At 31.1% G+C, this 257,775-nt stretch overlaps 24 protein-coding genes and 1 long non-coding RNA gene across 66 annotated transcripts; 15 read left to right on the top strand and 10 right to left on the bottom strand.

Annotated features, from left to right (window-relative positions):
- Positions 1-15,060: 15,060 nt before the first annotated feature.
- On the top strand, positions 15,061-26,207 carry LOC112707793 (AP2-like ethylene-responsive transcription factor At1g79700). Of its 4 annotated transcripts, none has more exons than XM_072201766.1 (8): positions 15,061-15,412; positions 15,506-16,095; positions 16,175-16,257; positions 17,547-17,635; positions 19,760-19,884; positions 20,659-20,735; positions 24,823-25,053; positions 25,663-26,207. In XM_072201766.1, exons 2-8 carry the CDS (start codon positions 15,884-15,886, stop codon positions 25,920-25,922), a joined length of 1,077 nt encoding a protein of 358 aa, XP_072057867.1. In that variant the 5' UTR covers positions 15,061-15,412; positions 15,506-15,883; the 3' UTR covers positions 25,923-26,207. The 4 variants fall into 4 exon arrangements, with proteins under 4 accessions (XP_072057867.1, XP_025615544.1, XP_072057866.1 ...); XM_025759759.3 differs by having other exon boundaries at positions 15,072-15,412; positions 24,823-25,068; XM_072201765.1 differs by having other exon boundaries at positions 15,072-15,421; positions 24,823-25,068.
- Positions 26,208-30,500: 4,293 nt separating this feature from the next.
- On the top strand, positions 30,501-32,563 carry LOC112707792 (uncharacterized). Its single transcript, XM_025759756.3, has 2 exons — positions 30,501-30,665; positions 31,147-32,563. Exon 2 carries the CDS (start codon positions 31,300-31,302, stop codon positions 32,497-32,499), a length of 1,200 nt encoding a protein of 399 aa, XP_025615541.1. The 5' UTR covers positions 30,501-30,665; positions 31,147-31,299; the 3' UTR covers positions 32,500-32,563.
- A 4,034-nt stretch (positions 32,564-36,597) lies between these two features.
- Positions 36,598-39,090, top strand: LOC112707791 (uncharacterized). 2 transcript variants are annotated; one of them, XM_025759754.3, is made up of 4 exons: positions 36,598-36,731; positions 36,820-36,926; positions 37,885-38,099; positions 38,660-39,090. In XM_025759754.3, exons 2-4 carry the CDS (start codon positions 36,837-36,839, stop codon positions 38,931-38,933), a joined length of 579 nt encoding a protein of 192 aa, XP_025615539.1. In that variant the 5' UTR covers positions 36,598-36,731; positions 36,820-36,836; the 3' UTR covers positions 38,934-39,090. The 2 variants fall into 2 exon arrangements, with proteins under 2 accessions (XP_025615539.1, XP_025615540.1); XM_025759755.2 differs by lacking the exon at positions 36,598-36,731 and having other exon boundaries at positions 36,738-36,926.
- Positions 39,091-42,180: 3,090 nt separating this feature from the next.
- LOC112707790 (protein arginine N-methyltransferase 1.5) lies at positions 42,181-49,976 on the top strand. Its single transcript, XM_025759753.3, has 23 exons — positions 42,181-42,550; positions 43,448-43,565; positions 43,902-44,011; positions 44,440-44,529; positions 44,647-44,712; positions 44,893-44,972; positions 45,078-45,153; positions 45,252-45,338; positions 45,500-45,575; positions 45,943-46,034; positions 46,121-46,156; positions 46,283-46,351; positions 46,579-46,647; positions 46,748-46,801; positions 46,924-46,998; positions 47,680-47,772; positions 47,848-47,951; positions 48,468-48,516; positions 48,601-48,687; positions 48,804-48,909; positions 49,105-49,192; positions 49,486-49,579; positions 49,698-49,976. Exons 1-23 carry the CDS (start codon positions 42,413-42,415, stop codon positions 49,779-49,781), a joined length of 1,941 nt encoding a protein of 646 aa, XP_025615538.1. The 5' UTR covers positions 42,181-42,412; the 3' UTR covers positions 49,782-49,976.
- Positions 49,977-55,546: 5,570 nt separating this feature from the next.
- LOC112707789 (guanine nucleotide-binding protein subunit gamma 2) lies at positions 55,547-57,082 on the top strand. 2 transcript variants are annotated; one of them, XM_025759751.3, is made up of 4 exons: positions 55,547-55,932; positions 56,037-56,089; positions 56,376-56,420; positions 56,698-57,082. In XM_025759751.3, the coding sequence occupies exons 1-4, from the start codon at positions 55,714-55,716 to the stop codon at positions 56,780-56,782; spliced, it is 402 nt and encodes a 133-aa protein (XP_025615536.1). In that variant the 5' UTR covers positions 55,547-55,713; the 3' UTR covers positions 56,783-57,082. The 2 variants fall into 2 exon arrangements, with proteins under 2 accessions (XP_025615536.1, XP_025615535.1); XM_025759750.3 differs by having other exon boundaries at positions 55,591-55,932; positions 56,695-57,082.
- Positions 57,083-57,666: 584 nt separating this feature from the next.
- LOC112707787 (uncharacterized protein At2g24330) lies at positions 57,667-62,115 on the bottom strand. Its single transcript, XM_072201761.1, has 6 exons — positions 61,970-62,115; positions 60,867-61,137; positions 60,190-60,334; positions 58,986-59,095; positions 58,475-58,904; positions 57,667-58,302 (listed from the first exon to the last, which is right to left on the bottom strand). Exons 2-6 carry the CDS (start codon positions 61,122-61,124, stop codon positions 57,992-57,994), a joined length of 1,254 nt encoding a protein of 417 aa, XP_072057862.1. The 5' UTR covers positions 61,125-61,137; positions 61,970-62,115; the 3' UTR covers positions 57,667-57,991.
- Positions 61,970-69,877, bottom strand: LOC140172822 (polyprenal reductase 2-like). 13 transcript variants are annotated; one of them, XM_029288626.2, is made up of 8 exons: positions 69,078-69,877; positions 68,726-68,803; positions 65,329-65,498; positions 64,818-65,155; positions 63,833-64,067; positions 63,652-63,747; positions 63,472-63,543; positions 63,120-63,363 (listed from the first exon to the last, which is right to left on the bottom strand). In XM_029288626.2, the coding sequence occupies exons 3-8, from the start codon at positions 65,494-65,496 to the stop codon at positions 63,259-63,261; spliced, it is 1,014 nt and encodes a 337-aa protein (XP_029144459.1). In that variant the 5' UTR covers positions 65,497-65,498; positions 68,726-68,803; positions 69,078-69,877; the 3' UTR covers positions 63,120-63,258. The 13 variants fall into 13 exon arrangements, with proteins under 13 accessions (XP_072057865.1, XP_029144459.1, XP_029144451.1 ...); XM_029288618.2 differs by having other exon boundaries at positions 65,329-65,527; positions 69,078-69,874; XM_029288617.2 differs by having other exon boundaries at positions 65,329-65,527; positions 68,726-68,794; positions 69,078-69,873.
- Positions 69,878-77,190: 7,313 nt separating this feature from the next.
- LOC112707786 (cryptochrome DASH, chloroplastic/mitochondrial) lies at positions 77,191-83,724 on the bottom strand. Its single transcript, XM_025759745.3, has 13 exons — positions 83,219-83,724; positions 81,242-81,381; positions 80,909-81,130; positions 80,678-80,803; positions 80,473-80,547; positions 80,115-80,231; positions 79,988-80,034; positions 79,581-79,657; positions 79,402-79,477; positions 79,057-79,126; positions 78,781-78,904; positions 77,926-77,975; positions 77,191-77,703 (listed from the first exon to the last, which is right to left on the bottom strand). Exons 1-13 carry the CDS (start codon positions 83,607-83,609, stop codon positions 77,506-77,508), a joined length of 1,713 nt encoding a protein of 570 aa, XP_025615530.1. The 5' UTR covers positions 83,610-83,724; the 3' UTR covers positions 77,191-77,505.
- A 2,489-nt stretch (positions 83,725-86,213) lies between these two features.
- LOC112705423 (glycosyltransferase BC10-like) lies at positions 86,214-93,131 on the bottom strand. Its single transcript, XM_025756254.2, has 10 exons — positions 92,742-93,131; positions 91,845-91,943; positions 89,177-89,277; positions 89,012-89,083; positions 88,794-88,884; positions 88,149-88,229; positions 87,947-88,009; positions 87,148-87,270; positions 87,008-87,046; positions 86,214-86,559 (listed from the first exon to the last, which is right to left on the bottom strand). Exons 1-10 carry the CDS (start codon positions 93,129-93,131, stop codon positions 86,428-86,430), a joined length of 1,191 nt encoding a protein of 396 aa, XP_025612039.1. The 3' UTR covers positions 86,214-86,427.
- Positions 93,132-98,224: 5,093 nt separating this feature from the next.
- On the bottom strand, positions 98,225-98,863 carry LOC112707785 (fasciclin-like arabinogalactan protein 3). The gene has a single exon (XM_025759744.2). The coding sequence runs from the start codon at positions 98,861-98,863 to the stop codon at positions 98,225-98,227; it is 639 nt and encodes a 212-aa protein (XP_025615529.1).
- A 2,002-nt stretch (positions 98,864-100,865) lies between these two features.
- Positions 100,866-106,929, bottom strand: LOC112707784 (uncharacterized). 12 transcript variants are annotated; one of them, XR_003156137.3, is made up of 12 exons: positions 106,745-106,929; positions 106,019-106,223; positions 105,661-105,866; positions 105,408-105,566; positions 105,191-105,322; positions 104,936-105,086; positions 104,777-104,815; positions 104,597-104,671; positions 104,444-104,503; positions 102,764-102,841; positions 101,868-101,958; positions 100,866-101,371 (listed from the first exon to the last, which is right to left on the bottom strand). XR_003156137.3 is itself a non-coding variant. In XM_072201758.1 (12 exons), the coding sequence occupies exons 4-12, from the start codon at positions 105,500-105,502 to the stop codon at positions 101,321-101,323; spliced, it is 759 nt and encodes a 252-aa protein (XP_072057859.1). In that variant the 5' UTR covers positions 105,503-105,580; positions 105,661-105,866; positions 105,975-106,223; positions 106,745-106,929; the 3' UTR covers positions 100,866-101,320. The 12 variants fall into 12 exon arrangements, 10 of the variants coding, with proteins under 10 accessions (XP_072057859.1, XP_025615526.1, XP_025615524.1 ...); XR_011865053.1 differs by having other exon boundaries at positions 106,755-106,922; XM_072201758.1 differs by having other exon boundaries at positions 102,764-102,828; positions 105,408-105,580; positions 105,975-106,223.
- Positions 106,930-108,726: 1,797 nt separating this feature from the next.
- Positions 108,727-109,242, top strand: LOC112705422 (uncharacterized). Its single transcript, XM_025756252.1, has one exon. The coding sequence runs from the start codon at positions 108,727-108,729 to the stop codon at positions 109,240-109,242; it is 516 nt and encodes a 171-aa protein (XP_025612037.1).
- Positions 109,243-109,270: 28 nt separating this feature from the next.
- On the top strand, positions 109,271-110,199 carry LOC114924366 (uncharacterized). The gene is made up of 2 exons (XM_029288765.1): positions 109,271-110,056; positions 110,116-110,199. The coding sequence occupies exons 1-2, from the start codon at positions 109,271-109,273 to the stop codon at positions 110,197-110,199; spliced, it is 870 nt and encodes a 289-aa protein (XP_029144598.1).
- Positions 110,200-119,055: 8,856 nt separating this feature from the next.
- Positions 119,056-126,607, top strand: LOC112707783 (uncharacterized). Of its 4 annotated transcripts, none has more exons than XM_025759736.3 (13): positions 119,056-119,646; positions 120,311-120,375; positions 120,821-120,897; positions 121,462-121,550; positions 121,647-121,783; positions 121,901-122,074; positions 123,217-123,484; positions 123,618-123,697; positions 123,850-123,877; positions 123,959-124,028; positions 124,546-124,613; positions 124,816-124,909; positions 125,713-126,607. In XM_025759736.3, exons 1-13 carry the CDS (start codon positions 119,358-119,360, stop codon positions 126,023-126,025), a joined length of 1,752 nt encoding a protein of 583 aa, XP_025615521.1. In that variant the 5' UTR covers positions 119,056-119,357; the 3' UTR covers positions 126,026-126,607. The 4 variants fall into 4 exon arrangements, with proteins under 4 accessions (XP_025615521.1, XP_025615523.1, XP_025615522.1 ...); XM_025759738.3 differs by having other exon boundaries at positions 119,081-119,646; positions 123,217-123,469; XM_025759737.3 differs by having other exon boundaries at positions 119,081-119,646; positions 121,901-122,083; positions 123,217-123,469.
- A 749-nt stretch (positions 126,608-127,356) lies between these two features.
- On the top strand, positions 127,357-132,256 carry LOC112707782 (COP9 signalosome complex subunit 5a). Of its 2 annotated transcripts, XM_025759732.3 has the most exons (7): positions 127,357-128,009; positions 128,965-129,246; positions 129,325-129,472; positions 129,643-129,725; positions 129,895-129,921; positions 131,444-131,521; positions 131,638-132,256. In XM_025759732.3, the coding sequence occupies exons 1-7, from the start codon at positions 127,593-127,595 to the stop codon at positions 131,722-131,724; spliced, it is 1,122 nt and encodes a 373-aa protein (XP_025615517.1). In that variant the 5' UTR covers positions 127,357-127,592; the 3' UTR covers positions 131,725-132,256. The 2 variants fall into 2 exon arrangements, with proteins under 2 accessions (XP_025615517.1, XP_025615518.1); XM_025759733.3 differs by lacking the exon at positions 129,895-129,921.
- A 9,569-nt stretch (positions 132,257-141,825) lies between these two features.
- On the top strand, positions 141,826-148,119 carry LOC112707781 (plasma membrane ATPase 4). Of its 2 annotated transcripts, none has more exons than XM_072201754.1 (16): positions 141,826-142,126; positions 143,481-143,600; positions 143,694-143,930; positions 144,058-144,819; positions 144,900-145,022; positions 145,101-145,205; positions 145,301-145,445; positions 145,540-145,704; positions 145,949-146,187; positions 146,292-146,324; positions 146,419-146,500; positions 146,595-146,755; positions 146,928-147,101; positions 147,206-147,388; positions 147,470-147,643; positions 147,735-148,119. In XM_072201754.1, the coding sequence occupies exons 1-16, from the start codon at positions 142,079-142,081 to the stop codon at positions 147,768-147,770; spliced, it is 2,787 nt and encodes a 928-aa protein (XP_072057855.1). In that variant the 5' UTR covers positions 141,826-142,078; the 3' UTR covers positions 147,771-148,119. The 2 variants fall into 2 exon arrangements, with proteins under 2 accessions (XP_072057855.1, XP_025615516.1); XM_025759731.3 differs by having other exon boundaries at positions 147,470-147,651.
- A 2,974-nt stretch (positions 148,120-151,093) lies between these two features.
- On the bottom strand, positions 151,094-159,329 carry LOC112707778 (uncharacterized). The gene is made up of 12 exons (XM_025759727.3): positions 159,135-159,329; positions 156,690-156,738; positions 156,559-156,607; positions 156,213-156,283; positions 155,442-155,500; positions 155,209-155,301; positions 154,225-154,282; positions 153,911-154,047; positions 153,757-153,813; positions 152,835-152,932; positions 151,898-152,103; positions 151,094-151,423 (listed from the first exon to the last, which is right to left on the bottom strand). The coding sequence occupies exons 1-12, from the start codon at positions 159,210-159,212 to the stop codon at positions 151,353-151,355; spliced, it is 1,026 nt and encodes a 341-aa protein (XP_025615512.1). The 5' UTR covers positions 159,213-159,329; the 3' UTR covers positions 151,094-151,352.
- Positions 159,330-159,400: 71 nt separating this feature from the next.
- Positions 159,401-162,219, top strand: LOC112707779 (uncharacterized). 3 transcript variants are annotated; one of them, XR_003156136.3, is made up of 5 exons: positions 159,447-159,682; positions 159,768-159,836; positions 160,479-160,693; positions 161,643-161,788; positions 161,922-162,219. XR_003156136.3 is itself a non-coding variant. In XM_025759729.3 (4 exons), exons 1-3 carry the CDS (start codon positions 159,494-159,496, stop codon positions 160,680-160,682), a joined length of 462 nt encoding a protein of 153 aa, XP_025615514.1. In that variant the 5' UTR covers positions 159,401-159,493; the 3' UTR covers positions 160,683-160,693; positions 161,922-162,219. The 3 variants fall into 3 exon arrangements, 1 of the variants encoding a protein (XP_025615514.1); XR_003156135.3 differs by having other exon boundaries at positions 161,640-161,788; XM_025759729.3 differs by lacking the exon at positions 161,643-161,788 and having other exon boundaries at positions 159,401-159,682.
- Positions 162,220-169,297: 7,078 nt separating this feature from the next.
- LOC112707777 (uncharacterized) lies at positions 169,298-174,270 on the bottom strand. 3 transcript variants are annotated; one of them, XM_025759724.3, is made up of 6 exons: positions 174,010-174,270; positions 171,474-172,673; positions 171,341-171,391; positions 171,168-171,266; positions 170,627-170,797; positions 169,298-169,724 (listed from the first exon to the last, which is right to left on the bottom strand). In XM_025759724.3, the coding sequence occupies exons 2-6, from the start codon at positions 172,647-172,649 to the stop codon at positions 169,533-169,535; spliced, it is 1,689 nt and encodes a 562-aa protein (XP_025615509.1). In that variant the 5' UTR covers positions 172,650-172,673; positions 174,010-174,270; the 3' UTR covers positions 169,298-169,532. The 3 variants fall into 3 exon arrangements, with proteins under 3 accessions (XP_025615509.1, XP_025615510.1, XP_025615511.1); XM_025759725.3 differs by having other exon boundaries at positions 173,910-174,260; XM_025759726.3 differs by having other exon boundaries at positions 173,264-174,233.
- A 37,980-nt stretch (positions 174,271-212,250) lies between these two features.
- Positions 212,251-215,230, top strand: LOC112705421 (uncharacterized). Its single transcript, XM_072201496.1, has 2 exons — positions 212,251-212,389; positions 213,444-215,230. The coding sequence occupies exon 2, from the start codon at positions 213,493-213,495 to the stop codon at positions 215,092-215,094; it is 1,602 nt and encodes a 533-aa protein (XP_072057597.1). The 5' UTR covers positions 212,251-212,389; positions 213,444-213,492; the 3' UTR covers positions 215,095-215,230.
- A 2,838-nt stretch (positions 215,231-218,068) lies between these two features.
- Positions 218,069-221,436, bottom strand: LOC112707776 (superoxide dismutase [Fe], chloroplastic). Its single transcript, XM_025759723.3, has 10 exons — positions 221,269-221,436; positions 221,075-221,149; positions 220,902-220,951; positions 220,550-220,624; positions 219,351-219,539; positions 219,100-219,274; positions 218,839-218,960; positions 218,707-218,733; positions 218,590-218,613; positions 218,069-218,499 (listed from the first exon to the last, which is right to left on the bottom strand). Exons 2-10 carry the CDS (start codon positions 221,139-221,141, stop codon positions 218,293-218,295), a joined length of 936 nt encoding a protein of 311 aa, XP_025615508.1. The 5' UTR covers positions 221,142-221,149; positions 221,269-221,436; the 3' UTR covers positions 218,069-218,292.
- Positions 221,437-226,185: 4,749 nt separating this feature from the next.
- On the top strand, positions 226,186-228,814 carry LOC112705420 (protein LIKE EARLY STARVATION, chloroplastic). The gene is made up of 4 exons (XM_025756250.3): positions 226,186-226,805; positions 226,902-226,909; positions 227,540-227,730; positions 228,060-228,814. The coding sequence occupies exons 1-4, from the start codon at positions 226,289-226,291 to the stop codon at positions 228,439-228,441; spliced, it is 1,098 nt and encodes a 365-aa protein (XP_025612035.1). The 5' UTR covers positions 226,186-226,288; the 3' UTR covers positions 228,442-228,814.
- Positions 228,815-231,902: 3,088 nt separating this feature from the next.
- Positions 231,903-235,309, top strand: LOC112707775 (large ribosomal subunit protein bL28c). Of its 4 annotated transcripts, none has more exons than XM_025759717.2 (4): positions 231,903-232,204; positions 233,200-233,346; positions 233,456-233,566; positions 234,851-235,309. In XM_025759717.2, the coding sequence occupies exons 2-4, from the start codon at positions 233,247-233,249 to the stop codon at positions 235,081-235,083; spliced, it is 444 nt and encodes a 147-aa protein (XP_025615502.1). In that variant the 5' UTR covers positions 231,903-232,204; positions 233,200-233,246; the 3' UTR covers positions 235,084-235,309. The 4 variants fall into 4 exon arrangements, with proteins under 4 accessions (XP_025615502.1, XP_025615504.1, XP_025615503.1 ...); XM_025759719.2 differs by having other exon boundaries at positions 233,116-233,346; XM_025759718.2 differs by having other exon boundaries at positions 231,906-232,204; positions 233,191-233,346.
- A 739-nt stretch (positions 235,310-236,048) lies between these two features.
- On the top strand, positions 236,049-237,297 carry LOC140174909 (uncharacterized). Of its 2 annotated transcripts, none has more exons than XR_011865052.1 (3): positions 236,049-236,177; positions 236,310-236,389; positions 236,975-237,297. It is a non-coding gene; the product is annotated as an uncharacterized lncRNA (long non-coding RNA). The 2 variants fall into 2 exon arrangements; XR_011865051.1 differs by having other exon boundaries at positions 236,298-236,389.
- Positions 237,298-238,308: 1,011 nt separating this feature from the next.
- On the bottom strand, positions 238,309-240,514 carry LOC112708469 (MATH domain and coiled-coil domain-containing protein At1g31390-like). The gene is made up of 5 exons (XM_072201753.1): positions 240,349-240,514; positions 240,127-240,253; positions 239,874-240,043; positions 238,866-239,023; positions 238,309-238,587 (listed from the first exon to the last, which is right to left on the bottom strand). The coding sequence occupies exons 1-4, from the start codon at positions 240,362-240,364 to the stop codon at positions 239,019-239,021; spliced, it is 318 nt and encodes a 105-aa protein (XP_072057854.1). The 5' UTR covers positions 240,365-240,514; the 3' UTR covers positions 238,309-238,587; positions 238,866-239,018.
- Between the last annotated feature and the right edge of the window lie 17,261 nt (positions 240,515-257,775).

Below are 257,775 nucleotides of genomic sequence, written 5' to 3'. Positions count from 1 at the left end.
AATGTTAGTTACTAATTACACAGCTTGAGCCTGTGACCTAGAAATGACTGGGAGAGACTTAAATCATTACTCCAAGGCTTCCTTCCATATCCATAAAAAAATAAAAAGCCAGCAACGAAGAAATATATATCAGAAATATACGAAAATTTCACAAATTAACCATGATAAGAAGTTAATTTTTCACCTAATAAAATAAAAAAATATCAAGTTCAACCTTGAACTACTCTAAATAGCCCACATTGTATCACACTTCCACTACCACTAACAGCAACAGAATACGTTCTTGAAGCTTGTGAAAACTCATAAATAATTAAACAGTTTCTACATTATTTCACACACAATAACACTGTTCTGGAACAACACAACAAGTCAACAACACTTCCCAAAGAGAAGCAAGGAAAAAAATAACAGAGAGAAGCATATCGAACTAAAAAAAGAATAGCATATTAACCCTAACCTGCACGGACGTCGTTCGCTTTCCTGAGCTGGAGGTAACTTTGTCGATGCCGGTCTTGTTTTCCGGCGATCAGAGGCGGCCGACGATGAGGCAGCGGTGGCGGACTGGATTGGCACGGGGAGGATCAGTGGAGCTACTGAGGTCTCGGAAAGTGAAATGAGGTTTTGGGGTTTAGGGTTCTTTCGGATCATTAAACCGAAAATTTTAAAAATATGAAACGACGTAGTTTTTCGACTAAATAAACTTACCGTTTGGTTTCGTTTGGTTTGATTTGTAAGAAAACTAACTACATTTGAAAAAAATTTGAATAATATATGATTCAGTCTCGAAAAAGTTTTCCATGTACTTTATAAATTTTAATTATCAAATTAAATTCTAAATTTTTCTTTTATAAACAAATTAATTTCTAAATTAGATTGTTCTTCTATAAATGATCTAAGAATTTTAAAAAATTTTAGACATTTTCATGTTTTTATTAAATAATACTAAAAATTTATTTGTATATAATTTTTAGTAAAAATTGATTTTAATAATTAAAGTTTGTTAAAAACATACAGATAAACACTAACGTATTTATTGATTCACTTTTTATATATTGAATATGTGCTAAAATAATAAAAATATAATTAGTTGAAAAAGTAAGTTATTTATAAATTCTTGAATTCAATTTATGAAAATAAGAAAACAAAATATAAAGACAAATTTTAAATTTTTTTTTAAAATTTTTTTAAAAAGGCAATTCACTTGAAGCAAATTGTACTTAAAAAAAATAAAAAACAATTCATTGGAGTGAATTTCATTTTTCAAAGAAGAAATTAAAAAGAGTATATTCATTTTGGTCCTCAAAGAATTTTAGATTGGACACTTTAGTTCCTAATTAAAATTAATTACTTAATTGGTCCCTAACAATTAATTCCGTCAGTCACTTAGGTCTTTTATTCCATTAATTCTAACGGAGGACAAAATAGTCACTGACAACTCTAACAAGGGAGGAAATGGTCTCTGATCTCCTCCGTTAGAAAACAACACTATTCTCTCTCACTTTTCATCGTATCTCGCATAACACTAACAGTCTAACACTGTAACTTTAAACTACACAATGCACACTCTATAAATTTAATGTTCACAAGAAAACAAATCCTCCACGAGTTGAGTTGCTGATGTGGTTTGTAATTTTAGAAAGATTGAATACTAGAGATAGATTATGTAAGTTTAAGATTGTACCAGAAGCGGAATCCTTTTGTGTCTTATGTAAGGATAGATTGGAGTTGGTACATCACTTGTTTTTTTTTTTCATGTGATCGTATATGGAAGTTGTGGGGATCGATCTTGGTAGATTGGAGTGTGATTTGGGTTTGGCCATGAACCACCAAAGAATGTTTTGAGGTGTGGATGGATAGAAAGATAAGAAAAGATATGAAAGAAGTGTGGATGGTGTTATTTTTTTTCTGTAATATGGTGCACATGGAGATGTAAAAATAACAATCTTTAATAATGAAGTGTTGGTGTTAGAGAAATTAAAGGAGAAAGTTGTAGAATGCACAAATCGATGGTGTCAAGATCGACAATATAGGAGTAATTGATGTACTTATGAGTGCAAATATCAAATCTAAGGTGAATAAGAAGACATGTGAAGTTGATCTTTGATGCATGATTTACTGATCTATGAAAAAGGCCAATAATTATGCAGAGTAAAAGTTGGAAGGAGAATGATCATGATCTGATGTTGTATAACTGATCGGGTTCATCTTGAAGTGTCTTTGGAGTAGCTAAAATCATTATATTCTTTTGCTTCACATTTGCTGTTTTATGCTAGTTTTTATGTTTTCTTTGTAATTATTGCTCTGTTTTTGTTACTATTTTTTGGAACTACTCCCACTTTGTTTGGAATTGGGTGGAGATGTAATTATCTAAAAAAAAAAGAAAAAAATTCCTCAACTTATTCTCAACTAATTCATACTCAGGAAACTAATACCTATGTCTTTCAACTAGTTGTCGTCTTCAATGAATCTCATAAATCTAGACAGCAAGTCATTTGTTAAGACTCCAGAAAAGAAGGAATGAAACTTTAGCAACTATAAACAAAATTGATGACAAACTTGGATGAAACTATGTTGAATGTGAAAAGTGTAAGAAGAAAGCATATAAAAAAAGAAACAACAAACATTTATGACACATGTAATCAAACACCACAATATCCAACAATAAGGTAATTCTATATACTTTTCATAATCTCATCTATCAAATTATTAGTTTCTAACCCAATATTTATTTTAGGTTCAGAATTCAATTAAAATTTTCAGATCAAAGTGTTACAACAACTTTTGTACTATTTGATGGCGACTAAAAAAATTATTGGGCACAACTACTTCAAACCACCAACTAAAACAAATGCAAAAATCAAACCATCAAATAAAAAATATTACTCTTTACAACTCCAACATCCAAATTTTTTATACTACAAATTATTTTAAATAAAACACCTTTTAAATTTATCTTTAATTTATATATATTTAATTTATTTCTACAAAACATAATAATTTTTAATATTTATTATATACTATCATTAATTTACCGCCCCGCGCATCGCGCGGGTCTCATTCTAGTTAGGTTAAAAAGACTTATATGAATTTGTTTGGAATAATGACTTATACGTGAAGAATATTTGTTAAAAGAATAGTAAGCCAAATCATATTTTTTTATTTTTTAAAAAAAATTATTGAAAATTAATTGTGAAAAACAATTTCGACCTCGATCAATATTCCATACACTATAATTCAGTAAAGGGCAATATTGCACTATTCTTAACCACCATACATGCAAGTTAATTCATTATTCATGTGCATTAGCATAAAGAAATTTTCAAGAAGAATTTGTCTAAGCACTTAAAATTGGTAGTCTCAAACAGGTTTATCTGTGAAATAATCCATAACTCACAGGTTAAAACAAATATATTGTGAAAAATACTAATCTTAGTAGAAGAAAAATTGTGACTTTTTGTTCTCTAATGATATTTAAAACTCTTGTTCTCGAATTATAATTGCTAGCGTTGATCACCATTTTATTGAGCCTTTGGCAATATGGGAAGTTGTCCACTACTCTACCGTAATAATACAAAGTGGAAAGAGTTTTTTCCACCATAGTTGATAGAGAACCCATTACCCATTCACATAGTAGCAGCAATACTTATAATTCTGCCAACACTTTCATAAATAAATATATACTACAACATAGATGTTTTTTATAATTCATATTCTTTAATTAATAAACATTGTATTTTATTATAATATACCATAAGCATGGGATTTTTTTAAATAAATTAAATAAATATTTTATTTACTGACATAAATATTTTTAAGTCTTTTTATGAAAATGCACTCCATTTTTTTGTTTACCGTGTAAATGAAATAATATTACACGTATTTTGTTTACACTGTAAATAAAAAATAAGACTGAAAATGTGATGGTCGTATGACGTTTACACACGTATTGTTTAATGAGTTTATTTTGTTTACACCGTAAACAAAATACGTATAATATTATTTTATTTACACTGTAAATGAAAGAAGACATAGAGGTGCCTATATACAGAAGTTTCATTCACAAAGGAGAACCTTAAACGGTTAAACTGCACCTGGACGTTTCTCCCCCTTTTATCCTTCTCTAATCAAATTTATGACTTATTTCAAGATTATGGTGCGCGCTGATCAACACAATGCGGACATCAATAGGCTAAATGCAACGTGGCATGTTGTCGGAGCAGCCGACGTTAAGGTTGGTCTTGTTCTTCTTTTGATGTTTATGTTAAACATAAAATGTGTTATCATTGTATGAGTACTTTTATAGAAGTAGTGTGCAGTAGATATTAGGAATAGGAATATATTGTTCGGAATGGTTTGAACAACCCACTGTGATATTATGCATACTTTGACATGAATTTGGTAATTAAATATTTATTTCGGTTTGTTTTCTTTTGATGTAGGTTACTAAGTTTTTTTTAATGACTTTAGTTATGAAAAAAGGGTTATAAAAAAGTATTGGTAAACGTAATTACGTCCAAATATGTAAAAGTTTGTATTTAGCCAATATAAAAATCCCTGAATTTTTAATTTTAAGTTGTTATAACTTAGATTAAGTTACTAACTTGAAGGTGTAATGATGCGTGAGCATCTTTCTTATCTTTTCCTAGTGAATTTGTATTTAATTTGTTAAGTTTAGTTAAGAAATAATTGTCTTTTAGCCACTATGAATGCTACTTTGAGTCTTGTGCAATTCTATTTATTTTAGGTAGCATTCAACTCGATTTGATGGAGTTTCTGCAGCACAAGAATTAAAGGAGATGACAGCGAGGAGCGACGCGTGCGCGTACCAGACGCGTACACGTATCGGACGCGTGCGCGTGATTTGAAGCTTTCCATGGTGACGCGTGCACGTGCCTAACGCGTACATGTGAAAAGCGAAGTTGCACAGCAACGCGTGCGCGTACTTGATGCGTACGCGTGACATGCGCCACGTGTAGAAAATACCGGGGGCAATTTCTGGGCTGTTTTTGACCCAGTTTTCAACTCAGGAAACACATATTAGAGGCTGCAGAATGGAGGACTCAGGGGAACACTTCCTGTTACTTCCCAAGTTAAGCGTGGACACTACAAAGCAAGTGGTTCCCATCCATCAATTGAAGACTTGCTGATTATTTAGTTAATTATGATTTAAAATTTTATTTTTATCTTTAAATTAGGAAAAGATATTATTTTAGTTTTTAGAAATTAGATTTTAAATTTATTAGGATTAAATATAAAAGGGAAATAAACTTCCTTTTTAGGGGATTTCATTAGTTAACTTTTCATTCCACCTCAGCCCAATTTATAATCCTAGTTTTTTCTCTGAACCATGAGCAACTAAACCTCCACTGTTAAGGTTAGGAGCTCTGTCTATTGTATGGATTGATATTATTATTTTTCTATTTTAATTCATGTTTTGATTTATATTTCAAGAATTATTTTCGTTCTTTAGTTTATGAATTTGAGTGGAACGGAAGTATGACCCATGTTCTAATTGAGTTCTTGTATAACTTGGAAAAGCTCTTTACTTGAACAACAACTTGAAAACATATTCTCCTAAACTTCTAATTATCTGGACTTAACAGGATGCGTGACATATAATCCTCTTATATTTGGGTAATTAGGATTTTTGTGGCATATAAACTGGAATTTGATCATCACCCTCTAATTGGAATTAATTGACCAAGGAATTGGCAGTTGATGAATTTTAAAGGAGACTAGAAAGGTCTAAGGAATTAGGGTCTAGTCACATGTAGTTTGTCATGAATTAAATCTTTCATGATTAAAATAAATTAATAAGAAAAATCAATCCAGAAAATAGATATCTCTAAAACCTTAACTGTTTTCTCATATTTGGTTCTCAACTTATTTACATACCTGTCTTCCAATTTTCTGAATTTATTATTTAAATGCTCTTTGAACATCCAACACTCTTTTCCACTTGTCTAACTAAGTAAATCATTTAACCGTTATTGCTTAGTCCATCAATCTTCGTGGGATTGACCCTCACTTACCTGATGTATTACTTGGTACGACCCGGTGCACTTGCCAGTTAGTTTGTGGTTATAAATTTCGCATCATGTAGTCATTGTTCCTTATTTTGGTAAATGCTTTTACGTAATCTACGTTATGAATTAGATGAAAAATAAAGATTGTTGTTATTTATTTAAGTGATTATGTTTATTTATTTTAAATAACATAGACATTTGTGAATTTAGTTACGAATTTTTTATTTATATATTTTCTATTTAAATTTAATTAGATAGATGTTTATTAATTTAGTTATTCATTCAATAAGTAACTGGTTGTATTTAAATGATTTTACAATATAGATGTATTTCTAGTTATTTGTTAACTTTAATTTTATAATTCAATTTAAGTTGTTATGTAAACATCTATTGGTAGGATTATGTAAACTGAAAGTTTTATAGCTTTATAGGTTGACACACTCCTGATTTGAATTTTTTATTGTTTATCAGATGGGTCGCCTACTTTTGCCCAGGAGAGTTAGTCATAAACTCCCATCACCGGATGCCATTCTCCCCTACCTAAGGAAGGTTGGATTTGGCGACATCGTGGCACCGAGGGACTTTGTCTTCGATAACTCCATGATCACAGCATTTATGGAGTGCTGGCGTCCAGCCACACCTTCCACATGCCGTGGGGTGAGTGGACGATCACACTACATGACATCGCCTACCACCTCGAGCTACACGCTAACAGAGAGTCTGTTGGTGGATATTTTCGTGACTTCCATACTTGGTACGATACAACACTGATCTCACATACTGTTCCGAGACAACAACTCTGCAGTGCTTACAGTAACTTTGGCACCTTATTGTATGACTCCTCCCAATCACCGTATATCTACGTAATTGCCTTTTACTTCACCATCTAGACCTTTCTGTATGAGGGTTTGAAGTGATAGCTTTGCCTAATTGTACCTTGTAGGGTAGATATCTTGACAGACGGGGTGAATTGTATCAACGGGAGGATGACACGACAGATGAGAATGCTGTCCAACTGTTGGTAGTCCTAAGACATGGTGGATGCTAAACACGTGTGTGCGCCTCCCACCTTACGGACCTCCATAACGAGGTATAACAACCATGTTTCACAGTACACCAACCATAAAAATGATAACTGATAATATAGATCACGATTAAACTTAAACTTACCAATATCCGAGATTATGTCGGAGAGCAACCCGGAAATACCAAAGGTAGCCTGCTTCGTGTTGTCGGCAACGCACATGGTACTTTAATCAATCCGACTCCACAACTCGGTAGTCCGCACTTCTGCGGATGCTACAATTCTTCACCCACTGTAGTACTGCATCTCTGCTTTTGAATCTATGGCCAATCTTGAACGCCATGTTAGGTACTAGACAAATGACACAATAAAATATAGAGATGAAAAATTAGAATTTGTATAAAATAATTTTCTTTGAGAATTACAACTTCTCTCTATCACAAGGAGATTACAATAACACTCTCTCTTGACAAAAAAGAGAATACACTTCTCTCTACATATATAGGAGAAAACTTACTCAAAGAAGCCTATGTTTTTCTCTCTGGATGACTTGATAAAAAACAAAAAAGAAAAGAACTTAATTTATAGATAAACTTATTGTATGTAAACCACTCGTAACATAGCAATGACCTTGTTCTCTCTTCTATACCAAACAATTAATAATTGTTATTAATTAGGAGCTTCTCTCTGTTCATTTGTTTACCGTAAAAGTGGTATTAGCTTTCTAACTACAAAATTAACTTTATTATTTTTACAATCTCCCACTTAAAGCTAATTTTGGTAAATTTTTAAAATTTATATTGCTCGTGTATTTGATAGGCCATATGAAGATCTACTCCATTCAAATTTTTCAGTATTGATTGGTTTTGTCATGGCATCTGCTAGGTTATCTTTATTGTGAATCTTCTGCATATCAACACTTCCTTCCTCTACTACTTCCGGAACAAAGTGATATTGTACGCCAATATGTTTTGTTCTTGATGAAAGGCATGATTCCTTACAATGTGCAAGGCACCCTAACTGTCACAATTTACAGAAATCTTCTGTTGTTTGTGTCCGAGTTCCTCCATCAACCTTTGGATCCAAATAGCTTCCTTACATGCTTATGTAGCTGTCATATATTCAGCTTCTATAGTAGATAGAGCTAGAATAGTCTGTAACTTAGATAGTCAGCTCTCAAGTTCTCCTGCAAGTGTAAACATATAACCTGTAGTAGATTTTCATTTATCAAGATCACCTGCAAAGTCCAAAGAGACATATTCATTGACAATGAATTCCAATCCTCCAAAATATAATGCAGCATTCGAGGTCCCTTTGATGTATCTTAAGATCCTCTTAACAACATTCCAATACTCTTTACCTGAATCTGCTATAAATCGACTTACCACCACAACTGTTTGAGCAATATCTGGCCTTGTACAGATCATGGCATACATAAGGCTTCCTACCGCGGATGCATACGGTACTCGAGATATTTCTATCCTCTCTGTTTCACTACTAGGGCACATACTTGAGGATAATTTAAAATTCATAGGAATTGGAGTTGAAATTGGCTTACATTCTTGCTTGGTGAAGCATTGCAATATCTTCTTCAAATAATTCTTTTGCGATAGCCAAATCTTTCTATCCTTTTTTTCTCTATAAATTTGCATCCCTAAAATATTGTTTGCTGGTCCCAAGTCTTTCATATCAAGTTTCTTAGCCAACTACGACTTCAATTCTTGAATTTGATATTTGTTGGGACCGACCACCAATATGTCATCCACACACAACCGCAGAATGATGAAATCATTATCACCAAATCTCTTGTAATAGGTACAATGATTTGAACTAAGTCTGTTGTATCAAAGGCTGATAATGAAAGAATCAAATCTCTTGTACCAACACCTTGGCACTTGCTTTAGACTATACAGAGATTTAGTTAACCTGCAAACCAAATTTTCTTTTTCTTGTTCTTCAAAACCTTCTGATTAGAGCATATATATCTCTTATTCAAGTTCTCCATAAAGAAAAACAGTCTTTACATCTAATTGCTCTAGTTGTAAATCAAATACCGCACACATAGCCAAAACTACTTTGATAGTAGTTAGTCTCACCACTAGAGAAAAAATTTCATTGAAGTTAACACCTTCTTTCTAAGCATATTCCTTGATAACCAATCTTGCACGATATCATTCCACCTGATTATTAATATCTCGTTTGATCTTGTAGACGTATTTCTTACCAATGCCTTTCCAACCTGCTAGAAGTTCAACAAGTTTCCAGGTATGGTTCCTATGTAATGCCTCAATTTCTTCTTGTATTGCTGCCATCGATATAGAAGCGTCTGGATTGCGCATAGCCTCCATTTTCTATCAGAAGACAATATGCATCATGACTTGTCAAAACATAATTTGAGTTACATGATGGTGTTTTTCTTTGTCGAGTGGATCGACAAACTTCTATGTCATTGGCATCTACTTCTTGTTCTTGTGCCTTGGTTCTGCTTCAGAGAGATCATCTTCTCTGCATTTTTCATCTATTTGAACAGATGTTATTTCTTTAACACTGATGTCATTTTTTTTTTTGTAATTCATCTTCTGTAAATATTACATCCAATTACCTTGAGGGCAGTGGGATCCCACACGCAATACCCCTTAACTCCATTAGCATAACCCAAGAATATACATTTCATATACTTTAGGTACAACTTTGTTCTTTTCTGAAAATTGTACATCACGTACACAGGACAAGCAAATATATGTCAAGAAGAATAATTAGGTGGCTTACCTTGCCACATCTCCATTGGTGTCTTCAACCCAATTGCAGTTGATGGTAACCGATTTATCACATAACAGGTAATTTTAACAGCATTTGCCTAAAAAAAATTGGCTAAACCTGTAGTTTGTAACATAGCTCGTGCTCTTTTTAGAAAAGTCCTATACATTGGCTCTGCTACACCATTTTATTGAGGCATATATGCAACTATGAATTGCCGTGAATACCTACTTGCTTGCAAAATATTAGAAAGTCACCATCGATATATTCTCTTCCATTATCTGTCCTTAAATACTTGATCTTCTTCCCAGATTCAAGTTCTAACTTTGCTTTGAACTCTTTAAACATCACAAATATGTATGAATTCTTCTTGATCGGGTACACCCATAGCCTCCTAGAGTAATCAATAATAAATGATACAAAATACTTTGCTCCTCCTAGAGACATCTCTGGCGATTCTCACACATCGGAATGAATCAACTCCAATATGTGCTTGCTTAGAGCAGTTGATCTATCAAATATCAATCTATGTTGCTTGCTTGTAACGTAGTGCTTACAAAACGGTAAGTCAACCGATTGGAGCCTGGGAATGAGATTACACTCCACAATAATCTTCAAGCCTCATTCTGACATGTGGCCTAGTTTGCGATGCCATATCATTGTCATTTCTTCTTGACTTGCTGAAGTAACTGATGCCTCTGCCTCTTGCAAAGTATCTCCTATAAGCATGTATAGATTTGCGGCAATCTTTTCTGCTTTTATTACCACAATAGCACCTTTAACAACTTTCAAGATCCCACCTTCAATATGGGTCTTGCAACCAAATTCATCTAGTTGCCTAATTGACAACAAATTCTCCTTCAAGCCCTTCACATGTCTTACCCTTTGAAGTGAACGAATAGAACCACTAAATATTTTTATTTTGACAGTATCTATTTCAACAATTTCTAAGGCATGATTATTTTTCATAAACACAGATCCTTTCAAGACAGATTCATATGTACAAAACCAATCACGATAAGGAGTCATGTGTCAGGTTGTTCCTGAATCAACAATCCAGACATCAGTGAGCTATTTGCTGCTTTTAGAACTAATTGTTACTTTGCCATACGGAATTTCTCCATCATCAGAGGTACTCACAACACATCCTTGAAAACTTGATCCTTCTGGAACCTTCTCTATACTCTTCTTATTCCGACAATCTTTCTTGAAGTGCCCTCTCTTACCACAATTGTAGCATTTGAATTGCTTTTTTCTATGTGACTTCGGTCTATGTTGGCTCCCACTGGAAGCACGTTCCATTGATCTTCCTCTCGTCATCAACAGCGCCTTTGCTTGCTTTGAGCTCTCTAATCTATCTTCCTTATTCTTGCACCTGGATTCTTCATCAAAAATTGTAGCAGCCCTATCATCAAAAGAAAGATAGTCTATCAAAATATTATTAGTTAAGTTAACGATGAACTGATCATATGAATCTGGTAGACTTTGAAGTAGAAGTTCTGCACGTTTATTTTCTGCTATGTTATAATCCAATGATGAGAGTTGAAAAAATAACGTATTTAGATTGTTGATATGATCTGTTGCCGATGTAGATTCACTTATTCGAAAAGTATAAAGTCTTCTCTTCAAGAATATCTTATTGTGAAGTGATTTGACTTCATATAATTTGGTGAGAGCATCCCAAATTTCTTTTGCTATCATTTTCTCTGCTACACTTGACAAGACTGAATCACCGCGTGCCAAGTGTAAGCTTGCAATGTCATTGTCATCTATCTTCTTTCATTTTTTATGTGTAATTTCAATAGGTCTGCCTTCAATTGCTGCCACACAATTGTCTTTTCTCATAATTACTTTTATTTTCAATTTCCATAATGAAAAATTACTCCAACTGAATTTCGAAATCTCATACTTTGCTGTCAGTTTTTTTTTTGTATGGTAACTCGCAACGAAAAAAATATTAATTAGCAACCTTTGACTCTGATACCACTCTTAGGTACTAGAAAAATGACACTTAAAAATATAGAGATGAAAAATTAGAAATTTGTATAAAATAACTTTTTTTGAAAATTACAATTTTTCTCTATCAGGAGATTACAATAACACTCTTTTGACAAAAAGAGAACATATTTCTCTCTACATATATAAGTGAAAACTTTTTCAAAGAAACCTATGTTTTTCTCTCTAAATGACTTGATGAAAAACAAAAAAGAAACTTAATTTATAGATAAACTTCTTGTATGTAAACTACTGGTAGCATAGCAACGATCTTGTTTCTCTATTCTATACCAAACAATTAATAATTACTATTAATTATGAGCTTCTCTCCATCCATTTGTTTACCATAAAAGTAGTATTAGCTTTCTAACTACAAAATTAATTTTATTATTTTTACCCTCTAAATCACCATCTAAGTTATAATTTTCTTCACCCGTATTATAAAATAGATTTTTTTCTTTTATCATGTCCATGTCTAATGTATGATAGTAATTGGATACTGACAACAAGACTGGAATTGGATGTGGGACAAGTAGAAGATCAATGCCGGAGCTTGAAAGGAATTTTTGGAGGGACTAAAAATTTTATTAAAAAATTATATAATAATATTTATATTAAAATAAAAGCTATAAATTTAATTATTTTATTTTTAAATTTATTAATTAAAATATAGGATCACATGTGGTTAAGATTAACTAAAAAAGTAAATCTGATTTTCGTAAAAAAAAGTTGTTTAGATTAATAAACCAATTTGATTTTAAATAAAAAAGCCAATTTAAAAAAAATTACTTTTTATATGGAAAAATTTGTTTTTCCCCGTAAAAACCTATTTTTATTTCAAAAAATCATTTTTAATCTAAAAATTGATTTTTTTTTCAAAAAATTGATTTTTTATTTAAATTATACAAAAACGCTTACGACTTATAAATTATTTTGTAATATTTAAAAAAAATAATTTTATTTTTGATAATATTTATCTCTCACAAGTCTCAAGAGTAATTATCTTTGATATTATTTTCATTACAATCAAATAATATAATACAATAAAATAAAATGTTAAATTTTTAATAAAATAAAAATATCAAAATTTATTAATATAAACATTGTTGATACTACAATAACATTTAACTTATAATATTGATTTAAAATAAAATATTCACTTTTTATTAATAACTGATATTATTACTAGTTATACTCATATACTGTAATTTTCATTATTCAAACTTGTTTTTCTTAGAAGTCACCAAAAAAAAACTTGTTTTTCTTAGAGATAGAACTACTTACAAAAGTTTTGGGGGCTGTGACCCCATTGTCCTAACAAAACTCCGCCACTGCAGAAGATACCGACGTGATAGCTCGACCAGGGTCTCCGGCATAAACTCCTCCTCGTCATCATCTTCTGAAGAACCGTTATCGTTGCTATCCGCAATATATTCCTCGTCTGACCGTCAACGTCCATGTCATTCACTGAACTAGCAACGTGTATTGATGGTGGTGCTAAAGGTGGATTATCTTGCACAAAATTTGACTGCTTAGATCCACCGCCAGCGACATCACCAACTTCTGCAGAAAACTCCATCATTTGTTTGGCCATGATTCTTTCATGGAAGTCAAATATCAGTTGCACATGCTCGTCGTGCAGTCAAAACAAATCAAACGGAAAGACGCCAAAACAAACTAAACTGAAAGACTCCATTTTCTATTGGTGCCAGCAACCTATATCCTAACTATCCGATCACTTTTCTCCCACTACCAGCAACGCTACTCAATATCAGACTCTTCTGCTCCGACAATGAAGTAACTCGTCGGGTACGCAACAAAACGGATTTTCACACTAAAAAATGACCCATTATCACCATTACACACATAAAATTAAATATCTACTACTACTAGACATTATGGCTAATTTGGAAAAGAAAATAAACGTCATAATTTTCTACGTATTTTGTTTACCGTATAAATAAAACAATATTACACGTATTTGGTTTATACATAAACGAAATATATACGAAATACATAAACAAAATATAGACATCTGTGCATGTTAGTTTTATTTCAGTATAAACGAAATACATACGAAATACATGTAATATTATTTTATTTATACTGTAAACGAAATAATACATAAAATACATTTTCCTAAAAACGTTTAAAAATATTTATTTTGATAAATAAAATATTTATTTAATTTAAAAAAAAAGCCTATAAGCATGTGCCCTCTTTATTAATATTTTTATCTGCATAAACTTAATATATATATATATATATATATATATATATATATATATATATATATATATAATATTTTTCTAACTTAATATGGGATGTACAAATAGCTAACATGAGGAACTACATTACTTTTTTTTTCTATAGCTTATTTTTCTGTAAGTTTCATGTTCACATGATATGTTTTAATCATTTACTTTTCAAAATTATTGTCAATATAAATTGACTCCGTCATTATTATTTTGAGAAAATTGAAATATTTAATTTTGTAACAAAAGTCAGAGAAATTTCAAAAGTACAATTACAAAATTTATATGATTAGAGAAATATGAAATAATTATAAAGTAACAAAATTATTGTAAGTTTAAAATCACAACCACTGCCATATTATACACATTAATAATATGTTTCTCTAATTGCAATACTTGATACATCAAATATACAACTAGTAAGTACGCATGGAGTACATATTTTTTATGCACTCTTTATTATTAAAATATGTTATTTTTGTATTTTGTGTGTTTTATAGTATATACATGAATAATTTTATTATTTTAATTTAATAAATTATATTAATATTTAAAATATAACAAATAGTCCGAGAATCTGATAATATGGTTGAATTTTTATAATTTATTAATTTTTTGGTAACTTAACAAAAATAAATTTATATATGTTAGTTATAATTATTTATAATTTATTATACAAATACAATATCTTTTAACAAAGAAAATCAATCATTTCATACAAAATTTTTAAATAATTTATTCACATATCATGGTGGCAACGAACTTGGACAGATTCCCAAACAAGGAAAGCCAGCGTAGAACCCAAATCCTCATTGGTAGCATGTCTGCAGAGTGCCAAGTGTTAGAAACTATACACCAAGAGTAAGCGTAAAATTTCATCACCTATAGTCAATTAACTAACTCATCTTCAAATCTTTAACCCAAGTTCAAAACAAAACCATTCACTGTTCTATTTTCCTTTTCTACTTCCTTTCCCTAGTTGTTTTCTACCTTGACTTCACTTCTTCTTAAGTTCCCACCACTCTAACAATAATCTTGACATTTTAATTTCAGAAAAAGATAAATTTATTTATTTATTTATGTTCTCCCATTTGCCTAGTTATCAACTTGTCCAACTTTTTTATTATTCCTTCTTCATTTCTTAGTCTATCTCTCTGTTTTGGTAACCAACCTTAGGTTACCAGAAAAAGCTGTTAAAGCTGTTTCGATATTAAAAATATAATAAACAATTACAATATTTACATTACATTAGTATTGTTTCTGTTTTTTATCCTAATGGGTCGCCTTTCATAGTTTCTACTGCTACAATTGAAGAATTGCTCTCTCAGATCTGTTAGATTTTGGATTTCATACTAGTAAGATCAGTTTAGTGTTCATCTTCATTTTTATTTACATTGTTTCATCTTCTTCAATTTATTATGGGTTCTTATTTAATTTTTTGGCAATAGAGAAACTAGCAAGGTCTTATCAACAGTGATGATTGTGCACAGGACAGCTGCAAGGACAGAACCTCACACTGTTAGAGCCATCTAACCATTTATACATTTTTATCATCAATTACTTTTACTTGTTATATGTGGTTTAAAGAGAGGTCCACATGCACCAGCAGTGCATTACTCTCGGTCATTTTTAAGGTGCATGACAGAAAGCCCTCATATATATAGAATCTACTAAAACAGTCATAAAAGAGAGAGAGAGGGAGTTGACACACATTCAAAGGCATTTTGTCTGTTCCGATAAAGAAGAATAGAAAACAGAAAATACACATTACATAGTGCAATATTTTCTTCTTATTGGACGAAGAGGGTGGTGGTGGTGGTGGTGAGATGAAGAGGTCTCCTAATTCCTCTTCTTCATCTTCATCATCTTCTGTTGGTGTTGGTTTTGAATTAAAGATTAATAATAATGATAAGTATCCAAGAAGCAAAAATAGCAGTAATAATGTGAAGTTATCACAGAATAAAGTATTGAAGAAAACAAATAGCTATGACAATAGCAGTGTCAACAAAAGAAGCTCCATTTACAGAGGAGTAACCAGGTTTGATTTCATTTTTATTTTCATTTGCATGTCTCTATTGACAGTTTTAATAATCAATAATATGTTTAATGATCCATAGGCATAGGTGGACAGGGAGGTTTGAAGCTCATCTGTGGGACAAGAATTCTTGGAATAATATTCAGAGTAAGAAGGGACGACAGGGTAATTAAATTTTTTCATTATACTATTTTCACTCTTATTTGTCCATCTTCATTTACTGTTTCATAGGTTTATTATTTATTTATAAATTTTATTAAACTAAACTTACTCATAGCGCTTACAAACATAATGTATTATGATGAAAATTGTTTTTGAATACAACTATAGAATTGTATTTTTTGAAATGATAAATATTTTAATAGATGTGTATAAAAAAAGTTTAATTTAATTATTCGACGTACTTAAGTTTTATAAATTACATTTGTTATATATATTTTTTTTGCATAATTTCTTCTAAACTGTACTCAATTTTGTTATATGATTTATGTTATCGGTTGATTTTTCTTTTTTTATAATTTTCTGTCCATTTCATACGGTCACAAAAATAGACAATAACAATGTTTTTGTGATCTTTACTAGCCAATTTAGAATCTTTACTATATTTGAATAACATTGAGTACCTGAAGAAAGTTTTGAAACAAAAATAAGATTTGAAACAAAAATAATTGCTTGTCAGATCATTAATAATTGGATTTTACTAAGGTATTTGTTTATATATTGACATTCTTAAAAATTAGGATAATTCGATTATTTAAAAATTGAGAATATTCTTTAAAAACAATTACAATTCCTTTTAACAGCATTTACATGCACAATATATTTTCCATTATTATTTGTTATTTTTAAAATTAATTTACTATTAAGCTATTAATAAAAATGAATTAGATTAAATAAATTAGTTAACAACTCAGCTAAGATTTAATACATATGACTTCTGCAAACATATATTAAAGTTAGAAATAAAATATAGATAGTAAATATTTTTAAATTATTATTCAAATAGAGAATCCTACCTAAAGATGAATAGAATGACCATAAACATTTAAAGAGTTGCATTAGTCATTCTCTTAAATTATAGTGTATTCAAAACATGAATGAACGAATAAAAAGCAGTGGAAAATCAAGGAGATCTGTAATGTTTTGTTTTGTTATTTATGTTAAGTGTTTTGACTTTATCCTGTGTTTTCACTTGCCATGTTTTAATCTGTTTATGACAATCTCTGCCATGACAACGTTCACATACACTTCTGTCGCTGCTTTAGTTTATTTAGGTAAGTCTCCCTAATAAATCTTGGATCTCACACAAGCTTTCGGTTTTATGAATTTTTAATTCTAATGATATACTTTTAATTATATTGAGTTTTTTTACAAATTTGGGAAAATATATGTTATATTTTTTTTAAAACAAAAAAATATTAACTTACTTATTGTGACTTTACATGTGAATTTAGGGGCATACAATACAGAAGAAGCTGCTGCTCGCTCCTATGATCTTGCTGCTCTAAAGTATTGGGGACCTAATACAATCTTAAATTTTCCGGTATACTAATACATACATGCATATATGTATAAGAGGTCGCGAGTTCGAATTTTTTTATATTTTATAAAAAAAATTATTTGTGAATAATTATGCTGCTTAGGAAATACTTAACAATTTGAATGATATCTTCATTAAAAATTATAGTAATTTTTTTTTTAAAAACTAACGAGTTATAACTCAAATGACATAGTCTTTTTTGGTATTTGATATTTTTATTTTCGATGTTTTATCTAAACGGGATTAGATTATTGGTATTTGGTATTTTTATTTTTAATATTTTTGTTTTTAAAATGTTGTAATTTTTTTTTTTACAAAATCCTAAAAAATTAAAATACAATCCAAGCATGCAATTTTTGTTACATTGAAAGCCAATTTTTCTTATATTTCTTGTTGGGAATAAGACACAATTCCCCCTTGAGAAAACACCTTTGACAGAGAAATAAAATAGACACAATCACAACACAAGAATTTAACGTGGAAACTCCAATTACCGGAGAAAAAACCACGGCCGTTGTCAAATGACAACCAGAGAATATCACTATGTGAAAATTGTTACAACACATAGACTTCTTTCTCTCACCGGCACCCCAGTACACCCACACTCTTTCAAAGCAAATATCTAACTACACCTCACAACACTCTCTAATCAAAGAGTACAGAGGAAAAGAAAAATCAGATACAAGCTTAAAGTGTTTCTGACTGGTGCAAAAACAAATGGAGAACTTAGCCTCATATTTATAGCCTAGGCCACCCACTCCATTTGCTATCCTAAGCAATGTGGGACTAATTCAACCAAATCCTAACAATCTCCACCTTGATTGAAATAGTCACACATCTTCAGCTTCCATTGTCAACACCGACAATTCTTTGCTGCCATTGTCTATACCGACAATCATAGTTCAGAGAACTATCATACTCCACCATGAAAGTATACTCACTTGGAATTAGACCACTCCAAGAATTTCACCTTGGTACAGATCGAAACCTTGCTGAAAATTCATGGTGCAACTTCCAAATTGGCTTTTCCTGGAAGTTCTTCAGCCATCGACCTAACTCCGCCACACACCTTGCATCTCAACGCCAACCAATGCCCGTGTGCAATTGTGGACCTGATTGCCACAACTCATCCTTATCCATGGCAGTGCGGTAATACCATGAGGATACTTCTTGTCTTCTAGAGAACATCATCTTCTCTCATAGAGAGAGCAACCAGAGATCTTCTCCTTCAACGCCTTGTGCAAACCTGATTGTATCAACACATCCTTGACTTGTACTTGCCACAAGCCAAAATTGATTCTTCCATCAAATTTCTCTATTTCAAGCTTCACAGCACTTGAATATCCTGACATTGTTGCAACCGTATACTGGAATATTATAACTCAACTGTAGACCGTGCACTAGGAAGGGTCCCCAGGAAAGAGAGGTGGGTCACAATGGACACACTTAAATACCAAGTCTTTCCTTAGCCAGAACCTTTTCCAAACTGCACTCTCACAGAGTCACACTGCCTTCCAGCAACAACAACAGCAACCAAAGATCAACCTCAAGCTACAGGACAAAATTCTTTTTTGATGTGGAAGATCAGACTAGGCTGCAACCACAGAGCATACTAAGAATAAATCCCACCGAACCGAAGCTCTGATACCACTTGTTGGGAATAAGACACAATTCCCCCTTGAGAAAACACCTTTGACAGAGAAATAAAATAGACACAATCACAACACAAGAATTTAACGTGGAAACTCCAATTACCGGAGAAAAAACCACGGCCGTTGTCAAATGACAACCAGAGAATATCACTATGTGAAAATTGTTACAACACATAGACTTCTTTCTCTCACCGGCACCCCAGTACACCCACACTCTTTCAAAGCAAATATCTAACTACACCTCACAACACTCTCTAATCAAAGAGTACAGAGGAAAAGAAAAATCAGATACAAGCTTAAAGTGTTTCTGACTGGTGCAAAAACAAATGGAGAACTTAGCCTCATATTTATAGCCTAGGCCACCCACTCCATTTGCTATCCTAAGCAATGTGGGACTAATTCAACCAAATCCTAACAATATTTTGGGAAGATTATATATAACTTATAATTAATTAACTTTGGATGAACAATGCAGATGGAAACATATGCCAAGGAAATTGAGGAAATGAAGGATGTTTCACAAACTGAATACTTGGCTTCTCTGCGAAGAAGGAGCAGTGGATTTTCAAGAGGTGTTTCCAAGTATCGTGGAGTGGCTAGGTTAGTTTATTTATACATCACCTTTTTTATATAAATAATCTTTTTTTATTATACTATTCATTCAAAAAATTGTGCAAGCATGAAGCTAAGATCATTTACATTCCTAATACACAATGCACGCGATACAATATTCTAAACGTATTTTAATTTTAAAGTATTTTTATTTCTATCGGTACACTTTATTTATTTATTTTTAGCAAAAATTACATTTTTTTAAAATGTTAAAATGACATTTTTTTCTCTTATAACTTTTAAAATTTTTTTTTTAATCCATTTTAAATTTTTTGTAACTCTATCCATTTTTTTAAATTATTTTTTATAAAAATATCTTTTTACAAATTTTTTTTTGTGATTAAATTTTGTTTATCAAAATACCTTTTAACAAATTATTTTTTTACTGATTAAATTGTATTTTTACTAAAATTTCTTTAAAAAATTTTAATGACTAAATTATGTTTTCATAAGATAACAAATGATCTTTTTAATGTTCAAATTATTTTTTCAAAAACACAAATGGCAATCAACCTTGCTTCTGAAGGTTGTCTATGGAAGATCCATGGTTTTTCTTCTCCAAATTTTTAAAAGATATTTTGGTATAAATACAATTTAATCAATAAAAAATAATTTGTTAAAAGATATTTCGAAAACAAAATTTAATCAAAAAATAAAATTTTTGCTAAAAATAAAGAAAAAAATATCATGTTAAAATCTCTCAAAAAAAAAAAGTGAAATTTTTTCTTCTTTTTATTGAAATATTTCTGGATTTTTGAGTAGGCATCACCACAATGGAAGGTGGGAAGCACGAATTGGAAGAGTAAACGGCAACAAGTACCTTTATCTGGGGACCTATAGTAAGTAAAAAAAATTTTCACTATTCCCTAAATATGCATGTTCCTAAACTCAACATTGTATCATAGGAAAGTGCTAAGTTAAAAAAAAGAATTACATCATAACTTACAAAATTTTAGAGTATTGTTATGTGGCTAATAATTTTTTTTGACCAAAATATATGTATTTGTTTGAAAAATAAATGAAAAAGATAATAAAGAAGAAATAGACTACATATTAATTAAATTAAGTTTGTTTAAATGTTAGTTAAAAAATAGAGGATTCCAATCATTTGTGTAAAATTTAAGCAACTAAGGATAACAGTTTAGCAGTGAAAACTGAAAATATACCATACACAAAATTTTAGGTTTAAATTTTTTATGATGGTTGTTAAAAAAATTGAATTTGAAAGAATGCAAAGCAACCTTTGTATTTGTCAAATATGCCGAATGATTCTGCAAGTGCAGTTGGCAGACTACTAAGTACCAAACTGCCCGTTTGTCTGTGACTCTGTCCCCACACCAACAATGCTCAAATACTTTATATAGTACTTTATAATGTTTAGACTTTAATTAAGTTAAGATTACCTCATTAACGCTATTTGACTATTTCAACAATTCCATTTAATGTTATCATTAAATTGTACCATGGTCCACCTGTGCTACCAGAATACATTTATACTTGATCGGATTAATAATTAAATTAATCTCTAAAAAAATGAGATGTTTTTAAATTTATTTTAAAAAGTTTTTTTAATTAAATTAATTATTCAAAGATTATAAATCAATTATATTTATTTTTTAGTGATTTTATTAACAATTTTTATCAACAATTAATAATAAAAAAACGTTAATTAACAACATACATATACTTGATATGTCTAATTGAACGTTAATTAATATATTTATCAAAATTTATTAATTTAATCTCTTTTTTTAATTATATAATCTATATTCGAAATATTTTCAATATGACTTAATGAATAAATTGATAAATTTTCATAAACATATATGATTTACGTTTAATTGAACATGTTAGGTATTATGTATGCTATCAATTAATATTTTACGTCATTAATTATTGATAAAAATTGTTAAGGAGTATCTAAATGATAAGTATGATTAATTTGTAATTTTAAACGACCAATTAATTAAAAAAATAGAAAATAATTTAAAAAATATTTTATTTTTTAAAGCAAAATAAAATAATAAATAATAAGAATTTGCATGTTGTTGTGTTAGAGGCACATTTAAGTAAATTAATGTTATAAAAGGTTTTCTTTTTCATTTGTTTAAAAAATGTTCAGTGTGGCAAATCTGAGAGTTTTTAAAGTTAGTTGATAATACCTAAAATAAAGAGAGGGAAATTTAAATGGTATAAAAAGATTTTTATTTACCTAAAACAAAATAGAAATTAGCATGCAACAGGTGGAAACGGTACAGGGACACGTGCATTCCCACTTTCACATGTTGAATGTTGATGGATTCAACGTGTTCAAAAGTTGATAAGCACTTTATCATGAATCATAATTTCCTATTGTTCTATTACAATTACAAATCAAGCATTTTAATCTTAGTAAATGCTACAGTATTTAAAAGGTGGTGTTTATTTATTACAAAAATTAAAAAATAATATTTAATTTAAAAATATAACAATAAATAATTTAAAAAAAATTAAAATTTATTATAAAAAATAAATTAAACAAAATTTAAACAATAATTCATAGACACTATAAAATTTGCCTTTAATCTTTTGCAACCTTACACCATCTTTCCCATGAAAATATTGTGGTATCTCTCGAGGGAAAAAAAGTTGTCTGATTTATTGCCAATAATATATAATTTTAAAAAAATATTGCTAAAGCTAAGGTTAATATAAGCATTAAGAAAATTATTTAGTAAATTATTTTTCAACTAACATTCGGTCAATTTTTTTTCTCTCTCCTTTTTCTTTCATATCTCTTTCAAGTTGAAAGATTTTTTTTTTTTTTAGATTGAAGTAGTAAGAGTAACTCCAATTCATCATAAATATTAAGCTACACACAATTATATATATATAAAAAAGAGAGAAGGGAGATTGAGAGAGTCCCTTTCTTTATCGATAATATATATGGACTAATATTGGTCCCATATTGAGATTTTACATGTTTAATTAATTAAAATAACAATAATTTAATATTTTTAAATAATATGTTATTATTTCATTTTAGTTGTTGTAAATGTTTTAATTTCATTAATAAATTAAAACATAATTTGTAGTTAAAAATTAATTATTTACCAAAAATTTAAAATTAGTATATTTAATCATAATTTTTAATAAGTTTATAATTAATAAAAATTTGAAAAATAACATAAAACAAATGTATACACATTTCACTCCAATAATTCTCTATTTCTATCCCTATATACTCTCTTCTTTGTCCCTTAATTTATCTGCAGCAGATAATGTTTTTATCCTTCTATATATTATTAAAAAAAGGAATGCACTAATTAATTTATGTGTTAGACTCAACCTAAACATTTAGAATGTATTATTTTAGATAAATGTGTTTATATTCTTTTTTAATTGTAATAATAATTTTTTTCACTAATTAATTAATTCATGGCTAATTGATCTTAAACCCACATAAAACTTAGATATATCAAAAGATTTTTTCTTTATTAAATAGAAATTGACTACTACTAAATAGTATTAATTTTATGATTAGTTGGTCAGGATCTATCCAACATTTGACTAGAATTTTATAGATCTTATTATATCATCTTTAATATTATATTATTGAGTTAAACTCTAAAGTGGTATTTGAAATTGATTGTGTGTATTAAAATAATTTTTAAAATTGTAATTATATCAATTATATTTTTAAGATTGGCAAAAGTATATTATATATCTAATATGATGTATTTTTATCGATTAAAAAATAGAATAAAATATATTTTTTGTTTTTAAAATTTGCTAAAAGTTTAAAAAATATTTTTAAGCTTGTTTTAATTTTGTCCAAAAAATGATATATCCATGATGGCTAGTTTTTAAAAAAATTTATAACTAATTTAGCAATAATTTTATAATAACAACCATCAACACAAGTAAATCAAGAAAGATTTTGATCTTCTAAATTTTGAATTTCACTTTAAAGGACAAAGTGTGATCTCTCACCATTTATTTTATAGGTAGGAATAAGAGAAAATATAAGAAAAAAACTATTTAAGAGTAAAAGACACACTTTATCCTATCAAGTAAAACTTTAAAATTTAGAGGATCCAAATTCAAATCAAAGATAGTTATAATATATTATTGTTGGATTAGTCCTAAATTTTTTCAAAGTTTAATTGTCAGAACGATATTTAGTACAAATAAAATTTTTTTGGGATATAATTAAAATAAAATAAAATTAGAAGTATTTTTAAAATTGTTGACAAACTAAAAAAATATACTTTATCTTAAAAATATAATCTGTATAATTAAAATTTGACAGACTATTTTAATATATATGGTCAATTTAAAGAATTATTTTAGAAAATAACTCTAATATTATTAGTATTAGTATGTGAGATTATATACTATGATCTAGAGTTCAGTCAAAAAAATAGTTTATGAAATTGTTAATGTTTAAAGATGAATTATTAAAATACAATATTTGATTTAGTTTAATAATTTAATGTTAGACACAAAAATATCTAACTTTGCATAAACTAAAATAATTAATGAACATCTTTGGAGGGCACGTGACTTCTACGCCTCCTAGTCGTAGTACTGCAAGTAATAACAAACTTTATGTGATTCTCTGTAATAAACAATTAAAAAATTAGATATTATTATGAAGATTTTATAATTATATTCATATGAAAATATTTTTCTTTTACTATTAAACAATAAATTATAAAATTTAATTTTGATATGTTATAAAAGTGTGTTTTTTTAAAGTGTGACGAAATAAACAAAGCCACACTCTTAACACAAAAATTTTTATGAAAAAATATTTTTAGTATTTTCATTTGAGTAAATACCTTAAAAAATATATTTTTTTAACTTTATTCTTTTATCAATAAATTAGCTACTAACCCTCTCTTTAAGCTATTATATTTTTTAATTTGATTTTTGATATTGAAGACACTCAAGAAGAGGCGGCAGCAGCATATGATAGAGCAGCTATAGAGTACAGAGGAATAAATGCAGTAACAAATTTTGATATAAGCAATTATATTGACAAAATAAAGAAGAATGAGCCGTCTATGAAAGAAGCACAAACACATATAACTCCAATCTCTACTGAATCTAAAGAAGCAGAAGTAGTGCAGCAGGAGGCTCCTTCCACAGTAGTGGCAGATCCAGCAAATTTAGGTAACCAGAAAAAAGGTAATATAATACATATATTATATATTATATGTTTAATTAATATGTTAATTTCTATAATTTTATTAAATTTTTAATTTAGATTTTTATATATATTTTTTAATTGAATCTTTACATTATTTTTTATTTTGTAATTAGGTCATTTTAGTAAAAAAATATTAAAGCTAATTAAATATTTTTTTATAAAATATATGCGGTCGAGATTTAGTTATGTCAAATGTATTTTCATGAACTTTAGTTCATGTGCAATTTGTCTCCAAAATTTTTTAACAGTGCAATTTGACGCAAATTTGTTAAATGGTTGGATTTTTATTTACACTATTTGAAAACTTCAACAATTAATTTCACATTTTCTATGATAAAAATTTACATTTGACAATAGATTTGGATCCTCTAAATTTTGAATTTTTATTTTAGAGGATAAAATGTTATTTTCTATCCTTAAATGGTTTTTATCATATTTACTCTTGACCCCACTTATAAAATAAATGATGAGAGATCATATTTATTCTCTAAAGTGAAATTCAAACTTTAGAGGATCTAAATACTTTGACAATATCAAGTGAAAAAAATTAAAAAAGATCTATATCTATGCAGAAAATATGCAGAAGAAAAAAGAGCAGCCCAATACAGATATCAACGGCATACTTTCTCGGGATCTGAGATGGAGCTTCATGGATGCCGAATTATCCGAGTTCAACATGAATGATATTTTTCAAGGTGAAGGTAGTGGGTTGGAGGATGACATCAATCTTATGTGTATGGCTGATCCTGATGAGAGTAGTTTCAATCTGAACACTATCTTTGATGATCCTGGAAAATGTGGTGGAGATATGCATGTCTATGCCAATTATTAAGAAGCAAAAGTTCTCCTTCTTCTAATATGTGATCTCTTCAAGAAGCAAAAGTTCTTGTCCTGTTCTAGTATGGTTCTGTTTGAAAAATTGTTGGAGTTTGTTTTTCAGTTGTTGGTATCTGTTGTGATAGGTGAAGAAAAAACAAAAAAATAAAAAAATAAAATAAAAAAATGTTAAAGCAGTGTTGTTATTAAGGTAAGGATCGAGGTGAATGGATATCTATCTTTAGATCAATAATGTATGAAAAACTTGAATAAAAATAATTAATGATAGATATTTTATTTATTTTTTTGTTTTAAAACAAAAAAATATTTGATTTACAGAATCCTTCTAAAATGTTAAAACAAAAGGAGCATAACTTAAAATGGGAATTAAATTTAGACATTTATTTTGATTTGCTTAACAACAATTTGAGATTTTAAATTCTGACATTAGAAGAGTTTTGGCTCTAAGGTCCGTTTGGGAACACCACATAACTACTTTTTTCAACTTTTGACTTATAAAAAATTATATTAATAGTGTTTTGTACAATTTTTTAGATAAATTTTTAATTTTTCAAAAAATTATTTAAGAGCTTTTGAAGAAGTTAAAAAATGTAACTTTTTTTATTTTCAAAAGCTATTTTATCACTCATATTTAGGATCCATTTGGGAAACTTTAGAAATAATCTTTTTAATTTTTGACTTATGAAAAGTAATAAGTTATTATTAATAAAAATCTTTATATTTTAAGCTTTTTTTTTCAAAAGAACTTATTTAAGAAGTTTAGCTAAACTGGTCATAAAATAGAGCATACCCATTAAATTAGACAATTGTCGTAAATTTAAATTTGTAATTCTTTTATAATGAGAGTTAAAATTATAGCGTGTATTTGTTATTTTCATGGACAAATAGTATTCAATATAAGTTAACTAAAAAGAAAATAGATTTAGTCATATCAAACTTCACCTACAGAATTGGAATTTACTTTTTAAAAAGATATTTTTAATATAATGGTTATAGTTTTATAATGAGTACTACTTTAACAATTTAATTTAATTTTATACATAAACTAATTAGATTAACTATTTTAATTATGAAAATAAAAATGTCTGATGAATTATGGTCTTTTATATATATAAAAATTTTATTTAATTTTTGTCAACAATGTTTTCAAAAAAAATAAAAAATTCTTAATATTTATTTTTTTTAATTTTATTCATAACATTTTCAATAAATTTCAAGCGCTCAGCCTTACCCTTCTGCCCATTTTGTCACCATTGCGTCACTCAGTATACTTTAATATTAACAATAACCACACTTTTTCACACTATTATAATCCCTCATTATCATCCTTGTGATATCGCACCACTTTGGACCGGCTATTTAGATGGCTTTTTTATATTTAGATTTCTTTCACTTTTTTTTTTAATTTAATTTTTTCTTAAATTTGATTTCTTCTTTTTTTATTGTTATTATTGTTGTTGATGATTTTAAGTGAAGGCCAATTCTATGGTGCCTATAAGTTTTTGTCTAAATGTTGTCTAACTTACTTTTTATAGTAAATTTTAATTTTTTAAAAATTATTTATTTTTATATCTTTTAAATAAAATAATAATTTTTAACCTTTTTTAGTAAATAAACACTGTATTATAGGCACCATAGCATTTACCTTGAGTGAAATGCGGTTAGATGTGTGATAGTGAAAGCATGCTGTTCTAGTTGTGAGAATGAAAGAGAAAACAATAGAGGTTGTGGAGAAAGTAAAAATGGAAGCATCCAGTTTTTTAAACATTTAAAAGAATAAAGTGTGATCTTTTATTTTTAATTTTATAAGTGAAATTAAAAATAAATAAAAAAAATAGAACAATAAAAAGTGAAATTAAACGTTTAACACCATTCAATTTTTTTTCACTAAAGAGAATCCACTCCCTTATACGTGTGTGAGAGAGATTTTGATAATTCAAAAAACATATTATGGTGGCTTTTCAAATTTAAAAGAATATAGTATAAAAGTTAAAAGTGTATAGAAACATATACAAATAACATACAGACACAAACACTAACATGTACATTGCACACACAAAGGGCATTTGGAGATTTTAGAAGAAAAAAATTGTTACTAGCTAACCAAAAGTTCAACTCTCCTTCATCTTGATTAATTTGTCTATCAATAGGACACAATATAGTTTGTATTAAAAAAAATAATGTGAATAAAAATTAAAAAAACTAAAGATTTTCAATAACGTAATGAAATTAGATACGAACTACATAAAAAAAATCTCAATATTTAGGTATCCTAACTTCTAAATCAATCCTAACTTCCAAATCATAAAGTTTGAGGTTCCCTCAAATCTTTTGAGGGGTAAACACTTGTATCCAAACTCATATCAATTGCCTAATAATTTTTTTTTTCATAACTCTACTTTTTTTTTTTTATCCAATAGTATATAAATAAAACATAATTTTCAATCCACACTTTACAGTTTGTTCATATAGTAGTAAATAATATTTAATCACTTAATTAAGCAATCACAACCAATTAATCACATGTAAACAATGACATGATGCATATTTATCCCATTAATCATGAACTCACGTGTTGCTTTGTCAAACCCAACTCATCCAATAACTAACTTAAACATAATCTTCTAGTTGTGCATCTCACAAATCATGATGGATATGATCATAACTATAAAATATATAATTCATCAAAGGAGAGTGTGCCGTCACCTTCTTTTAGAAGAATCCCATAGAAAAAATGGCTGACTACCTTTACGAACTAAAAGAGAAATACTTTATTCATAATACAACTAACCACACTTTTCAAAATCTAAAATCCTCCCTCTCGCATACACGAAAAGTCGCATATGTGACCACTATCCATGTGCGAGAAAAAATTCACTCTTTGTGTATGCGACCCATTGCCATGTATATAATACTGTCTTACTATTTTCCCCGTGTATGTTGAACCATATATATACATCATTTGCTCTCTATTATTGGCACCGCAACATTTTCACTCAATTTACTAACTTCTTAAAATCACAACTTTTTTACAAAATTTGTTTAGCCTCTTTTCTTCAAAATTATAAAACTAAACTTTTCAATTTTTTCAGCACCAAAACTCCCATCTCAAACCAAACTTTTAAAGCTAGTTTATAACCTATCAAATACTCTTAAAATGTACAGAAATTCTGCAATCCATGCACTCTATTTCTCCACTCTTCTCTCAACCTTTTTCAATCCATATCTACCTATCTAATTCCAACATCTTTTACTTAATTTATTTTTAAACTTCAAATCCTCTAATCCTCCTCATCCACACTCCTTTCAATTTCACATTTTAAAATTAAAATTAACATCCTTTAAAATATGTTATTAATTTTTTTTCATGAAATATAAGTTATAACCATTTGTTATTCCTTCCAATTCTTTTAGGCTTTATTTTATGCCAAAATAAGAGAATAACAAGTTCCTAAAAAAAAAAAACATCAAGAGGTTTCATGCTTAGTAAAACAAAAACAACTTGAATTTTCATTAAATCCATGACACATTAATCTATTTTAGCACTTGTCTTCCTTACCCTTCTCATTTCTTCCCTAATCTATTTACACCAAGGTTTGGAAAATCGGCCGATTTTTCGAATTGGGAACCGACAATAAAAACAGTTCAGCTCATAGTTGTAAAAACCGGACCGAATCGGTCGGTTCGATCAGAAAACTGGTGAACTGGATTCTATACCGGTCCGATCCAGTGTTTGAACCGCACAAGGAATTGAACCGATCAAAACCGGTGCAAACCGATGAGATGGTCTGACCGAATCGTTTGGGAGAAAATATTTCTAAAATGCTTGAGGTAGGATTCGAATCCTGTCCTCAAGAAAACCAAAAGGCTCCACAACTACTAAACCACTATGTTTTCTATTAAAATTAATGCAAATTATAATACATATAGATATCTTTCATCAAATAGTTTACTTTTATTTAATTTATTTTAATTTTAATTATAAACTCACTCAGTCTTAAATTAATTATATTTTTATTTAACAATAATTATAAACTCACTTATTTTTTTATAATTATATAACATCTATTAATATTATTTTTTAATAAATACTTGTAGTATATAATAGTATAAAAGATATAAACTAATTAATAAATTATTAAATATTAAAAATAATAGTTATTTTAATATAAAAACAAAATAAAAATATTTATGATAGAGTAAAAATAATAAAATATTTATTGTTCATGTTCCATATTATTTTAAAATAACTTGATATTTTAAAATGTTAGTAAAAATATGTATTTTAAATTTTAATTTTAAACTTTTGACTATTTTTTATTTTTTATTTACATAGGACCGAGTCAATCGGTTCAACCAGTAATCCAACGATTGAACCAGTGACTCAGTGACCCAGTAACTTGATCGGTTCGATTGTCGGTTCGGTTCTGACAACTATGGTTCAGCTAATAAACATAACCGCCCGTTTCAAAAACACCTTTGGATGGTCAAACCGGTTAAGAACCGTCCGGTCGAACCGAACTGAGATTCGGCCGGTTTTCAAATTATGAAGAAAAACGACGTCGTTTCACTCATGAAGGGAAAAAAAGATAACACTAATTCCCTCGTGTGTGTTTCACTCACAGCGCCGCCGCCTCTGCTTTTCGCGTCGTGCCTCTGCCTGCTACTTCTTTGTGCTGTCCGCCGCTGCCGCCTGCAACTTCCAAGCTCCTTCTGTTGCTCTCTACTCGTCTGTAAGGTATGACAAATTGATAATTAACAATACTCGTTACTTGTTAGGTTGAATTGTTGAACCCTAGAACTACATGGTGCAAAGTGCAAACATATGAGATTTATGATAATTCCTTCTTTTCCTTTTTCTTGCATAAATCAAAGATATAGCTGAGGTGTTAGTCACACCAATTAAATAGTTGATTTCACTCTGGGTTCCATTTTTTTTTTTCTCCTTTCGGCTTTGACATTTTCTTTTGGTTCCCTTCATTGTTACTGTAGCACTGTAGATGTGAATAGTAGACTTGAGAGTTAACTCTCTAGAGTCTTGGTTGACAACCATGCACTACTACTTTGGCTTCTTCCTTTTTCTTTTCATTTTCTTTCTTCTCTAGTTTGCTGAAAGTAATGAGTTTCCATTTCATTTTCATGTTTTCTCAGTTACACTGTTTAGAGATTGAATTATGTTGAGTAGTTAACAATGTCTTGGTTGCTGAATGAACTTGCAGTAGGAGAACAGTGAACAATGTACAACCATGTTGATCTATCGTATATTAGTGGGTTACTGTTACTATCGTTGTGACCCTTGAGTAGGTCAATTTATTCGAAGGTTTTGTGAATTTGTATTCTCTGGAAGGCTAGTGCTATTTGATTTCACAGTTATGGAAGTAGCAAAGGCTCTTTCACACTCCAAAGCTGTCTCTTTTGGTTTCTCGATCGTGAGCAATAGCGTCTCTCTGAGACCTTTCAACAAGCATTTTCATGCTGATATACTTAATAATGACTGTCGATTTCACCGCAGACCTATACACATTGGTTCCCAATTGAATTGCTACTATGGAAAGCAATTCTCCTTGTTGAAACCAACAAGAAAAAGGGCTGATCTACTACCAACTCCTAGATGCTCAGTTGCTGGTAGCTCCAGCACCGAACCTCATAATCCAATTGAAATGCACTTGAGAGGTTTCTCGGCCGAGTCAGTAAAAGCGGCTCTTTTGCAGTTGACTCCCATTGATATTGTGAAGTGGTCTGGGATATTATCCATCATAGCTGCAGCCACAAAATGGACTGTGAATACACTCTTCAGTCCTTTCTTCTGGATGTATTTTAGTTGGTCATGGTTGTTTTGGCCGTGGTTTGTAGCTGTATTGATTGCATTTTACGGGTTACACTGCTTTGGGAAACATTTGCATGGCGAGGCAAACATGTTCGAGCAATTGGCGATTGTTACATCAGCTTTTACATGGCTCACTCTGGTTCCGCCAGGTTTTTTCAATGGCTACCTTGAAGGCTGGCCTTTTGTTTTCTTTTTTGTGTATCATTATTTCTTTTTCTTCAATGTTAGCGTTCGAAAGAGGTTATATGGAGACTATTTTACCCGTCCCCATGACCCTAAATGGGATGTGAACTTGCCGATGACGTCTCGCCTTGTGTTTAGTGCGGGAATCATGGTTGCCCATTGGCTTGCAGCATTTGAAGGGCCAGAGCTTCACCGGATACCAGGTGGGTGGAACAATCTTGGAATCTGGGGCTTAATTCTCACAACTCTACTAATGCAGTACAATGCTACATTGTATCTTGCTAAGTATTCAGAAAATGTGGTGGTGCCAACTGCTGTTGTTCAATTTGGACCGTATCGCTGGGTCCGTCATCCAATATACTCATCAACTATGCTTCTATTTGTAACAAACTTCCTTGCGCTTCGTGCACCCTTGAGTTTGCTGTTTGTTGTAGCAGTTTGTTTGTTGTATTATAGGCAGAAGGCAAAACTGGAGGAGGCTTTAATGGTTGAGACTTTTGGTGAGAGTTATACACAGTATGCTAGCAAAGTTAAGTACAAGTTTATTCCTTTTATCTATTAGTTGGTCTCTGAAATATATGTGTTAGAACTTTGAAATTTGATTGGAATGTCAGGTTTAGGCAAAAGAGTGTCTCTAGAAATCTGGAAAATTTATGCCTTAGTTTACGTTTTGATGCTCAAGTTCATTCCATTGTTGTTTTGATGGCATAGACAATTTACTATCTAATTTTCAAAATCATGCAAACAAAATCTTTTTCCATTAGGTGCAAGTGGACTACATCAATTAAACAACGTTCTTATATGCTTTTATAAATCATTTCCAAAGCATGCAAACATTGTTGAATTTTTTAAGACTGTGTAGTTGGAGGAATTATAAACAATTTCTAGGAATTTTAAAATGGAAATATTATATTCTCATGTTTGGTTCAAAATTTGAAAAGCTATTTATAAGCAAGTTTGATTCTAGAGAATCAAAATACCATCATTTCAATTTCTACCTTCTTCCTAAGTATATTTAATTCCCATGGGAATGGAATCTTAGTAACAAAGTAATACTTGAACCACACACACCTTAAAGGGATCTTGACCTGTGTGCTTGCATTTGTGCAAAGTATACCTGTTATGAATTACAAATGGCAAATTCTAGTATCCCTATCTTTATTATGCCTAAGGTGACTATTTCATTGACCAGTCAGTAGCAAGATGATAACTGGTGAAGACCATTAAATGCTTCTCAGTTTTGCTGTGTTCAAATCAACGTGTTAATAAAGGTAATTATTGTAAGTGGTGAGTAAACTTTAAATTAGGTAATATTGTAAGTGGTGAGTAAACTTTAAAAAGAAATATATATATTATTGTTATATAGGGAGTCAATACACAAAGATATATTATCATAATAAAATATCACACTATAAATAATTATATTTGTTAAATAAATTTATTTATATTCTATATCTATTATATTATTTTATATGAAATTAAAATATACTCTTCTAATTTAATATTATATATATTTGCTTTTGACATTGTCCAAAATTAAATTGGGATTATGTTTAAAATCTTAACACGGTAAACAGAATATAATTAATATCTAATATTTTAATAATTAAATATCTAAAATAAGTTAATAAATAATAATAATTAATACCTAAAATATCATATATATATATATATATATTTGTTTTTGATATTGTCCAAAATTAAATTGAAATTATGTTAAAAGTTTTAATATCGTAATTGAGGTATAATTAATACCTAAAATTTTAATAAGTAAATATCTAAAAAAGTTAATTAAATAACAACAATTAATATCTAAAATATTGAAATTTTTTTAAATAAATGCGAGAAATAAAAATAAAAAAATTAATAAATAATATTAGTGTTTAAATGAAAAAATTGATAAAGAATAATAATTATAAATGATCTATTTTAGTATGCATATTATAAATTAATGAATTAAACTAACTGATATAATGAATTATAATTAATTAATTAGTATAAATTATAATAAATTATATAACATTTAAAAAGAAAATAAATTGAATAAGAAGAAAATAAAAAGAAATAGAACAGATAGAAGACTACAATAAAATAAATTGAGTGTGAATCACATCCATTTCAATAATAATAATAAATAAAAATATGTCAACTTGATATCTAAAAAAATGATGAGATAAAATTATAATACAGTTCTAAAGTAAAAGCTTAAATTAGAGTATAACATCATTACACAACACAAATTGAAGATAATTTCACACTACAATATACCACAAACATGTAAATGACTTAAATTTAAATACGAAACATTTTTTATTTATGTATACATGATAATACCATGGTCTATAAATACTTCATGAATAACATTTCATATATAGCTCCGAATGATGAGCACAGGAGTTGGAGAGTATAGTGGTTTGTGTCTACGATAGTTGCCTTCTTACAACAACACCTCATAGGAAGAAAGAGAATTGTTGTAAAAGCTATCCAATGAAAGAGTAATTGGTAAACAAATGATATTTTCTTCTAACATACATGATCTTTTATAGTGGTAAAATACAAATGAAAAAAATTAAATTTTATATTTTTATATTAGGAATAGAATTTTATATTTATCCTAATAAAATTATTATTATTATTATCAATATAAATGGTTTACCATTAAGGTAACAACTTGCCACTAATAAAATCATTGAATAATGAATAAGAATTAGAAGGGTATCAATATAATTAAAATGAATATAATTAAAATGTTTAAAAATATTTTTGATTGATAATTAGTTTAATAATGTATTAAATATTGATTTTATATAATTATAATAAAGATATTTTCCTAAATTAATATAATGATGCATTATTCATTAAAATAATTAAAAATATTTTCGATTAATAATTGGTAAGTAGTTTAATAATGCATTAAATATTAATTTAATATAATTATAATAAAGATATTTTTCTAAATTAGTATAAATACGTATTATTCATTAAATGCATTTATTTTGGAGGGAAAATGAATTCATGAGGAAGTGACACATCACTTTCATTAGTTGGGAAAAAACTCAGTTTTAGTATATTAACTATTAAGTAGATAGATAGATAGATAGATAGATAGATAATATTAGAGTGTATATATAGATATATAATATATGAGAAGATTAATAAATCTTATCTAACAAAATATAGTTAGATAATAAAAATAATGAATATTATAAATTAATGAATTAAACTATTAATTTAAATAAAAATAATATGAATACATTTATTTTTATTAAATTAAATTATTAATTTAAAGTATATTTATCTAAATTTTAAATAAAATTTTTTATAATTTTAAAATTTAAATATGTGAATAAAATTATATTAATAAAAATATACTAATATAATTCAAATTGTATAGAAATAGGAACAATTTTATTTGTGAACAAACTTATTATTTTCAATAAACAAAAGAAGATAGTATATAAAATAAATTTTATGAGATAAATTATAATTTTAAATAAATAATTAAAATAAATAAAATATAAAATTATTAATTAATTAGATTTTATGAACTAATTTAATAACCTTAATAACTTATATACTAATAGAGCATATTAAAATTTTTTATAGTAATTATAATTATAATTTTATTAAAAATATATTTTATAAATTATAATTAATGTGTTTATAATTTTAAAAAAATATATTAATTATTTATTAATCTTATCAATATGCATTAAATATTAAGCCGATTAAATTTTAAATTTTAAATTTTGATAGTGCTTTTTTTTGTTTGTTAAAATTATGTGAAATTTTGAAACTCTAAACATCAAAGGAAAATTATAACATCACCAAGAGAGTAAAATACAACACTAGGTTGACTTGGGAGATCTTGAGTGTGAACGAGGATCATCTTTTAACCCTTAAATTAAACTTTCTTTAATTTTCAATTCAAACACGCAATTCTTTCTTACTCTCTTCAAAACTCAAGGTTAACTCTTCTTTTTATGCGGTATTTATTCCAAAAATATTATTTGTATATAAAAAAATCAGTTATTATATATTTATTGTATAAATAAATATAATATTTAATTTATTTTAATATATATTTATATTTTAATATATATTTTATATAAATATTTGAATAATTAAGTTATATAAATTAAAATATTCAATTAAATGTGCGAAATAGAAACTATAACATAATATATATATTGAATCGAATGTACACAAAAATAAAATTGAAAAGAATAAATTTTATATTTCTATCAATATCACTGGAAAGATTAATCATTTTAATGCAACTAAAACAATTAAAAATTAAGTGAAGTTGGATTGAGTTGGTTTAAATTTTAAGTTAAATAACTTATTCAAATGGTAACAAATTATTAAAATATAAATTTTTATAAAAAAAATGATTTTAGTAGTAGTGCGACTTGTATTTTTTACTCAAACCTGATCCATCAGTTAAAAACTAAACTTATTTATACTTTTGTGTAAAAAAATAATTGACTTTAATTTCAATGTATTTGATACGAATTTATATATTTTTTTAAATAATAAATTTAAAAATTCATTCTAACTGTCTTACAAAAAAAACAAAATTTCAAATTCAAACTAATTATTTTAAAATTTAATTTTTATGTATTTAAAAATTAAATCTTTATTTATATATATATAGAGAGAGAGATCCACTCTCTGCTACCAGCTAGGAACAGAGTTTCAAGATTATCTCTAATCCCTCCCTTTATATTCCTTTTTTCTCTAAATAGAATCTTAAAAACCATTAAACCTTATTTGTTTTGAACTCAGAATCAGGTAACTTCCTTTTCCGCTGAATAGTTTCCTCTCACATTCTAACTTTTCTTCTAAAAGGTTACCCTTTCGTTGTTTTCTCCTTTTGAAGAGTTTATCGCACTCACCATGGCTGTCACCGTCAAAACCATGGCTCTCATTGTTTCGTTATTCGGTTGCCTCTCTTTCATTCTCGGTGTTATAGCCGAAAACAAGAAGGTATTGTTCTTAATTTTAATGCAATGATATAATTCCTTTATCAAATATCGTTTACATAAAATTCAATTTTTTTAATCGCCTGGATTATGGATTATGAAATTTTGATCCATTAGTAAGGATTGAAAATTTAGGTAATGCTTGTTTAAAAATCTGGTTCGAAAGTTTTGTGCTAAATATCTTTAGATCAATGTATCTGGATGTAATTTGTGTCTATATGCATCACATTATTGAAACAGTAGGGAAGTGGGATGAAACATGAAAGATGTATATATACTTTAATATTTTAATTGCATTATAAAAAATAAATCTTATGCTTTTTTTTTCCTATAAAAAATAATTATAAACCACTCATGTATGCTTTATTATGGTGAAGTAGTTTTCAACTTTTGACTTTCTGATTCTTCGGTTTACAACTGTTTCAAACATGCTTGACTTTAGTTGGTGCTATCTGACGTGTTTCTAATGAATTGAGAATATGTTAATGTAGATTCTGCTGTGGCTGAAATTGAGAGAAACTTTTCTGTCTTCTTGATACTAAGTGGATCTTTTCTCTTGTACCAATATAGTCTATGATTCTGGAATATAAATTTGTTTTGGTTTCAGTAAACTGTATATTTGTTTTATTTTAATCTCTAAAATTATGTAAATTAATGGTTTTAGCTCTTGAATTTGCAGAAAAATTATTATATTATTTAGAGCTCTTGGCTGGTTTAAGCTAGGCCTTTTAACCATCACTTTAAAATCTAAGTTTGTATCAGTGTTTTGATCTTGGGTTGGGATAAACATAGATATGTCCTGGGACAAGGCAATATGCTATCAGTTTTATCCATGTTGTTGACCTCATCAAGTGGGATATGATTTTTTTTGTAATTGTTGTTTTATTTATTTTATTTTGGGAATAATCTGTCTTTTATAGCCTCTAAAATTTGTTCTGTCTTTTATTTTTTTTTTGTTGCAGCCTGCAGCTGGAACCCCGGTACTTGGCAAGGGTGTTGTCACTTGTAAGTTCCCAGCTGATCCAACAGTCGCATTGGGATATCTTTCCTTTGCATTTTTTATTGTATCCACTGTGGCCGGATTTATGTCTCTCTTTTACCCTTATAAGGGCAAGCCGGTTCCACAAGCTGTTCTATTTAAAAGCACTAGCTTCTTGGTCTTCTTCAACATTGCAGTGTAAGTGCTGTTTCCTTATACTTTGTTTTTTCTCCTTTAGTTCATATGATGCAATTTTCATGTGCCCTATTTCTTGTTCTCCTTAATAAAAATAAGGGTATGTTTGGTTGGGGGGAATGTCATAAGAAAAGAAATTTGAAGTGGAAATTTTCATGGCTACGCTCTGTAATTTTATATATCAAACCCATCTATCGTCCGAATTTATGGGAAAGCTTGAGTTATTCTATTTGTATGAATGAATTTATCATCCAAATTACTTGTTTCTAGTGTCTTAAGGATGGGTCTAGATTGGTCAATGCTAATGTAAAATATCTGTTGATATGCTTATTATTAGTTGACTTGAAACTTAAAAAATTTATATACTTTGCTGATCTTGGATATAAAACTATTCTTGGGTTCTTAACCATCTCTGCCATTAAGCTTAATCTGTTTGGTAGAGACAGCAGGCGATACTTCAAGCTTAACTGAAATTCATTTCCAATTATATAAATGTTCTTAACTTGCAAAAATGAGATGAACAGATTTTCTTTTTTTCTAAAATGTTGTGTATACATATATAGGTTCACGACCGGACTAGCTGCAGCTATGTTGTTATGGCCGACGATCACCGAACAGATGCACCTTCAGCGAAACGTGCACAATGATCTCACCTACACTTGCCCTACTGCTAAAACCGGTCTCCTTGGAGGTGGCGCATTTCTATCGCTTGATTCTTCCCTCTTTTGGCTGATTGCTCTTATGCTAGCTGGCAATGCCCGGGAAGATTTCTTGGATGAAGAAGATAAGGAGGGTGAAGTTTCCTCAAGTGCTTATGCTGCGCATACATTGGCTTGATCAAGTCCCTAGGTAGTAGAGGAAGAAGTATATCTGTATACGAAATTATGAATGCACCTTTAGGTACTTTGATAGTTTAATGTGATGATGGATTATGAACTCAATATAAATAACAAGCTTTAGGTACTTTGAATAACAAGCTTGGTTGATTTTTCAACTTTTGTTTTCCGAATTTTTATTTTAATAAATTAAATAAATATAATAATTACCGAAATAAATAATTTAAAAAATTATTACCAAAATTTGTTCTCCTATCTTTCGCGACACGTGAATATCTTGTTTTAAACAAGATATTACTTGTTTCAAATTTTTAACGTGCAATTAGTATTTAAAAAAGTCAGTAGAAGATATTAAAATGGATATGTTTGATCAATTAGTACTCAAAAAGAATACATAAAAAAATTTAGATTAAATTATAGATCTAATTTTATTTATCTCTCACTCCTCTATTTTATTTATCTCCCTAACACAATTAAAACGCTTATCTCCTTATTCTTTCTCTATTTTATTTATTTCTCTTTTTTTCTATTTTATTTATCTCCCATCTTTCAATTTTTATAAGTGAGCAATTACCATATGGATTTTTTTAAATACTAATTACATATCTATTTTAATGTCTTCTACTAACTTCTTAAATACTAATTATATACTAATCAGTTTGTCAAATCATTTCTGAGAAGCACATAGAACAAACACATGATAAACTGAGCATTAACATAAAATTCAACCAAATAAATAAATTTTAGGAAGAATACCTTCAAATTACATGAGCAGAAGCACATGATGAATACCAACAAATTATATTCATGGCAAAAATTTATGTGTTATGTGTAAAAACTTTTATATTATAGATAAAATTTTTTGTATTATATGTAAAATTTTTGTGCTATATTGATAAATTTTTTGTTATGTGCAAAAAATTTATGTTTTATGTGCTATGTCAATAATTTTTTGTATTTTTCAACAAAAAATTATTTGTTAAAAAAATACGAAAAAAGAAAAAGTGATAACATGTGTACATATTTTTTTGTTGGACTTTGTGTTAATTTGGTTGAACTTGGCTATAAAAACATTCTAGCATCACCAATTAGGAAATAGGTTTGTTGAGTTAATAAATTAATAAAATTAATTAGTGATGACAAACATTATTTTCGGGCAAATAAATAATTAGTGTTGATTAATTATAATTGCATATTACTAATTATTTATAAAACTGCTGCAGGCCAAAATCTGAATTACAACCTAAATGGAATAGAAAATAAAGACAAGCCCAAGTCATTCATCTCAAGCAAAGTTCATCAAAGAAGCAAAGCAAGGCACCAATGGGCTGAAGTAAAGAAGAACTCGATCCAAGCCCAAAATTGATTTTCAATTTCCCACCATCTTGCCTTATCAAAAGCAACGTTCATCTCTCTCTGACCAAGTCAAATCAGTTTCAGAAAAGTAAGAAAGAGAAAGAGAGAAAGAGCTTCTTCACCAAGATAGTCACCAAAGAAGTAAGAAAGAGAAACTAAGCTTGAAAGGCAGAAGTCATCTCAACAAATCCAAACCAAATCAAGCTTAGGTTATAGGTAAATCTTTTCCTCATACATGCAACTCGGTCTCATCTCTTCTTTCCAACTCTCTGCTCTATCCGAAATGGAATACATGGGAAAGAAGATTTCTGTTCTTCCCTGGTATGTATCTACGGTCTTAAACAAGACTTGGGAACCAAGTTGGTTTTCAAGGGCTCAGATCAAGTTGACCATTGGAAGATTTCTATGGTTGCTGTTTTATGACTTTCGGCCAAGATGAGGAAGTCAGAAGGAGAGTTTCTATTCTGAGGATTATTGAGAAAAAGTAAATCTGTGGTTGGTGAAGCTCAAGGCTCAAGGTTTTGACCTTGGGAGAAGGTCCCAGCAACATGCAAGGAGAATAAAAGAAGACCTCTTGCTCATTCAGAACCAAGAAGAGAAAACCAGAGAGTGAGAACAGTGTTCTGTTAAGAAGTTCATCTACTTGGATAATGCTTTCTTTTAAAGAAGCATTCAGCCAATACTGAAGAACTGCATTTGAGGTTTGCGAATCTGGTTTTACATATAGCTAAGAGGCTGCTGATAAAGTCAATCTCCTTCATGTTTTACTGATTGTAATGTACTTTTCTAAGTTTATCTTTCTGTAATTTCTTGTGAGAAAAGGCATCGTGAGAAATCTCAGGTAAAAGCCACGAGTGGAAAAAGGCTGAGTGATACACTTGAGAGAAAAACCTAGAGTTATTTTTCTGATTTCTTTAGGTTGGTTAAGTGTCTTGTATCTTGTACATATTTGGTATCCCTTTCTTAGTTGGGTTAGCACTAAGAGTGAATAGTTAGGAGTTAGCATAGCCAATGTCAAGTTAGGTTAGAACTTGAGTGTGAAATTAGTGTATGTAATACTGTTAACTATAGTGAAATTCTTCCATAATTGTGGAGGAGACTGGATGTAGGTTGCATAGCACAAGGCAACCGAACCAGGATACATGCTGGTGTTCGCTTTTCTCTTCTCTGATGAGTTCTGTTTTCTAATATTCATGAGATAAAAATAAATTGTCTCATAAATTTTCGCTGTTGAGTTCAAACAGAATCAGAATTGTAATTTTGTTTAAAAGGGTCATAACAGCAACTTAAAAAGGAAGGCATAGATTCAACTCCCATTCTCTAAGCCTACTACAACCTTCAAGGTTAAATCACAAAAAATGCATTCGAATCATTTTGTCGCTGACAAAAATGCACTCGAATTTCGTTATGGAAAAAATATCCTCAAATAATTTTAAAACGCGACAAAAATACCCAACATTAAATATGTATTCTTAAAAAATACTTTAGATATTGAATTTTGATGCTTTTTTTACAAATATAATTAAAAAAATGAGATATTTTTATCCTTAAAAGTTGGTAATTTTTCACTAAATATATATTTTTTGTGATTTTTTTATCAATAACTAATAATATTTTTAAAAAATAAAAAAATATTGAGATCAATTTTCTATCTAGTTTTTGTGTGTATTTTTTAAATAATTATCTAAACATTTTTATAAAATTTTGAATCAAATGCATAAGCAATTATCAAATATAAAAATAATTTTTTAATATGTTTTTGAATATTTAAATTATTTAAAAATATTTTTATTGATAAAAAAAATAAAATACATTTTTTTTCCGTGACAAAAGTATTCTAAATGTACTTTTGATAGTTGTCCTTATATCAGAAAATACCAAAGGAAAAGTTCATTAGCCCATAGGAGTGAAGCCCAAAGCCCTAACCAGGAATCAGAACCCTAGTGGGGCATTGGCATTGGCATTGGTGGTGCTGCTTTCGCTCATTTTCAGCTTCCTACAAAAACCCTACCAAAACCCCTTCTTCCTTGACTCAACAATGATTCTTCCTTCATAGCTCTTCAAACAGCTATTCTCATACACACATTTCTCTCTCTGAAACCAAGCAACGGTAGCTCAGCGAAAATGCCTCTCGGAGAAAGACAAGGTGACAAGAGCGAGTCACGCTATTGTGGCGTCGAAACGGACTTCAACGATGACATGCCTCACGTCCTCGCTTTCAATCTCTCGTCCGGTGGCTTCGATTTCGTTATCGCCCCTCTGGTTCGTCTCTCAACTAACTAACTAACTGTAACTAACTCCAACTAACTTAGTTTTAGGGTGCATTTTTGAATTGGTTAGGTTTTTACGGTGGCCAATTAGCCACTCACACTGTGCAACTTTTAGTTGCGCGCATTTTCTGTGTGTGATTGGTCAGTAAGCTCACCTATAGTGAAATCTTGTTCAGTGGGGCCTTTTAAGATGAAACATTGCTTGTTCTATTGGAAGCTTCTGGAGTTTCATTGAATGGGTCTCTTGAGCTACATTTTACCAATACAATTTTATAAACGCGAAGAAATGGTTGGCGTGGTTGAAAAATTTGTCGCCAAACTTAGTTAATTAAGAATCTTAGCTGATATTGTAATTGAAAGCTGATTAAGAAATGGTTTCATGAAACTTCGTTCAGTTCACTGATTTCCTAGTTATATGAGTTACTCGAAGAAAACGATTAGTGTCTTAAGCTTTTCGAAGACTAGTAGTGGACTTGCATTGTGTTGGATGTATTTCCTACGGTAGCCAATTAGCCAGTTATATAGCGGCTTGATGCTGCCATTTCATATGTGACTGGTCAGTATGCTTACCAAAAGAAACTTTGTCTAATGGTTTATTTTGGAAGCCGTTTCAACTTGGTTTCGCTTGAAGAGCTTGTTAGACTACATTAGAGAGACATAATTTTTAAATATGTAATAAAGCTCCCTGATGAAATCGTTTCCTTCCATTGAAGCTTCATTTGTTTGTTTTTATCTGCTAAATTGATATTTATCTTGCAAATGACAAATGGAGTCTGTAAAGTCTAATTTTTAATTGATGGATTTTTATCATATAATTTGTGTTCTGGTGCTGACACATCTAGTTTCTTAGTGTGCTTTGGACTTATATGATTTTAATGGTGCAATTCAGATGGATCCTGCTTATCGGCCAAGTTTAGTTCAAAAGGGTAGTGCAGGGTCTGGTGTTCCACCATTTGCTGGGTCAGACCTGGTCATGAGTCCATCCCAGTGGAGCAGTCATGTTGTTGGTATGAGTTCAATTTATTTTTACAGGCATTCCTTATCCTTACAAGTGGTTTGGAAAGCTGTTTGAATTGGTCTGTGGTGTTTAAAATCTGATTGGATCATGGCTTATTTTTCTTTTAATTTTTAGACTGGTACAACTCACACTTATTAATATTTTATGATATAATTTTTAGTAATGTTTGTTACAATTAATAGTTTTTTGTGTGTGTTATTTTCAATTAAATATTATTTTATGCATAGTAAATAAGCTATTTACATATTTATTTTGGTAATGAAGCTTCTAAACTGTTGGATTCACGACTCATGAAGCTTCTCAATATGTAATTGCAAATTTTCAGGAAAAATTAGCTCGTGGATAGATTTGGATTCAGAAGATGAAACCATTAGGATGGATTCTGAGACCACTCTTAAGCAAGAAATAGCTTGGGCCTCTCATCTCTCTTTACAAGTATGCTTTGGTACATCCGTATTGCAAGAAATTTGAAATTTGTGTGTAATTGTGTTCCTTGATGTTGAATCAATTCAAAACTTATTATTATGCTTGAATTATTAAAATTAAATATTCATTTCTCTTTTCAACATATTTATTGGACACTGGATTTAGTATACTATAAATCAGACTGTCCAGTTTTTTATTATATATTTTTATTTAGACATTATGGTGAAGTACCCTATACAGGGACTATTAACTTTGGCACTTCTCCTGGTGTGCTTAAAATAACAAAGAAGTTACCTTGTATGTGTAGCAGGGGATTCTGTCTGATTTTAATTTTAGTTTTGAAGTTATCTGCATCTCATGATGTTTTGTCACACTTAGGCTTCTAGTTGCCAACAAAATGATTTATTATTTATTATTATTTTTTTAATGTTGTGCAGGCTTGCTTACTTCCAGCCCCAAAGGGAACATCTTGTGGCAATTATGCTAGGTGTGTAAATCAAATTTTACAGGGCCTAAGCAATATGCAGGTGCTATTCTAAGTTCAAGCTCTATGTCCAAATCCAATTCATTAGCCTTACTCTTCTTTATGTTAATTTTTTACCATTCTCACATTTTTTTCAGTTTCTTTCTTTATTGTAATACAGTTGTGGCTTAGGATTCCGTTGGTGAAGCCTGACGATGACTCTGCCGATGGAAAGAATGATACTTTGGTGAGTAATATGATAAAATGATGCTGTGAAGGTCTCATGTTCATCAATGTGTGGCTGGGTTGAAGTCATATATTGTACCATGTACTCCTTTTGTTTCAATGTGCATATAAGCTTTACGTAGTGATGATATTTATTATGACAAATTTAATTTTAGGATCCGATAATCTTGATTTTCTTTAGGTTGACTCCTGGGAGACCTGGAATTCATTTCGACTATTATGTGAGCATCATAGTCTATTGTCAGTTGCACTGGATATTCTGTGAGTATTGTAGACTGCATTCCTTTGATTCATTATATTTCTTACTTTAGAATTGCATTTATGCATTATTTATATGCTGAATGTATGATTGTTCTTGTTCATCAGAGGTACTCTGCCTTCAGCAAATTCACTGGGACGTTGGTTTGGGGAGTCTGTTAGAGCTGCTATAATAAATACCGAGGTAGGGACATTTTCTGGCTTTTAACGGATCATTCAAGCATCAAGTTTGGTTTTGCTCATTCTTGTCTAAATGCATAATGGATTTACCTGTTTTTTCAGGCCTTTTTAACTAATGCCCGTGGTTATCCCTGTCTCTCAAAACGCCATCAGAGATTAGTTACTGGTTTTTTTAACCATTCTATACAGGTAAACCATTCAAATTTGAATATTGGTTTTTGATAAATATGAATTAACTGGAAATTAAGTCTTAGAACCTGTATTGCTGCTCAGTTGATCACATGTTCACAATTTCGTAAATTTGAATATTAGTTTCCTTTTAAATATACCGATTTTGTACATCTGTGTAGATCATCATATCTGGAAAATCAGTTCACCCACAAGCAAATGTAGCTGCAGATGCTTCTCAGAATCATTCTGATGAAGGTAAGTTCCTTTATTTTTTATGCACATGCTATTTTTCAAGATATAATTTCATTTTACTTTTCCTGTTAATAAAATTTGTAGATGTTTAACTACGTATTGTTTCTGAGCAGCTTTTCTCTCGTTCTTTTAATTAACATTTCCAACTGTTAGTTTAGCAGTTAGGCTTCAAGAGCTATCATTTATATATGCTGTACTCTTGCATCCCTTGTCTTCCTGTTTCTGTGTGTGCTTCTAATGCCTGTATGTATATAAAGGAAAAGTTGTAATCTTGTGCTGCGCTGTTTTCACAAATTTTGCATCCCTGGTTATTGGCCTGAAGTTTTCCTTTTGAGTTTTATACTCATTTTTTTGTGGGGTTGAACTACAGGTTTGCAAAGACATGCCTTGCGGCCATATCTAGATTATGTTGGATATCTGTACCAAAAGATGGACCCCCTGCCTGAGCAAGAACGTTTTGAGGTATCTACTTTTACATGTTTTGAAGGGATAGGCATTGCATTATATGCTATTATCTTTCGCTTGACCCTCTCAGCATCTTATGCCAGCTTGGTTACAGGGATTTTTTACAGTCACCATTGCAAGTAAGTATTATTCATGCTATTTCTTGCTGCTCAATTATTTTACTAGGTTTCTTATTATTGCTGCAAGGTTCCTCCGCACCTTCTCTGATAGTGGATTTAATTTTTTTTTAACCAATTGTTTTGCAGCCTCTGATGGATAATTTAGAGGCTCAGACCTATGAGACTTTTGAGAAAGACGCAATGAAATACATCCAGGTATGGAAATGGAAAATGGTTTCAACTTAGTGCATCCATTCAAATATATTTTTCCTGCAATGTTCCTGGTTGGATCACGATATTGGGATTTTTCCCAAACATTGAAGGCTTTACTATAATGTGGCATTGTGTTCAAGATCTGAATCTTTAGTGTGTGACGCATAGCTGCAGCTATAGGTTTGTTTTTTAGGGGCATAGTTGAATTCTGACCATTACCTTTTTTACAGTATCAAAGAGCTGTATCTAAAGCTTTGCTGGACAGGGTTCCTGATGAAGAGGCATTTACAAAAACTACAGTAAGATTTAGTTCAATGTTTTATTCATGACGATATCTTTATTTTCAATTGCTATCTCTCGGCCATTATAAACATGAAGTTGTTTTGCTGCTGTGACTAGGTATTGATGGTTGTTGGCGCAGGGCGAGGGCCTCTTGTGCGTGCATCATTACAGGTGTAATTTTGTACCCTAATTGATTTATGTTCGGTTCGCTATTCACTACATTTGGTTTTTGTTAAATGCAAATGTGGGTGTATTTCTTATTCTTTCAATTGATTCTTTGCATTCTTGTGTAGGCTGCTGAGGAAACTGGGCGGAAGCTAAAAGTTTTTGCTGTCGAAAAGAATCCAAATGCAGTTGTCACTCTCCATGTTAGTTTTTGATCTTACATATTTATCCTTGCACAGTTTTAGGCCATTATGATGCTATTTGTATATTACAAGAAGTATCAAAATTTTTAAATGCATTGGTTTATCTGAATTTTGATGGCAGTATTGCCACTACGATGTGATGTTACCTGCATCATGTTAATTTTGTATTTTGTATGCAGTTAACAATTTTTACATTCTTTAATCTTGTGCTAAAAGTTTCTTTGTGGTGGACTTTGTTTTGTTCTAATTAACTTATATATATATATATATGATGAGTTTTGTTCATGTGCCTTTGCCGTTTAGTTAAAATGTTTGGTTAGGGTTTGATCACTGTTCTCCTTGAAATGGCCTCTTTTGGCTGATAGATCATAACATGTTATAACACTCAACAACAACAGTAACTGCTAATCCCTTTACTACACTATTACTAACATGTTTAAATTGCTTTTGACAATAGAATATCTTGTTCTCGTATCTTCTATTTTATTTTTTAATTTTTGAAGTTCCTGTCTTCTTTTTCAGTGCTCAAATTCATAGACTTCCTTTTTCTGCTCCTTGTATTTTCCATTTTTATGAAAAGAAAAGAAAGAATATTGCATAATGTTCCAATCTCTACTACTGTCTTATGAATGTTACAGTTTTCTTACTATTATCTCAGACATGACACATTTGTTGGAACAGGCGTTAGTTAAGTTAGAGGGCTGGGAGGATTCTGTTACCATAGTTTCAAGTGACATGCGCCACTGGAATGCCCCTGAAAAAGCAGATATATTGGTAAATTTCTTTGCTCACTTCGCCAATTCCTTTTGTTTGCAATCTAGTGCCTGACTGCTTTTTTGCTGAATCTAGGTTAGCGAATTGCTAGGTTCTTTTGGTGACAATGAACTCTCACCTGAGTGCCTTGATGGAGCTCAGCGCTTTCTGAAGGAAGATGGCATATCAATACCATCTTCGTAAGTAAATTCCTTCATATGTTTAGTTTAGACATATCTGTTCCATTTTTCTTTTGGGGTTATTTAATTTTGAAGTGAAGTATTCTTTGTTCCCAGCAGCTAGTGTGTATGAGCTAAAGATGCTGCATATTAATTGGTTGGTCTTTTGCTGGTCACATAGTTTAAGAATTCTTTATCTATCTTGCACAGTGGTTCCTCTGACAGTTGCTTTCTTGTCTAACAATGACTGTTGCAGCACCCTTGGATTTTTCTTGGAACATTTCACCACCATGAATTTATTTAGCTTTACAAATTTGCAACAAATTTTCTTCATCTCATTCTCATCAACATTAGGTAGACAGCATTGAGGACTTAAATTGTTAGTTGACAATATCCACCGAGATTCACTTGTGTGAATTGATTAACAAAATTGAGTGCTTCCAGCGAGTCCTTAATGGTTGAGAATTTTTTGTATTTTAAACTTATTTATTTATTATTATGTTTTAACCAATCATTGTTAACTGCTACTGCCTTCAGGTACACAAGTTTCCTACAACCAGTGACAGCCTCAAAGTTACATAATGATGTATGCATACTTTTGCTAAAAGAAATTATTCATATCTTCATATAGATTTTGTATGTTGAGTTTATGTTTGTGGTTGTATTTCAGATTAAGGCACATAAAGACCTTGTACATTTTGAGACTGCTTATGTTGTGAAAATACATAATGTAGCAAGACTCGCACCAACTCAACCAGTGAGTATCTTTTCTCGCAGTTAGTTTATCAATTTATTTATTAATAATTGCCTGTCTCATGAATTTATCATTAATAAGTTCTACTCATTTTGTTGATTTCGATTTAATCTGTGCAGGTTTTTACCTTCACTCATCCAAAACACTCTGATAAAGAAAGCAATCAGCGCTATAAAAAGCTGCAGTTTGTGATACCTAATGACACTGGGTCAGCAATGGTACATGGTATGTGGTGTGTATTCATTATCAGAGTGAATAAGTTTTGTAGTAAATCATTTATCCAGATTTGTTTTTTCTTTCAAAATATTTAGTAAACTTGTGAGTCTTTCCTATTTCAAATTTCGTAAATAAAAGAAAAGTAATGACATCGGTGTTCACCAACAATTATGGACACTAATATTTTGTTCATCTTCATGATAGGATTTACTGGATATTTTGATGCTACTCTTTACAAGGATGTGCATCTTGGAATTGAACCTTCAACGGCAACTCCAAACATGTTCAGTTGGTATTGATGTTTACTTCCTGTGTATTCTATTTTTCAAACAAGTTTGGAGTAGCTTTAAAGGAAAGTTTATGCGGTGTTTTTTTATTCTGTATTCAGAATTTTATGGAGAAAAAAGAGAAAGCATGAGGTGAAAACAAAACAAGATTTTATTGTTTTTACTGTTTATCACAAAATACTGAAAATAAAAATAGAAATGAAAACACAAACCAAACACATTCTAAGAATGTGAAAAATCTTTTCCTTTTGTTTAAGACAATTTCTCATGTTCGGGTCTTGTTTGATTATATACACAGGTTTGCAATATTTTTCCCACTAAGGACCCCTATTTGTTTGAGTCCGGGTTCAAACCTTGATGTACATTTTTGGCGTTGTTGTGGTCCAACAAAGGTGGATTCTTTATTATTTTGTTACTTCATCTTTTATTTTCAGTTTTCACCCTAATATCTCCATTTCCATTTCTTTTTTTGTATTATTCTGACCTTGATGCCTTTATTGAATGTGACAGGTTTGGTACGAGTGGAGTGTTACATCCCCAACTAGTTCTCCAATTCACAACACTAATGGACGCTCATATTGGGTTGGCCTTTAGGGGCTTTAACCTAACCTGAATATATACATGCTTTTGTAGGTGATTTGATATTTCAAGATCTTAACTTCAATCTCAATACAAACTGTTTTTCATTGGATCTTAGTGGATCTGTCCATTTTCATACATATTAGGAAATTGTGTTGTACAAACAGATATCGAGTTTACCGAAAAAAATATAGAGATTATTCTCCTTAATGCATGCATCAGATGTAATCAGTTTATAGCATTCATATAATAGCCACATGTTCTTTTCTGTGGGGTGTTTAGGAATGATAAAATCTGCAAAGAGAAATCGTAGTCTATAAAAAACAATGAGAAATGTCATAGGAAATTTATCGTTTTTAGTTATCAATTTAATATTTTTAGTCTAATAATTTAATATGTTTTAGTCCATGTTTTTAAACATTAATTGTTAATTATTGGTAAAAAATAATAAATTTTATTAGTTTTCTAGCATTCCTTCAAAACTATCTAAATTTGAGTAAATTATCATTTTTACTATAATATTCAAGAAAATGTCAGATGAATTTATTTATGAATGAACACAATTAGTTTTGTATTTTCAAAAGTTGGTTTCTGCATAGTAAAATCAAGATATTAATTTTCTTTATAGGTAAATGTGATATATAACATTAATTTAAATTAAATTATTATAAAATAAAAATAACATTATATAATATAAAAATATTAATTAAAACATAAAAATATAATTTTTTATTATTAAATATTAAGTATAACCCCGAATGTGACCAACAACGACACTGTATATAAAAGTCAAAATGAAATTATTTTAATATGCTTTGGGTGGGAATTAGGGTCAGATTAGGACTTACACTCTCTCTCTAATAGAGCGGTGGATTAAATCTCCATTTTGCTCTTTGAGATTCATGAATTAAGTGTTGAGATGACACTTTTCTTGTCACGTTGGACGCTGTAATGGTTAGTTGATGTGGCAATGGTTGTATTTGTATCCAATTTAGTCTCCCTTTTAAAATTTTATCATTATAATTCAGATAAATAATAAGATAATTAGGGTTTTAGGGACTAAATTAGATACAAATACAACTTTCGCCACGTCAGCTAGCCGTTGCAGCATCCAGCGTGGTAGGGAGGGTGTCATCTTAGCACTTTCGCCACGTCAGCTAGCCGTTGCAGCATCCAGCGTGGTAGGGAGGGTGTCATCTTAGCACTTTCTGAAAGACTAATATAGATAATTTTAAATTTCGGAGACCAAAATGAATAATCACGTTAATCTCAGATACTAGGATTTAGTCAAAGTGGTGGAATGAGTGAAAATATTTTGAGTGGGATTATAAAGAGTTGGGTTAAAGGGTAATAAAGGTGTTCTAGATTTAACACGATTTGAAAAACAGATTGAACTTGAAGAATATTTAACTGGATTCATATTTTTTATTTATTTTTACCCAATGCCATATTTGGATTGGGTTCGAACCGAATAGACCTGACCCGATCTGAGGTCATATTTCACGAGAATATTTTAGATGTTCGCAGAGCAAATAATTTTTACTCTGTTCCATTTATATTGGGACACATTAGCAATGCTGGAAAGAGAGAGAAGCTAAAATTAAAATATATATTTTATAATAAAATTAGTAATGAAATGTTATGATTTATATTTTAATTAATATTTTTATATTATTTATTTATTTATTTATTTCATTTAGGTTTTTATATTAACTAGTTAGTATATGTGTGTGTTAGATACAAATTTTTTATTTTTTGTGTTTATCTTTAAATGTTTTAAAATAAAATAAAATGTTTAAATATTTTATACACAAAATATGTTATATTTTTTGTCATAATATATATATAAAAGTATATTCTAAAATTATGAAAATTTTAATTTATAATTTTGTTTTTGAACATGATTAAATATCAACTTTTTTACGATTTTGTTAGAGAATCAATTTTTATAAAGCAACAATCAATGAACAAAATAATAAACAAGTAAGAATTAAGAGTTTGAATTGATTTAGAGGAAGAGAAAGAAAGATTTAAAGAAAAAAATATTGACTAATTGTTGATAAAAAAAAATCGGTTCTAATCTTTTTCCCTTGTTCTATATAATTTCTTAAGTAATTAATCAAATATTCATTATCTTTCACTCAATTATACACTTCACTGGTTACAATATTTATAGTTTCTTAAGTAATTAACCAAAATAGTTTTTTATAAACAAGATCATTTAAGTGTTAAAATAAACAAGTACTACATAATTTTAAAATAAAGAAATATTAATAGCTAGATAGATAATATATTTTTATTTCAACTAATTTTTGAAGAAATCTCACTGCTAATTTGATTTATATTTGAAAAAATTAAGCTTAAATTTAGAATTTAATTTATTGGTTAAGTCACAAAACTTATTACTATTTATAATTTTTTATATTGAATTGAGTTATTTATTTATTCTTATTTCGATACTAGATCAAATTTAATAACATAATTATTATTATATGATAAGTTTAATAAAATAAATTTTTTAACTTCAAACTCAAGAAAATAATTTATATTTTAGTGCGGAACAAACAAAAATATAACAAGAGAAACAAAAATATACATATCTATTCTCTACGTAGGTGGGCCCCTAACACCAATGTTTTGGACTTTTGGTATAGTTATAGAATTATTATCATATTATCACAATAGCAAGTTATTATTGTTACATGAGATGTAATAATCAAAGAGACAAGACCAAGGAAAATGATAGCTTGTGTGCTGTTCTCTATTCGGCAGAACATCAGCTAAAATCTCAGCTGGCAAAACTATCTCCTGTTACACACTTTACACCTATTTTACAAATAAACAAATGAATAAAATAAAATAAACAAAAAGGAGCCGCCTAATTATCATGATGCCCATGGTGTTATGTTTTTTTTTTTTTTTTTTTTTTTTTTGGTCAGGACAATTATGATCAATATATTATATCACTCTACATTTCCACTATTAGTATTTTTTGGATAATTTTATTTGTCTAACACATTAACAAATGTTATTTTACTTGGAAATAATAATAATATTATTGTTGATGATGATAATTAGGGATGGCAAAATTGATAATGGAACCCCTCATTCAAATGAAGATCACAATAAACAAGTAATAAATTGGACAATAATTGGGAACAACCATTATAAAACATAATATAACTTCAATTTGCACTAGAACTTGATTTTTCTACCGACAATAGGGTTACTGTAGGAAAGAAGTATCTAATTTCATATAAACTTCCATGGAGCCAAACAATCAAATTTATGGATAAATATTAAAAAAAAAAAGTAAAATGACAAAAAAAAATCTATGAAAATTTATATTTTGAATAGATTAATTTAAAAAAAATATTAATAAAATTTTTTAAGATAATATATGGATATACAATTTTTAAATTAATTCCTATGGATTAAAATAAAAAGTCTTAATTTAAATTAATTTATTCACATTTATTATCTTAAAAGACTTTATTAATATTTTTTAAAGACTAATCTGTTTAAAATGTAAATTCTTAAAAAAATTATTTGTCACTTTATCCCATAAACCAAAAAGGGCAATCGTGCACGTCAAAAATTGCCCCTTTAATTATTATTATTATTATTATTATTATTATTATTATTATTATTATTATTAAGCTTTATTACCTTTGGAAGAAGAATAACCATATAGGTGCCACTTGATAATTAATCACGTGATCCTTTAACTAACAGGTCGATATCTTTGTCAAACCAAAAACATTGTTAATAATGCTTTGTTTTTATTTGGAAGTCTGAAGAAGTGCACTAATGCCATTAAATAATATAACAAGCAGACCAAAATAAATCTTTGTGTAGTAGTAGAGATATTGCAAAGAAAAATATTAAAGATTTTCTTATGATTACTGAAAACTTTTTAGTATAAATAATGTTTGGAATCAATTAAAATTTGATAAAGAGAAATATGTGTGTCAAAAGTGTTGCGGTAGACTTATAGTTTTTTATAGGGGTGAGCACGGGTAGCGGGTACCCGATTACCCACCCGAATCCGAACCAAACCAATCAAATTGGTTCTAGAACCGACGGGTAATCGGGTCCAACCCGAACCAAACCAATGACATTTGCTGATGATTGGTTCGGGTATCGGTTTTGGGGGTGCGGAACCCGAACCAACCCGTATACCCGATCATATATATATATATATATGACTTTTTATGTGTTTTCTAACTCATAACGCTAATCCTATCTCACTAATGTTTAGATTTTAATGTGTTTTGGTTTTAGCTTCTTTCAAAGATTATTCACTAGACTTTTGTATTTAACTTCTAATATTTCTATTGCACTTTTATATTTTCATTAGACAAGATTATTTACTATTATTATGTTTGGATTTTGATGAGTTTAGTTTTTAATGTATTTCGTATTTAATATGTTTGCATTATTTCTGTTGATGTTACATGTTTATTGTATTTCTTGAATTTTTAAGATAAAAATTTGCCAATTTAGTTTTTTTTTTTATGAATTTCAAAGTCATCGGGTACCCGCTACCCGAACCGAACCAATCCGCTCTTAATCGGTTTGGTTTGGTTCGGGTACAAACACAAAAAAACGCAAATCCGAACCAAACCAAACCAATTACTTTTTGATCGGTTCGATTCTAATTTTACCTTGAACCCGAACCAAACCGACCCGTGCTCACCCCTAGTTTTTTAAAGAAAATAAAGCATTAAATAATTTTTTGTAAATTTGTTTTTGATAAACTTATATATAGGTTCTTAAAAAGAATATCAAATAAGTTTATAAAAAAAATATAATAGTAGATTTATAGGTCTCTTATGATTACAGAATATAATTTTATCATAACCTCATATCTGTTGTCCTATTTTGTTCCTTAATAAATTTGTAACATTCTAATATTTATTATTAAACAACTTCATAATCAAGTTGTTTTCTGTATTGATGCAAAAATTTATTAAAATTAATTCCTACATTGTGCCACTAAAACTTGAAAGATCACTAGTAATTTGTACAAATCATGTGTCAATAAGATAAAGCTAAATATGACAATGTCAATTGAATATAAATTATATAAGAAGCCGATAATTTGATTTAAATGTATTTTTACTTTTATTATATTCGATAAATAAATTTTATATTTAAAATATAAAATAATTATATATTTATAATAAAATTTTATAAATAATATAATTAAACTTGATTTGAATTTATAATTAAGCTTCATAAAATAAAAGTACAAAATCAATAAGTCCTATTGTCCTAAACCCTATAAATATAAAACACAGTAGATATTGATTTTGATATTATAAAAAATTTAATTATATATATAGTGGTAAATGTTTTAATTAATTCTTAAATATAAAAAATTTAATTATATATAGTGCACCTGAATCGGGTCAAACAGGGTACATGTGCTTAATTAAATTGAGACTTAAGATTTTTATAATGTCAGCTTTTTCAAAGGAGTAATATTATATTGTGAATAAATATTATTATTTTTTGTTAATATTTTATTAATAATAATATATACCCATAATTATAAATATTTTATACACAAAAAATATATAATTTATATTTATATTTATTAAAATTTTATATATATAAAATAATATAATTTATATTTATATTTTTTAAAATTTATACATATAAATTAACAAAATTTATTAAAAATAATTTAATATTTATACTAATTTACAAAAATACTAAAGATAAGTTTCTCTTTTCAAAATATATAAACCCATTTCACACAAATACTTACTTCCATGATTATCTTAATTTCTTATGGAAGGCAAGTGGTCCACACTTTTAAGTATAAGCCATGTTCCTACCCTCCCTTTTTGACTCAAATCCTTCTCTTTCTTCCAATTTTTTTGCATATATAATTCCATTTGTAGAATAATCAACTTATTGGTAATATCAATTAGCAGAAATGGAGGACGATGAACGGCAACAACAAGAAGAAATGTCAACTGAGAATGGAACAACATCAAAAGGAACTGAGAAATCTAATAGTACTCATAATCATAATCATAATCATCATCATCCTTTAGCACAAGCTGCAGGATCTTGCTCTTTTCCTGGATTCTTTGGAAAGCATAGGATGCAAGCTGCAATATCCCACCTTAATAACCAAATCATTATCATTCAGGTCAACATCTTCTTCTTCTTCTTCTTTTAATTTTGTGGTCAATTATTTCCTTTTTGTTATACAACTGTAATCAGTCTATTATTATTATTATTGTTATCATGTAGGAAGAATTGGAAGAGCTTGAAACAATAGGTGAATCCTCCACCGTGTGTGAAAAGTAAGCAAAAAAAAAAAAAAAAAAACACTCATTCTTTCTCCTTTGATTTTGTTATATATCCACTCCACATTTTTTTTATACCAAACTAATATATATTTCTTTATAAGTAGATGGAGTATGAGATGTAGAAATTATATTAGTTGAATTCCACACGATATCTAATAATTAAGAAAAATGAGTCAACTCAGTAAATACTTTCTAACAAAAATAATACTAATAATTAGGTATTTTTCTTATTTCAATGGTTTCTAATTACCTAAATTAATATCTATTTGTGGTTGTGCAGTGTCATTTCAAGCATTGAATCCATTCCTGATCCACTCCTTCCAATGTAAGTGATCATCTTCATCCTAGCAACATTAAATCTAAATGAACCACGTTGCTTAATATCTATTACAATCATGTTAGGTGTACATTAACGTCAGCAATTAAAATCAATGAATATAAAATACATGTTGTAATACAAAATACACATTAAAAATAAGTTAAACAATATACGTATTTATACACAAATACATAGTAGCTAATTTTAGTATATAAATAGTATTATTTTTGTATGTCTTAAATGTGAATATGATGAAATTAATGAAACATATATATGTTAGCAGGACTAAAGGGCCAGTAGATGCTACCTGGGATCGATGGTTCGGAGGAGGCACCAACAATTCCAGAAGTCACAAGCGTTGGATTTAGAACTCTGACGATAGCATAATTCAGCATCTGGAAGATTGAAAAATAAAAAGGCGATTCAAGTGTACTATAGTGTTGATGAATGTGGTCGTAAAAGTTAGATTTTAATGCCGTTGATGTACCAAAAAGATTGATAATGATGTAACTAAATCAATCTTTCTTTCTTTCTCTTTGAATTATTCATTTTATCCTTTCATCTTTCTTGTTATTACTGTAATATACTACTATGTAATATTTATACAACAGCTCATGGCTATGCCACGCTGGAAAGTCAGTTATGCCAGGCTGGCAAGTTAGTTACAATTAGTTTCTCATCCTCTCAACTGCTCTCTCCAAGGAGCATTATAACTTTGTAACTGTTTTTCCTCACATTGTTCAAATCAGAACTTGTCTAATTGAGTTCGACTTCTTTGATTCCTCTTGATTTTCTACAATTTTGCAAGTTCATAGTTGTTGCAATGGTGGCACCAAACTCCGGTGTGAATCGTCCTGGCGAGATCCAGATTTGGTGCTCGATTTCCTCTGTTGACGGAAACAAGCCGCTCTATGCACATTGCCCTACACTGCAAGTCATTCTTGAGCCGCCGTATCGCTACCATTTGAGGTGTGCGTGGGAGAGCATCAAGATGATGAAAACAATTTGATGTTACAATATTGAGTTATAATGTACAGAGATATGCAATATGTTTTTATCCTGCACTCATCAATACTTGCATTTCTAAATATTCATAATTTATGATTTGTTTAAAAATTTAAACAATCTTAATTGCTATAAATGTATACACAAAATACCAAATAAAAAGTCGCAACAAAGAAATTCTAGTCAAGTACTTCAGACAATAACCTCATCAATGTTAACCAAAACCTGAGGGAATGCCTAATGCACATTCAGAAATAAGATTTTGCTTTCATAATTTCTTTCAGGTACAATCCAATCCAAGCTTTAAACTGGAGCACTGTCAGAATATAATATTACAAAAGGAAAAAGAAAAAGAATCACCGAAATGCCAAAACTGCCGTAATTCACAAGCAATACGTGTATGTATCATAATCACAAGATGTATCAAAGTATATCAGCACTTCTCCTGTTACAAGCACCAATCAAAGAAACCATTTGCAAGCATGCTCTCTGTATATGCATCAGCCCCTACCCTGAACAAGTAGCAAGATATATCATCCAAACCGCAAAAACAACACCACAACAATGCCCTTTTAATCAGCTTTATCTTCCGAACTCGTCCTTTCTGATACTTCCTCAATCTCAGGGCTAGCATTAACGGGGCTATTGCTTGTGATTGTGCTCTCAGTTGCAGAAGCAATAACATCTACGGGGTTATTGCTTGTGAGTAGCATGCTCTCAGCTGCAGAACCGCTAGCATATTTTACTGCCTCACTTTCATAAGCTTTCGGAGACCCCATTCTTGGGGATGCCCGGGAGATATTGCCATCTAATTGCTTTGGTTGATTCAGGGCATGACAGTGGGGGCAATAGTATGTTACATATGGGAAATCCTCCTTCCGAGCTAGACCAGAAAGGACATAAGTATATAAGAACATGCAGTTCTTGTGCCACTTTACTCATATAAGATTATTGAACAAAACAAAAAAGTAGCACTGCTACAATCATCTCTATTATGCTATGAATGCAAAAGCACAAAAGGGTATAATGTCCCATCCAAGTTCCAATCTACTAACCATTATGCATATGGCAGTTGCCACATATGAGAGCATAAGACTGGGTAGGATCCTCGCCCACAAGCAACGCTGCAATTTTAGCAAGCCATCCTCCATCTTGTGAGGTTGAACTTTGTGGTTGGTGATGCTCAACAACAAGATGATTATACTCAGAAGTCTGAGTTTGATCAAGTCCCCCGGATCCTCCAACTAAATGTTGTTGATCAGGATTAAATGGAGTAGTTGCCTCTGAACTAGAGGATCTAGCGTGAGGTTGTTTTCGATTTCGAAGTCCACTTGACTGTACAAGTTCAACATCATTGCTCCTCCCCATTGTAGCACTGGGATTTAATTCATCTCCCATATACACCCTCAAACCTGATTCTGCACCCAACTTAGATGCCAAAACAGTTGCCGCAGCTGCTTTTGCGGCTGGATCTGGGTCATATCTCTGCAAACCACAATTATGATATACAATGTAATAAACATGATATTGAAAACCATTGTAACAAGCCTTGCTACAAACAATCACCTGAATGAGCTGTTGTGTAGTGTAATAATTTGTCTTTTCCTTCAGCTCATCAATTTTTGCTTGCCTTTCTTCTCTAAGCCTTACAAGAATTTTCTCGTCCCTGCGATCACCTATTAAAAAAGCACAAATAATTATTTGATCTGATTTACCTGGGGCATATTCAAATTCTGAAAATAGGTTATCAGTGCATAAATAATAAATTAGAATCCAATTTTAAAACCGTTAATTATTAAAACTGCTACTTTTAAAGCATTATGGTAATGAATTTTTTCAATAAACTGTTAATATCAGATGCTGCTCCTTCAATCATTCTCCCCCAAACTTAAGTTTCATTGGAGAGCAAAGAAGATTATACTGAGCTATCAATTTGACAGCGGAGATTTAAAAAAAAAAAAAAATAAGAGTAATTATCCAAATTATTTCCTAAAGTTTTTAAAATAGACACTTTAGTCCTCCAAAATTCAAAATACACAAAACAGTCCCAAATATTGATATCCGTTAGACAATACACCCCCTCCAATTTGATCTAAAGAGTGAAGTACAACATAGTCCTCGAAGAGTTTAAAAATCTCAAAACAGTTTCGAAAAATTTAAAAATTCCAAAACAGTCATTTTGATTATGGATAAAATTAGAGGATTGTATTGTCTAACGGAGGTAAACGTTAGGGACTATTTTGTGTATTTTGAAACTTGAGGGACTAAAGTCTTCAATATTAAAAACCTCCAGAACTGATTTGGGTAATCACTCAAAAAATAATAATAAATAAATGAAAGCATTCATTGAAGAATGAACTAAAGAAAAGAGTATGCCACTGGCCCTAACAACTATTTAAGTACTTTGATGATTTGATCAATGAATTCAGTCAGCAATGCAGAGAAACTCAATTTTGAAGCTTTCTGATTCTAACTTTCAGATAAATGGCCCAAATTCTGATGAAAATGAGAGATTTAGAACTCTTTCCATATATACTGTATCTTGAATAAGACCACTGGAAGACATTGAATTTGGATCTCACAACACAACACTAAAGATTCTATTGACTGCCAACTAAGCAACACTGATGTAAACTAAATCAAAGTAGAACACACCCTATTCATCTGAAGTTTTGCTTGTTATTTTGTTAAGATATGTACATGCGTGCACGTCATAAAACTAGCTTCTGCAAGATGTGTATGTTAAAAAAAAAAATATTATGACACTTACAAATCCTCACAAAGCTAACAAAGGTTGAATATGCTGCAGATGCTAATACAGGCAAAAGAAACATTGGCGAAACCCGGACTGCCCTCATCTTCCAATTCATATCCACAGATCTTGTTGTCATGATAGCATAAACTACAGCAATGACCTGAAAGTTCAAACCATTTTAAGCAAAATGATTGTATCTTTTGTTTCCAATACAAGGGGAAAAAAAGGTTACTGTTTAAGACCATGAAAGCAACTTATTTACATATGTTAACCAAATACACACTTTATTAGCTGTTAAAAAAAAGCTAATAATAATAATTTATAAGTAAAACAAACTAATAAATTGAATTGAACAACCACTGTAACTGATTATTATTGGGTTCCTAATATGTAAATAAGTTGCTATGCAGTTCTTATGGTCATAAAAAAGTGCAACTTTCACTAACACAGATTGAAGTATGCCAGCAATGCAGTTCAACATTTTGACTCCATGAAATATTCACATATGCTGAGGGAAAAAAGAATGCTTCTCCAGAAGCCACTCAAACTATCATCTTAAATGCACAAATTATGACAATCTGAAATACACATTAATCTTTAGATTTTAGAACGCTATCTAGTAATGCATGGAAAACTGACAAGAAACACTGGCTGGAAGTGTGATAAACTGTCATATAGCAGATATTCCATACCTCTAATATAACAGAAAATACAATTACATTCCAAGATATCTGCCTCCAGGATCGTGACCTCCTTTTCATTCTAGAAAGAACTGCAGCCTCTTCTTTAGATATGTATTGGAGCCTCTTCTCAAAATCATCCCCATGTAACCTAAATAGTCCATTCCAAATTCCAGAAAGGAACCCTCTGCGCTTCTGTCTCACATTTTTGGTGGCAGTAGTACTTGGCTCTTTCTTTTCATCTTCCCCAACTGCTTTATCATCAGCCATCCCTTTTTATTTCCTGTAAAAATAAAACATTTTTCATAATAATGTAGCAGAACAACAATCATACACACAAGACTGCCCCAGTTCAATTCAATTAGGATATTCACTACCAAGTACCAACACGCAACATCTAGATTGCTGCAAGTAAAACATTTTATATGAGAAAAGATGAAGTAGCAACGCAATTCAAATCAGAATTATGACGTTCATTTGTGCCCGTGTGTATATTGAATTAGAACTTTCACTATTAAAACACTAAACTTAGATAGCTACAAGTGAACCTTTTATAAGGGGATATGTAATTCAAATCATCATCCCTCAAAAGCTGCGTTTTAAGCAGTTTCCACTCCCTCGCATAGCTTTAATTATGCTAAGCCGGAACAATTTGGATAGTAACCCATTCAATCTGAATTTTCTTTTCCTCCATTTAATTGAATAATCAGGGATAAAATAAGTGAATTCTTATATTGCTCCAATTCGGCTCAACTATGGTATTCACTACTACTTATATTGCTGCAAGTGAACAATTTCTACGATCATCACAAAATGAATAAATACACAAGAAAAAGAGCAATTTCTTTGAGAAATATCAAATGCAGGTAAGCAAAATCCAAAAAGATACATTTGAACTAATTCCCACTCCTTTACAATGCCTCGATTGCGTTCATTTCATATTATAACACTCAATTCCAATTTTTCCTTCATTTTTTTTTCTTTTTGTCTTTTTTCTTCTCCCGTTAATAAATTCAATAATAAGAAGGCGATGGGAGATGGCCGTGAATTGGGAATACAAAAGATCGTATCAACAACGGAAGAACGCCAATCTGAGAAGGTTGTAGAAATTTTACCTTGTATTCTTGTTTCGCTTGGGATCTAACGCGATGCAATGAAGCAAGGTGATTCGATGATGATATTGGAAGCAATGATCAAGATTCAGAAGATGATGATAGCATTCAGGAATTTCGCTTTTCGGGGTTTCTACTTTTCACATACACACACAGAGACACGCAAACACGCACGCACGTTCAGGCTGCCTTTTTGAGACTTCATCTCACCCTCTCTCAAAGCTCCTGTAATGCCTTGTTTAGGTGAATTTTTTTTTTAATTTGAATTATTTTTTTAAAAAATTTAAAATAATTATATTTAAATATTTTATAAATTTTTTATTTATTAATTACGTTTAGATATAATAATATAAAAATAAATTTTTTTATTTATTAGATAAAAAATATTAAAAAAATAAATTGTAATTTTTTAAAATGATATTTTTTATTTTTTTAATATTTTTATTTTTACTACTAAAAATTTATCAAACACGTTAAAAAAAATTATTGATTAATAGCGCCAAACAAACACTTAATTCATTTGCAAGGCAGTAATATAACTAATGATTTTTGTTATAAGTAGATAATTGAAAATTCTCAGAAAATTTGATAAGTTTGACCGAGTTATTTTTTAAATTATTAATTTTATATAAAAATAACTGTATATAAATATATGTAATATTTAATATTTTAAGTTAGTTCTTAAAAAAATTTTAATTGTAAAATTTGTTTTAAATACATTTTAATTATTAAATTAATCTTTTATTTTTTATTTTATTAGATATATAATTTTTACGTTAACTTTGATAAAAATTTAGATAAATTAGTTTTTTGTCAATATTTAAAAAATCATAATAATTTTTATATAAATTCCTTCGTATAGATGAATAATCTGATGTAAAAATTAATTTGCCTAATAAAATAATAATTTACAGAATAATTGTGATTAAAATTTATTAAAAATTAAAAAATTTAATTAAAAATATTTTAAAAATTGATTTAGGTTATTTCTCATAGAAAAACAAAAAAGTAGTGTTCATATTTTAGTTAGAATAACTAAAAAAGCATCAGAGGCAATAGGTGCCTAAGTAAGAAACTAAGAATCCGGAATATTTTAGTTGCTTAACTTGTTTATCCATTTTTTTTTACTTTACACGATTCTGGAAATGTTATCTTTGGAAAAAAAATTATAAATAAATTTCGTGTGTAGAAATCCCAATAATATTAAATACAAGTATTTTTCTATAAACAAAATAAGTTCATATGAACAGACACATCTAACATGAAAAGTATTGTCTATTTGTCTCATAATCTCAGAGAATATATGGTATAACAGCAAACCGACTACTTGGATAATCTTCAAATTTCTTATGATACCACCTATGTGTTTCCACTGCTGCAAATGACAAATTTGCCAGCTGAACCAAGTGAAAGAAACATGGCAAAGGGAAAAAAAATCAACTAAACATTTTTTCCACCTTCAAGAATTAGAAAATCTTGCTAATCTAAAATTTATGTATTATTACCACAAAAACAAGAAGTAACCATATGGTTAGATTGGACCATCCAGTAGCAACTACAAAACTGCCGTATATAACCTTCATTATTGTGAAACATTAGGTATATTTAACATCATGGATTACATAATAACATAAGGAAAACAATATGGGAGAAAAGGAGGAAGGAGGGGGGAGGGGGAGTGTTACCATTTCAGAGAGATAATGTGGAGAGGAAACAATTTCAAACCAATCACCGTGAGGAATTGCATATTCCTCTGCTTGTCTTGAATTTCGAAGCGAACCCTAGCAAAATTATAAAATTCAGACAAACACGACAGAAATTTAAAAGAATGTTAAGATTTTAATGTCAAGTTTCAAGTGGACATACAAGAATCTTATGGCATCTTTGTTGATGAATCCAACCCCAAAAAAAAACAGTCGCGCCGATCCAATGTCTCCATCCAAGTCTGAAAAGAGGATTTACAACTTGCCAAAGTTCTACCTCCACTGGTGGCATATGATCCTTGCCTATGACGATGAACTTGGTGACTAGATTTACTAGGAAGTAAAACACATCTAAGGCGCAATCAGCACATAGTGACAGTGGTGCTGCTAGGTAGAAGCTAGCTTTGTAAAAACAAACAAACCAATCATTCCCATTTTAGTGTTTGCGTATATCCAACCAGTGAGTGATAAATAACAAGCATAGTAAAAGAGAAAGCAGAATTCATTATTCATCTAAGAAACAGATCATAATCCTTGAAACTAGATTAAAATTTCAAATCAACGTGCAGCACTTCAAATATACCTAGGAGTAGTTACATATATATGGAATTAGCCATTCACAACTGCAGGGTTCTGCTTGCTTTTCCCATACTTTTCTTAGAGTTTCTCTTCTGTTTTAGTTTTCTTTTAGTACGGTACACAAGGTTTCCAGTCCAAACTTTCCAAAAAAATGTATCTCCATGGAGCATAAATCTAAATTCCATGTTGTCACATTCATAAACTAGTAAACTACAAAGCTTTTTGCCAGCTAGAACATTGCCATACCCATCCCCCAAAAAGTTTACGGCAATTTATACACTACAATGTAGCAAATGCATAGTAGCTGAACAACAATTAAATCTTATGTATTAAAATATGACAATATCTGTCATAAATAAATGTTTTGTAGCCTGTAGAAAAGAAATTAAATCAAAGTAATTCAATAAGAACAGAGTAATTCACTATGATTTCAGATTAATAACAAGTAAATAGGCCCTTCACACACACATTACCACATTAGGAATATGTAATAGTCAAAATTATTCTAATAAAAAAGAGAAAGGGAGTTCCAAGGGAGGTAAATTAGAAAGATTATGAAATAAACTTACAACATTCCAGTGAGATAACCAAGGACGTGCATGCGGGCAGAGGGGCTATATTTAAAAACATATATGGTTTCAAATAGGCGTCTCAACACTTGAGCTTCCATTAACAAAAGAAGAAAAACAGCTTGCCAAACAGCATGCCTTTGAAGCATTGTAGTTGAACCAGTTCCCAGAGCTGAGCCTCCGATCAAGTAGCTTGTAATGGTAGAGTATGCAGATGATTCCCTAACCGGTGGCACCATGGTGTATGCATAACACCAAGTTGTAACAAGCAAGAACGTTGTCCATATTGATGCAACAATATAGAAATGCAAGAAGAATCTCTGAGGGAGTGTGAATTTCTGCAAAGTCAAATAAAATATATTGCACACTTTCAAACTTTCAAGTACCCCATTATTCGATGGATCATATATTCACATCTATTTTAGTAAAAGACAAGAAATTTGTACAATGGCAATGATAAAAGTAATAAAAATGAAAAGGGAATATAGGGGAGTGAAACTGATTTATTTACCTGGGAAGATGAGTGCATGATTTTTCCCCTTCTAGCAAAACCCAACAAGATTGTATGGAGAAACTTGAGTTTGGGAATTGGGATTGAAGCGATGAGAATGGGAAGTGTACCAGCGATCCATGCTAGTCTCAACAATTGAGGAAGGACCATATGCATCTCCAACTCCATTACTATAAGATGACGATGATGGAATCTTCAACTGAGAAACATAGTCATTTTTGTGTACAAATTCTAAAAAATGTAGATGCAAATTGTATTGATTAATGTGTGCAAACTCTGGTAAATATAGATGCAAATTATATGTTTCTTGTATGTAAGCACTTGTAAAAATGGGTGCAAATTATTGCTATCAAGTACCGGCCCAAAATCATGTGCAAATTCTGCAAAATATAGATACAAATTGTATTGATTCATGTGTACAAACTCTGATAAATATTGCTATAAATTATGTTTTTTGTGTGCAAATACCTGCAAATATAAGTGCAAACTATTGTTGGCCAAAAACAATAAATTTTGATGGCCCTCAAACATTCCTCATATATATAAAACAAGTCTTGGATACATATTGTAGGGTAAGAAGCCAGCAGGCTGTTGTATTCGTAATTAGACTCACATGTGTTCTTGATTGGTTATTAAGTGTAGGCTGTGTCCTTTATCTTTGTTTATATATTTTTGGTCTTTGGGCTTATTGCACTCCAACGCCCAAAAAATAAGTTCAATTTATGCCACTTAAAAGAAAATAGAGTTACAATACCCAAAAACAAAAATTGACATCATTATCTAATTCCAACTTTGTTTTCATATAATATCTTTTTCATATATAACCGTCAATAACACTAAATATTTATCATTTTTACTAATTTTATATTTATTATGATTATTATACGTATTATATAAATCCCGTCTATTATTAAAAAATATGGTACACTCTCATCTCAGACAGTTTGAATATGTAGAAAAAAATCGGTAAATCCTATGGAAAGAAAATAGATCAAATGGAGATAAATAAGTTGAGAAGGATTGAGGATAACCCAAGATGACCATACACAATATAATTAAATAAAATTTATGTATAAACCAAGGTTGAAAAAACCAAACCAGTCAGTAAACCGATCAAGTAACTGGTTTAATAGTTTAGTGGTCCAACCAGAATCAAACCGTGATTGAATCGATTTAATTAAATATAAAATAAAATTATTAAAAATATAATATATAATTTTAAATATTTAAATTCAATTATTTCTACTAATAAGATTCCACACTTCACAATTTCATCTAATAATTTATCTAAAATTTATAATTAAAAGTTCACAAAAAGTTCAAATATAATGAAAAACACACTAACTCTGAAAACCCTAAACACACTAAACTAGTCCATGAATCATGATGCATATCATCCTTTTGTGTTTGGAAAACAAACATTGAAAAGTCATCTTAATCTTCATTGTGTTTGAAAATTCTGTTCCTATAACTTCACATAAACGTAAGTCCAATGTCAAATTTCAAAATAAAATAAAATAAAATAAAACTGAAGATAAATAAATGAAGACTTGGTGCCATCACTTTCCCAGAATCATGATGCGTATAATCCTTAGTCAACCCTAAGAACAATTTCAAGGAAGGATTTAAACCCTTGTTATCTCAAAAAAATTAACAACAATCAACAATATTTAACTCAGAAAATTAACTAACTCAACAAAATCACCAATCAACGTTAAATCAGAAAATTAACATTAACTCAGAAGTCAGAACAAAGTTATTATTAACTAAGAAGCAGTGGAGGCAAGGAGAAGGTAACGGCGAGGAGAAGACGGCTGGGCGCAAGCAGAGACGCTCGCGATGAGAGAGACTAAGTTCTGAGAGAGAGGGAGAGCGCTGGAAGAGAGAGATTCCGAGGAGAGAACAAACCACTGCTACACTGAGAACAGGACCGCGACGGAGAAACAAAGAGCACCGGCGAGAAAACGGACCACAGGAGCGAATGTGAGAGACGGGAGAAAACAAAGGACCCCGTGGGTTTTGTACACGCGAGCGACGCCAATAGGAGAAGGTGGAGGCTAGGCCGACGGCGACGACACCCTCTGGTTGACAGAGAGTAGCTCCGGGATGAAGAAGGTGGGGCATGGGTTTGAATGGCTGCTATGGTTTAGGTCTCTCTTCTTTGATGTGGTGTGGGAATCCCACTGTTGATTACACCTGTTACTCGTCTCCTTCTCCACTCACTCAAGTGTTGATTCTATCTAGTCCGATAAAAATTTGTGGTCGTTGTTCTATTATTATTACAAGAAAAAAAGACAAATTGATCCCTGACTTTTTGGTTCGCGGACATTAAAGTCTCGGAGGATTTAAAAATACATTTAAATCCCTGATCTCTTCAAAATCCGGACATATCGATCCCTGAGTCTAATTTATTCAATTTTAAAAATTCTCTCACGTATGCATCTGTATCAACCAGGTTTCGTTGAGTCTGACAAACCCAAGTGAACATGAGGGATCAATATGTCTAGGTTTTGAAAAAGTCAGAAACTTAAATGTATTTTCAAATCTTCGGGGACTTAAATGTCTGCGGATCAAAAGGTCAAGAACCTATTTGTCCTTTTCTCTTATTATAAATATTTAATAAATAAATAAAAGTAAATTTTACCTATTAATTCATTGCATAGTTATAACTAGTAATCCAACCGATCAGAATATTGGATCGCTGGGTCAACGGGTGGGTCACTAGTTGACCCAGTATCACTTGAATAAAAATATAAAATCATTAAATATAAAAGCCTAAAAGGCATGGTGATATAAACAAGTAAAGAGCCTTTGATACAACAAGACAAGCACTCCTTAATAGGATTCTCTTCTGCAGAATTATGATCCGCATGTTTATATTGGACACTTCCAAACAATGTTTCTTCTCTTATGATATCCACATAGATTTACACACAACTTATTTCCTTGATAGATAAATGAACATCACAAACTTTTCCTCTTTTCATTATCTAACGAAATCTAAATATTGCCAATCTTTAACATGACAATCAGCACTGATGAATTCACAAGCAACCTTGACCACGATAAAAATTCCCTTGAACCAATCATCTTCCTACTTATCACTATTTATAAGCTCAAAACAATGCACACAGCAGCTCCCAAAGTAAGAAACACCTGAATAATTTTCTCTTGAACAGCTTTGTAGAACAATATCAGAACAATCCCTTCGATTAAAACTACCATGAGAGTTATTCATCTTCATGACCTATTATCTAAGCAGTATAACTAATCATCAATTTATCTAAACCAATTAGCATCAATTTATCTAAAACTACATTAAAACTGAAAATACTAAACATAAAAAATTAATAGAGATTAAAGAATAACTGAACAAAATAAAACAAAAATCACCTACAGAAGCAGAAGTAGAAGTTGAGTCAGGGACGGAGCATCTTTGGAGTTCGGAGCTTCAGCACAGCCACACCTAAATCAACTTCAACATTACAATTACAGGCTAAGATTCTCTAAATAGGAACTATTTATTCTTAAGTCATAAACCTAAAAAATTTAGTGAAAATTATGGTATCAACCCTTCAACAATACTGTCAATTTGATCAGAAAATTGATTAAATTTCAGTTGATGATTTACAGCAAAATGAAAAATTAATTAATTAGGAAAAAAGATTGCAAGAAGCTGTGAAGTGTGGAATGGGAACTACGGAAGAAAGGGCAAAGGGAAAAACAGGGGAAGGCAGCCAGGGACTCACCACAGCGGCTCGGCGACAGAACCGGCAAGAAGGAGGCGACGAAGCAACAAAGACGACGACGTCCGATCAAGGGGCAGCGTTTGCTGGTCGCCTCGGTTTCTTCTTGACTGAGCCGGCGACGACGAGACCAAGGAGGGCGACGACACACGAACTACAGAACGCCAGCGACTATGAATGAAGACGACAAGAGAGTTTGACAGACGGGACGGAGTGCGCCACTGTCTGCGTGAAGATGAGGGTGTCACGGGTGATGAGAGGGACCACAGAGCCCAGTGAAATTAGGGTTTTGGAGTTAGATGATGATATTTAGAGATTTTTTTTATTTTTAAATAAGCATGACCGGTCTGGGTTTTGAAACTGGCCGCGTCAAGACGGGTTTCAACGGGTCAATACGGGTTTCAACCGGTCTGGGTTTTGAGACGCTCGCGGTAAGAGAGACTGAAATCCGAGAGAGAGGGAGAGAAAGAACCACTACTACACTGAGAAGAGGACCGCGATGGACAAACAAAGAGCGTTAGCGAGAAAACGGACCACAGGAGCAATGTGAGAGACGGGTGAAAACGAAAGACCCCGTGGTTTCTGTACAGGCAAGCGACGCCAACAGGAGAAGGTGGAGGCCAGGCCGACAGCGACGACACCTTCTGGTTGATAGAGAGTAGCTCAGAGAGGAAGAAGGTAGGGCATGGGTTGAGTGGCATCTAGGGTTTAGGTTTCTCTTTTTTGATGTGGTGTGGGAATCCCACATCTTTCTTGCCCGGAATTCTACCGTTGACTACACTAGTTACTCATCTTCTCCACTCACTCAAGTACTTACTCTATATTTATTTATGTAGTTGATTCTATCTAGCTGGATAAAAACTGTGGTCGTTGTTCTATTATTATTACAAATATTTAATAAATAAATAAATAATTTTTTTTATTAATTTATTATATAATTATCAAAACTGAACTGATAATCGAACCGATTAAAATATTAAGTTACTGGATTAGTGAATGGGGGTATCACCTAAATAAAAATATAAAAGGCATGGTGATACAAACAAGTAAAGATGGATCATATATTCACATCCATTTTAATAAATGGCAAAAAATTTGTACAATGAGAATGATGAAAGTAATAAAAATGGAAAGGGTATATAAGGGAGTAAAAGTGATATATTTAGCTTGGAAGATAAGTGCATGATTTTTTTCCTTCTAGCAAGACAACAAGATTGTATGGAGAAAGTTGAGTTTGGGAATTGGGATTGAAGCGACGAGAATGGGAAGTGTACCAGCGATCCGTGCTAGTCTGAGTAATTGAGCAAGGACCATATGCATCTTTAACTCCATTACTATAAGATGATGATGATGGAATCTTTAACAGGGAAACATAGTTATTTTTATGAGTATTAAGTAGGTGATGGTCTGAAATGTTTAGATGATTATATAATATGAATACTACAAAAAAAAAAATACATATTCAACCACACTCTTTTTAAGTTATATTTGAAAAATATAGTCTATTTTTAGAATAGGCTACACTTTTCTCCATTATTTATAAAAAAAATTGATGTTTGTCCTAATAATTGCCTCCTCTATAAAAAAGAATTAAAAGATGAAAAACAATATCGTGTGTGTAGAACTTTTCGATATATTAAAATTCTAGTGATGATAGTAAGAACCAACTCCACAAAAAATGTCGTCGTATTCCCGCAAAGATTCTGAGATACTTTTCTATAATTCCAAAACTTCAGAAATTATTTATGTGTTCAAAGCTGACAGTTAGTTTGAGATGGCAGGCATGATGAGGAGCGTATTAAAGATGGGATGTTAAAGCATCTTGCTGATGGCCTAGCATGGAGAACTTTGATAAAATTGATGAAGACTTTCCAAAAGAATCACTCAATATTAGACTAGTCTTGTCAAGTGATGAGTTCAACCCATTTCGTAGCCTAAACATTTCATGGAGCACGTGGTCTGTGATGTTGATGGTATACAATTTACCTCTGTGGATGTGCATGAAACCTGAATATTGTGTGCTTTCTTTGCTTATTCCTGGATCATAATCAATTGGTAAAGATATTGCTGCGTATTTACAACCATTAATAAAAGACTTGAAGTTGTTATGGAAAATAGGGGTCGAAACTTATAATGCATCAAAGAATGAGACATTTTAAATGCGGACAATTTTTTTTATAGACAATCAATGATTTTCCTACATATGCTATGTTGTCTGGGTGGAGTACAAAAGAAAAATTGGCTTGCCCCTTGTTACAACAAAAATACCTCTTATCTACAACTGAAACATAGTCGGAAGACAATTTATATGGATCATCGTGTCTTTTTACTCATGGATCATCCATGGAGAACCGATACAATTTCTGTCAATGGGAAGAAGGAATTAAGACCCCCTTCACCTGTTATAGAAGGAATAGAAATTTTTGAGATGCTAAAAAATGTTGAGAATGTTCTTCGGAAGAAGTAAAGTACATCAAATAGTTTTCCACGGAATTGAAAAAAAAAAGACCAATTTTCTTTGAATTACCTTACTGGCACAAAAATTCGTTGTGTCACAACTTAGATGTCATACACATAGAGAAGAACATACTTGACGAAACTCTTTTAGATATTCCAGGCAAGACAAAGGACCATTTGAATGCTCATTATGACTTAAAAGATTTGAGGATCTGAAAAAATCTTCAATTAAAGGAGGTGAATAATGGCAAGAGAACAAATTTGGCAAATGCATGCTTTTCTATGACTGCTGTAGAGAAGTCAATTTTTTGTGGTGTTTTGAAGACAACAAAGCTACCTGATGGTAGTGCTTCGAATATATCACGTTGTGTACATCTAGGAGAAAGAAAAGTTTTGGATATAAGACCCATGATACTTGCTTTATGTTACAATATTTACTACCAATATCGATTAAAAGCATCATTCCTGATCATATGGCCATTCAGTTGATTCGACTAAGTTCTTTTTTTATCGCTTATGCAAAAAGTTATCATTTGGTTGATAAACTGATTCGCAATGTCTTGACTATTCCAGTATCTATAGTAACAACAGAAAGAGCTTTCTCGGCAATGAAAATTGTTAAAACAAGACTTTAGAGTAAAATGGCAGACGAATTTCTTGCAGATAATTTAGTCATTTACATTGAGAAAGAAATTGCAGCTACTTTCAGTACAGATTCAATAATAGAAGACTTTGAATCAAGAAAAAAACGTCGAGCTCACTTGTCTATATAAGTTGCAAATTTTAATTTAGTTTAGCTCTAATAATATTGTTACTAATTTTTTTATTGCATAAGTTATGGTTGTGATTTAAATTATTTACATAAAGGTTGAAGTATAATATATTTTTTTAATAATTTTGCAGGAAACATCAAAAAAGGAATTGAATAGTATTTGAAGATTCTAAAAATAAGTATGTAACAACTTATATTTACAATATTTGAAATTAATTTTGAGATATTTGTGTTTAATTATTTTAATATACAATATGTTCAGTTATCTTATAAAAAGTAAATTTTAAGTTTTAGTTGTTATTTTTAATTAAAATTATATCGAGTTATTTTTAACTTTTTTTGTTAAAATAAAAAACTAAAAAAAATATTGGTCCCCCTATTAAATATTGTCTAGCTTCGCCCTTGATGCTGGTGGGTGACACTCTGACCATGGATGAGACGAGAGCATCACTTTTAGCGGATGATCTACGTAAAGTTGCTACAAATGTAATGTCATCTCCAAATGAAAGAGAGTATAATGATCAAGCACAAGGATTGTTTGCAGCTAGAGGAAGGACTAATGAAAAAGGAAAAGATAACAAGCGTGAAAAGTTTAGGCCAAAATCTATACCTCACGCAGAGAGAACATGCTTTAAATGTGGGGAGCTTGGACATTTCAAAGTAAATTGTTCAAATAAGAAGATAACTTTCAAGAAACAGAATAGTGACAACCCAAAAGAAAAGCAAGAAGCAAGCCACATCTCAAATGATGAGGAAGACTATTACTCTGTGAAAAAACAATCTTATGAAATCTTCGATAAGTGGATTCTTGATTCAGGAGCATCTCACCATATGTGCCCAAATAGGAAGTGGTTTACTACCTATCAAAGCATAAATGGTGGCACAGTTTCAATGGGCAATGATCATGCTTGTAAACTGTGGGGTTGGATACTATAAGAATCAAGATGCATGATTCTTAAAGGATGTGAGATATATTCCAGACTTGCGAAAAAATCTTATCTCCATAGGTTTGTTGGAGAAAAATAGTTGCAAAATAGTTACGAAAAATGGGATACTAAAAGTTGTTCGTGGTTCTTTGGTAGTGATGAAGGGAGTTCGTCACGATAATCTTTATTCTCTTTTAGGGACAACAGTCATAGGTGAATTAGCAGTTGGAATCGGTGGAAGTAGAGATCAAACAAATTGCACAAGAATATGACACATGCGGCTTGGACATATGTCAGAAAAAAGTCTATCATTACTTTGTAGACAAGATTTGCTGAAGAATATGAAGAAACCACAAATGAAATTTTGTGAGCATTGCGTGTATGGAAAGACACATAAGGTGAAGTTTTCTACAAGCAAGCACAATAGCAGAGGGTTGTTAGACTACGTGCATACTAATGTTTAGAACTAAGTATTTTTTTATTTTTGTTGACGATTATTCCATGTATGTTTGGATTTACTTCTTCAAGCATAAGAATGAGGTATTCGACACTTTTAAGTGATGGAGAGCCATGGTTAACAATCGAACAGGTAAGAAGCTGAATACTCTACAATCAGATAATGGCATAGAGTACACGGATGGGGTTTTCAAGGAGTTCTATGATCGAGAAGGCATTGTGAGACACTGGACAGTTTTAGAAATATCACAACAGAATGGAATCGCTAAACGACTGAATCGTACCTTACTTGAGAAGGCACGATGTATGCTCTCTAATTCTGGGTTAGGTAGAGAATGGTGGGTGGAGTCGGTTGCTACAGCTTGCTACATAGTGAACCGATCCCCACATTCTTCTCTAGATGGAGACACACCTTATAAAGTGTGGTCAGGAGAACATGCAGATTACGAGAAACTCGGAGTTTTTGGATGTACAACCTATTATCATGTCAAAGATAATAAGCTTGATGATAGAGCTAAAAAGACTATTTTTGGGGTATCTAAGAGGAGTTTAAGGGTATCGTCTTTTGAGTGTAAATGATTCTAAATTTGTAATTAACAGGGATATTACCTTTGATAAACGATCTATGATAGTTTTGTCTAAAGATACGATGCCAGATGATGGTGATGTTGGAAAAACTTCAATACTCAAGTGGTGGAGATAGAGTCTAAATACCAACAAATAGATTCTAATAATGTTCAGGTAGAGCATTCTAATGCTACTCGAGATAATGCAAAGGATGAACTTGATCATGAGAAGACTTAGCGAGAAAATGCACATGCAATACAATAGTAGTAGGAGGATTCTTTGGCATCTACTAGGCCAAAGAGGAATTATACATTTGTTCAGAAATTCGGGTTAGACAAGCCTATGAGACATTATAGACAGGTAAACTTGGTAAACTATGCACTCTCGGTGGAAGATGATGAGTCGGTCACCTTCAAACTTGCTATCAAAGACAAAGATAGAAAAAGTTAATTGGTCGCCATGAAAGAAGAGATACAATCTCTCCATAAGAACAAGACATGGGAGGTGATCCCGTTGCCCGTGGAAAAGACTGCAATTGATTGTAAATTGGTGTATAAAAGAAAAGAAGATCCTACTAAATCAGATGGTACAAGATTCAAAGCTAGGTTAGTAGCAAAGGGATTTGCACAAAAATAAGGTGTTGATTACAACGAGATATTTTCTCCTGTGGTCAAGCACACTTCTATAAGGGTGCTTTTGAGTCTTGTTGCTCAAGATGATATTAAATTGGAATAGCTAGATGTAAAGACAGCTTTCTTGCATGGTGACTTAGAGGAAAAAATTTACATGTATCAACCTGAGGGTTTCAAAGTTAAGGGTAAAGAAAATCAGGTATGTCGCTTAAAGAAATCGCTATATGGATTAAAACAATCTCCTCGATAATGGTATAAGCGATTTGATTCCTTTATGTTAAAAACAAGATTTTTCCAAAAGTAATTATGATTGTTGTGTATACATTCATAAGTTTTCTGAAGGTGATTATATCTATCTTTTATTGTATGTGGATGACATGCTTATTGCTTCTAAGTGCAAGGTGGAGATAAATAGATTAAAGGTTCAACTTGATAAAGAATTTGAAACAAAAGATTTGGTGTTACACGAAAAATATTATGCATGAAAATTAAAAGAGAGAGATCAAGCCAAAAATTATTTTTGAGCCAGAGAGGGTACATTGAGTGCGTTATTGAAAGGTTCGAAATGAAAAATGCTAAATCAGTAGAAATATTGTTGGCTCCACATTTCAAATTCTCTGGTAAACAATCTCCCACAACAGCAGAAGATAAAACTTACAGGAAAAATGTACCTTATGCTAGTGCAGTCAGTAGCCTAATGTATGTTATGGTATATACACGCCCAAATATTTCACAGGCAATCAGTATTGTTAGCAGGTTCATGGCAAATTCGGGTAAAGCACACTTAGAATCAGTTAAGTGGATATTAAAGTACTTGAAGGGTACCATTGACATAAGTTTATGCTTTAGTGAAAAATCATGTCAAATTAGCAACTTTGTTGATTCTGATTATGCTTGTGATCTAGACAGAAGACGTTCTATGACCGGTTATGTATATAAAATACAAGGTGCTCCAGTTAGTTGGCAATCAATGTTACAAGCTACAGTAGCACCATCTACTACAGAGACTGAGTACATGGCAGTAGCAGAAGGGGTGAAAGAAGCATTGTGGCTAAGAGATCTTCTAGATGATTTGGAGTTTCAACAAGATTGTGTAAATCTGAGTTGTAATAGTCAAAGTGCAGTTCATTTTGGCTAAAAATCAGGTTCATCATGCTCGTACCAAGCATATTGATGTAAGATATCACTTCGTGCGTGATGTTATAGAGAAAGACAAGATTTCTCTTGTCAAAGTACACACAGATGAAAATCCCGCACATGCTGACAAAAAGTGTCAAGAAGCAAATTCCAACATTGTTTGAAATTGCTCAATGTTGTTCCAAGTTAGGCATGGGAATACGAATACCATACTTTGATCGTCCAAAATTTGGATAGATTTCAAATTGTGACCGAGGTGGGAAATTGTGAGAATAAAAGAAGGATAAGAGTAATTTTAGGAAGTAAAATAAATGAGTTTTAATAGGAGAGAACTCAAAATGTTTAGTAAGGAGCTTTTTGTCGGAGAATTTTATTCTTATTCGTTGAAGTTATAGTATAGAGATACTATATATACGTCTCGAGAATTATAATTGAAGTCAATAACAATAATAATATCCTTATTCACATCATCTTATAGAGTTAGTTAGAAGAAATATTTCATATTGTTTTTCCTCTTTACAAAATATATAGCGAGTGCATTATTGTGAGTAGTGTTCAATTTCATATTACTTTATATCTATTAGAAGTCAAAATTTTGCTATAGACTCAACAGTTACTAATCCAATACTTATTTCAGATCAAAGTGCTAAAATAATTTTTGTACTATTTGATGGCAAAGAAAAAAAAATTGTTGGGCACAACAGCTTCAAATCTAATGACACTCTAGAAAAATTTGTGCAACTTCACACTTATATTTGAAGTCAAAATAAATTATTTTAATTTCAAAGAAGATTTTCAATAATACATTGTTACCAAGACATCATTTTTATTTCTAATTTAAACTATTCATTGATTATAAAAACCAACTTCGCCAACACTAATATCATCAGACGAAAATCACATACCCATCAAGGGATTAAGGAGAAAGAAAACCATACAAATTCAAGACACATCTTCGAAAAAAGAACATACATGCAAAGATGGAACAAACAACACAATAAAAAGTGCATACAACTCAACAATTCATAAAGAACATGCTTTCATAAGAACATATGACAAAGAAAAAAAAAACAACTCTAACAACAACCAATAAAGAAAAAGGAGGACGAGCACTACATAAGAAGACTAAGTTCATCAACTAAAACAAATGCAAAAATCAAACCACCAAATATAAAAGTCACTTTGTACAATTCCAACGTCCAAATCTTTTGTACTACAAATTATTTTAAATAAAACACCTTTCAAATTTAACTTTAGTTTACACATATTTAATTTAATTCTACAAAATATAACAATTTTTAATATTTGTTATATACTATCATTAATTTAACGTCCCACGCATGATGTGCGGGTCTCATTCTAGTTATGTTAAAGAGAATATATGGGCATCAACTAACCTGTGCATACAAGAATTTCTTGCTAATCTACACCCGTGGAAGATAAAATAATGAAAGAAGCTGCCATTCTTCATATCTTCCCTGAATTTAGTTCCTGTTCCATCTTCTGTCATTCCTTCTATCATTGCTGCTTCTTGCGCCGTCATTCTGGAGTCTACCATACTTGAGAGGCACAATTTGACGGATGTATAAATTTCCAGGAAAGTTCCTTTTCTCTTTCGGAATTGTTTGCAGTCGTGGCAACCAGTATGCAACGTATTCTCCTTCCGGATCATATGTTTGTGCCTGAAAAATGGGTGTAAATAGTGCCATTTCAGTTCCAAAGTTTAATCAGTCTACTAAATTGTTGAGCCCTTTTGAATTTGAAGAAGCATGCTTAGAGCTATAGTTCTTTGTTTTGATTGTATATTGACACTACAACTCGATAGAGAGAAATGCAACTCAATCTATTTACAGGATCAATGTTAAATTTTCCATGGAACACTGATACTAGTTTTAGCTACTTACTTGTTTCGGAATGCTGAAATATCGATCTTCTCTTGGATCATTCCCAACTCCTGAACCAGAAAAAGCATGTATTATCATTTTCAAGTTTCATTGTATAGAAATCTATGAACTCAATAATAATGCATGCATGATACAAATGCTTTCTATTTTCAGGAAGTCAGGAACTATGAACCATCCTGCAGCTACATTTGACAACAGCTAGAACTCTGATCAAAGAACTAATTTGTCTCTGTGTGTGTGTGTTTTGACTCTTTTTGCTAATATTTTTATGGAATTTTACTTTCTTATTCCATAATTAATAGAATAATGCTACACACCTAAGTTTTTTTTATTAACCAAGTCCAACCAAGTTGGTCTAACATAACAAAAATTAGCTATAGTTAACATTATTCCAAGTCTTATTATTTAATTTAGTTAGACTTGGTTCATAAAAAGTCTTGGATGTGTAGCATTATTCTAATTAATATACACTAAGAGAAACTAATATACAGTAATTAACAAAAGTATAACAGATAACACCTAATTTTCCATGTATAACAGAATGCTCACTTTCCACCTAGGCAAGTTAGTTACAAAACCTGCCATAGCCCCTAGTTCACTCAATTACAAGGTGAATTCTATGGTACCTATAACTTGGTGTCTAACTTTTGCTTAACTTATTTTTTATGACAAAAATATTGATTTTTAACCCTTTTTTGTAAGTTAGATAAACACTTTTAGGCACCATAACAATCACCCATTTACAATTAGGTCTCTAATTTTTAATTGGCTTGGTACCTTACAGGTACTTGCAAAGTAACCTCTACAAAGTTAGTCACATATAGTTAATTAGCTCAGTTATTCAAATATGCTTACCTGAGCCATAAGTCCAGTTTCCATAATTAGAACATGGATCATAATCCAGAAGACACGTCTCAAACCACTCTGCCCCCATTCGCCAATCTATGCCCATATCACGAACAAGAAATGAACACACAATCTGTCGAAAAGGTAAACCAAATTTCAAGTTTGAGTTCAGTTGTAAAGATGGGGAAAATCCCAGAGAATATCATAATATATTAATATCATCTATCTTGGATGAAAAATTTAATTGTGCCAATTACAAGAAAAACACAATGGTTTCCGGCTCACCTGCCGTCCTCGGTTTGACATAAACCCTGTTGTTGATAGTTCTTTCATATTGGCATCAATCAAAGGATATCTAAAAGTTTATGCCCAATAAAAGAAAGAAAAGAAATCAGAGTTAAGTAAAAATGATACACTTGGATAATTCAGATGGTCTTAACTCTTTAGTGTATCTATGACTGACCTATGTTTCCAACAAAAAACCTATGTTTTCTAAAACTAAACAGATTCTAACAAAGCCTATATATTATCAAATTTATGATATCAAATTCGAGGTGGTCAAAGTTCAGGTTAGAGTTTGTAGGACAATACACACAACATCAAGAAACATTGTGTCGATAGAAGCTGTACCCGGTACGGCCGTCTCTCCATGATTCAAACAAAATCTTGTCTTGGCTCCACTTCTGCTGAACCTTCCTAGGGCCACCTTTAAGAAAAGCAGATTATAAGCATGATGATTCATTAGTAGAAGAATTTTTGAAGCCTAACTTTATAAAATACCACAGGCATAAAAGACTTCAGCAAATTACCTAAATAGAAAATTGAATTCCCATATTTCACCGATAAAAACCGGAAGTAATCCCTCCATATCAACTCGAACAAGACCCTGTGAAACAGAGATGGGTTCAGAAGAAGGGTGAAGATGTCAGCCCATCACTATGTTTAATAACCCCCTTCGGTTTCAAATAACTTTCTGGTTTTAGATGTTGACATGAATTGAGAAAATGATTAGTAAGTATTTTAGTTAAGAAAGAATGAAAGATATTTTATTTACAACATACATTACTGTTAATATTAATCTCTCTTCCTTAAGTACTTTTCTTACTTGTTCTCTCGTCTCGTGCTATTCCAGTTGTGTTATTCAATATGAAAACTACAATGAGAGAATGCATAGAGAAACAAACATTAACGAGAGATATGCAACGTTACCACTTACCAGTATGTAGAACCATTTGCTATCCTTTCATTCTCATATCTCTTCACCTATTAAAGAAGAGGATAAGCTTAGCTTAAAGAAGACATTAGCACGTAAAACACAAAAAGAGATTATTGACAACTTGAACCTCTTCATGTATTAAACGAGGAGACAAGCTTCCAAATGCAAGCCACGGTGAGAACTTAGTGGAGTAATCAGGTCCTAACATTCCATTTCTGGTCTCTTTATATACCTTTAGCAAATCCTACAAATGTGAAATCTCACAATTGCGTTAGATAACCCAATATAACAAAACATAGATTTTCCGAATCGACCATAGTCTCCATTGGCCCCTTGAACCGGTCATGCAGAGTTATTGATAAATTCTCTATATGAAATTCATAACTAGAAGAAGTGAAGAACTATCCTAATGAAATATCAGTTTGGAGTTGGAGCAACAATTTCATAACATAGATTTGCATTAACAATTTGATATAACTTCTTACCTTCTTCCAAAAGTATTCATATACTCTGCTCAACGCCGCAGTTTCACCTCCTACAAATTTCATCCCCTTGCTAACCTATATCAAAAGGAAGAAAAAGAAATAAAATAACCAAATTCATTAACCTTTCATAGTTTCATTGTCTATCAGTTAAAAATACTCGAGTTTCTTGTAAGTGAAGTCATAAAAAATGTATGGAAAAACCTACATTCTGTGAGCTAAGTCCCAGCTTCTCTAATGAAGGAACACACCCCCAATCCTCAACAAGTGGAGGAGGTCCAAGCAACACAGGAAGTTTGATGCACGGACGTATCGAACACTTCGCCTCGACAGTCTGCAAGTTTTGATATCATCATAAGTAGTACTAAAAGCCGATTACCCGATTCTTATCGGTTATATCTATAACTCTCGAAACAAATTGTCATTGGCAGCATCATGCCTTACGAAATTGAGTATACACGTCTGGCAAACTACCGGCATCAAAAGGAAGGTCGTCTATGTGGTACAAGGTGGTACCCCAAATCAATTGTAACTTGGGGAAGTTGTTTGAATTCGTTGAACTACTGGATTCCCCGGATGGCATTGCTACTTGTCGAAGACCTTTGCTGACTAATCTTTCAACATTCAGCTCCTCACTGCAGGTTTCTTTCTGGGCATACACCTAACAATATTATACTATTCATTAATCAGCCCTATAGATCCAACAAAAAAATATTGAAATTCCCTAATTTGAAATAATTATTGAACAGGTATTTGTACTTTAAAAACTCACTGTATGAGCTTTGAAAGCTTTAGCTAGAGAAGGAAGAATATCTTCAGGCTTTCCGTGTTGTATAAGCAAATTAAGTCCAAATTTTGTCAAGTTCTTCCTCAAGTCGGCCAAGCATTCGACGAAAAATTGAGCTCTCAATGCTGCCAATAAACCATACCACAACAAAAACAGAATAGTAAGCAAATTTAAATGCTGATTCAACATTCCCTGCTCATATTCTAACATCTACAGCCTCAATTTGTGATACTATGTCCTCGCATATTCAATCCATATGAAAAATGCATATGGCTAATCTTTGTTCCAATATGTCAATCTTATATTCTAGAAAGTCAAATTATTCATCATTTAACTGACATAACATCATTGTAGTTTATAGCAGCCACTTTATTATATAGTATTATAATAACAAAAATGCACATTCAATAATCTCTTAGACATAGTTCATTTTAGTAAGCAATTCACTACTTTTGGAGATTATATTACAAGTATGTATTCCTGCAAATGAAGATAAAATGACAGAACCAAGTTATTTAAATATGCTTCAAAGTGAAAGTAACCAGAAATACTCTATCCTCTAGAATTATTGCAATATCAGTGTATCCCATAGTTTCGTTATTTTAAAAGGAAAAAAAAAACACAGAAAGTCATACGAGTAATGGATGCATGCAGCTATTGTTGCTAACAAATTAATTAGAGTTTAATTTTTATGCATTGAAAATATTCAACCATGTTACCTATGCACAAGAAATCAGCCGTCAAATCAGTCATTCAGATAAGTTTAAATACAAAATACATTAAACAATATATAGTAGCTGGTTATTTTTCATTGGTGGCTAATTTGGGACTCATTTGTTTAGATATGGAAAAAATATTGGTGTTACAATGGATGTTTATACAGTATTTACACTGCTATGATGTCAGTGCAAATTGTAATTTGCGTTTTATTTTTTTACCCTTTTCTTTTTTTTCGTTTTTGAACAACACAAAACGCAGGTTGCATTTTGTTTAAAAATTTTTTTTGAAATAAAACGCAGATTGCATTTTGCATTTACTTTTTTTTATCTGTTTTGAATGCAAAAATACACAAGAGTACATAGGAATAAACCCTATTTAAAAATGATTTGAAATTTTTGTACTTTTACATTAGTGTTTTTAAGAAGACATACTCTTGAAAATTCATAAATAAAAATAAAATGAAATCATATATTCAAAGTTATTATTTGTTTAATTGTCAATAACACATGCATACAGGCAACCATGGTATAGTAGGAATGGTGCACCCTAACACCAAGAAAAAGCTTGGGAAAAAGTTGGATTCTACCATATAAAGTTAGATTTTTTTTTTGTAAAATAATTTTTTTTTATTTAATAGAAAAAATTTCCACCATAATAATAATAATAATAATAATAATAACAACCTGTTGTAGTGCTAATAATAATAATAATAATAATAATAATAATAATAATAATAATAGAGAAAAAATCCAAAACAATCTCTTATAATTACCTTAAAAGACAACGAGACCTTGACAAAAAAAATATCAAATTCGGTTCCTGAACTTTATTTTTATGGGACTGATTAGCCTTGTGCCAAAAAAAAAAGTCAATGTTATTTTTTTGGCTCAGTCCCAAAAAAAAGATCAGGGTCGGTTGGGTGTTTTTTTTTTTTTTCTTTAGAGCTTTGTTGTCTTTTCGAGATAATTGTCAGGACACCGAGTGGTATAATAATATTAAAAATACTGGTAAGAGTGTAGGACTGTAGATTTGTGGGTCCATAATTTAACATAACACACCTATATAATATGTGTGAATAATACTATTTTTTCTCCCGTTCTTAAATTATTTTCTACTAATTTGGATGAACAAGAAATAGTTATTTTTCACTCACGGTGAATCAAAATCAAATCCTATATTAAATCCAAAAAAAGCAACAAGTAATCAAGAAAACAAAAATAAAAAAGATTGTAAGATATATACCTCCAGTTTTGGGAAAACCAAAGTGGTAAGTGGTGGAAAAGAGGCGAGGATCAACACAGAAAACGGGTAAGAGAGTTTCCGAAGAGAGCCACGCTTTGTAGAGAACTTCATTGTCTAAGACCCTCAGATCATTTCTGAACCACACAATTGCCGTCCCTTTACCACTTCTCTTGGCCACATTTGCATTGTAGGTTCGGAAAGTGTGGTCTGCCACACGGTCCATATCGTTTGCACCTAGGTCTGGCACGCGGTAGATCGATGGCGATGAGTTCATTGTTGAGAATGTGAGGAAGCGAATGAAGGCTATTGTGGACTTTGAAGGAGTGATGCGAGTGGTGGTTCTAGCGGAAAGAGATGGAACAAATGTTGTTTTGAAGAAGGGAACGGCCATGTGAAGCTACGTTTCGTTAATGGTTTGGTTTGGTTTTGCAGAAGGAAAGGAGGGATGGCTATGACACGTGGCCACCTTATGTTTCGTTATACGTGGACACATCTTAGCCAATGGATGCACTTTTTAGAATTACAAAAAGCTTAACTATCAATTCCTATCCAAAAAGTTGAGCAGTTGACAACAAAATTTTTAAAAAATATTATTAATAAAATAGTCACTAAATAAAAGTACGATAAAAAAATTAATAAATATTATATTTTTTATAAATAATAAAAAAATTATATTTAACAAATATTTTATTTATTTAATTTAAAATTTTATGGCAATATTTAAATAAATTTTTAAAAAATATATAAATATAAAATTTTTAAAAAATCTTCACAGTTATATTATTATAGTAAATGAATATTTATTATGGTATATGGTTAAGGAAGTTAATACTTAATACTTAAAATAGTTTTTGAAATTTAACTTCCAACTCAATTTAAATTTCTAATTTTCAATGGACTCAAATTATATTTCGAAATTTTAAGGTATAGCTCAAATTAGTCCCTTCATTTATTTCCGTCACAGAAAAAATGATATTACATAATTAAATATGTCGTTTTGCTAGTTGCGTTTAAAGGATATCGTTTTACTCTTCTTTTTTTTTCTTCCTCCTCAGTATCTGAATCTCTCACCACTGCATTGTCACCATCTCCAATCATATATTTTTAATCCCACCATCCTCATCACTACCCTCCTCCTCCTCACTTCTCCCTCATCCACCACTCTACTATCACCCCACCATTTCCTTCTCCATCTCCCTCTCTTCTCGCACCTCCTTAACCAGTGAATACCACAAAGAAAACTGGACCATCCAAAAAATTTTCGTCCTCATCATAGCGAAAAAAATTCGAGGATGAGTGAAGACAGAAAAACCCTATTATTATCGTCGTCATCATCATCAGCCTCACCTGTATGCTCCACCACCCCAACAAGTAGAAGCAGCGGCGAGTTAAGGTGGAAGTGAGTTAAGAACTATTGCTAGAGTCATGATTGTTTGAGGTCACAGAATCAAGTCGTCCCATTTATGATTGTATTGATTCTGTGAGAAGAAGAAAAGAAAGGAAGAAAAAGAAAAAAATTTTATTGATCAAATTAAGGAAGAAAAAAAAGAAAAAAAGAAAAAAGAGGCAAAGAGGATGAGGGTGGTGGTTGTTAAATCTAAGAGAAGAGAATAAAAAAACTACTTATCATTACTTTAATAGTGGTGGTGGTGATAGTGGTGAGGATGGTAGGATTGAAAAGGTATGATTGAGAGTGGTGACAATGGAATGGTGGAAGGTTCAGACATTGAGGAGGAGTAAAACGACATCGTTTAGGCAAATAGTAAAACGACGTCGTTTAATAATATTACGTCATCTCTTCGATGACGAAAATAGACTAGAAACCAACTTTAGTTACTCTTTAAAGTTTTAGGATATAATTTGGATCAATTGAAAATTAAAGGGTTAAATTAAATTGAAGTCAAATTTTAAGAGTCATTTTGAGTATTAACTCATTGGTTAGAGTTTGAAGTGAGCTAGCTTATGAATTTGCTCATATTTGATCTATTAATAGTTTATAAACTGAGTTTATAGATTAAAAGTTGAATTTAAATTTAAACTCGTATATTAAATAAGTTTAGTTTATTAATTTATAAGTTGGCTTCATTACATTAGATACACAATAAAATAATATATATAATTAAAGTTTTTCTGTCAAATTATATTTATGTAGTTTGAGTTACTCCATACAATTTTAATAAATTGAACTTAAATTTTAGAATTAAACTTAATTATTAATGAATCGAATCGTGAAACATATAACATTCAAAGATTTTGAATTGCGAAAGTCATCCAAGAAATTATGTGTTCTATACTTGGTTCAATATGTAAGATTTTTTTCCAACTAACTTCTGTGGAGTAAAAATCAAACTATTACAAGTGTTTACAGTTTAGAAACACTATTTGACATAATCACATTTTCACCTATAATTACATGGAAAAAATTACTAGAAAAAAATTGCTTAAAAAATTCAGATCAAATATTTTCCTGCTTTGCAAAGTGGAATAATGTACTCGTGTATTTTGAATTATACAGTAAGATATGAATATGTTTACTTAATTAGGAGGAGAAGTTCGCAATGCAACAAAATTTACAACAATTATAAAAAAAAAACAAATTGCAAATAAATTTAGCAACTTTCACTATTTTCAATGGTTAGTGCAAAAATTAGTCTCATACTTTCTGAACCATTCACCTATTATAATTAAAAAAAAGAGTGTGACTATTGAACATTATTTTACATGCAACTACAATTAAGGCCAAAACTTTCCATCCTTCCATATACATCAAGGTTCACCAAACTTTTTCACCTATAAGAAAAATCTCTAATTTCACTAAAAAAAAAATTAAGTAATCATCCCCAAAATAAAAACCTAACTGGTAATTGTCCATGCATACAATTATAGCAAGATAAAAATTTAAGTGCAGTCAATTTACGTGAAGTTAATAGTTGAAAACAGTTAAATAATTTAACTGATTTAACTAAATTTTTATCCAAAATTCTCATTTATTAACTTCAGGTAAAATTGATTGCATTTGAATTTTTCGCCAATAACAATTTGCGTCTATCGGAGGCCAAGAAAACTGTTAGAATAATGAACTAACTTGTGGTGTGGCCTTAGTTTGTTGTAGAACTTCATCCAATTACCTTTTGACACGTGGCGCTTCATAAAACATTAATTATAAGGTAATAAGGTTGTGAATTGGTTACCAAAGAATGATGCAAACACTATAATAATGTTGAGTAATTTGAGAAAAGTGCCACCAAATTATCAAGAGTTTCAGGAAAAAATTTCCTAGCAAATAGATAACATGGTCGTTTCGATCCTTTCCACATGCAAGGTGTAAACCTTATTGTTCTCTGCAAGGCATACCAAATTCAAAACCAATAATCATTCTTTTTTTTTCATAATAAATTAAGAATTTAATTTTAATACACGATCAGTAAATTTTAATACACGATCAGTAAAGTAAATTTTCACGTACATTCAATTACGTAATGACACATTAATAAAAATAACAATTTTTTATATTAATCACGTAAATAATTATTTAAAAAATAATGTGATTGTACAAATGTGTAAAACGTTATGCACTGTCAGTGCATCAAAATTAAACTATCTGTTTTAATTATAGCTCGTTGAGTACTTTTGTTGTACTAGTCTACCCTTTAATAAGTATCATGTTAATTTATATCTTTTATCATTAAAATTGTCCAACTTTTAAATCTTTTATGATTGAAAATAGTAGTTAATTCGTCTTTGAATAAAACCAAAAGCAACAGAACTCAACCTTTTAGCCATACATACCTTTTCATCACTTGTAATATGTGGACATACATCAATGGACTGCAATGAACAAAATCATTATATGATTATGAAAAAAAATAAACTCAAATGTTACATTTTGGATAAAGGACAAATATGATTGAATAAATTGTTTGACATACTGTTAAGGCTTCGAGGAATCTATTATTAACTTCCTCAGCAGTGAATGACCTTGGATGCCATTTTCCTTCGGACCAATCAACATAGGTAACTGACCAATTTGAAATTCCACCTGGATCAATCATCTGAACATACATATACCAAATGAGTTGTATAAATTCAGCAATAAATTCATTCAATTTCATTTCAAAGAATAGAATATATATTTTTTAAAGGGTAGAGTATATTTTTTGTCCCTCAAGATTGTCTAAGAAGTTTTCGATTCAGGTGCAATCGACTTCACGTGAAGTTAATAGCTGTTAGATGAAAATTTAGTCAAATCAGTCAAATTATCTAACGGCTTTCGGTTATCAACTTCACGTAAAGTCGATTGCACCTGAGTTTCCACCTTTCGATTTATATCAAATATATTTCTGGCAACTAAATTTTAAAAAATTTAGGACTAATCCAACAATAATGCAAGATAAATATGTTTGATTTGCTTGTATTAAAAGTTGTTCTTGTGAAGTGGTTATAATTTTTTTGAAAAATGAGTCGATAGAGATAAATTTGATGCAAATCGAAAACTTTTAAGACAAAATTGAAACAAAATAAAATTTAGATATATTTTTGAAATTTTTAGCAAATTTAAAAGAAAAAAAATATACTTTATTCATTTTTAAAAAATGCTATATACACACTAAGAATTAACCATTAAATCAGCTATTATATATTTGTATATAAATATATAATGTTTAATTCATTTTTAATATATATTCTATACAGATAATTGATTTAGTGCTGATTTTTGTATGCACTAACATGGAAAAAAGTTGGAAAGTAATGCTCATCAGAATAGCAGTTGCGTCCTCCTTCCATACCTGGCTGTGTAAGTATAAAACATGAACAACATTAGTAGTATGTTTGTCATTTGGGAAGCAAATATTTAATTCTCTATATAACAAATAATCTATCTAATTAGGATTAAAAAAAATGAAATGATTATAAGTAACATATATTGTACCCTGCAATGGTCCCTAAATTTTCTAAGGTAGAGATTGTCTGCCATAACTATTAGAGCATGCTGTCGCTTCATTGTGAACCACTGCATTGGAAACATGATGTAAGGTATTAAAATTATATGCACCTAAATGCCAAATGCAGAAATCAGTTATGTTAGTTAGTTGTATAGCTGTCAAGTTGATTGCTAGTTAGTTATTTAAATGAGATCTCGAAAATGAATCAAGCGAGAGAACATAAAATAAAAAAACATGACATCCAACTCAAAATCTTAAAGTAATAAGTAAATAGATATCTCATTTTATAAACTCCTCATTCTTCCTTACATTCTTTAATGTGGAACTAATTTTATACACTATTTTTCACACTTGCAACATTAATATAATTGTAGAATAGTGTTTATGAAACACTTGAATTAGAAGTATTTTAAACTTGGTTCTGCCCCAAAACTTGGTCAAATCCAAAACATTTTTGCCCAAATTTGGCTTTAAAATTTTGATTTGATGTATTTTTCAGGTTAAGTTCAAAATATATTTAGATTAGCATGGCCTTGTGCAATGTCATGTATATGTTTAAAAACAATTATTTTAAACAAAATTTATGATAAATTATAACATTTTTTAGGTATCAATGTTTAGAGAAGGTATACCTGTGAACCTTTTCGAAAATCCTTCTCCTCCACTTCAGGCATCATATAATCTATATATCTTCCATTTCCATGAGGACCAAGATCAAGATAGCTTTTGTTTTTTAAGTGAAAAATTAATGGGGGAAAAGAAAAAACAGAAATCAGTAACAAATCCTCATCAATGTGTATAAAATTTGATTAACTCATAAACATAGAATTTTATATATACATTATCTTACCAGTCTAGAAAGCTGATATTTGAAAACAATAAGTATTTGTAAACAAATTGAAAGGGACGTACAGGTACACAGCTGAAACAATATTTAAAGATGTAATTAGCTACATTAAATTCACGAACAAATCTAGACTCCATATCAATTTAAAAAAAAAAAAAAAAAAAATACCTTTCTGATAGTAGGACAAAATGTTGGTTATCAGGGTCTAAAAGTGCGTTACCCAAAAGTCTTTTTTCTGCTTCAACCATAGAAAATTTTCCCCAAGCTACCTAAAAGAATTTTGTTAACACTATAGTAAGAAAGATGTTATGCATTGTTCAACAGAATTATAGGAATAATTACAGAAACAACTATTAAATTTTCACATACATTTCAGACACAATATTTATTTGATACTCGTCTGCCAGGTGTGTCTTTGGTGTTTAATTACATTTTAATAAAAATAAAAATACTTTTCTGGACATTCTTTAAACACGCGTAAATACATCACATGTATTCTTGAAATGAATTTATAAATAATATATATTATTATTTATTAAAATAAAATATTATTTTAAATACATTATATAGTTATAAAAAATATTAAAAATAATTAAAAAATTAATTTATATTTTAATATCAATAAAATATCAAAATATTATTATAATTTTTTACCTACATAAGGTAAGATTTGAATCTCCGATACTTATTTAAGTAGACTAGCAAGCTAATCATTAAACTTATATATATGTCACGTCTTCCTGTCTTATAAAAAAAATAAAAATTTGTGTATTCGCGTATTCCGTATCTATATTGATATCCATGCATCCTAGATTTTTCATACATGTAAAAAAAGGGGCCTAATTGAATTTTATTTTTGTTTTTATATGTTTATTCATATGTGTTTTTCATTTTTAAAATTTTGTAAAAGAATTAAAAATAATAAAAAAATTATTTTCACTATTTTTTTTACAAAATTTTAAAAATAAAAAATATTAAAAATAAAAAACAGGTTATATAACATAGTAACTAGGAATGCATTTCCTCCTCTTGCCTTCGAATGAGAATGTATACTGTTGAATTTAGAAAATTAAACCATAATTAAAGTTATGACTAAATATTATTAGGATAATTATCAAATTGATTATGTGATGTAATTTGTTTAGTGTGCAGAAAAATAATTTGATCAAACTGACCTATTAAGCATAAATAAATCCACATACACATACACACATTTTGGTCCATTATCATACTCAACATAACCAAACTATGATCTATTATAAGATGCTGAACTATATGAAATAATAGAGAGAAAGTAAGTCCATTCAGTGATTCATAACCAAAACTCCACTTCCAAACCTAAACTTCAATCCATTTGAATGCTTTTTCAAATTCACCTAACCAATAAATTTTCTCTTCTTTCTCTTCTCTTTTATTCTCTTTCTCATCACATCTCTAAAACAAGAAGAAAGAAAGAGGAAAGTTCTGGAGCTAGTGCACGATCAAGAACAAAAAAAATTGTTTTCAAATTCAAGTAAGAAGATAAAGTAAAAAGGCTACAACAAATGGAAGATCTCAATGCATCCGGGATCACAAAAGGTGATTTCCCGTTTGTGCTTCAACGAAAAACCTTGAAGAAATCCTCTGTGTCCCAAACACCGTTCAAAAAAAATATGAAGGTTGTGAAGTTCAAAGGTGCTCAGTGGTTCATCAACAGTCAAGAAACAAACTCAGGGCCAAAGCAAAGATCAACGGCTTTGAGTCAAGAAGTTTGAAGAAAAAAGATAAAAGAGAAAAGTATGGTTGCATGTCAATGCCTCGGTCCTCTCTCTACTATGACCACGCCGCTGCGGATTCTAATTGTTGGAGAAGAAGACAAACTATGTGTTGAAGATACCTCAAGTCATGGAAGCTTCACTCCTCTATAATCGAGGTGAACGGCCAAGGATTGATGCAAGAGAAAAAGAGCACTAGTTTCGGTTCCCATATCTCTTTGAATTGTTCTTGTTCTTCTCCTTTATGGTTTTTATTTAGTATTTCTTTTTCTTAGTTTAGTATGTCTAAGTTTCATTGAAAAAAAGGCGAACATGGTGAAATTTGTAAAAAAAAGCCAATGAGTAAAAAAAAGCAGAGAGTTAGACTTGGAAAAAAAATCCTAAATTATTTCAGAAATCCTTTGTTAGTATTTTTGTTTTGTGTCATGATCTTGGGAAAATTCTCTTACAAGTTAGGTTAGTACTTTGCAGTTGAAAGTTAGGGTGAATCCTAGTCAAGTTCAGGTTGAGTTAGAATCTGGACTTATCCCAGATAAGATTGAGTAGATCCTAAGGAGAATTGGTGTTTGTAATCTGTTGAAAAGATAGAGAAATTCCATCATTGTTGTGATGAAAACTGGATGTAGGTTACATTGCACTGAATAGCCGAATCAGGATACATCTGTGTCATTCTCTACTCTCTTCTCTATTATTGGTTCTGCTACATTGAAGACAAAAGTAAAGTATCTCCTGATTTCTCTACTTAGCAACGTTTTTCTGTTACTATTCTTTCAAGCAACTCTATTCTGACTCCTACCGTATTAATATTTAGGAGAAAAAATTAAAATATCTTCCGTATTCTCTTAACAGAAAATAAAGTTACAAACAAAGTCAAAAGAAAGTCAAGATTCGACCCTCATTCTCTTAATCACTGACTACCATCACATACATTTTAGTTAAACTACATACATATTAATAAAATAAAGCAATATTATGAGTTATTCATTGCAAACCTAGCATGTCATATTAACTTCTTTGGCAATAGTAATCAATCATTTATGAAATTTATATCTAAAGCAATGTTTAATTAATATGGTACATACCGGTTCACTATGAATGTCTCGACCAATAAAATAATTACTGAAATGTATTGGTGTTTCCCTTGAAGCATGCACATAAACAGAGAATTTGCCTTCATGACCCTACAAGCATCAAATATCCATTATCATCTTAAGAATTAATCATGATTCTTGCTAGCATATAATAGTCAAGAATTATACAAATAAAATTAGAATAACATGATCACAAATTAAAAAGAAGAATTGCCACCACTTGGATTATACTCTAACCAAGATGAATAGCATCATGAATATTTTTTATAGGCACAAGTTTAATAGGTACTCTATTAATATTTTATGGAGTCATAAAAAATGACAATACCTCAACTAAATATAAGAAATTAAAAAAAAATTGTACCTATATATACAAAAACTCTTAGCAAATGTCTATATAGTAAGAAAGCTTTAATGGCCAAATTATCTTTACATTACCTATAAATTTAGTTTCATAAATTATTTATTTCAAAAGTCTAAACAATTAGGTAAATTTACAGAAATTATTATATATATCTAACACGCTTTTGAAGCACAAATTATGCATAGGTTTAGAATAGAATAATAAAAATTGAATTCTAATTTTTTTTATTAATAAAATTCTAATATCAAAACATATTACGAAAAGAATTTAATTTTAATACACTGTCAGTTATGTAACACCACTGCATCAGTAAAAATAACTTTTTTTACATTAACCGCGTAAATAATTATCCAAAAGAACGGATGTAATTGCGCAACTGTGTCTTAATGCATCAAAATTAAACTCATAAGAAATTAGTTATCCTACAAATTTGACTTCACAGGTAAAATTTAACTAAAAAAAATACACAGACAAGAAAATACTAATATAAAATTGAAGATGAGAGATTATGGGGTATGTCTTACACTAAAAAACATGTGCCATAGTTTCTCAAAAGGCAATGAACCCTGTGTTAAGAACATGAAGGCAACCTTGGGCTTCTTGGGTTGAAGAGTTTGAAGCCTGAGTATATCCTTAACAACAACCCTAGATTCCATTTCTTCATCAGTTAGTTCCCTTGGGACTAGTTCCACTTCTTCCTTATTATCTTCAACTTTGACTAATTGAACATCATTTGTGTTTGTGCCACAACCTTGGGAACTATAGCATCCTTTTTGGCTTGCTTTTAGTTTTGGTTGATAATAGTAGGCAACAACCAAAAAAAAAGACAACACAAAAACGAATGCAATAATCCAAATTGATCTCTTTATTAGTGATGATGATGATGATGATGATTGTCTTTTTGTCCCTACCATCATCAGAATATTAACCTCTTATGCACCTTCCCCACACATTTATTTATCAACCTATTTGTTTATGTTTTCAATTCTCTCTTTCTATCTAATATTTATACTGCAAAAGAAAATATCATTCAAATTCATAAGCATAAAATTGTAGAAAAATAACACCATTTATCAAGCAACAAATTGGTAAAAGATGAAATTTATAAAACAAAACTTTTTTCTCTCAAAACTACATTTTATAACATGAAATCTACTCGGATAAAGATACTAAAAACATCTTTTTATAAAAGTATTCGTGTTAAAAATGTGATTTGTGTGTTTAGTCGCATCTTAAATAAAGATAACACTTTATAACATATCAAAATCAAACCCTATAATTTATCGTCTAATGATAAAAAAGAAACATCTTTACATAAAGACAATTATAGAATCTTCATTGAAGTATCCACCTTATACATGGCTAAGATCTTTAGTTCAGCCTTCAATCCAATATTTTGTGTCTTAAATGATAATAAAATTAAAGATATATGATAATTAATTAATGACAAGAAAGAAAGGAAAAAAGGCAAAGAAATGAACACAAAGTCATTACATTGACATCATATTAAATTTGACTTAGAAGAAGGATAGTATTAATGCCTGTGATTCCAACAAGGTGGATCCAAGGAAGACATAAGATCTCAGAAAAAATCAATACACTCGTCTTAGTGTTCAAAAAAAATGAAGTATGAAGTTGGTGGAAGGTTCAGACTTTGGAGAAAACTAAAATGGATGGTGGAAGAGAAATGTGAATTTGTGTGTTGCTTCTTCTTAGGATTGCCAACAGAATTGAAGAGAATTCATCAGCAAACTCCGCTAGTGTTGCCACATTATAAGAACTTACAAACCCATAAATACTCTTTTATTTTTTTTATTTCTTTCTTTTTCTTTTTCTTACAGTAAAGTTGCTATTTATATATAATCATTTGTTATTTTATAATTGAGTTTAATTATAAAACATTTTACACAGTCGTATAATAATCATATTAGATGATCATTCACGCAATTAATATAAAAAATAGTTATTTTTGTTGATGTGACATTAGGTAATTGAATATACCTGTAAAACTACTTTATACGGACAAAATTAAATTTTTTATGATTTTATGTCCTGAATATTTTAAAACTATATATTTGTTTAGATATTTTGTTATCTGAAAATGTAAATTACAAAATAAAAAAAAAGTCATATCTCATATATCACTTCAACAACATCATTGGTCAAACTAATTGAAATTTAGCATTTCTTATATCAATTCCAAAAATATTTTATTATGAACACATCCTTTAAGAAATATAAATTATAGAATAAAAAGTAACAAAACCTACACTTTCATGAATCACTTCAGCGGTATCGTTGCTCGTCTTCGCAACTACAACATCTGAATTGAAATCTCATTAATCAATGTTGATATTAATTAAAGATGTCATTAAAAAATAAAAATAAAAAATTATTAGGTGCGTCAATGGGAGTAGACGTTTTCAGGGAATGAATTTTCTCAATTGTTAAAAAAAAATTGAGAGTGTAAAATATGATCTTTAACCTTTTATTATTCTTTCTCTTATATTTATTTTTTGTCCCACTTATAAAACTAATGGTAAAAGATCATATTTTACTCCCTTAATTATTAAAAAAAATTGAGAAGATCCATTCCCTAAAGGTACAACTCATGTTTCTAAATTGATGCAGGAATTCTTTAACCGAACCATAAAGCCAAATAAAAAGTTTGTCTAGATGAGAATTAAAGATAAAACTCTAATAAAAGTTTTGGGACTTATCGGTTGATTCTCGATACTAGACATCATTTAAATTTGTTAGATATTTTGTATGTATCAAGTATTTTTAGAAATTTAGTTTCTTTATCTAAACTTAATGTTACTGGATATTCTTTTAATTTCGGTAATAGTTGTTTCATTTTGTCTAAACACAACTACATGATTGGATCTGACATACTTTTTGATAATTTATATAAATTTAATTTTGATTATTTATATCATGAATCACTTATGACTTTGCATCATAAAGTTGGTATTAAACATGGTTTAGTGAATGAATGTTCTGCTTACTTCTAGCATAAACATTTAAGTCACATTTCCAAAAAAAAAAATAGATAGACCAATAAAAAATTACATCTTTTTAAATTTAAATTTCACTAATTTTAATATTTGTGTGAATTGTATTAAAGAAAAGCAAACAAAATACACAAAGAAAAGAGCCACAAGAAGTACCCAACTTCTTAAAATTATATACACCGACATATGTAGACCCTTTAATGTAAAATTTTTTAATAAATTTTTTTTTATCACTTTTGTGGATGATTATTCATGTTATGGCTATATCTATCTTTTTTATGATAAATCTCAAGCAACTAATGCTTTAAAAATTTATATAAATGAAGTTGAAAGGCCAGTTAGACAAAAAGATAAAATTATTAAATCTGATAGAGGCGGTGAATATTATAGAAGATACGACAAAAAAGAGACAAAATCCAAGTCCATTTGCTAAATTCTTTGAAAAATGTGGCATATGTGCTCAACACACAACGCCAAGTACACCTCAACAAAACAGTATATTAGAAAAGTGAAATCATACTTTAATAAAAATAGTTAGGACAATGATGAGTAATGCATGTTTATCTATATTATTGTGGATGTATGCTTTAAAAACAGGTATGTATTTATTGAATATATAGGGTTTTTAGTAAGGCAGTTCCTAAAACTCCTTTTGAGTTATGAATTGGAAGAAAACCTAGTTTAAGACATCTACATGTTTGGGGATGTCAAACAGACATAAAAGTAGGGGTGTGTATGGGTCGGGTGAAACCTGGTTTGATATGATTCAGATCCGACCCAAAATATATATTGGACTGATTTATTAGACCCGAACCCGACCCTTAGACTCGATGAAATCTATACACTTTTGGGCCACGATTATATCGGATAAAAATCGGATAAAAACCGAGCCATTAACATTACATTACCTTGATACCTTCTTATAAGCTAGCATGTGAAAATATCCAAATTTCCAAGACTCCAACCATTATTTGACATAGTAAAATTCACTTAGAAAAATATAACAAGAACCAACTATTCTCTAAAATTAAAGCATAACCATAATCAATACTAATATTGTCTAATAACACCAAATATTTAAATCAATACAAATAACACAATATTATGCATTAATTAGTCTAAAATCTTATGCATTTTAAATATAAAACATTAACTTATAGTCTTATAATAACTAATAACACAAAATATTAAGGTTTACAATATTTAAATTCCATATAAGAATAGCCATCATTCATCACTAATAACACAAAATATTAATTGTATATGATGACCAGGCCACCGGGCCGATTTCGGTTGACCCAAGCCATAGCCCAGACCTGACCCAGAATAATGACCGGGTCTATTTTTGAGACCCATATTCAACCCTAAACCCAGTAAAATCATACCAAATTAGTCTCTAAAGTATTTGAAACCGGACTGAATCTTCGGGTTGAACCGGATCATGCACACCCCTAAATAAAAGTTTATAATCTACAAAAAAAGAAATTGGATGCGAGAACATTTAATGGATATTTCATTGGTTATCCAGAAAAATCTAAAAGGTACATATTTTATTGTCCTACTCATAGTATAAGAATAATTGAAACTAATAATGCACAGTTCATTAAGAATGGTGAGATCAGTGGGAGTTTGTTTGAATATGATTAAATTGTTAAAAAGTTCTTTTTTAATATGTGTGGCAAAATTTTAATAACAAAAATAAAAATACTAAATTTTTTTTCTAGAAGTTACCAATTACATATTTTCAAAATATTTTTTATATAATAAATAAATAAAAAAATACGTTTATACTATTGTATCCAAACATAATTATTAGATAGAGTAAAATATCGTTTTTGTTCTTATTTGTATCTCTAACGTTAAATCGTCCTATTTGTATCTCTAATATTTGTAAAACTGATTCAATGTTATCTTGCCGTCAATTACACAACATGAACTTTAGTTTGAGTTTTGAAAATCTCTTCTTGAAGTTACATAATTTACTTTTCTAGGGACATAATTGAATCTAAACACAAATATTGGGTACAATATTGAAATCGAACACATTCAAGTGAGGCTTAATTGAAAATGAATACATTTAAGTGGCAATAATTGAAAAATACAATTTGATTTAACAGTATAATTGACGGTAGGATAATATTGAATCACTTTTATAAACGTTAGGAATACAAATAGGACGATTTAAACGTTAGGAGACAAATTAGACTTACTCCAAATGTTAAAAACAAAAACGATACTTTACTCCTATTAAATAAAAAGATATTTTTATATGAAATATTCAAATATAAAATTACTTTTATTATTTTTCTTTTAAAAAAAAGATTACTTAAATTTTTTTTTGTAAGAACTTATCTAAACAAATCCTAAAAAAATTACTTTGACATTAAAAAAGAAGAATTTAATGTACGATCATTATATAATATCATATCAATAAAAATAATAAAAAAATATTATTTACACATTAAAATTAAGTAAATAATCGTTAAAATTAGTCATTATATATTTGTGTATATTATATATATAATTTATTTTATTTTTAATATATATTTTATATTCTAATGTGTATTTTATTTTAATGATTATTTGATATATATTTACTATAATTGTAAAAATAATTATTTTTATATATTAACTACTTAAATAATAATCTAAAAAGAATGAATTTGATTGAATAAGTTTGTAAAATGTTTTAAGGATGCATCAAAAAGGAAAAGAAAGAGCAGAAGAGCTAGAGAAAAAGAGAGTGACAAAATCCGATAACACAAAAACAATTCACTGTCTCAACCGTATATAAGAATACAATTGAAGTATACAAAATTATATTCTGATAACGAATAACACATCACAATAACATATATGTATACATGTACATATATATATAAATACAGATACAAGCATTTAAAAATTTTACCATACTTTCCTCTTATCCTCACTATAACAACAAAACAATAGCATTATTTGCTACGTTGTTCATGTCATCATTAATCATAACTTTACAATGAAGCAAAGAGCGAAACCAAGGCAATAACTACTCCGCCAAAGAGCCCCATCTCCACGCGACAACCGCCGCTAATACCGGCTGCTGCTTCTTGAACCTTCTTCCCTTCCGACGACACGGTGGCTGCGACGGCGTTCGCAACGGCGGATGGAGCAAAAATAGGCTGGTGAACCTCCAAGATTGAAAGTGATTCGGGTTGAGTGTCAACGGTTCTGACGAGCTTGCTCTCATACTGTTCTTTCTCGGCGGGTGCAAAAGCCACCTCGCCATCGTTGATCAAGTTGACGAAGATTCCAGAAGATGAGAGTGTGGCCAACTTCTCGTGGCTACCAACTGCTCCGACGAGAAGCTTCTCGTCGTAGTAGTTGGTAATCACGTGGTTGGCCAGGACTGCCTTGATGTAGTCCTGGGGCTTCCCGTCAAGGGAGGCGAGTGCGTCGTCGCCGAGGGCGAGGACGGTAACGGCTTTCTGGCCGTTGATTTGATCAACAAGCTTGGTTTCGGTGAGGTACTTGCTGAACTTGGTGAATTCTGGGTATTTGCTGAGTGCGCTGGTGATATCTAAGCCATGAATGCATGAAGAGAAAGCTAGGAAAAGTGCCAAGCACAGAACAGAGGTGTTTCTCGAACCCATTTTTTTTATTATTTTGTTATTGTTTTTTATTCGAAAAGAAAAGGGGTTTTGTTTATTTCTCCCTTTTCTTCTTCTCGTCAATGTATGAATACCGAAACCAAGCTTCGCTTGATTATTGAAGGCAGTAGCAAGGGTTCGTTTATATATTATCTGTTTTGGTTAAAAATAGGGTTTAAAAGAGGGAAAAAATTAGTGGCTTAGGGTTCAGTTACTATATTTAATAGGGGGTTTTAATTTCGATGGTTGAGCATGGTTTTTGGGATGAGTAGAGTTTGTAATTTTGGTACATGATTTATGGATTGATTATAATTTGATTAATGGTGATGCGAAGAAGTTTACGCGAAAGCATGGACTAATCATTTGACATTTAAAGGGAAAGAATATGGTGTTTGGTTCATGTCATAGATTCGACAAAATTGTATATTTGTTATTGAGGCCCTAACATAATCCTTTTTCTCTATCCAAGTTTGAGATTGGTTGTCTGAGATAAGCAGAGTTGTATAAGACATGAAGAGAGGCTGAAGCAGAAACCAGCTGGTTTCTGAAGGAATAACAGAACAAAGCATAAACCGCTATAGACAATAGCGGTTTATGTGTCATACTCATCACTCTCACCAAATCATCATTATTGATACTCATCAAACCATTCTTTTGGTTATTGTCAAAGTCACTACATACAGAATATCGGAATCACCACTCTCCTAATCATAATCATCGTGTACAATATGCAACAACTCGAGCACTGGAAATATCAGTTGCAGCGATTTCTTATACAAAACAAGGTCTCGTAGTGTATGTGTGTTTAGTTTAGCAAAAATTAAAAAAAAATAATACAATAAAATAAAATAAAGATATTGATGAAAAAGGATAGTTGAGAAATAAAATAAAAATGACCTTATATTTAGAAAAGATGAAATAAAAAAAGATAGTTGATAAATAAAATAAAAATGACCATGTATGTATAAAAGTAAGAAGGTGAAGAAGAATAGTTAAGAGAATAAATTTTACAATCAATTCTCAACTGTAAACGTACTTTTGAGGATAAAAATAGAAAAAATCATGTTTAAAAAAAGAAGAGTGATAGGAACCAGTAATTTTTGTGATTTATAACCATCAAGTAGCTATCAATAATGTTTTTAATGGTGTGAGATTTCATCTAATAATGTGGGATTACTCACTTTTTTTTTAGTGGTTACATGCTGACCAGAATTTAATAAAGTTGCTAACCTTAAACTTTTTTCTTAAAAAAATTATCCAAACAAATTTGGTCCAACATTTAACGTGCATTCATGCTTCAACGCTAAACCAAACATGTACTAAATCTTCATTAACAATTGAAAGAGTAAAGTGTGATCTTTTACCATTAATTTTATAAGCGAAACTAAAAATAAATGAGAGAAAGAACAATAAAGAGTTAGAGATCACACTTTACACTCTCAATTTTTTTTATCAATCCTAAAGATCTATTCCCCAAAACCCATAATAAAGGAGAAACTTAACAATGCACTACTGCTGCCTCTGACAGTTTATACTAGCCCTCGTATTTCACATAAACACCGCTACTACCTATTTCTGCTTCAACCTATCTTCAGTAAACCAAAGCTAGTAGTAGCAATTTATATTGATTTTGAATCCGCTGTAATAACAATTTGTATAAATATATAAATATGAGAAAGTTGCAATTACATTTTCAGATTGAAAAAGTTACAATCTAGTAATTTTACGTTCTAATTATTTTATTTCAGAAACTCCCCTTTATTCCTCAATACCATACTCTGCATATTTAAATGAATGGTATGGCAGGCCATCAACATTAGCTAAAGGGAAAGAAGGGATTAATACTTAGTTTTGATCCTGACTTGAGTGATGAATTTAACCATTAATGTATAATTTCTGAGTTTTCATTGATCATCAAATGAAAGCTCTTGATGAAGTGGTATACGTGGTTCTAGAAAGGTAAATAGGCTTAAATAACCAATCATGCATCACGTAGCGAAAAGAATTAAAAAACAAAAGTACCCAACATGGTAAAAAAATTTAAAGATTATGTAGTTGATGCTCTATAGCCAAACAGCAGCAGGCATATAAAGAACAGAAAAGAGACATCTTTTAACCTAACTAACTAACTAACAAACCTTCTGTGACTAGTAGGGGTTGTTTGGGAGTTGAAATTTTGGAGGAAAAGGAAGGGGAAGACTTGTCAGTGTTAAATTTTGAATTTACACTACACCCTTTTTTCACCCTTTCTTCCCCTCTAAAATCCCAACTCGCGAACAACCAGGTAGATACTACAACTTTATGAACTAAAACTTGATTACTTCCTTGTTGTCTTGTCCAACTAAGGATGTTAAACTAAACTCCATTTTGGAAGGACATAGTTTGCAGTATAACTTTTTACTTGAAGATTGACATTCCTCCAATGCTTCAACAAGGCTCGATTCCATGAACGAAGTTCGACTACTCATCAGTAACGTCAGCTGGCAGTCTGTAAGTGCGAATTACTCGAATCTATAGCAACAACAAAGTGGTAGTCAGAAAATTAGCAATAAGTGCTTAGCAGCAATAATATTTGACATTATCACTGTTCCACTAGTATAAATCTACATTAAAATTGAAATTGATAAGGTCCACCACAACTTGTCCAAAACTAAAATACGCTGGCACAGTGGCACTGAGTTCTTCACATGGAATAGATAGTTATGCATGCAAATAAAAGAATTGACGTATTAATCAATTCAAATCGTATTTGTATATAATCATTGCAAATATAAGAATTAACTTATAAAAAAATAATTAATTCCAAATAAATTGCCTTAAATGATCTCATATTTGATTTTTTTTAAATATTTTTTTAAAAAAGGAGCCGTGTAAATATGCAAAGGGAAGTAATAAATCAGCAAATAAGCACAACATATTTAGCAAATCAAATCAAGTTGGGGAAGCAGATAAACCCAGGATATAGCAAAGTTAATACACTAACATGTACGACAGAACCGTACATTACCTGAGCGAAAGCATAAATTGCACGCAAGAGTCTAGCATAATCTGTTCCAAGCATTTGAATGACCAGATCTGCCAAAAATGTTCCCCAGAGCCTATTCAAAAGACCAAATAACATGATTAGAAATATCCACTAATTATGTCTCAAAAAATAGCAAGGAGGAAATGGAAATCCAGCTGAGAAGTGTTAGTGGTGTATTTAATCAAGAGAGTGAATAGCATTTCCTTTATTTGGTAGAAGTGGAACCATAGGTATCCCCTTATCGAAGTTATCTTGATTGAGAATTTGCAATGCTATACCCAGGATTTGAATTCAACACCGTTGCCTAAGGGGTAGATGTATATACTATATACCACTTCAATGGACCATAAATTAGCATTAATACCACCCAAAAGAGTTTGCTGATTTCTTAATACAAAGCTGTCTAAGGAATGCTTATGTTAATGAAATTTAAAGAGGGTTCCTTTGATTAAGGAGAGAAAGGACAAAAAAACGAGGTAAAACATAAAGCACCAGACAAGGAGTAAAGAAGAAGAGTTTGAAGCTTTTTCTTTCACTTTTAGAGCCTCACCCCTAGAAAAATGAATATTGCACAGGAAACCATCACCAACTTGAAAAGTTGCCTATTGTCTTTAAGTGAAAGTATGAAACAAATAATGCTGCTAGGAGGCCAAAATTAGGCAAGTAATGTTAATATTTTTGTTCTCCTCCCTTGTTGGTGTGAGTATGTATGAGAGAAGTTAGGTTAAGCTGAGAAACACAATGCTATTTGTTTTGAGGAAAGCAGATTTTGACAAGCATATCCTTGTCAAAAGAACTGGAAGTTAGCACTTAGCAGATCGATTCATAGATATACAAAAAGTCTGCAAAGAACTTATATATCAAGGTCCAGAACATACACAGGTCCAAGTAATGTGATCATGCTTCTAAAACCGAGATATCTTGATGCAGCACCAAGAAAACCCTGGAACACCAAACTTGATATAAGAGACATACATACTTAGTATCAGAGACACAGTCAAAAATACAATAAATAAAAGTAGTTCATTTGTTGCACAAATAAATGTACATTCGAAAGGCTGTCAAATTAAAACTGCAATATTATCATCCCTATGCATAAGGTGATTAGGAAATGTCAACATTAAAACTCTGAACTCTGAAGCATGGAATCCCGTGCTGGATTTAATTTTCACATTCACAGCCATGCAAGAATATCAAGGATAATAGAGAAGAATTAGTCAAAACAGATTCACATGCTAAAACTGAAAGTAGTTAGAGGTTGTTAGTATGGTTAGAAAGCTGTTATAATAGTCTAAGAGAAATTATTAGAATCTTCTCTCTTTCTTATGTATACATAAGCCTAGTGCTTCTCATGTATTTCAGAGTTTTTAAATCAAAGAATGGAAGGTCTAGAATATTCAGCATCTTTCTCATTCTCTCTAAGATAGTGATTTCTTCATAAAAAAGCAAACCATCATCCTTTCATGGTATCAAAGTTTCTATGGCCAACATGTCAAAAGTTCGATCTTTGTTGCCCTAAAAGAAAAGAATTTAACCATAAGGCAAACAAAAAGAAAAAAGTCCATGCACAACTCATGCTTCGAAGAGGCTCTTGCATGATGAGACGTGTTAAATATATAACCATTCATATACATCTATCTATCAACTTTGCCATTGTTGATCTATAATCAAAATTGACTTTGTTGTATAGTCTAAGAAATGGATAGCATGAGCACCCAAAGACCCTTAAAGCATGATAATCAGGTTGCTGAGAGAACAACAGTTCATGAGGAGATTTGTTTTGTAAAATAGATGAGGAAATTCTATTTATAAGATCTGTAGAAGTTAAGAAGTCTTCATCCCATAAGGTTAATGGCGTAGAGGAAGTGAAAAGCATTGCGAGGCTCATGAACAAATATGGTTCCTATATCAATCATATTAACCACGCTGCTTCTGACCTCAGACAGCCTATTAATGATACTGCTTCTAATCTCATGCTGCAGAATCAAAACAAGACAAATATGGTTCCTAAGAGTGAATTTATGACCCCACATATTAGAAAATCTGTCAAATCTTCTACTGCAAAATGCTCTATTACTCTAATGAGGTAAAAATAGTGTATCATATACGATGTCTGTCATAAATCGCCTTTCCTAAAAGCTTAAGCAATTGAGCATTAGATAATTAATGATTTTATACTTTAATATGCTCCCTCACACAAGCGTGCTTTTGGGCTTAAAGTATGCACAATGCATAAAACCATTCTACCTTGTGTTAAAATTCAAACTTGTTTAGGATAATATAGGGGAAAACAAGGAGCAAACTTTAGACACTAGGCCATAAAAGCTCAATACTATATCCTAAACCATCTTTCTCAAAATATTAAATCATTGGATAGGATAATTTAACGGTGTTAAAGAATGACAAAAATCAACAAAGCCCCTTCACATTTGGCTATTCAACTAATGCATGTGAAATTGGAATTTCCAAACTATTTGTTACTTTGTGATCATTTACTTCCTATAAAGGAATCGCATAAAGTTAGACGCAATTCCAATTTGTGCTATAATATAAGGCACCTGTTTAGCTGCAAGCAAGGCTGCTCGGGATTCTAGATTCGTAATAGCTAACTGTCCACCCTGGAAATTATAAGAACGACAGGCATGTTTAAGTTATACGTGAGAAATATTACTCATGTTATTGAAACAGCCACCAAAGACCAATATTTATACCTTCTTAATTAGCTCTTTCTTAATCTGGTAGTTAGCAGCTTCTGCAAGCACTTTGCCAGATAATTTCCCTGCTAACTGCAAATCAGCACCTTGTCATGAGAGAGACTGAGAGAGAGATGCATTCTTTTGGAGAGAAATAAGAGATAGAGAACAAACAAATGCAAGATATCATTGCCTTACCAATTGATATATCTTTGCCAATGTGAATGCACCACCACCCTTTAATTGACAACAAACAATTACAAAATCAGAAAGAAGTAAGAACACGTCAAGTAACATTTAAGAACAAATTAAGGAAGGTTACAAAGTGAATCATACACGAAGTAACATTTAATCAACCTTCAAAATAATTGATCGAAGATCTTGTGCCCCAACTTTCAAAGCGGCCAGAGATTGAACTTTCCACTGACTGAGTCCGCCTTGTAGACTGCTCTGGCCATCAGACGTTGTGCTTATGTCCAATAAACCTAGATAATCTTCTGATTCCTTCCTAAAAGAATTTTGATGGTATAAGTATAAAAAGATTTTGAATTCCCCGCCCCACAAAAAAAAAAAAAAAAGAGAGAAAGAGAGCATATATATATATATACAGACCCTGAATTGCAGTGCAACAGGTGGAGGAAAATCTCTAGTTCAAGGTCTTCAGTTGACAATTTGGTTGAGCAAGTAATGTTAAGTTTTTTCCTGAGTTGAAGCAATACACTTCTATAAGATGGTCTCCAACCCCTGCGAATAACAAATGAATGTAGGAAACATAATGTAAAAACGGAAGCAGAAAAATAAATGCAAAATAAATAAACAAAGAAACAACCTTAAGGTAGAGCGGGCATCAGCAGCAAGGAAGAAAAATCGGGACTCCAGAGCAGCTATGAAGTGTTGTCGTTGCTGAAGGTCGATGCCAATCATGGTTCGTTCAACATCCTCTACTCTGTTTGAGCTTGTGATGGATTTTAGCAAAGGGCTCAAGTAGCTGCTTGATTTTTACTATAATTTTCAGTTTCCAGTTCATGAGTTATTAACCAATGAATCTAAAGCAACATTAGAATAAAGGAAGTTAACCTCACCTGGGGCCAAAAAGAATTGATTCAATTTCACACAACTCTGACTCGGTGGCAAGTTCAAGCACTGAGTGGAGGTCTGGATCAAAGGAATGACTGTCACTGGAATAAGAAATTGCATTTGCATTTGAATTTGCAGCTTCCACCCGAAATCTTAACCCTCGTTGAAATAGCTCGTCATTCGCACTATTTACCGAATTGCAATTGAGCATCTAAAATAATTCAATTGAGCTCTGGGTTACTGAATGCTCTCTATCAATTTACTTCAAAGAGTGATTGATTATTATTGCAAATAAAAAATCGAGAGAAAGGAAATATACATCATACTGATACAGATGCTGATTCTTGCTACAGTGATACTTACTGGGTAATAGTAAGTGTGAGCACTAAAAACTCTACATCTCTCTATACAGCCCCACGACGACGATAACAAGCACAACTTCGACGCCACACTCATCTTCTCCGGTGCTTTCTACCTTCCTTTCATTCTCCGTTCTCCGCAACACTGCTCATGCTATCCTGCTTCTTCTTTATACCCTCAAATGCTCATCCATCATCAACCACGCATACTTAATCGATAAATTCAGAAAAATAGGTTACATAAGTGTAAAAAATATTTTTAAACATGCCACTATGCAATGCTGCCATCAATCAAGTGTGACTGAGTTGAATTGATGGGTGTATTTATTAGTAGGGTTTGCTATATGCTTAAAACTAGTGATCATTTCGTATGTGATGGGTGTATTTATATTTTATAATCACTTCAGACATTAAAAACACTACATATATAAACTAATTATACAAAACTCAATATACTGGTACTAATTCAAGCCAGTTTATTATCACTAAGGACTTCAATCCCTTCCTTTCCATATTGGAATTAACATTTTTAATTCAATGCGAGATAGTTTTTCATCCCTTAATTAATCTTTTACTAGTTCAACCTGAGTAGTGAAGTAGTGAGTAACCCTTATTTTTTTTTCAGTCATTTCCTATTAGCTTAATTTAATTTGTCAGAATCGGGTAACTGAAACTCAAACAAATCCAATTCTATTTCCAAGTGTAAATTGAAGAGAGCAAAGGGAATTACCAGCTCATACTTTAGGATCTTTATACGAGAGGAGAAGCAAAACAAGAGCGGCGAAATTCGTGAGTGAGAAAAAGAAGGGCTTGGAGAGAAGAGAGCAGAGTGGAGTCAGAGAGAGAGAGAGAGTGTGTTTTGAGGTTTTGTGAATGAGCTCTTCTCAGAGTACACAGTACACACATGGTGGGGATAATGATTAGTGAAATTACACAAAAGCATATACTAGTTAGGCTACTACTCAAATGAAGACGGCAAAAATATCTTTTCATAAAGATACTTTAATTAAAAATATGATTTATTTATTTAGTCACACTTTAAATAAAGATAATACTTTTATAAATATCAAAATTTAACCATATAATACATCATCTAAGAGTCAAAAAAATATATATTCACATAAAAATAAGGGCAATTTATGCAAATAAAATGAACAAGCAAAACCTTTACGCATATACAATATTGGCAATTTCCAGACACAAATGTAATAAACGCAACTATATATAATTCGCTACACCTTATAGTGGAACTTAATTGCACGTAATCCGCTACATGGTATCGCAGATTACGTTGAGGGCTGAGTTACTCATAAACCGCTACACCCTGTAGCGGTTTATAACCAAATGGCGCTACACTCATAATCCGCTACACACTCTAGCGAATTATGAACAATGTGAATTGATGGGAAGATGTCTATATATACCCAACAAGTTGTGTAGAGTGTCATTCTCATTCATTCATAACTTGAGGAATGGAGAGTGAAGAGAGCTTTTTGGTGTTAGTGCATCATGTTGAAAAAATAAAAAAGAGTAAGAGGCACGGTGTGAAGTTTACAAACAGAGAACCGTTGAGTTTTTTGTCAGGTCGTCTGATACACTGTTGGATCTGAAGAGCAGTATACTGCAGAAGTTGGCCGCGGGTGGCACAAAGTGGGTGCAAAAGCTGTTCTACAAGATCCATATTGCAGTTGTGTCAACCGGCGTGCAATACAAAACGTTCGTGTTACGAACAGATGAAGATATGCAGGTGTTGTTTCATTGTCGTCGGAGTTTTCCAGAAGTGATGATACATGAGTTGTTTGCGAAGCTGGAACATGGGATCGATAGTTCTGGTGCATCCGCTCTAAACCCCCAGTCGACCACGATGGGGGTGCCTCCACCTCGATGCCCGTCGTTGCACCTGAGTGTTTGTTGGAGTATCGGCCAGCCGATCCAATTGGGGCATTCGCCTCAATTCATACATCTCCAGATGTAGGACATGAGGGGGAACCGAATCTGGTGGAAAATGTTATGCAAGAGGATGATTCCAATGAAGAGCCTGCAGACATTGGAGGGGACAACGATGATGAAATGTTGCCAAACCTAGCAAGATGTCAGCCGCCATCAAGTGCCGGCACACATGAGCAACCTGCACATTATTCTACCCTGGATCTGGGAGCCATCAGCCAACCGACAGATTCAGCACCAACCTTTGGGGGTCAAGGCTTGCACGAGAAAAATTCTGTAACTGAATTTCAAGTTGGCCAATCTTTCCATAGTAAGGAGGAAGATGTGCTTACTGTAAAGGATTACAGCATTCGGCGCGGAGTTGAGTATAGAGTGATGGAGTCAGATCATCTTAAGTACCATGGGAGATGCAAGGAGTTTGGAAAGGGTTGCACATGGATGATTCGCATCAGCCTTCAAGCACGGAAGGGAACTTGGGAGGTTCGGCGGTACAACGGACCACACACATGCTTGGCTACATCGATATCCAGCGACCACCGACAACTAGATTATCACGTGATATGTGCGAAGATATTTTCTCTGGTTCGAGCCAACGCGGCGGTATCGATAAAGGTGTTGCAAGAAGCTACCGAAGGAACGTACGGGTTCAAGCCAAGTTACAGAAAGACGTGGTTGGCAAAATAGAAGGCGGTAGCACAGATATACGGGGACTGGGGAGAGTCCTACGCCAAGCTACCTCGTTGGATCCTTGGGGTGCAATCCACCATGGAGAGGACGGTTACATTGTTGAAGACATCTCCGGTTCGCGTGGGTGATGATATGGATGACTCAACCGTGTACTTTCGTCGTCTTTTCTGGACGTTTCTTCCTTGTGTTGAAGTTTTCCGACATTGCAAGCCATTGGTAAGCATAGACGGTACTCATCTGTATGGCAAGTATGGAGGGACTTTGCTCTTGGCCATCGCTAAAGATGGGAACTCCAACATCTTGCCTATTGCTTTCAGTCTCGTGGAGGGGGAAAATGCCGAGTCTTGGTCTTTCTTCCTGACCAACCTGCGGCAACATGTGACTCCGCAACAGGGGATACTGGTCATTTCAAATAGGCACAATGGCATCAAGACTGCACTAGAGAACCCGAACAGTGGGTGGTTACCCCCACTTGCGTACCGAGCATTTTGTATTCGGCATGTTGCATCTAACTTCGCACTCAGTTTCAAGGGCACAGATGCAAAGCGTTTGCTTGTGATCGTTGCTTGTGATCGCTGCTTATGCGAAGACTGAGGCGGAGTTTCACTATTGGTTTGATATAATGCGGACTGAGAATTCGGCAATGTGTGATTGGGCGAACAGAATAGAATACGATAAGTGGACTCAGCACCAAGATGGTGGCAGACGGTTCGGTCACATGACGATCAATATATCTGAGTGTGTTAATTCTGTTCTTAAGGGTACACGGAATCTTCCGGTTACCGCCCTAGTCAAGTCCACATATGGTCGGCTAGCGGAGTTGTTTGTGATTCGTGGTCAGACGGCAGAGGCTCAATTGGCCAGCGGTGCCAAGTTCTGCCAATCTTTTATGAAGGCGATGGAGCGCAACTTGAAAGACTCCAGATGTTTTACTGTCACCCTGTTCGATAGACACCAGTCTGAGTACACCGTTGCCGATACGACGTCCATTGGGAGCTTTTCACTTGGGACGTACCGAGTTTCCCTCCAGCACCGTACATGCGACTGTGGATACTTTCAAACTCTCCATTATCCATGTTGCCATGCGATTGCATGTTGTGCCCAGTCACGGCTTGACTGGTCTATCTATGTCGACGAGGTCTACACCATGCAGAAGGTGTTCAGGGTGTACCAGATGGGTTTCGTGCCGCCAGTACCGGAGGGACTTTGGCCACCTTATGATGGTCCGACCGTTATTCTGGACCCCCGCTTGAGGCGTTGTCGTGATGGCCGACCGAGGTCTACCAGAATCCGGAACAACATGGATGAGGCTGACCCTAACCGACCCAAGCGGTGCGGGCTATGCAGACAGCCTGGGCACACGCGTAGGTTAGGTCTTGCCCCTAGAGAGGCTCCACCGTTGCCGATAGTTCGTAGGATTTCTAGTCTGTGTGCTTCTACTTTTTTGAATTTTTTATTCTCTTGTAGCAATTTACGCTTTCGGGTGTTACTGTTAGTTCCTTTCGTGTGTTTGTGTTAATCTTGGTTCCGACCTATTTGTATGACTTATGACTTATGCCTAATGTAAAAATTTAATCCGTGTTACTGTTAATGCCTAGTGCCTATTGTATTTCTATGGCTTATTATTTATGGACATTGTATTTGTATAACTTCGTACATTTTGCATCACGAGTTGTTACTGTAATACTGGTATATATAGGCATCTTCCCATCAATCCACATTGTTCATAATCCGCTAGAGTGTGTAGCAGATTATAAGTGTAGTGTCATTTGGTCATAAACCGCTACAGGGTGTAGCAGTTTATGAGTAACTCAATCCTCAACGTAATCTGCGATACCCTATAACGGATTATATATAGTTGCGTTTATTGTATTTGTATCTGGAAATTGTCAATGTTGTATATGCGTAAAGGTTTTGCTCCTTCATTTTATTTGCATAAATTACCCTAAAAATAATTATAAAATTTTTATTGTACTATCCGCTACTAGTTAATTTATATAATAAAGTGCATAAAGAATTAAGGATATTTTAGTTTAACTTATACTGTTTGAATTCACATCCTCTAAACTTATGAAATTAATAAATTGATAAGATGAGAAATTAATTATATTTAAATTAAAATAATAAAAAAATATTTTATGAGAATTATAAAATTAACATTGATTAATTTTTTATTTTATTATTTTGTCAATTTTTTTATTTTAAAATATTCAAATTTATACTATCTATGGTCTATACTTTCATACTTTTATATCTATCTCATATAATAGAAATATAAAAAAATAGTATACAATTTTCCATTTTGAAAATACAAAATAATATTTAATTTGGTATCTGAATTTACACACGAATTTTAATTTAGTCTTTAAAATTCTAGTTATCTTTATTTAGTTCTCAAATTTTACAAATGCGACTTATTAGTTTCTAGAACAATTTTCAGTATATAGATGTTACTGAAGCACTGGAACAACCAAATGTCACGTTATAACTTATAAAATAATATTGTTTTTGTTTTGGCGCTCAAATAATTCAAATATGATACTGTATCATTTATTTTAGGAGGAAAATTTTTAATAAATACGACTTCTGAGATTATTTTAGGCTATTTAAGTATTAAAACCAAAACAACGTCGTTTTATAGAGTCCAGCGTGTCATCCAATTATTCACCTCTGCCGTTAATGTCTATTCTTTAAAATTACCTCAAAGACAAATATGAGTTACATTTACAAAATTTAGAAATTAAATAAAAATAATTAAAAATTTAAAGATTAAATTAAAATTCAGATACAAAGTTCAATGAACAAATTAAATATTATCTTTTATAAATACCTTCTATTATATGTATTCCATAAAAAGATTTTTTTTGTCTATTTTCAATATTTAAACCCAACTCCTCTTAGTTAAAGTCACTTATTATATAAAAAAATTATTTTTATTATTTTAAATAAAAAAATAAAATAATATATTTAATGGGACATAAAAAATATTGGTACACAATTTTTTTTTTCAAAATATTTTGCATTATATATAAGTCGTATATAAAAAATGTTATTTTCGAATTTGTGCACAAAAAGTTTTAATTAATTAATAAATTTGTCGTCTCAATTAATTTTATTTTTTATTTTTATATATATTTAATAAATAAAATAGTAAATTAACACACTGATAATAATAATAATAATAACGATGATGATGTGGATAAGGATGGCAACATGATGATGAGCTTTTTTATTTAAATAAATAAAAAATATTATGCATTTAAGTTAGTGCATTAATAAATTATAGATTGTTTCCACAAAATTAATTTAGGCTAATGAAACAGTTAATTTATTCGTCTGCTTAAATAAGTATTGGAGTTTGATTTTATCTTTATATGAAGTGATTCATTGATACACGAGTCTTATAAAATAAAACATTTTTTTAAGAATCAGTGTTCATTTTGCATAAAAATAATGTAAAATTCATTATTTAAAAAAATTAGTTATTTTACCTATTTTTATAATTTTATTAAATTTTTAATTAAATTTTTATATCATATCAAAATTTATAATTAAATATTTATTGTAACAAAAACGTTAAAATTAATAAAATATTATGTCTATCAAAATAAATATGTCTAATACTTAATTGAATATTCTATTTTATCTTATAAATATTTTGTTAATTTCAACATTTTTATTATGATAAGAATTTAGTTATAAAATCTAATATGATATAAGGAATTAATTAACCAAAGTATAGACTGAATTAAAAATTCAATAAAATTTTAAGAATGGATGAAGTAATTAAAAAAAAAAACAAAAGAAAGCACACGAATGGCATAATAGACATGCAAACATGAGGCATACTTTTAGCTACGTTTATTTACAGGTATAAGTATGAGAGTACGAGACATTTAGATAAAGATATAAAATTGTGTTTGACAGATGAAATATGAACAGAAATAATATGTTTAGAGATACTAAATTAGTGTGTTTAAAAATGCTATTTGTATACCAAAATCAGCCACTAAAATCAGTCACCAATGTATTCGTGTATAAATATATGTGTAGTTTAATTTATTTTTGTTCGTTTTGCCGGATAGCGAACGGTTTGGGTGAACGGAATGGGTAAGAGAGACTAGGGGAATCTGGATCTAGCTGTTGGCGAATGGACGGACCTCTCGGATTTGTGTTGAAGAGTGAAAGGCTGGAACCTCGCGACCTCCCGAGTTGTGGTGTTGGAGAGGGGGGAGCCACCTGCAAAAAGGACTATGGCGCTCAAGTCAGAATTCGTACAGATGGCAGTAAAGTGAGGGAATAGGGACATACCTCGGGGAGGGGTAGGGCCCTCCCCCTGTATACTCCATACCTAGGGCGGATCCCACAGGAGCAAACCCGCCTTCCAGGAAGTTTCCTTTTTCCCAGCTGTCAGGTGCCTTGCTGAAGGGGTGGAGTGGTCGGGTTGAACTCCTGGTTTGGGCGCGACATGCCCGTCGTGTCGGCCAACCGGACCAGGGCATTCTGCCAGCTGGACCGGACCGGAACAGTGCCCCCAATGCGTCAGCTGTGGTTGTGAGCATCGTTGTTGGTGCGTTCTGATCTCCCTTATTTGTATCGTCGCTTGGTCGGTCGCTCGTGACTGGGGCGTGCCTTCTACGCGCGTGTGGGCTTCACCGTCTCGAGGGAGCGCTGTTTGTCGCCTCGTTCTTCACGCTCGCAATTAAGTGCATTTATGATTGATTTGAAGGCATGGGGAAAAGTCCATTTTACCCCTGACCTTGGCGCTTCTCCATGGCAGTTACTCATTTGTTTTGGTTTTCTTCTCTTTCCCTCGCGCCTCCTTTCCTTGTTTCCTAATCACTACCACAAACTTCTTATTTTCCTTCTACATTCTCTGAAACTCTTCATCTGAAATTGATTCAGCAAAGTTTCTTCAATATTTCGTAACTCCTTTCGATCATCATCATTTTCTTGGTGAGTTTTTCCTTCCTTTCATGCTTCTTAACTTCAATGTGTGTTTATGTTGCCTGTGTGCTTTTTCCTGTTCATGTCTATTTGGATTAGGTGTTGGGTTTGCATGTGTGACAATGCTAGGCAAATATTAGGGGGTTGCCATTTAGGTTCCTGATTTTTTATCTTTACTTAGCTGTAGATTTATCCTTGGCTTAACTGTAGATAGGCTTACTGTAGCGTTTAGCGTTAGTTCCTGTTTTCCCGACCTACCGGCCTTATGGTCTGACCTTGAGTGGTGTCCCCACTGTAGGTATGTCGCAACTCCCTCTTTTGGGACCCCGTGTTGACAGATACGCTTGGGTCACCTCCGACATGAAGGATACACCTTCACAAATAACTTTAGAGGAGCTCACGGAGTTCCGTCTTCGCGACCATCTGTGTGGGGGAGGTGACGAGGAGGGGCGTTATGAGGTGTTCGTTCCCGCCACCCACGAGCGCATATGCCAACTTAACCTTAACACCCCCCGGATTGCCGACTGGATTTGGATGTATAAGGCGATGTTCACCGTTCTGGGGGTTCGCATCCCCTTCTCCCCCTTTTAAATGGCGCTTCTTAACCGGTGCGACGTGGCCCCATCACAGCTGCATTCGAACAGTTGGGCAGCCATCCGGTGTTTTGAGATGGTCTGCGAGTACCTAGATCTGCCGGACTTTGTGGAGGTGTTCTTATGGTTGTTTGTCTTGACTAACCCTTCTAAGGAGGAAAGACACAAGAAGGGGTTTATGTCATTCTAGGCTGCTTAGGGCAGACGAATTTTTGCGGTGTTTGAAGACTCATTTAATGGCTTTAAAGATAAGTTCTTTAAGGTCCGACCTACCGAAGGTCACCATCCTTTCTGGTTGACTCTGGAAGGGGAGCGGCGAATTCCGACTTACTGAGTTTCGGGGCCGAGTCCAACGCTTTTACGAAGATTACATACAAATGCCTTACTCAACGGGATAAGAACATTGCTAATGTGTTGCTGGCCATTTTTAACAAAAACAACATTAACCCTCATCTTTTAATGGGTGACCGGGAGATGGGTAGAGGTTATATAGGTGAGTGGTCGGCTGGTTGTGTTGCCCTTTCTTCTCCCTCTCTTTCTCCTTTTCTTTTTTTTTTATATATATTTTACCGATCTAATGGGTTGTTGTGTGTTGCAGTGGACATGGCTACCGAGCACATTGGATTTGAGGGTTTGATGGCCCAATTCCTTCATGGTCATAGTGAGGATAGCTCTGCGACCTAGTCTGCCGAACATCCGTCCTTCCCAAATGCCGAAGCACAATCAGCTCCTCCCCGTCCCCCTCCAGGGCCTACCGATCCCCAGCGTAACGACTGGTCCGAGCGGCAGCGAGGTGGTGCCTCCCGAGGTAGAGCCGGCCGAAGAGGGTCCCGATATCGCGATTGTCGACAATCCTCGCAAGCGGAAACCAGCCTCTAGTCCTGAGGGGTCCTTTACTATTGTGGAAAAGAATTTTGACGTTGGGGGTTTCATTGATTCGTAGCTCATGCCCGGCATTGATGAATTTTTTCATGATGGGGACCTGAGCACTCAGGCTAGGTGGATCTACCGATGTATGTTGAGGGCCGCGAAGAGCCTATTCTGACTCAGTATGGGTCTTTAGACGGGAAGTATCGCCAATTCCTTCGAGAGGTCGAGAGGTTGAAGACTGAGGTTGGGGTCTTGAAGGAGAAGCTAGCCGACACAGAGGGAAAGCTGAAGACTTCCGACAATGCGGTGGCCCGGCTTACTAAGAGGGAGATGACCCTGGAGTCTCAGCTCAACTCTGCCCGCGGTGAAACTGCCACAGCCCAAGCCAAAGTTACTGCTTTAGAGGCCACGCTTGAAGAGGCCGAGAAGTCGGTAAAGAGCACTAAGGATGAGGTTGTTGAGCTAAAGGGGGAGGTTGTCGGCCTGAAGAAGACAAATAAGAACACAGTGAAGAAGGCAAAGGAGGTGATTAATGGGACCGAGGAGGCATTTAAGGCCCAAGTCAAGCTGCTATCTCCCGATTTTGTCGTTTATGTGATTGGAGCCTTCAAGACTATCTGGGATTGTCAGATTGTGGACATCCCGAAGAAGTGATGTAATTTTACTTGTTCGTTATTTTGAACTGTGTAATAGTTTGTGTAGATCTCTTGAACTCTTGTGTAATTTCCTTAACTGGTTTACCGTTTTGCTATTGGTAATTGGTGACTTGACTACCGTATGGTAATTTCTGGTTTGTTAACTGTTTTTATTTGTTTACTGTTTTGTCTTGTTATTGGTAATTGAGAAAGCCGGCTTGTGGCTTTGTGTTAAAAGATTCGAATTTTGGCTTCTTTGTACCCGTGTTGTTAACGGTGTGTCGCAGGCTTCCGGAGTGATCAGTCCTGTGAAGCCGTAATTGCTGTAGATGCTAAGTAATAACAACAGAAGAAAAAATAGGAGTAAACATAGAAATAGAAATTGAATGAAGTGGAACAGTAGCATACTAAGTAATGACACAAATTAAAGATAAACAATAAGTCAACACAAGGCAATACGGGTGTTACTTTATCGGTGGGACGAATGGTCGGCCCGACTTCTAAGGGTAGAACCTTGTCAGGTTTGTCACGTTCCATGTTCGGGGTACCTCTTTCCCATCTAAACGTTCCAGCTTATACACTCCGTTGCCGACCACTTCCTCCACCCTGTATAGGGCTGCATATGGATCGGATAATATCCACATATCCGTGATAATTATTCGCATCTGATCCGAATTTTGCGGATATTATCCGATCTGCAGAGCCATCGGCTCGGATCGGATCGGATCCGCATCATGGTAGGATCGGATTGCGGATTTGGTAGTGATATCCGCTTATCCGATCCGCAAATATGCATATTCGCATATTACATATACTTAAACAGGTGAAAAATGATTTTTTTTTGTAAAAACAGCCAAATGGAATTTGAAAACATATATTTTTTTAATTATATCCGGCCTGAAAAATTGCGGATATCGTATCCGATCCGATCCGATGAATGCAGTGCGGATCAGATAGAATTTTTTGCTATATCCGATCCGATCCGATCCGTGTGCAACCCTAACCCTGTATGGGCCTTCCTAATTAGCCGCCAGCTTCCCTTCCCTAGGGGTGGGGAGGCCTATGTCATTGCATCGTACGTAGTACGAGGTCGTCTGGCTCAAAGCTTCTTTTCAGCACTCTGGCGTTGTAGCGAAGTGCTATTATTTGCTTCAGCGCCGTTTTCCGACAAGTGTGCCATTTATCTGGTTTCATCGACCAGGTCCTTTTCCACGGCCTCTTCTACGCCACTCAGGTGTAGCCGTGGACTTGGCTCCCCGATCTCTGCAGGGATTACTGCGTCAACCCCGTAGATGAGTCAGAAAGGTGTTTTCCCGGTGGAAGACTGAGGTGTTGTTCTACACGACCACGGACCGACGCTAGTTTGTCTTCCCACGCTCCCTTCCTCTGGTTGAGTCGCTTTTTCAGGCCCTGGAGGATGACTTTGTTCGCAACTTGCTTCGACTTGGACATTGGCCTGGGAGTGTTCTACCGATGAGAACCTTTGTTTTATCCTTAGGCCCACGAGGAACTCCCTAAATTTTTTGTCCACAAACTGTGTCCCGTTGTCCGATATCATGGACTCCGGGATTCTGAACCTGGAAATGATCTGTCTCCAGATAAACTTACGACAGTTGACTGATGAAATACTGGCCAGTGGCTCTGCTTCAACCCTCGTGGACTTTTCTAAGGACATAGTCCATCTGGTCAGGTCATAGGTACTTTAACATGGGTTGATTGAGTCCTCTCTTAAATAGCTGGCCTTGCATTATTACGTACTTAGCTGCCTCCCTTCTCAACGCCTTCACGGCCTTGTGGTCAGGGGCGAAACTAGGTTGAAGTTGAGGAAAGGGCCAAAAATTAATCTTGTAATAGGAAAAGAGTAAAATAAAATTTATAAGGAAGACTAAAATAAAATTTGTATACAATTTATAAAGAAAATTTAAAATTTGGGAGGGGCCATTGCCCCCCTTTTATTATATGTGGCTCTGTTCTTGCTTGTGGTCGTCAGGGAGCCTGCTGCTTTCTAAGAAGTCAATGATTGGTCAAAAAACTTAATAACTTTTTTTATAATATATTATTAGATAGTGTTGGTCAAAAAATTTAATATTTTTTTATAAAAAATAAGGAGACTCGAACTTACCACCTCTAAATAAATATGAAGAGATTATACCATTTGAGTTATAGCTCGTTGGCCAAAAAACTTAATAACTTGGAATGATTTGATGTGAGTATTTGAATTGGGTTTTTATTATTTACATCATATTTAAGAGAAAATAAAAATAAAATTAATTGGTAATTTTATATATAGAAAGAATCAATTATGGAATTTAATTGACATATATGGGAATTGAATAATGAAAATTGAGATTTTGAATAATAAGTGTAATTGTAAGAATAATTTAATGGTGTTTTTGAATTGATTTCCTCATATTTATTATTTATTTAAGGGAATAACAAAATAGATATTTATCTTATTGAATTTAGAATACTTCTATTTTAGTTATTTTATTTCTAATTACACCATTGAATGTACACATGTTGATTTTATTAATCATATTCATATTGAAGGTAAAAATAAAATAGATTAGCAAAAAATAAACTTAAAAAATATTAATAAAAATATAAATTAAATAGATATTTTTTTATATATCGTAGATATACATACACTAAGTAACTATTCTATATAATGAATAATAGTTAATTTAATGAATTGTAAAAACCAAGCTATGAATAATTCAATGTTTTTAGATCAAAATCAAAGCTATGAATTTTCTATTGCAAACCTAATAATAGTGAATAATCAAAGGAAATTTTTGTTAATCTTTAAATTTAATTGGAATTTCCTCCTTTTCATTTGAAGTAAAGTGAAAAATGAGGTTGAAGAATTCTTTGGGTAATCTTGATTGTATTTAATTATTTATCGCTTAAATATTCTTTCCTACATTAATTGATGTATGAGATTTAATTACAAGTTTTATCAATTTAAAAATTAATAGTTTAAATAATGAGACATGTACCAAAAAACAGGATTTTTGTAAACTTCTGTTAGATACAGTAATTATGAAAAACAAAATTTTGTTAAAAATAGAGGAAAGAAAAAAAAAAAGGGTTTTGCTGTTCAACGTTTTCGAACTTAAGTTCTTATTTTCAAGAAAAAATAGGTTATTTCCACTACTTGTCAAACAATAGGACAATAAAAGGAAGTTCTAAAACACCAAAATATTAAATAAAAAACCATAATTATTGATTAGTTTATTGAAAAAAAGTTATTGGCAAATTAGTTTTATTCAACAAAAAAATAAACAGTAATTTAGTAAATTAGTTAGTATTTAGTAACGTAATAGTGCAAGGCTAAAACGGTAAATTAAAACCAGGAATAAAAGGAAGACATGGAAATCAATAAAAAAAAGAAAGAAAAGAAAGAAAGCAAAAGAACCGAAGATAACCGCTACAAGCAGACACTGGAATTCCATTCGTTCGAAACAGGGGTTTATGAGTGTTTTCGAAACATAACAAAAAGAACTCAGAAAACGACGAAAGAAACCAAAAAAAAAAAAAAGAAAAAGAGAGAAAAAGAAAAAAAAAAAAAAACCGTACCTCCAAATTCACCGTTCAATTTTGTTTATGTTTCTCTGAGTTTCTCTCTTTCTCTTTCTCTTTCTGCTCCCACAACTTCTCCACTATGGCTTCTATTTCCGGATCTCGATCGGGCGGCAAAATTCTCCGCTCCCGCCGCCGCGCCGCCACCTCCAGGACACCATACGACCGCCCCGCTCCTCCGCCACCTTCCGCTTCCGCCGCTCCTCCGAGCGCTAACTGGCTCTCCCGCTACGTTCTCTCCCCGACGCGTTTCATTGCCTCCGGCACCGGGAAGTTCTTCTCCGCCGTTTTCGATCTCGATAGCTCTTCACCTACTTCGTCGTCTTCGGATGAGTCTTCTCCATGCTCTTCTGCTGCTGGTTCCAGTTCAGGTTCGTAGTAGATCTGTTAAGAGTGCATTACTTTGAATACTAGGGTTTCTGTTCTTATTTTTGCGTTTTGTGCTGTTAAAGTGATTAATTCGCGAAATTGTCGCTCTTACTATGTGGACTTGAGTGTGAACTGCTTCAGGATGTTGACTTTAGTTTTAGTTGATTTTAGTTTAGGTAGATTTAGCGGAGTAACCTTTCACCTATGACAATTTTTGAAGTGCTTGAAGGTAAAATGTTCATGCTCTGAAAAAATATATGGAAATGGACCTGCATATCCCGTGCACTGCTGATAGCTGTTTGTTATCTCTGAATTTCGTCAATCTAATATTTGAATTACGTAACCTTTTGAACCATATGTTCTCAATAATTACTGTTAGTTTGATGTATTGTACGTTATAAATTAAAATAAAGTAGGTAAATGAAGCATCAAGTTGCCCTAAAATTTTCTGGAATTCATGGACGTTATATAATTAATGAGAATTTTAAACTAAGTGGTTAGATTCATGAAACTCAATAACTGTAGAAGGCTACTCTTGGAGTAATTTATGCATAAGACTTATTCTTGGGTTAAGTGGATCTCCATATATACAACATAATCCATCTTTGGATTTTATTCCATGCAGTCTTCTCCTTAAAACAATGTGTTTGATTTCTAATGTTGCAGAGGACGTTGGTGCTTTTGATGATGAAATTGATAACACTGTCGAAGGTGATGATGCATTGAACAAGGTAGTTAACTTTATGTCTTACTCTGCGTGTTTTGCTTATTCTAGAAAGATGACACCCTTCTAATAGGTTTCCCCTTGTTTTAATGCTATTATCATGAAATATGAATATTAGTCTTTTCCACTCTTTATTTGTTCTGGAGGTTGAACTATCTTTGGTTATCATAGTTGAATGTAGACACATGCACTCACATGTAAGTTGCCTTAATTTTAGAAGACAGCACTCCTTAGCCTTGCCCCTTCCAAAAGGTTAAGCTGATGATTGGAAGCATTAAATTTATTTTCCTAGGAATGTGTTGGCTAGTTACAGAACTAGTTATTATTACCTTTCCATTTTGTGAGGGGCACTTTTGATAATGGTTTATTCTGCATGAATCCCTTTGTTTCATCTAAGAGAATTGCACATGGAATATTGGTTTTGTAACGAAAAGGTTCAATTTTCTCTGCAGGGGCTCCAGCCATTAGTTGCGAGCAGCGAAAGCAAGCTTGTCATTGAGCAGCTACTTATGAAGGAGTCATTCTCAAGGTACTAAAGAATTTATGTTCAGTCTATTTTTTAGCTTGTGTAGTTCTTCATTGGTGTTTTCAGTTTCCTCACCCTTCTGTTTGCATGTATTATTTGGTATTTGACATTTTGCTTCTGGGTATGATCTGTCTCTAAACAATGTGAATTGGTCAGTAGTAACCTAGAATCGTGTGGTAGGACAAGGCTTGATAGGTGTTTGATTAAAATTTAATATTAGCTGTACTATTTGCCCGATATAATGCTATATATTCATATCTATACACCATCCAGAACTCTTCAAACTTGTTGATATATATAACATGTTAAAAGTGGGAGTTTCCAGGAGTAGCCAATGAACCTAGGCAACCCATAAGGAACATGTTTATCCAAAATTTATGTAGAATGTACCAATAACCTGCATTAATATTTGCAGACTAATAGTAGTAACATGTAGTATATGAGCAACAGGTAGTAAAACTGCATTAGTGCATTATGTGGTCAATTTATTGGACTTTATGGGTGCAACTGAATTGTTTCCTCTAGTTGTTTGGAATAAGGTTCTAATAGAGAAAAGTATTTGATCAGGGAAGAAGGTGATAGATTGATAAAAATAATCCGCTCACGAGTTGTCGATTTTCCTGTCAATGATGATGATGAAGATAAGGGGTCAAGAGGTATGTCCAACTGTTGGAAGCAGTATCCTCTACATATAAAAACTCAAGTTTAACTGCTTATTGTTACCTGACTTTGTATTTTTTAATGTTTCTCAGATATAGCATCACCTGAACTCTGTAGTGCTGCTGTTTTGGAGGCCAAGAAATGGCTGCAGGAAAAGAAGTCAGGATTAGAATCAAACTCAGATTTGGGTTATGGAATACGTAGTTTGGATTTGGTTACATTAACTCAAGTTAGTGACTTTTCTTTCCTCTTAAATTTGTTGACAAATATCCCTCTTCTGTGCTATATGGTTATATGATTTCACAATAATTATATTTTGCAAATCTTTATACCCGGCTCTAAGCAGGTTCCCACAGATGAAGGATCACCTGTGGATGTGGCGAAGTCATACATGCGCTCACGCCCTCCATGGGCATCTCCCTCCCTAGACCATATTAAGCCTCCAACACCAGTTGGAATTCAACTCTTTAAAGAACAAACACCACATCTATTCGGTGGCAATTCTACATCCTCCTCCAAGGTGCATTTGGTGTGTTATTGTTTTCGTAGAAAATCATGTAGTACTTCTCTTATTATTAAAAGACTACACAGTTTTATATTTAAACTGCTGTTTTTCCCCCATTATGTCATTTTCTCCTTCTTTACTTGAAATTTATTTGGAGAATGAGGTATTTGCCGCAGTTCATGAAGTAAAAATCTTATGAATATTAGTGTAGATAGAGTAGAAGGCAACTGATATGTATAATAAAATAATAATACATAAAGAGTTATTAGTTTTATTTTCATGATGATGGCAAATCATTTTGTTTAGCTGCCTAGAAAATATGTAGATTGATGTATGAGGGGATATAAGGTATCCAGTTGAGTTCATAGGGAATTAGGGAAATAGTTTGTGTTTAAAGGAATGATTTTTAATGAGTAGCAGCGTTATTCATTTTGTATTTTAGGTTATGTTTCCATCCCTCTCCCTCTCTCTTCTGTTGAATTCAAGCTAAAAGTCATGGCATTGCCCCCCCCCCCCCCCCCCCCTTTTTTGTGGAACCAGGAAAGATTGTTAAGTGGGCTACTAAATACTAATAGAATTGAAGCAGAAAATTTAAAAGTATTCTTCAAGTCTATGAGACAACCTGAGTGAGATGAGTTGTTTTGCATAATCTATGAGTGATGTCTGCTTGAAGCCAGCGGTTCAAAATTTTCTTTTCCAAATTGTTAGGTGCCTTAGTTACTGTTATAGTGCTACAAAGTTATACGATGTATCTTAGGGTATGTTTTGCAGAGTAGAGACATTGGAAGGAAATGTTTAATAGTGGAATTGTATGCAGTGGGAAATTTGTGTCACCCTTTTGTTTGGTCTTTTAATGATCAAAGGGAATCCCCAATTTGGATCCTGCCCAACAACCACAAAAAAAAAAAAACCCGGAGCCTTGCTACTCAAAACTTTTGTTTTTAAGTTACTTTGATACATACTTGAATTTGGTTAGGTCACTCCATTTCTTGTCATTTCTCCATCGCTGTTCTTGCAAACTTAACCATGAATCCCTGATAGAATTTGTGGCATCAATCATTACTGTCAATCATATGTGGGTTGTCATTTGATTTGGAGTGAGTTATCCTATCCAAATTTTCTGTTTAATAGTTTATGGTGCTGATTCTATGATGCAGTTGAAAAGGGATACTCCTGCTACTGGTTCATGGAGTATTCAGGATGAATTACGAAGAGTAAGATCCAGGGCAACGGAGGAGATGCTTAGGACAGTTCCTTCCTCAAAAATTGATTTGTCTCCTTTTCCTATGGGAAATACAAATAATGTACACACTTCAGCTATTGAAAACATCAAAGTTAGTTCTGGAGAGAAAGCACATAATTTTACAAATGTAGAATATCCATTATCAAACTTGGCTAGTGGAATCAGTGGTGAGGCCTCTCCTGGTATGACTTTACTGTTGTAGGAAGCATTTTTATTATTCGGGTTTATAATATTTTTTTAATGGTAAAACTACTGAGCGCTTACAATAATAACATTGGATGTTTCTGACTGCTTACTTTGTTTTCTGCCTTTCAGGTTTGGAGAGTAAACTGAATGGTTCCCTGCCTGAATGTTTTCCATCTGATCTAGCTAATATTAATTCTGATCAGAAGCAGGTACTCATCTGAAAATGAGCTTAATAGTTTATTTAACGAGCATCTCTTTAGTTATTTTGCCATTTATATATATATACACACACACACACACATGATTGTTTTTGGCGACCAAGCTATTTTGTGGCTAACATTGTACTTTACTTTTCATTAAGGGTTTTGGAGCTGTCCAGCAAAGTAAAGGTAATTTTGCAAGTTTGTTGAACTCCTCACATCATCCGTTACTTCAGTTTTTCTTTGCTTCTGAAAAACCATGTCACATAGGTTCACAAGATGGCTATGGAGAAATAACTACTTCAGGAAAGGGAGATGGGTCCTTAAATGATGTGCACAGGTTAGAGCATTTCATTTTTGTTCAAATATTTCATATATAGTTTGAAGTTGATTTTCATCAGGTTAAATGTTTTTCCATTTGCTTTCTTCTCTGTTTGGATTTTGAATCTTACTTTTTTTCTCTCTCTCTCTTTTCTTTCTTTTTGGGTTTTTCCTTTTGTTTGGGGGAAGAGAAGGGAGGGGGAGGTTGATGGAGTGATTTTGGATCGAATTAAACTTCTCTATTTTCTGTAGTTTATAAACGACCATATTTTCTCTACTGTTTTCAGTATTTGTTTACGTTCATGGAACTTTATGTGAGTGATATAGAAGGTTATAACTCTAGACACCATGATGTGCAAGAGAGATAAATGACAATTGCAAATATGCCTTTTAGTTTTTGCAATCCTATGCCACTGTATGATTATGAGAGTCCAATTTATATGTACACAGGCCTGGTCAGGATTTTCACTGGAAATCTTGCCCTTTGTGGCTATATTATTTATGTTCTAATTTTAAAATTTTTGTGAATGTAATAGGGATGGTGGTCTGGTGTACATTGATGCCACGAATGACACAAATGGGGATAATCATCAGCTAGACTCAGGTGAAACTAGAGAAGATAATTTTTATTTTACTTTATTTTATTTTGTCAGTTGCCTTAGATGTCTTATGATTAAAATAGCACACTATGTCAAGAGACCTTTCTAGCTCAAGATCTTTAACTGATCATGTAATGCCCTCCTAATTTGTTTATGGTCAACTAACTCCGCTAACTAATTGGATGTCCTATGATCCTATTAATGCAGGTTTAAAATCTAGTTTACATGATGAAAACGGCTCAGTAATCAAAGAGAAGGTTGTAGTAGAAGCTGCATTACCAAATGGGAATTCAGGGCCCAGGTAAATCTATTTCTCACTGGCTTTCCTTTTTAGTTGGACGTTCTGAACTTAAAACCTTGTTTTCGTCTAAACTTTCACCCGACCTTTTTTTTCTGTTGATAACTTGATATACATAACCTGCTTTTCACATTTATCTAATCAGGCGTATGTGGGTTGTTATTCATTTAACACTTTTACCGATATATGCAATCATGCATAACCTCACCTTACATATTTGCAATTTCACCTGGTATAACAAATCAAAACATATAAAAAATAACATAGAGAAATTCCATATCAATGTGAAGGGGAAACCTAAGAAGTATGAGAACGATAGGTATAAGGGAGTGTGTGCAAGAGATCTGCCCAAATTCTCTGCTAACAGCACACAGGGCAATGAACATGATCCTTCCAGTTCTCTGTTACAACTAACTTCCACCTCTTACTTAATTCCGAGCTGATTGATGATAGCTTCTGTTACTTGCGCTGGGGTATCCCCCAGCTTCAGCTGTAATTTGTTCCTTTTTGTTTTATCTTATGAACATGCTCTTTTAAGGGTGATCCCATATCATCACCATTTGATTATGACAATTCCCGCCGTATTTTCTGTGTGATTACGTTCTCATTACCAATGAGCCACAATTTTGTCTTTGAAGTCTTATTTCTGCTGTCAAGGAGTGAATAATTTTTGATTGCCTTGAATCATCATAAATTCATAATGGGAAATCAATTTTCATTCGGACACGACTGGGAAAAAAATATCGACCTTCCTGTCCCTTGTCCTTATATCAAAATAGTAACAATGCCATTTTCTTTGTTGCTAGAATTCATGCAGGGCAGGTTATTGAACAGAACAGGGAGACACTTGATAATGAACCCAGTACAGTTTATTCAAGGCAGGAGGAGACGACAGCTCAGAGGGTTCTTGAACGAGATAACTGTAAGGTGTTGAGTGAATCCATTGAAATACCCGACTCTCAGAACAGTTCCAGCATACAGTATGAGGTTCAAGAAGACAATAATCTGCCAGGTTCGGAAGCTAACTTGGAAGCCACACAAAGTAGTATTGCCAAGCGAAAGGGTAAGAGAGTTACCAGATCCAACACGCGAGGAGGCTGGGCCAAGGGTGTCAAATAATTCGGGTGTGTATTTTTAATGTTGGATTGTAATTTATTTTAGCTTAGAAGTTAGGGATCTTCAGGCCATTTGTTGTGAGATCAAGAGTTAGTCCACGTCAGTTAGGGTTGCTTCCCCTGAAATTCCGGGGAGGATGTTGAATGTATTTTATTATGTATAAATCGTTAAAATTAGAGACATGGAAGATTTTTCTTTTCCTTGTGTTAACTAAACAGGTTATATGGATCTTTTGTGGGATGTTATGCTCATGAAGCCAGAATAACACTGGGATCTGGAATACTAATAAAAAAACAGAGGATGCAATGGTAGATTGCTAGCTTCTGGAATAAGGCTCTCAACTCAAGCTGAGTGTGGTGTGGGCACTGGCTTTATGAAGATAACACACATATCCACCACCCTGCGGGAGTTGAAGTTTAACTATTATTTACTTCTATCCTGAAGGGTGATTCAAGTTTATAGCACATTTAAGCATGATGCCTGAGGGTTATGTAACGCCAATAGTTTGGAATTGCAAGAACTTTGTGATGTACACTAGAATTTATTTGTGAAATGCATGACGCCAATTTCAAGGTGTTTATTTTATATATTCTCAGAAGTGAATTTTAACATGGATTTTATATGTAGCTGAAAAAGTTAAAAATAAGAATATTTTTTAAAAGGCTGTCTTTCTTGTTAATTAAAAAAGTTGATCATGTATTAATCATGTTATATGAACACAAAAGGAATCATTAATCAGTCATTTATATGAACACATACTTGGTATTTATGAAAAAAATTGATTATGTTATAAAAAATTTGTTTATTATTATTTTTTATTTGGTGATAAAAAAGTTGTTTATTTTACTATGATAAGTTTAATTTTTTCTTGGTTGTAATAAGTTTAATTATTTTACTGTGAAATGTTTGAGCACGGCTTTATTAAAAACTTTATTTTGGACGTGGGTTGGTCCGTTTAAAAAGTCAGGCTTTTTCCTATTTTAAAAACTTATTAAAAAAGTCCAAGCCCAAAACAAAACACTTATCAAAAAAAGAAAATAACAAATTATTTGTCATTTTTGCAAAATTATTGTGTTATATTCTTTATAGTTAGTTTGGCACAGGGATTGGAAGGTAAGAACAAAGTGTAAGTGTAACCCTAAACAAGACGAATTCCTATTTGAAACCTAACAAATTAAATTACGTTAACGTAAATATGTTATTAAATTTTAAATATGTTTAGATAAAAAAATTATTTATTTTTTTAAAAATCAATAATATCTGATTTTTTTAAAAAAATAAAACTAAAAAATATTTTTAATATTTAAATATTCTTTTTAAAAGTCTATTCAAATATAAAATATTTTTTTTTGTTTATTGAAAAGAGATTTTTTTTAAGAAAAAAAATATTTTTTTCAGGAGTGAATCCAAGCTAACCATAAACATCTAATAATAAAGGGTTGATGAATGATGAGGAGGCTAGCGATGCGAGAGTAGCAGAGTGAAACACACTCACTCACAGTCACGTCAGTGTTGCTGTGAGAGCCATCGTCTCCTCTCGGTTCTGTTCTGTTCTGTTCGGATTTTCTAAATGGAAGGTTCTGGAAGCAGCGTTTCGGCGTCATCATCGGCAGCGATGGCGCAACAAACATGGGAGCTGGAAAACAACATAATACCCATGGACACACCACCTTCCGGTGCCGACGACTCCATCTTCTACTACGACGAGTCACTCCAAGGAGAGTACCAGCGCGAAAAGCCATGGTCCAACGACCCTCACTACTTCAAGCGCGTCAAGGTTTCCGCTCTCGCGTTACTCAAGATGGTTGTTCACGCGCGTTCTGGCGGCACCATCGAGGTCATGGGTCTCATGCAAGGCAAGATCGATGGTGACTCTATCATCGTCATGGATGCTTTTGCTTTGCCCGTTGAGGGAACCGAAACGCGTGTCAATGCCCAAGCTGATGCGTATGAGTACAGTGTTGAGTATGATCAGACCAACAAGCGTGTATGCCTAAAACCCTAATTTCTCGCTGATACTTTGCTTGTAACCCTAATTTAGATATGCTTCCTGTGTTTTATTTGAAGGCAGTGGAGGGGATTTGGTAACCCTAATTTATTTGAACTTGGTAAAGTTAGTGATACTAATTGGAGATATACCCTAATTGAGTTCCCTGTTATGTTTCTGATTATTTGTATTTGAAGGTAATGAAGGGAAGTAGTAATCCTAGTTAATCTGAAACTCAATGCAGTTCATAACCTTGATTGGAGATATGCCCTAATTGAATTCTCTGTTATGTTTATATACATTTGAAGGCAGTTAGGAACTCAGAATCCTATTTTCTTCTTGTCATGTTGATGATTGTTTAGATCTTTTTATTTTTACTTCTTTTAAAAATGCACTTGAAGACAATGGAGGGAGTTTGTAATTTGAACTCAGTAGAGGTAGCAACCCTAGTTGGAGATATGACCTAATTGAATTCCTGTTATGTTTATTATTTCTATTATTTTCAAAGGCAAATTGAGGGAGTTAGTAACCCTAATTGGAGTTACAGCCTCCTTGAATTCCCCCATTAAGTTAGTTTACTTTGATTGGAAGCCAATGGATGGTGTTATACCCTAATGTATTGGAACTCGGTAGATTGGTATCCCTGATAGAGTTAATACCATGTTAGTTTTCTTTAATTCGGATGCAAGAGAGCTAAGCTTGTGTTTCCTGTTGGTTGTCTTGTTTTTGATCGAATGAACATAATGCTGTTAGTAACTATGGTTGGAGATAACTTTAACTTGGAGTATATGCAGCTTGTAACCCTAATATGATTCCCTGCTATTTTAGTCTCTGTTTGAACTTGGATCAAACTTGCAGTTAGTAACTCTAATTTGAGACACCCCTATAGGATTCCCTGTTAGTTTTATTTATTTGTATTCAATATAGCATTCTTAACGTGTTTGTTGGGGTGTAGGCTGGGCGACTGGAAAATGTTGTTGGGTGGTATCACTCTCACCCTGGTTATGGGTGCTGGCTTTCTGGTATAGATGTGTCGACACAGATGCTCAATCAGCAGTTTCAGGAGCCCTTTCTGGCTGTTGTTATTGACCCCACTAGGACTGTTTCTGCTGGGAAAGTTGAGATTGGGGCCTTCAGGACATACCCTGAAGGGTATAAGCCTCCTGATGATCCTATTTCCGAGTACCAAACCATACCCCTCAATAAGATTGAAGACTTTGGTGTCCATTGTAAACAGGTGATTCTTCATTCTTCTTTTCTTTGTGGAAGTGTTCTGGCTCTTGATTGAACTCCATTTGTTTGTGTGCTTTTGCAGTATTATTCATTGGATATCACTTACTTTAAGTCTTCTCTTGATTCACACCTCTTGGATCTGCTATGGAACAAATATTGGGTGAATACGCTTTCTTCTTCTCCTCTATTGGGTAATGGGGACTATGTTGCTGGACAAATCTCAGATTTAGGTACTGTTGATGAACTTAATGAGTACTGATATATTCCTGGTTTTAGTTCTTTATCTTGGTGGTAGACTAGATTATTTCCATGTTTCTCGCATAAGATCCCTGTTGTTATTATTATTATTCTTATTATTCAAATGTATAAGTATCTCTATTTGAAATGTCTGTTATTGCAGCTGAAAAATTAGAACAAGCAGAGACTCAATTGGCGCATGCACGCTTTGGACCATTATTAGCACCTGCTCCGAGAAAGAAAGAAGTAAGCAGCTAGTTCTTTATAATTCCATAGCAATTCCTTTCTTACATTTGTTAAAATTCAGTTCCTTCTTGTCTATTGGTTTCCTTTGGATTATTGGAAGGTTTCATCTTGTTAGTTTTCCATCAAATGACAGCATGACTTTTGATGAGACGATTGTTTATTTATGCAGTTCATGCGACAAATTAAGGCTTTAAGGGTGAGAATTCATAATCAGTGTCTAGCATTATGGTTTCTTTCGCATAACTCTCAAGTGAGAGACATATCTGACTATTCTATTACATTTCTTCCAAGATTGTTAGCTTGTCTCCACCTCAAAAATCAGCTTAGTTATTCCCATAATTTTAAGATGGTAGCAAGGCTGATCTTTTGTTAATATTAGGCCATCTTAGATCAGTTTGGAACCTTTGGTGAGTATTGGGTGTGCCTGCTACCTTGGAGCAGTTCTTGACTAGGTTTCTTGGTGTGGAAGTAGTGAAAGAGGCAAAATCTGTAGCATTGTGCAATATTATACGCCACTATTAGACAAGCAAGTTTTAAGGGATGGGATTGAACATTTGGCCTCTATTTAGTGTAAAGCTTTTGATTATTTATAGGACTTCCCCTCTTAGACATGTTGAGAGATTGGAAAGCTATGCTTCGTAGATAGCTTTCCTTATTATCTCTTTTTAAATACCCCTCTCTCTCTCTCTCTCTCTCTCTCTCTCTCTCTCTCTCTCTCTCTCTCTCTCTCTCTCTCTCTCTCTCTCTCTCTCTCTCTATTGTATGGACGATTGCTTATCCTTCATTTCTTGTATTAGTCTTCTCTTTGTCTTGATTTTTCTTTTCAAAAATGAGGTTTTATGTACACTTCGACAATCTCTAGGTTTCATGCTCTAGATGTCTAGCCCTAGTGAGGGATTATAAATCTACATTGCTTCAAATATGGCCAAGATAGGTGTTATGTATACTGGGATATCCATCGCTCTAGTGTACCCTTTTGGATGAAGAATTTCTGCATAAAATATTTTTATAACATGGGTGTCATATGTAAATGTTAACGTCGTTGTGTCTTGCACCTTTAAATAAATTATTTGCTTGGATTGGGATAGAGAAGTCTGGAAATTTCAGGAAACATAGTTAGAGCCAAATACTGAATAAATTATTTACTGGTTGTTATTTTTTTTAAAAAAATGTGGTAATAGATCCATTTGGCTAAGTTAGGAGTCAGAACTTCCTCAAATGTACGGATGATTGAAGTAATTCATTCTCTTTGATTTCAGCTTAGTTTTCTTAGGTGACAATTGCATTTCTTATTTTTTGTTAGATTTACTAGGTCAATTTACAGATCTATTACAAGCATGTTTGCTCATGTTTTTTAACTTTTGGAATAGTTCTATTCAATCCAAATAAAAGTTTGATTAGCCAATGCTCATGTTGTTTGGCTACATATCATTTCCGAAATTCCATGAGTGGGGTCAGCCTTTTTTAATGTGCTAAAATTTCTATGGATCTTGCACTTTCGTGATTTTGGTGTGATGGATGCAATGCCGATTACCTGGAATTGACTTTTGCAAATGCTTTGCTTTAAATTCTTTATTTAATTTCATTTAATGCTATTTTGTGATTATCTGCTTTGTGAGCCATGAAATCTCTACTCAGTTTTGATGTTAGCATCCTCTTTCTGCTGCCCTTAAATTTTTTTCTTTGCATGTTTGATGCTGACATCTCATCCATTGCAGGAAGAGTCTCCACTCGCTAAGATTACTCGTGATGGTGCAAAAATTACTGTGGAGCAAGTGCATGGACTAATGTCACAGGTGACTTACATAACGAACTCTTTTTTCTCTTAATTTGTTTTTGATATATTGCCGTAATATTTTGGGAAATTTACTCCTGCATTTTGAATTGTTTACCATATCCCTTTTCTCTGTAGGTAATCAAGGATATTCTATTCAACTCTGTTCAATCAAGTAGGTCTCGCACAGAAACATCTGGCCCTGAGCCCATGATTGAAAGTTGATTCTGCCATTTTTCTTGGCATGCTTTTATGAATTCTTTTTTAATCTTTTTTTTTTTTGGGTGGGGGGTGGGGAGGGTTATCTTCATCTTTGGCTGGCCAGTTACATCTAACTTATGGACAGTATATCCAATTTTCAACAAGAATAGCCATGTTCAGTTTCTACCAGGACCTGAACCGTAGCAAAGCAATAGTAACGTAATATACCATTTTATCTAATTCTTGCACTTTAATGGATTCTACTGAAGCTTGTGGTTGGTGATTTTTACACCGTTCATGTACGGATAACACGGATACCAAGTCACCCTATCCTGGTAGTACCTCTGTGCCTTTGGTTTCTAGGTGTGGTGTGTCCACGGCCAATTGAAATTCAAACACTGGTAACTATTTAAGTACTTGACGAGAGAATTGATTATAAGTTATAGTAGTTAATGTGATGGTATATGATTTGATGATTGTAAAATAATAAATTCACTTAGTGACGGGTTTGTTTGCAGTGCGACATATATATAAATAAAAGAACAATGAGAATGAATATGTGGGTACAATAATTGCTGTTAAATCAAGGGGAATATTTGATAGTCACTTGCTCAACGGCAGTCTCTACCATTGTGGGCACCCCCACAAATTTGGCTAACTAATTTTGTGTAGCCATTAACCAGAAAAAAGAAAATAAATAAAAGAAGGGTAACGAATAAAAGGTCTCACATTGATAACGACAATACATAGCAATGATGGCAACTAAGAACCTGCAATACTTAACAGTTATCGTTTGATCTACTATGAGAAAAGTTTCCTATGGCAGAAGTGTCGAATTTGGATACGCATAATAAGAGAATGGTTGTTTCATACAAAAACATGCGAAAACTTTGTATGATTCTAGAGGAAGATGGGATCTAGATTTGGTCGGCGCTTGCATTTGATCATGCACATATGCACAGAAGGCTTTAATTCTGCAGTCATTTTCTTATGTAATGTACTTTATTTTGTAATCATTTGGTCACCCAATTTTAGAGGCCTCTAAGAAGACGTATTCTTGGTGTTTCTTCCCCACTAAAATGCAAAAGGGCAAAACCAAGTGAAGCTGAACTTATTAAATCATCTACTTACTTGAAAATTAGGTTGTCAATGTAAGCCTCATAAACGTATGTAGACTTTATCAGGCTCATAAAATTACTTTAATTTACTCCTATATGAAGCTGTTAGACCACAATAACCTACTTTCTGAATACTAGCAAAAATACTTCTGATTTAAAGATATTCTCAATATTGAAAATTGCGTTAAAAATATCCAGACGTGAAGAAAAGGTCATCTTTATTAATAGAAAAGCTGAGGCCACAAATACCAATGCTTATGTCAACGAAGAGAGTCTTTCTGTAAATTTAAACACTTTTGACACCTTTTTAAATATTTTAAAGACATTACTATAAATCAGTAATATTTTATAAGAGAAATAATTTAGAGATATTTTGTGGTATACTCAACTTACTTACGGTGAAAACTCAAGTGCAATCAACTTCATGTGAAGTTGATAGTTGAAAGCCGTTAAATGGTTTGACTGATTTAACTAAATTTTCATCTAATGGCTTTCAGTTATCAGCTTCACGTGAAATTGAGGGTGAAACTTACTTATTCAATGATGGAAAGGCAAAAATATGTTGTAGCAAATATTTCTTTGTCTAATGTTAGTGGGATTTGAGGGTCTAGTGGATTGTGATAGAAATTATGCTCCTTATGACTCTATCTCCTTCACCACCAAACCAATAAGATTCTTAGAGGATAACAGAAAGGGATATCTTCATTCACAAGCTTAATGGTCCTCTATCTCCCATTATTATTGTTATGTAACTTCCTACCTCTGATACAACCTGTGACAATCTCACATGGGAAACCAAACAAAGCCCTCTCTCTAGATTCTTGGAGTCATATCATTCAACATCAACACTAACTCTAGAGATATCAGCAACTTTCAAGAATCAAACACTTGGTGTTGTTGGTGATGCTACCTAAAAAATGCACCATCAAAATTTTAAATAAAATATAAACTTTAATATTTGTCTCGTGCTAGTCTTTTTTCTCTTTTGGTCTTTTGAGTTTTCTAGGGACAAGTCCTACACACCAATCATGTGAGAAATCTTTACATTCAGCATTCACGTTCATATCATTATCCTAATCAACTTCAATTAGCTAGTCTAACCAAAAATAGGAAAAAATATTTATAAAAAGAAAAGTTAGAGATTAATTTTGATATACTGAAAGTATAAAATAATAAAATGCTTTATATAGTCGTACACGGTCAACGTAAAAGACAACTATTTTTGCTCATGTGACGTTACATAAGACTGTGTTTGGTTATGAGAATAAGACAAGATAAAACACTGAAAACAAAATACAAATGATAGAGACATAAAATTTAGTGTTTTTGTATTTTGTTTGGTGATAAATTAAAACAAATTATAAAAATTCAATTTATTCTCATTTCTTTTCATTCAAAAAATTTAGAAAGAAAAATATAATAATAAAAAATATAATTATGAAAAATTAACAAGAATAATGAAAGAAAAAATAAAAATAAGTTGTATTTTTTATTAGTGTCTTTGTGTCCTAGATGGACACAAAATACACTCATTCGGTATCTTTGGACAAAATGTCTCTGTTAATATCGTATCTGTCAAACACAATGTCTCAATATCTTGTGCCTGTAAATAAATACAACCTAATTAAATGCACATATAAAATTATTTTATAATGATAATATATCAAAATTAAATTAAAAAAGTTATTTGCATTTTCTTAATGAGATAAAAAAAAAGCGAATATTTGACACATCACTATTGTGTATTAAGTAAACATTACATTAGACACCAGAAAAAAAAACATCACATTAGTGCACTAATGATGTTCATGCTCAGCTTCTTTTTAATTAACTTATTATTTATAAGAAGTTAAAATGTGCCATTGATTTATAGAAGAATCCTAAAAATATTATAGGCATAGGCAACAGTTGAAGCAAAAATTTAAATAATAAACAAAATGTTGGGACTTTATTCTACTTTGAATGATAACATACTTATACTAAAATAGATGGCACCTCTCCCGGTTGTAGAAAGGGTAGGGGCAAGAACAGAATTTTCACTTTTTAGACTTTGAAGATGGTATTGGTTGGTTGAGAGAAGTTCCTTCCATTCCCATCACAATTGATGTTTGTGGAGAAGTAATTCCAAGTTATCTCAAAGGAGAAAATTTTGAAGGGAAACAAATTATTCGTTTTTAAAAGTTATTTTTTTGAGTTTTTGACTTATGAAAAATAATAATATTAATATTTGGTGTAATTTTTAAAATTAAATTATAATTTTTTAAAAAACTATTTAAGTGCTTATAGAAAAGTAAAAAAAAATGACTTCTTTCATAATAAAAAGTTTTTTTATCACATTTTTTTTAAAATAAGTACTTTTAGAACTAAAAAACTAAACACAAAAATTAGATACTAAATTATTAGTTATTATGTATTGTGGATAGATATATATGTTGTTTAATTTATTTGTATTATATATTTTGTATTTTAACATATATTTTATATAAATAACTAATTTAGTAGTTAATTTTTTTTCTTGTATATGTAACATAATTATATATATATATATATATATATATATATATATATATATATATATATATATATATATATATATATATATATATATATATATATACCAATTTAATTCGTTACTTTTATTATTAGATAAGATGTGAAAATCTACTACTGTCATTTTAAATTTCATCTCACAATAAAAGAGAATAAAAGCAACTCAATATACAAATAAAGATTTGAGGATGGACTTTAGTTTCAACACATGTGATTTGGTTTTGTTATGTGCTTGAAATTCACACAAACAACAAAGAAACTATGTGGTGATCTCTAATTCTCTATAAGGTGATGTTCTTTAGTGCCTCAAATAGAAGCACTTGTCTAAAACTTTGCCTGTTCTTTATTCTATTTGATATCTTATATTCTTCCTCATCCAACCTGCCAGCAACGATTTTCATCTTATATTAAGATTTTGCATAATTTAATTATACTTCTTAATTTTTACTATTAGTTAAATTTTGTTATGAGATGTTAAATTGGACCATGCCTTTTTATATAAAATATGAAAAAATATATATTCTAATTAATAGAAAAATAATATTATTTTTTCTATTTTTTATAATATCACTTCACATATGATTACACATAATTTTTTTACGTAATATATTTGCATCAATTTATATATAAAAAAAATAATATTATCAAAATAAGAATGACAATATAATTAATAAGCTGTTATCTAAGTAGTAAGTAATTTACCTATTTTTTTTTAATTAAAAAACGACAAATATAAATTTTAGAAAGTGGACATATAGTTCCAACTTCCAATTCCTATACATGCCCTTATATGAGTTTTTTTTTACGGTATCTTTTAATTCGTTACGGATCTAAATTTTATTTAAGGGTTTGTTGTTAGTCAATAAATTATTGCATGTACAAAATAAAATTTAAATTCTCGATATTTATTTAAATAGGCAAATGAACTGACAAATCAATCAACTCAAATTAGTTTATACGAGGTTTTTTTTTGTTTTTCACGGTATCTCCCAACCCGACAGGTCAAGGACTAATCCGCCGCGGTACTGAGCTCCATTTAAGAGTTTATACGAGGTTTTATTAATAAGAATCTTTACTATTCTTGGTGATAATAATCCATGGACAAAAAACACAAATTTTTGTTTATTGTGCCTATAGAATTGAACAAATGCTATATATAGCTCCCCATCAACTTTTAGGCAGCAATGATAATTATTCTAATGGCATCTCTTATCTCTACCTTTCTTTCTCAACCCTTTTGTTTTTTTTTTCTCTTTCTTTATTTATTTTTTTCAGTTCAACTTTATACTCTCAAGGCATTTGAGTCCATTGCATATTTGATTTAGTGGATCATAAAGTGAAGGCCGAAGGAACTTTGTGGGGGTAATTTAAGGGTACCAAAATCCATGGACCAATTTGTAGAATATATACAATATATTTGGTGACACCTTCAAAATCGTTATTCAATTGAAAACTATCTTACCATATAATTTTTGTTCCCCCATTTTATTAAATCTCAACCAATCATTGTTTGACATTTTTTATTTGCTTTATATAGTTTTTATGTATTCTTTCGCTCTTTGGTATTTTCAGATTATTTTGAAAAATAAAAAAGTAATAAAATAAAGTTTAGTACATTAAAATTCCAAAAGGTATGTATGTTTTTTTTGAAAGGTCTGAGTCCTTCCAAGTATAAAGATGCATTATTTTAAAAAAAAAGTATAGAATTTTATCTTATAAAAAGACCAAAATATTATTTTTAATTTTAAATTAATAATTATGTCCTTGTACTTTGAATAATTCTGCATTCTAGATAATAATACAATTCCTTTTTAAATTAATTTATTAAAATAATTTCATAAAATAACTAATACTTGATATTAATTACTAAATTTGTAATTTAAGAATAAAAAAAAAACTTCCTCATCACAAGTACCACATCTTTATCTTTCAAAGCATAAATGCTTGTGTTATCTTTCCATGTAGAATAGAAAGATAAATTAAGTTTTTGAAAAAAAATACCAAAAATAGTCCATGGGAAATGAAAGCTTCATGTTCACAATTTATTTTTTTTTCCCATACACCCTTTTTTTTTTTTGCCGTTTTTTATTTGGGTATACCAAACCATACAACTACAAACTTTAATTTAGACTCCAATAATGAATTATGATAGAATTATTATGTATACTACCTGAAAGAATATGAATTATGTTCACGTAAATAATAATAATAATAATAATAATAATAATAATAATAATAATAATAATAATAATAATAATAATAATAAATTTGTTCCATTAAGATCTTCTACTACTTGTTCATCAAACTGCATCTGTTTTAAACGTTTTTAATAATGAAACTATATATTTTTCATGTGAATAGTGACCCATCCAGTTGTTACTAATTAAATAATTTGTTTTTATATTTTTTATTTCTAATTCAAAATTAATCTTTATGTAAATTTGGGTGTGGAATTAGTTCTCTTCTCCGTGCCACGGTTTTATGCCCCCAAAACCTCCATATTTTTTATTTAAAGATTTTTCTCTGGGAATTATGTAGTACAACTTTTGTACTCTTACAACTTTTCTTAAATTATAAAATTAACTGCAATTTCCACCAAAAAAAGAAAAGGAGTTAACTTCAATTGGGATAGTTACTATTTTTAAAAGTTACTGGTTATTAAATTTTATATTTTCTGATAATTTAAAAGGTACACCTAAAAATAGTCTAGAGCTTATTTAAATATATAATTTCAAATTTTAGAAAAGAAAGTTAAATGAGCAAAGCAATATACTTTTTATTTTCAAACAAATTATTACAATAAATATGTAATTAGCAATTATTTGAAAAAAAAAGTATTTGTCCATCAAAGTAGCTTAATATTTTTGGATATAATATTCTTAAAAATATATATAATTTTTTGAAAGCATATTTTTTTAGAAAACTTTTTGGGGCAGTAATTTTAATATTTTTTTATTATTATTTGACTAGCATAAATACTAAATTATCTTTAACAAATAAATTTTACTAATTTCTGTGTATAAATTCTAAAAAAAATATGGATGCAAACGGTATTAATTTATATATGCGTACAAAATTCTAATAATATAGGTGCAAATTATATGTTTTTTGTATGTAAAATTTCTGTAAATATAAGTACAGCAAAAAATATAATATTTACTAACGTTTGTTTTGAGGTATTGAAATAGATACTGGGAGACTGAGACTCAGGATCATGTTTGTTGGTTCAGAAATTGGTACTAAAATTTCTGTCTCTGTTCCAAAATTTTAGTATTTCAGTATCTCCAAAAAGTGAGGACACAGTGAACTAAAATTTTTAGAAATAGAGACTGAAACTTTAATAATATTTTATACCTAAAATATATTTATTTCAATTAATTAATTTCAATTTTATCCTTTATACAAATTAATTAGAATTTCATTCTTATTTCAATTTCTGTCTCCTACTTTACATCAAATAAAATACTAAAATTTATTTCTATCTCTACTCTCCGTCTCAGTATTTCTATTTTTATCTCTCCACCAAAAACTACCAACAACTGGTCATATAACATTGCTCTTGCAACTTAAAATTCTAAATTTTATTTTGCTAAAGTAGTTAAACACTTGGCATTAACTCAATTACATACTCTTTGGAATGATGAAGGTTAAGAAAACATTGCCATAACCCAAAAGAATCTCTCCTTGTTTGCTGGAGTTGGTGGGTTGTGGAAAGAATGTAACGAAGAATATCAAATAGCCTCTTAAAAAAAAACAAAGAAAGCCTAAAATAAATGATATAAAATAACCCTAAATCTAACACGTTGCTCTCTCTTTTTCCTCTCTTCCATAGAAAATAGAAAAGCAAAATTGTTAACTAATAATTAGTTAACATTTTTTTTTCCGAATTTGATAATTATAATTCGATCATAATTACATCATTCTTAATTTGATATTCGAACATTTGTAAAACGGTAATATGCTTGGTAAAGATCGATCTTATAAAAACACAAAGATTCAAAGAGGTAAAGGAGAAGTTTGTTATTTATTTGCTTCAATGGCAAAAGAAGAATCAAACTCATGCTTTAACAATTCAGTTTTAAAGTACATATGTTATTTAATATTTATTTTTAATATATATTTTATATTTTAGTATATAATCTATCAATTAATTTCACACACATATATATATGAAACTATGTCAAGATTCACTTGTACTTTGAAAGTAATTATATTCTACTTAAATCACTTTTTGCTTATTATTAGTTTATTTCTTTAATTTATTCACTACATGCATGATAATATCAACAGCTCAATTGTTAAACTCCAATGACTTTTGAATTGTCTTCGCTGTTTCAACAATAATATAATTCTGTAGAATATGAACTTGTCATAAATATTTAAATCTATGACGGGCTAAATAGAAACTCGGCAAAATATAATATATAATTTAATACCCTAAATCATTCTTTTAATGTTGAAAATAAAATGTTACACTGCCAAAATAAACAATTTATGTATTGTTTTTTCTTTTCATTTTTGGCTAAAAGGGAATATTTTGACGCAAAAGAAATATATAAATGAAAGAAAAGAAAAATTAAAATCACGACAATGGAATTATTCGATTAGAGAGATAATATCTAAAGTTACTTGATATAATATAATATTTGTAATTATATATTTATTATATCTAAAATTACATGATTATTCTAACAATAATTAATGAATGTTAAATTAAACAATTTTAGACCGTTTGAACTAATTTTTTTTTATTGTCTCTCGAGCATTATTAATTCGATACTATATAATATTTTCATAAAGATCAAACATATATAACTTCAACTCAAAAAATAGTTGTATGTTTAAGAACAAGTTGATTCATATATTTAAATAATAATGAAAAAAACAACTTGGTTCAGTTGGGTCAAATAGAATTTACCTTTTGATATGGTTGCCAGGTACTATTTAACAAAAATGCCTAATAGGTAAAAAAGCAAGTCCACCCAAAAAAAAAAAAAAAGATTAGGTATCAAAATTGCACTAACACGGCAAAAAGGAAAATACTAATTATATTACTGATTATTAGATAATAACGAATATAATATCCTATTTAAAAGTTGAGAACTAACACCTCTAGTAAGAACCAATAATTAGGTGTAACTTTGGAGAGAGAGTTTTTGTATTTGTACAATTATTTAAAAAAATAAAATACACTAGTTATTGTTGATTGTTGAAGATATGTGTAGTTTTCAAATTAGCATATAACTCTTATTTAAAAAGTTTTTATGTCATATAAATTTTTTTTTTATACAAATTTGATACAACATTAGAAATGAGCCACTAATTAGATATCTATTAATTAGAAATACATAATATTATCGTAGTCATATTTATAATCAAATTTCATAAACAATATGATCAAATATATTCGGATTGATAATCATACTTGAAAAATAATATAATTAAATCAAGTTTATTTATAATCAAAATCCAAATAAAAATATTAAAGTATAATCATAACTGAGTTTATATTCTCACAAAAGCTTAATTATTCTACAATGATAATTATTATTATAAAACAAAAAAAATATAAAATTTGAAATGGTTTAAGAGACTAAAATTTAGTCCAAATATTAATAACTTATAAAGCATGTACATTTTCCTATGAGACATGACACTCATTGATACTCGTTTCATACACATGTTTTTTTGTGTTTAATTATGTTTTAATAAAAAATAAATTTTTTTTAGACATACTTAAACATATCTAAATATCATTATCAGTATGTCCAATTTTATTTTTAATATGTATTTTTGAAACAAGTTTAGAAATAATATATATTATTAATTATTAAAATAAAAAATATTTTAAATATTTTATATAATTAAAAAATTAATATCAATAAAATATTAAAATATTATTATAATTTATTAAAAAAAGACTTTATATTTTATATATATTATATTTTATATCTTATAAAAATTTTAAATTTATATAATATCCCGTATTTATATTACATTATAGTTAACAACTACCATTATTTAAGAAAGAAGGTAAAGGAAAATATGGCCTACTTGTCTCTTTAATATTCTCACGGCAGCATAATTGCACAAGGCAGCAGCTGAATCCAGTAACAAAAAATATTTAATTATTTATATTAAATTATTAAGAATAAAATAAAAAAGCACGCGTGGCAGTAACAAGACAAAGTTACAGTTACAGTTACTGAACAGTGGGAGCGCAAAAAAAAAGTGTTCCGTTGTGGAACCCACTAACCACTACAATGAGAGAATAAGTACATAATAAGTACCATAATAAAATACAAAAAGCACATAAATAATAAGCAAAAATAATAAAATTGTAAAAAAATAATGTAAAAAGATAAAAAAAATTTATTAATGATTGATTGATTAAAAAATTATAAACTATAAAAATAAAATTAAATATATATATATAAAATATTGGCTCATAAAAAATAAGAACAAATAAAGATAAAATAAAAATAAAAATGAAAATGAGAATATATATATATATAGCTCCATCGCTGCTGCAACCTTTCTTCCATGTTTTCACAACCAATAACTCTTCTTCTTCTATGACTTTATAGTAAGTTGTTACCCTCTGATCTTGAAAACCTAATTATATTAATACTCTCTATTTGTAATCTTTGGTCGTCGTTGTCTTCTTCTTCCGGAGTTGCGGTGGTCGTCGTCGCCATTAGTGCTCCAACATGGGCGGAATCAGCCTTGAGGAGATCAAGAACGAGAACGTCGATCTGGTAGCTCTCTTTCTTTCTTTCTTTTTTTCACATGCAACCATGGAAATTGAATTGAAACAGCTACCTAGCTAGATTTTAAGTTTAACTACCATTTACGAACTTCGTTTTTTCGGAAATCTACTTGATTCAGCTTCATTTTTGTTCTTTCAAGATAACAATTAAGCTTTTTCTTATTAGCTTGAAGCGAATCAACGTTTAGTTCTTCTTCTTCTTCTTTTTTTTTAAAAAAAAAAACTAAATTATTGTTCAAGTGCCTCAAAGTTGCAATGATGCATAGCATAACGGTTTTTCTCGGGTGGAGTACGTGAAATCTGCAGTTTAAGATTCACAAGGAAACTAATACCGACTTTATTTTTTTCCCTCCATCTTTGCATGCTATGCTTTCTTTGTTTGTCTCTTTCTTTCACGCGCCTCTATCACACGCCACTTACACTGATTCAGCCATTTTGAAATTAACGTTTCAATTCATTTTTCTTTCTTTTAATTATTGAGTTTGGGTCTTTGGGATGCTTCCATGTTGCTAGTAGTACTGTTCGTTGTTAATATAAATTTTTGGTACAGATTTTATTACTTTTATTATTTATTTCTCTATAAAATTATAAAATAGAATTCATTAAGAGAAATTTTCATATGTTCACACACACAAAAAAAAGTTACATATGATATTCTATGTTAAAATTAAAATAAAGTATGAATAATCTTGTATTAAGTAATCTTAATCTTATTTTCATCAATAATAATAAGTGTTACATTTATTTTTTATTTACTTAATTACTTGTAGTATAATAGGCTTTATTTTAAATAAGTAAAAATGGTTACCAAATTGTTTAATCTTCAAAAGAGGAAAATAAATCATTAAATCATTATTTTTATTCGGTCAATAAAATTATTTTCTTATTCATAGTCTCAGAGTCCATTTTGTATCTATCTTGTATATTATAAAGCCATTTTTATTCTTTATTTTTGGTCGGATATTGTAAAGCCAAGTTTTGTGCTCTTAAATTTTTTAGTAATATTATATGCAATAATCCGTACACATTTCATTTTTTATATTAACAAAAATTTGATAAGAAATAAAAGAAAATAAAAAATTTGTTTTTTGTACTATATGTATATATATATTTACATAAAAAGAATACAAACATTATTTTTTATAAAATTTTCTTCCCATGTTCTTGGTGCCTAAAACAGTTAAATGACATGTCCCAGAGTTCAGAGATGAACCAAAATCTTGAGAAGCACTGAGTGAAATATATATGACATAAAGAGTAGAAAATGAATAAGATAAAGTTTGTTGATTGATGTTAATGAATTTGGAAAAATAACAAAGGCTTAAAACCTTGTCCCCTCCCAGGAACATATTCCAGTAGACGAAGTGTTTGAGCAGCTGAAATGTTCCAGAGAAGGTTTATCACAGGACGAAGGAGCCAGCAGGCTTCAAGTCTTTGGACCAAACAAATTGGAAGAGAAAAAGGTCTTGTCTTTTATCCAGAAAAATTTGTTATATATGTCTTGTTGGAAATTTTGCAATGTAATTAACATTTGTTGTGTTGGTTGATGAGAGCAGGAAAGCAAGTTTCTTAAGTTCTTGGGTTTTATGTGGAATCCATTATCATGGGTGATGGAAGCTGCTGCCATTATGGCCATTGCTCTTGCAAATGGTGGTGGAAGGCCACCGGATTGGCAGGATTTTGTTGGTATCATTGCTCTCTTGTTCATTAACTCTACAATCAGTTTCATTGAGGAAAACAATGCTGGTAATGCAGCTGCTGCACTCATGGCTGGTTTAGCCCCCAAAACCAAGGTCTACTTCAATTAATTCATTGTTTTCTTTTGTTATATCATCATAATAATTAAACTAGACTTAACATTTCTGAAAATTTGTTATATGTTGTTAATGTTTGATCATTTTCCGTTGGCACAAATTGTAGGTTCTAAGAGATGGCAAATGGACTGAACAAGATGCTGCTATTTTGGTCCCAGGAGACATAATCAGCATCAAATTGGGAGATATCATCCCGGCCGATGCGCGTCTTCTGGAGGGTGATGCTCTGAGTGTTGATCAGTCTGCTTTAACCGGAGAATCTCTTCCGGTGACAAAGAATCCTCATGATGAAGTGTTTTCCGGGTCAACTGTTAAGAAGGGTGAGATTGAAGCAGTTGTGATTGCCACTGGTGTCCACACCTTCTTTGGTAAAGCAGCTCATCTTGTTGACAGCACCAATCAAGTTGGTCACTTTCAGAAAGTTCTTACAGCCATTGGTAACTTCTGCATTTGCTCAATTGCTGTTGGGATAGCCATTGAGCTCATAGTCATGTATCCAATTCAGCACAGAAAGTACAGGGATGGGATTGACAACCTGTTGGTTCTCTTGATTGGAGGGATCCCTATTGCCATGCCAACTGTGTTGTCTGTCACTATGGCTATTGGTTCTCACAGGCTTTCCCAGCAAGGTGCAATCACAAAGAGAATGACAGCTATCGAGGAAATGGCGGGTATGGATGTTCTCTGCAGTGACAAAACTGGGACTCTCACACTCAACAAGCTGACTGTTGATAAAAACCTTATTGAGGTTTTTGCAAAGGGTGTTGAGAAGGATCATGTTATCCTTCTTGCTGCAAGGGCTTCTAGGACTGAGAATCAAGATGCTATTGATGCCGCAATTGTTGGTATGCTTGCTGATCCAAAGGAGGTAAATATATTCCCAAATTGATGTTTTCAATATAACAAATTAAAGATAAGAATTTCTATATCTTAATGTAAATTTTGCAGGCAAGAGCTGGAATCAGGGAGGTCCATTTTTTCCCTTTCAATCCTGTAGACAAGAGGACTGCTCTAACTTACATTGATTCTGATGGAAATTGGCATAGATCCAGCAAAGGTGCTCCTGAGCAGGTAAAAATATTCTGCTATTGGCACCAGCTCATTATGTTTGTGCAGGGGACTTATCAATGTTCTTTTCTCCCGGTTTAGATATTGAACCTCTGCAACTGCAAAGAGGATGTGAGGAGAAAGGCTCATGCAATTATTGATAAGTTTGCCGAGCGTGGGCTCCGATCTTTGGGAGTTGCTAGACAGGTTTGACAAAAAAAAGGATATTAACATTTATAGTTTACAACTTGGTTGAAGGAGTTTCTATTCATAATTGCTGCTTGAATATCTTTATATAACAGGAAGTACCTGAGAAATCAAAAGATGCTCCTGGTGCACCATGGCAATTTGTTGCGCTGCTACCACTGTTTGATCCTCCCAGGCATGATAGCGCTGAAACCATCACAAGAGCCCTGAACCTTGGTGTTAATGTAAAAATGATTACTGGTAAGATTTGTGGTGTTATTTTTCTTTTTTTTTTCATACCATTAACTCGAATCATGTTGCTTAGAAATTTTCTTGTGGGTTTATTTTTCTCCAGGTGATCAGCTTGCTATTGCCAAGGAAACTGGAAGAAGGCTTGGCATGGGAACAAACATGTACCCTTCATCCTCATTGCTTGGTCAAAGCAAGGATGCTGCAGTTTCAGCTCTTCCAGTTGATGAGTTGATTGAGAAAGCTGATGGATTTGCTGGAGTGTTTCCCGGTAGGGATAATATATATATATATATATATATATATATATATGGATATTGTCTTGTGTCAAATGTTTAAAATAGTTACCAACAAAATAGCCTGGTAAATAATAATACTGATGGTAGCATCATCCATTTTGTTTTGGTACTAAAACAAAATGGACTGCAACTTACAACAATACTATAACTATGTTGCAAATTGCACACTAGCCGACATTTTAACCCTTTCTTTCGTTTTCTCCTGTGACATTGTAGAACACAAATATGAAATTGTTAAGAGGCTGCAAGACAGGAAGCATATATGTGGAATGACAGGTGATGGTGTCAACGACGCCCCTGCATTAAAGAGAGCAGATATTGGAATTGCTGTTGCTGATGCTACAGATGCTGCTAGAAGTGCTTCTGATATTGTCCTCACTGAACCTGGTCTTAGTGTCATTATTAGTGCAGTCCTCACCAGCAGGGCAATTTTCCAAAGGATGAAGAACTATACCGTTAGTTTCCTTGCATACAGAATTTAATCGCTTCACTCTTCTTTTTCTTTTTTGATATTCTAGTGTTCTAACATTGTAAAATTTTTCATTTTTGTTTATGGCAGATATATGCAGTGTCAATCACCATTCGTATTGTGGTAAGTGTAGCAAATAGGCGAACAAAATTTTTTTTTTTACATACCTAATTAAATAGTTCATATAATTTTATTTGATCTACTTTTTATTTTGCAGTTTGGTTTCATGTTTATTGCATTGATTTGGAAGTTTGATTTTGCACCCTTTATGGTATTGATCATTGCCATACTTAATGATGGTAAGATAATATTGTGCTGAATGACTTCCATGTAGTTTGCTTGGACTGTTGTGTGATTTTTCAACTTAATTTCCCTTCACCATTATTCCTTTAGGTACCATTATGACAATATCCAAGGATAGAGTGAAACCATCCCCACAACCTGATAGCTGGAAACTGAAGGAGATATTTGCTACTGGTATTGTGCTTGGAAGTTACCTGGCACTAATGACAGTAGTATTTTTCTGGCTTATGAAGGACACTGACTTCTTCTCGGTAATCAATTTAATTTCACGTTTCTTTTGGTACATTTGGTTGTAGGTAGAAACTAGCAGGGATGAGCTCTATTATAAATTTATACATTAGATTCATCTATGAAAAGTTCACATGATATCACCTACTAGTGGAAATTGTGACAGTTATGAACACTATCTTTCTGTTGTTGCAGGACAAGTTTGGTGTAAGGTCTCTGAGACACAGCCCTGCAGAAATGATGGCAGCCCTTTACCTACAAGTCAGTATTATTAGCCAGGCACTGATTTTCGTCACTAGGTCACGCAGTTGGTCCTATGTTGAAAGACCTGGTCTTCTTCTATTGGGTGCTTTCATGATTGCTCAGCTGGTAATCTTAATTCTCTTTGTTCTCCTCTCAGCAACCTAATATGTAAAGATATGTGTTGGCTTGGTTTTTTCTGTTGTAACTGAAATTTTTTCTGTAATTGGAAGGTGGCAACTGCTCTTGCAGTATATGCTAACTGGAGCTTTGCAAGAATCAAGGGAATGGGATGGGGTTGGGCTGGTGTAATCTGGCTCTACAGTTTAGTGACTTATGTGCCTCTTGATTTGCTTAAATTCGCAATCCGCTATGCTCTTAGTGGCAAGGCCTGGGATAATCTTTTGGAGAACAAGGTAAGTTTAGTTCCTTCTTTGTGATTATATATCTATCCATAAACCTCAACATTCTTAACTAAACTTGTTCAATTAAAATAGACTGCATTCACCACAAAGAAAGACTATGGCAAAGAAGAGAGAGAGGCACAATGGGCTGCTGCACAGAGAACTCTTCATGGTCTTCAGCCACCAGAAACAACCAATCTTTTCAATGACAAGAATAGCTACAGGGAACTTTCAGAGATTGCTGAGCAAGCAAAAAGACGTGCTGAGGTTGCAAGGTAACCTTTCACTTTAGTTCACTACACTTGTATACCCTATGAAAATATACTAAATTAGAGATTTTGTTTGAATTGATTAACAGGCTGAGGGAGCTTCACACTCTAAAGGGTCATGTTGAGTCAGTTGTGAAGCTGAAGGGACTTGACATTGACACAATCCAGCAGCATTACACTGTTTGAGGAAGAAACCTTGTCAGTTCTTTTGTCCAAGGAGACAACATAATATGATGATGAAAGACCTAAGTTAATCCATCTTTAGATTTCATTTCGGTCCTTTATTTTGTGAAAAAAAAAAAAATTGAATGGTTACACTCCCCTATCTCACCACCCCATGTTTATGATAGCAGCAGGAGGAGATGCTATTCTCTTTAGGTACCAAATAATATCGTTGATAGGGTTGCTTTTTCTTTTGTTAAGAACGTTCATCTCATAAGTTCATATTAAAGCTCAATACTTTTTGGATCTTCATTAATGTTGCTTCTTCTTTATACTTGAAATCAATCTTTACTCTCTTCTTCTCAACCTGAACCTTCTAACACTTAACAAATTAAAATATAACTATCTTTTACTTAATTAGTTGGTTATTACATGTTTGTTTGTCACTTTATCACTTTAGGCTTTGTTTCTGAATTTGGGGTTTAGGGTCTAGGATTAACTATCTAAAACGTTATTTTGACAACTTAAGACCATCTCCAACGGCAAAGAATTAAAGGCCCTATTTCCTTTTTTTTCTGATAAAAGCTGAGGACCTGGTAACGTTAGGCCAATAACTTTTTTGAATAACATAAACTACTATTAATCAAATAAAAATAAACTATATCTTTAAATTATTTACCTAAATCTTAATATTAAAATAACTATCTATACTTAATAAAATAAACATATGAAATATCTATTATTCGTATTATTTAGTATTTTTATTATCTACCTATACTTTTTCCGATTAAAAAGTAGAAACTAAGAAAAAAGAGTCATTGCACGTGGATCGAGAATAATGAATCTCAGCTTTAGAGGGATTTAGAGTAACTAATTATAATTTGTCATGTGATAAGTTATTTAAAAAAAAAATTAAAAGTATGAGATTTTTTTACAATAATTATATTTAAATGTTATCATTACAATGTTACCATTTTTATACTCATCTACTCTATAAATACTACTTATACAACTTTTATTATTGTAACTTCTAATCTTTTACGATTTTTTTTAACAAATTTTTCTATCTACTCTACTTTTTTTTCAAAAAAGGATCCAAATCAGTCCAATTCTTTTTTTAATTATTTACAAAAAATTTTCAAAATTTAAATACTCAATAATTTTAATGTTCAAATTCTCAAAATCCAAATCAAAACTTTATATTATTAAATACATTTCAACGTTCAAACTCACAAAATCTTCATAATCCATAACAAAATCTTTAATCCTATTGTTACAGCGCATCTTACCACCATTGCAATGAACCTAGACACCGTTACAAGAAATTCTGTTTCTGTTGCAACGTATCTAGCTTCTGTTACAACACACCCAACAAACATTATTATTAAGGTATGTCTCATTGTCTCAATCGATATTTGTGGCTCTTTTAATCCATCGAATCAACGTCCGATATGTTTTAGTCCAAATTTACAATATTCAAATTTTGCTAACTATCATGGATTAGATATCATCGATCTCAATAATGATAAAATTAAAAATCACATATAAGATAGCATTTAACACTAATAATGAAAAAAAAAAGAGATGATAAAAAGTGCGTGGTTAAATATTTTAATTGGCCTTATAGTTAGTACAGACCAAAACGTGAAACATTTTGAACTTGGATCTACGGCTCATATGAAGAATTTAGTTCATAGAGTTTAATTATATATTCTTTTAAATTATATAATGTTGCTAATTAGTTGAAACTCAAATTATATATGGTTTATTATTACTATTATTTATGAAGTTATTTAATTTTTTTCTTCTATTAATTTATAATAATGAATTATTTTTTAATTTATAAATTTAAATGATATTATTATAAAAATTAATTTAATAACTATATTAATTTATTTTTATTTAATTCAATCGATGAGACTATAATAAAAATCAAAGTGAGTCTTTTTTTTAATTGGAAAGAGAGAAATATTTTTAGTTCTTATTTATTGTTTATGACACAAAAATTTATATAAAATTATTTTTTATAACAAGTAAACCATAAATAGACATTATAGATAATTCTCCACACCATAATTGCTCTAAGATGTACACGCACTGCCTTTGCCCTCTGATGCTCTATAAATACTTAAGTAATACTTTCAAGTATACGTTATTTGATATTTTATTCAGATTTATTTCCTTAATATTCAAATACTGGAGTCTTTACATGTATACTAAAGCTCGTTTGCTTAATATCTTTGAGACACATACATATATACATAAATACACAAAAATACATAAATATAAAGATACATAAATTTTATAATATATTTAGTAATAATGTACAAGATACATATATATATAAATTAAATATCAATTTTATTCTATTTTCTGTGTTTTATGAATTGATAATTTTAAAAATAATTAGAAATAAAAAGGTTAGATTTTGTGTCCTATGTATTATGTCTATGTATCTCAACTTTAAAAAAAATATTAAATACATGTATTTTGTATGTATCTATGTATTACTATATCTATCCAAATATGTGTCTAAACAAACGAACGATAAATATATACCACCATATCTAACAATTAGTATCTATATCTCAATAAATAAACACAACTTAAAGACCTTTGTTACATATCATCTCAGCACTCTCAAGTCAATTATCCAAAGTATCCCTGTCGTAATCACTTATCAGATTAACCTCTTCCTTTATAGATGGAATAAATATTAAGAAATTACATCAGTATAAACATTTTAGTTGTTACTCCACCCTCAAGACTTTTTACAAAGCGATTCTAGTCGAAAGACAGGTAACGTAACGAGGATGTGTTCGGAATATGTTCAAAGCTCATGATAACACCCCACCAAAAACAAAATGATCAGAATATGTTCCATGCTTTAACCACCATTCTTTTTTTTTTTTTTGCGCATTCTCTTTTTCTGGCACTCAGACATTGCGCTGATAAAGTTATTAAGGATAGTAATACCGAAAAGAACGAGTTATTAAGGATACCATCTCGACACGTTATTCTCAAATCTTTAAGAATATTTTCATTTCCGGAAAAGATATAATTAGTAAAATATTTTGTATATACAAAACTACAACAGTTTAGTCTTTGCGTAATATCTTTTGTTTTGCCAACAGTTAACAAAAAGTATTAGAGCAAGAAAAAAAAGTCAAGTTAATTGTTTATACTCTTAAATATTTGATAGAGTTTAATCACAATTCCTGCAACCATACGTGTAACACGTGTGCCAATACCTGAGCTCGTGTATTACTCCTGAATTCCTAATGTATTGGACTGTAATGATTGAGAACTAATTAAATGAAACTAAATTGCATACATAAGAGTTCAATTGTGAAGGAAAGATGAACTATAACTAAGTTTTGACTGTCTAGTGGTACTAATGATACAAGACACCAGTATTCATGGAACAATGAGGGGACAAAATACAAATGGTGGGTAAAAATTTCTCGGTTGTTTTTCTAACATATCGTAACATACTCTACTAAGAATTTGTACAGATAAATCTGGAATGCAGAAAAGCCAAAGCCCTAGGTGAGGCCTCTTTGCTGATTCACCTGCTGAAGCTCTTGAGGTAGATTTAATACAATTTCTGCATATGCTGGGAATGGGAAACAAATAACATAACATCACAAGTAAGAAAGGCCAGAGGAACACATGTTCATTACTAGTTCTGGTTGAAAATAACTGCCCAATTTGAAGTTTTCTTTTTTTTTTTCCCACAAATAATTGTTTAATACAAAATTGTGGGTAAACTTATTTTTCTTTTCTAAGGGGAGAGTATAATGGAAAGAAATAATTAAAAAGAAGTTATGCCATGAGGCATGAGGCTAGTTTTGTAAAATGTACCAAAACTACTGTTACATTGTGATGCTTCTTAATGATTTTCTTAATTTCTGTGTATAATTCAAAATGGACAATAATTTATAACCAGAGGTAGTACATTATAGTAGCTGTCAAACTGTCATGCAGTTCCAAATATCCAATTAGGACAAGGTTTTACTGGAGACAAGAGAAATAAACGACAAAAATACGTTACATTGTTGGAAACTAAGCCAAGTTGTGTAGTTTTTACCTTCTGGTAAACTCATGCTTCGTAAGGCATCTTCTGCGTAGGTTAGCCGAATTGGAGGAGCTTGAGTTCCTGAGACTCCATCTTCCTTCCTGTTCAGTGATGCAGAACTAGCAGAGTTTTTCTTGAACATTGGCCAAGCTAACACCGAGATTCGAGTTGGAAGAAGTGAAGTGAGATCCGCATATCGAAGACTGACTGTTATCTTGCTGCAAAAGAAAACGAATTCTTCAGTGAATAATACATTCAGTTTTCTTTTTTTTTCCTGCTTTTTGCATCAAGTTGATTGCCATAGGGAAAACCATATACATGATCATTTTGTAACATATAAAAGTGACTACTCATAATAGTTACAAAAGTACAAGACTCCAAAAGTTTGAATCTTGATTTTGAACAAGTCTGTAAACTCTGGTTCTCAATTTTCTGCATAACTTAACTGAAGGAAAGATGAATTGCTGAAGAACGTACTAGTAACTTAATTCCAGACAAACCCTAATCTGAAGTTCAGACAAAATGTACTAAGCGCATTGTAAAATCAACATTAACATGTTCTTGTTTTAGCATTGGAAGCAAAATCACTGCTAACTTCCCCCTTTCGACCTTTAAGCATCATATCACACATAAACATGCCCTTAATTTCTTCTTTCTTTTTTTATTATAAAGTAGCATTTGCAAAAAAAAGGAAAAAAAAGAAAAAAAGAAAAGAAACAAATGGAGAAAAGGCCACACCACCACTGCAGTATGATACTTGCTGCACAACCATTTTCACTTCACCTTACTAACATTTTATTCAACTATTCAATAATAAGTTAAAGAAACCCAAAATCAACATTTGTTTTGGGAAGTGAGAGGGATAACTTTAACAGGCTAAAAAATACTAAATGCAAAACATAAAAAACAAATAAAAAGAGGAAGAAACAGATCACTAAATGATACTCACCAATCAAAATCAACCCGCACAAATTCAACCATGTGATAAGGAAGACTATGATACAGCTCCCTAATTTGATTTCCATAAATTTCCTTTATAAGTCTAACCTGCATGATATTTAGAAGAGAAGAAAGAAGTGGGGGATTATTGTTTGATTATATCAGGAAAATATAATTTATAGGTAAATAGGTTCAACATAGTTAGTTAATTTTTATTTAGCAGGTAATTAGCTATAACCGGATGTATTGCACCATATTAGATCTGATATAAAGAATACAAATGAGTCCTTAGCTTCAGCTCATATTCCATGTAAATAATATTACATGAAAAAAAAAAAAGCATATCAGTCAAAGATAATAATGACTGCCCAAGAAAATCATGCAAGTGAATTTTCTCATATCATAGAAAATTTAGTTACAAATCAATGAACAAAGTATTATACACATTACCCCCTCAGGTTTTCAAATTAACCCTTATTTCCCTTAACTATTTAAAGACATCACACTAATCCCTATATCTTTTTTTATAAAAAAGATATATTAAAACTATATAAAATGGCTATCATACCCTAAATTCTTCAAATAAATTAAGGGATGTAAGTGTTAACTAAAACATTGTTGGGGATAAAATGTGAGATCATCACACCTCAAAAAAGGTAGATGTACTTTGCACTTACATAAAGCATATCCCACTGATAATAAAAACCAAATGTTAATATGTTGTTTTATGGATGTTTTCAGGTAATCAGAAAGAACTTGCTACAAACATCTTAGGCCATTCATTCTTCCATAATAAATACTTGAAGAAGTGCAAGCTTTTACTCCACATGTATAATAGTAAGATCATGCAAATTAGGACACATCGGTTGCAAAAAAAAAACAGAAACAAAGCATATTAAACCTCTTAATTATTACATACATGCATCATCTACCTGTTCCCGTCTATCCACATATGCCTGCAGAAGCTCTCCAATGTGATCTATGAATTTCTGAAAGCAAACCAATAAGAAACGTTTATAAATAAAATAAATTAAAAGAAAACAGAGAGAAAATTGGTGCAGAGTCAACACAGATAATTTGCCATACCATTGCGTTGGATGAAAGGAGATCATTTTCTATTTCTCGTATTGGCAAGAAAAATGGAACTGTGTGTTCAAGGACAGTCATTTTTTCAAGAAATGACTTGCTCTCTAATACACAATGGTACAACTCACAAGCTTCACCTGGCAATAAATGAGCAGAAATTAATGACAAAGGAAAAACAAAGACAAAATGGAAAAGATAAAGGGCAGGTACAAAAAGGTCCAGCCTACATCTTGCCATTCCTAACATTGTCATCTTACGAGTTAAATAACATACTTGTTAAGTTTGTCAAGAGCAATTTGTTTTTTTCAAATTACCAGCAAAAGATGTCTCATACTGTATGCCAATTCTTGCCCCTTCCAAACAGCAAATTACCTGCTTCCAAATAACAATCAATATGAAAAATGACCATCTAGTTGTGAAGTTAACAGAGAAGCGACAACTAAGTACAGCAATGACAATGCTATCAAAGCAAACTCCTGGGCAAATCACCAACTTTTCACAGAAACAGGAAGAGGATAAAGAAACAATATTATTAGCAAACAAAAAGAGAAAATGCACCAAGTGGGACAATTAACGGGAAAGACAACATCTGAGAAGCATGAAGAAAACTAGAAAAGTATACAGTGTACTCCCATGAAAAAACCACAAGCATATTATCAAAGTGATAGCAACTACCATGAAACAATCATATTATCAGAGATAGCAACTCCCATGAAACAACCATAAGCATAATTTCAAAGAGAACTAATAAACATAGCACTAATCAACCATACAACTGCCTACAGTGTACTTGAAAACTATGAATGATACCGCATTACTGATGAAGACATACAAACACTTTTCCAGGTAAGATAACAAGAGAATACTCAATACTCAATAGTTTCTAGGGGATTATTGATACCTCTGTCAAAATCAAATCTGAAAACCAACAACTCAACCGAATAATAGAATCCCCCCATTAATTTCCAATGCAATTAGTAACTTAGCATATATATCCCCTAGAATGCTTGAGCAAGCATGAGTAATTTTAGTATCATGAAGAATTAATTATGTTATGGATCAAAATCCACATTAAGTAATGCTACCCATGTTTACAAACTTATTTATGCATGCTAATGAATAAGAATATCTATGACTCCAACTTCTAACCTCCAAGCTCATATCATCGGCCTACCTTTGCTCTAAAGCTTCTGTGTCTATAAGCTTACAAACATTCAACTTTTAGGTGCAGTTACTGAAAATTAACTAGTCTCATGAGTGAAATGTGATTCAGGATGCAGCATTCATATACTACTTACCTTGTTTCCAATTTTGTAAGTAATATTTTCCTGAGGAGAAGGCAAAAGGTTAGCATCCCCAGACATTGCTTTTCTGTCTGCCTCCATATGCACCTGATAGGGAACACATTTTACTGTTTCACATTATTACTAATGTTAACAATGAAACTGAAAACACAATTGATAATGGAGGTCATCAAAGTCAAATATCAGAATACAAATGAGAAGAAAAAGGTAATATCACAAATCCATACCCGCTCTCTTATTGTAGCTAGTAGACCATCATTCCACTGTTCCTTGTCCAAACATATCTCTGCCAAAAGAAAAATAAGGGATGGAAGGGAAAGAAGGAGTAAAGACATAATTTTCCTGAATATATAATTTCCAATAAACAAGATAGCAATTGAAGATATAAATGAAGAGAATAAGTATTTGAAGAAATATAATAAAAGTGAACCTCATCAAGTGAACCAGGACTTAAATATTAAGACTTTCCCAGTTTTCTCTCGTTAAGCTTTAAAAAAAATGTTTTAAACTATGCTATATCTCATCCTCTGTTCAATTCCCTTAGGTTGTCCATGTAAAAATGACCCTGATAATGATTCTATATAATTAGTTAACAATAACAGGATCATGATTTAATTCTTTTGTTTTGGTCCTGTTAAATACTCGCTAGTCCAAAACACAAAATGCAAAGATTTTGATTTTTGATTTGTGAACAGTATTACTTCAACCAACCAATAGCCAAGCACTGAAAAGCCTCTATTTAAGCTGAGCTAAGATACACAGTATAGAAAAATGTTATTCTGCCATTTGTATAATATGATGCCTTATCAGCTGTCCTATCTCTAATTAATCCAATCAGCACCTCATCCCATGCTCCCCCAAAGACAGTGAGAGGGATATATGCAAACACACACCAAGAAAAGCAGCTTAATTAATGGACATGAAACTTGAACCAAGGCGGAGCCAGATCACTATCCACTATTTATTAAAGAATTTGCAAACATCAAAATCAAAGCTACCTTCAGTTTGAGAAGCTCTTGCAGCTTCAAATTCTTTCTGTAAGCGTTCAAATATTATCTTGTCAGAATCCCTGCAAACCCAGCAAATTCATGTAAAAATTTGAAACCACAGCATACAGCATTTGACAGAGATAAACGTGTTGAAAGAATATTCTAAATCATATCCAGTAACAAATGTCCTTCACATTCTTTAGCATCACCAATTCACCATGGATCATGAACAACTTCAATCAGTTCTACAAATATTAATATTAACTGGCAGTTCAATTAGGTGCAATTGTGTCTTTTCAAAAATGAAGTGAAGTATTGAACTACAAAACAGTCCTTATCTTCAAAGCATTTTTACCTAGAAAGACGCTCTGTCAAATCTCCGTGTCTTTTAAGCAAGCTTCCAACTGGCATAAAAACAAATGGTATAACTTCTAAATCATGTAGAAAAAGGAAGAAATGCAAATGAAAACCAGATTAGAGACTTACATTTAGCCTTAGTAATCTCCAGTCGATTATCATCATCTTGCATAAAACTCTGGAAAAAAGAGAACCCAAAAACAGTTTCAGCTAAGAAAGAAAATTAATATTGCATATAACGAGGGAAATATGTAACTAAAAAAATATTCAAATCTAGTTGAAAACACTGTACATGGTAAAAGACACACTAACATCATACAAAGTTTAACTTTACAAAGCAATCACAGGATATTTTGTTTTCACACGAGTGTAATATATAGTCATATAGATTGAGAACTGCGATTTTAGAATTCTAAGAGGCAGCTTTAGCTTGTGACACTAATTTCGATTACAAAAGCTTAAAAGTTAAAATTCTATTCCTGTCTGTTTATAAACAATTCGAAATTCGAATCTTCATTAAATATCTTATTCATGTAAAGAATGGATTAACATCTTGTTCTACTATTGGAATTTTCAGGCTTCCAAAACATCATGAACAATTCAAAATTTCAAATCTCCATCCCCATAGCTGTGCACAGAAATAATGCATTATCATCTTATTAAAAAATTTGGACTTTAAACATTTTAGTTCCTTTTCTAAAACTCCATGTCCATGCATCAAACGAGTATTTATCCAGCAATAAAAAAGCAAAATGGAAACTTATACCTATCTATAACCATCCTTAATAATTACATGTAACCAACTAGTAGTGCCATATTGACAGGAGTCAAGAAGACAGATATATATTTTTCTCATTTCAAATAGCACCTATGTGATAACATCAGGCTGTCGCCGTCATCTAATTCTTTAGACTTCACTTTCTTTGTTACGTAACAAGCCTACAGGGGATTCTAAGTTTATCTGCATTAAACATGGCATACACCATCAAATTATCATGTATCATGAAGGTCAACCATATGGCTATAAATCATAATTAAAGGTATGAAAGCCAGTTGATGGTAAAGCTCCCTACATACTCAGGTATAGTAGAAACAGCTCCACCGCATCAGATCATAAGGCAAAGTAAATTCCACAATGTTACTATGTCAAGCATTTTAAGCCAATGGGTAATTAATCTAACAGGTACCTTGTTCCTAAACCTGTATGAACTTGATTATCACCTAGCAACCCAAAATGAAAATCACTGAAAGAAGATCTGGACTATACAGTCCAGAGCTGAAGCTTTTACATCTGATTCCATGCTCATATTCACAGCCTAATTATCTATTCTGGACTGAAGCTATTGATTTACACCATTTATCTCTTTTATTCTCATATTTACTATCTTCAACTAGCATTTGGTTCATCGTGCACTTACATCATTATGTTTCTAGAATCATTAATTCAGATAACATTATGTTTTAAAGTATTATCATGGTTTAATTTGTATTTATCTGATTTTGGCCATGTTTTGCCGTTATATGAAAAAGTTTCTAATACTTCTTTCCAAATATACCCATCATCACTTCAATGAATGGCCTGATTACCTCACCAAATCAAAATGATTCAGTTTTATGGGTAGCCACCTCAACCTCAGCCTACTCTCCCCCACATGACAGCACTAATGCAGCAGCTGGATGCTGAAAATCCTAAGCCTATCAATCTTCCCAGCATGTTGACTACCCCGACAGCCACCAAACAAAAGTTAAATAAATACAAAGATATTAAAACTGCAGGAAACATTGCAATAGTGCAATACACAAAGCTCTTTTTCCCCCTTATTCATGCTCATCAATCCCAAATTAACAATGAGGAGAGAAATTATAATAAATGAGAAAAGAAACAACAAATAGTCATCCAAACCAACCAGCACTTATTGAGGTGAGAACTGAGAACCATTACCACTACCCCCTTTAACTGCATAATACATATGGCCGCCCAGCATATAGTTCAATTTGCTGCATGGTTGTACAATCATCTCAGTAGAAAGAGGAGGTAAAGAAAGGAAGAAACAGTAAAGCTTCAAAGTGGTCCTTGACAAAAGAAAGTTGATAAACCCTCCAAATTGGTGTAACTAAAAACCTTCTTAATTTAAAATTGAAAATTGCACTCCTATCTATTGCGTAATCCTTAATTAGACATTGTGTAAAACTGTAAAAGTTAGGTCAAATTATTCCTTCTTAGGGATCTCAGTCACCAAAAAAAGGATTAATTGTGGAGCAATGAAGCACCATATGTTAACATCTACAAGACCACCATAAATTCATGGCGAATAAATTACTCGGATATCTATAACTATACAAAACAAACCAAACAGTAAATAAATAAACTTGAAAAAGATGTTCTACTATAGAATTCTAACTAACAACAGTGAAATCACATGAAGAAACACCGCATTAGGGTTTCTTATTGCAATGATAACAGCGAAAAATTGAAAGGAATGCATAGAAGAGCCCCGGAATTCACTACCGTAACAAGAAATTAATTAACAACAAAACAAAGAGAGAAGATGAAAGAAAGAATGGATAAGAGACCTTGCGAGAAGAGGAATTGGTAGAGAATGGATATTTTCGAGGCCTCTTTCGAAGGGATTCGTCGATGTCGCTATCCATGTGTTTGTTTTCTTCTTCTTCTTCTTCTTCGTAGTGATGAATGCCGCGGTGGTAGCAATGAGCGAAGAACACAAACACTAGGGGACAGTTCAGGTGGACAAGCTCTCAGTCTTCCCACTGTGGAGAAAATTGGAAACAATTTATAAATTGGGCTCGGCCCAACATAATGGGCCGAAATGTGTTTATTGGGCCCTGTTGATAATATTCTCAGAAAAACCGACTTCTGGAAAAAAAAAAATAAACGTTTCCGGAAATTTCGCTCCTCATAACGAAACGAAAAAATGAGAGGAATTGGTGGGCCCCTCCTATGCATCGGAGATCTCCTCAGCGACGTCGGAGAAGAAGGAGACGCCGCCGTGGTGGTGTCACCGGTGGCGGAATATCGGCGCCACGAAAAGCCTCCCGCTTCCACTTGCCTTTTAGATCTAGAAGGCGATTCTCATGTCCCTGACCTTACCAAACTCTTCCAGGTTCAGCACCTTACACTTTTCGTCGTTTCACACTAATTCACCATCCTTCTCTTTTCCATTGCTCTAATTTCTCATTCGCTTTCAGGAAAACTATGATCACTTGGTTTCGGCACTTGCTGGCACCGATCATTCTTGGACTTCTCTAACCTTAAAGGTAAGTAAATTGAGATAGATATAATATAAGTTTAGTATAAGAGTGTCATTTTGATGCAATACATTATAAAAAGTGTAATTTTGATGCAATATATTATAAAAAGTAATAATTTTTGCTGATATGAGGTTACGAAATTAGAGTTTAATTTTGACGTACTATTCTTTTAGATTATCATTTAAGTGTCAACCTAAAAGCTAGTTATTTTTGTTAATCTGTCATTACATAATTAGATACATGAACATTAAAAGATCTTCTAGAATCAAGAGAATCAGTGGATTTGGGAAAATTGACAATTTGAATTTAGTGTTACAAGATGCATGATTTTTGGTATGTAGAGCTAAAATAAAACCATCAATATATACAAGAGTCACCAACTCCTGATAAGTGATTAACTCTCACTAATATAGTGTCCTTGTCAGAATTTAATCTATCTATTTGGTTATTTGTTATCACTTATTAGCTAGGTGATTTTTAAGATAAATCCTAATGATATAAAAATGTAAAATTGGAATGGTAATTAAAAAATTATGTTGCAGTACTAGAATTCAAATAACCAAGTTAAATATTGTTGGTAGTATTACTTTTATGGTGTGATTTGGATCTTGCTCTTTTTCATTAATAATTTTTGTGGGGTTTATTTAGCTGTGCACTGCTCTAGAGACTGCGAATCAGTTGGTTCAATCAACCAGCACAAATGTTACATCGTTATCTGAGAAAATTGGGGAGCTTCAGAAAATTGTTAAGAGGGCGGATTCTGCCATAGCTGCAGCAAGGGAAGTTCATGCTGTCATGGATAATAACAATGGTATTATGGGAGGTTCAAGTAGTATAACTTCCAGGGCTTGAATTAAGACAAGGTTAGTAACATACTAACATTATACATGAATACATGATGTTTTATTGCTTTGTCGATGTTAATGGATGCTCCATGCTGGTGGTGTGGGATGATGTATTTCAAAAGAAACTGATGTAACATAGCGAGTTTTTTAGTAGCAGTTTTATTTCATGTCCTTTAGTTGGCTGTTTGATCCTGGATTTTGGCTGAGGAAAATATATACAATACCTCTTAACATAATACAAAGATATTTAGTGTTTTATATAGGAAAAGAATGAAAAAGACTATTGACAGGGTATTAAATAAATTTGTGGTTATTAATCTCAGACTCAGAAAACACTGGTTTTAGCACTACGAAGAGTGCTTTGGAGGTCTGCAAACTTCAGTGGTTTAGCACATCATCATTGTGAATCTTATTAAGAACAATAGTTGTAATGAAAAGATCATAAATTCACAATTGATGAGTCATAGACATCCTAAGAGAACTTAGAAGGTATTCAGAGTGGTTGAAGAACTGCAAATAAGATTTACTGAGTAATGCATTTATCCCAGTAATTTAGACTGATCAATTCAAGTTTTTTGTGATACTCATTCAGTTAAAAGTTAGGTTATAGGCAAGGTACTTGATACTTGATGGGAGTTCTAAACCTGCATTTAGCGACTTTCCAGGATAGAAATACTGAAACCTTGAGGGACACAAAATTGTTAGGAGAATATATAGGTACAAAGTCAAGCAAATTGCCTTTATGATCCTAGGACAGGTTTCCTCTGTATTCTCTCTATCTTTGCTGTCTCATTGTCTTTGTATTTGTATCTTGGCAGTTGGCATATTCTCCTGTTTATACATCTTGCTTCAAATGCAGTGACTCTGCTAAACTTAAGGGGATATATGAATTCAATGGGAATAATAATATTCCTGTTTATACCTTAGACCAATTCCTATTGATTAGGTTTATTCGTTTTGGAAGTAGGAAAAAGGCAAAGTCTTTGTGGCAATGTGTAGTTTACACCACTATGCGGAGTATTTGGTTGGAGGGCACTCTGCTTACATTCAACTACAAATTTTTTGACAAGCAAGCTTTATGGGATACAATTCAATGTTTGGCATCAATATGGTGTAAAGCCCATGATCTTTACCAATCGAAAAGCTTTTCTTCATTGATATCTCATCTATTTTTATTGCTGCTGTTGATTTTTTGCTATAGTAGAGGGGAATTCTTATCCTTTGTTTACATTTCAATGTTCTGCAGCTGGTCTCAAAGATACAATGGAGCATGTGTTCGAAGACTTACTAATCTTTGAACGGCTTTGATACCTTGTTCCAAATTTCCAATTAGGCAGCTGTTTTGGTTATGGCATTTTTCACATGTTTCCATTTACCATGTTTTATATGTTAGATTTCTGTTAAGGATGATTTTAAATGGTGAAAAGTTCGTTAAGAGAAGTGATAATTGTCAACTAAAACCTAGATGTAAGTATAATATTGATAAACTACAAGGGATGTGAGTATATTTCATACATATATTGTTAGTAAACCATTTAAGAGTATACTCTGAAATTATTTTTTTCAACCTTCACTTCTTAGAAATGTAGGGTTTGAGACAAAAAAAAAAAAAAATTGATTGATATTGGTTGAAAAATAGTTGGTTTCCTAATTAAATTCTTTTATGCTTTATCTTTTCTGCTCTAATACTCTCAATAATTCAGTTAATTGTTCATCGTACTTTATTTCTATTGTATTAATCTTATGAAATGTAAAAATTTGCGGGAAGTTGTGTGGTGCTGACCCCCTCTGTCAGCATGCTGTGTTGTTCATGCGTGTCCTGGCGAGAACACAGCGCGTGAGGGCATAGTGTTGTTGATTCCCGTTATACGTTTTGGTGAGAGTAGAGAATTAATCGCTAATATGCTATTAATGAAGGTAGTAGTTGATGGGACGACAATTTAATTAAAGGGAAATGAAGAAAATTAAAAGCGCCACCAAAAACCACAACCCCAACGGTTGGCCCAAAAAATATTAAAAGAAACAGAAAAGGAGGATATTGAATATTATTAAGAATATTCACACCACGAACTCCTCCTTAGCATTACATAGAAATTACCCATCATTTGCCCGATTAGTCACAAATTATCCAAGTATGACAAATTCCATTTGCGATATAAACTCATTCCCATGAGGTTGAGCTCTTATGATGATGCGTCTGGACAACTTAGCATGCTTACAAAGGAGGTCATCAATATGTACGTGCATACATAAACAACACATTCTTAGTTGAACCAAACGCCTAACCAAAGAATCATATGTTAATTTGACAATGAAGCGATTATTGATGACCATGTTGTAAGTTGTAACCCCTTCTTTTGAGAGACAAAACAAAAATAGCAGGTATGGAGCTTATGAAATACAGTTTGACCGTTGACTTTATGTCCAATGATGGGAAAGTGTCCGGTTACTGCACCACTAGCATAGAGTTGAAGCAATCAAAACCAAAATCTCCAATATAACTTTAGTAATGGAGGGTTTCAAATACTATTCTTAAGTTTGTCACACAGGTATGCATAAATAAATAAAAAAATGAATGTTTTGAAGCTGAAGACAAGTTTATAAAATAAAATAGTGTGTCAAATTTCCTATATTTTCATAGGGAGATAGATATTTACTTCAAACAACATATGGATATCATATCCATGAATATTTTTTCTGTCGTACATTGGGCAAAGCAACTCACCCCCCTCCTTATTTGAGAAACAACTGCGTTGTGATGGTTCTGGAAACAAACTCAGGGAACTTACCAGAGACTCACTCCTATACCTTTCAATTAGTCTCTAATGGATCCTTTTTCAATTAACTGCAACATTTGGTTGCCCAAGGACAAGACGTAAGCATTACGCTCAAGGTGTTAATGACAGGCAATGGTATTTAACAATACTCAACTTTTTTTTTTTATTTTCCCATCATATCTTCTGATTCGGCAGGTTAAGGACTAATCCATCATCACGGATCGAAACTCCAATTAAGGATTTGCCGCTGACCAATTGGTTGCTGCCTACATAAGGCGAAATTCAAATTCCCAACACTTATTTAAGCAGACTAGTGAGCTAAGCACTAAATCAACCTAACTTGGTTACAACACTCACAACTTTGTTAACAAGTAATTTACAACATTTCTTATATCAGCTAAAAGAAAGTTATGAATTAGAGAAATTCTCGCATGATCCTAGAGTGCTCTAAAAGCAACCAACAATAATAATTAAGAGTTATTAAAAAAATTAAGATTGAATGGGTTAGAGTTACTCTTACCACATGCATCAAATGTGCTCTAAACGCATACTAGCATTTCTCTACGCATTATGATACTTGCTAGCAAAGACGCAGCTAAAGAGGTTACTTGTGCACATAAAAGTCATTTATGACACCATCAACTGATAAAAAACAAAATTGTACCTATGTTCAGGAAATTCATATAGCATATTACAGCAAATGCAACATTTGGAAGCCTTTGCATTCAAGTGTCATTTTGTAATCTAAAAAACACTTGAAAAAATAATATCTAAAGTCTTTAAATTGTGTTATTTAGTTTAAGTCAAAACTATATTCTAAAAAAAATAAATATAAATAATATTCTTTGTACATTTATTCTAATGGTAAATTTTTTATTTATTTTAAAATTAGATATAAGCATTTTAGCCAAGTCAGTATATATCAATGTATTTTAATCTCTCAACTTTTTAAATTTTATGCTCATTTATATCTTCAAGTTTTTCAAAGGCTTCAAAACACTACTTTATAATTTGAAGCATCTTAAGAATATGTCTAAAACAACTTTATTTTGATCATAAAATTTCATCATTATCTAAGTTGTCTTAGATATTTAACAAAAGAGTCTATTGAACTAGATGCTTATATATCTTGGTGCATACAAATTCAATGACTTGATACGGGAGTTAATACTCAAAATGATTCTAATTCAATTTAGCCTTCAAATTTTCAATTGACTCTAATTGTACTTTGAAATTTTGACCTGTGTCTCAATTTGACTCTTCCATCGTTTTCTGTCACTAAAAAGCTGACCTGACAATTTTAATTGACACCTGACACTGTCTAAACGATGTCATTTAACTCTTGGCACCGAAACAACGCCGTGTGACATGAGAAGGGGGTTAAACAAAAACTCAAATGTTAACCACGTCAAAAGTGAAACTCCAATTAACCATTCTTCTTCTTTCTCCTCCTCCTCTCGTATAGGTCGAGTCAATAAAGAACCATTGTTGTTGCTGTAACTAACTGAGGTTTAAAGCTTTTCTCACTTGTTTCGCTCCCTTCATAGCCATTTCTTTAAAAAGAGGTTAGTAACAAAATCATTGTTCTCAACATACAATGCTTTGTTTTTTGCAAAATGTTGGTTGAGGTTTGTTTTTCGTTTTTTCACTCTACTTCATCAGTAAATTTTTGGTAGACTTTGATTGATTATAGTTGTTGGTGATGGTAGGATTCTTGTATGCTAGGGTTTAATTTTTTTTTTTTTTTTGTATATATGTGACTGTAATCAACTGAATTTTTTAATTCTTTGTCCGTTTGAATAGTCATTGATCCCTCATATTCCATTTTAAAATAACAATCTTATTCTTTCATATCCCATTTTAATTTTTTGTCCATTATTTTTCGGTTCAAATTACATATATTTATATTGTTAGAGCAATTGTATTACTCCTTGATCAATTTAAAATGACAATCTTATTCTTTTATCGTTCTCTAATATAATTACTGTACATCACAAAAAGAATACAATTACATATATTTAGATAATTGTATTACTGTAACAATTATGATTCTCGTATAAGTTTGTCATATTAAATTATTATAGCCATGTAGAAGGAATACAATTACTGTACATCACAGAAATTTGGTGAAATCAATTGTGAGAGTTCTTAATATTGTAGAAACTTGGTCTTGGTAAAATTAATTTGTATTGGAATGAGAAAGTATTGCATGAGAGACATTGGATTCAAACTAGATATCTTTAACAAAATACTCTACTCTAAAATTTAAGTTTAACACCCTTTTTTTTAATATTTGTCAAAACACTTTTGATTGATTAATTTATTCAATATATTAGAACTAGATTCCAATTGAATAGTCTATAATCTGAATCACTGTTTTTAATATATTGAATTTAGTGTTGTTTTTAATATATTGAATTTAGTGTTGTTTTTAATCATCTGTGTCTTTTTTAATTTTATTTATAGATGGATAATGGTATAATGATTGTGTATCATCATGGAACTAGGTAGTTTTGTCACCAAACTAATGGTAGCTGGTTTATGATAATGATCACACTGATGAGTTGACTAGACTGGATGAGAATTTACTAGATGTATTTTCACCGAAAAATTATTACAAAGTCCTAGATTATGATAATATGGTTGAGTGTTAGTGGCTTGTTCCTGGTAAACCTATAAAAAATGGAATGCGAGCACTAAGTCATGACAAAGAGTTGCTAGAGATGTGCTTCTATGCAAAGAATAACGAGGAAAAAGTGCACATATATACTATGAGCATTTAGTTTTTCAATCCATGGTAGATGAAGCACCTGAATTGATAGAGTTAACACCCAATGCCACTAGTGTAGACAGAGATATCAAAGAGACCACATCTAGCCCAAAGAATGATACACCAATCATTCCTTCCGAAGAAACCAACCTTAAATCACCTGAATTTACTACAACTCATAGCAAATCACCCATCAATTCCACAACTAAAGGCATTTCTAATGCAGCATCCAATTCTCCACCTCAATCTGTTTTCAACTCCTCATTGAAGGAGATAGTCCAATCAAAAATAACACCTAAACCCACACCTAAGTCTAAACCAGTATTTAAGGAGACACCAAATGCAAGAGAAAATTTTGGAATCTAAGAGAAAAGCAACTTTCAAGATGGACCCAATGCAAGGAGCAAATTCTGGAACAGCTGCACGCTTGGCAGAATTTATGAAATTCGTTCTCACCGCAAACTTCACACCACCAACAATAAAATAGAATATTATTTGCAATGTTGACTGGAAGAAGTTGTGTGGGACATATTTTGTAGAGTCTTTTCAAATTATGCTCTTTTGATATTTTAAAACTGTTATGTAGAATATTCTGTTTTAGTTAGGATATTTTAAAACTGTGTTATGTGAAATATTGTGGTATGTTACATATACGGCTATTGCTAATGCTATTTATCACCAATGATAATGATTAATCACTATGCATTACTAAAATGAATGACTATCTTTTGTTTTTTTATAACTTATTTTATAAAATTTTATACCTCTTTCATATAATCTCATTTTTAAACAATTTTCACATAATACATCATTATCCTAAAAAACATAAAATTTTATTTCATTTTCTCATCAACTTCTAGCTCTGTGAAAAAAAAAATCAAATATATAACAATATTTTATTCACACAATTGATATCACATTTACATATATTTCATCCCACCTAATCTATAAGCTACAATCACAAATCCAAAAATAATGACAAACACAAACAACATAATATTTCACATTCTTAATATTCTAATTTCAGTTTCAACTGCACTAATTTTTCATCCTACAGATATTTTCCAATAATCTTCACTAACTTGAGTTTCATTTTTTCTAACTATGTCTCTTCTTCTTCAACATCTGTCCATTTAAAAAAGTCGCACCATCTCTTACTGACAGTCTACAACACCAAAAACTAAAAAAAAATTGGGAGAAAGAACAACTACAAAACCAAGAAGAATTTCAAAAATAAGATAGTTACAACAATTCAACCAACTTACATTATATTTAGGGTATCCATAAAATAATCTCTATGGATTGAAATTCGTCCCAGACTATCGAAGAACAGGTTGCAACCCACAACCGCACGAATACAAAACCTTCTCACCTTTGTCATGGTGTGCGTTCTTCACTCAGCCACCATGCGAACGAGCTCTACTAAAACTACCAGAGTCTTGGCTGCTGTTCCCTAACATCCTTTCCAACTCTTGAAAAAACTACTATGATTTGGGAGAATTGAAACTGCTAGGTTTTATGTTCAAATTGTGAGGAGTTAATTTAATGTCATGAAGAGTTTGGTCGCATTAACAAATGGGTCAAATTGAAGTACGAATCAAAATTTTAGAATATAATTATAGTCAATTAAAAATTTGAAAATTAAATTGAGTTAGAAGTCAAATTACAAAAATCATTTTAAGTAGTTTACTTGTTATAAGAAAAATTGTCCGTGTTGGATTCGAGTCCCTTCTCATACTAAGGCCACCTTCAGTTTCCTCCCTCCTACTTTTTCAGGCCGTCCATCTAACTCCTCCTCAACTTCTTACTCCATTCTTTCCGTAGCATTTTCATGGGTCAGAGCATGAGATGTCCAACAACTGAATTAGCTTTCCCATGTTGACTTCTCCATCAGCATCTTTCCATACCCTATCCCTATCTGTTATAGCTTTCATCTTCCTGCTAAGCCCATATCATTTTGTCCTTTTCTTTCATCCTTTTAAGGCGATTTAATTAGTATTTACAGTGAAACATAAACATAGAGACAAAATTATATTTATCAAATAAAATGAAATATGAACAGAAATATTATATCTTAAAAATACTAAATTAGTGTATTTTATATTTTCTTGACAAAAAAAATAGAAATATAATTTTTTTTATTGTCACTATTAATTTTTTATATTTTTTATTATTTTAATTTTTTTTAGATTTTGTGTGAAAAAAAAAAATAAAAAAGAATTAAACTTTTTATAATTTGTAATTTTCAATTGTATTAGGACTTGGCATTCCATAATTAGCAATTTAAAGGATGAGTCCTACTTGTGCCCACCATTCTCACGTTCCCATACAACGTTGTCCCGTCGTCGTCATCATCATCATCGTAAATTATTCTAAATTGTTCGTCTTCGCTTCCAAAATCTTTTATCTTCAATTTATGTTTCCTTTACCATCGCCAAATCACTTGCTCTTCCCCCTGCATTTTCAATTCTATTGCTTCTTGTACATGCGAATTTATGCTTGAGCTCCCTTCTTGTGATGTTTTCTCACGTCCTCTTTTAACTACATTTTAACTTACTATTATTAATGACTAAATTTTATACTTGATTATTTGATTTAGGGACAACCTTATTAATGTGAATGATGATGATCTTGTTCGTCATGTCGAACTGGAACTTTAAGAAAATGATGTTTCCGATTAAAATACTAGATATATACTTGTAAAAAATTTAAATGTATATTCTAAAATACTTGTTATAATTGTAATACTATTTTAATTTATTATGTGTTGAAGTTGAAATTGTTAATTTTAAAAGCCTAGATTTGAGTATATATTTAAAAAAATTCATAACAGGTAAACTCATTAGATCAGCTCCACAAATTTTCTTAGACTCGCGAATTTGACAACCTTGCTTATTAATGACTAAATTTTAATAAGTACATAAACTATCATTCATTCTTTTGTTCGAAGAACTTGATCCTTCTAAAATTGCTCATCACAAACATAATGTTGAGATTGCTGTTGTGATCTAACATATCCAAAAGAACCTTAAGACTATAAGAGGAAGAACACATTTGGATGGCACTATTCCACAGTAGTTCAAATGTCTATTATCAAGCCAGTAGCTTGTATTATTATTAGTAGGTAATATAATTGGTGCGAAAATATTGGCTATGTACAAAATGACCAATAATAAGAAAGAGGTGAGAGGAGAAACTGTATTTTGTACAAATGTGACAAGAAAAAAGGGGAGTGAGGAAAAATGAAGAGACGGCGGATAAAGAGAAAATGAGTCTTCCTCCATCTGTGTGACCTAACACCATGGAATCATCAATAGGATGAAGGTGATGATGATGACGGCGGCGGTGACGGCGGCGGTGACGGCGGAGTTGATGGCTTTGCCACTGATGCTTTGCAAATAGGGCACCAGTTCTTGAGCCTCAGCCATTGTTGGATGCAAACCACATGGTACATATGTTGACATTGCAAATTCCCCACCTCATCTCCAACCACATATTCCTCCTACATTTCCAAGTAAATCAGTTATGTTGTTTGTTAGTGTAATCTCAAAAGAGTTCAATTGTAAACCCTATATAATATATAATATATAGCAACGTCATAAATAACCATTTCAGCAAAGATATCATTACTAATTAGAACACTTGGCCAACAAAGATATGCTTATACTAAATTCTAAATCACAAAACCTAAATCCTAATAGTGTAAAAATAAGACGTTTTTTTTTGGTGGAGTAGTATAAAAATAAAATGTTGCCACAAAGTGCTGGTCCCTAACATTTCTCATAGAGTGATATTGCTATACATTGTTTGCGCACTCATCTAATTAGATGCTTGTGTGTGTATTTTAAAACTTCTAATATGGCGAACAAGTAAATCAACATCTATGCCAATTTAGCAACATATAGTTAGTTAGGTCAGCATAAAACTTCTCTATATTAAGTAACACCACATGCAACCTAAATCGGTAAATCCTTATAAATATGTAGATATGAATTTAACTTTGATACACTCATAGTGTAAGAGAAGTTGACACTATTATCAAATAATGTATTGTCACATTAATAATGTATCCAATAATGTCTAGATGTGAATTTGATTTTACTATACTCATGTAGAAGTTTTACACTATAATTATAAATCAGATAATGTAGTGCCACAATAATAATGTACTTAAATTGTCATGGAATTAAAAAGCTTTGGCATTACATCAGTTATTTTAAATCGTCAGTGCATTAAAATTTGACTCTCTAGTAACACAAACTGCAGCTTATGTATTGGCCCACGTATGATTCACCACAAACTAAAATCCATATTAACATTTCTCACTCGAACACACACTAACTCCATGAGAAACATAAAAAGATGCATTTATCAAATATCAAATGAGGGGGAAAGAAGAAAAACCTGACAGATGCTACATTTGGTATCGTCCTTATTCTTATTCCCATTGAGAGTCTCAGTTACATCATCTGAAGGTAAGGATTTGAAGAAACTTCTCTTTAGGCACTCTGATAATGCTTCCTCTGTTAGAGCTGTGCTCACAGAACCCATCCTCTCTTCCAAAGCTAATAGTTCCTATTATATGTAACAAAAATGGAGAGGTGAGAATAGCTAAAGTAACTGAACAACCTTGCAATTCCAAAATAACTGTTTGCAATATCAAGGATAATAATGATCCCATCATGAAACATCTCACAAAATAAAATTAAAAAAAAAAAAATCAAATCTCTCCCTTAAAAGTAGAAGATCAAACATACTGTCAATAAGCAGCAATAAGACCTAGGTTATATAATCTTCAACATCACTTTTAATATGCATTATTAAGAATATATTCATCCGAATATGTTCTAATACGAATGCTCTCAAAACCATTACGAAAAATGTAGCAATAACCTACGCAAGTAAATAAAAAACTGAATTGTGGCACCTTATGACATTAACAAACCTCATATGACATGTTATCGATGTCCAACCGCATGTCTCTATGTTGATCATAGAAGTTTAGTCCAGTGAGGAGCAAGTTCGACTCAAGTAAAAGAATTTGCTGAAATACACAAAATGAATGCGTCAGATAACCCATGGCTGAAGTCAAAGATGTTTAGATTGATGAAGAATTACCTCGTGTGTTAGCTCAACATCTTGCTCAATTCTCTCAAGTGCCAACAATACCTGCATATAATTACAGAATATAATTAATTACCATGATTAAAAAGGGGGGTAAATGCATTCTCATGGTTAGAATAGAAGTTACCTCTGCAATACCATCCATGTTATAGCGTCGTCGAAAGTTGTCCCGATTTATAAGAGAATGAGTGATGCCATATTCTGTGGGAGACATAGGCATAATACCATACAGTTCATCACTGCTACTACCAGGTCTATTGTAAGAGACAGGACATCTTAAAGGAGCCTCCGGAGAAGGGAGATGCAATACACCAGGAGCATTATGATCACCGGAATGAGGCAAAGTAGGTATCATGACAACAGGCTCATTCGATGCCACGGGATTAGCATTACTTTGATTAGAAAGTCTTCCCCTCGCATTACCATTAGTCGGCCTCCGTGTTCTGACTGACATTACATTGCTGTCTGGCCTGTCCCTATTATTAGAAGGCATATTTCTGGGTCTTCTTGAATCAGAGATAGATATACCATTTCTAGGACCAGAATTCCGTCCTTCTAATGAAGAACCATTGATCTTCTTCCCTCTAGCTGTTGAACTACTTTCCCCTTCACAGTTTCTCTTTTTTACTGTATCCTTTCTTCTATTATTGGCCGAGTCTGGTGGTTGAAAGCCAGCAGGGACGACATCAGATATGGAGTTGCATCTGAGGTTTCTTAATCCGTACCTACTGGTCCCGGCTCGTGTTGCTGCGCCACTGCTTTTAGTTTCTTGACCACGCAAAACAGGCTTTGGATGGAAATTCCTCCGTGATCCTGTATTAGATGATGCTACGCTAGAGCTCCCTACTTCCATCTGCACAACACTACTAGATCCTACATTTTCCACTTCTGCTTGAAGCACTCTCCGAAAGTTTTCAGGTGGAGGGGCGAGATTTGAAACTTCTGTCTCATCATGTACACTACTAGTTTCTGAAGAATCAGCCTCTAATTGAGAGGATAATGTCTTCCGAGGTTTTATAAGGGATTTTCCTGAGTTATTATTCCCTGTGAAAGTTCTAGAAGAACTTCCAATTGCTTCCTTACCACTGGATGTAGTTCGAAAAGAAGTTCTCAAAGATTTACCCTTTTCAGAAGAACCAATTTGAGAACCTTTAGGAGAGTTGACTTTACTACTGCAACCAAGACGGCTGCACACTTGACCATTTCTATCTCTAGTATTAGCAGAATCTCTAAACAAATGGCCCATCCCCTTTTTAGGGACTACCACCCCATCAATTGCTCTTTTTCCAGAATAGTCATCCATCAATTTTTTTAATCCCTTCAAAATCTGCAACATGTTATTTTGCATCAGTAAATGAAGAAAAAAATGATAATGCTGATTAGGATAAAACGTTCACTCATATTTTCAAATAATCAATCTAATTCACACGATAAACATGAAATTCCAATCGGTTAATCATATTTTACAAATATCTGCAAACAGACAAGAGTTCAGTTAACAGTCAACACAAACCATAGCTAGATGAAATCATGCAGAAAGCTTCTAAGGTTAGATGAACAAGTGGATATACATAGACATGCCTTGCTCCCAAATAACAACACCTTTTTTCTTTCTTTTTAAAATAAAATAAATAAAAACAAAAATTACACATATATAAGACAAGTTACTATAATCTATCAATATTTACATATCATATAACAAAGGCACCTATTTTGAATTTGAGAACCAAAACAGTACTCTTTGTAGCTTCATATGGACCATCAAGATGATATACATAATATATATGGATGATTCTGCCTGGATTTATCCATGTTAAACAAACAAACCAGGACCACAAATCTTCATAAAAAACAATAACATCAAAAAAGGAAATACAACACATTGATAAAAAGAAGAAATAACAGCAGAATCAATACATGATTATGTGATGACCAATTCAATCCCAAAGCTGCAATGACCACCAAAACCACAAACCAGCATCATCTATTCATCTTATGACTTAAACAGAGGGAGAAAATAAAAACCTAATTCCTCAGAAAACAAATTAAATTCTGAAGAACAGAAACCAAAAACATATATATCAAATCTTTTTTATTTTTTTTTTTATAGATTAAGGGGGAAAAAAAGAGTTGAACGATAAAAGGGAGGGTTTGTTCCAGAAAAAAAGTGAGGGGTTCCTTCGTTATTAAAGGACGCAACTTTGCTTCAAATACTCTCCACACAAAACACATAACACGCACACAAAAGACTTGTTCTCCGCAATTTCAGCACTCATCACTCAAACAAACGAAACAACACAAATTCACAAAAAACCAATCACAAAATAAATAGCAAAAAGAAACAAAAATAATTATAATAATCACATGTAATCCACAAAACACAAACAAACCAGTACCAAACACACCCTAAATTTAATTAAATTCTTAATTATCATCCAAATTAAAAATTCAACATGGTAATAAGTTCCGTAAAATTATTTAAATATATTTTATTATTAGTATGAACCGAAGCTAAGGAATACCGTGTTCACGAGTTTTTTATCGAAAAAAAAAAATTCCTTACTCTCAATTCGGCTCCGAATATAAAGCGTAGTTGATGGAAAACATGAAGTGAATTCGATTAACGTGAGAGAAGACGAGAATTTTGAAAGTTTGGTAGCTACCTTTAACGTATTTGTGTGCGTGTTTTTTTTTTTTAATTTTCTTCTTCTCGTTGTGCGGCGTCGTTTTGGTTTTCGTTTTGAAGCTTTGGTAATATTAAGAGAGAAAGAGAAAAAGGTTTTGATAGAAGAGAAAGAGAAAGAGAAAGAGGGGATGAGAAGGGAACGAAGCTTTTTGGAGAGTTGACAGATAGAGAGAAAGAAAAGAGAAGTAGAGAAGCAGAGAGATATATAACAATATTACAATAATATATATATTAACCTACTTTCTTCTTTTCTTTTCTTATTTATTTTATATAATTTATATTAAATGTCTAAAAAAATAAGTAATCACTTGTAAAAATATATATATATATATATATTTCGTATTTTATATATTTATTTATTATACTACTGTAAATAAATTAAATTTTTTGTCTACTATAAATTTAATTATTTTTTATAATGAATTTCATTATATTATTAATTATTTATTTAATTAAAACATACGAAAAATTATGTGTAATAACTGATTTAGTTTTTAATTTATTTTATTTTAAGATGTTATCATAATTCCAATTTTTAAAGTCTGGTAGTATATATTTAAATAAAAGTTAGAAGTAGCAATAAAATAAACATGAATGAACTTCTCCTACTTCACAATAATTCGCATAAATTAGATTTTGTTTTTATTCACAAATAATAAAAAAAAATTATACGCCAACGAGTAATAGCTCAAATGGCATAGTCTTCCCATATTCAATTAAGAGGTTGCGAGTTCGAGTCTCCTATCTTTGATAAAAAAAATAAAAAAATTATACTTTAATCCGTTTTTATTGTTGTGGTATTTCTATAATTATTAAAATTTAATAATAAAATTAAATTTTAAAATTTATATAATTATTATTACATATATAACATAAATTAAAATAAAAATTTAGATATAATATAATATTATTAATTATATATTACATATTATATATATCATTCGGTTTTATTCTACTAAAAATCCGCATCACATCATAACAAATAATTATCCAAATAGATAAAAAAGAGATAAATATCTATGAATTCGAGTAATCCCTTTGAAAGTTAGAAAAAAATCAGCTATTATGGTCAATAACTCTATATACTGTAATCATAGACCAAAAATATCTGAATTTATTTTTTTTATTGATATTAATGAAATTTGAACTTATAAATTCGTATTCAATGTCTAACTTTTTTATAATTTGGCTATTTCTAGTAACTTTATTATGTGTTATAGAGTGTTTTTATTTTATTTTTCAAAATTTATACTGTGTATTTATGTGCTCTTGTGCATAAATTAACTTTTATTTTTATAAGATTATTTTTTTAACATAATAATTAAATAAATATTTTTTGAAAAAAATTGAACTCTTACGATGGTAGAATATTTTTTGTGTTTGATAAAAGAAAATCCGTGAAAGTATTTGTATTTTGTAGGGTAAATATTAAAGAATTAATATTAAGATCTTTTGTAAGACAAAAAAAAAAGACATTTTTAACCAATTTAGTAAAGTTAAGAATTAATTTTAGAAAAATATTTCAGGAGTAGATATCTTAAACTAAAAAAAAAAAAAGAAAAGCAACTATTAAAGTATATAGCGAAAGCTTGATGATATGATTTTTTTTTTTTTTTGATAGAATGGGATTAGGAAGCTTGTGGAAATAATTTTTTAATTTGAGGAAGCTTTTTGATATGATTATCAATAGTGGTGATAATAAAGTATAATTATCACCATATTCAATTACTACGTAATATATATAATATATATTAAATAATTGATGACCTGTTAATTTTGCTTTTTTAATGATTAGCAAAAGTTTATATTATTAAGTAGGAAAGCCTAACAAAAAAGGCAACAAGAAATAATAGAAAGGGTGGCGATAGTGGTGCCGTCCAAATAGAAAAGCGAGATCAAAGAGATTTATGGACCGTTGATTTTTGAGTATGTGGGGGACGAGAAAAGATTAAGGGCTAGGATTGACTATTATGTCACACTCAAGGAACCTTATAATAAGGTGAGGCTCATTTTGTGGGTACAAGAAAAGAATGCCATCATGGCAAATGACCCAAAAACAGTTGCTTTTTGAGGGTGGCTTAAGGCTTGACCAATTTTATTTGCAAAGTTAGGAATTTCAACTTTAGGGGAAAATAAATGTATTTTTTTATTTTTCATGGGATCTCTTAATTCGACAGATTAATAATTAATTGTGTTAATATTATAAGTGTGAAAATATATGAAATTAGTCCTACATAAAAAAAAAAAAAGCAAGAAAGAATAAGGAATTTATAAGATAAGAGACATATTAACTTATTATCTTAAGATTTTGAGTTAAATTTAGTATCTTTTCATCTTATATTCTCTTATTTGATACCTCCCGAAATCTCCCGTAGTTCGACTTCTATTTAAAAGTTTATCAAAATAGTTAAAAATAAGACAAATTTATTATTTTAGGTTTTTTTTTAACTAAAAAGGAAGAAAGGCATTGCAATTTTATCAAATAATTAGCAATATGCAATAGGTTATCTCCTCTGTATATAAAAAGGATTTATATAGTTGGATTGAATCCTCACTTATGTTTCGGTTTTTCTTAGTATTTTGCTTTTGATCTTTAAAAATAGAATATTATTAAGTATGAAATTAAAAAAATATATATTTTTTTATTAATCTTTTGTTATTTCACACATCAACAGTACCATAAATAAAAAATGGATTAAGAAGCTTGTTACTAAATAATAAAATAAATAAATAAAACAAAGAAAAGAATGGCAAACGGCAATCACTCATACCCTGGCCTGCCTCTGCTTGCTTTATTTTTTCAAAGGTAAACCAAAAAAGACAAACTAATCTAATTAGTCCTTACTACAAAATTATCAACCATCTTTTAAAAAAAATGTTAATTATAATTTTATCAAATTTTTCATTAAATTTTTATATTTTTATATTAAAAATATTAAAATTAATAGAATATTTTTTTAAATTATATATAATAAAAAATTTAATTAGATTATTTTTGAATAAATATTCAATTAACTTTAATATTTTTTACATTAAAAAAATTTAATTATTAAAATTAAAAATTATGTAAAGATTTAATTAAAAATAAAAAATACAGAAATATAATTAAAAATTTTGTAAAACTATAAAAACTAACAAAATAATTAAACTAAAAAATTGACCATATTTGATTTTAAGTGATTTGAAATTACTTAGTCAAGATGTTAAAATTCGGATTCTGTAAATAACAACTTAATGGACCACTATATTTTTTATGTAGTGTATAGTGTTTGTTTTAGTAGAAATAATAATAAGTATGTCCTCTTATTAAAAATAATATTATACACTATTTTATCATTTTAGATCTTTGAAGATATGTCCCGCTTTAAAGAAGATTTATTTTAGGATGAGAAACTTCTGACAACATTATTATTTTTTAATAAGTCATTCACTTTATGAAGAAGGCTAAATTAAAAAAAGATGCATTGGCCTTTAAAATTGATCTAGAGAAAGCTTATGACAGAGTTAACTAAAGATTTTTAGTTCATACCCTTAAGAGTTTTGGTTTTTCCAATTCTACAATAAATTTGATTATGAAATGTGTCACTGCTTCCTCCTTATATATTCTTTGGAATAGAAATCGTCTGAATGGCTTTGTTTATAGCCGCGGTCTTAGACAAGAAGACTCTATGTCACCCTATCTTTTTGTGTTATGTATGGAGAGATTGACATGCTTTATTAGTCATCAGGTTGATTTGGACTTGTGGGAGCCAGTTGCTGTTTCTAGAGGGATACTAAGAATATCCCACTTAATGTTTGCGGATGACTTGCTTCTATTCTGTAAAGTTACAAAGAGACAACTGTAAAATGTGATGTTGGTTTTAGAGACTTTTTGCAAAGCATTTGAGATGAAGATTAGTGTGGAGAAGTTTAAAGCGCTTTACTCCAAAAATGTATCTGCAACAGGGAAAGAGATTTTCACTAGAGTATCATCTATCAAATTTGTCCAGGACTTAGGCAAGTTTTTTGGAGTTACCTTTAGCCACTCTAGGGTGACCCGTTCAGCTTTCAATGGGGTCCTGGATAAGATTCGGAGTAGACTAGCAAGTTGAAAAGGGAGTTTACTCAATCGAGTTAGTAGACTCTACTTGGTTAATTCTATTGCAGCCGCTATTCCCACGTACCAAATGCAGGTGTCTCTATTTTTTCTAAAGAAATCATTAGTACATTGGAGTTTATGATGAGAAATTTTCTTTGAAAAAGACAAGTTGATGGAAGAGGATTGAATCTTATTAGTTGGAAGGTACTGGTTACTCCAGAAAATATGAAAGTTTAATTTGGGGTTTTGAGATTCTTATTGTGTGAATATTTCTCTTTTTGGGAAGTTAGTTTGTACTTTTTTCCAGCAGTCAAACAAGTTATGAGTCCAATTATTGGATGCCAAATACCAATCATTTCTATACGACTATTTTAGTTGTCTTAAAAATAAGGACTCTCCCATTTGGAGGAGTCTTTGCAAGGCTTAGAAAATGTTGAAGGATGGGTTTGTTTGGTGTATTGGGAATTCAAACCAAAAGTTTTGGTTTTCTAGTTGGAGGAGAGAATGACGGTTATATAATGAGATGAATTACGTTCACATTTCTTATTCGAATCTCCGGATACAGGATATTTGGTCAGTTGGTAGGTGGCATTTGGATACTCTTTATTCTCTTTTATCTCAAAATTTGAAAGGTAATATTCTCTCTTACAATCTAGATGTGTAAGTAGGTCCGGAAGTAGGTTGGTATTGGTTTAGGTCTGCTGCCAAAGTTTATGACTCACGCAATGGTTACTTGTGGTTGTGTAAACATCTATTTGGTTGGGAGGAGCGGGAGAATTGGCTTTGACTTTGGCGCCAACTTGTTCCAGAAAAGCACAAGTTTTTTACTTGGCTGTGTTTTAAGGATGCTCTTCCTATTGCAAGTTTTCGCTTTAGAAGAGGGATGTCATTATTGGATAGGTGCCCAAGATGTCTTTCTAACCAAGAATCAGTTTTACATTGTATTCGGGATTGTCCAGAAGCTCAGGTTGTATGGCATAGATTGGATATTTCTTATCATCTTTTGGATTTGAAGAACTGGTTCTTGTATTATAACATAGAGCATCCGTTCAAGTTCTTTTCGCGACTTTGGTGGATATGGTGAGTAAGGAATAATGATATCTTTAACTCTCATAAAATTTAGCCTTCGAAAAAAGTGATTTGTCTTACATTAACTTAAAAAAAGAAGTTTAGAAATATTTTTGAATTACAACGTATGTCTCTTTCCTATACTCTAAATGATTTTTGGAATCCCACATCCATTGATACTTTTAAGATTAATTGTGATGCTAGTTATTCTGGTTCGGGTGATAATGTTAGTTTTGCTTGTGTTATTAAATATTGTAATGGGAGTTAGTAAATGGGGTATTTATGAATGATTGAAAGTAATAGTATTTTTTAAGGGGAATTGTTTGCTATTTGGAGAGAATATCTCTTAGCCTATGATGTGGGTCAACGAGATGTTATCTGTGAGACGGATTATGTGGAAGCGTTTAATCTTATTACTAATCACCAAGATGGTTTTGGGTTTATTGATCTATTGGTGCTCAACATATGAGATATCATGTATTGAAATTGGAGTGTTGATTTTTGTTCGATTATGAGAAATACAAACACGGTGGCAAATATTATGACAAAGATAGCGATGAGATTACAACTTTTTTATGTGAAGCTTCATTTACCTTAGAAAAAGTTTAAGAGTAGTCTTAAATAGAATTGTTACTCTATTTAAACAGTTTCTTTGTTTTTTTTTTATTTTTTGTTTAATTTATTTAAGTAAAAAAAAATATGTTGAGTTTGGATAAGAATGAAATTTTCACTTGAAAAGGTAAAAGCGTAAAACAATACTACTTAATTAATAAAAGTAAAAATAGAAATTTCTTTCATTATTGTTAACCAAATTAAAGAGGTGAAATCTGAATTTTAAAAGATCTTTACTCAATTAACCTAATACATTAATAATATTTAACTAGCAGTATGATCGTATGCATCTCAGATTATAAATAATATTTTTATATCCTAAACATTTTATATTGTAATTCTAACACTTGAAATTGGACATTATCTAATATTCAAGTCACTACCCTTTTTTTTTTAATAAAAAAATACACACCTTTTTTGGTGGAAGAAAAAAAAGGAGTACTTTAGCTCTGAACTATATCAAATAGTTGTCTTCTCTGACTACGCGGAATTTTAACCTTGTTGACCAAACATTTCTACGAGTAATATTTTATCCAAAACAAGAAAAGACAATTTAATATTTTAGTTTATACAATTTATTTCATTGTCGCTTTGGTTAAAAATTAATATTTTCAATCACCCCGTCTTTAAAAATGAAGAGGCCATAAGTTGACTATTCTTGTCACAATTGTTCACTTTTGGCGATCAATATTTTTTAGTTAATATGAAGAAATTGACTTCTTAATTCAGAAGAAATAACGTCTTACGTCTCTATTAAAATGAATTCGATATGATTTGAATTAATTTTGAGTTAAAAATTTATTTAAATTAAATACTAATTTTATTTATAGTATGATTTAAATTATAAATTTTTTTAAATTCGATTCAATTTTAAACTATTTGAATTGAATTAAATTTGTAATTGTTTATAAATTAAATATACATAATAAATTTTAACATTAAACTTTAAGTAACTAATAATAATATAAAAGTCTTAATTTTTTACATCCAAATAATTTTATATTTAAGTTCATCCAAGTGATTTGAATCACGCGTTTCTTTTTTTTTTTCCCTTCCCTTGTGTTTCTTCTTTTTTTATCTTGTTTTAAATTCACGTTTCTTCTTCGTTTCTTTGGATACTACGTCTTCTTCTTCTTCTTTTCTTTTTTTTATTATTTTTCAATTTCGTTACCGTCGTCACCAATAATATCTCTTTCTTCCTTTTCTTCTTATTGGAATTTCGTCTCCTCCTTTCTTTTTATCTTCTCCTCCATCATCATAATCATCTTCGTTATCGTCATTGTCTTTTTCTAATATGTATTGTCATTAACGTCATCATTGAATTCGAATTTATATAATAGACAACTTTCGGTTCATTTGGTATTATACCATAGTTTCGTTTTGAGTTAATTTTCGATTCATTCGAGATGCAAGTGTTTTTGAATTCGAATTTATATAATAGACAATTTTCGGTTCATATGGTATTATACAATGGTTTTGTTTTGATAATATTTTCGGTTCATTCGAGACGCAAGTGTTTCTGAATTCGAATTTATATAATGGACAATTTTCGGTTCATTTGGTATTATACAATAGTTTCGTTTTGATAATATTTTCGATTCATTTGATCACCACAAATAATCAAAATCAATAAAGATGCTAGCTAAATGTTGGTGTTATTGGTGATGACGATAATGATGATGGAAGAGAAAGAAGAAAAGGAAGGAGGTAATAAAAAAATTCAAATAAAAAAGAAAGAGAAGAAGGAGAAGAGGAGATGAATGCGGTAGTATGGTGGTGCTCTCGACGATGATGATAATAAAAAAACAATGAAGAAAAAAGAGGAGAAGAAGAAGAAGAAGCAGGAGGAGGAGAAAGAAGAATACAAAGTCCCGCGTAAATTAAATAACTTTGACGAACTTGGTTGTAAAACTACTTGAATATATGGCGAGACTCGTATTAAAAACTAACAATAACATAACAATAGAAATAAAATTATAAATTAATTAAAATAAATAAATAAATCTTATTTTAAATATAAAATATTCACTAAATAATAATACATGAATAATATAAAAATATATAACAAAATAAATATATTATAAATAAAATTGTACATATAATAATAAAATAAAAATATTATAATACCTTATGTAATTTGAATTAAATTGGATCGATTTTAAGAAGTAGATCTATAATCCTATCTTATTTATGAGATTTGTTAAAAATAAAATTCAATAAAATTTAAATTAATACGTTTTTAATCAATTTTCGATTTGGAGTGAATTAGTTAAGTGGTTTAATTTAAATTCCTAAAATGAACAATAATAATAAATTGTACTAAACTAAAATATTAAATTGATTTGAACTTTGAAGTGAAGGCTATTATAAAAATTTTAAAATTTGTTATATTAAATAAAATTTATTAGATTTAATGGATACAAAATAAGAATATTTATTAAAATGTCCTTAATTACTAAAATAAAATTAAAATTTTAGTTTTTGTTTTTAAAAATGTTAGTTTCTTGTGTTTTATTTTTTAAAAATAATTTACTAAAAAACTTAAAATTTTAATTTTAATCTTTTAATCATCAAACACAATATTAAATCTAAATTCCTCAATTTGATTCTAAATCTTTAAAAATAAATACCACCCTATTATATTTACTTTGAACATATTTTTATTGATGCAAGCTTTGGAATATTAGATGCTTCTGCTTAGACTTTTAACTTTAACAAACACATACAAGCAATAAGCCAATAATAACATTGGATTCACATTCGAAACTGGGTAAGTCAATGAGTCTCAGTTTCAGTTTCAATCTTTTTCTGTTTCCCTAAATGTTAAAGTTTGTTACTCACTGCTGGATTATTATTATTTTCAAAGATTTTAATTCTAATAACAACAACCTTGTACCAGGGAAAAAATTTTGTGGACCAAAATGACAACAGAGATGTACTGGTTTCACTTTGGCACACGATAGAGACCACACACACTTGGATTTGGCTCCAAGCTCCACCATTTTATTGTTGATGCATGAATCTTTTCTTTTTTCAGATTTGATAAAATCAAATACATGTGTAATCAAATATGTTAATATAATTTCAAATGACACCGACCCTAATGGGTTCTATCATAACTTTCTTTTATAAAACTATAAAAGCACGTAATTCTTTATAAACAACAGGAAATAAAAAAGTAAAGGAAATATGTTTTTTAAAAAATAAAAAAAACAAATAAAAAAAATTACAGAAGAAGAAAAGAAAAAAAAAAGAAATAAAAAGACACAAGAGAAAAATACATATGTAATCAATAATACTCTAAATTGGTTATAATAATTTTGTACAAATATTTTTGACATACAAGTCATTATTTCATACAAGTCCATACAAATTTCTTTAACTTAATTCACTTCACAGTTCACACATCATTATCTAACTAACTTTTTAATATGCGTGTGAATATATAACTACTTTTTTTAAAGGATTTTGTTTTCGTTTTCAAATTTTCTCAATGTTTTCTATCTATGTTCTCTTTCATCTCCACATTCTCTGCGTTTTCTCTTTGTTCGTTTTTTACATTTTTTAAATCAAACTCTAAAATCAATTTTAAACGGTTATCTCGTTAAAGATAATAAATAATTTAAGTTCAGATTGTCAATTGAAGTATTGAACAAGAACAAAGTTAATTATTGTTTTAAATTCAATCAAGTGACTGAGATATAGTTTGATTCTAGTTAATCTTATTTATGATTTTGTAGGCAGTGGCGGAACTTGAAACAAAATTTTGGGAGGCAGATAGAAAATAATTGTCAAGATGCTTTTAATATAGACCCTATTTAAGATAAGTCCGTCTAAACTCATCTCTCTGGCTTGGGTGATATTGCCAAATTTAAAGCCATTTTTCAGGATCTCGTTCCAAAGAATTAAGGTCAAAGTCATCACATGCAACTTTTTAAACTGTTGAAGGTTGTATCTCACTTTCTTTGTGATTCATTAAAATAGAAAAACTATCTATATGTGTTGATATTATAAAAATTATATGTTCTCCTTGTTGAATATTAGCCTTTCTCTTAAAAAATGCATCAATTCTTTGATTTTTCATGATTATTTTATATAAAAATTTGAATATATATCTTGTAAAATATGCAAAAATAAGTTAGAAGGACAAATATTAAAATTTATAATATTTATTGAATTTTTTTATCAATTTATACAAATACAATAATATCAATACTTATTGAATATTTTAATATTTTTTATCATATAAAAAATTAAATTAAATAAATAATAAAATATAAAACAATATCAAATTAAATAAATAAAAAATACTTAATTTTTTTTATATTTGAACTCAAAGATAGAAGGCGTGTTGCTTATTAAATAGAGAGCTGTGAAATATAAATATACTCAGTTCAATCAAAATCCAACTGATGAAGATTAAACTTGAATACTTTAAGTCGTAATAAAATATTTGAGCCAACTAAACTATTTTTTATTTTTTGAAAAAGTTCTATTAATTTTTTTATAAAAAGTTTGGGGGCCATAGCCCCCTTGTCTCAACTAAGTTCCACTCCTGTCTGTAGGTAAATAATATTATTTTTTTGTTTGTAAAAATTGTTATTCATTGTTGATGGTTTGAATTGAATATAATGTAAGAGTTATGCATTAAAGAAAATATTTTTCTATATTTCAACAAATTTCGGTGTAACTCGAAGATATTTAAGTGTTGTTTAAGAATTTTCGGTGTACGTGTGCTGATAAGTTCTGTATAATTCAAAACTCTTCTTCTCCATCCTCCTCATCTTCTACTGCTTCTTCTTTTTCTTTATCTTCTTATTTTATTTTCTCATAATTCTTTTCGAATTTAGTTTTGCAACTTCATTCACTTTCCGCAATGATTTTGAGAGATTTTGAAAAGATTTTTATTCTTATTTAAATTTTGAGCGTTGCGGTTTTGATTGAGGGAGAAAAATAGTTTACGTTATTCAAGAGTTAGAGAAGCGACACGCAAACTAAATTGAGAATTATTTTTGTTGAGTTTGAGCCAACTTGCATTATATAAACTTATATACTAAAAAGTCTTGTATGTGTAGCACCTTTCAATTTTGTATTGAACAAATTGATCTTAATCAAATACAATAATATATATTACATGACTAATAAAATTTATTATTTTTAGTTAATATATATTTAGTCAATTCTAAAATTTTAATAGTATAAAAAAATAAGATATGAGTTTAAAATGTTGGTTATTATTGATAAAAATATTACTTCTTAATATTTTTCTTTATATTTTATTCTTGATCGATGCTTTAAAATTAAGAGAAATGTTGAATCAATAAGTTATTATAATCAATTCTCAATTAATTCTCCAAAAGGTTACTATTTATTTTAAATAACAAAAAATTCTTAAAACTAACACAAACATTATTTTATAAAACCAACACAAAAGGTTTTTTATAACCAATACACAAACTTTTGAAAAAGAAAAAAAATAAAAAAAAAAATTTTTTTTATAAAAGAATAGAATTCTGTATAAATAATAGAAATAAGAAAGTGAAAAGAGAAAAAAAAAAGATGTGTTAAAAAGAAAAAAAGAAAAACATAAATAAGAAAAAAAAGAAAACAGAAATAAAAAATATAAAAGAAAAAAATAATGGAGAAGATGGAAGAAGAATAGAAAAAAAATGGAAAAAGAGACTTAGGTAAAGATTTGGTTAAAAAAATCTATTTGTCTAATATTTTATTGTTATAAAATTTTTTTGCTATAATGCATTCAAAATTGAAGTTTTAGAATTCTTATGTAATTATTTATTAATAACTTAATAAGTTTATCATGTCAGACCTAAATTCTAAAATTAAATGTACTTTTTCTCACAACCACTTTTTAAAGTATATCTAACTTTTTCTCTCACCAACTCACGCCTTTGACAAACCAACGAATACACCCACAGAACTAATTCATTTGTATATTTTAAATTAAAATTATGAAATATGAAATGAAGGAAAAATAATAATTATTAAAAAATGCGTAAGAATTACATTTCATTAGTTTGGTATAAGAAACATGTACAATAATATCCGCTATGAAAGTATCGAGAATAATCATAATTAATTAGAGAGAACGACAACACAAAATTGCAGATTCTTGATTCGATAATGACATGAAAATTAAATGTTTCACATGTATGATTTGATTAATCTTTTTCTATTTTCTGAATCAAACGTTACATTACATTGCGATCTGCTTATTATTACCGTCAATATTAAAAACAAACATAAGCATATATAAGCTATCATCGCTTAATAAATCATATCATTATTATAATCACATAATTAATATATATGATATGTGCCTCAATTCGCCGTCTTCATAATTTTTCTTCTGACTCGCAGTCACATTAATTAGTCATCTTCATAATCATAAATGAGACACTCAATTCAAGATTGTTCTGATTTTTTTCTTCAGAAAATATGAACACTCAAATAAAATTCGTGGCACGCAACTATCATTATGATTATTTACTTAATTTTCCTAAGAAATAAGAACATTTCTTTTAAATTATGATACGATGAGTGTTGTTTTGAGCTAAAAAAGTATTTAATTTTAAAAGTATTAGTAAAAAAATAAAGTGAAAATTGCAATATTTACATTTAATTTATATTTATCTTATTTTTTACTTCTGAAATTCCTAATTAGTATTTTTTTAAATAAATAAATTAAATATTAAATTTATATTTATAGATATACACGAGTTAATTTATCATGATACACCTTATTATATCTCATCCTCAATATAACGAATTTTTTATGAACGTACCTTATTTTTGACATAGATGAGATAAAGTAAAAAATGATTACCAGTATATTCAGTCTACAACTAAGATAAGATACTGACATCCTAATTAACATATCTATCTCGTCTATACCAGAGACAAAATATGTTCATAAAGAATTCGTCCACACTGAAGACGAGATATATATTTAAAATATTTTTTTTGGAGTTTAAAAGGGGGAGGGGGTCAGGGACCAGCAGCAAGGAAATAAACTAAATCAGAAGAAAAACAGAAAAATACTCAAAGCAAACTAATTACACCCTCTTAATCTATAACAATCAAAACTATCAAGAGATAAGGTAAGAACAATGTCTGATGGAGGATGCTAAAAGATATGTAGACCAAGAAGAAGTACTTGGCATATTCACCTCACACAGGGTATGTGTCTAATGGATCTGATTAATACGCCCAACAAGTATTTTGATGTCTTGCAGTAGGGGAGAGCAGGGGTGGTGTCCTGAGCAATCATCTTTTATGAAGTTGATAGCCATCATAAAATCCGATTCCATAATGATGTTCTTGAACCCATTGGCTAAGGCAATGCTTAAGCCTTTAATGATAGCCCATAATTCCGTGTGCATGATAGAGCAACTCCCAAAGTTGCATGAGAAGCCCTTAATGAACCTGTCCAAACTATCTCGAAGCACTCCTCCACACGCAACATTATTTGAACTAATCATGAAGGATCTATCAACGTTGACCTTGATGAAATTCTCATGTGAAAGATGCTACTTGACAAGGAGTCCCATAGGATTGTTGCCAGTGTTGTGAATAAACTTTTTTAAAGGAGTACTAAGAATTTCAATACCTCTTGTTCTAATAGACATTGACACCGCTGCAGGGTTGGTGTTCTCCCCTTCAAAGATCAACTTGTTTCTAAAGAACCAAAGAGAAGAGAGAGCTACACCAAATAACACCGACCAATCGTGGGGGCTTGAGAGGTTGTTTATCATCCAATCTCTCTTGTTTGATCTGAAGAAGTTTCTCACTTCCAGAATAGGTTGCAAATTCCTCCAAACAGCAACGGCAAATGGGCAGGAGATAGATAATGCGGACGACTATGGTAGAGGAAAGGGGAAAGAGAGACAGATAATGCGGACAACTAGCTATGTTGCATGTCGGCAGTCAAATTTGGCAATAGGCCTCTGAGATTGTGGTGGTGGAGGTGGACATAAGACTGTAATAGATAATCATGTGGTCTGTGGATGCGACGACAGTGGTGGATATAGCTGTTGTTGTGGTGGATACTAATAGTATTGTGAATACCCAGACGATTACTGCGAGTATTATGGATTCATCATCGGACGATAGTCCACTGAAAGTGGCGTAGCATATTGTGTCCTAGACTGTGATGATTCTAGTAACTGTAGCCCATGTAGAGGAAGACACATAAGTCAGTACCCATGGCAGAGTGACTCTAGGTAGTGAGGGAGGAAAAAGAGGAGGTTGTGGTGGTAGAATGACCTCAATAATTTATTGCATTATTTGTTTTGGCACATCATCCTTATCGAAAAGCTCTCTTTCCTACCTTCCGGCTGCTGCAGTGGCGTGGCTATCAATAGTTTTGCTAACAAATTTCATGTCGGTCTATGATGGTGCAACTAGAAATTTTACAGACAACCATCAACTGGATCTCCATCCGTATGCAACTCAAGATGATATGTCATTTTTGTTATTTCGGATGACTGTAATATCTTAACAACTGCTGCTTTTACTTTAAATTAATTTGGTGTTTTTAGACTGTGCATTAACACTTTTTTTCAGGTTTTAAGGTGTGAATTTTACTTGATGTTGACTTTGCTCCACCTTTGATGACAAAAGGGGGGGTAATAGCATGAGCAGTAAATTTTTTGGGTGAATTTAATTGCTGCCAGTGAAATTTTTGGGTGAATGTAATTGCTGTTACTGAATTTTTTGTAATTTGTTATTGCTGGTGCCACAATGGTTTTAGCATGAAAATTAGATTTGTAACTTTTGATACTGCTATGATTTTTTTTACATGAAAATTGGAACTTGCTATATATGAGATGTTGCTGGGTTGCCCTTTATTAACCTTGATGCTTTGTTTTTGTTGCTGACATGATATGCTCAGTATTGGGATGGATTTGTGGTGCTAAATGTTTAAACTTCCTTAGCCAAAGATAAATTTGTGTAATTTTTTATTGTGCTCTTTATAAGAATAATGTAAACAGGAACAAAAAGAAGAACATAAATATAGGGGGAGCTATTTTTGAAAAAGAAAGGGGGAGCAACATGTAAGTAAGAAACATCATTCAAAGGGAAGCTTCTCAACTCCACTAAAATCCAATTCCTTTTGGTTAATGTTTAATTATGTTTGTCAACAAGGGGGAGATTGTTGAGTTAAGAAATTAACTAACATGATTGATAATGACAAACATTAGATTATTAGGCTAATTATCCAATTAGTTGTTAATTATTTTGGTTGAGTGATGCAGGCCAAAACCAACACACAATAGCAACCCAATTGGATGAAAAATAAGAAACAAGGCTGGTGGGCTATAAATCAATAAACAGCCTAAAAGGGATTCAAAGCAATGAAATTTGATGGGCTAAAGAGATCAAATGGATTGCATGAATCAAACCAATCCAAACCCGTATCCATCACTCCAAGCTGATCCTTCCCATGTGCTTTCACCAAAAGCAACGTACACTTTTTTCTCTTGGTCAGAAAGCAGAGAAGTAAGAGAAAACTTAGTTCTTAAGTTGTTCACCAAAGAAGCAAGAAAGAGAAGGTTAAGCAAAAGGTTGAAGTCTAATCACCCACATCAAACTGTATCAAGAAGTCAGAAGCCAAAAGGTGATTTTATTTCCTTATACATGCATCATATCTTCTTCTCTTCATCTTCAACGTTCTGCCAATCCATTATGGGATACATGGAAAAGATGATCTCTGCTCTTCACTACTGTGCATCTACGGTCATATATGTGTCTTGGGGACTAAGTTATTTTTTAATGGCCAAGATCTGGATTTACCATTGAAAATATTTATTTCTGCTGTCCTGTGGCTTTCGGTCAACAAGAGAATGTCAGAACCAAAGTTCCTATTATGATGATTAATGAGAAAAAGTGAGATGGTGGGTTGGTGAAGCACAAAGCTTGAGAGTTGACATAGGAGAGAGCAACTCAGCCACATGCAAGGAGATATAAAAGAAGTTGGCTCACTATTTAGAAGCCAAGGAGAGAAAACCAGTGTGTTGAAGTTCATGTCCTGAGAAGAGTTCTTTGAAGAAGTTCATCTACTTGAACAGTGTTTTCTAGTCAAAAGAGCATTCCGCCATAATGAAGAACTGAATCAGAGGCTAGCAAATCTGGTTTATCACATAGCAAAGAGGCTGTTGAAGCATTAATCTCATTCATGTTTAACAGATTGTAATTTACTTTTCAATGTTTATCTTTCTATAATTTTTTGAGGTAAAAGGCTGAATGAGAGAGTCATTGAAAGAGCCTAAGAGTGGAAAGAGGCAGAGAGATACACATGAGAGAAAAGTCTATAGTGATTTTAGATTTCTTTAGGTGAGTCTGTGTCTTGTATCTTGTATATAAGAGGTACCCTTTTTTAATTGGGTTAGCAGTAAGAGTGAAGAGTTAGGTATTAGCATAACCAAGTCAAGTTAGGTTAGAATTTGAGTGTGAAAGGATTGTGTCAATCCTGTGGAATCGGTGTATGTAATACTTTAACTATAGTGAAAATTTCACCACTGTTGTGGTGGAGACTAGATGTAGGTTGTATTGCACAAGGCAACCGAACCAAGATACATGATGGTGTCAGTTTCTCTCTTCCCTGTTCTGTTCTGTTTTTTGATATTCACGAGACAAAATGAAATTGTCTCGTAAATTTTTTGTTGTTGAGTTTAAAGAGAATCAGAATTGAAAGTTTGTTTTAAAAGGTTATTTCAGTAACACAAAAGAATGTCATAGATTCAACCCCTTCTCTAAGCCTTCTACAACCTTCACAAATATATCAAGACATCAAATGGAAGAAAAGTAAATTCAAATTAGCAATTTAGGATGTGTTTGGCTTAGTGTTTGAAGCATCAACCATAGGTTTAGTTTTTTTGAAAGTCTTATTTTTCAGTTTGGCTATTTTTTTCTTCTTCTGAACGTAAACGTGATTTTCCTCTTCAACCCAAGTTTAGTCAAAGCTAAAAATGATAGTTTTTGCGTTTACATTTTTCACGTTAGATTGAAATTTATTTTCTATCTCCAAATTTTGTCATTCATTGTTTATATGATTAATTTTGTTGCTTTTTTTAATAATATTTTTTCTCTAGTACTCTTTCATGGATAATATTATTCTTTATATGATTCTTATTTTTTTTGTTTAAATACATTTTTTATCTATTATTTTTTTATAGAGAATAATAATAGTAAAATTATAGTATACTAAAAAAGAGTAATAAGAATACTAAAAATATCTATATAAAAATATCCTGAAAAATTTTTAGATTTATTTCCATCACTGTCAAGATAAATATTTAATTTTTATCATTTTTAGTACTCTCTTTTATAGTTGTAATTCTCGTGCACTATATTTTAGTGTATTTTTTTATAATATAAATTATGATCTCATTAAAAAAAGACAAATTAAATAAAAAATTAATCATAAGTAATAATATTTTTTTGGTGTCTTTTTTGGTATCTCCCATAGGTAATAATATAATCATAAATGTTGGATTCCAAAATAATATTAAGAATAAGATTATTGAAAGCACTGGAATAAGAGTACGATGTAAAAGAATACTAAATTAACATTTAGGTGTCAAAACTCGCAATGGAAGGCTATGATGATACAAAAAAAATCGACGAAAAATATTACTAACAGTGACTTTTAACTTTGAGAGCAGTTTCATCATTATAACTTTCTTTAATCATGTAGAGGCTGTATCATTTTTACTTTTCTCCTATTCGTTGTCTTGATGTATTTATTTGAGTGATTTAAAGTTTTGAGGGTAAGAATGGCTGGAAAGAAATGAAAAAAAAAACATGCAAAGTGGAAAATTTATAAAGAAAGGTGGATTTGCTGGATTGATGGCGACGTATGTGTACGCGCGAGAGGGAAGTCTATCAGGCGACGCATGACCCACGCGGTATGCGTGACAAGCATTATGGGAGCTACGTTAGCTTTTTTTCGTTGAGTCTGACGGAAGCATTTAGACAGAAAACTGATCCGTCCAACTTTTAAAGATGTCAGAAATTTAAAAGTATTTTTCAATAGTCAAAAATAAAAATATCCACAGAAAAAAAATTAAAAACTTATTTATCCTTTATTCAAAAAACCTAACAGGTGTTCTTACTCCTAAATGTTTTACTTTGATTTAATTTGGGCTATATATCGACTTTATGATAATTTGACTCATATATCTCTTATAGATAAAATCTCTAAGACTTGGTAAAAAAATTTTAAAAAAATATTTGTTTTTAAAAATATAAATATTATTTTTATATTTGATAAATAAAAAAAATTAGCTAATTTTTTTTATATCTTTATAAAAACATCTTTTGTTCATATACATACGCGAATATGTGTATTTTAGAAGAAAAACCTTTTTTACACCAAAATTATTATAATTCTCGTTATATATCTAGCTAATAGCGATGAGAAATATAAACTTAGGTTATATAAAATAATAAAATAATTAGAATTAAAAGTACCATTTATTATATATAAGAATTAAATTATGCTTTTTATTTTTGATTTGGTATATATTTTGATTAGATCCCAAATTTATTCTTCTTAGTCTTATACATGTATAAATTTAAGCCATGCATTCGTATCTCATTTGAACTTCTCCCATTCATAATAAATATGAACTTTTTCTGGACAGGCCGGGATATATATTTAAAAATATTTTTATTTAATTTCTTTATTTATAAATAAAGTAAAAGAGACGACTATGTATGACAAACAAAAATACATAAATAAAATAATTAATTAAGAAGTCTTGCAGCAGAAAAATCCAATAATTCTCCCAAGTCCCAACAACAGAGAAAAATCAATAAACGTAGACTTGCAGAAAAAACACAGCCTTTTACTCTCTTTATAGATTATAAAATATTTCAAATTTGAAAATCCATAATAAATAAAAATTTAATTTTGATATATTTTTAATATCCATCGTATGAATAATTATTTAAAAGAACAAATATACTATGATCTAGTTCAATTGGCTTCATAGTCGACCCGATTCATATCCGTCTTCATAAGATTCCGGCGGCCGGGTTATGGGGCATCACACGACTGAATTTTGACCTGGGTACCTCTTCTCTAGGAATCAGCTTACGAAGTAACAGTTGATAAGAAAAAATTTTGAAGGAGGTGGATTTGTCCTCGAGGAACCCACTTTTAACACAGTATATATGGGGAGGGTCCTACTATTCCCTCACGATATATCATCATATCCCTCATTCTCATACTATCTGCGCACTTTTTGATTTGAGCGTCGGAGTATTTTTGTAGATGACACCCCATTTTTTACATACGATGAGTTCGGAAGATCGTTTGTTTGCACACCAGACTCAGATTTAAGCACATTCCCACCAACTCATAAGAGAACATCCCGATCTGTCTGAAAACCGAATTACCGAACAAGATGTAATTATATAACTGTATAAAACATTTTAACGTATCAAAATTAAATTTTAATAAATAAATATAAAATAAAATTAAAAATGATGAACAACAACAAAAAGAAAAAAAAAGTAAAATAAAGTTTGACTGGTTTGCATGAAAGCCAAGTGGTGGATGAAGAGGATGGCGCGTGCTCATAGCTCCACTTGCTCATCGATGTTAACCTTTTTTTTTTCTTTTTTTTTTTCTTATTTTAAGGCTTTTTTGTTTTGTAGCCAAATTGTTTAGATAAGCTTAAGCATATCCGGAAATACAGCATTACAGCGTCATAATTTTTCTTTAATCAAAAAATATTTTTTTAATAATATTTTAGTGGGCTTGACATTGATCATTTGATTTGACTAAAGTCATAATACAACCTCTAAGTTCAACGGATAATTATACAAGGAAGTAGTTATAATAATGCTGATGATTATATATATAAATTATTTTACATCGAATAAAATGAAGCCCCTATCTTTATATTTTTAGAGTAATAATTTATGAACATAAGATCATTACATGAGAATAAAAAATATTATGTGTAGGCTTAAAAATTAAGTTATTAAATTAATTATTATATATTTATATATAAATATATTATTTAAATTAATAATTAATTTTAATATATAGGGGTTCAAAATTTTATATTTGTGGAAAAACTGAGGATCGAATTTTTTTTTTTTGGCTTTTCTTTGTTATCTCAAAATTATTTTTGCCTCGGTCTATAAATAATTGTACCTAAACTATATATAATAAGCACATAGCGTCATGGGCTATAAATAATAATGACAATATATGTGAGTTGCGGAAGAAAAAGGCCAAAACATAAACAAATTAAAGGAATGGGGTGGGGTTGGAATTGGCCAATACATATGGACCACCCATTCAATTAAATATTCGAGTTAAAACATTCATCAAATAATAATAAAATAATGTAATAATATATATAAGTATTTTTATAATGAAACCAAATGATAATGGACAAATTGGCTTCGTCCACTATGGTTGGCCTTAGCCACAGTTTTTGGTTGGAAACAGAGAGAACCTTCTAAGATAATAGTGTGTGAAAGATAAGTCTTTAAATAACTAATTTAGGTTTAATTTAGGTTAGTCGAATAGTCAGTTTATTCATTTATTTAAATAAATATTAGAAGTTTAAATTCTATTTTGTGTACGTATAGTAATTTATTGGCTAGTGACAACTTTTAAATAAAACTCAAATCTATAACAAATTAATTTTTGACCTATCAAATCGATTAATAGTGTAAAAAAAAAAGATAAGCCTTTAAACTAAACTTATTTTGGGTCTGTACTTAGCAATTGCAAATAAATAAAACTAAAAAGAAAAAAGTTTGAATTCAGCATTCACCAAGAAAATCATTGCTTCAAAGGGCCAACTGAATCAGTTACCAACACGTTTGGTTGTGGTTGGTATATAATGCATAGTATTGTTATTGGTGAATGGTGTGCCCCTTAGTTGGAAATATTTCATGTCTTAAACCTAAGTATCTAACGTGTATATATATATATATATATATATATATATATATATATATATATATATATATATATATATATATATATATATATATATATATATATATGATGGTTGCCCATAACAAATAAATAATATAAACAATCAAACAAATTAGCCTTTTCTTTTTTTTTTTTCTTTTGAAACAAGTTTGGATGAATTTGATACCTATAGTTCACTAAGATTAGTGTATGAAAGTTCTGTGTTTAATTAACTAGTCTTACAAAATATTTTCATGTTTTCTATCGAATGAATCTTTACGAGCAACAAAAATGTTATGGGGATATTAAATTTCAGCAAATAAATTAATTATTATATATTTATGTATATATATATTATTTAATTTATTTTTAATATATATTTAATATTTTAACATGTTTTTTACATAAATAATTAATTTAATAGTTAATTTTTTGGTGTACATATATATAATATAATTGAATAAGAAAAACATGAATTTACATCCTTAAATTATATATATTTAAATTAATATGTTAGACACTTGATAGCACTTAGGATTAGAACTAACAACGTTTCTTACCAAATTAACGTTTAATTGAAAATGTCAAATAGAGATAAATATTGGTCGTTATAACTTTTGTTTAAATTAATTATGATTAATATTGTCAGCGTTTCAATTTTTTATGGTTAGAAATAATTATTTATTTATTTTATATTAATGTTCATGTATTGGTGTCAAAACTAACAAAATAAAATATAAAATAAAATAAAATGGAGTAATATTTACTTTATATAGGAGGCTATATACCAAAAGACACCTTTGTATGTTGGCAATATATTTATGTTAGAAACCAAACTAAAGCTACTATGAAATATATGTTTCACTAACTAGGAGTATGAGACGCATACAATTATACAAAACAGAAGAAACTCGGTACGGTTATTTGTCTCATCACAAAAAAAAAATAAAAAAAAATTAATAATCCAATTAAAATATTTTTGTAAAATAATTGTGACCAATTGATACACCTTTATCAAGAAATACTAGTATATGAGAATGTTGATTTTGTTAAATGTTTAATTGACAACAAAAGTTTATTTTCTAATAAATTTAAAACTTAACATACAGAAAGGATAAATCATGTTATTGTGTGTGTGTTTTTTTTTTGTGAAAACTCAGGTGAAGTTAACTTCACGTGAAGTTGATATCTGAGAGCCGTTAGATGAAAATTTAGTCAGATCAATCAAATCATCTAACGGCTCTCAAGTATCAACTTCACGTGAAGTCGACTGCATTAGAAATATAATTGTTCAAGATTAAAGACAAAACAAAAATGGATATCTCTTAAAATCACAAAAAATAATAGAAGGAAAAAAAATGCCTAAGTTGGAACCTAAACAGAGCTCCCAACCATTTTTTGATGCAGCTTCATAGATGTGGTTTTTTGTTTTCTAATTATCCTCTTAATTTTTAAATTTTTTTCATATTAAAAACAAAAAGAAATAAGCTAACAATCATCTTAAACAAACACAAAATTAGCAACACCTCTAACTAACAAAGCAAAAACCAAAATTCAGAATCTTCCGTTGAAATATAAATGTTGTTTCTTGTTTCCCAAATAGTTCATATTGTTACAAACCAACCCCTTTAGGTACGTTCTCACTTGCCTCTTACCACTCTCCATCTATAAACACTATTGATTTTACTACACAACCTCCTACCATACCAAATGAATTTTATCAACCATATCAAATAAACTATTGTTACTGTAATTGATTACAAAATAAATTCATTTATGAAGGTTGTAATATAATAATTAGCATGTAGTGATACAATGACTTATATAGTATTTTTTTTTAAAGTAATTCACACAAACAAATTAAATGACCTTTAATATTATATTAATATTCTGAAATAAAATTGCTTACATGTATGTTTGAAATGATTTTTATATAAATCGAATGAATGGAGATCGATTTAAGCCAACTCTATGTAAATCGAAGTTAATATATTTGATTTACTAAAAGAGAATCATATATCATGCAATTCGAAACAAACTGTTTCGATTTACTAAACGTTTTGCCTACTAAAAAAATCAAGTCTAAATGATTCGATTTACCTTGAAAACGAGCCAAGCATATAATTCTAATTCAACTAATTTGATTTACCAAATTCGTTCATTTATTTTGTATTCATATGTTGTTAAAATTTTTAATTATACAAATAAAATAACACAATTTAATTAATATATTCTTAATGACTCGCATCGTTTGATAGAAAATATGAGTCTATAAAAAATACATTGCATTTTTATAAAGTTTAAAAATTTTATTATTTAATAGGTACGTAACGAATACATCGCAAATTTTTATAATACTCATAACATCTTTTAAAAAATTTTTAAATTTTATAAAATTATTTACAATAAGAGAATACATATAATATTATAATAATAATAAGATTCTATTCAAGCGGTACTTGAAGGTTCAAAGAGTGCTTGTTTAAGTGAAGATGGATTGAACATCAGTCAGTCCGGTAGGATGGTGAGGCTAAATCCGGGGAGTGTGGAGGTGGTATCAGCAAAGGCACTCCGACGCCTAAGTCAAAGAGCTATAGAGGTAGGGAATAAATGTTAGAGTAGAATGATCATACCTAAGAGAGTAATGGGACTCCCCTTGTATAGATGGTATAAGTTATCTTATCTTTGAGATAAGGGATCACACCTCTTATAATTTGGAAAATGGTTAAGAGGTAGAGACGGTCCCGAACCATTAAGATGGCGGGGATATTTTTGGACCGGTTGGTATTGAGCCCATTAAGAATTCAGACACCAGGTCCAGAACAGTTGCCTTCGAAGCAAGAAGGTAAGCTTGCTTAATCTTCATGCTGATTAAGTTCGGTTCTCCGTAGTTCAGGATATCGTGGATCTTCACGTGGGAAAGTATAACGCTACTTTGTGTTTTAAAGACTTTTGGGCCTCTTGGTGAATTGTTTTGATATTTTAGTTTTGTTGACTTTGTATATCTGTTTCGTTGGCCTTGGGGGTAATCAGTCCCCAAGGTACCCGTTTTGTTGAGTTTTGTTTAATATTTTGGATTTACTTGTTAAAAAAAGGAAAACTTTACTTGAATGTTTATAAGGTGAGGGCCTCGTCAAAACCTACTGCTGCTTTGGGTAGGAAAGAGTGCCTTTTAAAAGCGAGAAAGGAAAATGAAGTTTCAAAAAAGAAAAATGCCAAAAGATAAGTTACCAATTCTTGTTGATGTAAGTGACTTCCTCTCTGGATTGGTAGCTTCTTTAAGTTTTCCTCTAGTTCTAATCTTGGCAAGTCGTATTGCCGTTCATCTATATTGGCGAGGAAGATTCCCATGGTTGTTGATTTTAAGTGTTTGGCTTAAACTGTTCCACGTTCATGTCTTCAGGAGGGGGTGTTGTTTCAAGGTGACATGTTGTCGTGGTGCTTTTTATTAGCGACCACGACCTGACTCACTTTTTCGTTGTTTATGTATTCCTTCGCCATGCTCTGGATCTCATGCATCGACCAAACAGGCTTCGTTGTGAGGTGTTTCCAAAAATCCTCATTCATCAAGCCATTAGTTAGGCATAGACTAGCCACCGAGTCGGTCAGTCTGCCTATGGTTAGGCATTTTTCATTGAATCTATCGAGATATTTTCTCATAGACTCGTCCGAGTGTTGAGTGATGTCTAGAAGACTGATCGCATGCTTCGCTTTGGCTGTACGTGTGGTGAATCGTGCCAGAAATTTCTGGAAGATGTCGCCAAAGCAAGAGATCGAGCCATTTGGGAGCGCATTAAACCACTTGATAGTCGGGCTGACTAGGGTTACCAGAAAGTCCTGACATCAGACGACATCGACTGCTCTTTCCAGATTCATCCTAGCCACAAAGGCTGGTATGTGTTCTTGGGGGTCTTTGGTACCGTCGTACATCATGTTGGTTAGCTTAATCGAACCCTTTCGGTAACCTTATTTTTAGGACTTTCTCGGTGAATGGGGTTGCACTCATTACCACGCATTCGTGTCGCCTTCGCTTAGAATCTCTCTGATGTCTTTCTCCATGGTCTTTTTGGCCGGAATCTCAGGGTTAACTGCAATTCCTATGCCTCTCGTGACGTTAATCTGGGATTCTCGTTCTGTGCTCCCTTTTGGAGGTGATTTAAGAGATTGCTTCTCCTGTGTGCTCTGGTTGGTAGCATTCGTTTGTGGTCATCTTATCTTCTATGGTTTGAACTCGGTGGCAAAGCTCCTGAATTATAGGCCGCCGAATGGCTTACTTCTATTAGACTGGTAATATTCTTCTTGAAACTGCTGTCTCGATTGAATGCACGTCGCATGGTTGTGGACCATGCTGGCCACCCTCTTGTGGCCTGGGGGGTCGCCGTGGTTCTGAGGCTTAGGTTGATCAAGCTATCAATGAGGGTTAGGTTTCGGATTTTGGTTGGATTGCTCCTCATGGACGTCTACCATGCTGTCGGGATCTCGACGGTCTACACACAGACGGCGCCGATGTACGAGCGGCACCTGAAGGTTCAAAGAGTGCTTATTTAGGTGAAGAGGGATTGAGCATCCGTCGGTCTGGCAGGATGGTGAAGCTGAATCCGGAGAGTGTGGGGTGGTACCTGCAAAGGCACTCCGACGCCCAAGTAAACAAGCTAAAGATGTATGGAATAATTGTTAGGATAGAATGATCATACTTGGAGGAGTGATGAGACTCTCTTTTTATAAATAGCATAGGTTATCTTATCTTTGAGAGAAAGGGTCTCACATCTTATAATTCGAAAAGTGGTTAGGAGGCAGAGACGGTCTCGGACCATTAAAATGACAGGAATATTTTTGGATCGGTTATATTGAGCCCGTTAAAAAATTGGATACTAAGTCTGGAACAGATTCAAACCTACTTTATTATATTAGATTAGATAAAAATTTAACTATTTAAATAAATAAATCAGTGTTTAGAAGTTAAGTATTAAAATAATTTTTGTATCATAAATTCATAATTATATAATTATAAAAATAATTTATTTTTTAAATCATGTTTTTAAATTAATTGTTTTTTACTATTATTATATTGTCTTATTTTGACTTCGTTTTCAAAATATCTTTATATAAATCGATGTAATTTAAAATAATTTGCTAGAAAATCATAATAAATAATTTTAACTTAAAATTAATTTACTATTACCAATCAAATTGTTTTAACTTAAATTTATTTAGTAGGAAAACGGTATTTTAAGGTAATTCGGTAAATCAATTTAATATAAATCGATTTACTAAAAAAATAATTTTTTTATAAAGTTAATTGTATCATATTAAATCGTTCATTCATTTTATATTTATATATTATTATAACTTTTAAAAATTTTATTATAATTATTTATTTTGTAACAAGTACTATTAAAATTTTAATAATAATTTTAAATTAAATATTTTTATAAAATTTTAAATTTTTTTATTATAAATTTTTTTGTAATTATTGTAAATAATTTTATAAAATTTAAAAATTTCTTAAAAAATATTATGAATACTATAAAAATTTGCAATATATTCATTATGTATTTATTACATAATAAAAAATTTTAAACTTTATAAAAATACAATGTATTTTTTATAGACTCATATTTTCTATTAAACGATGCGAGTCATTAAGAACATATGTTAATTAAATCGTGTTATTTTATTTGTATAATGAAAAATTATAACAATATATGAATACAAAATGAATGAATGAATAAGAAATCGAATTAGTTAAATTCGAATTATATGATTGGTTCAATTTTAAGATCTACTTAGGACGCAACACGTTCAATAAATTGAAACAACTTATTTTAAATTACCTAATATATGATTCTCCTCTAGTAAATCAAATCTGTTAACTTTAATTTATTACTGTTCCAACTAAATTGAATTAAAATTTACGTAAAATTAGCTTAAATTGAGGTTCATTTATTCGATTTACATACAAATTATTTCAGACATAAATATAAGCAATCTTATTTCAGAACAGTGGTGTAATATTAAAAATTATTTAATTTATTTGTGTTGAATTATCTTTTTTTTTCACGATAATTAACTTGATCCATATTTTTAGGAATTTGTAGTTTAAAAGTTTGACCTGTTTTATTATATATAAAAGCATAGTGTCACGGCCTTGGACACACTCCAACGCTATCGTACCGGCACTCGGACTTACTCAACCTCTTGAGCTAAGACCAAGTCAGTCTAACCCTCAATACTTAGCAAGAAAGCTAAGAACACAAGAGAACACAAGAGAAAGGAAGCTTGGTGGAAAGAACACTTTATTGCTAAAGTGTTTGTTACAAATGATTCACACACCCTCACACTAACTCTTACCTCCTATTTATAGCCATCCACCTCCTCAATGGATGGTTAGGATTAAATCTAATCAATGGTTTAGATTAATCATCTAGAACCTTCTTTATAAATATCTATCCTACCACTACTTTCTAAATACTTCTAGATTGTTCCATACAACTCTTTATACTTTTATATCAATCCACACTATTCTAGAATATTCTATGATCTTCTAGAGTCTTCTAGAACCTTCTAGGGTATTCCAGGAACTTCTAGGACATTCTAGAACGTTCCAGAACCATCTAGAGTATTCTCAAATACTCCAGAAAACTATACAAACACTGTTAAATCTAACCTTCTAAAAATTTACCGTGACATTGTCCCCCACTTAATGCGCAGACGTCCTCGTCGCGTTCTGTTCATGATAGCGCTCTAGGTGTTCTTGGAATTGCCACAGATCTTCACGAGCTTCCCAACTAGCTTCAGTTATCGGAAGTCCTTTCCACTTGATCAAGTATTGGATACTTGGTGGTACTCCTCTTCGTCACACGACGTGATTAACTAAGATCTCTTCGATTTCTTTATCAAAGGATCTAATCACCACAGGCGGAGTACGACTCGAATCACCTCTACTCGGTTCATCTTGGTCTTCGTGATATGGTTTAAGCATACTCACATGGAAGACCGGGTGGATCTTCATAGAGGGAGGGAGTTGTACTTTGTAAGCAACTTCCCCAACACGTCCAATGATCTCAAATGGCCCTTCGTATTTACGGATTAAGCCTTTATGAACCTTGTGAAAGGCTTTGAATTGTTGTGGAAGAAGTTTGATTATTACCTTGTCTCCCACTTGATAGCTTGCATGCCTCCTATTCTTATCTGCCCATTTCTTTATCCTCTTTGCAGCTTTGTCGAGGTAAGAACGAGTGACATCTGCTTGTTCTTCCCAAGACTTAATCATATGATAAACTCCAGGGCTCTTCCCTGAGTAAGGAGAAGGAAGAGAGTGAGGTGTAAGCGGTTGTTGTCCAGTCACAATCTCGAACGGACTCTTCCATGTAGACTCACTCCTTTGCAAATTATATGAGAACTGAGCAATGTCGAGGAGTTTTGTCCAATCTTTCTGATTAGCGCTTACAAAATGCCTCAAGTAACACTCGAGTAAGGCATTCACTCTCTCAGTATGCCCATCGGTTTGAGGATGGAAGCTTGTTGAAAAATGAAGCTCCGACCCAAGGAGTTTGAACAGCTCTGTCCATAGTCGTCATGTGAAGCGTGGATCTCGATCACTAATGATGCTCTTAGGCAATCCCCAATATTTCACCACATTCTTGAAGAATAGTCGTGCTGCCTCCTCTGCAATGCAGTTAGTAGGGGCGGGTATAAAGGTAGCATACTTCGAAAATTGATCCACTACCACGAGAATAGATCCAAACCCCTCAGACTTCGGTAAGGCAGAAATGAAATCTAGAGATACACTTTTCCACGGTCGCTCTGATGGAGGCAGAGGTTCCAACAACCCGCTTGGTGTCTTGTTTTCAATCTTATCTTGTTGGCACACAAGACAAGTCTTCACATAGCTCTCTACTTCATCTCTCATTTGAGGCCAATAATAAGAAGATTCAATGAGTGCCAAGGTCCATCGCTGACCTTGGTGACCAGCCCACTTGGTGTCGTGGCATTCTCTCACTAATTTTTTTCTTAGATTTTCCCATTTAGGGACGTATAGTCTTCTCCCTTTAGTGTAAAGAAGGTCATTTTCTAGCCAAAATCTTTTTGTCTTACCTTCTCTAGCCAACGCCACCAACTTCTTAGCTAATGGATCGTGATGCAACCCTTCCTTGATGGTGTGCACAATATCTCCTTCAACCATAGAAATGGCCGCCAATTCAGCCTTGCGACTCAGCGCATCTGCTACCACATTAGTCTTGCTTGACTTGTATTCAAACTCAAAATCAAACTCAGCCAAGAAATCCTGCCACCTAGCTTGTTTGGGGCTCAACTTCTTTTGAGTTTGGAAGTAGCTTGTAGCCACATTGTCTGTCTTGACGATAAAGTGTGAACCAAGCAAGTAGTGACGCCAAGTTCTCAAACAATGCACTACCGCGGTCATCTCCTTCTCTTGGACGGTGTATCGCCTCTCTGTATCATTCAACTTGCGACTCTCAAAGGCAATCGGATGTCCTTCTTGTATTAGAACCCCTCCAATGGCATAATCAGAAGCATCAGTGTGGACTTCAAATACCTTTGAGTAGTCGGGCAGTGCTAGTACTGGACCTTCTGTGATAGCAGCCTTCAACTCATCAAAGGCCTTTTGACACTCCTTTGACCATTCCCAAGTGTGATTCTTCTTGAGAAGATCAGTTAATGGTGCAGCCTTGGCGGAGTATCCCTTGATAAACCTCCGATAGTAATTGGCCAACCCAAGGAATGACCTCAATTCAGATACCTTGTTTGGCGACTCCCACTCTTTGATAGCTTTCACCTTTCCTTGATCTATGCAGAGAGTTCCACCTTTAATGATGTGTCCCAAGAAGTGGACTTCGTCCCTTGCAAAGGAACACTTTTCCTTCTTCACATATAGGTTATTCTCTTGCAGGATTTTGAACACGGTTCGTAAGTGTTCTACATGTTCCTCCAAAGTATTGCTATAGACAACAATGTCATCCAAGTAGACCACTACAAACCGATCAAGGTAAGGTCGAAAGATCTCGTTCATCAAGGTACAGAAGGTCGCAGGAGCATTGGTCAAGCCAAAAGACATTACCAACCACTCATACGATCCATACCTCATGACACACGTGGTCTTAGGCTCATCACCATTAGCAATTCTCACTTGGTGATATCCTGACCTCAAATCTAGCTTTGAGAACCACTTGGCTCTACCAAGTTGATCAAACAAATCGGCTATCAAAGGAATGGGGTATTTGTTCTTGATGGTTACCTTGTTCAGTGCTCGATAGTCGATGCATAATCTCAATGAACCATCATGCTTCTTTTGGAACAAGACGGGTGCGCCATAAGGTGCCTTCGATGGACGGATGAATCCAGCATCTAGCAAATCCTTGAGTTGCTTCTTCAACTCTTCAAGTTCTGGCGGTGCCATCCTATAAGGTGTTGAGGCGGACGGCTTTGTTCCTGACTCCAATTTAATCTTGTGGTCCACCTTCCTCCTAGGTGGTAGTTGTTTTGGCAACTCGGGGGCATCACATCTTTATTTTCTTCAAGGACTTCCTTGATTTTGGGAGGAACGTCTTCTCTTTCATATGTTGACTCCTCTTGTAATAGAGCCAAATATGTAATCTCTCCCTTCTTGAACCCTTTCTTGAGTTGCATAGCAGAGAGTATCGGTGGTCCTCCAACTTTAGAGACTGTAGGGACCATGCATGGAGACCCTTTCTCCATGACGCATACTACGTTGTAGTATGGCATAGGTATTATATTTGCCTTCCTTTGCAAATCGAGCCCGATGACTATTTTAAAATCATCCATGGGTGCTACTGAGAAATCTACAAGGCCCTTCCAAGAATCAAGAGTTATCTCAACCCCTTTTGCTACTCCCTTAAGGGATTCACCCTTGGTGTTCACGGGTTTGAACCAACCATTCTTTTCGATGATCTTCAACCCAAGCCTCTTTGCTTCATCAAGCGTGATAAAGTTGTGTGTAGCACCAGTGTCGATCATAGCCATGACAGGTTTTTCATTGATAAAGGTTTTGACATACATCAAGCCTTTCTTTTCTGCAGTGCTTGCCTCTTTGCCCTTCATAGCATTTATGTGTTGGATGGATCCAACACACTCAGTTACTTGAGTTTGGGCCTCTCGTTCCTCGGCGATAGATGCCAGAGTCCCTAACTTGGGACAGTCCTTCATTTGGTGTGGTCCCTTGCACACGAAGCATCCTCCTTTAGGTACGAAAGCCTTCTTCTTTTTCTCGTACTCTTTCTTTGAAGAGTATTTTCCTTCCTTCTTGGTTGAGAAACTCTTCCCCTTGTCTCCCCCACTTTTAGTAGAACTAGACTTGGAAGAAGACTTGGGTTTAGAGTCTCCCCTATGATACTCAGTGAGTGATTCGGCCACCACAATGGCCTTATCGACATCCTTAACATTCCTTCTTTGTAGTTCTTGCTTTGCCCAAGGTTGGAGTCCATCAATGAAGAAGAACAATGCATCCTCTGATGCTAAGTTGGGGATTTGAAGTGTGAGAGTAGTGAACTCCTTTACATAGTCGCTAATCGTACTCTTGTGCTTCAACTCCCTCAACTTCTTCCTTGCTTCATAAACCACATTCTCAAGGAAGAATTGTCTTTTCAACTCCCTTTTGAAATCTTCCCATGTGGTTATGTTACAAGTACCCTTCTCCATATCTACGCTCTTTCTCCTCCACCACAAAGTAGCATTATCAGAAAGATAGAGAGCTGCAGTGCATACCTTTATTGCTTCTTCGACCACCCCTTGGCCTTCAAAGTACCTCTCCATTTGCCATAGGAAGTTCTCCACCTCTCGAGCGTCCCTCACGCCCTTGAACTCCTTTAGCTTTGGGAGATCAATCTTTGTCATCTCCCTTATAATGGTTGGTCGAGATTTTGCCTCCTCGAACTTCCTCAAATAGCTTCAAGGAATTCTCAAGCTTCTCTTCGATTTGGAGCATGCTTTCTTTGAAAGCATCTAATTCTCTCAACACGTGAGCCTTGAGGGTCTCCTTGTCATGTTCTATCCTTTGGAAGCGCTCATCCATAGAGGATAGAACATTTTCTAACATAGAAACTCTTTCTTCTAAGAAGTTAGAGTCCTTACCTCTAGGCTCACTTGAAGAACGGGTCTTCTTGCCTCCCCATTGAGAAGGAATAGCATCCCTTCCCCTTTGAGACTCAACGTGCTCCATGGTGATATTAGAAGCCATTCCCACAAACCACTTGTGCTCCCTCTCAAACCTTGCTCTGATACCAAGTTGTCACGGCCTTGGACACACTCCAACGCTACCGTGCCGGCACTCGGACTTACTCAACCTCTTGAGCTAAGACCAAGTCAGCCTAACCCTCAATACTTTGCAAGAAAGCTAAGAACACAAGAGAACACAAGAGAAAGGAAGCTTGGTGGAAATAACACTTTATTGCTCAAGTGTTTGTTACAAATGATTCACACACCCTCACACTAACTCTTACCTCCTATTTATAGCCATCCACCTCCTCAATGGATGGTTAGGATTAAATCTAATCAATGGTCTAAATTAATCATCTAGAACCTTCTTTATAAATATCTATCCTACCACTACTTTCTAAATACTTCTAGATTGTTCCATACAACTCTTCATACTTTTATATCAATTCACACTCTTCTAGAATATTTTATGATCTTCTAGAGTCTTCTAGAACCTTCTAGGGTATTTCAGGAACTTCTAGGACATTCTAGAACGTTCCAAAACCATCTAGAGTATTCTCAAACACTCTAGAAAACTATACAAACACTGTTAAATCTAACCTTCTAAAAATTTATCGTGACAATAAGTTTTATGTCCTGTCAGGATTATTTTTAAACATGTTATACTATGCCAAAAATAAAGCCTTCCACCATTAATAAGACAGGTTTAGGTTCAATAATTACAATACAGGTCTATTTTTTTGAGTCTCGATCAAGTATGTTTTCATGTCTATACACCCAGCTTGTCTTATCATTATCGTCTCTACGACATTATATATTTATAGGTACGAGACAATGAAATTTGGATATTAAGACATAAGATTATATTGGGCAGATGAGATATAATACAGTGTCTAAAGATACTAAATTAAAATTATGTTTGACAAACAAAATATAAATATAGACACGATATCTAAAGATATTGAATTAGGCTTAGGGTCTGTTTAGAAAGTTTCAAATAATATTTTTTTGAATTTTTAACTTATAAAAAGTAATATTTATGGTGTTTGGTACCATTTTTTAAATATATTTTTAACTTTTCAAAAAGTTATTTAAGAACTTTTAAAAAAATTAAAAAAAAGTTGACTTTTTGTCTTTTCAAAAGTTATTTTATCATTCCTATTTATTAAATAACTTTAAAATAAGTATTTCTATGATAACTTTTCAAACATAAAATATTTTTTTTATAAGTTACTTTTAATATAAGTCCTTGTATTTTAAGTTTTGGATTTAATTAAATTTGACAAAATTTTTATTTTTAAAAGGTAGTTTATAAAAGCTAACTTTTAAAAGATAATTTTTTAAAAGTTGTAGCATCTATTATTAAGGATCAGTCTTCTTAAGCAGTAAAACAGAGTCTGCAATATAAAGATAATTAGGGTTTACTGTTGTGAATAACAAATTCTTGTTAAATTCTGTTAAACCTGTTTGGTATAAATAGTTATCTTACCTCCTATCTTGGTGGATTAGTTGAAATTTGTAATTGAATTTCTCAAAGTATTGAGTTTACTCAAAAGTAATAGTTGGTTAATTTCTCTGGTCAAAAAGAGTTCTTTCTCTCTGTATATATTGTAATTTTTCATTATTTGTTCTCTGTTCTTCTTTCTTACTTCTCTCAACCAATCCGTTTTGAGTTTCTATATTTATATTTGGTAAATTAAATTAAAAATGACTTTTAATAAACACAAGCAACAACAAAGTATATTTTGTAAACTAACTTTTAAAATTAAAAAAAATATAATAGAGATTATTGTAAAAATTAAATTTGAATATTAATTAATGTATGAACTTATATTAGACATTTTAATTTCAATAAGCACAAGCCAATTTTAAAAAATTTTCCCTTAGATACTTTCAAAAGTACTCTAACTTTTAAAAGTTGTCAGCACAAACACATGAACTTTTTTATTTACCAAACGTAAAACAACGAGATACTTTGCTTTTGAAAAACACAAGCACCTTCTTAAAAAACTTTACTAAACTTTTGTATCATTTCTGTTAAGAAAGACAGAGAGACACTAACGAAAAATACGACTTATTTTTTATTTTTTTATTATTTTTATTAATTTTTTATAATTACATTTCTCTTTCTAATTTGGTCGTATGACAAAATTAGAATAAATTAGACTTTCATAATTTATTCTTTCTTATACTTAGTTTATCATCAAATAAAATACAAAAATATTAACTTTTGTATTTTATTTTCAATATTTTTTCTTGTCTTTTTTTTATAACCAAATACAGATAGATGAAATTCTCGAATTTACAACTATTAAGAATATAATCGTCACCAAATTAATTATTTATATAGAATATATATTAAAATATAAAAAATATATTCAAAATACGTAAAATAATATTTGTATTTTAGAAATTCAATTTTAGTGTATACATAATATTTTTTTTTAAACAAGCTGTCTATCAAATCATCCATCATTAAATTCTTTTGAAAAAAAATCAAAGGTCTAGTTGGTTTACCTCAAAATGGATTTTTGTTTTTAATGTTAAATAATCGACTCGAGCAATTAACCATTTTCTGTTTAACAACTTAACAAGTATTTAGTCTAGTAAATAATTAAAAAATAAACCACCAAAATATCTGTATGTAGACTACCAATTTGTTGATAGAAATATTTTTTGAATTTGTTAACAAGAAAAAATACTTTTAAAATATTTTAAAATATCACAAAAAATCCAAAAAATATAATTCGTTTTATAAATAATAAATAATATTTATATTTAACAAACAGCTCGTATATTTTTAAATTGCCTAACCTCATAAATTGTTTAAGTTCGCATGGTACAAATCTGAATATAAATTTAGTATTTATAAATTACCTGTTTACCAATATTCAAACTAATTAAAGTGGTGAGGCCAAGTTATTTTCTAAGCCATTAATTTTCTTTTTATCAACGATAAATAATTGATAATAAAAAAAAGAATAATACTATATATTTAAATTTTTTTATAAATTAAATTTAATTTAATTAAATAATAAAATTTAAAATAATATTAATCATAATTAATTTTTATTATTAAATCAATTTGATTAAACTTAATTAATAAAAAAATTTAAATGTGTAATATTATTCATAAAAAAAATACAACAAACGATATGTCCCTCTCAATCCATTATTTTCTTCAATTTCTTACCTCAATCAATTACGATATTTAATAATAAATGAGAATGAAATTTCATAATAAATAAGAGGAAAAAGACAATGACCTTTCTCACGGAGTAAATAAACACCAAAATTAATAGGCAAAAAAAAAAATGGAGGCATCAACATTTATTTTTTGTATGTCAATTTATTTGGTTGGTCTGCCAAATTCCAAATGGCACAATGCCCATTCTGGATATGACTGGGCTTCATCGATCTTAAAGGAAAAGGGCTTTGAACTAGAAAATAATAATAATAATAATAATAATAATAATAATAATAATAATAATAATAATAATAATAATAATAATAATAATAATAATAATAATAATAATAATTGGGAGGATTTTGAAATATTGGTATACATTTTTATCTTTAAGTTTCATAATATTTGTAAATGTAGGAATACATAATCAACTTGCGACATCATAGCATGAAACCATCCATCGTTACTCAGCAAGTAAAATGAACAAAATTCTAGTAGTAAACAAAATAAGAGGAGTAAAAAAAGATAAAGATTAAGATATTGCTATAATTTTGGAAATTAAGATGTTATATTGGGAAAGGAACTAAGTGTATGTTTAAATGTTATTATTTTATTAAAAAAAGATTTTTTTTTATTTTTTAATGTGTTTGGCAAATTTTTAGTAGTAAAAGTAAAAGTACTAGTAAAATAAAAAATTTTTTTTTGAGAAGCTGTAATTTACATCTTTTTTTAAAAGATCTTTTTTTCTTAAAAAAAAGATGTTTTTCATGTAATAAATAAACAAAAAAGTCCTTTTATATTGTTATACTCAAACATAATTTAGTCACCAAAAAAAAAAACATAATTGATAGATAAAAAGACATTTTTACATGAGATATCCAAACATAAAATTACTTTTACTTCTCTATAAGAACTTTTAAAAAAAGATAACTCGAAAAAAAGATATTTTCTTAAAAACTCACCCAAACAAACCCTAAATCGAGTCAAATTAATTAATTTGAAATATCATTTTGTTCATACCTAATTACCTATATATAATGTTTACGTTACTTTATAGTTTATAGTTGAAATATCATGTTGACACTTAAAGGTCTAAGATTTGGTCTGGTAAATTCTTTTAAAAATATGTTTGTGTTTTTTAAAAGAACAAACTTTTTATTTGCTGTTTAATAAATAAAAAAGTTATATATTTGTGTTTATAACTTAAAAAAAATGGGATGTTTTTAAAAATATCTAAAGTAGCATTTTTTAAAATTTAGTTTATATTTGTTAAAATTAAAAAGTCTAATATAATTCTATCAATTAATTATTTTTAAATTTAACTGTTATATTTATGTTTATTATAATAATATTTTTAAATTATAAAATCTATTTTACTGAGCATAATTATTGTTATTGATATTTGTTGAAAATTATTTTTAATTTAATTTATTAAATATAGATACTATAATTTAAAAAAAATTAAAAATATTGTTTATAAATTATTTTTAAAAGTGAAAGCTTTAACCAAATCTAAATTAACACAACACTACAAAAGTTTGGATTAGAGATGAAGAAAAAATTATGAAAGTAAAATTGAAGGATTTTATTAATCATTTATCCTAGTAATTCATACTTTACAATGTTATTGACTCGTTGTAAAATAAATAAACATAAAATTAAGAAATTGATAATTTTTGTATTATTAGATATTAGGATTGGTAACAATTAAATTTGGTTTTACATAATTAATAAATCAATAAAATTAAGCATATTAGAGACATAATTTTAATATTAAAAAGACTTAACATTTAACTTGAAAAGAGTTATAATAAATTAATATATAAAAAATAAAAATAATAAAATTCATAATAAAAAGTAAAAAATTAAATAAATAAAAAGAAAATAGAAAATAGAAGAAATAGATTAAAATGAACGGAATTGAGTGTGAGAGTTTTTTCTTTTAATTTCATATCATAACTATTTCAATAATAATAAATAAAAATATGTTAATAACTTGATATTTGAGAAAAAACGATGAGATAAAATTATAACACAACTCTAAAATAAAAGTTTAAATTAGACCATAACATCGTTGTGTAATACAAATTAAATGTAATTCCACGTTACAATACACTACATAAAGAGATAAATGATTTGAGCAAGTTTAAACAAGAATTTTTTTTTATTTATGCATATATAATACCACCATAGTCCTTAAAAGCTTCATGACTAACATATTATATGTAACTTCGTGGTGACTTGTGTCCACGATAATTGCCTTCTTACGACGACGCTTCATAGAAAAAACAAAAATTGCTGTAAAAACTACCCAATAAAAAAATAATTGGTAAAAAAATAAAATTCTCTTCTAGTATATATGGTCTTTTATAATAGTAAAATAAAAATAGAAAGAACATAATTTTGTATTTTTATATTAAGAATATAATTTGATATTTATTTTAATAAAATTAAATAATTGATTAATTATAATTAATGTATTTAAATAAATAAAATAAATTAAATAAAAATATTTTAAAAATTAATCAAATCAATTAATTGATACAAATAATTAGTATAATTAATTTGATCTGATTTATTAAATTAAAAAATAGTCTTGAATTTAGTTAGTTAATTAATATGTTATAATTAATTGGATTTACTAAATTAAAAAAATAAATAAAAAAAATATTCTCTTAATTTTAATTGATTGTTATAAATTATAATAAATTATGTGATATTTAAATATCTAATCAAATTAATTAGTTGATATTAATTTATCGTAATAAATTATATTCAATAAATTAAAAAATAAATAAATCAAAAAATATTCTTAGAAGTATATTACATTAATTTTATCATTAAGTGCAAAAATCTGATTTTTATATAATAAAATAGATAGAATAAATAATAATAATTCATGAAACAATTTTTAGTTAAAATTAAAATGAAAAAAAAAATAGTAGTATTTTTATGATATAATAATGGCATTGAATAACCAATGCCTTCAAGAAAAAGAAAAAAAAAAAGAAAAAAGAAGAAACGGCATTCACCATCTTTGAGTTAGTGCGTGATTTGCGGTGCATTCATGATATTATTAAGGCTCCAAATTCCCAATCCTCCCCTTTTTTTCTGGTTTTTCTGTTTTTAACCAATCATTTTGTTCCTTTTTGTCTCTCTCTTCATATATTCTCATCTTTCAAAGCAATTTCATTTGATTATTGCTTTGTGCCCACAAATTCACTCTTCCATGAACTTTCTTTAATTTTATCAAGGTACGTTATCTGAACTTGAACATTTTCCATTTAATTTGGTTATTGTAAATTTACTCTTCCTTTTTGTTTTATTTTATTTATTTTTTTCTTTTATTCATCTTTCAAATTTTGAATTTTGCTTGCTTCTCCTCCTTATAAATCCCAAAATCCAAAAATAATATGGAATTTGATTAATCATTGCGTCACATGTTCTTGTTTGTATATCAAAGAAAATTCATACATGGTGATGATCAAGTAATCATATTATTAAGGTTACCATATTCTCCAATTAAGCTTAAAACTCCAAATCCAAATCTCAAGTTTGACATTCATTAATATTAATCATGTCACTAATAGTTTAGGTCACGTTAATATTTTTTTCTTTCATGTTCATGCCCAATTTATTTCTTTAATTTATTATTTTAAAATATCAAGGTGGAATGTGTGTGGGGGATATTGATGGAGCAACTTCATTTTGTTATGTCACAACTATAGGATATATTTGAAATCATGTTTTACTTTACAACAAAATCAATTTTTTTATGTCAAAATTAACCACTACATTATTTTTGTTCTTCTATTTATATTTTGATTATAGATAGAATTTAATTTAATTATATTACTTATGAATTTTGATTATAAATATATAGTTTAATAGTGAAGTAATTTCATATTTTTATACATGACTAATTGATAGCTAATTTGTAATGTCAATATAACATAATTATTGTTGACTTTATTAACTTTTTTTAGAATTAATGTCCCAAAGCCAAAACAATGAAGTTGTTTGAGCCATAAAAAGACGATGAATACACCTGTTAATAGATCTTTATTTTAGTCCTCGTTGTTAATTTATTCTGTTAAGTATTAGCGTGGCAGGCTAAATATTGACATGACAAATTGAAATATTAGTGTTACAAGATGTATTTCGTGATTATTTAACACAACAAACTAACGATAGTGTCTAAAATAGAAATGTCTTTTAAATTTTATCGGATAAAAAAAATATAAAAACCAAAATAAAGAAAACAAATATTTTATAGAAATTTATCTAAACCTTTTTAGTTATTTGCAGGATCTTCCCTAGGATTCATAATTGAAGCCACCTAGTTACATATTCATATATGGCAACAAAACCTAATGGTGGTGGTGTTGGAAAGGAGAAGAAAACTACCACATCTTCACATTCTTCTCAAATCTCAAGCACAACAAAAAGAACCCCAATAAAAGCAACAACCACCTCTAAAGAAAAGTCAACAACAACCTCAGATAAAAATGGACCAAACAGCGTCAAATCCAAAGGTACTCAAATACCAAAGCTCACAGTAAAGCCCAATAATGACCCTTCTTCCAATAGCATTAATAGCAAGCCCATTAGAAGAAGTTCTTTTGATAAGCCCATTCCATCATCTGAGGCCCAACTCAAGAAACAACCTTCTCCTTCGAGACAACAACTTGTTTCCCCAGGCCCAAGAGACAGGCCAATATCAGTTAAAAAGTCCATTGGGCCTGTTAAGAGTATCACTAATATTACCACTTCTAAGTCCAGGCCCATTACTAGTAGTAATGTTAAGGAAGCAACAAAAACTAGTGTTGGTGGTGGTGTTAAAAGTGGTGCCAAGAAAAGTGTCTCTTCAACTTCTATAACAAATACTAAGAAGGTTGTTGGCTCAACAAAGGTTGCAAAGAGTAGTTCTTCAACAAAGAAGGATGGTGAAGATATTTTTTTAGAGAAGTTGGATAAAGTTGGGAATAATGAGGAAGAAGTTAAGGAAGCTATAAATGAAGAAAAAGAAGAGGTGATAAATATATTGGATAATTATCAAGAAAATAATATTGATAATTTATCTGATATTGAATTTTATGATGATCAGAATGACCATGATCTTGTTCTTGATCATGACAATTATCATCATCACAAGGTCGAAGAATATGACGATCAAGTTCAAACTCAAGACGAGGATAGTAAAGAAAAAATTATTTCAACATTATCATCCGAAGAAGAAGAACAAGAAAAAGAAGAAGAAGAAAAACAAGAATATGAAAAACAAGAGAAAATAGAAGAAGAAGAAAAAGAACACGAAGAAGTAGACGAAGAAGAAGAGGAGGAGGAGGAAGAGGAGAAAGAAAAAGAGAGAATAGAAGAAAAAGAATACGAAAAAGAAGAAGAGAAAATAGAAGAAAAAGAACACAAAAAAGAAGAAGATAAAGAAGAAGAGAAAATAGAAGAGAATGAAGACGATAAGAAAAATGAAGATGGTGATAATCAGAAAATCAGCGTAACGACAAATCAAGAAGAAAGTAACAACAACTACTTAGAACTTAATCATTCAACAGCAGAAGAAGCAAAAATTGATGAAATCAAAGAAGAAGAAAAGCAAAATGCTGAAGAGCCAGTAATAAAAGTGGAAGATAACAAGGTGAAGGAACTAGAAAGCAATAATAATGAAAATCAAGCAACACAACAAGAAGAAGAACATCATCAACTCAAAGAAGAGAACAAAGAGAAGGAAAAGGTGGAAGTATCACCTTCGCCATTGCCATCGTCTTCACCATCACTACCACCATCATCATCACAAGGTGTAATGATGCATGGGAAAAGAGAGGCTCAAGTATCAAATGGGGTGATTGAAGAGACAGCAAGCAAGCTTTTGGAAGCAAGAAAGAACAGAGTGAGAGCATTGGCGGGTGCTTTTCAGAGTGTCATTGACTATCAATCCAAATGATGAATTCAATCAAATCCACTTCCAATTTCTGTGTTTTGACATCTTTTAATTTATATACCATACTGAGGTGGGTGATTTACAAAAAAAATGGTGTAATATTGTTATTTATTGAAACATGATACTCTGAATTTGCTAATTGGTGTATTATAGTTTTTTTAAATTAAAAAAAATAATTAAAAGGATAATTCATAGTCAACAAACTCACTTTTCGAAAATTGAAAAATAAAAAAAGATCATTCATTATCAACAAATTCACTTTTTTAAATTTTAAATTAAATATTTATAATTCGTCAAGGATGAATTTCATTTATTCTCATATTTTCTAAAATCATCATCAAACTCTAATTTTTTGGGATTTTATCTCCCAAAAAAATTCATAGAATGTAAATTAAAAAAAATAAAAAAAATATGTAGATAATACTAAAATATTTTCTTTGCTTTTGCAACCTTTTAAATGTACATGCATAGAGCTTTTATCTTGAAATAGTTGGTCTAGTATTGGCTTCATGTCTTCTTTCTAATATTTGTTGAATCTTTTTTTCTTACCTGGTTTCTTTTCATATCACCAAACATTTTTAATTAAAAAGAGAAGTTCAAATAAGAAAATAAACTTGTCATATTTCCGTACACAATAATTATTGGGGAGTAGATTTTTTCAATTTTTTTTCTTAATTATTTTGTAAAGAGTGATTTTTAACTATTTAGTATCTATCTTATATATTTTTTTTGGTCCGACTTAAAGAATATAAGGTGAGAGATCACATTTTATCAAATAATTGAGAAAAAAAGTTGAAAGAATCTATTTTCATTGGACACATTACATTATGATTATTATTAGGTTTAATTATTCTCTCGATTCTTATAATTTTACCGAATTTTTAATTAAGTTCATACTTTTTTTTTTTAATTAAATTCTTATACCATATCAGATTTTGTAGCTAAGTCCCCTACCGTGATAACAACATTAAAATTAACTGAATATTTTGTTAAACTATACATAATATTTAATCAAGTATTAGACATATTCATTTTATTTAACAAAATATTCTGTTAATTCTAGCGTTTCGATTTAATTACAAAATCTGATATGGTATAAAAAGTCAATAAAAAAATTATAAAAAACTTAGTTAAAAATCCAATAAAACTATAAGAACAGACAGAATAATTACACCTTATTATTATACATCAAATCTATATACTTGGAAAACACTAATATTACCACTAATTGAACTTAAGCAATCCAATTTTTTTTCTAATTAATAATTAATCACCCTCACCCTCAGAACTATTATCTCATGCAAATTAAAATTTTGGCTCCCAATAACAAACTCTTCTTTCCAAACTAAGCTGGCGACGAAAATTAGCAATAAAAACCTCTGCCCGTTGATTAATATCATCATCATCATCATCTTCGGAAGCATAGCTAATTATTGTTGTTCTATACTTTTCCATGCGATCACTTTTGATTTGTTCATCTTCAATGAAGCTTTTGAAGCTTATTGTATTATTATTGAACAACCTCCACCATCTTTGCTTTGATACACTTGATGAAGAAGAATAATGCATTCTCCTTAATAAATAGTGTAATATTGATCTCAATTTCTTCTTCACAGCCCTCTGAAATTGGATAATGATTGGTGAACATTTTTGCTTAGTACCCATCTTGTACGAATTATTTGATCATCATAACCACATATATAGGTCATAGAAATAGAAGCTTCTATAAGAAGCTTATGAAACTTCATTAAAATTATGAGGGAACAAGGAAGGTTTCAGCAAATTACGTGGTTGGTTTAAGAAACAAAAAATAAACATGTCATTGTCTCGGTAGGCTAAAACATTTTCAAGGTAATTGCAAAGGAGTTTTTTTTTTTCATTTCAAGAAAATGGTCTTATGGAAGATTTGTTTATTAGCCCCATATACACGTTACTTTGAAAATAAATAATAATACGCGTTACTTTATAGTTTAGAATAAGAATTCATATGGGATCATGTCTTGATGCGAAAGTTTTGAACCTTGGACATTCTTAAAAGTGATCACCAATAAAATAAATAAGAGTAATGCTAGATAAATATATATATATTTTTTAAACCGACATCAATTAATTTTTTTAAAATTATTTTGTTTATATTAAATTTTAGACGCTTAATCCTAAATTTTAAATTATAATCCTAAATCTTAAAATTGAATAATATTAGCTAATTAAAAATTATTTTTCTATATTTTTTAATAAATAGATAAACAAATAAAACTTTCTTTAGAAGTTTATTCCCTCTTACATAAAATTGGTATGCAAAACACAAGTTGAGCCGGCCTTTTTTCATTTAGTTTGCAACCCATCTTAAAAGTATTTGTTAACGAAGAAAAACAGAATTTAAAAAAAATAAACAAATAATTCAGTAACTCTAACTCAGTAGTTTAATCAGTTCGATTATTAATTTGCTTTAAAATTTAGAATTTAAGATTTAAAGATTAAGAATTTAAAATTTAAAATAAAAAAAATATTTTATAAAGCATTAATTAATATTAACTAAAAAATAATTTATTTTCTAATTTAACTCATATAATACTTAATTAAATTTATCTATCTCTGGATATAGATATATTAGTAATATAGATGTAGGTTAGATGTGAACTTGTTTGTTCACACTGCATGGTTACAACATATGCATTTACACAATGCTGTGCCTCCTAACAAATGACCAGTGATGTCATACCTACCAACTCGGTAGGATTATACTATAATGTATCCAACATTGCATTGCACCAAATGTTAATGGACCCAAATATACATATCTATACCCAAATATAACGAGTAATACTTTATTTTTGGCCAGCACTTAATTATTAATAATTTACATTCCTATTTATAAAAATTTTGTACACAAAAATATATAATTTATACTTATATTTGTTAAAGATAATTTAATATTTGTGTTAGTCAAATAATAACAAAAAATACTAAAAATTAGTGTTGTCCAAGAATTTCTCTTATATAATATATAGTAATTTTGATATTTTAATAAACTAAATAAAATCAATATATTAAAAAAAAACTCCTACAGGATCATGCAAATTAATGAAGATGTAACCACTAACTATTATACACTATTAATCATTACCAAAATTTGCAGCTCAAAACATCTACCTCAGCTAGATTGATACAGTAATAGTATATACGCCATTTTAAGCTCTCTCATTCAGCAGCAGCATCAGTATCAGGAAATATTGCATTGGCCGGAGCTTCATCGGTTGTGAATCTCTGTTCTTCCAGTTTCCTTTTCCTCTCGTCCTCTCGCTCCATCTGTTCGACTACAGCCTTGGCTTTTTCGAATCTTGAGTTAACCACTTCCCAAGAAACAAGTTTATCCATGAACATCGATATATAATCAGGCCGCCGACTCTGCAAGGATAACACAAGCCAGTCATCATTACATTTAGCATGGAACAAGCCTCAGTTTTTCAATTGAATGCTTTGAAGCAAACATGTTACCTGAAAATCAATGTAGTAAGCATGCTGAACAAAGAAGAAACATTAGAGTCAGAGGATATGCATGTGCAAATTGTTTCCTCAATTCAAATCAACAACAAAAACAAATCTGAACAATACCTCCCAAACATCGATGGTAAGAAGCGGCTGCAAGAAATTAAAATAATGTAATCTCATCAGGATTTGCTATAATGCCTCGAGAAAAAAAGATTACAAAAGAATCCTAAGTAGTCTGTAAACCTTATTACATACATAATAATAGCCCCAAATAAGGGGGTTCACGGCATTGGGACTCTTCACCACGACTAGCTTTTTATCCTCATCGGATCGAAGAGGATTTACCGCATTTCCAACATCAAGTCTGCTGTCTTTGTCTATAATATCATAAACAAAAATATGGAAAGCAAGGGAAAAGGGTGCTTGATAAGTTGGATATACCACAAAAAGCAGAAATGGAAATGAATCCCGAAAATGGGAAACTGTGGTGAGACTGTGAGAAGGATAGTTACTCACATGCAAACCAAACCCATCCTGAACCAAACTGTGTTTGAGCAGCAGTCTTGAACTCATTAACAAATCCTTCGAAAGAACCAAAGTCTCGATCAATCAGTTTTAGAAGATCCTCTGATGGTTTTTCACCACCACCGCGAGGTTTCATGGACTCCCAGAAGAAATCATGATTCCACACCTGCAACAAGTAGAACAAGATTACAAAGCATGGTTCATAAACCTGAGAAGGACACTGTAGCGTGAAGCATGCATGCCTGTGCCGCATTGTTGAAAGCAGGGAGTAAATCACCCCTGTTGTACGAATTAACTATAACTTCCTCGAGCGATAGCCCATCTAAATCCGTTCCAACAATTTGCTTGTTCAGATTTTCTACGTAAGTCCTGTGGTGCTTCCCCCAATGGTACTCAAGCGTCTCCTGGCTCATAATGGGCTCCAAAGCATTCTGACAATGTTCATTACAATTGATGAAAGATATATTATCAATCCAAAATATAAATCAAAATGTCACAAGTAAAAGAAATATGGTTAGACCATGAAATATTTATAGGAGGCCCACAATTGCACAATACAATGTAAAAGACATACAGAGTTGCCCATTTATGAGTATAGAGTGGCAAGAATGTGCCAGAACTGGTGAATAGATAAAAAGAAAATGAAAGGAAAGTGAAGAAGTTGCACTCTTTACCGATGATGTTCTTGAATAATGTGACTTGGGACTTGAGAGCACTAGAATGTCGTGTTTATCTTTAGGAAGTCTGAGAGCTACTCTATCTCTCCATGCCTCAATATCTAACTAACTAATATCGTCTTCTCCTTATTTATATTGAACTAACTCTTTTGACACTAAGTATTCTATCATTGTGTGAAAGGAAGAACTTAAAAAAGGGAAATCAATTATGGAAACAAAAGAAATATCCTAGTGGACCACATAAGCAAAGCTCTGGAAAGGAGGAATAACAAAAGAGAACAGAAAATGGAAATAACTGTCAAATCATCCTAGCGAAAATTCCAATGAGGATTTGAAGTTCATATTTCATAATATGCTCAACATCTTCTGAGTAGTACAATACTAGTTGAGTAGAAATCCCGGGAATTAATCAAATTCAGACTAGGTCAAGAAAAATATTTGAATGTGTAAGAATAGCCCCCCCAAGATTAAATCACCAGGAAATATTAGAACTTTATAAAACTCATTAGTTTCTTTATTTAGAGTTCCGCTTAAGTTACAAGACTTTGTAGCGCACGCAATAAATCTAACTGAGATGCCTTTGTTGTCCAATATTTCATGTTCAATATTCTTCGCTGATGAATGACTACACACCAGACCAGGCCAGGCCAAATATAGTTTTTTACCATTGGCTTGTTTCTTAGAAAAGTAAATGCCAGTGAAAATTAGGCAGCTTGATTGATACTAATTTAGGAAAATAATAACGGAATAACTTCAAATCTTACCAGTGGATATGGTGGTGGTTTCAACTCAAATGTTGCAGAGATTTTAGCAAGTCCAAGTTTCCTTATGAATCTTCTCTGCAATGTTCAACACTTTTTCTTAAAAACCGAAACAAGTTGCTTATTCAATAACCAAACAACTAGTCGACAAGAAAAGAGCCTTATCCTACTAGTTGGAGCTGAGAAGAATATGAAAAAAGGGTTGTAGGTAAAAGATTTAGAGTGGAGTTATTCTCCAACCGATGAAACAAAGTACCAATATCCATTTTGTTACTGTTCTTACAAAAGTAGTATTTAACAATTTTGCATTATTACATAGACGAAGCAAATGCTTAAATGGTTTAATGGTCCATACCTCATTGTTTGATAATTTGGAAGCACCAGAAATGCTTGAACTTTTTAACCCTGCATATTGGAAAATAAGAGCTCAATTTGTATGCACAGACACTGTAAAACAAGTATTTCATACTATGAGTGTATCAAAATTAACTTCCAGAAGCTAATCAAGAGAGAGAGAGGAAGTGGAACCATTTGGATGGTGGGAAAGAAAAGGCGAAGAAGTAGGAGTTGTGGTTGATGGCAGTGGCAAGAGCATTATTGCTTCTGCATAGATTTAAACATAGCAAATTAAGGCGAAAGAAATGTTAATTAGGTGCATTCTTAATCACACACAAGCAAATTAAGGTTCTATTTCGAAATCGACGAACAGATAAAATCCATACCGAGAGTGGGTGAGGACAGAAGCGCAGAGGAGAGGAGTTCAAAGGTTGCAGCAGAAAGATTGGGGAATTGGGGCCATTGGATAAGAAAGTTAAATGAGAGAAAACCAAATATAAACTACAAATAATTACTATATTTATTTTTATTATTTATTATAACTTTATTTGTTTATCAAATGTAATTTTAAAGGTGACTTTATATTGTAATAATATATTCAAATTATTCGCACTAAGTTTATAATTCATAAGCGGTGCGGTTTGAGCAATTTTAAATCAAATATTAATTATACTTGTGGTGTCGTTTAGATAGAATGATTTTTTAACTTTTTTTTTTAATTTGATTTAATTCGATCCAATTTCAAACAGTTTAGATTAAATTTGTACTTTTGTAAATTAAAATATTAAATATATAAAACAATTTTTAATATCAAATTTTAAATAATCAATAATATCATAATAATTCTCAACAATATATTAAAAATTCAATAATAACATAATATAAATAAATTATAGATTAATTAAAATAATAAATAAATAAATCTCATTAAATTTATAAAATATTCACTAATAATAATAATAATATATGAAAAATATAAACATTTATAATAAATTAAATATATTATAAATAAAATTAAAATATAGTAATAAAATAATAATATTATAATACATTGTGCAGTTTTAATAGATTTTATCGGTTTTGAAAACTAAATCCAAAATTCAATCTAATCCATATTATTTGTCAAAATTAAAATCAAATCAAATTTAAATTTGTACCATTTTAATCAATTTATAGTTTGGATTGAATTGGAGAAGAAATTTAATTTAAATATGTAATATTTACGAAAATGTATAATATCTAATGTATTTACGCATTTATATAAATCTTATCATCTCAAATACAGAGTAGTTGAAAATTTAAAATCATAAAAAACACAACTCAAATACTTTGTATCTAGAAGAGTATAAAAATCTGTGTATAAATCTGATATACTGTACTTAGGATATAACCATAACAAAATTTTTGATATTGTATCCATAATACCTGCAATTTATATAAAATATTTTTTTTAAATAATATTTATCTATCTTTTATTCTTATATATTTTACTTATGAATTAGTCCGTCAATATACTATTTTTTATCAGTGTTTTTAAGCCATATATCTTTCAGATACAAATTACTTGTGTATAATTAAGCCTTGTTAACAAGCTATGTTACAAATTTCTTCTTTATTGAAATCTGATTCTTCTTCTTTGACAATGTCATATTCCAGATTTATTGATTTATGAACTAATATTGTGAAACTGAATTGTGATCTGTTGTTAGATTTGTTGCTAAATTGCTTGTTGAATTTGAATTTGCATCGATTTTGGCCTCTCTTTTTTCTTGAATTCATGTTGATGCTGTTGCGAGTCTTGTTCTGTTTGATAGTTGAGATTTGGTTGCTTCTTGATCGATTTGTGGTGGTTGCTGTTGTTACTTTAGTCTAACTTTAATGTCTTTTCACTCAATTTTTTATTCTGCAACTTCATTCCAACAAATTTCTGGCAAGCTTGGACACATATTCGGTTGGTAGCAATGATAGAACGCAATTTCGAATGTTTTCAAATTGGCAAATGAATTGAGCGCCTTTCTTAACTGAAACCATCTTAGAATTTTCCCTTTCAAACCTCTTTCCACCTCTATAAATCTCTGCTCCTCAGGTGTTTCTCTAGCGTTCCAGTATTGCTCAGTACATATTGTCCATTCAAAACCATCTCTTATCTGTACTCTTAAAAGACTAAGTAATTCTAATGGGCATAACTAGTACCCCTCCTACTATTAAATCGTAACATGTAGTGACTACTGTTTATGAATATTAGAAGTATCCAAAATCAGCAGAGGATATTATTGCTGATGTTCATTCAATTTTTGTGCTGTTGAATAATGAAGGGATTTTGAATATGAATGAATGTGATAAAATTTTGAATATAAATCAATATGATTGATGATAAATTTGGATGTTGGCATTTTATGTTTAGTTGGTTGTTTTTATTATTTGACTTTTGAGTTTATATTTGAATGAGATCATAACATTCTAGTTTATATAATACTTTTAATTTGGATGATATTTTAAAGTTTATATTAAATTATAATTATGTTTTAATGTGTTTCTTTATATTTTATTTATTATTTTATTATAAAACGGTTTTTTCAGTTCAACCACGATCAAACCGATTAAACTTATAAACCAATAAACCAATAACTAAAACGATTCGATGATCGGTTTGGTTTTTCTGATATTGTATCCATAATACCTACAATTTATATAAAATAATTTTTTCTTGAAATAATATTTATCTATCTTTTATTCTTATATATTTTACTTATGAATTACTCAATCAATGTACTATTTTTTATTACAGTATTTTTCATAATTTTATTGTAATTAATATTTAAATACTTATTACTATTATTATTATTATTATTATTTAATTTTCTTACTAATATAAAATATTTTTTATAGTATCTATTTAGTTTAATTTTTCTTTATTTTTACTACAAATTTCACTCATATTTAAAATATTAATAAAATAAATATAACACATGATCTAAAAATAAAATTATTTAATTATTAAAATTTTAAATTTTAAATAAAAAAATTTTAATTATTATAAAAATTATATAAGTCTTAATTAATTTAAATCTAAATTTTAAAAATTTAACTTAATTATCTTTACAAAAATAATTTCTAAAAGTAAAATTATTTTTTGTATTAACAACCATGTTAAAATTGTAGATAAATTGTTACTGCCTCCATATAAAGAGTACTAAATTATTAATGATTGATAAATCAAAATTATTTATACATTTTATGATTTATAATTTTAGTTATGAATGATAGTATTAATTAAAAAATACTTGTTATTTAACTAATAACTTTTAATTTTGTTTTGATAAGATCATAATATTTTTGTTGATGTAATGCTTTAAATTTGGATGACATTTTTTAATTTATATTAGACGATAAATATATTTTAGAGTGTTTATTTATATTTTTTATTTATTATTTAATTATAAACGGTTATTCCAGTTGAACCAGTTGGACCAATAAAATTAGTAAATCAGTAACTAAAACGGTTGGATAATTGATCTAATTTTTAAAACTTTGTTTTTAAGACTAGCTAATACAATAAGTTAGTTGGTAAATTATGATGTTAAAAACTTAAAATCCAATTTAATTAATATATCAAAATTAAAAACAATCTGCATTGGAATTAAATTAAATTTTAGGTTTAACTTTTAAAATTTATCTAATATAATTCAAATAAATTATCTTTTTATTTTTATAATTAAATTTACATTTTGTTTATAATATATTTTTATTTTATGAAGTGATACTATTAAATTTTGAAAATTTTCAAAAAGATATAAGAATAAAAGATGGATAAATATTATTTAAAAAAATAGTATTTTATAAATTGCATGTATCATAAATTTTGTTATGGCTGTATTTTGAGTATAGTGCTTCTGGCTTATGCATATATTTTTAAACTGTACGTACCCTAAATACAGAGTATTAAAATTGTGCTTTTTATGGTTTTAACTGCTCTATATCCAAAATGGGTAAAGTTTATGCAAATACGTAAATATACCACAGATTATATATTTTCGTAAATATTATATTTAAATTATTTAAATAAAAAATTCCTATGTCAAACAGTTATTCAAGTATACAATCAAATAATTATAAGTTAATCAATATCTAAATATATATTATATTAAGTAATTTAATTAAACATATTAAATTATATACTAATTTTAAATAATATAAAAAAGAATAAAGTATCGTTGTTGTCTGTAATATTTGGAATAAGTATTATTTGTATCCATAACATTTAAACAATCCAATTTGTATTTCTAACGTTTATAAAAGTGATTCAATGTTATCTTATATTATATTATATTTTTTTAATTATTTTATTTAGATGTATTCATTCTCAATTAGGTTTCACTTAGATATGTTCGATTTTAATATTGTACTCATTATTTGTGTATAGGTTCAATTATGTCTCTAAAAAAAGTGAATTATATAAATATTGTAGGGATTAGTTTCAACTTTTGATGATCTATGAAGTGGATTATCGATTTTGTCACAGACATTTGTAATCTAACTTTAAGAAAAGATTTTTAAAACTCCAACTAAAGTTCATTATGTGTAATTAACAGCAAGATAATATTGAATTATTTTATAAAGTTAGAAATATAAATATGACGATTTAAATATTAAGGACACAAATATCACAAAAAAAAATATTAAGAACACAAATAAGACTTATCTCAAATGTTGAGAATAAAAATATTATTTTATTTTATTAAAAATATGATATAATATAAGAATTTAATATAAAATATATAAAAATTTAATTAAAAATTCAATAAATTCATACTAACGGATGGAATAAGTAAATCATAAATATATTAAAATGTAAACTTTACATTTTTATTAATAACTTTAACATGCCCAAGTTGGGTTAAACAGGTGATAGCTAAATCTGTTATTTATACAGCTTGTCCTCTCTGCCCTGGAATGTCACGTGACTCACGTTGATTGCGTCCTTTGCTTCTTACCTTAGGTAACACGAAAATGTCCTCTCTTTTTAAAAAAAATCCCGGGCATTTAGTAATAAAGTATCTTAATACAGTAACACTAGTAAATATTCTTTAAAAAAAAATGAATATTTATTTATTATTAATTTTATAACTTATAACTGATCTAAATTTATATTTTAATACAACAATGATTAACTCCGTGTAAATTTTATTCTAATTTAATGATAATTAAGTTCATAGTCCCGCTAAAACAGTGATGGAACTTTACTTGTGAGCTATGAAAGCGATTATTCTCTTGAATGATTCATTTTAACCCGTTGGATTTCAATATAGAAGATATAAATAGCGCAAGAAACTTGAGCGCCATCTTGAGCCTTTCAAGAAACCTGAGCGCCATCTTGAGCCTTTGATTCTCAGTCTTGTCCCATGAATGGCGACCCATATCGGATCCTTCGCTGCGGGTGCATTCACCACATCGCCGCGCGTCCTGCCCCTATCGGAGCTGCTCAGCCACCCGTTCCTCCTCCAAACACCGCGCCGTAACACAAAATGCGTCAGGCTCAGAGTCAGCGCCAGTGTTTCCGACGACGGAGAACGAGGAGGAGACTCGTCGTATCTGGACATGTGGAAGAGGGCCGTTGAGAGGGACAGGAAAACCGCTCACTTCAAGAGAATTCTTGACCGTACCTCTCCCTCTCCCTCTCCACACGACGAGAGTGCCGCCACCGGTGGACTTGGGGACGATCTGGACAACAAGACCTCCAACTTCCAGAAGCTTCTACAAGTTCCCAGTGAAGAGAGGGACAGGATCCAGCGCATGCAGGTCATCGATCGAGCTGCTGCCGCAATATCTGCTGCCAGGGCCATCCTCGACGACAAAGGCACTAACGACGGGGCCAAGCCCGCCGCTAATGACGGCGCAGATTCCAATGCCAAGCTTCTAGATGGTAACATTTGGCTTCAACATTTTTACTTTTATTTTTCGTTTCTCTGGAATTGGATCTTTTGCTCTTTGAATTGGAACCGATGTTCATACTTTATAGTGTACACTGTAATTTCCTCCTCCTTCTCCCCTTCATTCTCCCTCTTTTCTTTAGGGTTTTCAGTTTGAGTTTTAAAATTTGCAAATGAATTTGTTTACATTTCGGAAAAATTGTGATCAGTACACCATTTTTTCCCCCTTAACAACGAAGAAGCATGGAATGGAGGGAAAAAAGAGGAATACATAACTTATTTTAATAAAAAGAAATAGGAATATATATATATATATATATATATATATATATATATATATATATATATATATATTCCTATTATTTTTTACTTTTTGTTTATATGATCTTCAAGCTACCAAACGAGGTTACATGGTGTTGAAATTTATACATCTGAAGTTGCCATTGCCTGAGGCTGTCTTTTGAACTTACTAATTCGGAAAGAAACTCGGTGGTTTTAGTTCTGTTTCTAAATAGATGCCACTGTCGCCGTGCTCATTGCCAGAGGCGATTCATTGGGAACCTGTTTCTTAAGCTCTTTTATATCATTATTCTGAATTGTCCCTTGTCAATTATTAATGCATGCCGTGTAGCTGTAGTCACAGCACTAGCCGATACGACCTATATACTCCTGGACAACAATAATTGTGTTTCAATAAGATAATCTTTGGCATGGTTTTCGCTTGCAGGAAAATGGGCTTATGCATATGGAGAAAACTGCAGACAAGTGGGGAAAGAATGGTAGAGGTGACGAATGGCAAGAAAAATGGTGGGAACACTACAATGCAGCTGGTCAAGCAGAGAAATGGGCACACAAATGGTGCAGTATTGATCCAAATACACCCTTGGAAGCTGGACATGCTCATGTTTGGCATGAAAGGTAACAAGAGTATAAAATTTTGGTTGAGAGTTGAAATTCGATGCATTTAATGCTCATTGTTTAAACATATAGTGATTTCAACAAGACGATGTAGACTGAAATATTTTGAGCAATTTATATTTTTATTGGACCAAGATTTTGTGAAAGCAAATTACTACTACCTTCAAGGTTTGTGCTGAGAAATTCAGAGTGAATGTAATTTATCCTCTTTTGAGAAACAATAAGAAAAATTGGCAACTTGTTCTGGCTCCTGAATCCTGATAGTGTTTTTTCATCTTTACATTCCAACTTTTTTCCCTCTTGGATTAAGGGTGCTGTGTTTTTTTCAGGTGGGGCGAAACGTATGATGGATATGGTGGCAGCATTAAATACACAGACAAATGGGCTGAGCGCCGCAAGGGTGATGGATGGGAGAAATGGGGTGACAAATGGGATGAAAATTTTGATCTAAATGGCCATGGTGTTAAGCAGGGGGAGACCTGGTGGCAAGGTAAGCATGGAGATCGCTGGAACAGAACTTGGGGAGAGCAACACAATGGTTCTGGATGGATTCACAAGTACGGTAAGAGCAGCAGTGGAGAACACTGGGACACACATGTTATTCAAGATACTTGGTATGAAAGATTCCCTCATTATGGTTTCTATCACTGCTTTGAAAACTCGGTGCAACTCAGGGAAGTTCCAAAACCATCTGATATACTGGAACCTTAATCTTCCTAACTCGTCTGATATTCATATACGGGAAGCTTAACCCCCTTTTCTTCCCAACCCACAATTCTACAAAATGCTATGTGTCCTGAGTATAGTAACACAGTGACTATATGTAGTGAATAGTGTGATACATAATCTAGTGCATTTACATTATGTTTATGCATATATTTGTAGAGGTTGTTTTTCAATTTCTGTGTGGTTGAGTCATAGTAGTAGTTATGCATAGATCGTACTCAAGGTTCTAATGGCTTATGGCCTTTTTGCTGTATAAATGAAATGCGAGCCTGGCCTCACACGAATTGTCAAGATACCATTAGTTGGACGTGTGATGAAATATTGAAATGAAGTGAAATGCATAATATTGAATATTCAACTCTTTATCTTGCATTTTACACGCCTTGACCCGTAACGTATGCCTCTTCCTTTTCTGGTATCATCAGATTTATCTATATTATTCTTTATTTCTTAACAGAAGGAAAAATTATATATTCTACTCTGAAAATGATCTCAATAAACACTTTGGATTAAATAAATCCCAATTAGTGCTATATCGCCAAAGATACAATAAGACTGGAAGAAACTTAACAACACAATTAAGGGTGAGTCAAGTTTGTCAAAATTAGTCTGCGTCACGAAAATGGATCTTGTGTCTCTTTTCTCATTAGTACTTAGCTTGTTCAACAATAGTTGTCATTGATTATCACTATCATCAGTCCATGGCAACCTTGATGCTAAGTGGAGTTGAAAAAGAACAAGGGTGCACTGTCTTATGGTAACAAGAACAAGAGGAGCAGATGCAGCCGCAGCAGCAGTATCTCAGCCACTACTACTAGGCCAGCCTCTCAGCCCAGGTTCATCCAACACAAAAGGGAGGCATTTTGGTTCTACAGGTTCTTGTCTATCGTGTATGATCAAATCATAAACCCGGGACACTGGACTGAAGACATGAGGGATGATGCACTCGAGCCTGCAGATCTCTACGACCATCGGCGGAGGAACAGGGTTCACCACTCTTGGCATAGTCAAGCATGTGAATGCTAACAATGTTACAATTCTTGATCAGTCCCGTCACCAGCTGGCCAAGGCCAAGAACTAGCAACCGTTGAAGGAATGCAACATTATCGAAGACGATGCTGAAGATCTCCCATTCCCAACTGATTATGCCGACGGATATATTTCTGCTGGAAGGTATATCAATTCAATCTTTTGCTCTAAGCGATGTTACTTGATTCTTTTACTCAAAAGAAACAAAAAATTCTGGATAGCTGGATATTTTGCTAACATTTGGTAGCCAAAATGATGTGGTATGATTATTATAGACTTGGGATAAATAAGAGATTGATTTTCTGTACATTAGTGCAGAAACAATGTGCTTGGAAGCAGGTTGAAGCATAAGTAGAACAAAGTGTTAGCCTGGATGATGGTAAGTCATCAGCATCATCTTTTAGGATATGTTATGACTTATGGTTTTGTTGTTCAGTATTGAATACTGGCCAGACCCACAGCGAGGCATTAAGAAAGCATACAGAATCACCCAAAAAGAACATGACTCTGAAACTTCATTAATCACTTGTCACTTGTCACTGACTTTCATTTAACGCACTTCGTTAAAATCACAACTAATAACCTTCAGATCTTTTGATTCATGACCACTTGCACTTCTATATATTACCGTCTGTACTTAATGATAAGTTAACCATGATCTAAAATCATTCAACAAAAGAAAACTATCTTCAATATATGCAATACATTTTTTATGTGTTCTCTTAGCGTACGGTGTATATACATATATTGCATGCTATAATGCCTATTATTATGATGGTAAAATACGAGTAAATTATCATTTCTAACCATAAATAATTTAAATACTGACAAATCTAATTAAAAAAAAATTAAAGTTTACTCATAAAAAATAAGTTTGGATCGACAAAATTATCCAAATATTAAAAAATTATAAAAAAATTTTAAATTAGCATTTTTCTAACCCTAATTTCATTCACAAAATCTATCTCATTCTTAATCTATCTGCTTCTCCCCCATAGTCATCACTTTCCTCAGATGCCATGAGGCCCAGCATCCCATTGTTCACTCAATTTTGTAAGAGAGAGAAAAAGTGGCGTGATAATACATAATAGAGAACTTTAAAGCTCTTTATCTTCTACGATCACTCAATTAGCCTCCTCTATATTCCAATCTCAAACTGAATGTTTTAACTTTTAAGCAAATTTATAAAAAAAATTTAGTGTTATAAAATAAATAAATAAATAAATAAAATATACTAAATATAAAATAAAAATATATAAATAAAAAATTTTAGTATTAATATTTACTAATATAATTAACTTAATATAATAAAAATAATTCGTATATTTATTTAATATATGTAGTAACATAAAGAAAAAAAAGATAAATATTAACAATATATATAAAAAAGAAGAATTATTGTTATTGTTCTGTGTGTAATCTTTTTGTCTCAGACGTACAAAATTTACTTATCAAACCTTATTAATTTTGTTTCGTCCTAAAAACTTGTTCCTCTCAACATAGAAAAATTGACATCCATCTTCCATTTTTATCCATTCTTATCACAACATTTAATTCTATTTTTCTCAGTGCTAGCTTGTCTATCATTTTAATATAACACTAGATTAAGACTCATGCCATGCATGAAGAACTAAATTAATTATATTATATAGTATAAATTTAAAATGCTATATATATATTAATTAAGGATATATTAGATAATATGTAAATTAATTTTAAATTTAAAAATTAATTTGTAAAAATATTGTGTAATATATTTATTTAATTTTACAATTTATATATGATCCAATAATATTATTATTCAACAAAAAAAATATATAAAAGATATATATTGTTTTAATATAGATAATAATTGTGCTTAATTTTATTTTATAATTTAATTAAATAATTATATAAATTAAATTTAATTAATTAAAAAACTTTAAAATTTTGTCAAGTAGCTTAGCAGTAGATGATAAATCACAATTTAAAATAAAAAATTATGAAAATAATTTAATAATTATAAACAATAAAATTATACGTAAATTAGACGATAAATAATAAAAATATTCAATTGAAATTTATTCACCTAATTTTATATAATTATTTTTTATTTTTATTTTTTAAATAGTTACTTTTATTTTTGTTTTTTTAGATTATATTTAAATACTATGATACAGTAATAAAACTATTAGATAAAATATAAGTATAGATTTTATTAATATTTTGATAATTAAAAACCATATTCAATTTGTTTAATTTTATTCTTCATGAATCATAATAATATGTATTTTCAATAATATTATACAACTAAATAATATTAAAAAAATATAAATTGTAAAAAAAAATAGTAATATATAAACAACAAAAATACTATATAATTTATTAAAAAAAATTAACATTAGCATTAACAACAATAGCATAACCTACATCTCATTGTGGTATACTTTTTTATATAGATTTTGTTTTTGAAATTAAAAAAATTTGAAAACGGGGTCGTTTCCCTTTAACAGCACCCCGGGGCCGGATGGCCTTATCCTAATGCTGATCACCCACCTCTCACCTCTCTTCTTCAAGCTCACTCACTCTCACTCTCTCGTCTCCGGTATCTCGCTTCTCTCGCGGCCGCCTTCCTGCGCTCGCTTCACTGGAGGCAGAAGCAGACGGAACCAGTATCTGGTCCCTCGGGTGGTGGTCGTTGTCGTCTTTTTGCTTCGGCCGTCAGTTGGTCCCTGGGAAGGTGAGCTTCAGCCTCCTTCGGCGCTGTTATTTATTTTTCAATTTCATTGCTGTAAATCATCACTACATCTTCAATTTGTTGTTCAAAGTTGAGTTTGTTGCTGAAATAATGATTTCGCTAATTTTGTTTTGCTGTAAATCATATTTGGAGAATTGGAGGTAAAGTTTTTGTTGCTGAAAGTTATTGAATTTGTTGTTAGAAATAGAATTTGTTGCTGTAAGTTGAATTTGATGCTGAATATATCACTGAGCAAATTTTTTTGTTGCTGGAAGTTGAATTTGATGTTGAACATATGACCGAGAGTTGAATTTGTTGCTGATTATCATCAATGAACCTTAAGAGCTTGTTTGGAATGCTTAGAATTAGAATTCGCTCAAGAATTGAATTCTTTTTCTTGTTTTGGAACAACTAAAAATGATTTATTTGAATTCCTTTGAAAATTCCAATTCTTATTTTTCTTTGATTTGTAAATCAGACCGTCTGATTTCCAAATCCACTCACACACTCTTCAAAATTGAATGCTATTCTATTAATATATTATAGTTATTCCAAATCATGGAATTGAGTTTCAAATAGAAATGAATTATTTTCTTAAAGGAAATAGAATTCTTTTCAAATGTTAAATGGATTTCAAACAAGCTCTAAATTTGTTGCTGTATATAATCACTTGGCTAAATCTTTTGTTGCTGTAAATTATGGATTGTGTTATCTTTTGCTTTTCCTTGTTCATTTAAATTGAGAAAGAATTTTGTACTATTGACTAGTTTTTGCATCATTAGTTATGTCTAAGAATTGATACTTGATTATTATTAATACATTTGTGAATACATGTACTTTAACTTTTGATTTTAATTTTATTTTTATAATTTTATATTTTATTTAATTATAACCGGGTTAATCGGGTGAATCAGTGACCCACCGGTTAAACCAGTGATCCGGTGGTATGACCGGATTCATTACCGGTTCGGTTCTCATAACTATATTAGTAAGTATAGGAGCGAAAGTGAGTTGTGTGAAGGAGAGCGAGAGATAAGAAAGAAGAATGGCAATGGCAATGGCAGGTTGTTCACTGGTATCCACCTTTCCCCTCAAATTGAAGCCTCCGAAAACAAAAACCTCTTCATCCAATCTCTTTCATCCAGGCAAGTGCAACTCCATTTCCTTATTTATTTATATTCAATTAACATAATTTGAACTCCAAAGTCCAAACTAATAATTTATTATGCTTCCTGTGCATTTTCTTTCTTTCAGAGCTTGCCTTCGTCACTTCCCACCTCAGCGGCATTAAAATTTCGTACCACCCTTCTCCTACGCCCCTTCTTGCGCCCTCTCCAAAGTTCTTACCTTTGCAGCCTCTTGCTCGTAACTCCTCTACCCTTATCCCTCAATTTCTATTTTTTATCTTTCATTGTTTGCTAGCTGCCATGCACCATCTCTAATTAACTTCATACTAGATACTTGAGAGGTGAGACATCAATTACAAGTTTCATATTCCAACCTTTTTAACATCATATGTTGCGTTTCAATAGTGAAATTTCCAAATGCCTTCTCCTGCACTTCACTGACCCTTAAACCACCATTACTAAAAGTAAAACTACCCAATCGTTATCAGTTGAAGGACTCTGACTTGTGAAATCTCCTTCTTGGTCACATGATTGGACGAGTACACATTAACACATTTATTCACCCAGGATGTATCTTATTCATTTTGATGGTTCCTGATACTGGAAATATTGATGGATGGACAACTGGATCTGGAAGAAAGATTAAGATGGTGGATACCCATATGCTGTCATGATTTTAGCCAAGCATTTGAGTTCTTCAACCTGTTCGATGCTACAAAGTCTCCAAGTATCTCTGCTTGATTCATCCATTATGAGTTTGCACTCTGCCAAAAGAACAGCCTTGTTTAAGCAGCTAACGAAGTGAAAATCAATCGTTGACATGGCCAAAAGTAACTAAGGGAGGTTTACCAAATAGTTAATTACTCCCTAATTACTATATTTTGTGTTTAGCTATGAGTAGGTGATTACAAAAATGTTGTGTCCTGCACCAGGCTGTTAAAGGTAGTGATTTGAATGGCTACCACAACACTTGAGTTATTATAAAGACTACACAACCCATAAACCGATAACTTCCACGTGATCATGCGATATTGTATGTATATTGAAGGAAGACCACCGCTTTTTTTTTAGTTGAAGCTTGTGTTAATTGTTTGATCAGATCATTAGAAATTGGAAATAGAAAAAAGTGATGCTGAAGCTACCAACTGTGATTTTGAAGCTTCTTCGTATATTGTCTTGTGGCTGGACAATTACTATATATTACAATTTCACTTTTCCTGGACTCAAGAAACTAACACTGATATTTACTCGAGCTTCAGCCTGATCTTAAGAGCGACATATGCTATAGTTCTACAGTCTTCATTTTTTTTAAGAGGATGACATGCATGGCTAACAATATGCTAATATGGATGTTACTCATTGATGGCAAGTTAGATTATCATTAGTGGCGGAGAAACCTAATTGGAATCTGTTATGTTTTATTGACACTTGACAGAGATTGATTATTCTATTATCTTATTTTTTATTTGATTTGATTATTATTATTGTTATTATTATTTACTTTTTTATCTTTTTTATTCAGGGAGAGTTTGTCCCTTCACTGGAAAGAAAGCAAACAAGGCCAACAAAGTATCTTTCTCAAACCACAAGACAAAGAAACTGCAGTTTGTAAACCTGCAGTACAAGAGGATCTGGTGGGAAGCCGGGAAGCGCTATGTAAAGCTTCGGTTATCAACCAAGGCATTGAAAACCATAGAGAAGAATGGACTCGATGCAGTCGCGAAGAAAGCTGGAATTGACCTCCGGAAGAAATAAGACCACCTGATTATGGATGTAGTTGTATGAAAGAACAAATTCAAGTTCGTTGATATTATTTGTTGATTTTGTTTTTAATGTTACTTTTAGAAACTATGAATGATTCTAGCAATGGTTGAAAGAAGATATTGTGAGAAGCACAAACGGAATATCTTGAGAATTGATATGCCTCTTGTAATTCCTGCACATTTTTAATTTAAGCTACACAAATGAGTCTTCTTACCAAGGGCTAATATCATCTACTCCTATACTGTTAAAATCATTTAGGGCTAATATCACTGTAAAAGGGTTTCAAACAATGGTAAATTCCATTTGCTGATAATGGAGGTGTTACATCTATGGAATTGACAAGGGAAAGGTACAATCAACTATGACAAGATATACTTTCGCAGATGAAATATATTAAGATACTTGTTCAGACAGAAACACAACACATATACATGTACATTATATTGGGAGCTGCATAACATGTTCGGCCATCATATCAAGATTTCAATTTATTTACAAGCAGACCATTCGGCATAATGCTTATGATCAGGATCCTTATGCAAAGGAATTTGGAATAAAAAGTGAAAAGCTAGCTTCTGTTGAAGCAAGAATTCTTCCTGCCCCTTGGGTAATGTGCTCCTCCTCCAAAAATATGAGTTGCTGAAAGTAGAATCTCTTCTTTTTTGCTACAACTATTGATCTGTTGCACTTTTGTTTGCAGCTTAAATATCATGGAAGTGGGGAAGAAAAGAGTTGTTTACCTCAAGTTGGTCAATGAAATATGATGAACAAGGTATTGTATACATTGATACCATTTATATGTTCTCAAGTTGTGGCAAAATTCAACTGTTCTACCTTGTTTTGTGCTGAATTCTGTCATCCACGTCAGTTGTTATTATATTCTCTTCTTGTTTGACCTAGAGTTTTTAAGTGATAGCTTTTAACATGGTATTTTGTATACTATTACTAAAATATGCAGAAAATGATTAATGGCATGACCGTTAGTTAGTCGGTGGGCATGCATAAAATTTTCATGGAGCGTGCAAGACAGTGTTGGCTGCCCATTTTGTAATGAGCTTGCTCAAATGTGTCAAGTATCTGGAATGGTACTTTTCCTTCTGTTCTATTTGTTGTTTGGCGCGATGAGAAAAATTTCCTGTTGTTTTTTCATCTTTGTAGGAGTTTAATCCGGAACCTGTTATCCCCATATATACAATGCTCAATAGCATGTTTACCAGGTAATCAACAACCAAAATGAAAGGAAAGGGATTGGAGCTTTTGTTGGCAATATTACCTGACAACAATGGTTCTCTCTATGGTAAATCACATTGTTGATAATGAACGTAGATTTTTGTATCATAAATGATTGCTCTTTGCTTCAGTTGAAAATTGTCAACATTCGCATAAAATCTTCTATTTTCAAGTCTCGAGAATTTGTGAAACTGACCTTGGTTTGATTTCTCAAGATCACTAAGCAGTATTTGGCTAATCTGTCTTTGAAAATCAATGTGAAGGTTTGTTTTCACTCAAATATCTGTCACATGCAATAACACTTCCCTGAGCAAAATTTGTAGTCTACTTTCACTCTGTTATTTCTTAGACAATTCTCTGTCCTTGTTTGCTTTTTCCACTATTGAATGGACAAGCTCGTTTTTTCCCCCCAGAAATTCATATTCATGGTTGCAAGTTGTTAGCCTAATCAACATTATGCCCTTTATTATTCCATTTGTATTCATGTCATTTTATTTTTATTATTATTATTATTATTATTATTATTATTATTATTATTATTTTTCCAAAACGCTGCTGTGTTAGGCCAATGTAGGCATCCTTACTCTACAGATATATGTCGAAGTTACTCTCACTTCTATGGAATACTTACAACTGATTCTTTTTTATGCAGATGGGAAGTAGAAAACACTGTGCTTGTTGATGCAGCAAGCTGCAGAACACCATTAGTTAGTGACATACCAACTATAATATTTGGAGCAGATGTTACTCACCCTGAAAATGGAGAAAACTCTACTTTCTTGGTCATTTCATGATAGAATTACAATTGAGTCTATGACTTGCACTTTCCTCATTCAAGTTAAGGTTTCTATTTGTGGTCCTCTTTTGTGCAGGAAGGAAACTGGACAGAAACCACTGATTACATTCTACCGGAATGCAATCCAAGCTATGCAAGGTCTATATGCATGTTTGAATAACAGAGATCTTTAAGCAAAACTATTAATTCTTGAGTGCATTGATAAGAATTTAGAATTTATGATTTAGGAATAAAAAAAATTTTAAAAATTAATTAAAAATAATTAATTTCATAGTTGAATTCAGAATACGAAAAATTTTAAACCAAACTTTCAAACCATCTTATAGAATAATCCATAATTTGATACACGTAATTGTTAACAAATGGCTTATTATGAATATTGAGTAGCTAGGAAAATTTTGATCCTCTTCTTTCTAAACATATAATTGATGATTTCTTTAATTTCTACTCTACAGGATCTTTTTAAATGGTCGATTTTCTTAAACATTCTTGTAGCGATTCATCATAAATAATAGTTACTTTAATTTGTACCATTTATTTAGCATCTATATATCTTGCCATCATAAATAATTTTTATTGGTTAATTATATATTTAGATTATTTTTAATTAATAAAACAAAAACAACGCATATTGAAGGTTAGAAGAATGTGTCTAAATATTATTTATTATAAAAAAAAATGTATGAGTGATATGCTTTTTAAGTCTTATTTCCTTCACCTGTAATATTTGTCATTAATCACCGAACGAATTTTTCTTATCAATTGTATTAGGTGAACAAGCCTAAATAAACTTCGCCAACCTAAAGTAATAAATGATATGACTATTTTCTAAAATATTTTTATAATTCAAATATCTAATCTTATAACGGATAAAAATGACTTGAGAAATGCAATTATTTTTGCTCATCATTTTTAGTCATCAATTTAATTTTTTTAGTTTAGTAATTTAACAATATATCTTAACTCACATTTCTAAAAATATTTCACTCTATTTATCCACAAAAAATTTGGTCTCACACCTTTCACCTTTCTCTTCTTTTACTGCAACCGGAAAGGCTTCACTCTCCCTTTTCTGTTGCGCCGTCACCAACGCATTTATATATATACAACGCATTTATGTACAAGTTAAAGATAATGCTAAATGCAACACATCCTTATTAATTTTCATATTAGAACACTTTCAAGCAGGAGATATTAAAGTTTCTATTTATATATACAATGCAATTTAAATACAATAATATTTGTACCACAGAAAGCATTTGAGACTTACAACACTAGTGTTATGTGTTAGAATACATTGAACAATTGGTGTTAGAACAATGCATCAACCACACCAAGAATTGTAACCTCTGCTTCTAGTAAAGAACTATCTTTCACTAGATACCCATTGTATTGGCTAGTGAAATTATTAAGCAACATGAATCTGTGATAACCAATTTCACCACTTGACCCACTAACCCAGTAATTACCTGCAATAAGGGGTAAATAAGTTTTTATTTAGTTATTATTTGAAAATGTAAGAAATTTTTAATTAAACTCTAAAATAATCTTTTAAATTAATCGGATATATTAAAATAGTCTCCAAAATTTCAATTGCACCAATTATTTAAATTAGTAAAAGTGCACAATATTATTCTTTCAATTATTTTCTCCAAAATTCCAAAACTTTAAATACCATTTTGTGTGACTAGCATTATTTCTCATGGTGGAATGCTTCCCATAAAAATAACCACCTTATATGCTTTACCTTTCCCAAACCAGTCATTACTCTGTTTCTGATCAAGGATGCGCAGTGTTATTTGTGCATATATTTTGGATCTTGAAAGAAGGCTTGTTGGGTCAGCTAAGGCTATGTACAAAGAAAGATATCCACTTCCTTGTCCTTTGGGATAAAGTTTCATTATCCTGTGAAAAAAAAAAATTCAATATTTATATTTTAAAATGTATTTTATATTAATGATTGATTTTGGTAGTTAAGTTTAGTTTATACCTAGCATGGTTGATAAATAAATAAATTTAGAGGTTGATTTTGCATAATGCAAAATATTTGTACATTAAATAATTTCTTTTTCTTTTATTTTGTATTTGATGTATTTCGGTTGAAAATAAAATAAAACTTTAAATTAGTCCTTAGAAAACTAGTGTGATAATTTGATATTTGAAATAAGTGTAACAATTTGGTTAATACAGAAAAAAAATACGAATTACAAAATCTGGTTTCAACAAGTTCTATTATTCAATAATTTTGTGTTTTACTAACAAAAGTACAAAATGTCAACATATTTTATAAAATCCTATGTATTTTCTCTCCTAATTAGTAATTTTATTAATTCGGCAATTTTGAGTTCAATTAGAAAGTTAATATTTTCAGTCAAATTTTTTAAATTTTAAATCCTAAATTATAAAGTTTAAATTCTAAACACTAAATTTTAAATTATTATATATCCTAAATTCTAACCCTAAACTCAAAATTTTCCAAAAATAAAAGTTAAAAAGATAATTTTACAATTAAAAAAATGTTAACTAATGTTGGTTATCTTAAAAAGTGGGTTTCTATTTTTTTATATTTTTTAGGTTACTCCAAGATTTTATAGGTGGGACCAAGAATAAATAGGTAAGACCAAGAATAAATATGAAAGAGAAACTATTCAATGGTAGAAGATCACACTTTACTCTCTAAAGTGAAATTCAAAATTTAGTGGATCCAAATCCAAAAAAATGGACCCAAAAAAAAGGGGGTAAAACCTTTAAATACCTTGGGTGACTAAGTAGTTGTGATTGTTTTGATCAAGCACAAAGAAACGAAGATTGACACAGATTTCCCAGTCAGGATTAAATGAACTTGTTCCCTCCAATGCCAAGTATAGTGAAATGTGGTCTTTGACATTCTTGCCCTTGTTTCCACTTGGATATAGAATCAAGTTCCTATCATATATTTCATTATTATTGCTTGTATATATATTAACACATGAATTCATTTAGAAATAAAAATAATTATATATATATACCACTTATAGCCTCCAGCTTCAAATATCCCTGATTCATATCTTTCTATGGAATTATTTGTGAGAAATGAGAATTGGATTTTTACTAAGTAATGAGCTGGTGGAGAATTTGATATGAATCTTGAAATGCCTGCAATACATTACATATAAATCCATTATATTCTTCTCACTAGTATAAAACTAATTACATGCATATATTGAAGAGACATAAAGGGACAAACTAACCATCTTGGAAATCCATGGTGAAACACAAGTTTGTAAATGAATTATTTCTTATATATATGGATAGAAAAATTTTATTTTATTTTCATATACTATGCTTGAAGAATGTTGCTTTAGCTCAGTACAAGACACAAAATTATTCCTACTTTTAGCATTCTTGCACAGGGAATTTTTTTTATAAATTTTTTAAGAAGTACTTATATATGTATTATATTTAAAAAATTCTACTGCATGTATCCAATATATTAGCTAGCAAACCAATTAATCGTATAAAATATATATTAAAAATAAATTAAATAATATATATATATTTATACACAAATATATGATAGTTGATTTAGTAATTGATTTTTAATGTATATATAGTATTTTTTATTTTCAAACAGAGAATTGCTTCTGGTTTATGAATATTCTCTGCTTCAAATTGTAATGTTGTATGTTGAATGATAAATGTGATATGCTATCTTAATGTAGAGAATTATTGCTTAGCCTTTTATGAATATTCTCTACTTCAACTTGTTTACCAAGAAATCTTGGAGAGCATAATCAATAAATGAGGTTTGTCCTAAACATGAGAATTGTCTTGGGAATTCAAAGATTTAAGTTTTGAATTACCAAGGATGGTTTGTTTTCTGTTCATGAATATTCTTTTCTTAGCAACAAGTAATACTATTGAAATTCTCTTTGAATTATAGTGTGCCTTTGTTTTTAGCTGTTTCTTCGTTATTTGTTGTTAGGATAAATTATAAAAAATACACTTGAATTATTTTATTACTAACAAAATATTTTTAAAATTTGTTATTGATAAATAAAGCTTTTTATATAGTGAGTGAGACTTTGATATTGGCAAGTGAAATATGATATGTTTTTTCGTTAACAAAATAAATCTTTAATTATGGTTGGATATTTTTAACATATTTTTAAATTATTTAAAAATATTAAAATTTGAAAATACTTTTATCAGCGCTTAGATAATTCTAATGTATTTTTGATAGTTTATTCTTATATTTTTTCTGTTTTCTTTTTCTAAAATGCAAATTCATTTATGTCCACTACAAAGAACACGGAAAATAGGGACCGTTTTTCTAGAAATATATTAGTAAACTAAACCATACTATATCCATTTAAAATGTTTGTATTGGGTTAGACTTTTTTGGAATATGCAACTCTAAAATAATAAAAAATTATTTGATTCCAAAAAACATTAAATGATGACATCTAAGGAGTTGATTAATTTGTGAAAATATTTTTTATTTTTATTTTTTATTTTTATTTTTTAAAAATAATTTTTATTTTCAATTTTTCATATTTTAAAAAATGGGATTGATTTGTAAAAAGATAATATATTTTCAAATGTTAAAAATAATAAAATATGTTTGGTTGGTTCATAACAAATAATTTTTTTATTTTGTTAAAGAAGAGACGATTATAATATTTAAAAAATACTGTAAAAGGAACATTTTAAAATGAAAAATATTTAAAACTAATATTTTAAATATAAAAATAAATTGTATTAATATTAAAAGATAAATATAAAATATAAGTCAAAAATAAATAAAATAGACAAATTAAGAGTACGGTAAAAAAAAGAGGAGATTCTATTGAATAAGAATATAAATGAGTCTTTATATCGAATATAAATACAATGAATTTTTTACTTTTTTTGTCAAATATCGTTGAATTTACTTTTATAACAGGAGCTTTGAATAAAAGAAACTACACCAAAAATGCAAGAAGTAGAAAATACATTAGCAAAAAAATTAATATATTTTTTATCAAATTGAAAAAATATGCTAGCATAAAAAATTTAGAAAAATACAAAAAAATTGAAAGACGTTGAAGACAGAGAACAAAAAAGAGTTTGAAATTCTATAAAAATAGCTAAATATAACAAAATAAATTAAAACTCAAATTTTACACTATTTAATATTCAAATTTAATACAAAAAATAAAATAGCAAAAATTTTCAAGCACTGCAAAAAGATTTTTTAAAAAGCTCTTTTACCTTTAAATGAAAGGGAGAGAATAAAAAAAACTAGTAGAAAAAAATGAAAGAGAGCTACCAGAATTGGAGTTAGTGAGTGAGAATTTTGTTTTGATAGGTGAAATATAAAAAGAATAGAGCTACCACAACTGAAAACACCATGTTTTAAATTAAAAATATTTTTATTTTTTAAACTAAAAACGAAAAAATATTATTTTTAATTTTTTACTCTATTTTAAAAACATTTTTATTAAAAATAATATTAAAATATTCAACCAAATATATTTTTATATTTTATTTTTATTTTTATTTTTATTAAAAATAAAAATAAAAATGGACAATCCAATAAAAATAAAAATGGACAATCCAATTAACCCATATTTTTGTTCCAATAGCATATGGGAATAGAAGGAATACAAAAAGTTCATCCAAGCAACATATTCTTTTTGGTATCTTGATTATTGGTACAACCATTTGTTTTTGGTGGCAAGTAGTTCAGTACTGGATTCCACAGTTCAAAATTGGATCATTGTTAGTTTTAAACAGTATTGGATCATTGTTGCCTCAATATAGATAAAAAGGTAATTTTCTTCATGAAAAAAAAAATAATGACTTAAAAAATAATATTTTTTAGAAATATATAATAGTATTTAAAAAAAGTTAAAAGAAGAAAGATTTTTTTTAAAAAGTAATTTTTTTTATAAAAATATTCTTTCCTATCCTCCCATCACATACAATACAGATCACATGGCTTTTCTGAGATTTTGAAAAATATAAATTTTTCACACTAACAAAAAATGACGTTCAGCACAAATTTCTATTGCCAGTAAAAAACAATTCCTTTCTAATAATATATGATTTTTGCATCGTCCTTTTAAATTAAATATTATAATTCAAAATTACAAATATTTTTTATCAGTCTAAAATATTTTCGTCCAAGATGTCACACATTATTTTGTTAACATTTACATCATGACATATTACATTTTACAATCATTTTTAAAATTTATTACATTTTAATATAATATTTTACATTTTATTAACTTTTTGACATCATTGTCACAAAAAAATTTTACAGAACACCATATCTCTAAATCCTAACTATAAATTTTCATAGAACACCATAAATTTGTTCCACCAAAAAAATTTTTATGCTTTTCATACCCGATTAATTAACTTTCCTTTTAAAATTAACATGTATGTTAAATAAAAAATTATCACTATATTAAAAATTTAAAATTCAATTTAATTTTACAATAATTCATAACAATTCATAATAAATGAATTTAATATTCTACGTCCTTTTCCTCTTAAATTTTGAATACATATCTTATTATTTTATAACTCTAATTGACATTAATCTTTTGTAATTTCTACTCAATTCATTGTAGAAAACATATTAACTATCCTGGACCTTAATTTTTTATTTCAAACTATTTATATCTTAATTTTTGTCCACTTTTTTTTTTCATGTGACCTAATCGTATGAAAAATACTATATATCTAAATCTTTTTAAAAATCAAGTTCAAACAAGTTAAACAATAAGATTTGAAATAATATTAGTCATAACTGATTTTTGTTATGTTAAACCAACTTAATTAACAAAAAGACTTAGATGTATAATAGAGACAGCAGAGACGTGCGGTAGGGGCGACGAGTTGCAGTGTATTAAAACATGATGGAGGAGCTGTTGGGTTACAAGAGGATGAAGGCGCGGAAGAGGGGTTTAATAACGGACACAATGAAGGTGATGACTCTAAGCATAGTGGCGACGTTAATTAAGAAATTGTTAATATAGACACAGAAATATTTCAGTACTTAATGACGAAGAAGGCTACGACGATGATGATAACAATTTGGGGGACACAACACATGCCAATGAGGATGAAGCCAGTGACAATGAGGATTTAATATTGGATGAGCAACTGATATAGAAAACAAAATGACTTGGGATTTAGTAAGGGAGTCAGGAGCAGAGCTATACAACGAAAAAGATGACATTATGGCAATTCTTCAGTAACAAAATGAAGAAATTGCTCAAAAAAAAGGTTGACGAAATAGAAAGCAAAAATTAGACGGAGCAAACCCAAAATTCATAAAAAAGTGTGTAATAATTTATTAAAATTATTTTTAGTTCTTGAAATGTTAGGGGGTTGAAGACTGACAAAAAATCGAGGATGGTATAGGACTTGAAGAAAAAATATAGATTAAACATGTTAGGTTTGGTGGAGACTAAAGACAGTTAGTGACTAGATTTGATGTTTAAAAAATTTGGGAGAATGTATTGAGTTAAGGAATTAACTAACTTAAATGATGATGACAAACGTTGATTTAATGGGTTAAACACTCAATTAGTTTTGATTGTTTTATTTAGTGATGCAGGCCAAATAAATAAAGCAGTCCAGACAAAAAGGAACAAGGAAAGAAAAGCTGTCCCATATCTTCAATCGAAGCCCAAGTAAAAGTAACAAACATATCTATTGGACCGAATGAATTGACAAGAAACTTCAAGTCCAATGCAATTCATCCAAGTTGAAGCCAACATTCACATTTCTTGCTTCAGTCAGATTCTGGTGGAAAGAAAGAGAGTTTCTTTTTCCTGGTTCTTTCACCAGAGAAGAAAGAAAAAGAAAGTTTCATCATGAAAGCAAGGTCATATCACACTAATCAAAACATGTTAAGCAAAATCAAAGGTTAAAGATAAATAATTTTCATTTGCATGCAAGTTGATTTCTTCACTCCTTCTCCTACTCTCTGCAACACCATTTCTGGAAAGAAGAAGAAACTGGTGATGGATTAGTTCTACTTTAAATTAATGGCTCAAAGTGTTACTTGGAGCCAAGCACCTTATCAAAGGTGTGGATTTAGGATTGTCACTGAGAAGGCATCTTTCTAATGCTCTGTGGACTTCGGTCAAAGCAAATGAATCAATTTCAAAATCTCTAATTTTGGAGATGATTGAAGAAAAAAGAGACACGATTTTTTAGATCTCAAAATTCAAGGAGTTGACTTGAGAGAAACCCTATCTAGCTCTCAGCACAAGGTACAAAAAGAAAATTGCTTCTCAGTGTTGGACAAGAAGAGAGAACCAGAATCTGTCTTTGTTTGAGAGCTTCCCTAAGAAGAGTTCAACATTTTTGGACAGTGTTTTCTAAGTGAAAGAAGCATTCCGCCAAGATGAAGAACTTAATCACAGTTAGCTGAATCTGGTTCAACTTATAGCAACAGAGGCTATTAATACATTAATCTCCTTCATATTTTACTGTTTTGTATTTCAGTTTCAATGTATATCTTTCTATATGTTCTTTGAGAGGTAAAAGGCTGAAAGAGAGAAATTGTGAAAAAGTCTAAGAGTGAAAAAGGTTGAATGAAACACTTGAGAGAAAAGCCAAGAGTAATTTCTGATTTCTTTTGGTTGTATTTTGTCTAGTGTCAAGTACCTACTGTGTGGTGCTCCCTTGCTAAGTTGGGTAAGCACTTAGTGTAAAGAGTTAGGTATTAGCATAACCAAGTCAAGTTTAGGAAGAAACTTGTGTGTCTTGTTGGGATTGTGTGAATCCAAGAAAATTGGTGTATGTAATACTTTAATTATAGTGAAAATTCCACCACTGTTGTGGTGGATACTGGATGTAGGTTGCATTAACAAGGTAACTGAACCAGGATACATGCCTGTGCCAATTTTCTTCTCTTTCTCTAAGTTCTATTTTTTGATATTTATGAGACAAAATGAAATCGTCTCATAAAATTTTCGCTTCACAGTTTAAATAGATTTTTATTGAAAGTTTGATATAAAATACTTAATTCATTAAAGCAAAAGAAGGTCATAGATTCAACCCCCCTTCTCTAAGCCTTCTGTAACCTTCAGAAGGGCTGTGTGGGGTGGGATTATGTTGAGTCTGATGTTGCATCTGGTGGATTATTGTTAATATGGGATGATGAGTTTTTTAAAATAAGAAATAGTTATAAAGGTGAGAGACGATTGTGTGTTGAAGGGAAATTGTTGAAGCATAATTTTAATTGTTCTTTTATTTTGGTTTATGGTGCACACGCTAGAGATGAGAAGCTTGTTGTGTGGGAGGAGTTGAGTTACATAGCTAGTTTATGTCAGATTTCCTGTTGTTTCATGGGAGACTTTAATGAGATTATACAGGTGGATGAATGATGAGGTACTGATAGATTATCCTTGTCGGCGAAAGATTTCAAGAATTGGATACATGACATGTGTTTGGTGGACTTGCCGATTACTGACCACAAGTTTACATGGTTCAGAGGTCGACCCTGCAGTTGTATTGATAGAACTCTGGTTAGCCTGGAATGGTTTGAAGAGTTTTCAGAGACTTGGTTACGAGGTGGCCCAAGGGGTTTGTCTGATCACTATCCTATTATAGTGGAAGATAAGAGACATAGAGATGGACCGAGGCCATTCCAAAGTCTTGACTCGTGGTTTACACATAAAGGTTTCCTGAGGATGGTCAAGGAGGAATGGAGAGGACTTGGAGAGGCGCATTTCACAGATAAATTGAAGGCTTTGACAGTTCTTCTGGAAAGATGGCATAAAGACAACTTTGGTGATATAGACAAGAAAATCATGAAGTTTGAGGAAGAGATTAAGAAGATTGATGACATGGTAGGTGATGGGGTTTATGATGGAACAGTGGAGGTAAAAATGAGGGTGCTTGTGGATTGCTGTGAAAAATGGTATTGAGGAAATAATTACATTGGAAGTAGATGTTGTGCTCTAGACATGTGAGGGACATTGATAAGAACACGGGATACTTCCACAACTTAGCTTCTGTGAGAAGGAGAAATAATAGGATTGATGCGCTACTCATTAATGGAAGATTGATAAGGAATCAAGTTAGGATTAAAATTACGATTAAGGACTTTTATAAGAACTTATATCATCAGGAAGAGTCTCCTTTGGTAGGGTTCAGGGACGGTCTAGTGGAAATGATTAGTGAAGAGGATACTTTGGCTTTGGAATTGCAACCAACTCCTGAGGAGGTTAGAGAAACAATGTGAAATTGTGAATCATCTAAGACTCAAGGAAGTGATGGGTACAACATGAACTTCATAAAGAAGTGTTGGGCTAAAACTGGTTCTGAATTCACAAAGGCAGTGTTGGGTTTCTTCCTGACTTCCAAGCTACCGGCGGATGTTAATCTCATTTGGGTGGTGTTGGCCCCTAATTTTACTGGTGCTAAGAAAATCAAAGACCTTAGGCCGATTAGTATGGTAGGGTGTGTGTGTGTGCATAAAGTCATTTCGAAGATGCTGGTAAGGAGAATACAAGCAGTTATACCACAGCTAGTAGGTGAGACACATAATGCTTTTGTTAAGGGATGGAAGATTCATGACAGGGATCTTATTGCGTGCGAAACTGTTCAATGGATTAAATCGAGGAAGAAGGAAGCGGTGATAATAAAGTTAGACTTTTAGAAAGCATATGGTAGAGTCAAGTGGAGTTTTTTGGACCTTGTGCTGCAAAAGATGGGTTTTGTGTGGATGATGAAGTGTGTAAGTGTGTGTTCTATGTCAGTATTGATAAACGGCTCGCTATCTAAGTCGTTTAAGATGGAAAGGGGCCTGCGACAAGGTGATCCACTATCTCTATTTTTGTTTGTACTTGTCGTTGGTATTCTACATAAGATGTTTGGAGAATCAGTAAGAAATGAGCACATATCTCCGCTACTGGCTGGTAGAGATCATATCGAGTTGTCGCATCTTCAGTTTACGGATGATACTATTCTGTTCTGCCCTCCGGAGGGAGTGACCATTAAGAATTACAGGAGGATTCTTTGTTGTTTTGAATTAATGTCGGGCTAAGTATTAATTTTGATAAATCTAGCTTGATTCCAATTAATTGTGATGATCAGTGGGTACAATGTATGTGTAATGTGCTGGACTATAAGGTAGCCTCTCTTCCAATTAAATACTTGAAAATCTCGTTAGGAGCTAACTCGAGGTTAGTTAAGACTAGAAAGCAAATTATAGACAAAGTGAAGGAGAAGTTTAGCATATGAAAAGTGAAGGTACTCAATAAAGTCGGTAAGTTAGTGCTCATTAAATTTGTATTGAACAGTCTTCCTGTATATTATTTGAGTTTATATAAAATGTCAAAGGCTGTTGCAAAGAAACTGATCTCCTTACAGATAAGATTTCTATGGAGTAACGAAGATGGAAGGAATGGTATGGCCTTGGTCAGGTGGGAGGTGGTGCAGGCTGCCAAAAAATTTGGTGGGTTAGGTGTCGAGAATGCCATAATACGTAACACAGCTCTTCTATTTAAGCGATGGTGGCGTTTTTCGAAGAATGAGGAGTGTTCGTTGTGGAAGAATGTGGTTTGCTCTTGTAATAACTTGAACCCAAATTTTTTGCTGTCCTCCTATGTATTACCTGCCCAAGAAGACCCGTGAAAGGATATTTGCCAGATACAGTTTAAGAATTAACAAATAAGACAGAAGATTATTATTGGATTGTCTATAGAAATTGGTGAGGGAAGATAGACTCAAATTCTAAGAGGATATATAGTTACATAGCAGTTCTCTAAAAGATCAATTTTTGAGACTTTTTTCAATTTCAAATAAAAAAGATCCGTCATAAAGGATTGTGAATTTTGAAATGGGTTAGAGTGGAGATAAAATTTTTAATAGAAACAAAAACTATTCCAATAAAAATTAGATTTAATGAACTAATTATATGATACATTAAGACTAGTTAAACTTGCTTAATTATATTTTTTAAGATTTTTTATCAACCTAAAAATTTTTTAAATACCATTTTAGTAGCTTCTCTTTGTAATAAAAGATAACTAAGTTTCGTATATTCAAGAGATGTGGATGGAACCATTTTAGTAGCTTTTCTTTTCGTAAATGAATTAGGTTTATGTCTCATCTGAAACTTATCCAAACACTGAAAGTAGGGTCCAATGGGCACAATTTCATCTGATGTACACATGACTTATGTCTCTGACCCGTCTCATTGGGTCAACATTAATCCACTTGATATGATGCCTCAAAAATTCAATACCATAATAATGATTTTACAGTCCAAAAAAATTGATAGTGTTTTATTGTTTAATAATCATTTATTTTTATACAGTTCCTGTCAATTTTCAAGTCATATTTGATTTCACCTTTCCTCCGGTGTTCATATTAGTGTATAGACGTTAAGACATAATTATAGTAACTAAATTATTGATTTAATATTTTAAAAATTTTAATATTATAATTTTATTTGTGAAGTAATTTTATAAGATTTTTATAAATTCTGATAATTTTATAATTTAAATTTTATTATAACTTTTTATTTTATATATTTAATTTACTCGATTTTATGCAACACATGGATCGGGCATAACTAAGTTATGGTGGTTGTTGAGAAGACATTGTCACGTTGTTTTTTTTTTTTTTCTCTTTTATAATTCTACAATGAAGAATTGAAGATTGAAGACACTCAAGTTCCGCATAGTGATAGAAAAAGATTTTGCACTGTTCACTTTTCTGCTCCTGACAAAGATAGATGCAGCCAAGGAACCATTGCTATACAACTTTAGTAATATGGAAAAAAATATATATATAAATAAGATTTTTTTAGTATATATTCAAATAGGTTTCACAAAAATTTTATATCTAACATTTTCTTTTTTTAAAAAAAATTATTATATTAAGATTCTTAAATTTGATAAAAATAAAATATAAAAATCTTTTCGTCACGCTTTTAAAAATTAATTTGTCAAAATGAAAAGAATAGATCTAATTAACATAAAAATTTATGTCTTATTTTTGTAAAATTTAAAATTTTTAATATAATAATTTTTTTTAAGACAAAAACGACCGACACAATTTTTTAAAAATTTATTTGAATATATATATATATATATATATATATATATATATATATATATATATTAATAGTGAAATTGATCTTAAAATAAAAACTTTTATTGAATTTTAAAAAATATATAAATTATACCTGATAAAATTTTTAGTATACTTTTTTTTATCAAAATAATATTTTTTATCTTTTATCAAAATTTACTCATGATTATAATATTATCTAAATGAAATATATAAAATATTAAAAGATATTCATCAATATATTTATTTTATGTTTTTGTATAGTATAAAATATACACATTTATGTAATGTCAAATTGTCAGATATGATGAATTTATAAAATTAATAAATAAAAATACGATTTGATATAATATAGTTCTTTTTAAGATGCTAGTATATATATATATATATATATATATATATATATATATATATATATATATATACTAATTAAGTTCATTAAGAGTTTTATTTTTATACATAAAAAAGAATTTTTTTAAGTATGAATAATGTAAATAATGAACTATATCTCAAATTCATTAAAATAAAAGACATTTCATTCTATTTACATCTATCACAACTCTAGCCTCTTATTTTTTACGGTTTTACCTTTTTCTCCTTTTAGCACAACGGTTTCACTCCTTTTTTTCTATCATGTTGTTACTAAGGCTCCTCACTGCTGTCGCCATTGTCTGAAGAAACAACGCGTTGTAGACGCTACAGCCTACACCTTCTTCTCCCATGCATTAGGTCGCCCCTGTGTTTTCGGCAACCGATGTTGCCACTACACCTTCTTCTTTCCTGCGTGACGCTATCTTGCTCTCGACGCTACCGCTGCACTTTTTTCTTCCATGCGTTGTGCCGCTCCCGTATTTTCTACAAGCGACACTGCTGCTGCATGCCTTCTTTTCCCCTCCGTTGTGCTGCAACCGTGCTCCCCGTAAGCAACATCGCCATTTGTCCTCTTCTCTCCTGCGTTGCATCTACATTCTGGACGAAGAAGTTGGTCCTCTTTTTCCCTGCGTTTGCAATGCTGCTGGTCATTCTAAACCCTCTTTGCATTGCACTATTTGAAGAATTAATGTAACCACTCGTCTGTTGCGTGGTGATAATGAATGTTTTTTTTTTATGTTTTCAAAGATTTCTTTAATAGTGGATTAATTAAATCTTTTTATTTTAGGTGGATATTATTTTGTTTTTAGATATATATTTTTTTTCTTTTAGGCAGATTTTTTTTTTTTCAATGAAAGGTAATAACACGAGGGAGGAAGAGGTAACGTCAACACTTAGGAGAAAAAAAAAGAAGATTAGGATTGAGGTACAATAAACGACGTTAAAAGAGATTAAGATTTGTATAATGAATAAAAGTGAAAATAGAGTTAGATTAAATTTTGATTATAATTATTAAAAATTTAATTTTTAAAATTAATTAAATATTTTTCTAATTTATTATTTAATTATTTAATATAAAATAATCCCTCTATATTTTTCATAAAAAAATTTTCATTTTAGCTCGTTGAGTATCTCAGCATCGTTGTTAACAAAATTTTAATTTTAATTTTTTATTATTTACTTTTAAAAAGTTGAGAAAAAGCCTCCTCAGATATTAGTTGTCTTCACTTACTGTGCTGACTTCACAATTAACAAGAGTTTGTGTTCATCCTGAAATTTTCCTCCCAAAAAGAGTATAGCCAATGTCAAAAGATTCGGTTCAGTTTATATTTAGACTTTAGTGTCGACTATTATCTATCTTAGTGTGAATTAGATAACCACCAAACCAAAATAGTCTGCATTAGATATTCGAAAACAAAACACGGAAATACAAAAAATAAAAGAAAAAAGGTCTATATATAGGCACCTGAAAAAAATAAAAAAAAAAACAATCGTATAAGATATTAAAATATGAACAACGACACAGAATTATATTTAATAAATAAAATATAAATATAAATATAAATATTTTGTTTTAAAATATTAAATTATTATATTTTATGTTTTTCTAAAAAAACAAAAATACAATTTTTTATATATTCTTTCAATATTTCTATCCACTTTTATAATTATATATTTATTATTATATTTTTTTATATTTAATTTATTATTAAATAAAATATAAAGTATTAATTTTTATATTTTTATTATTTATATCTTATTTTCAATGTGGTATATGTTATTCTCTCGTACCAAACATAACCAAAAAGTGAAGAGATTAACAACACGATATTTGGCAAGATCTTATAAAGTAGAGGCCAATGGGATATGTGAGGTATGGCACGATAGCGAGAATGAAATGGTGTAGCGTCGATAATGAAGAAGATGCCAGCGGAGGCGGAAAGCAGAGCCATTGCGACCATTAGAGGAAAGGAAAGGAAAGATAGTGAAGCCAAGTTATGTGAGAGAGGAAAGCGAAACTGCGAAAGAGAGAAAAAAAAAATTTAAGTAGAATATTCTGAATTAGGATAAATTATTAAAATAAAATTTAAAAATGTATATTACTGACAAAAATAAAATTTTAAAATATTTAAAAATAATTATATATTTAATATAATTCTAAAAAATTATTTTGGAAATCAAATTTTGATATATTTTTTATAAGCATTATTAAAAAAAGAGTTTTATGTCTTTAAAATTTAATAACTTTATGTCAAATTAAAACAAAATTATTGTGAATGATTAAGTTTTTTGAAAGTAAAAATCTAGAGATTAAATTTTGTTCTAATTTTTTGTATGTATTTTTTAAATAGTTATTCATGTATCGTCACAAAAGTTCGAATTAAATAGATAAGTCGTTTGCTAAATATAAAAGTTATTTTTTTATTTATAAGTTATAAAATTTATTCGTTATTGTTGTCGAATTTTCAAATTGTTTACAGACTTATTTGTTGTTTGTATCTTTAAAGATTAATTTAGTCAGCAGTATAAATTTTTGGGTATTATTTTAATAGTCCATGACAAATGACCACACTGATCCAAATCCTCGATAAGGGTTAGCCACCTCATATGAACTCGGCTGTCAAAAGCGTACAAAAACAAAATGCTCCTTATTATCTGCATGATGTAGTCTTGGAGCTATTGGATAAGTCACTTGTTCGTCGGGTTCTCCTTCAAATCCTGACACATTTTATCTTTAAACCAAGATAAATTGACGCCTTACTTGTTTCTGATCCTGTCTGTCAGTGGAGTCTAGTATAGTTCTTATCATTTACTGACATATGTCGGCCATGGTTCTTTTCTAGTAGAAAAGCTCCCAATTAGTCTTACAGTCACTAATAAGATCTCCATCAATCGGAAGCTTCAACTGATAAGTCATATCTTATAAGGTGATTGTCATCTCTCTATAGGACAAGTAAAATGTGTGTGACTTCAGTTACCCACCTCTTGACTAAGGCGGACACCAATGCCTAATCATGATCCATCTCAATTATATAGAACACGTGTTCGAAATCCGCTCGTCAAAAAATATCCTACAAGCTTACTAAGTAATATCAGTATATTCTGTCGAGTCTATAAGACCTTAGTAGGATAAAAGAAAAAAAAAACAAGCTTATATAAAATTGAGGCTCCCGAAAATTTAACTTTTATACTCATTAAAAGGATAATTTTAGATTTTATACCAGTTGTCTTAGCCTTCCGACAATATAATCAATTCGATCTAGTTTATATATGGCATCTTCATTGACTCTTAACAAGTTTTGCTCTATTAAACTAAATTAAAGTAAAATATTTAAAAATAATTAAAAATAAAATAAATATAATTGCAAGACTAAAAATAACCAAAACATACTAAACCTAAACTAAAATTCAAATGAAATTTAAATCATATTTAATATAAATAATTATGCAATGCCCTTTAAAATATAACTAACAAATATTTATCGTATCGTTTGGATATTGGTAAGATATTAATCCAAAAAAATAGGCACATATTTTTAGATATGTCATGATTGTATAGGTTGTGTATGGATATGAAAAATGAGGGTGCTGAATATAAATGTGGAACAATTTTTTCTAAAATATAGTAGAAAAAATTAAATCATCTGATTTCTTTGTTAATAAAATTTAGCCCACTAATTGGACGGTCTGATTTATATGAGAAGGAGAATTTGAATTTTTGACATGGCTAATCGGATAATCCGATTTGCATATAGGTATATTTTTTGATTTTATAAAAATTAAATCGGACCGTCCGATTTGATTATTATATATATATATATATATTTTAAATTTGTCAAAACTAATTGCTGGGTCCGATTATATATATATAAGTGTGTGCGTATTCGAGTTCTCACATCTCCTCTCGTTGTTGTTGTTCATCTTCTTCTTCCCTCAACTCTTTTATTTCTGTTCTTTCGTATCAAAAAAAAAAATTGATTGTGAAGTTTTTATTCATGTGAGTGAGAAAAATAGATGATAGAGTTCTACTAAAAGTATATTATTTCGGTCAAATTTTGTTACAAACATCTGAATGAGAAAATTTTATTTGTGAAAATTCGTTAGATATTATTATTCCATTCACAATCTCATTCGAAGAACTAAAAGGTGTGATTTGTGAGAAGATAAATTCTGGGTTGTCAAGAAAAATATCATGTATTTTATATAAATATTCCATACCGGTATTTGGTGGATTCGTTCAATTTCAAACCAAACATGTAACTGATGAAGCGAGCATTCAAGAGATGTTTTTAATGTACATTGAAAGTCGGGTTCAGGTATCGTTTATTGAGTTGTATATTGAATTCGAACAATTTGAAACTGACCGAAATATTGAACGGGAAGATTACAACAGTGATAGTGAGAAAGAGTTTGAAAGCAATTACGGAATTGTTGGCCCAGACGGAGACGAATATCAAGGTGATGGCACTATGGCACCAAATGTGACTGACGTGGCAAATGCACTCGCAAACGAACATCCGTTTGAGGAGCCGTCTTTCATGCGAGTTTTTGACTTTGAAGCCATGCATGCTTCGGAGTTTTTGGAGTATACGAATGCAGGTATGTAATTGCCTATATGTATACACGAAGGATTAGAATTTTTTAATAATTTATATTGATCGATGTGACCAAATAATTACATGACATGTGATAATTTACGTAATTAGCATTTGCTTGTGTATTTGTTTAGTTACTAATATTTTTAGTTAGTTATTGATTAAGTTAAATATTGGGCAATTTACATAAATAAAATGAATGAAAGAAACTGTTATACAAATACAACATTCTAAAAAATCAGACGCAAATACAACAAACCTAATTATATGTAATCCGCGACACTCTAACGCGGAACCTGAATACACGTAATACGCTACACCTTGTCGCGGATTACATTGAGAAGCTGAAAACACATAAACCACTACACCCTGTAGGGTTTATGAACAGATGGGCTCAAAGCGTATGCCGCTGCACCCTGTAGCGGATTATGAAGAGAATGGAAGCTTTGGAACATATTCATAAATACCAGTATAATAGTAACAATACGGGATGCAAAATGTATGAAGTTATACAAATATACTCGTCATAAGCATTAAGTCGTAGAAATATAATAGCCACCAAACATTAATACTAACACAAAATAAATTACTACATAAGTCATACAAATATAATAGTCACAAGCCATTAACACTAATAGGAAATAAATAAGTCATAAGTCATACAAATAGGTCGGAACTAACACTAACACTAACACGCAAGGCACTAACACTAACACCAAAAAACGTAAATCGTTACATGAGAAAATAAAATTCAAAAACTAGAAGGACAAACACTACAAGTCCTACAAACTACCAACTACGGTGGAGCCTCTCTGGGGGCAAGATCTACGCGTATGCCCAGACTGTCTGCAGAGCCCGCATCGCTTCGATCGGTTAGGGTCGGCCTCATCCATGTTGTTCCGAATTCTGGTAGACCTCAGTCGCCCATCACTACAAGGCCTCAAGCTAGGATCTGGAATAACAGTCGGACCATCATAAGATGGCCAAAGTCCCTCTGGTATTGGCGGCACAAAACCCATCTGGTACACCCTGAACACCTTCTGCATGGTGTAGACTTCGTCGACATATATAGACCAGTCAAGCCATGACTAGGCACAACATGCAATCGCATGGAAACATGGATATTAGAGAGCCTGAAAGTATCCACAGTCGCATGTACAATTCTGAAAGAAAACTTTGTACGTCCCAAGTGAAAAGGTCCCAGTCGGTGTCGTCTCGTCAACGGTATACTCAGACTGGTGTCTATCAAATAGGGTGATAGTGAAGCACCTGGAGTCTCTCAAGTTGCGCTCCTCCGCCTTCATAAAAGACTGGCTAAACTTGCCACCGCTGGCCAATTGAGCCTCTGCCGTTTGACCACAAATCACAAACAACTACGCTAGCCGATCGTATGTGGACTTCACCAGGGCGGTAACCAAAAGATTTCGTGTACCCTTCAGAACAGAAATAATACACTCAAATATATTAATCGTGCAAACCTTGACCCCTAAAGGTTGGAACTGACTCCGGCGCTTGGCTGACAACTTCCAAGTTCAGGGTAGAAAAATGTGCGGGTTGCTCATGTGTGCCGGCACTTGACGGTGGTTGACATGTTGCTGGGTTTGTCGAAATATCATTATGGCTGTCCCCTCCAATGTCAATAGGCTCTTCATCCGAATCATCCTCTAGCATCGCATTTTCAATCCGATCCGGTTCCCCCTCACATCCAACATATGGAGATAGATGGGCTGAGGTGAATACCCCAACTGGACCAGTTGGCCGATACTCCAACAAATACTCAAGTGCAACGATGGGCATCGAGGTAGAGGCACCCCCCCCATCATGGTGGACTGAGGGTTTGGCGCCGATTCCCTAGAACTATCGATGCCATGTTCAAACTTCGCAAACAACTTGTGTATCCTCACTTCCAGAAAACTCCGGCGACAATGAAATAACACCTGCATATCTTCATCTGATCGCAACACGAATGTTTCATATTGCACGCCGGTTGACACAACCGCAATAGAAATTTTGTAGAACAGTTTCTTCACCCACTTTGTGCCACACGCGTCCAACTTCTGCAATATACTGGTCTTCAGATCCAATAGTGTATTAGATGACCTGATAAAAATACTCAGTGATTTTCTATCAGTAAACTTCACACCGTGTCTCTTACTCTTTTATTTTTCCAGAAGAGTGCACTAACACCAAAAAGCTCTCTTCACTCTCCATTCTTCAAGTTATGAATGAATGAAAATGACACTCTACACAACTTGCTGGGTATATATAGGCATCTTCAAAGCTTCCACTCTCTTCATAATCTACTACAGGGTGCAGTAGAATACGCTTTAGGTCCATCTGTTTATAAACCGCTACAAGATGTAGCGGTTTATGTGTTTTAAGCTTCTCAATGTAATCTGCGACAGGGTATAGCGGATTACGTGTATTCAGGGTTGCATTTGCGACAGGGTATAGCGGATGTTGCATTTGCGTCTGATTTTTCAGAATGGTATATTTGCGTAACAGTTTCTTTCATTCAATTTATTTATGTAAATTGTCCTTAAATATTAATTAATGTTTATTAATTAGTATTTATTTATGTCTTTATGTTTTTAATTAGTGTTTATTAATTATATTAAT

Source organism: Arachis hypogaea, chromosome 8 (assembly GCF_003086295.3).
Source record: "Arachis hypogaea cultivar Tifrunner chromosome 8, arahy.Tifrunner.gnm2.J5K5, whole genome shotgun sequence".
In the NCBI taxonomy this organism is placed as follows: Eukaryota; Viridiplantae; Streptophyta; class Magnoliopsida; order Fabales; family Fabaceae; genus Arachis; species Arachis hypogaea.
Note: the sequence above shows the minus strand (reverse complement) of the source record. Positions and strands in the feature narration are given on the sequence as shown.

What these genes read in the sequence shown, in the direction of transcription:
- LOC112707793 (XM_025759759.3), top strand. Translation starts at nt 15,884, where the DNA reads ATGAAGAGGTCTCCTAATTCCTCTTCTTCATCTTCATCATCTTCTGTT. An exon ending in ATTTACAGAGGAGTAACCAG is followed by an intron (nt 16,096 to 16,174) that starts GTTTGATTTCAT and finishes AATGATCCATAG; the next exon opens with GCATAGGTGGACAGGGAGGT. An exon ending in ATACAATCTTAAATTTTCCG is followed by an intron (nt 17,636 to 19,759) that starts GTATACTAATAC and finishes TGAACAATGCAG; the next exon opens with ATGGAAACATATGCCAAGGA.
- LOC112707792 (XM_025759756.3), top strand. Translation starts at nt 31,300, where the DNA reads ATGGAAGTAGCAAAGGCTCTTTCACACTCCAAAGCTGTCTCTTTTGGT.
- LOC112707791 (XM_025759754.3), top strand. Translation starts at nt 36,837, where the DNA reads ATGGCTGTCACCGTCAAAACCATGGCTCTCATTGTTTCGTTATTCGGT. An exon ending in TTATAGCCGAAAACAAGAAG is followed by an intron (nt 36,927 to 37,884) that starts GTATTGTTCTTA and finishes TTTTTGTTGCAG; the next exon opens with CCTGCAGCTGGAACCCCGGT. An exon ending in GTCTTCTTCAACATTGCAGT is followed by an intron (nt 38,100 to 38,659) that starts GTAAGTGCTGTT and finishes ATACATATATAG; the next exon opens with GTTCACGACCGGACTAGCTG.
- LOC112707790 (XM_025759753.3), top strand. Translation starts at nt 42,413, where the DNA reads ATGCCTCTCGGAGAAAGACAAGGTGACAAGAGCGAGTCACGCTATTGT. An exon ending in CCTCTCATCTCTCTTTACAA is followed by an intron (nt 44,012 to 44,439) that starts GTATGCTTTGGT and finishes AATGTTGTGCAG; the next exon opens with GCTTGCTTACTTCCAGCCCC. An exon ending in CTGAAAAAGCAGATATATTG is followed by an intron (nt 47,773 to 47,847) that starts GTAAATTTCTTT and finishes TGCTGAATCTAG; the next exon opens with GTTAGCGAATTGCTAGGTTC.
- LOC112707789 (XM_025759750.3), top strand. Translation starts at nt 55,714, where the DNA reads ATGGAGGACGATGAACGGCAACAACAAGAAGAAATGTCAACTGAGAAT. An exon ending in ACCAAATCATTATCATTCAG is followed by an intron (nt 55,933 to 56,036) that starts GTCAACATCTTC and finishes GTTATCATGTAG; the next exon opens with GAAGAATTGGAAGAGCTTGA. An exon ending in TCCTCCACCGTGTGTGAAAA is followed by an intron (nt 56,090 to 56,375) that starts GTAAGCAAAAAA and finishes GTGGTTGTGCAG; the next exon opens with TGTCATTTCAAGCATTGAAT.
- LOC112707787 (XM_072201761.1), bottom strand. Translation starts at nt 61,124, where the DNA reads ATGGCTGATGATAAAGCAGTTGGGGAAGATGAAAAGAAAGAGCCAAGT. An exon ending in CTACACAACAGCTCATTCAG is followed by an intron (nt 58,905 to 58,985) that starts GTGATTGTTTGT and finishes TGTGGTTTGCAG; the next exon opens with AGATATGACCCAGATCCAGC. An exon ending in CAACTGCCATATGCATAATG is followed by an intron (nt 58,303 to 58,474) that starts GTTAGTAGATTG and finishes TTTCTGGTCTAG; the next exon opens with CTCGGAAGGAGGATTTCCCA.
- LOC140172822 (XM_029288626.2), bottom strand. Translation starts at nt 65,496, where the DNA reads ATGGAGTTGGAGATGCATATGGTCCTTCCTCAATTGTTGAGACTAGCA. An exon ending in TCATGCACTCATCTTCCCAG is followed by an intron (nt 65,156 to 65,328) that starts GTAAATAAATCA and finishes TTGACTTTGCAG; the next exon opens with AAATTCACACTCCCTCAGAG. An exon ending in GGTTACTTCTTGTTTTTGTG is followed by an intron (nt 63,364 to 63,471) that starts GTAATAATACAT and finishes CACTTGGTTCAG; the next exon opens with CTGGCAAATTTGTCATTTGC.
- LOC112707786 (XM_025759745.3), bottom strand. Translation starts at nt 83,609, where the DNA reads ATGGCCGTTCCCTTCTTCAAAACAACATTTGTTCCATCTCTTTCCGCT. An exon ending in GCAAATGGTTCTACATACTG is followed by an intron (nt 79,658 to 79,987) that starts GTAAGTGGTAAC and finishes TCTGTTTCACAG; the next exon opens with GGTCTTGTTCGAGTTGATAT. An exon ending in TGGAGAGACGGCCGTACCGG is followed by an intron (nt 79,127 to 79,401) that starts GTACAGCTTCTA and finishes ATAAACTTTTAG; the next exon opens with ATATCCTTTGATTGATGCCA.
- LOC112705423 (XM_025756254.2), bottom strand. Translation starts at nt 93,131, where the DNA reads ATGGTAGGGACAAAAAGACAATCATCATCATCATCATCATCACTAATA. An exon ending in TTTGTCCTACTATCAGAAAG is followed by an intron (nt 89,084 to 89,176) that starts GTATTTTTTTTT and finishes ATATTGTTTCAG; the next exon opens with CTGTGTACCTGTACGTCCCT. An exon ending in AATTTAGGGACCATTGCAGG is followed by an intron (nt 88,010 to 88,148) that starts GTACAATATATG and finishes ATACTTACACAG; the next exon opens with CCAGGTATGGAAGGAGGACG.
- LOC112707785 (XM_025759744.2), bottom strand. Translation starts at nt 98,863, where the DNA reads ATGGGTTCGAGAAACACCTCTGTTCTGTGCTTGGCACTTTTCCTAGCT.
- LOC112707784 (XM_025759739.3), bottom strand. Translation starts at nt 106,111, where the DNA reads ATGAGTGTGGCGTCGAAGTTGTGCTTGTTATCGTCGTCGTGGGGCTGT. An exon ending in TCAATTCTTTTTGGCCCCAG is followed by an intron (nt 105,567 to 105,660) that starts GTGAGGTTAACT and finishes AAAATCAAGCAG; the next exon opens with CTACTTGAGCCCTTTGCTAA. An exon ending in TTCGATCAATTATTTTGAAG is followed by an intron (nt 104,816 to 104,935) that starts GTTGATTAAATG and finishes TGTCAATTAAAG; the next exon opens with GGTGGTGGTGCATTCACATT.
- LOC112705422 (XM_025756252.1), top strand. Translation starts at nt 108,727, where the DNA reads ATGGAGAGGACGGTTACATTGTTGAAGACATCTCCGGTTCGCGTGGGT.
- LOC114924366 (XM_029288765.1), top strand. Translation starts at nt 109,271, where the DNA reads ATGCGGACTGAGAATTCGGCAATGTGTGATTGGGCGAACAGAATAGAA. An exon ending in AGGCTCCACCGTTGCCGATA is followed by an intron (nt 110,057 to 110,115) that starts GTTCGTAGGATT and finishes ATTCTCTTGTAG; the next exon opens with CAATTTACGCTTTCGGGTGT.
- LOC112707783 (XM_025759735.3), top strand. Translation starts at nt 119,358, where the DNA reads ATGGCTTCTATTTCCGGATCTCGATCGGGCGGCAAAATTCTCCGCTCC. An exon ending in TGAAGATAAGGGGTCAAGAG is followed by an intron (nt 121,551 to 121,646) that starts GTATGTCCAACT and finishes AATGTTTCTCAG; the next exon opens with ATATAGCATCACCTGAACTC. An exon ending in AATGGGAATTCAGGGCCCAG is followed by an intron (nt 124,910 to 125,712) that starts GTAAATCTATTT and finishes CTTTGTTGCTAG; the next exon opens with AATTCATGCAGGGCAGGTTA.
- LOC112707782 (XM_025759732.3), top strand. Translation starts at nt 127,593, where the DNA reads ATGGAAGGTTCTGGAAGCAGCGTTTCGGCGTCATCATCGGCAGCGATG. An exon ending in GACAAATTAAGGCTTTAAGG is followed by an intron (nt 129,922 to 131,443) that starts GTGAGAATTCAT and finishes CATCCATTGCAG; the next exon opens with GAAGAGTCTCCACTCGCTAA. An exon ending in TGCATGGACTAATGTCACAG is followed by an intron (nt 131,522 to 131,637) that starts GTGACTTACATA and finishes TTTTCTCTGTAG; the next exon opens with GTAATCAAGGATATTCTATT.
- LOC112707781 (XM_025759731.3), top strand. Translation starts at nt 142,079, where the DNA reads ATGGGCGGAATCAGCCTTGAGGAGATCAAGAACGAGAACGTCGATCTG. An exon ending in TGCTTGCTGATCCAAAGGAG is followed by an intron (nt 144,820 to 144,899) that starts GTAAATATATTC and finishes TAAATTTTGCAG; the next exon opens with GCAAGAGCTGGAATCAGGGA. An exon ending in ATAATCTTTTGGAGAACAAG is followed by an intron (nt 147,389 to 147,469) that starts GTAAGTTTAGTT and finishes CAATTAAAATAG; the next exon opens with ACTGCATTCACCACAAAGAA.
- LOC112707778 (XM_025759727.3), bottom strand. Translation starts at nt 159,212, where the DNA reads ATGGATAGCGACATCGACGAATCCCTTCGAAAGAGGCCTCGAAAATAT. An exon ending in TCCTTTCATCCAACGCAATG is followed by an intron (nt 153,814 to 153,910) that starts GTATGGCAAATT and finishes GTTTGCTTTCAG; the next exon opens with AAATTCATAGATCACATTGG. An exon ending in ATGTGGATAGACGGGAACAG is followed by an intron (nt 152,933 to 153,756) that starts GTAGATGATGCA and finishes AATATCATGCAG; the next exon opens with GTTAGACTTATAAAGGAAAT.
- LOC112707779 (XM_025759729.3), top strand. Translation starts at nt 159,494, where the DNA reads ATGAGAGGAATTGGTGGGCCCCTCCTATGCATCGGAGATCTCCTCAGC. An exon ending in ACCTTACCAAACTCTTCCAG is followed by an intron (nt 159,683 to 159,767) that starts GTTCAGCACCTT and finishes ATTCGCTTTCAG; the next exon opens with GAAAACTATGATCACTTGGT. An exon ending in GGACTTCTCTAACCTTAAAG is followed by an intron (nt 159,837 to 160,478) that starts GTAAGTAAATTG and finishes GGGTTTATTTAG; the next exon opens with CTGTGCACTGCTCTAGAGAC.
- LOC112707777 (XM_025759724.3), bottom strand. Translation starts at nt 172,649, where the DNA reads ATGGATGACTATTCTGGAAAAAGAGCAATTGATGGGGTGGTAGTCCCT. An exon ending in ACATGGATGGTATTGCAGAG is followed by an intron (nt 171,392 to 171,473) that starts GTAACTTCTATT and finishes AATTATATGCAG; the next exon opens with GTATTGTTGGCACTTGAGAG. An exon ending in TCGATAACATGTCATATGAG is followed by an intron (nt 170,798 to 171,167) that starts GTTTGTTAATGT and finishes TACATATAATAG; the next exon opens with GAACTATTAGCTTTGGAAGA.
- LOC112705421 (XM_072201496.1), top strand. Translation starts at nt 213,493, where the DNA reads ATGGCAACAAAACCTAATGGTGGTGGTGTTGGAAAGGAGAAGAAAACT.
- LOC112707776 (XM_025759723.3), bottom strand. Translation starts at nt 221,141, where the DNA reads ATGCTCTTGCCACTGCCATCAACCACAACTCCTACTTCTTCGCCTTTT. An exon ending in TCTTTCCCACCATCCAAATG is followed by an intron (nt 220,952 to 221,074) that starts GTTCCACTTCCT and finishes TCCAATATGCAG; the next exon opens with GGTTAAAAAGTTCAAGCATT. An exon ending in TTATTTGGGGCTATTATTAT is followed by an intron (nt 218,734 to 218,838) that starts GTATGTAATAAG and finishes AATTTCTTGCAG; the next exon opens with CCGCTTCTTACCATCGATGT.
- LOC112705420 (XM_025756250.3), top strand. Translation starts at nt 226,289, where the DNA reads ATGGCGACCCATATCGGATCCTTCGCTGCGGGTGCATTCACCACATCG. An exon ending in GCTCATGTTTGGCATGAAAG is followed by an intron (nt 227,731 to 228,059) that starts GTAACAAGAGTA and finishes TGTTTTTTTCAG; the next exon opens with GTGGGGCGAAACGTATGATG.
- LOC112707775 (XM_025759717.2), top strand. Translation starts at nt 233,247, where the DNA reads ATGGCAATGGCAATGGCAGGTTGTTCACTGGTATCCACCTTTCCCCTC. An exon ending in ATCCAATCTCTTTCATCCAG is followed by an intron (nt 233,347 to 233,455) that starts GCAAGTGCAACT and finishes TCTTTCTTTCAG; the next exon opens with AGCTTGCCTTCGTCACTTCC. An exon ending in ACCTTTGCAGCCTCTTGCTC is followed by an intron (nt 233,567 to 234,850) that starts GTAACTCCTCTA and finishes TTTTTTATTCAG; the next exon opens with GGAGAGTTTGTCCCTTCACT.
- LOC112708469 (XM_072201753.1), bottom strand. An exon ending in GAAGCTGGAGGCTATAAGTG is followed by an intron (nt 240,044 to 240,126) that starts GTATATATATAT and finishes AATATATGATAG; the next exon opens with GAACTTGATTCTATATCCAA.